Source organism: Chenopodium album, chromosome 6 (genome assembly GCF_948465745.1).
Source record: "Chenopodium album chromosome 6, dcCheAlbu1.1, whole genome shotgun sequence".
NCBI lineage: Eukaryota > Viridiplantae > Streptophyta > Magnoliopsida > Caryophyllales > Amaranthaceae > Chenopodium > Chenopodium album.
In genome coordinates, this window is record NC_137839.1 from 23,981,309 (window position 1) to 24,259,362 (window position 278,054).

At 35.5% G+C, this 278,054-nt stretch overlaps 9 protein-coding genes, 2 non-coding genes and 2 pseudogenes across 17 annotated transcripts; 5 read left to right on the forward strand and 8 right to left on the reverse strand.

Moving 5' to 3' along the window:
• Window positions 1–7,438: 7,438 nt before the first annotated feature.
• Window positions 7,439–20,346, reverse strand: LOC145635964 (uncharacterized). Of its 2 annotated transcripts, none has more exons than XM_081687382.1 (7): window positions 20,210–20,346; window positions 19,721–19,946; window positions 15,866–16,105; window positions 10,888–10,999; window positions 10,592–10,766; window positions 9,543–9,783; window positions 7,439–7,943 (listed from the first exon to the last, which is right to left on the reverse strand). In XM_081687382.1, exons 2-7 carry the CDS (start codon window positions 19,902–19,904, stop codon window positions 7,654–7,656), a joined length of 1,242 nt encoding a protein of 413 aa, XP_081543508.1. In that variant the 5' UTR covers window positions 19,905–19,946; window positions 20,210–20,346; the 3' UTR covers window positions 7,439–7,653. The 2 variants fall into 2 exon arrangements, with proteins under 2 accessions (XP_081543508.1, XP_081543509.1); XM_081687383.1 differs by lacking the exon at window positions 20,210–20,346 and adding an exon at window positions 20,053–20,199.
• A 4,654-nt stretch (window positions 20,347–25,000) lies between these two features.
• On the reverse strand, window positions 25,001–25,100 carry LOC145637499 (small nucleolar RNA R71; annotated as a pseudogene).
• A 10,181-nt stretch (window positions 25,101–35,281) lies between these two features.
• LOC145636812 (uncharacterized) lies at window positions 35,282–37,623 on the reverse strand. The gene is made up of 4 exons (XM_081688356.1): window positions 37,567–37,623; window positions 36,245–36,978; window positions 35,816–35,990; window positions 35,282–35,542 (listed from the first exon to the last, which is right to left on the reverse strand). The coding sequence occupies exons 1-4, from the start codon at window positions 37,621–37,623 to the stop codon at window positions 35,282–35,284; spliced, it is 1,227 nt and encodes a 408-aa protein (XP_081544482.1).
• A 29,969-nt stretch (window positions 37,624–67,592) lies between these two features.
• Window positions 67,593–82,932, forward strand: LOC145635965 (uncharacterized). Of its 2 annotated transcripts, none has more exons than XM_081687384.1 (5): window positions 67,593–68,051; window positions 80,243–80,297; window positions 80,381–80,451; window positions 80,563–80,612; window positions 82,384–82,932. In XM_081687384.1, exons 1-4 carry the CDS (start codon window positions 67,677–67,679, stop codon window positions 80,587–80,589), a joined length of 528 nt encoding a protein of 175 aa, XP_081543510.1. In that variant the 5' UTR covers window positions 67,593–67,676; the 3' UTR covers window positions 80,590–80,612; window positions 82,384–82,932. The 2 variants fall into 2 exon arrangements, 1 of the variants encoding a protein (XP_081543510.1); XR_014113972.1 differs by lacking the exon at window positions 67,593–68,051 and adding an exon at window positions 76,014–79,285.
• A 7,879-nt stretch (window positions 82,933–90,811) lies between these two features.
• Window positions 90,812–92,030, reverse strand: LOC145636813 (uncharacterized). The gene is made up of 2 exons (XM_081688357.1): window positions 91,397–92,030; window positions 90,812–91,167 (listed from the first exon to the last, which is right to left on the reverse strand). The coding sequence occupies exons 1-2, from the start codon at window positions 92,028–92,030 to the stop codon at window positions 90,812–90,814; spliced, it is 990 nt and encodes a 329-aa protein (XP_081544483.1).
• A 6,415-nt stretch (window positions 92,031–98,445) lies between these two features.
• LOC145636814 (uncharacterized) lies at window positions 98,446–99,795 on the forward strand. The gene is made up of 2 exons (XM_081688358.1): window positions 98,446–99,250; window positions 99,497–99,795. Exons 1-2 carry the CDS (start codon window positions 98,446–98,448, stop codon window positions 99,793–99,795), a joined length of 1,104 nt encoding a protein of 367 aa, XP_081544484.1.
• A 335-nt stretch (window positions 99,796–100,130) lies between these two features.
• On the forward strand, window positions 100,131–101,033 carry LOC145636815 (uncharacterized). The gene has a single exon (XM_081688359.1). The coding sequence runs from the start codon at window positions 100,131–100,133 to the stop codon at window positions 101,031–101,033; it is 903 nt and encodes a 300-aa protein (XP_081544485.1).
• Window positions 101,034–101,243: 210 nt separating this feature from the next.
• Window positions 101,244–101,897, forward strand: LOC145636816 (uncharacterized). The gene has a single exon (XM_081688360.1). The coding sequence runs from the start codon at window positions 101,244–101,246 to the stop codon at window positions 101,895–101,897; it is 654 nt and encodes a 217-aa protein (XP_081544486.1).
• A 12,128-nt stretch (window positions 101,898–114,025) lies between these two features.
• On the forward strand, window positions 114,026–146,256 carry LOC145635966 (myosin-6-like). 5 transcript variants are annotated; one of them, XM_081687389.1, is made up of 43 exons: window positions 114,026–114,815; window positions 114,951–115,040; window positions 115,823–115,951; window positions 119,172–119,315; window positions 119,672–119,817; window positions 119,904–120,060; window positions 120,975–121,033; window positions 121,141–121,300; window positions 122,413–122,562; window positions 122,676–122,812; window positions 122,894–123,040; window positions 123,136–123,237; window positions 123,625–123,682; window positions 123,782–123,883; window positions 124,422–124,459; window positions 124,622–124,748; window positions 124,853–125,023; window positions 125,176–125,307; window positions 125,405–125,514; window positions 125,645–125,705; window positions 126,887–127,064; window positions 128,135–128,340; window positions 130,100–130,219; window positions 131,017–131,115; window positions 131,874–132,089; window positions 132,272–132,406; window positions 132,496–132,630; window positions 132,718–132,801; window positions 132,896–133,035; window positions 134,943–135,003; window positions 135,086–135,121; window positions 135,210–135,284; window positions 135,413–135,583; window positions 136,470–136,607; window positions 136,773–136,952; window positions 139,312–139,413; window positions 139,495–139,565; window positions 139,819–139,918; window positions 140,421–140,477; window positions 144,753–144,809; window positions 145,311–145,391; window positions 145,486–145,574; window positions 145,695–146,256. In XM_081687389.1, the coding sequence occupies exons 2-43, from the start codon at window positions 115,020–115,022 to the stop codon at window positions 145,696–145,698; spliced, it is 4,686 nt and encodes a 1,561-aa protein (XP_081543515.1). In that variant the 5' UTR covers window positions 114,026–114,815; window positions 114,951–115,019; the 3' UTR covers window positions 145,699–146,256. The 5 variants fall into 5 exon arrangements, with proteins under 5 accessions (XP_081543515.1, XP_081543514.1, XP_081543513.1 ...); XM_081687387.1 differs by having other exon boundaries at window positions 114,028–114,815; window positions 114,927–115,040; window positions 145,657–146,256; XM_081687386.1 differs by having other exon boundaries at window positions 114,028–114,815; window positions 145,657–146,256.
• Window positions 146,257–147,382: 1,126 nt separating this feature from the next.
• Window positions 147,383–216,113, reverse strand: LOC145636817 (phosphoribosylglycinamide formyltransferase, chloroplastic-like; annotated as a pseudogene).
• On the reverse strand, window positions 155,086–155,192 carry LOC145637488 (small nucleolar RNA R71). Its single transcript, XR_014114267.1, has one exon. It is a non-coding gene; the product is annotated as a small nucleolar RNA R71 (small nucleolar RNA).
• A 12,017-nt stretch (window positions 216,114–228,130) lies between the features above and the next one.
• LOC145637372 (small nucleolar RNA R71) lies at window positions 228,131–228,237 on the reverse strand. Its single transcript, XR_014114165.1, has one exon. It is a non-coding gene; the product is annotated as a small nucleolar RNA R71 (small nucleolar RNA).
• A 22,966-nt stretch (window positions 228,238–251,203) lies between these two features.
• Window positions 251,204–251,968, reverse strand: LOC145636818 (DNA damage-inducible protein 1-like). The gene is made up of 2 exons (XM_081688362.1): window positions 251,882–251,968; window positions 251,204–251,767 (listed from the first exon to the last, which is right to left on the reverse strand). Exons 1-2 carry the CDS (start codon window positions 251,966–251,968, stop codon window positions 251,204–251,206), a joined length of 651 nt encoding a protein of 216 aa, XP_081544488.1.
• Between the last annotated feature and the right edge of the window lie 26,086 nt (window positions 251,969–278,054).

Sequence of the window (278,054 nt, forward strand, 5' to 3'; positions counted from 1 at the left end):
TCAGCATTTTATTTGTTCAAAAAAAAGAGAAATTAAAAAAAAAAAACAAAAAAACCTAAAACTACCCTAGCCGCCACCACAGCGCCACCCCCGCCTTCCTCCTAACTCACCACAACCCTCCCCGAAACCACCACTCGTGTCGCACCACCAGCCCCAACCCACCTGAACCCTCCCCCTCCCTTTCCCGCAACCATATCGCCCCCAAAAACCACCAAACACAAAGCCCTCGTCCCCCCTAAACAACCACGAATCCAGCCTTAAAAGACCGAAATTGGCCGGTTAAGGACATTAAGCCCCAAAACCGTGGCCAGATTCGTGGCCGTTTGTGGCCATTTGTGGCCAGATTCGTGGCCGTTTTGGGGAACAAGGGTTTTAGGTTTGGTGGTTTTTGGGGGCGATACGGTTGCGAGAAAGGGAGGGGGAGGGTTTAGGTTGGTTGGGGTTGGTGGTGCGACACGGGTGGTGGTTTCGGGGAGAACTGTGATAAGTTGGGGGGAAGGCAGGGGTGGCGCTGTGGTGGTGGCTGGGTAGTTTTAGGTTGTTCTTTTTTATTTTTTTTTCTTTTTATTATTTTTTTTCTTTTTTTGGCCAATAATAACACGACACGTAGCTTTTGGGCCCACTTATCTTATTCCTAAAAGGAATCAGTTAAGTGGTGGTAATACCAAATTTTTGAAAATTTATCTAGTGTTAATATCCATTTTTTTTATGGGGGTGCTAAAATAATTTTTTGCGTTTTTATGAGGTGTTAAAATCTAAAATTTCCTAAAAAAAAAAAAAAACCCTAAAACTAATGCAGCCACCCTACCTCCACCAAGGCCACCACCGACACCCCACCACCACCAGCACTCACTGTAACACCCTAGAAATTCCTTTATTTTAAAATACCTGTTTTGCCCTGTATAAAACTTTAAATAGGAATATCTAAGACATTACCGCCACCATGGAAACGGTTAAGGCAAACATCAAAGATACACAACGGAAGACTAACTTTTAAAACCTTTCCAAAACAAACCAACTTGAAAAGTTAACCAAACGAAAGTAAAGTTAAAACCAAAATAAACGAAGTAAAATGAAAATCAACCTACAACTTGGAACCATTAAAGACCCTTATTAAAAACCAAACCAAACCAAACCAAACCAAATCGAAAACTTGATGTTAGCTCCACATATAAATAATAGCATAAATAATTAAAGTAGAAACATATTGTAAACTAATAGAAACAGCATGATTCGCTCTTCACTCATGCCCCGTCATGAATATGCTTCAATACCTGAAAAACTTATCTCTACTTATCTCCACTACTCTCCATTAAAAATGGTTCATCATAGGGCCAAGATAAAGACATGGCCAAAACACACAAACACACACAATCAGCAAGGCTGAGTACATAAGCGTAATTAACCACACTAACATGCTTTCACCTATCATCACGCACTTACCTCAATGCACCTGTTTACAACACACACAACATCCAACAAGACTCTACAACTAGACACTAAATAATTTATTTAGCATTGATCACGCATCGAACGGGTTTCCAACTCTACCTCCCCCAAATTAATTGAGGTTACGGACACGAGAGCTAACCGTGCCAGCATCAAAACCACACATAGGTGGCGGAATTCCTGCGCATAATAATAAATAAAAGAAATGTACAGCGTCCTGTACTCCATTAGAAGTTATGGTTAAATATAAAACCTCATAACTCCCCCCATATGTTCATACTCAAGGTATATACGTTCCAAGAGTTTTGGCACGTAATCTCTTTCACTTTACGATATTTACAGATTGTTACACTTGGTGATGACTCTCAAACCACAATCATTCAATCAACAACAAATATTCAATCAACCAAACATGCCAATTTAATTCTTGAATAATTAGTGACCACATAATATTTAATGTTGAACCCTTTTTAAAAACTACCTCAGTGTCAAAGACACCTTAAACGCATAAAGCGTCACAAATCCTATCCCTCGGTGTTAAAAACACCTTAAGTGCACGAAGGCATCAACATACAATTTATTCCTCGTGTACCTAGACACTTATATAGCTCCTTTCTCATGCTTATAGCATCAAAGAAAACGATTTAGTATGTTTTAAGTATAACTATACTACTCCGTGTATTTTATTACTTATAGATTAACCATGAGTACCCCTTATAGTTGACTAACCATGTACATAGTAATTTTCCAAAAAAAAAAAAAAAAAAAAAAAAAAAAAAAAAAAAAAAAAAAAAAAAAAAAAGTACAATATTTGTTGTTCTCATAAAGTCTGTTTACCATAATAAAATTCCTTTTCCATAATCCAAACCAAATTAAACATGTAGTTTAATTAAACATGCATTCTAACATGCCATAAATAAAAGAGTAGTCCATATAATCATGCCAAAATGTAATTTTCCAATCCATAAACCATTACAAATAAATCATGCTTCACAATACAATCACCAACATCAATAATCCACGATTCCATACATAAACCTTAGCATGATACTACTTGGGATTAATTTAAATCAAGCCTAGCATGATACTACATCACCAAAATATGTTAAGTACGCGAATGTACCTTGAATACGATCTTAAAATCGCCACGACTAATAAAAATTGCTCACTTCAAAGTCTCAATGGGTTTTCTCCACTCTGGGCCAATTTGATTTGCCTCATAAGTGGGATATTTATACCCATTCTCTACTAACCCTTTCCCTAAATTTTCCTCTTTTAATTTTCCTTATCCTTTCCCTAATAAAATTTATTAAAATCATATTTTCCTGAAATAAATCCCAACTTTTATAAAATAATTAATTCAAACTTTCCCTTTTTATAAAATATTTGCAAACTTATATAGAATAAATAATTAAAATACCATAATTAAAACATTAAAATTATTTAAACACTTTCACAAAATACATATTTTAAATAAAATACGTATAAAAATACGGGGTATTACACTCACAACTAGACCTGGAAATCCTGACCCAGACCCTGTAACACCCCCGATTTACTAGCTAAAAATAAACAATAAATAAAGGAAAAATAGACAACCTTTAAATAAAAGTGCGGAAGCATACACCTAAATCGGAGGGTATTACCGCCACACTCAACAACCTGTCAAGTGTTAAGGCTTACAAAAATCCCAATAATTACAACCCAATAAACTAGGTGAGCTATTTATACAACTTTATAAACTCATGACATCACACTAATCGAAACACTTGAGCTCCTTTAGCTACGACCACTTGATCAACCTGCTTAGAAAATCTTGACTACTCACCGTTAAGGACAAATTCCAAAATAGGTCGTCGCAGGGCCACCATAAGAAAAAGACATGGCCGCAAACACAAATAGAACAACAAAATAACACACACACGTCAGCAAAAGCTGAGTAATCACCACAAATCATAATATAGAGTATAATTGAATAATAGACCATACTAGCTCAATTAAACAATGTAGTTCGAAACTACATTACACATTGTACTCTGAAAATAACCTTTAACAACTCAACCTCGAATAATAATACAAACCTTTACTCAATATATCCAATAAGTGTGCCATGCTCATTGTTCTATACCTAGCCTTGGACATGGGTAATTCGAATAAAACCATTAAGTATAAAAACTTGAATACTCCCAATAACCAGAAAACACCTTAAACCAGACCACATACGGGCCAATTCCCACTGTAGGGGACCATAGAAAAATAAATAATAAAGATTGTACCTCATTCTTAACTCGTGATTATTACCCTGTTACCAACAAGCCAAGGACTAAGTCTATAACGTCGAGCCTCAAACCAAGAACAAAATAATAATTCTCAACCTTTTGATCTCATTCATCGATCAAATAATAACTCACAATTTAATAAATTCTCAATATTGGCACATGTTCCCAAATAGTATAATAATTCGAACTCGATTCAATCGTAGTATATCTCTAACTCTTATAGGGCAATCATACTAGTAACCCAAATGTAATCAATTCTCAACCCAAAATAATACTCCGCATTAGTAACCCTAAAACTTCAATATAACAATACTCCCTAAAATAACAACATTAAAAACCCTAGAAATATCACAATCAATCAATGCGACAATTAAATCATATAATACAACAACCAAACACATATATATAAATTTTCATCATACAAATAACAAATCATAAAATTTACATATAATAATATGGAATACAAATAATACAAACAATAATATGTAATCAAACAACTCTAATAATTAAGGTTTGTGTGATTACCTTCCAAACGAAGATTAATTTAATAGTGAAGCAAGAACAAAGGGTTCCATGCAAGCAACACAATTGGATAGGGGCGACTGGTATTATATCAAAGATGATCATATTTGAGTAGATTTGATCAAATAGCTTATTTGCGTAGGTCTGCTTGAGTAATTAAGGGAATCAATATAGATAATGGAATAAAAAGCTAATAATAACGGATCTCCTTATCTAGTGATATGTCATTGAAACTGGAATTATTAGAGAAAGAAGATCATATTTGTTGCTCATGATATAAAACTCACGAAACATGTAAACGGCAGGGATGAAAAATAACGAAGCAACCAAAAATTTATAATAGTTAGGGTTTTAAAACTTTTCGAACTCCAAAATAAAATATGAGATTAGTAAAGTTATTTAATAGATAAAATAAACTATTTTATTTATAAAATACATTATATAAACTCATAAAATATTCGGGTATTACAGACCCGATGACCCGACCCGAAACCAGTGACCCGAAATTGACCCGAAACCTGAATTAACCCGACCCGACCCATACCGGACCCGAAGTGGAACTGATCCGACCTTGACCCGAAATGACCCAACCCGAAACGACCCGACCCGAGATTACCCGACCCGAAGTTGACCCGAGACCCGAAATGACCACACCCGAAGTTGACCCGAGACCCGAAGTTGACCCGACCCGAAAATGACCCGACCTTTAACTTCTTTTAGTAAATAATTATATAAGTTATAAAAAGTTTATATTAGGAAATTATACATTAAAATAGACCCAACAACATCTTCCATAACTACATTGACTTTCATATAATAGCTAAAAAAGATGGTCAAATTGAGATGTGTGAATAGTGCAAAATGTCAAATCGTTAAGAGTAAGTTGGGACGTAGGGAGTATAAGAATAATTCAAAGAAATTATTACAACCATGACAATGATAATAAGAGTATTAAAACTAAGATCAATAAGAGAGTGGAGTATAACTCAATTAGTTAGAGCATCCCTCTTAGTTTCAAGAGATCTTGAAAGTGATTCTCAGTCTAAACCAAAAAAAAAAAAAAAAAAAAAAAGGTCAATAAAAGTCAAACAATTACTATAATTCATGAAAAAATAGCCTTAATAAATATAGTGAGTTTTTCTTCAAAAAATAAATAATTAAATATATATACAGAGTTGAATTTAACCCAATGAATCACCCGAATATGACCCGACTCGAAGTTGACCCGAAAATTGGGCCCGAAAATTGACCCGGCCCGAACTGGCCCGACCCGAAAATTGATCCGACCCGAAGTGTTAGACTCGATACCTGACCCGATCCGATTATCAATCGACCCGAAATCAACCCGAAACCCGAAATGACCCGACCCTAATTTGACCCGATAACCTTATGACCCGAAATTGACCCGACCCGAAATGACCCGACCCATACCCGACCCGTATGACCCATTTTCCAGGTCTACTCACAACCACATGCACCCTCTTCCCCACATTATCTACGCAGCCCCTGCCCCCAATCTTACCTCCAGCGTACCGAAAACCACCTCCCGCAGCCAGATCGACACCCATTGTATCCCCAAAACGACCGAACTACCCTAAAACGCCTATGAAATCGGCCACTAATGGCCGAAATCGGCCAATTTTAGGGCTGGGTGGTCGGTTTCGACCCTAAACTGGCCGATTTCGGCCATTGATGGTTGATTTCGTGGCCTTTTTTAGGGACGGATCGGGGTTGCGGGTTGCGGGAACGGGTCGGGTTAGGTAATTGATAAAATTACTCAGGTTAGGGTTGCGGGAACGGGTCGGGGTAGGTTTTCGGGTGCTCGGCCTAGAGAGGGGGTTCGCCGGAGGTGGGCCAGGGGCAGGGGCCGCGCTGGTTGGGTGGGGGAAAGGCTGCCTGTGGTGGTGGTGGGGTAGTTGGGCTTTTTTTTTAGCCAACTACATTAAGACATGTGGCATTGTGGCCCCACTTAACGGATTCCATCCTAAAATTCGTTAAGTAGTGGTAAAAACAAATTTTGGAGGTTTTTGGTGGTGTTAAATAAAAAGTTTTTCTTTTTCTAGTGTTAAAAACCATTTTTGTGTTTTTTTTTTTTTTTTTTTTTTTTTTGTGGTGTTAAAAATCAAGAAAATTATATATGTGCAACCACAAGGTTCATTAAAAAAAAAACAAAAAAAACAAAAAAAAAACAAAAACAAGAAAACAAAAAAACTCTAAGAATAATTCAATTTTGGTTTAATAATGACAATTTCAATTTTGAAAAACCTTTTTAAAAAATTACCTATTGCACGTCTACAATAGTAGCAACCTAGGGCAACGCTCGGACTATTCACTAGTTCATTGTTAAATATGTTGATTGGAGACCACACACAAATACAAAGTGAGTCGAACTTTCGAAAATGGAGAGAAAATACTCCTTCTGCCCTAATTTGTTTGCCCCATACATAGGCTAAATATGTTCTTATTAAGGATTGAACCAAAGTTTGCAAGTGAGTGACTTGGCGGGGGTATCTTTGTCTTTTACATTTTTACGAGTGTGTAAGTGGAGTTGATGGTGGGGACATAATACCATTTAAGGAAATAAAGCAATCTTTTAGAGACACCCAAAAATAGAATATGGACAAAATAAATAGGGACAAAAGGAGTATATACTAACACAAGAACACAATATTCAAGCAATGCATTCTATAATTTATAAAATTTAATTCTTTTAATATGAATTTATCATGCATATACAATGAGCTTGAATGAGGAAAAAAAGGTTGATATAAATATAAAATATTAGATGAAAAGGAAAATATTAATTCACAAATATGAAAAGGTGAAATAGGTGGACTTGGTACCCAATTAACAATGGTAGCGAGTGATAATAATTTTCAATGTTTTTTTTTCCTAATTAAATTTCGAATAAAGAAAGTAGAACGGAATTTATTTGAGTTTGAACAATCGCTATGTATAATATAAAAAAATCAAAACAATTTTGTTGGGTGTTCACAACCTTCCATTCCCCAAGAATGGGTTCAACGACTGCCCTTTCCCAAAGATGATTTAAGTGATTAACCCTGAATAAGTAGGCTAGCATCATTTCATATTATGTTGGTTCCATCTTGCTTGTGTTTTTGGCTCGATTTGATTCACTCAATCCAGTTCGATTGTGTTTTTGAATCGAATTGATGGAGCTCAAGCAATGTCAACTTTAACTAGTGTCATTTCATATTCAAGCAAGAGTATCTTGTCAGCAAGTTGCAAATTTTACATTCTTATTTACAAGAGCATTCAACAATAGTGATACTCATGCATCAACCAAATTTAACATTCTTCACAAAGCTGTAACAAAGCAATAGGACTTCAGCATAACATCTATAGACATGACTCCGCGGATAACATCATACAAGTTTGCCAATTAGAACTCTCGATCAGGGAAAAGAACTGGTGCAACCAAGGACCATAGGTACAAAGCTGCAGTTGCCCATCCAGTGACTATGCGGACCCAAACAGATGACCACCCCACATCTATCAGCTTACCACTTTCCCCAACAGACGCTGACCACCCAGTCAGAAGCATGGCCGAATACATGCTAGCGAGAGAGAAGATGATATGAAAGAAAGTGTAGGAGTAAGTGACTGGCTTAGCCTTCTCTTTTTCTTCTTCGTCAGCAGCTTTGTCGAGAGGAAGTAAGGGCCTTCCAGCACCTTCACAAAAACCAAAACACCAATAAAAGAAAATAAAATTGATATACTATAATACCTAGAACAAGTCATATATTTGCATGTGAGCTTAACAAAACCATAATAAATAAAATGCTAAAGCACAAATATCCAGTAGCGAAAGATCACCAGCAAACATATCAAGAGTTTATGTAGTACTAAGCCCATTAGATTAACTAAATAAATAGTGCAATAACTTAACAAGCCAGTCTAATTTAGTCAGTTGTATGCAAAACCAAACAATTGTAAATCTCTAGCTCCATTGGAATTTGGAATTAGAACAGCAATCTTAAAGTTGAGCAAAGACTACAGCAGCAGTAGCAGCAGCAACAACAAAGCCTTACTCCCCGAATAATTTCTGGGGCTGGCCAACATAAATCCTCACATGATCTCTACTTTTTAAGTCACATGGTGAAAAGCCTTCTCTCAAACAAGTGTTCATTATACCCAACTACCCAAGTCACATCACTCGTATGCCAACAAAAAAATCCAAATAATCATCAGTTGCTAATAGTTCATTTTTCCAAACCCAAAACCAACATACAAAAAAACAGGATTCAAAATATTTCTTAGCTATTACGGAGAGAGAGAAATCACCCCACCCCCCCCCCCCCCCCCTCTCTAAAACCAGGTTTTCATGGCATATATCAGGATTGTGGGAGAATATTAGGCCAATAGTAATTTCTATCACAAATTTTAAATATATGGATCACAAGACATTAGAACTAAAAAAAAGTAGGGCCAAGCGCTGATCGGATATACAATCATTATTACATTTCAAATAAAATATATTCAAATCTGAAATTCATAATGGCCCTTTGTTGTTGTAGTGATTTTATTGTGGACTAATGAAAGAGGTCAATTACAGGAGAGGAGACCAAGAGAAGGTTAATAAATCTTGAATTCTGAGTATCAGTCTCATCAGAGGACAGAGTAGGGGGAGTAGAAGAAGAAAAGGAATAATACAAGTATAAAATAAACACGAGTTTTGAGCTGTGTGCTTGGGTAAATGCTTTCATTAGAGGGGTCTTGGTAAGTTGAAGAGCTAAGCGCTTTCATAATTGATCCAAACATTAGATAACTTCAATGATATCCACGAGGGTATCCAATATTTGAAAATTCTGATCAAGTATCCAAACCAAAATAGAATTTTTGGTCGAATATCCAAAAGAGCAGAACAAATATAGATCGAATTTTTGGATTTTCAGAAAACATTGTTTGGCAAAGTAGCATTTGGATCCAAACAAAATTATACTTCGGACTGGAACAGATTAGATTTGGTGTTCGGATCAGAATAGATTAGATTTGGTGGAAAATTCAGAACGGATTGGATACATCAAAACCGCATTGGCTTTGATTATGACTAAATCCAAAGAAAAAATCAAAAAGATAACCCTAGTTAATCGAGTAAAAGATATGTACAAGTATTCCCATGTTAACAAAATATTTTGGAAATAAGTCTCACATTTACCTTTGTCAACATAAACTCTCAAACAACCAACAATAAATGTGATATAAACTACATAACCAAGATAATATGCTATAAATCTATAAATGCCAAACCAAAACAGCACATAAGTTTACCAGCACGAGGTGAGCTAGGAGGGGAAAGAAGAGTTGTTGAAGAACCAGCACGAACGGCAGAGTAGACAACTGATAGCACAGTAGTAAGCAGCCCAATGGTAAGAGAAGTTGTTGAAACAGCTTGAGAATGCTTGTGAAGACCATTGCACTGATAATCCCGAGGCTCACTGGCAAGTCCATTATAACAGAGATACATGCAATATAGTGATATAACAGACGCTGGCAAAATGCTACCATTGACCTGCAACAAGTTTCATATTGCAAATTTGATCAAATCCATAAAGTTGACAGCATAGAAATGTAATCTTTGAAAATCTATAAAGCATTTTTATAAGCTAAAAGTTTAGTGAAAGAATTTGGTACAATTGCACATAATTATCTTTTACATATTAATCACTCCACCATCCCAAAATCCCCTTCACACCCCCCCCCCCCCCCCCAAAAAAAAAAAAAAGAAAAAAAAAAAAGACGCGTATCATGACACATATTTTTAGTGTTTATAAACCATTAATTTATAGGAAAAGTATGATTAAAGTATTAGTTTATTGAAATAGTAGATGTGAATATGTGATAGAAGATAATGAGGTACATTTCTATTGAATGTGAGTGTCCAGCTCTAATTTTTGGTTATGAGAAGAAAGATATACTTCATATTAAAATATTAATTAAGTCTCTCTGTAAAACAAAAGCTTAAAAGCTAATCTTGGACGAAGGGCATATTCAAAAACAAGTCAATGTACATAATAATTTGACAAAAGAACCCAAAACACCAAACCAAACAAAATCCACAAAAAGGAGAAGATAGAAGTAAAGACACAATAAATAATTTTCTTAAGACCTGCTAAAAAGTCTACTCTTTATACTTTAGCTTCGAAGTACAACACGAGAAAGAAATATCTAGACTGCTTTAGTCTTGATGTAGGATATCCAAGTATGATACTAAATTTACTTAAAAGTGTAACATATTATGCAACTACTGATTTAATGAATGAGAAAATGAAGGACAAAATTTATCAGTAAACAGAAAATTTGGTATAAGAGTAACTCACCGCTGGGTGTAGAGCTACTATTGCAAAAATGAAGGCAAACATAAGGGTTGTCAAGATGAAAAAGGTGTTCAGCCCACAATCTTGTCCAGATGGAGTGAACCAATGGAAAAGTACAGCCGAGAAGGAAAAGGTTGCCAAGTAACAAATAAGTGAAACAACAAACAGAGCAGTGTACCTAAGATTTCATGGAGATTCACAACATACAAGTCAGGAAAAACGTAAGATACAAAATTTATCAAGAAAAGCCACTTTTCATTAATTTAACGATGTGCAATAAAAGGGTAAAGGTTCACTACCAGAATTGCTCATTGTATCCAACCCATTTGTCATTCCACCCATGAACAAAATCTAGCAACAACACAACTTGAACAAAAAGAAATAATCCTGCCCCAAATTTCGAAGTTGCCTCTGCAATAACAGAACACATTTACATGAACATAGATTAACTACAAAAATTTTAACCATAAAAAATGAAAAGACAGACAAAGCTAGCATCAATATACACGATTGTCAACATCAATGGTTAATGCTCTTGACAAATAGATCAAAAAATGGCTGCAGCAAGTTTCAAGTTGCATTACCCTTACAAAATCCCAAAATAACCTCTCCCACCAGTTAATCAGCAACAATTTGTTACTAAGACTTTTACAAGTGCAGGAATCAAACAAAGGCATCTAACATGGATATAAAAAGCTAACCCTGTTTTCTTCTTTTTCAAAAGTCACAACAAAGGTATTGAATTCATGTCAGACTTGGGCATAGCAAGGTATTGGGAATCTGAATAATGAACAAAAACTAACAACGATAAACAACCAACTCTAAGGACATTTACCTAAAGTTTATGACAACATTGATACTTAGACAGAAAATGCTATATTCCAAGGCATCATAATTAGGACAGTAAAATAAAATCATTAATACAAGTCTAGCAATCACTTTAGGTTCGAGTACACCTCCCCTCTTGATGTCTAGCAATCACTTTAGGTTCGAGTACACCTCCCCTCTTGATGTCTATGCACATTTTTAATCTAAATCAAACTGCCTAGAGGACCTAATCACAATCGCTTAATTTTGTAAGCCTACCCTTTCCAAAATTGCAGATCACATCGCTTGCAGTAAATGCATAAGCCCAAAGTCAACAACACAACCATACCCACCACCACTTTCATTCCGCAGCCACATCTCACATGTCTGCTACCAATTGCTTTTTCACAAAAGTACCTTAATTGCAATCATCTCTCCTCTAGGTAACCACTACCACAACCTCTACACCTAGACACACCAACCACCACCATAAAAAACATTGCCACAACAAGAGAGATAGAGTCATAGAGAAGCTCGCTGGAAAAATAAAGATATTTTATGAAATTGACATCACCCAAAATACATCAGCCAAAGAATGAGCCAACTTGATATCATCAAGCCGTGGTATGAAATGGCCCATCCATAGCTGAAAATCGCATACGTAGAGGAAGAGTGCATTTGCAGAAAGAGAGTTCAACTTGGTTTAAAGAGTGGTAGTAGGGTTAAGGCGTCCAGAGAGAGAGAATGGAGGATGCAGGATGGGTAATGGAAACAGTGAAGAAGAAGTTTGGTGGAGGTTGAGAGGGGTTAATACAATGGCTACAAATCAGTGAAGGAATTCCATCACTAGTATAAATCTAGCCTGTTTCCCTTTTAATATTCCCCTAAACCAACTGGGCCTCTAATGTTGACAATATAATTTTGCTAGTCATAGCAAAAATAAGATTGTGAGCTTACATTGAATTCAACTAAAGACCTAACAAAACAAACCAATAACCTTGCATGAGCTTATATTGAATTTAGTGATTTGCTGATATAAGACTACTACAGGACCATCTACAAGGGCACAAAGTTCTATAACAAGATCACATCTCAAATGTGTAAAGTTGATTTAATCAACGAAAGGGTCACAATTAATTATAATTCCAAATTTACCATCTTGATATCAGTTAACAATAACATTGATACAAGTACATTAGATCCCATTTCATCTGGATATTTTGTTTACGTTTGTTGTGGGACATGATATATCAGGGACTATGCAGACAGTCCTAATTCATTCAACCTTTGCCTTTTCCTGGTATCACAAGTTTTACTAATGTTGTCATTTATCAACATAGAATCTTAGTGCCAAAAATCTCAAGGAGCAAAGAGTCCCTAAAGCCAAGGCGCGAGGCACAAAGGATTCCTAGAGCCAAGGTGCAAGGCAACTTTTTTTTTTTTTTTTTGAAATAACTTAATTTATAAATTTAAAATTTTATTTTATTTCCATTCAAGCATAAAATAAATAGTAAAATAAAAAGTTAAGCTAAATTAATAGTCTAACTTTGTAAATAATCAGAGGGGGGAGGGGGTATTACGTAACTAGTAAAATCAGAGTGGGCATACCTGTCAGTATGTCACCAAAAAAATTAGCAGCAGATCAGGGGACAAAGAATTCAGAGAAGAAGATACAAGATCGAAAAGCAGAGGAATGAAAATTGAAGAGAATGATGAAGACAGAATAAGAGAGGAGAATAGAAGAAAAGGGAGAGAATGAAGAAATAAGTGCAGCTCGAGAGATTCCTTGACCGAAAATGACCACTGGTAGATCTGGTGACAACAGCCACAGGAGTCTCACCGAAAATGTCTGGTACCAGCAAACAACAATAAGCCAATCGCTTCAACCGCGATTTAGGATTTCCAATAATTAGGGCTTTCAATTTGAGGATTAAAATCAAGTAAATATATGCTATTAATAAAGGGCTTTTGCTCAAATAAGTCTACAGGAGGGTAAGAGTTGATTTGGTTTTTTGGTAATTTTAAGGTTTTAACTCAAATACCCCACCGCAAGTCCTCCCCCTCGCTTTTGAACAAATGATGCACAAAGCGCAGCGCATTGGACATTGAATAGGTGTGCTCCTCTGACCCTCTTAACACTTTCTGAATGTGTTACACCTAGGTAGGGGAGAGGCGCCTTTCACCTAGCTTTATAAAAGTAAGCATAAGCTTCCATAATAGGTTGTAAAACAAGGGATGCAACAATTAACCATTAGAGGGGAGAGAATTTTTGGTCCCACAGCAAAATTACCACTCTATGTTCCACTGTTTTCATTGATCCATATTAGCAAGGTTTTATTATACAGTATTCAATTTTAACTTTTATCAAAAAAAACTTATGAAAAAAAAATTCAGGAGTTAAGGACATAAAGAAGTTGGGCTTGCAGGAGCATTAAAAATTGAAAAGAAGAAAATTAAGGGAGAGGAACAAAAGATATAATCTTGGTTCATGTAGCCAACCCCATCTTTGGGATCAAGGCTTTGTTGTAATAATATTAAAATTCAGTCATGTCATTCTATTGCCCCTCTAAAATTATACATTTAGCAGCAAGACTCACACAGTCAGCACCAGTGGTAAGCCATACCCAATACCAATTCAAATTCATATTTGACCACCAAGTAATATATATAACCCCCTTTTTTTTCAGCAACCCAATTTCACTACCACCGTTGGTAATTGATAGCAATAATAGATCTGAAATCTAGATTTTACAACTCAAACCACGCCCTTTTTTCCATCATTCATAAATATGGTCACTGTAGGGGAGAACAAGGATGCACGGGTACGCCTCCTCTATGCTGTTTCCGTACCGCGGACGCATCAAGAACAGAACCGGGGATGGGTACGCCTAGGATACGTCCCCATACTGTACCCTTGAAAGGTGGTATGGGAAGCCTTTTTGGGTACGGCTTTCAGGTGACCTGGGGACATTTCGGGGACGGCTTTGGTCCTTTTTGGACGTCCCCTAGTACAAATTTAAGCCCAACCCTAAAAAAAAAACCCTCTTAAATTACTTACCTTTGCGATTAGGATACCCTAAATCTTAAAATACACAAACAATGGAGTAGATCGGCGACCTGCTGTTGTAGGCCTATTCGTTGCCCGACACCATCTCTGACCAAGTGACCACCATCTCCGACCAGGAGACCACCAGCTGCGGAGTCCTCTCCTTCTTTCTCTCGCTCTCTGTTTCTTTATTTGAATTTTTATCCTACATTCATTTAAGGGTTTTTTTTTTACTTTTCAATCATAGGTGTGATCATATGGGTTTTTGATCGTTCAACATCTGCGGCACAAAGCAATTTTTCTTCATATTTCGATTCCTACTAACAGTAGGTTTTTACTTTTTTTCTTTTCCTCTTATGATTTTAGTCATTAATGTTGTTATGTTGTGAATTTTTTTATTATGTAAAAAAAAAAAAAAAAAAAACTTTTTATGGATTTAAATTTTGCTGATTTTTTTTGGTGTATCCATGCCGTATCCGTTTTTGGAAATTTTGATTTTGCCGTATCCGTACCCGTTTTTGTACCCGTATCCGTTTTTGTGCAACCTAGGGGTAGAAATTAGATTCTTTTAGGAAACTAGGGTAGGTTTTCAAGTGTTTCCAATTGACTGATAACCAGCACGCCAGCAATCATATAGATTTTGGTGATGCTTTTGGAGACTTCCAGTAGAGAGTAAAGCTAATGCAAATTACCAACAATGGAGGTGAGGTTGGGACGTTGGGTATGGAGCATAAATGCTCGACTTGCCAATTAGAGTAGCTATAGTTTGCTGGATTTCATGGCAGGGAAACGCAAGAAAGAAGGATGAAAATAACTTTTTTCTTGAAAAAATTATTTATTAAATTAAAACAAATGATGAGTGATTCAATGGGAGAGTGGCACAAGTTGTAGGGAAATCTTATGGGGCAGAAGATTTGGACTCCCATACTAGACACTACAAAATCAGAACATGTCACTCAATCTGAGACATCACACATTCTACACGGTGCCAAACCATCACATAGAAATCAATAAAATAATACTACATCAGTGAAACACTAAATAAATTATAACTGAATATACTATATTCATAAAAAGATGAAAAGCTTATGAAAGGACAGACAGATGCTCTATCTAAACCCAAGAAGCATTCCCCAAATTAACACTTTGTAGGTGTGGCACCAATTTTCAAATCCTATTTAGAAAATTGTAAATAACAACACTTCATCAAAACAAAGAGGCCATTTTCTTTCTTTTTTTTTTTTCGGGGGGTGGGGTGGGGGGGGGGGGGGGGGGGGGAGGAGAGGTTGGGAAGGGGAAACAAAAACAAAAACTGAAGAGCTTAAACAAGAAAGGGAGGGGGAGGGGAAAACTATGAGAAAGAAACTAAAAAAAAAAAAAAGCAGTTGATAGGGGAAATCAAAGAAAAATATATAAGCTCATACCATAGAGACTGATGATTTCATTGGGAAGAAAAAACATCAAGAGTACAAGCAGACACCAACATATTATTTTCATCATCCATCCACCATGATGCAAGCTATCACGAGGATCCTTTTGGTTCTTCACACCAATCATTAGAACAGCTAAAATGGTGAAAAATAGAAAATTTCCCAGACTGACTCGCAGCACAGCATCTGTTTGAAACCATTCCTTGTCAGGTGTTTGGTGAAAATAATTGATCCCTGCAGAAACAATGGAGACGTCACTTTCTAAGTTAATGTATAAATACATTGCCTGTAGGAACCACAAGACTGCTGCAGCTAAAATGAGAGCATGACACGGACACATTAAGATAATTAAACTCCAACTCTCCAAGTGTTCAATCACCACAGCCAAATCCTATTTAATTATATCCATGCTTTCTATAAACATTTTGAGCGCTTTCTCAAGATGTTTCAGAAATGGACACGCTCAGTCCTTGGATCCTGGGAGCATTTCAGAGCCATAGGATTCAGGCCTGAATTAACTAAAAGAGGTCAAAATCAAGAAATTCAAATTAAACCCCAATTCAATGACATTGAGAAATTGCAACAAAGATTTCCCATATTCTTTTAGCCTTAATAAAGCTTTTATCACATTTAACAACTTATAGAATATATGCAAATATATTCTTGCTTGCATGATTGGTAAATAATAGGAGTACTGTTGAAACCATTTCACCATAAAATTCAGATTTAAACATACTTACAATTTAGAAAGAAAAAAAAAATAAATCATAAAGAAGCAACTAGGGGTGAGCAAAAATTCTGGGTACCCGGAATTGGAATTGGAACCGGTTAGGAACCGGTGGGTCTGGAGCTGGACCCGGTGGTTCCAATTCCGGGTAATAAATTAAGGAACCGGTTGCAATCGGTTCCCATTCCAATTCTTGATTTTTTGGACCCGGAACCGGTTGGGTACCCAATTAACTAACATATGCTACACTAAATAAGTTTTTTTAAAATAAAATTATGTTAAATGTATCTAGTTAGTAAAATAAAAAAAATATATTTTTAATACCTAACATAAATAAAATATCTTAACGCACATATAAATACAAGTGTTAAACGCTAAAAATGAAAATAAACTTAAATAAGTATTACAATTTATATTATATTTTAATAATTATTTACATAAGTGGGTACCCGGAACCGGAACAGAAACCGGTACCCGTTGGTTCCAATTCCAAGTCCTAAATTTTAGGACCCGGTTGAACCAATTCCGGTTCGAATTTTAGGACCCGGTTCCAACCAATTCCGGGTCCGGGTCCTAAAATTTTGACCGGATACCTGGTTTGCTCACCCCTAGAAGCAACAGAAGAATAGATTTAAATTCATAAGGAATCAAGCGGACCATTTCAATAGGGTTGAGATACCACAGTGTTTATAAATGCTTATGGCACACTACATGATTACAGCAAAGAGTCCCGAAAGCTTAAGGCGATAGGGGTTCCAAGTGTCGGACATTTGAGCCAGGTTAAGGTAAATTAGTGTCTTTAAGGCACAACAAAGCAATAAGGGTCCCAAAGTCTAGGTTCTATCATTCTAACTTCTAAGGGAAAGCGTAAAGTAGGCCTTGTTGAAGTGAGACATAATTTTAAAAGATTGTGTAAAATGAAATATATCTAATGTGCCTTTTGGCATGCTTGTAGTGCGCTTGTGGCTAGGTGTGACTGAGCCTAATGTGTTGGCAACTTTACCTAAGACATGCTTAACAAACCAAAAAAGCCAAGCAATGAATTATTTAATTTGAGGGTTCACTCATGGGGTTTTTATTCAATCACAAAGATATTAAGCATAGGTGAATGACATTGAACTAATGTAGCTAATCCTATGCGACTAGGAGATAAGGTAGAGAGTGACTAGGGATAGAAAAATGAAACCTAACAGAATTTTTCTTGACAAAGGTGCCTGACATATGACTAAAGGAGAGGAGCAACAGGGATGTATAAAACAACAAATTGTGGCCTGAATACTTCAAGAAACAAGCATAAGAGAGCAATAAAGGAGTATTAAACATTTGGAGGAAGCCACTAAGTGTCAAGTATCCAATTCTAGGATTAAGATACCAGGATTCTAGTCAGAGAATACAAAAATTAGCAGGGCTAAGAGTAGAAAAATCTACCAAATCTGGTTCATAGTCTATTTGTCTGGTATCTTTTTTCTGTATTAATCTACTAAAGGTCACCTCAGAGTCTCAGACGACTCCAAACAGATAGCAACAAGATTAGTGCTTGCATTTAAAAGATGATTTATTTGTCCAGTACCACTAACTTACTTTATTTTTTTATTATTATATCTTCCTCTTCCATGCTCTCCCCCCCCCCCCCCCCAACCACCATAAAATAAAAATAATAAAAAAAAAAAAAAAAAGTAAGTCTGACACAGCTAATGTAGTGACCAAGTCTGACAACCTCAAGATGACAAAAGGCATAACAATTGGTTGATCTTACATCCCTAAAAAAACATGCCAGATGTCCTAAATTACCCTAAGACCTGAACCTTAAAGGCCTCAGTCATGCAATAGTCCAGCAATCAACGAAAAAGAGAGCACAAGAGATCAATTGGATTGACTTTACAGTAATATCAACAATCTCAAGCAACTTGAGAAAGAAACACAAGGAAGAGAAACAAAGAATTGGGGAGGAGGAAAAGGAGAGATTGGGAATATGAAAAGCGAAGACCAGTGACACACTGACATGATGACATCTACCAGCAGACTATGGGAGACAGGGATCACTAGGGAGCTCTTGCCAACAATCTCTGTCTGGATAAGAGTACTGGACTACCTCTTTTTTTTTAACAAAATATCGCTAATTAGAATCTTTGGTATGGGAAATAAGAATCCAAGAACTCTCGCCAGTCATGTCTGCCAATAATATCTGACTGGAATAAAATGAAGGGGAAAACATCAGATTTTGACTAAGACTCCATTTGTTTTGATGGAAAATTATTTTTCATGGAAAATCAATTTATAATTTTCTAAAGAAAACATTTTTCAATGCAAAACATAATTGTGGAAAGGGTTTTCCTTTGTTTGTTTGAATATAGAAGTAAAAGGGAGGGGAAGAACAGAAGAGAAAATAGGAAGTGGGGAGTAGAGATGTGATATATCGTCTTTACAAAATAATTTTATTTTCCTACTTCAAAAAACAGTTTTCCACCCTTTAACAAAAGTATTAAAAGAAAATGGAGAAATGGACATTTTCCAAGAAAATGTATTTTATCAAAAAAAAACATAGCCCTACTAATACTGCCTTAGTATAATATTTGCAAATTAGGATTCATCATTTATGCATGGTTGGGGCTTCCATCATGGGTTCAAATTAAGCCATATCATGCAATAAGGTTCAGATAGGGTTCTTTCTCAAATTTGTACCTTAAATGGAAAATTTGATCAAAAAAGAAAAGATTAGTCAGTTTACCATTTCAACTCAGTCCTTCGACTCCTTCCCAACTCTAATTCGTACAATGAGAAGAAACAAGTGGCGCATTAACTCTAACTTCATAGAGGGTTAGTATTAGAAGCACGCCTACACACACTTTTCAGAAAAATATGCATCGGGCTGCTGGAAGCTAGAAGATCATCAAATCTATACAAATGCTTCAGCAATCTACCAAACCCCAAACATATATAATATTCTATGTTTAGCTTCATCAATTTCAAACCAATAACTCTAAATTACTAAAATGATCTTCTATATCGTGAATACCCTCTACTAAACTAACAAACTACCAACACTATTCGACAAATTCGCAACAAAATCCAAAAAGCTAAATAAAGAAAGACCCGTAAAAAAGACGAAATCTATAGCTTACAAGGCATCTTCTCCATAAGAGGAGCCGCAACCTCACGAAGAATATAGGCAACAATCAAGGACAACGCAAAGACACCGCAGTAAGCAATACGAGCTGAACGGCGGCTGATACCGGAGACCACTGTACGACAAGCATCACAAGCGCAAGCTGCGCAGCATGACGCTAGACATGAAGCTGCCCACATCCTCTCAGAATTCTTCCGTCACCACACAATTACTGCAAAAACCTAGAAATTCATAGAATCATGTAATTCAGAATACAACACAACATCTATAAATTGATAAAATAGCTTGAATTGAGATAGATAAATAGGGAATTTTACAAAGCAAAACCTAGAAAATTTGATCAAGTAATAGAAATAGAACCCTAATTTTTTGGGGTATTTTTGAGGGATTGAACTAGTTTTGAATTTAATTTGGAGACTGAAAACGTGTTTTCGGAAAAGATCGAAGAATTAAAAAATGGAAATAAGAGGAGAAAGAGAGTAACCTTGGATATGAATGAGGGAACGATCAAGCTTCAACAATAAAGTTGGTTGAGGCTTCTGGCGGGGGAGAGGAATTATTACCGAATCATGATGACTTCATCAACATTATTTGAGCAACTCCAACGTAGAGTTGATTATTGGGTGGGGCGGTCAGGTTTGGGACGGGCCATGGCCTAAACTTTCTTCCCCTTTCTCGGGCTGGGTAAAATTTTGGGACAAAAAGTTCGTGTCCAAAATCACCGGGCTACACGGGCTTTTCGGGTCAGGTTGTAATACTCGAATATTTTATGATTTTATATAATATATTTTATTATAAAAATAGTTTATTTTTATTTATTAAATAACTTTCCAAATCTCATATTTTTATTTTAGAGTTTGGAAAGGTTTAAAACCCTATGTTAATTTAAGTAGGACTCTTATTTTATCTATATTAACTATTTTAAACCCTAAAAGTTTTATGAATAGTCAGTGCAGCTGTGACTCTTATTTAAATTTTATCCTTGCAAATCGCTTCCACTAACCTTGCCTCTTTGTTTCACGCTTAGCACCTCAATTCATGGGGATCAATTGATGACTTTTGACTTGATGATTTCAATATATATGCAAGTGCATTAGCAAGTTGAAAAAGCCATACTTGTTTAAAGCGAATGTCCCTCAAAGTTTGTATTATTTAGAAATAATTAACAAATTGACTTGTTTTTATCGGATCGCTCAAAGTTTGTATTATTTTTGACAATTTTTCATATAAGTTCATATAAGTTGTATTGTACTTGTACTATGAAATGACTTGCTTGCGATTTGATTATTTGAGCTTATACGAAGTATTAAATGTATTCATCAAGAGTATTGATAACCTTTCTCCCTAAATTTATTTGCATGTTTTGTAATCAACATTTGAAAATACACTAAATAAAACTAATTAACCAAACAACATTCCTTTTTAAATATATATATATATATATATATATATATATATATCAAACTTAACAAATTAAGATCAATTCAAGTTATAGCTACCAAAACATGACCAAATATGCTCCACTAAATCAGCCTTTAGCTGGTGATGCATTTGTCTATCTCAGATTGTTGAATCTCTTTCAAGATGTGACTTGAAATTCTCTTCATGTCCTTGATGCACATCATCAACAACACTTGGTAAAAATTTATCGTTAGAAAAGTTTTTGTTATAAGTGTGACGCCTGTATTCAACAATCACATGCCTCTATGTTAGTGAGATGTGAACAAATTGCGGGGGAAATTAATGAGCTGCGTAAGATGGAGGAGTCGTATTGGTATGCTAGATCCCAAGCTAATGAGATGCGAGATGGAGATAAAAATACGACTTACTATCGCCAAAAGGCGAGTCAAAGAAGCAAAAAGAATTGCATTAATGGGCTATTTAATGCAAGTGGAGATTGGGAGGTTGGTGACAATCGAATCAAGTCCATTATGGAGGAGTATTTTTCCTCCCTTTTTGCGACAAGTAACCCATCTAACATTGAGGCAGCCCCGCCCTTGATGGTGTGGAGCACCTTGTTTCGGCTGATATGAACAAGGTACTAGATGAAGAACCGAGTGTGGAGATAAAAAACGCTCTTTTCCAAATGCACCTGAATAAGGCTCCAGGGTCGGATGGTATGCATGCTCTATTTTTTCGGAAATTTTGGCATATTCTTGGTCCTGATATTGTTACTCTTGTTAAAAATTGGTGGAATGGCTTGGTTGATTTGACAGAAACAAATAGGACATGTATTGTATTAACCCCCAAATGCAATGATCCTAAGTTCATGACTGAGTTTAGACCAATAAGTTGTTGCAATGTGATTTACTAAATAATATCAAAAACCATGGCAAATAATTTGAAATTTTTTCTTGATGATATTATTTCCGTAAATCAAAGTGCTTTTGTTTCGGCTGCTTGATTACTGATAATGCCATGATTGCTTTTGAGATTTTCCATTCTATGAAAGGGAGAGGTGAGGGGAGACATGTGGTGAGTGTCATTTATGGCACTCATTTGATTCTTTTTAGGATGAATTTCATGCTATTCTATAGCTCTTTTACTTATCTTTTCCTTAGTTTTACTCTTTATTTCTCTTAGTTTGCATTTTCTTAGTTTGATTTCTTTCTTTATGCATTTCTTGGTTTATTTTGTTATTTTCTCTTTTATTTGTTTGTTTTCCTTCATTTTCAAGTTAAGGTCGTTTTCCAAGTTTCCCGAGCCTCTTCCCAAGTTTGGTATTGATTAGGATGCCTAGTGGTCTCCATTTGAAGCACAAGAATGGAGAAGTGTAAGTCCTAAAGACCTTGAGCTGTGCATTCAAGCCGTGGGGGCATGGTTCCTAATCTTGAACCCGCAATCATGGAGTTTAGAAACTGCAAGGTTTCGTGTTTATCAAGAGCATTAAATGGAGCGCACGAGGAGCATCGGAATGATAGGGAAGAGGGATCCTCTGCTCCCAGGCGCGGGCGCGCGCGACCATGGCGCGACCGCGCGGATTGGTGGCGAGGGCGCGCCACTCTTGAGCGCGAGCGCACCTGTTCAGGTCCCTGTTCCGTACTCAGTTTTGCGCGGTCGCTCTCTCTCTTGTAGTTGGCCGCGCCTGTTCGGGTTTATGTGGGGACGATCTAACTAATTTCTCTTAGTTAGTTTTACTATATATAGATTTTCTTTCTATTTTTAGGGAGAGTTTAATTTTTCAGAAATTAGAATAGAATTAGGTTAGATTTGTAGAGAGAGAAACTCTAGTTTGTAGAGAGAGAAGTTCTTGATTGATGATTGAAGATTGATGATTCTAAGTGTTTTTCTCCATTGAATTGAAGCAAGTTTGTAAGGATTTCTTTACTTTAATGCAATTTTTGTTTTGATCTCAATTTCTTTGTTGATTGTTCAAGTTGATTAATTTTTGAATTGGTATATTTTTTATTAATATGATGATGATAAATTTGTTGCTTAGTTTAGTTTTGATATTGATTACCATGATTAGTGAATAGTTTTCTTGCTAGGGAAATGGTGAATCATATATTAGTAATTGATTTATGCTAATTGGGGGAAATAGATGGAGTTGATGTTGTGATTAAATTGGTTGATTGATTATGTGCGTGTGTGTTCAATTTAGGAGTGATCAACCTAAGTTTCTCTTACTAGATTGCATTGTAGGTTCACATTGATACGGAAAATTGATTTGTGACTTACATTTGTCGATTGAGTAGGTTTGCAAGTTTCCTAGCTAGAGTCTCTCGTAGTTGGCGCTACACTACAAGAAAAATGCCTTTTCGTAGCGATTATTTTGTAGCGATTGTACATTCGCTACAATATGCAAGTATGTTTGTGAAATAATTAAAGAAGTCGTATCATTTTAAAATTTTCATGGTTTTCCCATATAAAATCGATACAGAAAAGATAATAATACATATCCACACTATTTTTACACATTTATATAATTTTGAGAAATCGTATCATTTACAATCGCCACGAAATCCTAAAAATCGATACGAAAAGCCTTTTCAACAATAGATATATAAATATTGTTTGACAAAGAATACATAAAATATGTCATAGCTTATTGGTGAAACATTTAATATAAGAGTTTGAGGTTGCATGTTCGAATCTTGTAAAGATCATACGCATGTTTTTTTTTTTTTTAAAGAAAATGAGTTAAACATTTATAGCGATTGTAATCACTACAATAATCACCACGATTGGATGTAGTTTTTCATATCGATTATTGAGGCCAACCCTAGCGATATTGAAAACCACTACTAAAGGCTAAGGCAACGGGGGATATTGTATCGAATGACCATTCGTTGGGAAAGCTTTTTGTTGCAATTACAATCGATACTAAAGGTTAAAATAATCGCTAGGAAAAGGTTATTTTCTTGTAGTGCTAGTTTGACCTCTAAGAGATTAGCCTACTATATTCTCTTTATTTCTTAATCGATTTTCCCTCGCAACGCTTGACTTAGTCATCTCCAATCCCAATTAGTTGAGTTAATTACGAGTATATGTGGATCCATACCCTAGTGCTTGTTAAGTCTGATTTTCATTTCGATTGTTTGATTGGTAGAATAGACACCCCTCATTTCATTGCTTCGAAATAGCTTATCTTTGACTTTAGCATTCATTTCCCATTCCTAATGGTTCGACCCTTGACTTACTCTATGCTTTGTGTAGGGGTGTGTTGAGAAATTATAAATTTTGTTTTGACCAAGAGTAGATTAGTTTTCAACGACCTAGTCTCGCCCTAGATAAAAAATGGCGCCGTTTCCGGGGAATGGCGTAGATGATTGCTATTGTTTAGAGTCTATTTCACAAAAATTTGAAAATACAAAAAGATTTTCTTCTTTAGGCTACACTTGTAGCCGTGCTACTAATATTTTCCTTTGAGTTTGTGTATGCAAGAGAACATGGGAGAAGCTCAAAGGGTTACATTGAAGGAGTTGGGTACTCCGGGTGCATACAAGTATGAGAGCGGGATTGCTCCATTATTAATCCCGGATAGTGACTTTGAAATCAAGCCGACAATGATAACTTGAAAGGAGACAATATAGTGGAGGAGTTAATGAGATCCCCCTAAATCATCTTAAGGAATTCGAAAAATATTGCAATACAATTAAGGTGAGCGGGATAGCTCAAGAATTCATAAGGATTAAGCTATTTCCTTTTTGTTAAATTGGAAGAGCTCAAGAGTGGCTAGATAAGGAAGTGAAGCCTAATTATTTGATAACTTGGGATGAAGTCACCAAGGATTTCCTTTCCCGTTTCTTCCCTTAAAAGAAAACGGCGGAGGCAAGAGCTTTGATTCAAGGTTTTAAGCAAAATTCTAGTGAAAGTCTTTATAAAGCATGGGAGGGATACAAAGAATATCAACGTGAGTGTCCTCACCAAGGAATCCCCACTTACCTAATCATTCAAATTTTTTTATGGCGGTTTGAGTCCTCAAGGGAGAGCAAGTCTAGATGCCAGAGCCGGAGGCCCTATCATGAATAAGATTGAGGAAGAGGTTGTAGGTATCATTGAGGATATAGTTAGAAACTACATGGAATGGCAAGATGGTGAGAAGGAGTTGATAAACAAGAATAGTGCAATAGGATGCTCAATGGAACAACTCAGTGCTATCAACAATTTGTCGACTCAAATTTTGGATTTGGGAAAGGAGGTAGTTTCTATCAAGTATAAGCTCGAGAGCGCGACCTCACAAGCACCAATTCTTCCCTCTCAAATTAAGGGGGGAGGTACTCCTTCCTCTAACTCTCTTCCTTCTTCTTGTTGCATGATTAGTGAATGTTGATTTTGTGATTTGTGTGGAATGAATAACCCTGATGCTTCTTTTTGCCCTAATGTTCCTTGTAATGAATATGTTGGGAGTGAGAATGAACATGTGAACTTAGTTGCTAATAACAATGTTGGACCTAGATTTGATGCTCAAAGGAATGTTGGAAATAGGAATTATCACAACCAAATGAACTATGACAATTATAACCAAAATGGCAGTTATAGAAACCATGGAATCTAAAGGAATTGTGGTAGCTATAACAACCATAGTTATAATGGTCAAGGTCATGGACAAGGATATGGGGACTATAACTAAGGTTATGGTAACCATAATCACGATAGTGGCCAAAATCAATGTAGAGGTAACTGGAACAATCAAAGTAGGGGAAATTTACAATCGAATGGTCAAAGATATGCCCCACTTGGATTTGTTCCAAATACCCAAGAGCATAGTGGTGATTTGTATGATCAACCATTTTCCTTTAGGAGTTTCTTGGAAGGTGTCATAGAAAAACAAGCCAAATTGTTGGACACCTACATGACCCTAAGCAATGAGAACTTCAATGACATGTTAACTTTCCATAAGGGGTTAGAGAACCAAATTTCTCAATTGGCTAATGAGTTTAAGGAATTTACAAATCTTTCTTATTTGTCTTCATAAAGCTTAAATCTTAAGAGCCCTATGAATGCTATTGTGACTAGAAGTGGTAGGGTCCTTAAGAGTGAAATCTCTAAGAAGAGTGATGTTAATGATAGTCCTAGCAATGGCCAAATTGAGAATGAGGGAGATGAGAATACTTTAGTTGAGGAAGTCAATAAGGAACAAGTTGAAAAGGTGAAAGAGAGAGAAAGAAAAGTTTACAAACCTAAGCTCCCTTACCCCCAAAAGTTTAATAGGCACAAGCTAGACGAGCAATTTGGGAAATTTATAGAGATGCTTAGACAACTTCATCTTACTCTTCCTTTTACCAATGTGATAGAACAAATACCAAATTATGCAAAGTTCCTTAAGGAAATTTTGAGTGTAAAAAGAACTTGTGATGTGGCGGAAACGGTTAACTTGACCGAGAATTATAGTGCAATCATAATGAACAAAATCCCACCCAAGTTGAAGGATCCCAGAAAATTTTCTATCCCTAGTGCTATTTACAAAATGCAAATTGATAATGCCTTGTGTGATTTAGGAGCTAGTGTTAGCATCATGCCATACTCGGTATATCAAAGACTATAGAAGGGAGAACTTTTACCTACCAACATTACCTTGCAACTAGCCTATAGATCAATTAGGATCCCAAGGGGTAAGATAGAGGATGTTCCCTTAAGGGTAGGAAAGTTCATCATTCCAGTAGATTTTGTGGTCCTTGACATAGATGAGGATTCTACAATTCCTATTTTCTTGGTAGACCATTTCTTGCTACTTCGGGTGCTTTGATTGATGTCAAAAGTGCTAAGATTTCACTTAAAATTGGAGATGAGGGAGTTGAATTTGATTTGAATGAAAGTATGAAATATCCTTCTTCATCTCTTGAGAATTGCATGAGAGTTGAAATCTTAGATAATCTTGTACATTCAATGCATGAGCACTTGCTCACAACTAATGATCCTCTCGAGTGTGTTTTATTGAACAAGGAAAAGATAGGTGCTCCTAGCAAGGACATGGCTTTGTATGAGAGCTTGTTGGATGGAAGCGTTGAGGGAAGTGATGAGAAAATTTGCATGAAAATCTCAAGCCAAGAGGCTTTGCAAGCGGCTTCAATCAAGGAAGGTAAATGTGTTCCTATGGTAGAGCTTAAACCTTTACCATCACACCTAAAGTATGAATTCTTAGGCCCAAATTCCACTTACCCCATGATTGTTAGTGCATCTTTGAGTAAAAGCCAAGCTCAAGTGTTATGCGGTGTTTTGAGAAAGCACCAAGGTGCTTTGGGTTATACCATTGATGACCTCAAAGGTATAAGCCCCGCTTTATGTACACACCACATAACCCTTGAGGAGGGTGCCCTTCCTTCTATGGAACGACAACGGAAATTACATCCCCAAATAGGGGAGGTAGTGAAGAAAGAGATCACTAAGCTTTTAGATACGGGAATCATATTCCCCATCTCAAGTTCTAGATGGGTCTCACCCGTTCATGTTGTTCCAAAGAAGGGAGGCATGACCGTTGTCAAGAATGAAAAAGGTGAGCTAATTCCAACAAGGACGGTCACCGGTTGGCGGATGTGTATAGACTATAGACGTCTAAACACATCCACTAAGAAAGATCATTTCCCCCTTCCTTTCATTGATCAAATGCTTGAAAGACTAACGAGGCACAAGTATTATTGTTTCCTTGACGGTTACTCGGGATTTTTCCAAATTCCTATTCATCCCGATGACCAAGAGAAAACTACTTTTACTTGTCCCTATGGTACCTTTGCTTATAGGAGAATGTCATTCGGCTATTGCAATGCTCCGAACCAGGCTCCCAAAATTCTGCGGCTGTATGCCATTTATTTCCTTTTCCGGCTTGCAAGCCGAGTATGTTTTAATTTTACCAACTAAGGAGTTGGGCTGACAATTTGTTTCTTTTGTTTCTGCACCAGATGTGATTCCGGCTAACAATCATTCTGGACTTTGTGCTAGTTTTAATTTTATGAGGTATTCTAACTCAATCGGTTTTTTTATACATGTTTGCGTTTGAATTTTTGAATTGAATTTTGCGTCTATACTGCAATTCTTTGATATTTTTCATAACTTATAAGAAGCATGCATCAGATTGTAATCCGGCTGTTCTTGCCCCTGGACGGCTGTGTGGTTGGTTTCATTTCAAATTGATTGATTGGCTTAAAAACATTTGATACTTGAAGTATGAGATGTTTTTATCCCAATCAATCACAATGGTGATTGCCCCAAACCAAGGGCACAGTCGGCCATTAAAACGGGTGCTCCAAACCTCTTACCCAGGCGGTAAAAATCCGTCTGGGCAGTTGCATAACCATTACACAAAAATCTTTTGCCCCAATTAGGAGAGTATGTGCAATTTTGGAATAAATAATCTAAGTAAGAACTTTGGTTGAAAACCGACTGATGCCTCATGGCATCCGAAATTTCGAAAACTTAATCGTTCTATAGACTATTCTGAGCAGACGACTATGAGTTGACCAATTTGGTCGTTCAATCGTTGCCGGCTGCATAGATGTGTAGAGCTGACAAAGAGCTTGCTCTCTGCGACGATTGCACCCGGAGGGGTGTCGCCGGACACCGTTGTCCATATTGGGACAGGCGGTTTTGTAAAATAAGCAACCATCTGGCCATTGGCCTTTGGTCTTGTTCGAGACCGGTTGTATAGCTATTAAGCGTTTTTGTGCCTAGTTTAATTATCAATCTGGCCATTGGCCGCATGTTATTTGAACGTTGAATTCATCACTAAGTTTCAAACTTAGTTGGTTTAGCAAATAATCCGTCTAAGCGTTGCCCAGACGGAACGCTTAGATGGAATAGTAATTATAAAGATAACAACATAACTGAAAACAAAGCCTGATTCTCATTAATAGACTTTTTGTTTACAAAAATTTACAATTCTCAGAAGTAGTACTTTTTTTAAGTTATCTACATTCCAAGTTCTAGGCAGGCGTATGTCGTCTGGGGTTTCCAGGCGGTAGTGCCATCCCTAACTTCTTCATAGATCCGGTAGGGGCCTTCCCAATTGGGGGTTAGCTTTCCAAGCTCATTGGCCCTACCAGTTGCCTCCATTTTTCGTAACACAAAGTCACCGGCTTTCAAAGGGCGCTTGTGTACTTTCATGTTGTAGGCTCTCATCATTCTCAGACGGTATATCTCATAACGCAGGGTAGCATTGCCTCTGCGTTCCGGGAGGGAGTCCAATGCCAGCCGCATGGCCTCCCAATTTGCCTCTTCGTCATAAAGAATGACTCTGAGAGTCGGCTCATAATGTTCAAAGAGCAAGACAGCTTCATTACCGTATACCATGAGAAATCGGGTTTCACCGGTTTCCCCTTTGGCGGTTGTCCAGATGGCCCATAGGACATGAATCAATTCTTCTGCCCATAAGCCACCGGCCCTTTCAATTTTCTTTTTTATGCCGTCTGAGATGAGTTTGTTGAAGGCTTCAACTTGGTCGTTTGCTTGGGGTCGGCCGACCGATGCAAAACAATGTGAGATCCCTTGATCTCCCAACCAAGTCTTAAGGTGAGGCGTTTCAAACTGAGGGCCATTATCAAACACCATAGACATAGGTACCCCAAATCGGGTGATGACGTTCTTCCAAATGAAAGAGATGACATCCTTTGTCTTGATGTTCTTGACCGGCTTCGCCTCCACCCACTTGGTGAAGTAATCCACAGCCACCAGAATATAACGCTTTCCTCCTGGTGCAGGCGTATAAGGACCCAAGATGTCCATGCCCCACTTAGCAAACGGGACTGGGCTGTGGATTGCCGTCAGATCAGTAGTCGGGTGATGAATAAGCTTGCCAAACCTCCGGCATTTGTCGCATTTTTTCACCAACTCTTCAGCATCTGCTTCAAGAGTAGGCCAAAAATAATGCCGCCTGGCTTTGACAGCTAGGTACCTGCCGCCTATATGGGAGGCACAGTATCTCGCATGCAATTCTTTGAGAACTTCTTTCCCCTTTTTTGGGGTAACACACTTCAATAAAGGTTTAAGAAAACCCGCCTTGAAGAGCTCTCCATTTCTCATCTCGAAGTTTGCTGCTCGTTTCTTCATGACGGCTATCTCCTGTGGTGAATCAGGAAGCGTGCCATCTGTTAAATATGCCCGGATGCCATCCATACAGGTAGAGCTTCGGTCCAGGATTCTAATGGGTTCTTGATATATACTTCTTTTTTCTAGAACTTCCTAAAAGACTGACCGAGGCGTATCACAGTAGGCAGAAGATGCCAGTTTGGACAATGCATCCGCCTGGTTGTTATCTGACCTGGGCACTTGACTCAAACGGAATAATTAGCATAAATAATAAGTTTACCCATGCCCAAATTGGTCTATAAACCAAAGATGAGTTCGGGAGCGAGAGTACTAAGATAACGTTCCTTTTAGAGGGAAATCGTCATCCTAGCCCTAGTACGGCCTCTACTAGCTCTTCCTTTTCACAATTTCATCACCAAACAATATATGCAACGTGATACCTAAAACTATGTTAGTTGATTTTATTTACAAGCATTAATTCACGTAGGAATTACATTGCAAAGTCGTTATTCTTATTTAATTAAATTCGTGGAAGAACAATAAATAAATAAGATTCGCCTTGGCTTAGGTGATCAACCAACAATTATTTAATTCAATTCTAGTCTTTATTTAACGCAAGATACTATATGGAATTGATTAATTAATTATTTTAAAAGTGATCAAATAACACTAATTAATTTATTAAAGTCCTTTTAAACAAGAAAATAAAGGTGATTTAACTAAGTGCTCGGGAATTTACCACTTCTCTTTGCTAGATCTCCGTTTAGAACACTTATGGACACCTTCTTGTTGGGGAACCTTCACCTTAGTAACAAAGTATCGAAAGGGTGGGTGTTTAGGACAAGAGGGCTAAGTTGCACAAGTTCACAAGTTATTTCGCCAGGGTTTTAGGTTAATTTCTGTCTGTTGAAGCCTCAGTTTAAGCTCGTATTTATATAGAGAATGATTAGGTTTAGGGTTTCGAGCAATCTTCCACAGCAGGTGTCGCACGCAACAAATGAAGTTGCGCGTGGCAACCCAGCGCAAGTTATAGAGTTGCGCTGCTATGTGTAGCGCAACTATTGGTCTTGCGCGCGGCTTTATGGTAAGATTCGATTTTATATTTTCCGTATAATTTCCGAATAATTACAAATCTTCCGTAGCGCAACTCTGGAAGTTGCGCAGGGTGTCGCGCGCAACTGAAATAGTTGCACGCGGCAACCCAGCGTGACTTTGTGAGTTGCGCACGGCTTTTCCTGCGGCAGCATTAAGTTTTAACCTAGGCGCTCCTAAATCCGTCATTATTAGGGTTTAAGCACGGGCTTAAGCCTTATTATGATCGGGTTTAGTTTATTGGACCTTTGTTTTGGCTTTTTTTCTTTAATTTGGGCTAGTCTTTTGTGTTTTGTGGCTTAACCAGTTATCCATAAGTATTCTTCACTTTGATACAACACAAAGATGGCTTTATTTACCGTCATTGCACTTCCTGTCGGGACAGGAGGCCAAAAGTAGATATCTACAAAGGGTATTTTAGTAATTCAACTTACTGTTTAAATCTTGGAGCCAAAATTATATTTGAATTTTGGCCCCAAAAGTATTTTAAAAACAAATTATTATTTTGGATAAAATTTATTATCCATTTATTTATTTTAAAAATCGGATTATTTATATATTTCGAATATTTTAATTAAGGCAAAAGCTATATTTTATTATTATTTTAATAAGGTCCAAAAATCCCATTTAATGATCTAATAATTTTGGATTTCCTAGTGTGCAAATTTGATTTTATTAGTTAAATTATTTGGTGAATAATTGGTATTTCATTAATTAATTATTTTATACAATAAATATTATTTACATAATTATTTTTAATTCCTTAAAACTAGCAAAATAATTTCCTAAATACTAAAGAGGAGGGCCAAAAATATGAGCTTAGGAAAGCTCAAAAATTTCGGCCACCCCAAGTGGATTTTCGGAAAATTGTTTTGGTAATTTGTATTTTTAATTATCTCCTTAAAATCTCTTATCTTCCTTAATTCTATTTTTCCACCTCTAAAATATTTGGCCACCTTATTCTCCTACCTTATATCCTCCTTGATTATTCTCCAAGAAATCCCTCTTATGATATCAATTTTCATGACATACATACCTTCCATATTCAATTAAACACAATCGCCTTAATATTAAAACTTTCCTTAATTCTTTTATTCACCTCTCCAAGTAACCCCTTAAACCCTACTTACCATAATTCTTCCTACATTTTCCTACCATAATTCATACACATGCTAGCCTAAAAATACCCCTTTATTTCATGATCAAACACTCACACAATTCTCATAATTTTCTCTCAAATTATCTAATCATTTTCTCTTCTTTTCTTTTCTCCTTTTCCTTATTTTCTTTCTCCTCCCTTGCGCCACCACCGAGCACCACCCCAGCCACCACTCCCGGCGCCACCTACCGCCGCCTCCGACCACCACTAACCGCGGTAGCCACCTGCTGCCGCCACCTCCTTGCTCTTCTCTTCTTCGGTATTTATTTTCTTTTCTCCTTTCCTCTTATTTAATTAATTATATATTATGGGGATTTTATAAAATTATAATAAATGGTTTTAATTAAATAAAAAATCAGATTTTAATTATGTTCTTGAGAAAATAATTTTAAGGTTCATGTACATATAGTTGGGAGGTTTTAATTTAATTATTTGTGATTATTTGTTAACCTTATATTGATTATTAAGGTTATATTTATTTGTAGGATGTTTTTGATCAAGCTACTTGAGAGTTCTTTTGTGATGTTTTTAGCTAAGAAAGGATCAAGGTACGTTGGGTGGCTAGATACCTTGAAAGTGATTGGTTGAATAAGCATGTTGAATGATTTTGTGATGTTTAAATTAAATTGAATTATGATTTATGAAATAAAAGTATGTTTAAATGATTGGTTTTAATAATTAAGTTGAGGCATTAATTTTATATCATGTTTTGAATGATTAAAATTATTGTTAATGTTTCAAAAAGGTTTGATATTGAAAGCATGTTGAATTTAATAAAGGAGTTTGAATTAATTGGGATTATTGGATTTAAAAGAGGATTTATTGAATCATTGAACTAAATTTATTATTTATGCTTTATAAGCATGTTAGTAATCCACTATGCGGATTTGATTTATTGATAAGGCCTTGGACTTTGTATGACCGGATCTTTTCTCAAGAATAGCCTTGTAACATAAGGAGACAAGGTTGGGGGGTGTGCACACTTTGGGAGAGGAATTGGTTCTATTGGTTTTAATTGGTTTATTATGAGGAATTGGTTTTTAATATGAGGAATTGGTTTTAAAATAACTGGTATTGGTTTTATTGATTATTGATATTGGAATATTGAGAATCGGTTTTGAATCATGAGTTTGGAATTATTGGATTAATTTATTGGAATTGATTTCAAAAGCATGTTTGCAAATAAATTGAGTTTAATTATCTTGCACTTATCTTACTTAGCATATTTTGATAATCCGTACTTCTTAATTGTTTTGGTTTGCCTTGTTTACCGTAATGGTAAGCAGTGTTATTTTTCAGGTGGAATAAATAATTGATGCATTGGAGTCCCGGGATTTGGTTTCATCTAAATTAGGAGTTTTGGTCTTGTATTTAATTCGAGTACTTATGACATTGGTTTCTATGAATAGTTATTATTAATAAAGAAGAGTTTTGAAGTTTTCGCTGCAAAGTATTGATTTAATTAGTAAGTTTGAGTAGCCTTGCGTAATCACGCGGCGGTAATACGCCTAAGTCTATCTCTACGGTATAATTATACGTATTAAACTAGTATTTCCGTAGAGGGAGATTTGGGGGTGTTACAATTATAGTCATCTGGATTATCAAACCTTGGTGGCTTCCATAACCGTATTATTCATATCTTAATTGTCATATTTTCCTTCATTGAAGTTATGTCTTCAATGAACTCATATTGTTGTGGAGACATATTAATATATCCTACATGATTAGAAAAGTTACTACCGAATAATCATAATAATTGACATCAATATGAGTAAAAGTAAATTACAAATTGAAATGTGGAAGGAAAATAATTTCATACCTTTAAATACATAAAACACACACTGAACAAGGTAATGTTGAAATAAAAATGCAACATATCAATAAATATTTAAACAAAATGTCAATCACTTTGGATAATAATTTCTTTTTGTTATTTACTCTTATCATCACAATTAAATAGAAGAGAATTTAGGATAATTAGTGCTTTTTTTTTTTATTTACACTTGTAATTTACTTTGGCATTCTGGCCAAAAGTCACTTACAACATTAATAGTTTCCATATTCATAGGTCATAACTCTTTTTTTTCGAACAATGCTTAGTTTTTGAATGGATATATAGGTTATGTTATGCAATTTGATAGTTTCCATAATTATAGGCCAACAACAATCGTAATATGCATGATTATCTAATACAATACCTGTTATTATTATACATTATACATATAAAGCGTAGTTTTTTTTAAAAAAATATATAAAAAATAAAAAATAATTGATGACATCATACAACAAAATGGTGGGAATTTTTTTAATGAGGAAGCGACACATAGGATAGGGAGGGGGTGTATTCTATCAGCAATTTTCTGTTTAAGTAATAGTTAACTAGTTTTTGCCTCGTGCCATGCACGACTACATAATAATAAGACTTGTAAATCATAAAACTAAAGTCAATTAAAATAAAGTTAGTTTAAATGGAATGACTTATATAACATTTTTTTAAAAAATTTGAATTTTTTTTAAAGAAATAATAGAGCATTATATTAATTAAGGGGAAATGTCTATTTCCGCAAGAGTTACAATACTATTAGGAAAAGAATTAAACCTTAAAAATTAGTCATTCTCTCCCGTATCCCCCCTAGCAACTAGGTGAACTACCTTATTGCAATTTCTCTTGGGATGCAAAAACAAACACACATTAAACCACGCTCTATCTTTTCTAATATCATTATAAACAACATGAATAGGGGCACGACCATTTGCTTCAGAGAGGATAGCTTGGATGACATTCACCACATCTGCTTCAACCCACAAATTTCCTTACTCGAATCTAATGGACAATTGTAAAGCTTAACGCATAGCTTGAGCTTCGACACACTCCGGATTAGAGGAGCTTACCATCTTTGTTGCTGTCAGAACTAGGCTTCCATCAGCGTCCCTGAAGACAACACCTAGTCCAGCATTACCTATAACAGGTACATGTGCATCGACATTCGCCTTTATGCATCCTTGGGGGGGGGGGGACATTTCCACACAATATTGCTGGATGTAGAAGCAGGGGCAGCAGGGAGGAACACCTTCTGTGCACATATGATATAATCCTCCACTAGTCTGCACAACCCAACCGCAAGCATAACAGCATCAGTACGCTCATCCTAAAAAATATGTAGGTTCCTACAACGCCACGCAGCCCACATCAGTGCTGCCATACACTTCAACACCCCTCCATCCACTTTGCCATACAACCAGATCCACCTCGCTCCAAAAGACTATGTAGGAGCATCAATTAAGTATTCATCCAGACCACTATGTTCCCATATTTTTTTTCACAGCAAAGCACTCAAATAAAGAATGAATGATCGTCTCCCTCGCCACCCCACATACCTGACACGATGCTTCATTTGTGATATGTCGCTGCATTAGGCGATCTTTTACAGCCAGATTACCTTTGACAGCACCCCATAGGAAATGCTTGAGCTTGGGCGGACCTTGTATTCGCCAAACCGATCTCCAACAATCCTCATTGCTGCCAACATCACCAACATCGGCAGTAACATCCCTTGCAAGCCAGTAACATGATTTTTACAGTGAACATACCATTTTAAGTGTAACCCCAATAAATATTATTCCTTATAGCATGGCTTGGCAGAGGATTTGTGAGTATCATAGCTGCAGTTTCATCATCAAACAGGTCACGAATTTTATTATTGTCCCACCTCATACACCCTTCCACCATTAACCAATTTACAGGAATATTTTCATCCATTTCGTTCGGTTGCTGCAGAAAAAAATTGCTTGCCATCCTTTACTAACCAAGCATCCTTCCAAGCTTTAATGTCACGTCCATCACCCACTCTCCACACCAAACCATCACGCAACAAGCCCTTTGCACCCCATATACTTCTCCAAGTATAACTTGGGTCATGACCACAATTAGCTTCAAGAACATTTGAATTCTTAAAGTATCGTTCTTTGAGAATTTTGGAAATCAAGGTGCTCGGATTCGATTGTATCCTCCATATTTGCTTTTCCAAGAGTGCTTGGTTAAAACACTTAAGATCACAAAACCTCATCCCACCTTTAGTTTTCAGTAAACACAATTTCTTCCAACTTTGCCAATGCAACTTCCTATGATTAACAGTTGATCCCCACCAAAACCAGCAAAGAAGACTATGAATTTCCTCTATTAGCCCTTCCGGCACCTTAAAAATGCTCATCATATAAGTTGGGATTGCTTGGGCCACTGCCTTTATAAGCACCTCCTTTCCCGGATTAGAAAGTGGTTTCTCCTTCCACCCATTCAACTTTTTCCAAATTCTCTCTTTTAAGCATACAAAAATGGCCTTCTTCGATTTACCAACGATCGTTGGTAACCCCAAATACTTCTCATGTCTATCAACCTCACGAACCCCAAGAGTATCAACAATGGCTTGTTGTCTTTCTACCGTCACACTTTTGCTAAAAGCAACCTCTGTCTTATCTAGATTGACTTTTTGACTAGATGCTTTCTCATATAAACTGACGATTTTAGCTATTTTCGAACATTCCTGCAGAGTAGCTTTTGCAAATAAAATACTATCATCACAAAAACTAAATGAGACACTCTCGGAGCCGCGCGACAAATTTTTGCACCACTTAATTTCTTTTCATGAGCAGCTTTTGATAGTAAACCTGAAAAAGCATCCGCACATAAAAAAAACAAATAAGGCACTACAACAAATCATCACTTGTGCCACAAATTATGCCACGGGAATTCAAAATTCGTGGCATAATTTCATCTAGCCACGGGAAAAATGATCTATGATATAAAACCTAAATAAAAAGAATAATTTATGCCATGGGTATTTATTCTCCCGTGGCTAATGTATCACTTGTGCCACGAATAACGGTTTTCCCATGGCAAACTTTACATTTGTGCCACGAGTATATCTTTTCCCGTGGCATACTTTAAACTTGTGCCAAGACAAGTTTATTCTCGTGGCGAACTTTACACTAGTACCACAGGTAATAATTATGACATAACAAAAATAAACTTATGCCATGAATTTTGATACAACAGAAAGATTTTGTAGTTAGATCTGATCTTCTAATGCCTTGGAAAATTCAAGTCTTTCCCTTTTTATGAGTATTCAGACTCGTTCTCCATCTCTCTCACTCCTCAATTTAGCTCCAAACATTTCTCTATCTCCCATCCTAAATACTATTAGAAAAATTAATTATTTGCTTCTATTAAAGCATCTCCTACGGTTTATTATAGGGACTTTCTTGCTTTAAAAAGTATTAAAGCAGTAGCTTGACCATTGGAACAATATTGAAAGACCTGCTTTAATGAGCAACACTGCTCACTCAAGCAACAATGCAAGATAAAGAAAGTCGAACGAGTATTTAAAAACGAAGGAAATATTCATTAGCAACGGTTTTAGGCAATAACCTCATATTTTTTAGGCATTGATTAGTGGGGGATTTTCATTTAATTGCTGCAAATCAATAAACAACCTTTTCCCTAAACTCTTCTTTTCCTATAAGGCAGGCTATAACCGCCTATTTTCATTTCGCTCTCCCTCCTTCTTCCAGCTTCAAATTCCTTCATTCGCCCTAACTCTCACCAGTCATGCATTGTAGAATTCTCTCAATCGAGCCGCTCCTCACCGGTCACTGTCACGGCACTGTCCGCGCCTTCTCGTTTGACGTCCCCGCTTCCTCAAATCTCCGGTGCTGCCTAGCTTGAATCTCCGACAACATCTTCTTAAAAGTAATGTTTAAATATATTTCTTTAATTGAGAATGAATTTTGGTTTGGGTAATGTTTTGGGTTTATAATTTATTAATAGTTTTTAACGACCTGCAAATTGGGGTTTTTTTTATCTATCAAAATTTTACCTAACAAGTATTAAATTGATTTTTGGTTGTTTCATTTTGTGGAATTTGGCAAAATCGCAGCCTAGGTGTCCGCTTCTTTCAGTTTCGAAATTGAAGGATCAAACTATCAGAAGTTACTACGGAGTAATAATCTTCCTCGGCTGCTTCCAAGAGATAATCTACACTTTATAATTATATAATTTGGTAATTTTACCTGGATTCGTTGAAATTCAAGTTCAAAGCTGATTTATTTTCTCACTTTAAATAAAATTAAATTTAGGAATTTGTATGTGTTGTTGATAAGGAATTACTCCGTATCTCCTAAGAATTGGTCAATGATTAATTGATTATTATGGTGTGACTAGCTGTCTAGTTGCTGGCAATTTCTTCTATGAACCAATTTAGTAATTGATGAGTGATGTTAATTATGATATCCTTTCTTGGTATCATTAGCATCTCTAAGTGTTTATATATGTGGAAAATTGTTGATATTGCAATTAGTAGAAGCACTAAATGTAGAATAATGTAAGTTTTCTTTAATGAGATTGAAGTAGACGTTTTTATTTGTGTGTCAAGCCTCTTTTTTCACCTCCTGGCACTCTCTCACCACCATTGCTGCTTCTACCTAAAACTCTCTTCATTTGTTTTCTTCCATAATAACATTATTTTTATGAAAAAAAGTTAGTACCTCCTGTCATCTTCTTACTTATTGGCTGCAATCAATTTTAGCGAGGATAGTGAGAAGCTTACTGCCTCTTGCTTCTAGGTTCGTGTTAATGTTACTGCTAGTATTTTTCTAAAATTGAAGGTATACATTCTTACTTAGACTTATACATATATGCATTAGTAGTTGGGGATATGCGAACAAATATATTTACCTATTTTTGTTGAATTGATCCTGGTGTCTAAAATGTGTGGTTAGATGTCTGTCCTGATTTTAATCCAACCGGAGCTCCCTTGGGACGGCAATTGATTTACAAACGCCCCTTTGTTTTGCTATAGGCTCCGACAAAGGGATATACATTTACTTAATTAGCAACTAAAATCATGTTCCTTATGTATGGCAAAATAATTTAAATAACCTTTTCTGTTATGTCTCGGGTAAGAGCCTAAAAGATTTGATTAATTTAGGAGTATATCTACTAGCTTACTAAGTTTGATTTAGTTGAAGATCATGTTAAGAACGAAGTAGGTTGTAATTAAGAGGATCTTTCTGTTTTGAGCCAAAGCTCTGGATTTTGAATCAATCAATTATATACATAACTCGATTGTAGGGTAAAATTTTAATCTCCTTAAGATTAATTAGAACTTGTTATGTTTTTTTTTATCCTAAAATAAAACTATGTAAGTTTTGTTTTTAATTTGTTTGTTTATTTATTTTTTTAATAATTCATATCGGATGTTGGAACATCACGATGGAGGCTTGGAGGGTTGAATCCTTCTAAGATATTGAAGGCAGACTCCATGTTTTGGTCAGAGGTTTCAATTCAATTGTTATAACTCACTAGCAATATTGAGAAAGCTATTCTGGTAATTAATCTAGTCTAGAATTGCTTATGTCGTTTATTTCTAAGCAATCATATTATGTGATGAGATACATGTATGAAATCCTTTTTTTCTACCGTGAATGCAAGGGAAATTTTCTAGAGGTTAGTTATTTTACCCCTTTTAATAAATATTACTTGTCAATATCCATAATTATTTCATTTGCTGCAGGTTTTTTTTGGGTGTTTGTGTTAGTGGTTTAATCTGCTGGGTTTTGGTAGCTACAAGAATCTGATTTTGTAGTTTGTTTAAATGATCAAGTTAAACATGTTTGTGCTATAATTTTGTATGGGTGTTTGTGACAGTAGTTTAGGATTGAAGTAGTCTTGAGGAAGTGTATCTAGATGGTCTATGTTAGTTGTTGCTTAGAAATTAGAATCTTGTACAGTCATCTGAGCTTATTAACTTCAGAAGTAAAGAAACCTAGATTTAAAATAAATGAGCTAAGTGATAAAAAAAGGTATGTTGTCTTCAAAGTGTCATAGCTACTTATTCCATTAGCATGGGAAAACTAAGTTCTGAAGAAAAATGGTACCATTACATCTTCCCTTACAAAATGTGGTTTGCAGAATAAAACTAGGACATGTACTTATGAAAATCAAGCTAGAGCTTTTGAATATGCGATAATAAATTTCTTGTCCTTCTGTACCTTTCAGCTTAACAATTCACAACACACTCTAATCAATAATTTCGTGTATTATATTTCTATGCTACAAGAAATATAATAAGATACGTCCAATCCAATCCACCCCATTATATTAGTTGCAAAGAGCTAAACCAAAAATAAACATTAAAAGAAAGTCATATTATTTCCTGAAAAAATTGACAGTTAAAAGCATAAGTAGTAATCCAGGTTTAAAATAAAATTAAAAAAATTGAAGGGGTATGACTGATAGTAACTCCGATCATAAAGTTCATGATTCAAATTGCTGTTAAAAGATAGATGAATCAAAGTCAGTTGAAAAGACCCTTAGTTCCCATGATTAATAAGATCTTTAAGACATTTATAAAATCGTCCCCTTAGCTTAATTCATCTTGTGTGATACACTATTCTGAATATTGATTTATGTTTACTATTTTGTTCAGGAGGTTCCAGAGAAGGTCCAATTTAATTTCATGGAAATAGCTTTTCTTTGGCATCTAATGTTGCTTGGAAGACAGTGGATGCTCCCTTCGGTTTTTAATCATAGCAAGGCCATCAACTGAAACATACTAAGGTACGACTATGTATCTTTTATGGGTGCCAACCATTCATTAAGCTGTCTAATATTGGGACTATAATGAGGATTTGTGGTCTTATAGCTCTACTTTTGGGGATTTGATCATTCTTGTTCCTCCATTTGCATAAATATTTAATAGCTTATCACTAGCATGAGCATTCTACACTTGTATACAACTTATTTAATTTTTTTTTTCTTCATTTATTGTAGGTAAAAAGGATAATGCGGAGTCGATAATGCGGAGCACAAGGCGTATTAACACATGCTTTTATTTAGGATTTAAATTTTTGTTTTAGTTTTTGGTTTTTTTTATTAACCTAGTGAGCCGGTTGTGAGACAATTGAGACATATTAACATATATAGTATACTAGTATATGTTTTTTATGTATGGATACCGACTCCTAGTTGTAGTATGTTTGTACATATGGATATCAAATGTCGATGTAAAATTTTATTATGTTACATAATTATTTCAAGAATGACAAATGTGTAATTTTTGAGAAAAAAAAAATCCTAAAAAAAATTTCAGCCAAAGTGGTATTAGTGTCATAAGATTTTGTTTGTCACATTAATTAATATTGTGGCATTGAATTTATTTAACAAAAATTATTGACCACATTAATTATTGTAGCAACATAGTTTATTTAGCTACGGTGGTATTAGTGGCAAACAAACTTATAGCCACGGTAATATTTTTGGCTATAAGGGTAATTAGCTACGGTATAGTTTGTGGCGAATAAGATGTTAGCCACGTTAATATTCGTGGCATTACAATTTGTTTGCCACGGGAATAACTGTGGCTTAAAATTCAAAATTTGCCACGATATTCGTTTTCCCGTGGCAAATTTCTAGCCACGGCCTCTTGTGCCACGAGAGTAAATTTCAAAATTCCCGTGGCAAAATTGCATAGCCACGGAAATTTTTAACTTGCGACACGATTTTACTCGTGGCACAAAGGTCAATTTGTTGTAGTGAAGGCTGAGGTGGAGGCTGCTGACCCGGCTGGTTTGACCGGTTGGGAGGGCTTCTGATTGATTATCAGCCGCTTGAGGCTGGCTGCCTTCATTTTTTTCGTCCTTCGCCGGCTCTGCTTCATTGTCTGAGACTTCATATCCCAGCTCAGCAGCCCAGTCTTTGAAGCGAGGCGGAGCTGCCTCTCCCAAAACTTGGGCATCATACACCGTAGTGGCGTAGTTATACCTAAGTTTGTATTCTTCAAAGTCTATATCCGAATAGAGGAGCCTCAGGTTATCTTCAGGCGGGCCGCATTGTCCCGCTCATTCTACTCCATCAGCTGAGTCTGCTCCTTGGCGATCTCATCAGCCTGCTTGTTCCGCAGGTTAACAATCTCCACCCCCAACCGGGCGACGCCTGCCCGGAGCTTCATTTTCTCCTTATCAGCGTCCTCTAATGCCTTGAGCTCAGCTTTAGCATCTGCTAGTTTTTGATCAAGGTCATTAGCCCGGCTGTTGGCTTCATCATTAGCAGTCGTCAGATTCCGGATCAGCTCCTCCTGTTTCAACTCTACTGATTTAATCTTTAATTCACACATATAATTAGTGTTATTTCAAAGAATACTACAAGAAGGGGGGGTTGAATTGTAGTATGAGAATTTAGCCAACTTTTTGCGAAATTAAAAACTAAGTAAGCTAAAGGAACAAAAAGATTAACTAAAGGAACTAAAGAATGCAAGAGAGATTTTTTACGTGGAAAACTCCTTGGCCCTAACAAGGAGAAAAACCATGACCACTTGGGATTTTGGGAAACGAATCTTCACTAGAATAGGGAAAATGGTCCTATTACAAACTAAAGACTCAAACTCAAGTTCCTCTACGAACTTGAAACCCTGAGAAACAAGTCACCCAACTTGTCACTCTTCTCTTCTCTTTCTCTCTTCTCACTTCTCTGTTTTCTGTTCTCTTTCTCACTTCTCTTTCTCATACACAAAAATTCACTCAAACTTCCCCATTCCCCAAATTACAACTTGAAAGAAAAACAAACTCTAGTATAAGAACATTAAGAACACTCTAATGAACTTGTGTGGAATTGACACTTGACTCAAATTAAAAGCTAGAAAACTTATGTGAGCAAGGGTGAGATTTTCTAACAGAAATCAATAGCTATTTATAGATTGCAAAACGCCTTGGAAAATCATCTTTGTGCAGCAACATCATTACACCACTACTCCAACCCACTAAGAAGATCATGTCCCTTAAATTAAGGAACCATGAACTCCTTAATGTGCATGTCCATGCCTTGAAGAAGAACATGGGGAGTACGCCGCAAGATAAGGAAAACATGGTGATTTTATTTTTCAAAAGATATTTTCGAAAATAAGAAAATAAATAAAATCCTTTTGCACAAGATATTTTCGAAAATCAGAAAATAAAATAAAATCTTTTTAGTTTAGAAAAGATAGACGTTTACTACTTTAACCATTTTCCTAATTTCTAGCATGCACAAAATTTTCTCCTAAGACCAAATCCACACAGAATTTTCGAGTGTAATTAACTTCTTATGCTTACACAAATCCTAAAATATAAAAATATATTTAGTCTTCATGCCTTCTATGAAGCTTCTACTTCGAGGCTTCCTGTTCCTTGGAACGAACTTCTCTTCTCTAATGAAGCTTCTTCTCTAAAGCTTCTGTTCTCTGAAGCTTCTGCTGAGGGGAACCTTCTCTTCTCAAGTCTTCATTTCTAAAGCACCAGTTCTTGCAAAGGATCTCTTGTTTATGGATAGCTCTGCTTCTGGCCTTCTTGTTCCTCATGGTATTCTTACAAGACAGTTAATTCTCCTGGTCTTTGCAACTAAGCACACACTTAACCAATCAAGCACTTATTAGTTTGTAAGTAAGTGAGGTTGTGTCATCATCAAAATCATTAAGTCCAACAATATTCCCCCTTTTTGATGATGACAAACAAACCAAACTTACTTACAAGGAAACAGAAATAATCCAAGTTATTCCTAAAGGAAAGAAAATGCAAAAAAAACTAAGTACAATGCAAAAAGGGAACTAATGTTAAGGAAATAAAACAATGCTTAAATAAATAACTTAAGGAAAAACTAAAAAAAATTTGAAAAAACTTGTATATACATTATACCTGCTTGTAGAGAGTAGGCAGCTTGTGAAGATTTTGAACAGAGACCATAGAGTGATTAAGTTTCCTTGATAGTTTGCATCTTTTCCCCCTTTTGGCATTATCAAAAACCAACATACAAGCATATAGTATACCATAACACAGCAACAACTAGGGGTTTAGTGTTAAGACAAGAAGCATGCATAGAGAGAAAATATTCACAAAGCATATAGGCAGAATATACATAGATATTAATCATCCAAAACCAATTTAAAACATCGGCCAAATGTACCAAATTTGCAAGGTTACCTAAAGAAATTAAAAAGTGCCCAAAATATTACATACCGAAATAAAATTGTTTCCCAAAAATAGATAAAATTTAAGTGTCATCAACATAAAGAGGCTGCAAGGAAAGATAGGTTAAGAAGCAATGCTCTGGTCATCATCAACAACAAGATCCTCCAACTTCTTGCATATTTGAGACATTATGTCCTTGAGAGTGGACTGTCTCCCTTTCTCCAAGCTTGAGACCAGTTTCTTCACATCAGCATCAAGAGAGAGCATACTCTTCTTCAATTCCGCCATATGCAGCTTTGACTCTTCTTGTTCCTTCAGCACCTTCGGGAGCATATCCTTCATCTCCTTCACATCCTCGCTGGGAACCTTTGGTGGGGAACTGAAAGCTACAAAACCTGTTCCTGCAGATGCATACTTGCCCAAAATAGGAGAACTTGTGATTTTCTGTAAATCCTCCTGCACCCCAGTGATATCAATGCAAATGGGTGCAGAGGTCTCCTTTTTCTTCATCAACCTCAATCTCTTCCTTTTCTTCCTTCCCCCTATTTCAGTGACCTCCTCAACTACCTTTTCCTCTTCCTCCTCCTGAATATCCTGCACCACTCCCTCTACTATCCCCGTAGCCCTCTCTTCCTCCCCCTCAGCTAGGGCACCTACTTCCTTAGGCCTTTTCTCCTTTTCCTCCAGCACAACTTCAAAACATCCATCCACAACCTTCATCTTATGGTTTTCAAGGAAAATAGGTTGCATGTATTTGGTGTTTTTGAGGGGCAGGGGTTCTTTATCAGCAAAGGAGATACCAAAGTTTTCGAAGACATAGGTAAGTAGGTTACCATATCCCACCTTCCATCCTTTTGGAACAAAATGGGAAAGGTGTTGGATCATGATAGAGGGAAAGTTGATTTGGATCTTTTTGGCTAGGCAGTAGATGAGAACAGAGTCAAGCTTGTTGGCACCGTCTCTCTTTTGGGAGCAAGGAATTATGTCATTAGAAACAAACTTCAGCAGAATTTTGTCAAGAGGGTTAGGTCATTGTGGTTTATGTAGGTTTCCTCAGGGTCACCACCTAAAAACTCCACTATTTCATCAATATTTGCATCAGGAAGAGGGTTCCTTATCACATTACTTTTGAAATATAGATCATATCCAGTATTAGGAACATCAAACAACTCAGCCAAGTACATCGCATCAAACTCTATTTCTTTTTCATACACACAGCAATAAAAAACACCTTTAGAGTATTTGAAACTTTTGCCAAAATCCTTCATAGCATCAACATACAAACTCCGATTAAAGCATTCACTCAACAAATTCACCCAATTTTGAGACTCAATCAAATCAAGCAGTTCATACAACTTAACAGACTTACACCAAGGAAGATTAATAGCCAAACCTATCACAAAGTGATCACCAATTTTCTCTTGCCTTTTAATGGTTGCTGGCTTGTCCCGGTAATTGACCCCTAGTTCCGGAGCACTTTCTTCTTCATCTTTCATGTCATCAGACTTCCTTTTGCGAGAAGACTGAGATTCGGTAGTCAAATCGACTTTTGGAGGCTCTTGAAAATCGATGGGAGTGATTTCCGGTGGAATTTCCATGGTGATGTTTAGGGTTGGGTTTGTGTTTGAGTCGGCTTCAATTTGGGTTTTTAGAGAGGTAGACATTGGATAGTAGTTTTGATCAGAGTGATGAGAGAGAAGGTAATTTTTGTGTGGTGTAAATTTTTGTGAGGCTGACATGTTTTATGGTGGAGGTAAATTGGTGAAGTGAGGTGTCGTTTGGGAAGTGAGGTGAATTAAGTTGATTTGACACTCATATTTATTGCTTAAAAGGGAAACGCAAACCGTGTTTTAAGAGAGTAATGTGAGTGGGATACTTTTGAACAAAAGATAAAGATGAATATTTGATGTATTCATCCGATTTTTGTGTTTAGATAAAAGGAATTTGGAATTTTGAAAAATAGATAAACACAATAATTTTATCTCTTGAATTTAATAAGTTAAAAGTCACTTGCAAATGCAAGTTGATACACAGAACAATTCAACAAGGCTCATGCAACCAATTTTGGACTTTCACATTCTATGTCTTTCAAATTTACATGCTCTTAGCAAATATTACCCCTGCTTACAACCTGTCATAACTATGTAATTAAACATACAACACTTGTGCACAATATACAATAGTTTAAGCACATCAGTTTGAGTTTCATACCTGAGGGAACTTGATGCATTTTTCTCAGTATAACTTAATCATTCCAAGTTCCATTCTCATCTTCTCATGCCTTTCTCTATTCAAGGGTTTTGTTAAAATATCTGCAATTTGATTGTCAGTTTGGAATAAATCTAATTTAATCAAACCCTTTTCAACATTATCCTTAAGGAAACGATGCCTTACATGAATATGCTTGACTCTTGAATGATGGACTGGATCTTTATATATGCAAATTGCACTAGTGTTATCACAATAGATAGTAATGCAATTAAATTTAATACCAAAGTCACGCAACAGTTGTTTGATCCAGAGGACTTGAGAGCAACTAGCAGCTGCTGCTACATACTCAGCCTCTATAGTAGACAATGCAATAGTATTTTGCTTCTTGGAATCCCAAGAGACTAGACAAGAGACAAGGAACTGAACCATACCTGAGGTGCTTTTCTTATTGACTAAGTCACCTGCATAGTCAACATTTATGAATCCTCTAAGCATAAAGTCATCACTTCTAGGATAGAACAGACAAAGGTCATCTGTTCCTTTGAGGTATCTCAAAATTCTCTTAACAGCCGTTAGATGTGATTCTTTAGGAGTAGACTGAAATCTAGCACACAATCTAACACTAAAATAAATGTTAGGCCTACTGGCTGTTAGATATAGTAATGAACCAATCATACCTCTGTAAATGGTTTGATCCACACTTGTTCCCTGTGGATCCTCATCAAGTCTTGTTCTTGTTCCCATAGGTGTATGATTTATCTTGGCATTCTCCATGTTGTACTTCTTCAGAAGTTCCTTGACATACTTATGTTGGTGAATCATTATTCCTTCAGCTGTTTACTTTATTTGAAGTCCAAGGAAGAAATTTAATTCGCCCATCATGCTCATCTCAAATTCACCACCCATTAGCTCAGCAAAGTACTTGCACAAATTATTGTTAGTAGCACCAAATATAATATCATCTACATAGATCTGTACAGCTAACAAATCAGTTCCTCGAGATTTAAGAAAAAGAGTTTTGTCTACTTTTCCTCTTTTGAAATCATTTTTCAGTAGGAACTTTGAAAGCCTTTCATACCAGGCTCTTGGAGCTTGTTTAAGCCCATAAAGAGCTTTATCAAGCTTAAAAACATGATTTGGAAATTTAGGATTTTCGAAACCTGGAGGTTGTTCAACAAACACCTCCTCATTTAAGAAACCATTAAGAAAAGCACATTTCACATCCATTTGATAGAGTTTGAAACCAATAAAAGAAGCAAAAGCTACTAGGATTCTAATAGCTTCTAACCTAGCTACAGGAGCAAAGGTTTCAACAAAATCAATACCTTCCTGTTGGTTGTAGCCCTTCACAACCAATCTAGCCTTGTTCCTTACTATAATGCCATGTTCATCAAGCTTGTTCCTGAACACCCATTTGAGCTCAATAACTTTCTTTCCCTTAGGCTTTGGCTCAAGGTGCTAGACTTTGTTCCTTTTGAAGTCATTGAGTTCCTCTTGCATGGCCACTATCCAATCAGCATCTTCCAAGGCTTCTTGATGATTTTTTGGCTCTAGGATGGACAGAAATGCATGGAACACACAGAAGTTCCTCATTTGAGATCTTGTTTGAGTTCCTTTTCTTATGTCACTGATAATGAGATCAGTTGGATGAGAACCTTGATACTTGAATGGCCTGGGTTGAAATTTCCTTGCTGGAACTCCAATTTGAGGAGCATCTGGTTCTGTTCCTCCTGCTTCTTCTGCTTGTTCCTCATTCACCTGTTCATCTAGTTGAGGAACCTCTCCATTTTCTTGATGATCCTCTTCTGGAGTAGGCTGCTTTTCTTTGGTTTGCTTCTGAGTCTCTTCTTCATCCCTGTCTCTTATCAATCCAATTTCAAAATCATTATCATTTTCTTGTTCCTGCATACTCACAAACTGGTTAACTTCATCAAAGATTATGTGAATGCTTTCCTTAACACACATTGAGCTTTTATTGTAAACTCTATAAGCTTTGCTATCAGAGGCATATCCTAGAAATATGGCCTCTTCACTTCTTTCATCAAATTTCCCTAGGTTTTTCTTACCATTATTATGTACAAAGCACTTACAACCAAAGGCTCTAATATGAGATATGTTTGGCTTCCTTCCCCTGAATAGTTCATAGGGAGTCTTGTTGATGATACTTCTAATTGTTACCCTGTTAAGGATGTAACATGCTGTATTCACGGCTTTAGCCCAGAAGTTCCTTGGTAATCCACTTGCAATCAGCATCGTTCTAGCCATTTCCTCAAGGGTTCGATTCTTCCTTTCTACAACTCCATTCTGTTGGGGAGTCCTTGGAGCTGAGAAATTATGATTCATGCCATTTTCCCTGCAAAACTCATCGAATCTTGAGTTCTCAAATTCAGTTCCGTGATCTGATCTGAGATGGACTATGGAGTGACCACTGATTTTCTGTATTTTCTTGGCAAAAGCAACAAACTCGTTAAAAGTTTCATCTTTACTAGGAAGAAAAATAACCCAAGTGAATCTAGAATAATCATCAACGATAACCAAAACATATTTCTTGCCGCTTCTACTTTGAATTCTCATGGGACCACACAAATCCATATGGATTAATTCCAAAGGATTTGTAGTGCTAGCCATTTTCTTCAATTTAAAAGATGAACGAACATGCTTGCCTTTCACACATGTATCACAAACTTTGTTCTGTAGGAACTTGATAATAGGAAGTCCTACAACCAAGTTCCTTGACCTCAGCTTGTCCAGTAATAAAAAGCTAGCATGTCCAAAACGTTTATGCCATAGCAGGGGATCATCTTCAACAACACTCAGACATGTAAGGTTGTTCCTTGGGATTAAGTTGAGGTCAACTTTATAAGTGTTCCCTTTTCTTGCTCCTTCTAGAACAACCTTTCCTGACTTGTTGTTGATGATGTTGCAAGAATCAGAAGTAAAACTTACAGAGTTTCCCTTATCACAGAATTGTGATATACTGAGCAGATTGTGCATTAAGCCCTCGACCAGGAACACATTATCAATGGAATGAGATTTATATCTTCCAATTTTGCCTTTTCCAATGATCTCGCCCTTCTTATTATCCCCAAAGGTTACTGTTCCTCCAAGGTAGTCTTCTAGTGAGAGGAATTTTGATTTATCACCTGTCATATGCTTTGAACAACCGCCGTTGAGATACCACGAGTTGTTCCCCCTCACTAGGACCTGTAAGAAAACTAAGCATTAGGCTCAGAAACCCAGGTTTCCTTGGGTTCCTTAGACGTGGATGTAATATCAGTTTTCTTTACCCACACTTGTTTTACATTTCTTTTATCTGCTTCTTCTCTTATCCTACATTGTCAATAGAGATGTCCAGTCTTACCACAAAAAGTACATACCTTCATGCTAGGAAGCTCAACATATTTCTTTTGCTTACCTTTCCTCTTGGTCATGTAACCAAGGCCTTCAGTTCTTTTTCCTTGAGCTTCAGCTATCCACTTAGGTATGACTTTTGGGTCAATACTTCTATCCTTTCTAGCATTAAGTTCCGATTCAAGTTGATACTTTTGGGTTTTTAAAGTAGAAAGCTCATCTTTCAAATTTTCAAAATCAACATTGAATTTAAGCAACTGATCGCTTGAGGAACTGCTAGAACTGATATGAGAATTCATGAGCTTATACTGAGTTAATTACACATTCAGAAGAATACTTTCATTCTTAATTCTATCAGCTATCTTAGTTATGTGTTTATATTTAAAATCAAGCTCTCTTAATTTGCTTTGACACTTGGCATAGGCTGTTTCCAACCAAGCACCATGTTCTTTGCAAACTTTAAGAGCCTTTTCACATTTATTCAACTTCACACATGTATCTCTACAGAATTCTTCTTCTTCTAGACATATATCTATTAAGACATCTTTAGAGAGAGTTTTAAGCTGTTTAGGATCAAGAAATACCTCTTTCTGGAGTTCCTCAAGGTAAGCCTGTTCATCATCTAATTTGGCCATCAGACAAAGATTTGTCGTCTCCTCTTCTGGTTGGTCATCCTCTTCTTATTCACTGTCTGAATCTCCCCAGGCTGCTATCATGGCATTCCTCATGTCTGACTTTTGATAGTTTACTTTGCTAAAATTTTCTCTTCCCTGTTCCTTAGCCTTTCCTTTTCCTTTATCATTTTCCCAAAGGGGACTGTAGGGAATAATTTCAAGCCTTTAAATCCCACTAGCTTGAACCCCACTGTGATCATACACTAAAGTACGGTGGCGTCCAAAAGGGAAGAAGATAGAGCAAAAGAGTCGCCAACAAGTTTTTAAGGAACTTGTAAACCGTTCACGAGGTGAAGGTTACACCCCTTAACGATCCAAGAGATCGTCAACTCCATAAGGTCATGAACCAAATAAGGGTTCGGGGATGAAGGTACAAACCCAACCTAAAAGAGATTGAACCTGCCCTAATAATAGGCCTCTACTTTATTCTGCTCGTATTCATGTGCGCTTTCCAATTAACATACAATCAATAGGATTAACCCTAAACCTGTTTAATCTATGTTGGTTGAACATTATTGCCCAAATAAATCTATTATTGGCGATCACTTGAATTATAATCACAGTTAACCTAAACAAGATTATTAATTATCTTATTAAGCATGATTACAAGTACCAAATTCCCATTAAACATGCATAAAAGGTGTGATCAAGCAATAAATATAAATATCAAGCAACAATAATAATAATCAATAATAATTATAATCATCATAAAATTATAATCATAATCAAAACAATAATAATCATCATCAAAATAATAATAATAATAATAATAATAATAATAATAATAATAATAATAATAATAATAATAATAATAATAATAATAATAATAATAATAATAATAATAATAATAATAATAATAATAATAATATTCATAATCATCATAAATTATAAAAATTATAATCATTATCATGTTCATGTTAATATTAAAGCATAATAGTAGCAAGATCCTAGGCATGATACTAACAAGATTAATAACAAACCCTAGCATGTCACTAAGCAATAAAAATCAAATCTTTATCCCTAACATGATACTAACAATCATAAATATTAGGGAGAATAAAAGGCATCATAGCAATCATATTTAATATTAAAAATACCCTAGACATGATACTAGGAACATCATAACAACAATATAAACATGATTTCTACATCATAATATCAATTAATCAATTAAAGCACTTAGTTTGATGCCTCGTACCTCTTTCTAATAACAAAATACACGCGTTAGTAACTTCAAGGAAAATAATAATCAAAACAATTAAATTAAATAATTGAAAGAGAGATTTGAGACCAAACCCTCAGAAATTAAACCTTTCACGTCTAGGGCGAAGGCAACTTCGAATATGGCTAAGTGTTTCTAGATCTAATGAATGCGGAATTTTGTATTTGAGAAAAGGCTAGTTTAGAAAAAGAGAGAGAGAGAATAATCAAGAAATCTTGATGAAAGTTGGTGATTGAAAAAGGGGAGATATGACCTCTATTTATAGGAAAAAAGAGGGTCGAATAATTAAGAAAAGAATCCAAATTCGAATCGAAATAAAACTCGTAGACAACAGTTTTTGCGGATTTTGTTTTTATCATATCTTTTTATCCAGGAATTGGAATAAGATGAATAAGATGTCGTTGGAAAGATCTTGAAGTCTACTTTCTAACCCAATTAGAATCAGATGAAAATATGTTGTAGAATAAAAGATATGAACGAAATAGTGAGACGGTGTCAGTTTTGGATAGAGTTTGATATCTTATTCATATATTTTCCGTTATAGCTCGGAATTATTATTATAATATATCATTGGAAAGATAATTTCAAGATCTATCCAACCATATAAAATTTGGATAAAAAATATGAGACACGAAAATAATATCTGAGTGTCTTTGAACATGTTTAAATCCGAATAGAATTAGGACTTTAAAAAAGGAAAGTTTTATAAAAAAGGAAAGTTTATATTTAAATCAAATTCCTTAATCTTATCTTTTCAAAAAAGGATAATTAAGATATTTTAGAAACTTATAGAAGATTCTAATCAATCCTAATTAGTTTAGGAATAGGATTAAACCTTTGGACCCTCCTCATGATCATTGGGTCGTAGGTAAAATCCGGTTTGGGCCCAGTTTAGTATTTTGGCCATAACTTCCTCATTATCCATCGGAATTGGGCTTATAATATATCGTTGGAAAGGTATTTTCAAGCCCCATCCAATTACACCATTATTGGACCCTTATCATGGACCAAACTAAACTGGAATGGACGTTTTCATAAAATAGAGTGGGTTTTCGAAAACAGAAAGAAAGAATTTTAACAAAAACTAACTGCAACACTAGACTTTTCACACTTTCACCTCATTAGATTATGGTGAGACGTGAAAGGTATTCATCACTGGGTTTTGGTTTTGGGGAGACACAAATGGGTGTCTACAGAAGCCCCCACTTTGACTGAGTTTGGAGAAACGCAAGTTTCGAAAACGAAAGTCAAAGTATCGATAGGGACGGAGAATGATTCAGAACGTTCTGCGATCCTAAATCACTCTTGTAACGCCGATACCTGCAAACTAGCGTTAGTTAAACAGATAAAAGAGTTAAGAAACGCGTATCTTGCACCGTCGAGCACACGTCTCTGAAAGTAACCGATTTGTTTTGATGACCTCCTGCAAGCTAGAGAATGCCATCCCGCTTGAAAACTGCTACGCCTGTAACTGCTTCCAAATTATAAGATTGCTTCTCTTGAAACTATCCTCTCCGTAATGATAATATTCCACATCCTAGGGAACATCATCGAAGATTATTTCTCTTGAAACAATCCTCATCCGCATTGATAACATTCCACGTCCAAGGGAATACTATCGAAGATTGCTTCTCTTGAAACAATCCTCAGTTGTTTGTGACAACTCTCCATAATCCAGGGAACGCCACCTTACTGTTTCGATGTTCACTCGTCTCTGAACAAAGAGCTTCTTTTTGATATGACTCTAATTTCCGCTGTGATAGTCTTCGAAAAGATCACTGCTTCTTAATGTTTGCTATGCCAGTACGTCGGTACTTTGCTGCTTGTGAACCAGTATGTCGGTGCTTTTGCTGTGATGACAATCCTCTTTTCTTTGGGAATAGTTGCCAACACAACTCTTGTATGATGTATGACAATCCGATTTAGGGAAAGTTGTCAATGCCACGTAACAATCCATCCTTGGAAATGTTGTCACGATGAAGCGACAATCCGTACCTCGGAAAATTTGCCAAAATCCAATTTTTGGAAAAGTTGCCAATGCTTCGTAACAATCTTTCATAAGAACTTTGCTACGATCGAAAATCCACATCTTGGAATATAACTCTTGAAAGCAATCCACCTTGGAAATTTGCCAACGCTATGCGACAATCCTTTTGGGAAAATATTGCCACTATTGACAATCCGCGTCTTGGAACATTTGCAAAAAAGAGTCGACCGACAATCCACTTCGGGAAAATTTGCCACTTACTGAAATGAATGACACTTTTGCCGATATTTATGATGAATAGAAACCTACAACAATCCTTTAGGAAATTTTGCTATAGGGAACTGGGTGTATGACAATCCAATTTCGGAAAACTTGCCAGCGATGACAATCCGAACTTGGAAAAAATTGCCAAAAAAAGAAGGAGCACGACAATCCACGCTTGGAAACTTTGCCAGAGATGACAATCCAATCTTGGAAAAATTGTCGTTGAAGAAGATGCACGACAATCCATTTTTGGAAATATTGTCAGTTGGGGATGACAATCCAATTTTTGGAAAACTTTGTCGTTTAATAAGAATGCGCGACAATCCATATTTGGAAATATTGTCGTTTAAGTGCTTGCTTTTGAACCTATTGTAATGAGCCAGTGTTTTAGGCGCTTAAGCTAAGTGAGACGATTTTTTGTCAGGTCAATCACTTACTACGATTGTAATCGAGCCAACTACTAATCATGTCAAATTGCTTATAGGGGCTAACTGGCGTACCAAGGAACCCGAAATTGCTGCATGAGGTCGAAATCACCTTTCTGGGAGGCTTCGAGCTCTGTCGTTGCTGAGATATTTCTGGCGCCAAGAATTGACTCTGTCGCTGAACGCTGTGATAGGGTGTTCCCTATTCTGCTGCACCTGTATTTAATTTTGACTATAGAACTTTGCCAATCTCTTTAATTATCTTAGGGTTGACCTAAGGTTTAGCATTGCTTGACTCATTGACTCGACACGACTCAAGGCATAAACTTGACTCGATATGATTGACTGACTCGAGGTTGACTCGACTCGAAGTGAAATGACATATGTATTAGACTCAAATCAAAGTGATATGACACGACATGACTTGTGTGTGCATTGTAATGTGATCGTGCGACTCGAAAATGCAGAAAAGCAAAAATTTTCCGTCATTTTTGTGGAGGGTACCGACTTTCTCCCGAAAAAGAAAGACGCGAAAAAGAATCGAAAGTTTGAAGATGCATGTTGAATGAGCTTAGTCAAATGTTGTTTGATACTATCTCTCAAGGTGCAAGGATTAATCCATCCTAGTCTATCTCAATGGTTGACTCAATGATGAAAGCATTTGGGTAACTTAGGCACGGAGGCTAAGCACTTCATACTTCGATGCAATGACAATTGTGATTGATAAGTGATTTTAATATGATAAGGCATGCTTCAATGTTAAGATTTCATGACAAAGGGTTCCTAAGGGAAGTATATTTGGTCATGTATCTGTGCAGTGTGTGAAAGTGACACTAAAGCTAGGCCGCAAGAGCTAAGTGTGTGGGAAAATATTATTGTTAGAAGAGCCAAATAATGGTGACTCTTAGGCTAGGTAAGCTAATGATGTAGGGATCAAGCCCCCAAGTCTAGCTCTAAGTAAATAGGGATGAGCATTGGAGATCCCTTGATATGATTATGGTGCAAGTGTGTGAATGTGAATATGAATGCATGTTTATTACGGCCGCACCTCGATGTGAGGTTGCCTATGTATCCGTTAGGAATCAGGCCGAACGTAGCTCTAGCCGAACCTCGCACAAGTGTGTATACCTCAAAAAGGTCTTTTTAAGGGTTGTAACGTGGTTAGGCTAAAGGTTATAGAAGAAGGGGATAAAGGTTCAAGACCCTCGATAAGCCCCCAAGGTGTGCAACCTTGCTTTTATATCTTTATATTTTTATGCTTGAGTTTCTACTCTTGTTTAGCTCTTTCTTTCTTTAGCATTTATTTTACTTTTGCAATTGTGGGCAATCCCGATCATGCGGTCTATCACTCACTTGGCATTCATGTTTCTCAGGCACGGTACCGAACACTCGATAAGAGACGCAATCTGAGACATGTTCTTATCGAAGATATTTTCATATCAAAGACATTGGAACACTTGCCCTTTTTGTACACTTGTTTTCATTTTTTTTATTTTTGCTTATTTTTTGCTATTGCTTTCTTTTGAATTTGCTCAAGCTTTCTTTAGAATTGCATAAGTTGCACACCATCCCATCCCAAGGTTAGGTAGATGTAGGTTGAAAAAAGAAGGGTCTATCGTTAGGCGAGGCTCAAAGTGGTTTATGAAGAAAGGATTGTATAATTGAAGGGCGAAAGGAGATATGATTTGGCTACAAGGGGTGCCTCAAATAATTAGTATACCTTGTGCTTAATTCGACATGGGTTTTTTTTTTTTTTTTTTTTTTTTTTTTTTTTTTTTTTTTTTAAATGCAATGTAATGAAATGATCATATGCAAGGAAATAAATGCTCATTTTATTAAAAAGGGAAAAGAAAAGAAAAATTACGAACATAATCTAAAGGAAAAGAAAAGGTGCCTATGCTAGACTTATTGGGGAAAGGAAAAAATGAAAAAGAAATAGAAAAAGAGGTCATGAAATCTTTTCGTTGAAGCTCGCCCCTTGTCTTGTGTTGTTTCATCATTACCCTCATTTTTTGTTTGTCAATCATATGACTCAAACTCGATTCAACACACATGGATGGAAGGAGTGAAGAAAGATGGAATAGAAAGTGAAAAAAGAAAAAAATGATGGAGGTGGAGGGATATGAAGAATTAGGGATAGAATGTACCCCCCAACTCAAATGACGGAAAAGACCGACTCATGCATGAACCTAAGACATGGCCATGGTGACATGTGCTCAAAGTGTGTGCTAAGACTAGTGAGTGTATATGGTACTTTAAGACTCGTGTCATGACCATGTGGCTAGACTAGACTCAAGCAAAGACTAAATTAAGACTTCACGTATATGCATTAAACTGGACAGACTGTGGTATTTTAGTCATAACTTTTGATCTGAGACTCTGATTGGGATGAAACCAACGCCGAATTAAAGATAAAACTCGGGGCTACAGATCCATCGGTTGTACGACTCGTAGTTTATGTTTATTTATTAGCTCAAATTAATTAATTAATTAATTAAACAAAGTCCTTTAGTCATTAATCAGTTTGTTTAGTCTTAACACAAGTCAAACAAATGGTTATGAAAAATCACATAGAGTATGCACAACAAATAATGCACAATTAGTCAAGTAGGCACAATATGATGCAATGAGTTCGCAACCTAACCATGGCTCTAGTTCTCTAAAGTTCGGGATATGGTTTAGTCAATAAAGGGTCCATGGTTAATTGTCCGGATGCACCGCGCGGAAGCCTAACCGTGAAGGGTTGGCGCGAGTGGATGGGACACCGCGAGTTTTAGAAAAAACTCGCTTCCATGGTTTGGTGAATTCAACATCTCGGATGTACCCTTTGTTGCCAGGAGCGTTCAATCGGGTAGATGGAGCATGAATTCCCAGAGGGTTATGTCCATATGTAGAACACATATGGGTTTCATAAAAGTGAGAAAAAATTCAATCAGGAAGTAGGATCGAGCAAACAATACGAAAAACCGGTCGAAATTAGAACGCATATTTCTGGCTCGGTATTGGGGGAAATTGGCGCCAGCAAACAGAGACTGGCGCCAACTTTTAACTGTAGCGCCTGGCGCCAATATTGGCGTCTGGCGCTACGGCTAAAAGTGTGGCGCCAAGCTCTGGCCCCTGACGCTACTTCCCACATGCCTCATCAGCTTTCTGTGCTCGATAAAATCTTCCAGTTTTGCGCGGTGTTATTTCAGTCCTAGTTGTGAAAGACATTTCTCAAATTTCCTACATGTAAAATCCTATATTTTTGACTCATTACGGATGGTCTTTCCAATGAGAACCTTTTTATGCATATGACAATAATGTTAATCAAAATTACGCACATGAAATACTTAGAACTTTTCGAGTCTCATCCACTCATTCTAAATCATTGCCGAAACAAATTCAGGAATTAAAATAGAAATCCTCCCCAGTGGAGTCGCCAAAAACTGTAGGGAATAATTTCAAGCCTTTAAATCCCACTAGCTTGAACCCCACTGTGATCATACACTAAAGTACGGTGGCGTCCAAAAGGGAAGAAGATAGAGCAAAAGAGTCGCCAACAAGTTTTTAAGGAACTTGTAAACCGTTCACGAGGTGAAGGTTACACCCCTTAACGATCCAAGAGATCGTCAACTCCATAAGGTCATGAACCAAATAAGGGTTCGGGGATGAAGGTACAAACCCAACCTAAAAGAGATTGAACCTGTCCTAATAATAGGCCTCTACTTTATTCTGCTCGTATTCATGTGCGCTTTCCAATTAACATACAATCAATAGGATTAACCCTAAACCTGTTTAATCTATGTTGGTTGAACATTAATGCACAAATAAATCTATTATTGGCGATCAATTGAATTATAATCACAGTTAACCTAAACAAGATTATTAATTATCTTATTAAGCATGATTACAAGTACCAAATTCCCATTAAACATGCATAAAAGGTGTGATCAAGCAATAAATATAAATATCAAGCAACAATAATAATAATCAATAATAATTATAATCATCATAAAATTATAATCATAATCAAAACAATAATAATCATTATCAAAATAATAATAATAATAATAATAATAATAATAATAATAATAATAATAATAATAATAATAATAATAATAATAATAATAATATTCATAATCATCATAAATTATAACAATTATAATCATTATCATGTTCATGTTAATATTAAAGCATAATAGTAGCAAGATCCTAGGCATGATACTAACAAGATTAATAACAAATCCTAGCATGTCACTAAGCAATAAAAATCAAATCTTTATCCCTAACATGATACTAACAATCATAAATATTAGGGAGAATAAAAGGTATCATAGCAATCATATTTAATATTAAAAATACCCTAGACATGATACTAGGAACATCATAACAACAATATAAACATGATTTCTACATAATAATATCAATTAATCAATTAAAGCACTTACTTTGATGCCTCGTACCTCTTTCTAATAACAAAATACACGCGTTAGTAACTTCAAGGAAAATAATAATCAAAACAATTAAATTAAATAATTGAAAGAGAGATTTGAGACCAAACCCTCAGAAATTAAACCTTTCACGTCTAGGGCGAAGGCAACTTTGAATATGGCTAAGTGTTTCTAGATCTAATGAATGCGAAATTTTGTATTTGAGAAAAGGCTAGTTTAGAAAAAGAGAGAGAGAGAATAATCAAGAAAATCTTGATGAGAGTTGGTGATTGAAAAATGGGAGATATGACCTCTATTTATAGGAAAAAAGAGGGTCGAAGAATTAAGAAAAGAATCCAAATTCGAATCGAAATAAAACTCGTAGACAGCAGTTTTTGCAGATTTTGTTTTTATCATATCTTTTGATCCAGGAATCGGAATAAGATGAATAAGATGTCGTTGGAAAGATATTGAAGTCCACTTTTTAACCCAATTGGAATAAGATTAAAATATGTTGTAGAATAAAAGATATGAACGAAATAGTGAGACGGTGTCAGTTTTGGATAGAGTTTGATATCTTATTCATATCTTTTCCGTTATAGCTCGGAATTATTATTATAATATATCATTGGAAAGATAATTTCAAGATCTATCCAACCATATAAAATTTGGATAAAAAATATGAGACACGAAAATAATATCTGAGTGTCTTTGAACATGTTTAAATCCGAATAGAATTAGGACTTTAAAAAAGGAAAGTTTATATTTAAATCAAATTCCTTAATCTTATCTTTTCAAAAAAGGATAATTAAGATATTTTAGAAACTTATAGAAGATTCTAATCAATCCTAATTAGTTTAGTAATAGGATTAAACCTTTGGACCCTCCTCATGATCATTGGGTCGTAGGTAAAATCCGGTTTGGGCCCAGTTTAGTATTTTGGCCATAACTTCCTCATTATTCATCGGAATTGGGCTTATAATATATCGTTGGAAAGATCTTTTCAACCCCCATCCAACTAAACCATTATTGGACCCTTATCATGGACCAAACTAAACTGGAATGGACGTTTTCATAAAATAGAGTGGGTTTTCGAAAACAGAAAGAAAGAATTTTAACAAAAACTAACCGCAACACTAGACTTTTCACACTTTCACCTCATTCGATTATGGTTAGACGTGAAAGGTATTCATCACTGGGTTTGGTTTTGGGGAGACACAAATGGGTGTCTACAGGGACTGTCTCTGATAAAGTTATCTGGGGATCCACACTTGTGGCAGCTGTAGTTAGGTTTTGGATTTGAGGTCTTTTTCCCGAAGTTCCTTGAGGTTCGGCCTTTCTTGAACATCTTCTTGAATCTTCGCATAATTAGGGCAGCCTCATCCACGTCAACTTCTGTGTCTTCCTCCTCATCAGCCTTAAGAGCCAGTCCCTTGTTCCTCATGGGTTCATTGTTGACTCCAAGGTGTAGCTCATGAGTCATGAGAGAACTTGCTAGTTGTTCAATATTGAACTTAGTAAAGTCCTTTGTTTCCTGATGGGTTGTCACCTTAGCTCTCCATCTCTCATCTTGTGGAAGACTTCTAAGAACCTTCCTAACCTGCTCATCTATAGAAATCTGTCTACCAAGGGAAACTAACTCATTTATGATGTTAGTAAAACGTGTTAGCATCTCTTGAATGGTTTCCTTAGGCTGCATTTCAAATCTTTCATACTTAGACATAAGTAGATTGATTTTTTAGCGTTTAACCTCATTAGTTCCTTCATGAGTAATCTGCAGCAAATCCCAGATTTCCTTAGCGTTCTTGCACCCTATAACACGATTTTGTTCATGAGGTCCAAGTCCACAGTGGAGCAATTTCACAGCCATAACATTTATTTCCATTTTATCAAAGTCCTCTTTCTCATATTCAGACATAGGCTTAGGGATTACCTCATTCTGAGCATTTGTTTTGGTGACTTCAAAATCACCAACCTCGATGACCCTTCAGACTTGGTAGTTCTCCGCCTTGATGAAGATCTCCAAGAGTTCTTCCAGTAAGTATAGAACTTGCCGTTGAACATAGGCAACCTCTGAGTTGAATATCCTTCCTCGAGCTTTTCATGAGTATTCATTTTCTCCAAGACCTTTCTTCTTCAGGGTTTCCTGATTTTCCTAAAATTTAGGCTCTGATACCAATTGTTGTTTCAAAGAATACTACAAGAAGGGGGGTTGAATTGTAGTATGAGAATTTAGCCAACTTTTTGCGGAATTAAAAACTAAGTAAGCTAAAGGAACAGAAAGATTAACTAAAGGAACTATAGAAATGCAAGAGATATTTTTACGTGGAAAACTCTTTGGCCCTAACAAGGAGAAAAACAACGACCACTTGGGATTTTGGGAAACGAATCTTCACTAGAATAGGGCAAATGGTCCTATTACAAACTAAAGACTCAAACTCAAGTTCCTCTACGAACTTGAAACCTCGAGTAACAAGTGACCCAACTTGTCACTCTTCTCTTCTCTTTCTCTCTTCTCACTTCTCTGTTCTCTCTTCTCTTTCTCTTCTCTTTCTCACTTCTCTTTCTCACTTCTCTTTCTCATACACAAAAATTCACTCAAACTTCTCCATTCCCCAAATTACAACTCGAAAGAAAAACAAACTCTAGTATAAGAACATTAAGAACACTCTAATGAACTTGTGTGGAATTGACACTTGACTCGAATTAAAAGCTAGAAAACTTATGTGAGCAAGGGTGAGATTTTCTAACAGAAATCAATAGCTATTTATAGATTGCAAAACGCCTTGGAAAATCATCTTTGTGCAGCAACATCATTATACCACTACTCCAACCCACTAAGAAGATCATGTCCCTTAAATTAAGGAACCATGAACTCCTTAATGTGCATGTCCATGCCTTGAAGAAGAACATGGGGAGTACGCCGCAAGATAAGGAAAACATGGTGATTTTATTTTTCAAAAGATATTTTCGAAAATAAGAAAATAAATAAAATCCTTTTGCACAAGATATTTTCGAAAATCAGAAAATAAAATAAAATCTTTTTAGTTTAGAAAAGATAGACGTTTACTACTTTAAGCATTTTCCTAATTTCTAGCATGCACAATATTTTCTCCTAAGACCAATTCCACACAGAATTTTCAAATGTAATTAACTTCTTATACTTACACAAATCCTAAAATATAAAAATATATTTAGTCTTCATGCCTTCTGATGAAGCTTCTACTTCGAGGCTTCGTGTTCCTTGGAAGGAACTTCTCTTCTCTGACGAAGCTTCTTCTCTGAAGCTTCTATTCTCTGAAGCTTCTGTTCTCAAGTCTTCATTTCTGAAGCACCAGTTCTTGCAAAGGAACTCTTCTTTATGGATAGCTCTTCTTCTGGCCTTCTTGTTCCTCATGGTATTCTTACAAGACACTTAATTCTCCTGGTCTTTGCAACTGAGCACACACTTAACTAATCAAGCACTTATTAGTTTGTAAGTAAGTGAGGTTGTGTCATCATCAAAATTATTAAGTCCAATAATTAGCATATTCAGCAGAGTTGAGGTTTTCAGTGGCCCTCCGTTTAGCGTCATTTACCTCTTCTTGTTTCCGCCTGAAGGGGCCCCGGAGCCCTTCCACCCTTAGCATAACCTGAGAAAGGGCAGCCGGAATATGAAACACTTGGTAAAATAAAATAAAAATATCAGAATCAAGTTGAAGAATAGTTTACCTCAGCTAGTTGACCCATTATCCGGTCAAAGTCCACTACCTACAGATCAAGTATGAAGTTCTTCTCAGATCGGGTGAGGGTTCTCACCATCTGTTTAGCAAACCTAGGAAGATCCGGCTCGTCGGATGTAAGATCTGCACCAAAGAAGTACTTGGTGAGAGGGATGCAGCGTAGTTGGCATTCATTCGTTGCCGGCTGCTGATTGGACCCCCTGAAGGGTCAACCTTAGTCTTGACTCGCATAAAGTCCAGCGGCCAAGGAAGTTCAATCTTGTTCTTACCTTGGGTTTGAGGATGGGCTTAGAGGCATCCTCCTCCCCAATCGTTGTCGCACTGGCTGCAACATTGGGTGGCTGGCCACCCTTCGATGCCGTAGAGGCATCCGGCACTTTCTTTCCTGAACGTTATGAGCTTTCACTCAGAATCTTCATGGTAGAAGGAGATTTGCCACCGGTTGTAGGACGATCCGGATTGGCAGTAGAAGTTGACTGGGAAGGGTTCTTCCTTGAGGCCTTGGCAGCCGGAGTTTTTTCCAGCTCCTCCCCTTGCCTTTTGAAAAGCTTGGAGATGGAGCGTGGAACGCGTTTAGTGGCATCCTACAAATAAAGAATCAAATGTTACCAGCCGGCAAAAAACTCTTGGAAGAAATTTAAAGGAAACTAGACAGGTTAGGCGGTCTTATCCCGCCTTTCTTGGCCTCGACGGCCGCTCTGTTGGAGAGAGCGCTTTCTTTGCGCAGTTTTGCAGCAGACTTAGCCGGGGTTTTTTCCGGATCAACCATCTTCAAGGCGTCAGCTGCAAGGAGAAAATAAAAAGTTAGTGAAAAATTATAAAAAAGTTGAAGTACAAAAACAAAAAAAAAAAACAACAGAAAAGCCGGATGCAAAGTGGATCTACCCTTGGGAAACATGGTGCTTAACCCGCAGGCGGACAGGAATCTTTCATCCTTGAAGAAATCCGGATGGGGGATCCAGTTTTTAGGCACAATAATATGAGTCCCATCCCCCAAGGGCTCAGTTGTGGTTTCAAAGAAACCCGGATCCATTATTTGCTACCGGGCCCTAGAAGAGAGTGCCGGGAGAGGACATTTCCTGCCCAGGAGAACCGGTTCCTTATTGTACCAGCACAACGTCCGGTTGTGTCTCAGAGTGGGGGAGGATACCAAATAAAACTTCTCCTTCTACCCGGACCATTTGGACACTTTGTCCAAAGTCATCAGATACTGGGGCAAAGTGGTAAGAGTATACCACACCCCATGATCGCCTGGGGCCTTGCTCAAATAGTGCATATGAGCAAAGGCGGAAAAGCTGGGGGTAATATTCTGGAGCTCGCATGCGACAATGTAGCTCAGAATATTCACTCATGAATTTGGGGTGAGTTTCCAGACACCCAGATCATACCCCTTCAGAATTTTCCTAATCCTAGTATGGAGGGGGAACTAGAGGCCGACTTATATTACCGCCTCATAGCAGACAAAATAGTTGTCTGCATTTTCTATGTTATCCTCCTAGGCCATAACCGCGTCCCCAGGAGGAACTATAATATCCCACCCTTTCCAAAGGGGTGTTTTTCTTTGAAGGCCCTGAAGCCACTCTTCAACAGTGCTATGTCACCCGGAAGCATTCTAATCTTCTTTGGGTCAGGGTTGGCTGGAGCTTTTGCCGGCTACTGATAGTCAACCGCAAAATTATCTTGATCGGAGCCAGATGCCTCGGCTCTCAATCTTTTGGCGGCCTTATTATTGTCTGTCTCTTCCTCAGATCCATTAGAGGAGGCGGCCTCTTCACCGTATACCTCTCTTACACTTTAGCTCCTGGAGGAAGAGGGAGCCTCATCGTCAGAACCACTTCTCTCCTCCGAATTCCCTTGTTCCCCATTCGGAACAATCTCGTCGACGAGCACTTCCATAACGCGCCGACTCTTAGAATTTCTAGCCGCCTGTTTTACTCTAGCCATTGTGTCATGCACAGACACAGAGAGGGAGGAATTCGGGGATGAGCACAGCAGTTCCGATAGTCTAGAAAAGGCACCCTATGTTCTAGATTTAGCCGTTCCGGGAGACCGGCTTAATGTCCTAGGCAGTGCCGAGTGTGTGGATTGAGAGCTCATTTTATTTTTTTTAAAGACTATGTACACAGACGGAAAAAAGTTAGCACACAGAAATCTTGAAAATCCGACGCAGACGCAACCAGAGATTCTCTCTCTAAAAATATCTCTTTCTCTCTCTAGAAAGTCAAATAAAATGAAATAGTGAGAGAAGGGAGGGGGGGTAAACTTCTATTTATAAAGGGGTAAAACGGGGGCACCCTCGTCACACCCTAGATTTACTTGCCGTTTTTACTGTTCACCTTTCATAGGTGGACACGTGTCACAGGCGTTACGTGGCAGCCACGTGACCCCTGTGAGGGGAAAATGTTTAAGGTAAAAATACCCTAGACACGTAGACCAATAAGAGAAGGTCACGTGTCAAGGTCAGGCTGGTCCAAGTGGCCCAATAGCCATCTGACACGTGTCCCCTTAAGATATTTTCTTATATTGCAGCCTTCAAGGGCCCAAATTCCAAGAAGCGCCGTAATACAGCGCAACCCACTAAAATCTAGGTCAAGTGATCTAGATAGGGGCACACCTTCCAATGACCCTATAAATAGGGAGATATTCCCCCATTTTGGGGACACAATCAATCATTTATTACACCTACTTTCTCTCTCATCAGAGAAACACCTGAGCTTGGAATCCAAGCAGATACTTACCTAAATTTCCGCACTCTTTATTCTCTTTCAAGTTACTAACTTGACCGTCGGAGGCGGAGCTTTAACAACCTTTGTTTTGCAGGTGCAGCTCGAGCCGGACCAATCTTTGTGACGTAACTCTCTTGAGGGACAAAAATACCCAAAACAATACCCTTATTTTTTTACTTTATTCATTGAACTTCCTAATTTAACCTTGTATGTAAGGGCTTCTTATGCCAATAGTAACTTATGTTACTTTATTGTCCTTTCGTTTGTTGTAAACTCAGTTTAAGTACTCCCTCCGTGTTTTAATAAGTGTTATTACAATTTGATTGGCACATAGTTTTAGGCAATCTAATTGACTTAAATAAAATAAGAGGTGAGTGGGGTAGTTAGAGTATTAAAAAATTGTAAAAGAAAGATAATGGGGTTAATAATTTATTGGAAAGTAATGAATGTGAGAGGAAATATATAATAAAAACGTAATAGTGGGTTTGGGTGAGGACCGTGAGAGGAGAGAGATATAATATTTAAAAGTATTTTTTAGCTGTTTTTATATATATATATATATATAAAAATAATCTAAAAAACTTACAAAGAATTGATACAAGCTTTAGGGTATGAAAATATTTTAATATTTAAAATATGTTTACTTAAAACCTTTAAAGTCCACATGTCTCATAATTAGTCGATCACTAGGTTAGATCCCGTGCTATGCACGGTAATTTCTACCATTTATCATTAGTTTAATATTGTGTCTAAGTAAAAAATTTAAATGTAATTGCAAAATAAAATGAATTTTTGTATTACAAAATAAAAAGAAAATTATATCATACTAAATAAATACACTAAAACTTAAGGAGTATCACATACACAACTAATAAAAATAATTATGAATTACATACATTAAAATGTTATATATATAAAAAATGTTATTGTATGGTATATAGTACTTGTATTAAATAAAAGAGTAATATATTTGTGGAATATGTATAATAAAATATATACTTATTGCATAAGAAGGGATTAATTACAGTATAATACTCCATATTAAATATTCTCTAGGAAAAACAAAATAACTTGTCACAAAAAAAAAAACAAAAAAAAAAAGAAAAAGTTTTGGAGGAAATTTTTTTACAAATGGATGACACGTGTTATTTCTGGTTTTTCATTTAGTATATAGCTATATATAGTGAATAATTGATTTTTTCTACGTAGATATTAATCATCAAGGTAATTTGCTTGACAAAAATAACTAATAAAAATCTTATATTGACAATCTCTATATGATATTTTCCTAAAGATGTGATTGTTTATTATTCTTTCTATAATTAAAGATTTAGACAATAATTAATTTATTACAATCAAAGTTCTTATTTATAAAAGATTTTCTAGAAGGAAAAAAAAAATTATTGTTAAAAACTTATGTTGATAATCTATATGATATTTTCCAAACTATGTGATTGTTTTTTTTATTCTTTCTATAGTTAAAGAACTAGGTTAGAACCCGTGCGATGCACAGTTTATATAAAATCTATTTCTAATTTGTACATTTTAAAAATAAATCTCTATTATACATTAATATAATTAAGAATTACGTATATTTTGTAATTTTAAAATTTTTAATTTTCATCAAAAATTATGATATAGTATCTATTCGACGTTGTCTAATTCATAGTTCGCTAGAAAGTTATTTATTAGTGTGCTATTTAAAATTGTTTTAATTTCCTAAGATAAATTGATAGGAATTAGTTGTAATGTCGACATGTCGTAGAAGCTTCCAATATTTAAATTTAAAATTTTTTAAATATAATAGCTCTAAAAAAAAAATTAAAAATGATATCATCATTGCATTTAGGCGGGAATTTTTTTATTGAAAAAGCGACATGTAGGCAACAATGATGTCAGCAACTTCTGTTTTAGTAATAGTTAATAGATTAGCCAATAATTATTTTATTAAATTCAAGTCGTTATTTATATTTAACTTTTTTATACCTCTTCAAACTTTACTTATAAAGGATATTCTAAAAGGAAATAAAAAAAATAAAAATTATTGAAGGACACACTACGGTAAAAATAAAAAAAAATAAAAAAAATATTATTGAAGGACCTACTACGGTAAAAATTATTTAAGACAACTTTTTATATTTAATGAACTTTCTCTCTCTAAGAAAAGAACTTCTCTCTCTAGCTTTCTAGAGCCACTTTATCACCATTCTCACAGCCGCCTCAAGCTTGTTTTGCCGCTTCGACTACTCTAATGGTGGCATCAAGATACCCATCTTACTTTAATCCCTCCCATAAATCCCATTATCCTTTTGGTTTCAACAATCATTTGGTGGTCGGTAAATTTGTGGATGATCGTAGTTTCTCAAAGCTCCAAATTCAAAAATGGGTTTCCGATCAATGGAAAAAATTTGGATTAATTTTAGTAGCGAAGGTGGGAGATCGCTTTCTTTTTAATTTTACTGATAAAAGGGACATGTATGCCTTAATTAACCTGGGGACAACCGCTTATCAGGCCTCTCTTCTTATCTTCAAGCCGTGGAACCCGGGTAGTTCAATTAAAGACATCGTGTTCGACCACGCAACCTTGTGGGTTCGATTGGACGATTTGCCGTTAAACTTACGTGAGGTACGTCCTATTGAGCTATTTCTTGAGAAATTGGGACGAATTGATTGCTTAGAAATTCTTTCCCCTTTTGCTAGCATTATTTGTTCAATTAGAGCAAAGTTGAGTATTTCTAATTTCAAGCCTTTACCTCCAGGATTCTTTCTAGCTCAATTGGACACTGAACCTAAGTGGATGAATTTTAAATTTGAGAATGTGTTTATATTCTGTTCTACTTGTGGGAAAATTGGCCATAAGGAAAAGAATTGTAGAGCATCTCCGAGAAAGATTGCGGCCTCGCTTAATTGTATTGGTGATTTTTGTGAAATTAGTGAAGGTCTAAGTCCCAAACTATCGAATAAGAACATTGGCCTTGCAAGGATTGAGAAATTCAAGTCTTCCAGACTAGATCTCTTCAAAGCATTTAAACCACTTCGCCAATGTAATGAACAAAGGCATTCTACCTGCTCTCTTAAGCACTTCCCCACTTTAGGGGCAAAGCATCCGTCAATAATTAGTGTGGACTCTTCAGTACTCAACCAACTTGAACCAATGCCTCACCCATGACCAAAACACTTATTTTGAATGCTATCAACCTCATATCCAACCTCAAATCTCATCATTCAAACATCATCTTACCAAGAAAACATGAACCCCCTGATCCTAACTATCCAATAAACAAAAAAAAATCACGATAAAATGATGGTGTTGTCCCGGCTTTACGAGTAGATCATTTGGGCTTTGAAGCCAATCCATCTTTTAGTTCAACAGGTGACAAAGGAATAAACGCGTCGTCAATTGTCTATCCCTAGATAAAATACAATTTATACAACCTAAACAAACCTAATACGAGTATAAGGCAAGCATAGGGGTCAAACCACAGGGAACGAATAAACACCACCAAATGTTATCGACAATTAAGCTAGTCCGGAATAGGAGATAAATAAACTAAAGTCTAAAGATGCTAAAACAAGAAATAAAAGACTAAGAGAAATGGTTTAGGTATAGCATTCACTACTTGAACATCAACAAAGGCATAGAAATTGAATTAATTATGAACTAAACATGCTCGAATATCGAAATAAAGTTTAATCTAACCACCTTCTGGGGTCAATTGGCTTCTCCTAACATAGCCTCTATGTTTCCACATTAGAACCATATACTAGGAGGTACTATTAAATAACAATCGATAATAATGAACCCTAGATAAGTCAACTTCTGTTCCTTGTTAGCAAAGATTCACCTTTAATCAACCAACAATGTGCACTTGCAAGAAGATTAAAGAATATCAAGCATATAAAGACTTTAATCACAAATAAATCAATTCTAAACCCTAGAACATACTCAAGATCCAACTACACCACTACCATCCCCTTAATGGGAGAATTACTCACTAATCATGCTAACAAAAAGATTAATTAACAAATAATTAAGAATAAACATGATTAATAAGCAATACCAACAACTAAAATAATAATCAAAAGAAAGCAATAAAAATAGAGGAGAGAGAGTTAGAGATTCTCATTGATTGAAGATGGAAGTCTATAGAAAAGATGATCAATTTCTTCTTCAAAATCCAAACTCAAACCCTTACTTTCTCTCTCTAAACTACCCTAATCCTAACCTAAACCTAGAGAGATAAGCTCTCCTAAAAACTAATTAGAGAATGAATAATTGGTAATTGAATATTATCTTAATTACCCCCAAAATTGGGTATTTATACTAAGCTAAGAATACTAAGTAAATAAAATAAAATAAAATAAAAATAAAAAGGAAAAATAATGAAAGAAACTAATTATAAAAAAATAAAATAAATAAATAACAAAAAGGGAAAAGAAAAGAAATAAATTAAAAGAAAAAGAAAAATAAACCCCCAAAAATTCCCAAAAACATCAGACATCCCTTTCCCCTTCTAATTTGATGTTGGCTGCTCTGAACTCCATTGAAGCGCCTCACCATCACCACCGTTCATCAACCATCATCATCAAATCGTCACCGCTCATCCTTCTCATTTATCATCAAGCATCAAATAAAAATCGTTCGATCTTCATTAATTATCACGCGCGAAGCTCTTGAAATGGTTCGGTCGAACCACGAGTTGGTGTGGCCGAACTACGGGGTTGGTTCGGTCAAACCATGGGTGTGTTCGACCACACCTCTTCAAATTACAAAACCTCAACAGTTCCTGACTGTTTTGGCACTTCTGGGCATTTCGACCGAACCCTCAACGGTTTGCTCGAACTTGATTAATTTGCGATTTACTCTGATTTGGGCGCATGATTGAAGGGTTGAGTAGTTGCGGAGGTCTGGGTTAAGGTTGAGGGATGTGCGGTGGTGATTGGAGGTAGCAGCGGTGGTGCGGTGCGCGGTGCTGCTGTTCGAATTGGAACAGGGGAAATGGTTGATTGTTGCGGTGGTCTGGGTTGCAGCTCGTGTTGGTGAGGGGCTGCTCTGGTTTTGGTGGCGTTGCTGCGCCGATTTAAGTGGCTTAAGGTGGTTGATTGGTGTGGGTTTTGGTGGACGGTGGTGCAGGGGTTGTTGTTGTGGGTTGCGCGGTGTTGTGAGGGTGAGTGGAATTGATGGGTGATGGTGGTTTAGGTGCGGCTGCTGTGGTTGGTAATTGGGTTGATTGGAGGTGGTGGTGGTTGCAGCTTATGGTTGTGAGGGTGAGTGAGCAGGGGAAAGGTGGCTGATGGTGTGGTGAAGGGAGTAGGGGAAGTGTTGATTGGAGGTGGTGGTGTTGGTTGATTAATGCGGTGGTGCAGTTGCTGTTGGTTGCGGTTGTAGCTGGTGGGGGTCTGGTTGTGGTCGTGAGAGGTGGTGAGAGCAGGTGCTACTGCTGCTTGGTGTATTGGAGGTGAGTGGTGTTGCGGGATGGCTGTAAATTGGGTGGCTGCGGTGGTCGTTGGTGTGGGTTTTGGTGGACGGTGGTGCAGGGGCTGCTGTTTTGGGTGGCTGAAAGTGGTGGAAGGAGGAAGCATCAATCAAAGTGATGCACACTTGAACTCGTCCCCGAGCTCCGAAATCACTTGACATGAAACCCGAACACCTACACACAAAACCGAGAATAGAATTGGGACAAAGAATAAAATAAAATAAATAAAATAGAAAATAAAAGAAATAACACTAAATAATAAAAAGGAAAAATACACTTTAATAATCCCAACTATGGGCGATTTACCTACAATAATCCCAACTATCGTTTATTCTACAATAATCCCAACTATTATGTGAGTTTTCCTCCGGCAGTCCCCAAAACCGGTTACCTGCTGAAAAGGTAAACTTTTTTTTTTTTGTTTCTTAAATGACACATGTCAGTACATGATGAGTGGCCTAATATTACAATTAAAAAAAAGGAAAAAAAAAAAACAAAACCATCCCAACCACCCCTAGCCCACCGGAAACCGCCACCAACCCTTAGCCAAACCTCCAGACCACTGGAAAATGGTCGGCGAACCCGTAGACCACCGGAAAACAGCCGACGGGCCCTCCTAATCCCTAACAGCACCAACCACGATCCACCCCAACCCCTATTGCTCCTCCCGCACGGCCAGCGATGCCAATTACTCCGATCCTCCAGCACGGCCTGTAACGCCTCTTCTCTCTCCTCCGCTGACGAACACCCACAAACACCCACACTGACGAACACTGACGAACAACCACCGAATTCTCACGAACACCCACGAATTACCCACCGGATTCTCACGAACACCCACGCTGACGATTTGGGTGCGATTTGGGGCTGCGATTTTGGTGCCTTTTGGTGCGATTTGGGGCTGCTGGTGGTTTCTCGGGCAAGGGTTAGGTGTTTTGGCCGGTTTCGGGGGTGCGGCTGGTCGTGGGAGTTGTTTCTGACTTGGGTGGCTAGTGAAGGTGGTGTTTTAGGGTTGTGGCAGGAGGTGGAGGTGGTGGTTATGGCTGGCATGGTGGTTGCCAGAATTTCTTTTTGGTTTTTTTTTTATTTTAATTTTTTATTTTGGAACCACTCACACGCTGACACGTTTCAAACAACCTACAATAACAGGTTATTGACTTTTGTTCACCGGTTTGGGACTGCTGGAGGAAAACTCACCAAATAGTTGGGATTATTATAGAATAAACGATAGTTGGGATTATTGTAGGTAAATCATCCATAGTTGGGATTATTATAGTGTATTTTTCCTAATAAAAATTAAATAAAACTATACAAGTAAATAAAGTCAAATAAATAACAAAATAAACTTAAAACTAATAAAAACTATTAAAGTAACAAAGAAAAGGAACGAAATAAATCGAAAGCAAATAAAATATGAAAATAAACTAGAAACTAATTAAATAAAGAAATTAAATTAAAACATACTAAAACTAAGAAATAAACTAGAAATTTTATTAAAAAGAAAACAAGAGAATAAAAGGAAAAATAAGGGAAAATAAACACTACAATAACTCTAAAACTACTCCCTAAGAGTGACATAAATGTCACTCATCAACAGGTATTATTAATAATGAAGGTGGTGTGGCGGATTTACCAAAGATAGTGTCTTCTGATGGTACGAGATTTGATGAGGCAATCCCTATGGGTTGTACTTCTTCCTCGTTGCCTCCTTCTCTTGATATACTAGTGCCCAGCTCCCTCTCTTCTTGGCAATGTGCTAGTGCAAGAAACTTTACTGGGAAGGCTAAAGTCAGTTCTGGTAAACTTATATATGGGTCTAAGAAAAGGGAAAGTTTGAAGTTGGTCCAAGAGTCGTTGTACAACTAAACGGGCAGGCGATTAATTGGAACCCTCTACTCTTCTAATTTCGGATTTTCTGGGGAATCAGTCAAATATGGCAGGGTCTGTGTGTCTGTGTAGGGAATATTTCAAGCATTATCCCAAACTTGAACCCCACTGTGATCATATTCTAAAGTACGGTGGCGTCCAAAGGGAAAGAAGATAGGGCAAAAGAGTCGCCAACAAGTTTTAGGAACTTGTAAACTGTTCACGAGGTGAAGTTTACACCCCTTAACGATCCAGAAGATCGTCAACTCCGATCCAATAGGTCTGGAACCATGACTGGTAGTTCGGGGATGAAGGTACAAATCCAACCTAAAAGAGATTGAACCTGCCTTAATAATAAGCCTCTACTTTATTCTGATCCTACTTATGTGCGCTTTCTGACTAACATGCAATCAATAGAATTAACCCTAAACCTGTTTATCTATGTTGGTTGAATATTAATGCACAAATAAAACTATTATTGGCGATCACTTGAGTTATAATCATATTAACCCTAAACAAGATTATTAATTATCTTATTAAGCGTGATTACAAGTACCAAATTCCCTTTAAACATGCATAAAAGGCGTGATCAAGCAATAAAAATAAATATAATCAAGTAAAATAATAATCATAACAATTATAATAATTGTCATAATAATAATAATAATCATAATCATGTTAAAGCATAATAATAGCAAGATCCTAGGCATGATACTAACAAGATTAATAACAAACCCTAGCATGTCACTAAACAATAAAAATCAAAGCTTTAACCCTAACATGATACTAACGATCATAAATATTAGGAAGAACATAAAAGGCATCATACTTTTAATCATACTTGATATTAAAGTTACCCTAGACATGATACTAGGAAGATCAAAACGCCCTAACATAACACTAGGAATCATAACAACAACCTAAGCATGATTTCTACATCATAATAACAATGTAAACAATTAAAGCACTTACTTGGATGCCTCGTACCTCTTTCTAATAACAAAATACACACGTTAGTAACTTCAAGGAAAATAATAAACAATAATTAAATTAAATAATAATTGAAAGAGAGATTTGGGACCAAACCCTCATAAATTAAAACCTTTCACGTCTAGGGCGAAGGCAACTTCGAATTTGGCTAGGTGTGTCTAGGTCTTGTGAGTGCGGAATTATGTAAAAAAGGGTAGGTTTAGAAAAGAGAGAGAGAGAGAGAAGCTTTAGCTCAGAGAGAGAAAGAATTAGAAAACTAGAGAGTTGATGATTGTAGATTGTAGATGAATGAAAACAGAGTTTTTAGGAGGTATTTATAGAGAGAATCAGCCAAAAAGATAGAAAAACGAACCAGAGTTCTGACGCAAAAAAACGAGATTAGCAGACATTAGCGTCAGACGCTGACATTAGCGCCAGGCACTAACGCTAGCGCCAAGCGCCAAGATTAGCGCTAGGCGCTAATGCTGGCGTTTGGAGCTAATTAAATTTCTAACGCGTTTTCTAAAATCAGATAGAATTTAACCGTACAGGAGGATATAAAATCGTATTTTCCTCAAAAACATTCTTTTATTCTGATTAAAACTCTAAAAAGTCAACAAAAGTCAATTTATCAATGCTAATTGAATTAGGAATGAAAAAAACCTTCTAGAAGAATATAGAAAACTAAAATCATTCCTAATTGCATTAGGAATGATAAATCCATATTAGGCCCTCCTCTAGATCATTGGGCCGCATATAAGGCTCAAACCGGCCCAGTTTAGTAATTTGGCCATAACTTCCTCATTATTCATCGGAATTGGGCTTATAATATATCGTTGGAAAGCTCTTTTCAAACCCCATCCAACTGAACTATTATTGGACCCATATCATGGATCAAAAAAACTGGATTGGCTGTTTTCTTAAAATAGGTTTTCAAAAACAGAAAGAAGAGAAAAGAAATTAAAGCTATCCGCAACACTAAACTTTCTACACTTTCACTTTATTCGATTATGATTCGACGTGAAAGGTATTCATCACCGGATTTGGTTTTGGGGAGACACAAACGGGTGTCTACAGTCTGCCGTTCTTGAAGCCTTTAAAAAAGAGGAAATGTAGCAATGACAGTTCTTCCACTTCGGGTTCTACTCCGGAGATGTCTGAGGGTAAGGTGGCTACCCAGGACGAGCCACCAGATCAGCCATGAATGTGGCGGCGTGGAACTATAGGGGTCTTGGTACTGCGGACTCCCCTAAGGTTCCGTATATCGCTTCTCTAGTCCGCTCTTTTAGTGTAGATATTATGTTTCTTATGGAAACTTTAGTGTCCGTAGATGTAGCGAAAGATAAGTTGGCTTTATTTGGTTATGATGGTTTTTGTGGGGTGGATGCTTTAGGGCTTAGTGGGGGTCTAGTAGTTTTTTGTTTGCCCCTGTAGTAGTTATGCCTATTTCGGTTTCTTCTCATGTCATCTTTTGTAAGGTTGTATCTCTTGGTCAAGCAATAAAATATTACATATTTGTGTATGGCTCGCCTCATATTTCTTATCGGGATTTGGTTTGGGATGAAATTTCTTCTATTCTAACCGAAGTCCCAAGTGCAGTGCTTTTAGGGGACTTTAACCAAGTTGAGTATTTTAGTGATAAGGTTGGGTTTCTTCTTCTATTCTTGGTCGACATGGGTTTATTAATTGGAACTGAATTCTCATTTGATGGACAGTCCTTTTTCTGGCCCGCACTTTACCTGGACTAATGGTTAGATACCCTATCATTGAAAGACTTGACAAAGGTTATGCTACATCTTCATGGTTAGATTTACACCAAGAAGCTTCGATTATGCATCAGCCAATCCTTTTTCCGGATCATGCTTTGCGGGAAGCGGGGTTTTTCAGGTACAGGAAGCGCCCTTATAAAACTGAAAACTAGTGTCTGGGTTTAAGGGACATTTCTCTATTGATTCAGTCAGACTGGCACAAGTTTCACTTGGGTTCGTTTTTGTTCTCTATTTCCCGTAAGTTGGATGATGTCAGGTACGGTCTCTTAAATTGGTGTGTTTCAAACAAAAGAAAATGGGGTATTGACTGGCAATATTTGCAAGACTCCATGGTTTAAGGTTCCTCTAACTTGCAGGATGAACAGGGGCGGAGTGATGCTCTATTACTTAGGGAGGATCAATTATCTCGTGCTCATGCAGCTTTCTTATTCTGGAAACAACGGTGTAAGGCAAGATGGGATGCTTTAGGTGAGTCTCATTCCCGACTTCTTTTTCGTTCTGTGAAAGCCCGTAAGCATCAAAATAAAATCATGAGCTTAAAGGACAAGGATGATTGTTGGGTTACAGGCCAAATTTAGATTTTTGAGCTCTTACTCAGGCATTTTTTGTTGCTTTATAATTGTAATGATACTTGTCCTACTCCTGATCCATGCCAGTGGGAGGAACTGGAAATTCCTACCATCTCCTCAGCGGATTATCAGTTTCTTATGAGACCTTTTTATCCGTTGGAAATAAGAAGGCTATGTTTCATATTGGCTCGGAGAAATCTCTGGGTCCGGATGGCTTTACTGCTGGATTTTTTAAGATGCATTGGGCGGTTGTGGGTGCTGAAATTGTTAAGGCTATTCAGTATTTCTTTGTGCATGGTTACTTATTAAAGGAGTGGAACTGTACCTTTTTGGTTTTACTGCCAAAGGTTGTACACCCCGAAGCTCCTTCCCAATTCCACCCTATCGGTCTGTGCAATGTGCTTTATAAATGTATTGTAATATGTCTCACACATCGGCTTCGACAGGTACTTCCTTCCCTGATAATTGAGAATTAAAATGCTTTTGTTTCGGGGAGGCAAATGGTAGATAATGATCTTCTAGCTCATGAGTTGCTCTCGTATATGTACGTTTCTTCTTCCAAATTATGTTCCGCGGCCTTAAAACTAGACATGAATAAAGCTTATGACAGAGTGAACTGGGAGTTTTTATGGGAAGTTCTTCGTCGTTTTGGTTTCCCTCCTTATTGGGTTCACATTTTGCAACAATGAGTTACAACTATTTCGTACCAGATCCTAGTTAATGGGTCTCCTTCTTCGGCTTTCCTTCCTAAGTGTGGTTTAAGGCAAGGGGATCCTTTATCCCCTTACTTTTTGCGCTTTGCATGGAAGTTTTCTCGTTGATGCTTCGTAGGGAAGAAAAGAAAGGTTTGTTTCAGGGTTTGCGTGTTTCTAGGAGGGCTCCGTCAGTTTATCACCTATTTTTTGCAGATGATGCTCTGTTATTCTTCAGAGTTTCTCCTTCGGCTTATGACCACATTCTATTAGTCACAAAAGAATTTTGCGCGGTTCCAGATGATCAATTTACAAAAATCTTTCGTCAGGTTTAGTTCTAACACTCCTGATTATTACCATGACTACTTATCTGCTAGCATCCGAATGAAGTCTCGCCCTTCCATTGGTGAGTATTTAGGCCATCCTGTTGATTTGGGACGGTCTAAGTGTAAAGATTTTCAGTTCATGGTTGATAAGGTGGTCCGACGTCTCACTTCTTCTCTATCTTTCGGCGACTGCGAAATTGGTAATTATCAATTCCATTCTCGTTGCATCTTTTAATCATGTTCTCTCTGTGTTCAAGGTCCCTTCTTCTATTTGTGACCGTATTGATTCACTGATTACTCAATTCTGGTGGAAGTCTAATAAAGATTCGAGAGGTTTGGCTTTAGCCTCTTCTACTGTGATTCATCTCCCTAAAGGACTAGGGGGTTTGGGTATTCGACATCTTGGGTCTTTTAATAATGCTTTGCTAGCCAAGCAAGCATGGCGCTTGAGGCGAAACCCTCAACTCTTAGCTTCTCGGGTCCTTAAGGCTAAGTATCCTTCTTTGCTCCTTTCCAAACCTTCTATTACTTGTTCTCGTCCTTCTTGAAGATGTCGTGGATTGTTGGCTGGAGCTTTAGCTTTGTCTGAGGGTTTGGCTTGGAAGGTTGGTTCAGGGAGTTCGATTAACATTTTGCAGAACTGTTGGTTGTCGAATGTGAGAGTAGTTTTTAAGGATTGTATTCATATGGAGGAACAACCTTCTCTGGTTTCTGAGTTGCTTTTACCTGATTCTGGTGCTTGGAATGCAAATCTAATTAGACATTTATTTCCTCCTGTGGTATCTTCGGCGATTCTTGCCTTGGAAAGACCTTTTTAGCAGATTGATGATTTTGTGTATTGGAAATACACTCGAGATGGTTCTTTCTCGACCAAATCTGCTTACTCTAGTTTACTTTTCCAGTCTTTTTCCTCTTCGTCAGCCGCCACGGGATCCTCTTGGTGGAATCGGTTATGGGGGTTACCTGTTCATCCGAAATGGAAAATGTTGGCTTGGAAAATGCTACATAATGCTCTTCCTACCGCATTGCTCCTGGTTTGTAAGGGTGTCCCAATTACTGCTGCTTGTGTTTTTTGTCATAATTCTTTGGAAACGGTGGAACATTTATGGCGAGATTGCTCTTTTTTTCAACTTTTGTGGGGTTATGTGGCTTGGGAGTCTTTTCAGCTGCCTCACTTTACTGATCCTTTTCTAGGCTAGGTCATGGGTATTATTTCCAATTTGGCTGAGGCCAAGAATTGGTTGGATTTGGATCGTTTATTTGGAGTTTGTTAGGCTATCTTGGTGACTCGGAACAATGTTAGGTTTCGCTCGGCTGTTTATTCGCCTAATTTTGTTCTGGTGCTTGCTTATGACTGGTGTGACAGAAGCAGGAAGGCTCGAGAGCTTGGTGACGTGTCTGACGGTATTCCCCTGGGTTCTCGGCTCATTCAACTAGTCAAGTTATTCAGGGTGATATTAGGACGACTTCTGATATAATTATTCTTTTTTACAGTGCCTGGGAGGAAGATTCTTGTAATTCAGGTGCAGGGTGGTTTTTTTAGATTCTCACTCTTCCCAGATTTTGAGGGGTAGTACTAGGGCTGGTATGGCGTCTTCGGCGCTTCATTCTGAGTTGCATGCCTGTATTTGGGATCTTAACATGCCTGTTAACGTAATTTCACGCGTACCAGTCTTTTCATCGACTGTTCAATTATTCCTTGGCTCCTTATGGGCCGGATTTCAGCAGACAATTCGGTCATATGGATTGATAAAAAAATCCAGGATATGTTAGCTTCCTTTCCTACCTATCATATTCGTAAGGTGTCAAGATCTTCAATTGCTGATGCTCATTATCTGGCTGGGGCTTCTAGGCGTAGAGACTTACTTCATTTTATGTTTTAGTTTGTTTTGTTTTTGATGTTCTCTTTGTCAAAAAAAAAAAATAATAATAAAACTTTTTATATTTACTGATTAATGATTATTGATTATTGATTGGCTTAAAAAAATGATTATTGCTGATATAAAGACTCGCCCATTTATTTATCTGACGGATCTAACCCATATTTAACTATGGCGGTTCATGGCTTTTGAAGGCCTCCGTTCCTATTTCCTACCTCTCTTAGACTCTCAGTTATTCGTTGAAGCGCACTCAACGTTCTCCATTGAAGCTTGAATCTAATTCTTGTATCCCCCATTGAAGCAGCTTCTAAGGTAAGTTGTTTGTTGTTGTCATCATCATATCAATTTCACAATCTAGGGTTTATATTCCCTTAATTTAATTATCAGTGCTTTAAGTTTAGGCTTCGTAAATTCTTAGATTATGAAACATCATATCCAAAAGATAAGAAATTTATGAGCGTAATTTGATCATAATATCCCTAAAATTATATGAAATCAAATCTCATTACCCTGGGCCTAGGTCGGCTGCCCCTCCTGCCATGCCTCAAGGACGGGCCTGTACCGCCTTAAATTATGAACTATTTAATTTTTTATTTAGTTTTAATTTTAATTATGTATAATTTCAGTCATTTGATTGATTAAATTGAACTGAATTGTTGATTTGTTGTTCATTATTGTGTTAATTACTTAATTAATTATAATTTCAATCTTTTATAATTTCATAGTCTTGTTCATTGTGGTGTTAAAATGTTGAATTGAATTGAACTTTATTTGGTAAAATTGGTACTTTGTAGTCTTGATAAGTTGGTTATTGACCTTATTGTTTCATACTTTGATGTAATGGGTAGAGCTATCAAGTTTTGTGCTTTGTCGAAATATGGTGATTTGGTTTATGCCCACCAACTGTTTGATAAAATGCCCCAACCAGATGCTTTTATATACAACACCTTAATCAGGGGTTATTTGCAATGCTATTTGGATGGGGAATGCTTGATTTTGTACTTAAGAATGTTGCAGGACTCTGTTTTTCCTAACCATTTCACGCTTCCTTCTCTTGTTAGAGCTTGTTGCATAGATAATTGGATTTTAAAAGGCAGGCAAATTCATGCCCATGTTGTCAAATTTAAGTTTTTAAATGATGGGTTTTCTCATAACAATTTTCTGTACATGTATGTGAGTTTTAGGTTATTAGATAAAGCTCGTTGGGTTTTTGATAAGATGCCACGAAGCTGGGAAATGATGGATTCGATTTTTTTGGTACTTTTACAGGTCATCAATAATTCAGGGTCACTCACAAGCTCCAATATGGGATTGAAAACATTTGGTATTTCCTACCTCAAAATATTATTGAAATTGTTAAATTTTTATGAATTTAGGGCTTAAAATTTATGCAAAATTGATGTTTAGGTCGGATGCTACGAAGAATGCTACGAAAAAAGCAGATCGCAAATTTGAGAAGAAACTTGAGTTTTATACGAGTAATAATTCCCTTTTCAATTACTGAAATATTTTTAATTTTTTTTTAGTTTCTACTTTAAATGGTTGAATTTGTTGTTTATGATTCTGGGTTTTGTTTAAAACTAATGTAGAAGTTAGAGAGACAGTTCCTTCATTAAGTGCTACGAAGGCGATTGCAAAGGTAAAATTTCTAATTCAAGCTTCATCTATTTTTGTTGTCTTTCATAATTTTGATTAATGTACAGTAAAAAAAAAAAAACAATGTAGTACCCCCCCCCCCCCCCCCCCCCCCAAAAAAAAATGTAACTTTAGGTTATGATATAACTCCTAATTTGTTTATTACCTTTGTCATGTTTAATGCTTTATGTATAGTTAAGTGTATTGTTAGAAGCACTTTGGTTGTTGGGAACAATGATCACATTCCACTGGGAGCTCTATATGATTGTGAATATTGTGCTAAGCTAATGCCATTTGGTGTTGAACAAGTATGGATCAACCATTGCCCTAAAATTGTTGTTCCTTATGTACTCTCGAACAAGTTGTCCCTTGATTAATAAATGCATTAGCTCGCTTTCCTTAAAAAAAAAAAGGACTTTGATGAGTAGTATATGTTTTATGAGAGAGATAGAAGAGTCCTCTGTGGTGTGCTTGTCACCTTTGATATTCATCAAGTGAAATTATTTGAGAGTACATACGTTGATTTTATGAAGAGATTGTATTGTGAGAGACTAAGAGTTGAATTGACATTGAGTCGGAAGCCAAGGAGATTGCGGTAATGCTATTGATTACTTTAACATTTCGTATAAAAACTGCAAGATCATGACTTTACACACTAGATTCAAGTGTAGACAACTAAAACCAAGTATATATGATTAGTTGTTGCTGTTTTCCTGTTAGGTACATGATTAGACTCAAAATATAGAGTATAGGAAAAGTAGGAGCATATACATGCTTATTCATGCCATTTTTAGGTGAAGTGATGTCAAAACTTCTGTAAAATGGTTATTTTACCTTGTTTCTGTTTATACACCCCTAAAATTAAGTATATATAGATGGTTACTTGGTTAGAGGTGTTAGTGACGTGATTTGCATAAAAATATGAATTATAGGCAAGTTAGAAGCTTAAACGTGCATTTTTAGGCCATTATTTTTGGGTGAAATGAACTCAAAATTTTTGTAAAAGGGCTTTTTAATCTTATTTCAAGTTATATACATCTAAAATTTAGTATATATATATATGGATAGTTAGAGGTGTTAGTTACATGGTTTGCATAAAAATATGAATTATAGGCAAAGTATAAGCTAAAACATGCATATTTAATATTTATCATCTAAATGATTCAAAACCATTTCTAAGTTTCGGAGGGTAGAATTCTTTATCTTGATTGGTGTTGTGACTAGTTCAAAAGTGTTAAAATAACGGAATATGATTAAGGGTATGATTTTCATTTTCACAAATGGATGTGGTATTAGATGAAATTCTTGATATTGAACTTGGGGATGAACAAACTCGAATGAATAGTTGGGGGATGTTTACGCTGCTGGTTAGTTAGTGTTTTATATTTTGGTGTTGAAGGCTCTGCCCAAACTCCCAAAGTTTCTGTTGTTTAGTTTAGGCCGAGTCTGCCTACTACAGAGTGCTGACCTTCTCAATAGCATGGTTAATTTCTCTGTTTTTATTTATTTATTTATATTACTGCTGCATTGGTCACTTGTGTTTTGTTTCTTTCTTTGCCAGAAATGAAAGAGTGCAAGAAAACGGCAAAAGAAATTAAAAGCTTATGATCTATCCCTCCTTAATGAAGTCTTGCCTGAGGTGAAAGAATCACAGCAACCTGCTCCTCCCCCTAAAAATTAAACTGCAAATCCAGACAGAAACTAGTGTGAGTGGTTATTCCTCTATTTAATTATAGTTGTTTAACTTGATTTACTGATATATCTTTTGATGGCAGATTGAAGGAGACAGAACGAATGAAGGTTGTCATAAAACATCCTGCTTTCCAATCCGATCTATTCGCTGCCATACATCGGTACCTGGTGAACACCCAACCAGCTCCTAAAGCTTGAGCCTGTAAAGAAGAAGTCTAAAGACGATGCAAAGAAGAAAAGGAAGAAGAAAACAAAATCTTCTTCAAAACCACAGCCCATGGAGATGTGAATGGCAAATTTGGGTATGTCACCAAAAGCTTTTGTATCGATCTCTCTGAAGACAGGTTCAAGAGGTCAAGCTTCGCTGATACTAGATGTCGTGGGGCTATCATCATCCGATGGAAAAAGAATTAAGTCTGCTTGTTAGGTTGATTATACGTCTTATATGGAAATTTGAGAAATATCAATAGGTCATGTAGTTTTTAAATGAAAGAATCATTGCAAACCCAACCACACCAAAAGTCTTTCATGGCTTTAGGTGAGTAGATGTAGCAATGTCTTATCAAATATGAACTACGGTTTTTGTATGATTGAAATTTTTTGTAGGTAGACATCTCAATTGATTTCGTGAATTTTCGTGTGGCTCTATTATGAATTTAATATTATACGGGATAAAAATTGTCTATAAATATGAAAACTATCCAAATTATACTCTTACATTGTCATCAATACTATATACTAAAAGACACACCAGCAATGACACGTGTCATCTCCTGGTGTGTCTTTAATTATTATTATCATTTTATATAAAAAAAATCTATTAATTAAGGAAGCAAATCAATTTCAAAAATAATATTATTTATTGTACATATTCCATATTAGTGTAGTATATTAAAAGTAAAATGATTTCACAAATAATTTTTCTAAAACAGAAAATTGGACAACTATAAAGCAAAAATTATATTCTTAAAAATATTCTGTGATCTGTTTTTTAACAAAAAAATATTGCTTGGATTTTTTGTCTACTTTTATTTTTAATTGTGTATTAGAAGATACAATTAAAATTTAACGTATCACATACTTTTATTATTCCTTGACTAATTTATAATTATAATATTTATCTATTAATAATCTATAACGATCACCAAGCATGGCACTGGATCTAACACATTTCTACGTTGTAAAAATAAATAGGGATGATTTTAGGAGTGTAAAGAAAGGCCTAATGACATTTATGGTAGACGGTGAATCAGATGGATGGCGGAAGAAGAGAAACTAAGATACAACATGCCATATATTACAAGCACATACCCTATTTGATCAAACTAGCTGGCAATAAAATGAGGTTGTAGTATAAAAAGCAAGGCAAGATGTAAGAGCGTAGATGACAACCATGGAAGTGAACAAATGCTCTCGGGTTATAAGGATAAAGCACTCCAACAAGTGCAAGAAAGAATATGAATATCGTCTTGAGAGCACAGATAATATAGGTCAGATAAGGTATTACAACATAGACTTCTCCACCCTCAAATGATGAAATAAACCAAGACAAATAAGAAAATTTAGGTACTTACAGAGTAAATAGCTAAGTACTAGGTCTAAGAGCAGCTGCCATCACTGATTTGTACTTGGGAAACCTGAACACATCCCCATGAATATATTTCCAACCAGTTTCTTCCTGGTAAAAAATAGTTGGAGTGTGTTCAGCGGGCGGCATTGAGATTTGCGACGAAATTTTACTTTTCAAAAAAAGAAAAATAAATAAATAAAAAATAACTGGAGAGTGGTAACTCCTTCAAGGCCATTATTCATAATAAGTGACAAAAGCAACAACCGTATTCACATATTGAAAGAAGTGGTAACGCTCTAGTCTTGTCGTCTTGGCAATGTTGATGTTAGATTGGACAACTCAAAATCACTGAGAAGACGCTGCTGCAGTGCTGCTGATTTTTTACTACGGGTGTTTAGATGAGAGGAGTAAGGGGCTGTGAGAAGGTCACACCCATGTAAAAGATCGATCACATTGAACTACATATATATAAAGTTCAAAACTCAAAACCCTGGTGATGTATGTTTACTTTCAAATACGTCATTGTGTTGCACATTTTGTATGTAACTCAAAGCTCTAAATTGAAATAAGTTGAAATGAACAAAATTATACACTTGTGCACTTGGAATCTGGAGACCATGTCCTTCTAGAGATAGAGAGCTTAAGAGATGAAATTTTCATACAAATAAGGAGAAAGATGATTGGAAAAAGGGATATAAACAAATTTGAAATTTCATAAGATATAATTGAAAATTAATGTCAAAAATCTCTTAACAATTGATACAACTGTAGTATTCTATTACATGACATAATTCTCCAGAACTGAAACTATTTTCTTCATCCAGCCAATTTTATAACTTTATAAGAAGAGGATTTGGAGGCAAGATCTCGTGTGTAGCTAAAACTGCAATGACAAAGATGCATATCAAGTTTAAAAGAATACTTCTCCCTGAAGAGATTAGAAGTCGGTTACAACACCAGATGGATCATTACTAGTGATGGTGTACAGAATAAAGACGACACCGGCACAAACCTAAAGTCCCATCGCTTATCTATTTACATTTGATAGACCGGTAAATATGGCGGTCGAACAGAAGTGAGGCACGGAAACCAACAGTTCCAAGCATGAGGAAGAAGTCGTAGCAAATGCAAGCCATATAGCCGAAGACATGATGCATGTTTGCATGAAACCAGTCATATCAGAGCGCGTATAGTAGTAATATAATCAATAGCCATAGATAAATATACCAGTGGAACCACCACACAGGAAGGCTCTGTCATAAAATGAACCAAAATAGGTTAGAATCACGACCACATCAGAGTAGAGGGGGATTTAGTGCGATATTTCCCCTCCCAACAGTTTACAAGGGATCCACTAAGTGGAGACATGACATCTAGAGGTGCTAATTGAGTTGAGCAGCTCGTGAGCAACTCGTACTCGACTAGGTCAAAACTCGACTCAAGTTAGCTCGACTCGAGATGTTAACGAGCACAAGTTGAGCAAGCTCTAATTCGACTCGATAAGATCGTGAGCAACTCGATAATATAATATTAATATAGAATTTGCAAACAAAGTTACTATCTTTAAACAAATTTGACACTTATTAATTCTTAATTTATATCATAAAAAACAAAGAGTAAATGTTTAATAATATCTATATATAATAAGGAAAATAATATAAATTAAACAAAAAATAAATAAAGGTATATAATTATAGAAGGATCGAAATTTTAACGAGTAGATCGTGAGCTACTCGACTCGACTCCAAACTCTAACGAGCACGAGTCGAGCAGGTTTTATTTGCTTGAAACTTTAGCGAGCACGAGTCGAGCACATGTAAAAAGTTTTTGAGTTAAGTTGAACATTCCTTAGCTCGTGATCGACTCGCTCAGTAAGCACCCCTTGACATCCAAGACATTAGACATAAATGAGTAGTACACAAGACATTTAAGTAGATGAGTATTCCACAAAGGATGTGAAAGTTCTACAAGATCCTGTTTTGGCAGGCTAATGTCATATATTGACCATTCTTTTACAGTCATGACTTTAGGGCAGAAATCACATGTACATACTGCCAGCCAAATTGGGTAATGGACTAGAACCCGTAGGGGAGTGACACGTGTCAGACAGAGATTGGTCCACTTTGGAACTCTCTTGGGTTGACACATGTCACCTTCTCATAGGGCCACTTGTAATGGGTATTTTTACCCAAAACACGGGGTATTACAACCACGACCTTCTAGGCCACCACCACACCACCATAACCACCACCCAAAAATAAGAACTTTCTTATCCTGACAACCCAGCTCTAGTCCCAAGAAAGAATCAAAATTGAATTAGGTATTAGAATTAGCCCCAAATTTGACGAGCAAAATTGGGGGAAGAGATAAGGTAGGTGGGGGTGTAGAGGAAGAAAGTATAGGGGTGAGAATCGAAAGTGTTGATGAAAGGAATGAGAAGGGGTTCGAATGATATGGAAGCATAAGAGGATCAGACAGTGGTTATGCGTTTGGAGAGTTGGGATAGGGTGTGGCAGGTGCAAGATATGGAAGTGAGTTCTTTGAGAGTTAACCATGGCTCCACCTCTAAATCGGACCTCCATCCCCACCCAAAACCCACCTAAACCCCACCCCCACCATAGAATTTACATGCCAAGTTTTAAAAAAACCTCGATGTCGGTGTCAATGGACGTAAGGGAAGGAGAATTTGAGGAAAGGGTGGGGATTGGATGTGACTATTCGGCAGGGACGGTGGTGGGGATGGCTTTGGCAAATGGGAACGAGGACAAGAATGGGCCTAGTTCGGGAAGAGGGAAGAGGAGCGGGAGGGGGCTTTTTTTTATTTAATTTTTTTTGTTTTTATTTTAATTATTAGAAAACCAATTAAAAATTGACATGTGGCATAACACCTCCTATAATCGGTTACCAACTTAAGAAATCGGTCTAAGGATTGTTTTGGAAAGATAGGGGTTAAAGGTTGAATTGTTTCTAGATTATTCAAAGGTCGGATTAGATGTTTATCAAAGGGTATAATAGTACATTCAAATCGACATTGGAGGGTATAATTGTAAAGAGCTTTATCAATTTAGCGTTAGAATGTTGTTTATCCCTTTTTTTTCTCTCTCTCCTCATGTTAGCTGAACTTCTTCCACTGTTACTCCTCCATTGATGTTCCTCCATTGTTGTTTCTTCATTGTTGACAATATTCCTTCGCACACAACAAATACCTATCCCTATAAGGTTAACCATTCCTATAATTTTACATATTTCCTTTGGTTTTTCTTTAAATTCGTTGACAAAGCTGCTGAAAGGTTTGAGAAGGTGAAGAAATAGAGGCCAAATTTACAAAGAAATTAGAGGAACATCAATGGTGAAGTTGCTAAAAGGTACGAGAAGGTGAAGAAGTTGAAGCCGAATTTTAAAATTAAATGAGGAAAAACAATTTGTTTCAGAATTGTCACAAAAAAAAAAAAAAAAAAAAAAAAAAAAAAAAAAAAAAAAAAACTTGTTTTAGAAATTTGAAGGAGTTAGTTAAGAGTAGGTGATGATGGTGGGGGAGTTGGCAACCTGGTTTTCATCTTCTCCAAAGTTTTCGGTGGTTGTGTTTGTTTTCTAAATACGGATGCAACAATGATGCTAAGCTAACTCCGTTTATTTTCATCACTCACGGAGTGATATGAGCTATTCAAGCCCCCGTAAAAAAAAAAAAAAAAAAAAAAAAAAAGCTATTTAAGCCAGTTGTCTAAATAGTGGAGAAATTTGTATTTTTTTTTTTTTTATGTAACTCAAATATCAAGTCATTAGATAAACATCCAAATTTTTTCTAGGTGATAAACCTGATTTGACTCTTATTCTTTTCAAACCTTAATATACTACCCCCAATCCAAGCATGAGCTTAACGCCTAGGGCCGTCCCTATCATTTTGGAGGCTCTGTTCTAAACTTGGAAATTGGGCTCTAAATTTTTATTATTTACAAAATTATCATATAACAACATTTTGAACGAAACTAAAAAGCGCAAACTACTTTATTTAAATTGTAAATAATATGATTATTATCAAATTACAATCACAAATTAGTAAAAATGCAAAAAGGATTGAAACAACCTGATAAATAAAAAAGGGGGTGTAATAAATGCATGACAATTTCACCTAAATGCTGAATAAGTTATTTTTTTTTAAAAAAAACATTATATTCCAATTTTGTCCTTGTTTTTTTCGTAAAAAAAAAAATAAAAAATAAAAAATAAAAATTGTCCTTGTTTTAACTTAATCCTCTACACTATTTTTTTTTAAATGATTAGAATTAATCTTGTATACTCCTAACTATATAATCATCCTTATTCCCTACTGTTTAATTTACAACCAAATTCTAACATATTCAGTCTTGTATTGTAACCCCATATTTTTAAATATATTATAAATGAAATTATATTTTATTTATAATATTTATTTGTATTTTTTCGGAATTTAATTTTAAAAGTTTTAATTTTTAATTTTGGGTCAAAAATTATTTTGGTACAAATTTTTATACATACCTTCATTCTATAATTCATGTCCAAACAAACAAAGTCAAACTCATCTTACTTACTTAATTGGCCCATTAATTTTATGAGGCCCAATCTTACTAGTTACCTTACACCACTCTCTCTCCTATAAATACCCCATAAATCCCCAAATTTTTCCCCACACAAGAGGTTAGTCTAATTTTCTTTCTCCTTTATTTTCTTTCTTTTATTTTTCTTTTCCTTATTTTCCTTTTCTTTTATTTTTTTTTCTCTTTCTTTTTCTTTCTTTTTTTTCCTCCTTCCTACGTGAGTTACTACTCACTGCTGCTGCCCCTGCCCCTGCACGCTGAAAACCGGCACTGACCACCTCTGGCCGCCGGTGAACCGCCAACCCACCACCTATGGCTTCCTCTCCTTCCTCCTCTTTGTTATCTTTTATTTTGCTTAATGTTTATTTAATTATTTTGGGTTTTGATTTTGTAGTATAAAGATTATATTTTTAGTATCAAAATCATGTTTTTGATAGTTTAAAGTTATAATTTCAGATTATAATTGTGTTATAAATTTTCAGATTTTATAGTTTTAAAACCTAGGGTTTCAATTTATTTAAATTGGAATTGTAGGGTTCTTATGATCAATTAATTTGGGGCTTTTGTTCCTAGTCAATTTCTATTGATTAATTAAGCATAAAAACATGTTTTAAAGGAAGTTTTAAGGATTTTTAATCTAAATTATATTGCTAGAAATTTGGTTAAATATTTATTTATTGTTGTTGGTTGTTTTCTAGGAAGTGATTATTCTCTAGGAGACTTTTAAGTGATTAAAAGTGGCACAAAGGTTTGTTTACACGAGGTACGTACATATCTACTTCGTTGTAAGTAGTATCATGTTTAGGTACCAAAAAAAAAAAGAACTTATATTAGTTTCATGATTAGAGAACACTTGGATGAAAATTGTTTCGTTATACATTTAATTAATTCATGTGCTTATATTTATAAGACATGTTTTGGTGAATTGATTATGTTTGTATGGAATTATGGATTCAATCATGTTGAATTATATTAGATTAATTGTTTGTGAGGAATGTTGATACAAGCATATTTTTATTGGATTGGTTTGTTAATCACATTTAGATTATTAAAGGATTGGAATTGAATGATTTAAGTGGAATGGATTTATTAATTATTCCACAAGGTTGTTATTTATTTTATTTATTACTCAATTGTGACTTGTTAGTATTTTGAGTAAAGGTGGATTAAGCCGAAATGGCTAGGTGAGTTGACTATGTTCAACAATTTTGGATAATTTGGAAGTTTAATGGAATTAAAGGTCGATTTGTGATGTGATCACCATTGTCTTAAATAAGATTAAAAGTGAATTGATTTATGATTTTTATGTATGGTCTACTTGAATGAGTCGGCTATTAATTAAAATTGTAATCACGTAAAGTGAAACATGGATGAGCAATAAAACTCTAGAAAGCGTGCACTTCTAGAGTATTGACAATTATGGGTTGGGGTACACGGTGGTAGCCCGTGGCTTTCTGAGGCTTGTTTGATCAACATGTCCTCTTCTCTTTTGGTATTTACATCTATACTTATATGTTAAAAAGCGTTCCTACAAATTTCTATGTACCACGTCATCCCCCCTATCTATATGCCACGTCATCTTTACTCACCTTATCATAGGTCCACATCACCACATAACAATGTGTCATCACCACTTCACAAATTATTCCACTTTAATTAAAAAAAGAAGAGGTAGGGTTTCGAACACTGTATCTTTAGGACAGAAGCCAAGACTACTAACCCCCTTAGAGCAAGGCCATTGGATGACCCAAAAAAATTGGTCATGAAATTGTTTATTAGTATTTTCTATTCCACTTCATCAATGACCAAATTTCATGATCATTCACAATTTTATACCCCAATGGTTGCCCAAGAAAGTTTGGTCATGAACTTTCTCTCTCCTACTTTTACCATACCCCACCATACATTCTCTCTCTTAAATCTCACCATAATGAAAATTATTATTAATATAAATAATATAAGTACCTTAATTTGTACTCTTAATTTAAAAGAATTATACTTTGTGATATAATTATTAATAAGAAATTAAGAAAAACTTAAATTAGAACCTCAATACATAATAATTATAATACGTAATAATACAAGAACACATTTTCTAAGCATGATTGAAAAAACATAAATACATATAAAAGACAACAAAATACATTATTATATTAAAAAGACGATAATACATTGTCTAACCAAAATATTATTTATAATAAAAACTAAGCATACTTAATCAAAGGAAAAAACTCATAAACTAACGATAATACATCCATTACTGCCTATAACCCCCATACTTACTCCATAAATGCTCTACTAAATCTGACTTGAGGGTCGTATGCATAAGTTCATCACGAACACGAGCTCTATTAGACATGTAAGTCCTCAAGCTTGATCATATTCATTTGGATCATAATATGTTGAATACGTATCTCGCTCATCTTCAACGATCATGTTATGCATGATAATGCAAGATATCATAATTTTTCCCAACATACTAACATCCCGAGCTAGAGCAGGATAACGAACTATTGCAAAACGAGATTGTAGTACTCCAAAAGCACGTTCCACATCCTTTCGCCTACTCTCTTGCTTTTTGGCAAAAAGACCCTCTTTTTCATTTTGGGGGAGAGATATTGTGGGAATGAATGTTGCCCATAAAGGGTAAATGCCATCAGTGAGATAATACCCCATATTGTATTGGAAGCCATTAACAACATACTGAACAGGAGGTGCTCGACCTTCAAAAACATCATTAAATAATGGAGATATGTCTAGAACATTTATATCATTACACCTTCCTGGGGTCCCGAAGAAACCATGTCAAATCCAAAGGTCTTGTGAGGCCACTGCTTCCAAAATCAAAGTGGGCTTATTAGCTCTTCCAGAAAACATGCCCTTACAATCTAAGAGGACAATTCTTCCATCGCCAGTGCATGTAATCAATGGATCCCATCATCCCTGGAAAACCTCGGCGCTCCCCATCTCGTAACAATCTGACCAAATCCTCTTCGTTGGGTCTTCTTAAGTATTCATCGCTAAAGTAAGAGACAACTCCTTCAACAAAATGTTGTAAATAGTCTCTCGCCAGAGAAGCACTAATACGTAGGTAGTCATCAACAGAATCAGCTGCACCACCGTATGCTAGCAATCTAATAGCGGCAGTACATTTCTGCAAAGCTGTTGCACCTACTCTACCAGTAGCATCTGGTCTTTGTTGAAAGAACTGATGGCGTTCTTCTAAAGTTTGCATTATACGAAGAAAGACATGCTTTATCATGCGAAATCTATGCCGGAACAAATTTGGAGGGTAGACCGGCTGGTCAGAAAAGTAGTCATTCCATAAACGGTTATGTCCATCTTCACGATCCCTTTCGACCAAGGTCCTTGGCGCCCTCGGAACTTGATGAATCATTTGGAAGAATTCAATTGGGTTGGACATTATGAATTCATCCATCATTCTATCAACCAAACGATTTGCTTGTCTACGTCTCTCATAACGATGGTCAGATTCATCACTCGAAGAATTTTGGAGGTTGTGATTGGTAGATGAATTGGAAGAATTAGAAGATGAGTTAGAAGAGTTAGTACTTTCATTGGACATGTTTACAGAGAAAATTTTTTTGTTGTAAGAGGTAAGAAATGGCTTGTAGGCTTTGGTCTAGTGAAGTTGATATGTACACCAATATATAGAATAATAATTGATCAGCAATATTAGTAATTTAACAATAATGGTTGACACTTTTTCTGAGAAATTGCATACACACTTCATCAGGGTTACATCTCATCACTCTGAAAAATTGCAATTGGTTTATGTGATCAGTGTTATATCTCATCAATGTCATTACTGTATTGCTTTTATTGAAGAGTCAATTCATTTATGACAGTGAGAAATCACATCATATGACAAAGCTTCTACATTGTCACAAGTGTATAGTGTCCATAAAATTTTGCCATCTAGTACTTTCAAATGTAGTTATTCATGAACGATACAATGTATGTCGTTATCTACCCTTCCCCCAAGTCAAACTAAATTTGTAAACACCTAACCAACCTTATATGAATATAGGGCAAGTTAAGGGTCGATCCCTAGGGAATGCAATGATGAAAACTAGAGTCTAAGTCAAGCTACCTCGAAGATGGAGTTGAGATTATGGTTGGCACTATGGTAAACTAAAACAAGTCTAATCAAGTAAAACAAAGGCCTAAACACTAGGGATATGGGTTCCACATGCAAGTTCAATGATAATGCTAGTTTAGAGCTCAATCAATTAATTCAAGTATTGCAATGGACAAACAATAGTAGCAATCAATAGAGTTCAAATGCTATCTCCTATAGGCCAATCTAGGTGTCACTATGAAAGGCAAATCAAGAAGAATCACAAGCAAACCCAATCAATTAGAGCAACTTTCAATTCAATTGTTCATGTCATTAAGAGTTGCAATGCAATCTAGATTAATCTTATAGGTTGATCACTCCTAGTATAATCAATCACATGCAAAACTATGTCAACCAATTTAATTGCAACAAATCAATCAATCAAAGAGCATCAACTAGAAATTTCATTAATCAAACATGCTTCCCCCTTTCCCTAGCAACTAATCTACTCACTAATCATGGTGAAATTCAAGATCAAATAACTAGAAATTGCATTAATCTTCATTCTATATCAAAATCTAAGAGAAATCAAAATATTCAACAATATCAAATTCAAATCCAAAGAAAAACAAGCAACAAGCAAAAATCAAATAGCAAGTAAGTAAAAATGAAAGAAGGAAGAGATTCTCACTAATATTGATGATTGAAAATGAAGAAATCCAAACTTGATTGATCAAATGTTGAGTTACAAATCCAAAACCAAGAACTTCTCTCTAACTTCTCTCTAAATTCTCTCTCTAAAACTAAGCTAATGAAATATTATCAAAAAGTTGGTTTCAAAAAGGAATTACAATTCTATTTATAGGTAAAGAAGAAACCGGCAAATCCCGCGGTCTCTCTCGATGAATCCGCGGCCGCGGAGAAATGGGTACGGAACCCTCCGCGGGCTTTCTGGGCAGCACCCGCGCCCGCGGCTAGAAAAACCCGCGCCCGCGGCCAAAGATGCCGCGCCCGCGGCTAATCCCCTGCTCCCAAAACTCAATCAGGGGGTTGCGGTCTCTCTGAGATGGAGCGCCCTCTCCAGATTTCCCGCGCCCGCGGAGAGCCCGCGGGGCAACCGCGGGAAGCTCCTGCCAAAATCTTGCAATTTGCTCTTCTTGAGCCCGCGCCCACGGCCTGCTGGAAATACCTTGGAGACCCCTCCGAGGCCTCTCTAAGCCCTCTCTAGCCAAATGCTTCTTCCTTACTTGATCATTAAGGCCCCAACCTGATTCCTTTGCAAAGGTGATTCTCCAAATACCTACATAAGCAAACAAAGAAAGGAAATAAAAGGAAAAAGAGCCAAATAAAAGGAAAACACGAGGAAAATATGAGAATCATAAAGAAAAGAGGAGAAAGAGAAACCTAGGGAAAAAGGACCAAAAATAAGAGAAGAAAGCATGAAAAAGGGAAAGAAATAACCCTAAAAGACTACCCTATGAGTGTCATAAATGACACTCATCAAAAATTCATATTATACATTCCATAATTTGGAAATTGTGGGAATAATTGAGAGCTTGGTTGTAGTTGAGCATTAAGATCAATTGGACTATTAGAAAATGAAGGTTGATTATTCGGATTATTTAGTTGCCGAGAAGGATTTTTTGATTTGGAGGGATTTTTTTTTCTATTGGATTTATCCATATCCAATATCGTATTTTTTAGTTTAGTAGATAAGAAGATGTTTCTATTTGAAAGTGTGTAATTTAGAGAGATAAATAATTGTATGAAAATACTTCAATATTAGACTCATTTTATAGGGAAAAAAAAAATATAGTCGTTGGAACAATTTTTTTTTAATTTAACTTCATATTTTAAAAATTATTACCGTTGTAAGAATTATAACGTTATTAATAACAATGGTTTTGGACCGTTAGATGTATCTACAATTGATGCATGCTAACCATTGGATTGCATGAGTAAAAAAAGATGTAGTGCCTTTTGTTCATGGAAGTTACCGTTTTTTTGTCTTTTGCAAAGTAATTTGGGACATGCAATTCCACGTGGCCTTCTCCCATGCTTTGCCCAAAAATCATGTTTTGGTCATGGTGAAGCCCGGGTCATCAGCCATATACACCATTTTTTATTTATTTCCATTACTTTAATATTATTTTAAGATTCTCTCTCTTCATGACCAAAGTTTTGGTCATCCAATGGGCACACTCTTAGCTAATACTCATTTCATGACATATATCTAGATGAATACACTTATATCTCTAAATAAAATGACAAGAAAATCAACAAATTAAAGCAATGTGGGCTATGTGATCCACCGCCACCAACCTGCCAGACCATCTCTCCGTGGCACACTCCTTTATACATTCTCTCATCTCCACCGTCTATCAACCAATACCATAAATCAACGGCTCAAACTCAACCCCACACTAACTCCTACCATACACCCTACCGCACCATATCCCTACACTTTAGAGTTTATTAAACAAATTGTGGATCATAAGAATGCATGTTCTCAGCTTCAAAGTAATGATTAAACGATCATGGTGGCGGACGAACCAACTAGCAATCAATTATCATACATTCATACAATATATGATGATGGAAATTGAAGTTACACTAAGATTCGGAAGAGGGCATGATTTATGATAGGTGGTTACAAATCACCAATTTAATTACCGCCACGGCGCCACCATGACGGAACACCGCCATAAATTTTTTGTTGAGGTAGGCGATTATAAAGACCCCTTAATTCACCCTGAATAATATTGTAATTGAGTATGCAATTATTTCCAACCAATTAATTGTTATTCTTTCATATTCCTTTTTCATTTGGTGCAATTAATTCAAAAATTAATTAAAATCCAAGTAAATAAGATGTAAAGTTTGTAATTAAAATGTAAATTATACAATGATTTTTGAATTGAAGTTCCGAATATATATATATATATATATATATATATATATATATATATATATATATATATATATATATATATATATATATATATATATATATATATATATATATATATATATATATATATATCTTGCAATTTCCACAAGGCTTGCTTGTTTCCCTCAAAAGAAAGGTTATTAGCTTATTAGTCTTCTTTTATGTTTTCCCGAATAAACTTTGATTCCTCAATTTAATCAGTTCTTTTAATCTTCAATATCTAATTGGTTTATCTATAGTTTCTGATTTATTTTGTTTTGTTTTTATTTGGGTATTGTTGCAGAACTGAGCCTCAGGGTTCTTATAGTCATTGTGGAAGTCAGGAAAGGTTATTAGTAAGTCAATTTATTTGTGAATAGCAGTTTTGGTTTTTTTTAGCAATGTATTTGTTAAGTAATTAAGTAATGGAGTACTAAGATAGAAGAATAGATTATTTCATATATGAATCATTTTTTTTTCTATTCCAAAGCTGAACTTCTTCCTGTGATGTGAATAGGCCTCCTATGATTAATCTTTGATGTAGTTGTCTTTGAGGATTGGGGTTGTATGTTAGTAGGGAGGTTGAGAAATTACTATGTTGAGTATTGATCTATGTGTCTTGAGGTTTTTATTCTTTCTGAAAATTCTGATTTTGATGTGAAATTTATTTTTCCTACTGTGGTAGTTAATAAAAATTAGCTTAATGTAGTCATCTTGACTTTTCTGAATTAATGTATAATATGCCAATTGTTCCATGAATGTCTTGGTCAATTGCAAGTTCTACTTTGATTTACTTCTGAATTATGATATGAGAGGACAAGGTTTTGTAGACATATGTTAAAACTTTATCGTGAAAGTTCGATAGTAGTGCAGTCATTAAGGTTTAAGTTCTTTAATTACATGGGCAGAAAGAATAGAATGTGTATCCTTTGACCCATTCTAATTTGGTTTAACATCATATGTTTATGTGAAATTTCATTAAATTCCAAAACAAATGAATCTGTGTAGGGATTGTTGTCTCCCTAAAATAATGAATCTGTGTAGGTACTCTGTGATCTCCCAAAAAAAATGAATTTGTTTCCCTTTCTGCATTGTAGGGGCTCTGGTCACATATTGAGCAAAAGAGGAACTTGGACTTGGTATCGCTCATCTTAAAGGTATGTAGTTGCTTATATACCCAATTCTTCTCATGTATCTTATCTATATAAATCATTATAAGAAGTATGTGTTTTCTCTGTTATCCTATTTGTGGCTACATCTATCTATCAGTCAATGTATATGTGCAATTTTTAAAAAAAGGACAATAGTTACCGCCGGACAATAGTGATTATTCATATAAAACACAAACTACATTTTTTTTAATAGAAATCTAAATTATTCATAGAAAATTACATATATCAGTTATATGTTTTATGATGTATGGTTTTTTTTTTTATGGTGTTTCACCCGGTTCACCCTTTGTGTTTTATGATGTACGTACTGAAATTGAAGTATGACATGATTGACATCAATATCTGAAAGTTTATCTTTGAGAGTACATGAATACCTTATTTTCAATCAAATGTGTTTTATGCTTAATATAGGAACCATTATAATACATGAAAGCATTATTTTTAAATATTCTAATAAAATCTAACTACTATGCAATCTGACACTACCTGCTAAATGAATAATTCTACTACATTATTCAGTATAAGTTTTAGTTCTCTGCTATCCAATATCATAAGTTGGTATGGTTTGCCACCGCCGCTATTTAAACAACACAATAAGAAACAAAGACAGAAATATGTCGTGATTTTAAAGCTAACAACAACAAGTGGTGGCACAACAACAAGAATCTGAAGCAATAGTTCAAAAGATTTGCAAACTGCAACAGAGCACGCAGCACAATCAGCCATATACAAATTAAAGGAATGTTATAACTTTGATATAGCTGATTTCAACTTAGAAGGCATTCGGAGAGAAAGGAAAAAATGACGCATAGCAGACATCAACCGAGTTAAAGAGGAAATGAATTTCGAGACTTTTAAGCACAATTATATGGAGGTGTTTAAAATATATCTTGAAATTAAAAATTTCTTGAGTAAAATGAACATGTTTTGAATTACTTCTTTCAATATGTTATAATAATTATTGTTTGATAACAATTTTAAATATACCTTGCAAAGTAATTTTTCACAGACAAATTTAACGTTTCAACAAAGTCTTTTTGCTAAAAGGAAAAACAAATGGAAAAACAAGATCAAGCAAGGTATAGAAGGCTAATGCGAAGATTCATCCTTATACAAAGGAGAAACAAGGCTGGAAACAACAACCCATCCAGTAGAAATGCTAGATTTGCCCAACCACAATGTATGCCAGTTCTTTGGCCACAATATACATTTACCTCATTGATGAATGCAGTGCAACGAGCACACCAACCACAAACAACCGGAGGTTGGTAACACCAATTTATTTAAAAAGATAAATGATTTTTTAAGGACTTATGCCTGTTGCTTACCTTATAAAAAAAACAATTAAAGGAGAAACAAGTGCACCAACCAATACATAATTATCTGGTAGTGCTTCAAGACGGCGTACAAGAATTGAAGACATACAACCCACACCCACATCTAAGCGCAGAATGAATTTAGTATCGCCAATGAGGCCTACCATTGAAAATGGAGAATCTAACTCCATACCTCCCCAACCCAACTTAACAAGAGGTAATATGATTTTATATATATCCTCTAATTTTACCAAATTAAAAACCAATAATTGTTACATATGTATATTCAACACTGTTTTCTATGACAGTGGTCAACAATAACTCAACAACCGACCAAAGGGCACCTTCAACACCACTTACACTTCATCAAAGTAAGTTTATATATAGCTCATTTATATAAAAAAAACCTACAATAAAACACTATCAACCTAACTAATTCACTCCTATATGACTTCTTAAAAGGAAAATTCACATAACCCTAGAACTTTGGTTGTCCAAAAAACATGTGTCGAGATTGCGGTGCGAAGGTTTGGATAGAGGAAAGAGTTAAAAGAGAAAAAAAAAAAGTTGACTATCCAAAATACAGCATATGCTGTCAAAAAGGAAAGGTCATACTTCCACTGCTTACAGAACCACCAGACTACTTAAAGTTGCTTCTCGATCCAAATAATGGGTCACGCTCAACAAAGTTCAAGGAATGCATTAGAACTTACAATTCTATATTTGCATTCACGTCAATGAGAGGCAAAGTGGACAACACTATTAATAGAGGAAGAGGTCCTTATGTATTTAGAATCCACAGTCAAAATTACCACAAGATTGGATCTTTGTTACCACCTAATGGGAAGCAACCTAGATTCACCCAACTCTATGTGCACGACACTGGTAATGAAGTTCATAATAGAATTAACTCACTAGCAGCAACCGACTTTGACCCTGAAATAGTTGATGGACTTTCCAAAATGTTATACGAGAACAATCAACTAGAAAAAGTGTTCAAAATGGCCAGGGAACGATTATCAAATGTTGAAATGCACCATGTTTCATTTCGCCTGATTGGAACACGTTCAAAGGATGGTAGACAATACAATCTACCGTCCAGTAATGAACTTGCAGCTTTGATTGTGGGAAATGGAGAAAGTGAAGGAGGACAACTGGATGTCATAGTTGAAGAAAAGCGTCGTGGACTTCGAAGGATATCCGAAAACCACCCCAGTTTCATGGCTTTACAATATCCACTTTTATTTCCGTATGGAGAAGATGGCTTTAGAATTGACATCTTACACCGAGATGTAAAGTCAACAACGCGTAAGAAAAAAAAAAACAGTCACAATGCGCGAATATTATGCTTTTCGCTTGATGGAAAGATTAAATGAGGCTCGTACACTCATTCTTTGTGGGCGTTTGCGCCAACAATTCATTGGGATGCATTCACATGCATGCAATAAGTGAGGTTAGATTATGTTCATCATAACCAGCAAACAATAAGAAAAGAAGTGTTATGCGGATTGATCGATGCTGTTTCGTGAGGGGACACATCTTCTGCTTCAATAGGACAACGAATTTTCCTACCGTCTTCCTTCACTGTTGGACCTAGATACATGGTGGAGAACTACCATGATGCATTGGCCATTTGCCGATGGGCTGGGCCACCGGATCTATTCATAACATTTACTTGCAATCCAAAGTGGCAAGAAATTACCGAATTCTTAGCAGACATACCAGGTCAAGGTTCAGAAGACCGACCAGATGTTGTGGTTCGCGTATTTAAACTCAATCTAGATGAACTAATACGTGATCTGACTACAAGAGAACACTTTGGACGGACAATAGCAGGTAGTACCTTAACCTAAATTCTGAGTACAAAAATAGTACACAAAAAAATAAGAAAACTAAGATTTTGTTTTACCAATGCAGTGGTATATACCATTGAATTTCTAGAAAAAGGGGACTACCACATGCACACATCCTATTATTCTTGCATCCGGATGATAAGCCACAAAGTCCAGAAGACATAGATAGGATTATTTCAGTAGAACTACCGGACAAAGATCATGACTTGATTGGTTACGAAATTGTCATCCAATCGATGATGCATGGACCCTGTGGGACAATGAATCAAAACTCTCCATGCATGCAAGATGGAAAGTGCTCAAAACACTATCCAAAGGATTTTCAAGGAGAAACAATGCTAAATGATGAGGGCTACCCTATTTACAGAAGACAAGAAAATGGAAGAACAACAACAAAAAATGGACAGATATTGGATAATAGATTTGTAATACCTTACAACATCGACATGGTGGTCAAATATCAAGCCCACATAAATGTTGAATACTGCAACAAAGATTGGTCATTGAAATACCTATTCAAGTACATGAACAAAGGACCAGACATGGCTCTTGCAAGAATTGAGCAGACTAGAGGGGAAAATGAAGGGTCTCACACTCAAACACCAGGGGAAAAAGTAGTAGGTGAGATAGAGAATTATCTAAAATGTAGATATGTATCTGCCTCTAAAGCTTGCTGGCGAATATTTGCATTCATCATCCAATACAAGGATTCCCCAGTACAAAGACTTACGTTCCACCTAGAAAATCAACAACATGTTCTTTTTCAAGACCATGAGCACCTAAATGATTTCCTGGAAAGAGTGGGGCAGAAGAAAACAACATTGACAGAGTGGATGACTGCTAATAAGTTGTACGCAGAAGCACGTGACCTGACATATGTAGACTTCCCTACAGAGTGGAGGTGGTTGAGTGATGAGAAAAAATGGCAAAAAAGGAAGATAGGGACGAGCATTGGAAGGATTTACTTTGCCCACCCAGTGTCCGGTGAGAAGTACTATTTAAGGTTGTTGCTTAATATTGTCAAAGGTGTGACATGCTTCGAAGACATTGGGACAGTTGGTGGAATTATACATCCAACATACAAGGCAGCATGCCATGCACTTGAACTTCTAACTGGAGATAATGAATGGCATGAGTGTTTACATGAAGAAATTATATGGGCTACTGGCACACAATTACGGAACCTCTTTGTTACAATACTACTGTTTTGTGAGGTTTCAGACCCAAAAGACTTGTGAGAAAAGCACTGGGAAGCCTTATCGGATGATATAACTCACAGATAACGACAAAGACTTGGTATTGCAAACCTGAGTCTTACTGAAGAGCAACTTCGAAACTACGCTCTATATGAGATCGAACAACTCTTAAATAGAGAGAATAGAAGCCTCATTGATTACCACGGAATAGCGCTACCAGATGCAACTTTACTACAAGACTCTGGAAACCGGATGGTATTAGAAGAGCAAAGCTACGACACCCAATCGTTGGCTCGCAATGCATGTGACTTAGAGAATGGATTGAATGCTGAACAGAGAAATGTTTATGATAACATCCTTGAAGCGGTGTACCATAACACAAGGAAACTCTTCTTTTTTTATGGTAGTGGAGGAACTAGAAAGACTTATTTATGGAAAGCTTTAATATCGAAGCTTCGGTCAAAAGAACACATAGTCCTCGCAGTGGCATCGTTAGGAATAGCAGCACTACTTCTACCTTCAGGGAGAACCGCACATTCTAGGTTCAAGATCCCTATGAATTTAAATGAGAATTCTTGTTGTAGCATTGAACAAGGATCTGACCTTGCTGAATTAATCCACAAAACTAAGCTCATAATATGGGATGAGGCACTAATGGTCCATAGATATGCATTTGAAGCAGTAGATTGCACCTTGAGAGATATAATGCAACTCTCTGACCAGACAACAAAGGATAAAGTTTTTGGTGGAAAAACTATTGTATTAGGAGGCGATTTTCGACAGATACTACCTGTTGTTCCAAAAGGGGGACGAGTAGACATTGTAGATGCATTTGTCAGCAAATCAAACACCATTTTTCCACAATGTATTATACACATACTGAAGGAAAATATGCGGCTACGTTAGTCAGACAACATACATGACCTGGCAGCTTTCAGCAAATGGGTATTAGACATAGGAAATGGCTAAATAACAGCAACAACAAAAGAAGGTGAGGATGAACCAATGTGGATAGATATTCCAAGTGACTTACTAATAAATGGAGGAGCTAATCCAATAGTAACATTGGTGGAGGAAGTTTACCCTGAAATCCTTGATAAGCACATGGACCCGAGACATCTCCAACAACGGGCCATACTAGCTACAAAAAATGAAACAGTCGACAAGATAAATGGACATATCTTAGAAATTATTCAAGTAGAAGAGAGGATCTACAAGAGTGTAGACAGAATATGCCCAGCTACTAGATCGAGGTCGAAGAAATGTGGAGTCATTGTACCCTACAGAATTCCTAAACACCTTGCAGTTCCCGGGCGTATCAAACCATGAAATACATCTTAAGGTAGGGTGCCCAATACTGTTATTGAGGAGCATCAGCCAAAGAGATGGCTTATGTAATGGTACACGGCTTATTGTAACCAGATTACAAAATCGAGTGATTGAAGCACGTATTGTAACTGGAACAAATGCAAGAGACCTGGTTTGCATACCACGTGTGGAGATGTCTCAATCAAATACAAAATGGCCATTCATCCTAAAGCATCAGCAGTTCCCAATCAAGGTTTGCTTCGCAATGACAATCAACAAAAGCCAAGGGCAAACTTTCGATCACGTTGGAATATACTTACCAGAACCAGTCTTCAGCCATGGGCAACTTTACGTGGCTGTCTCAAAAGTCACCGCAAGAAAGGGACTCAAAATCTGCATCCCTAACACAAAATGTGATGAGAGCTACATTTGAAAAACAAAAAATGTCGTGTACAAAGAAATTTTTAATGATCTTTAGCTTCAGGAAAAATGTATCTGTTAGACATAGGTTTAATAGTAAGCCTTGACTTATCAACCGTTAATAACATCCTATACATTCCATAAAGTTTAATCCTATTTATTATTATTCAAATTTTAATAATATAGTATATGTTTCTTTCCAAGCTAAAAGCAAGACAACTTTGATATTATTGGAAAGACGATTTATTTTGATTGAGCAAAAATAATGATGGTTTTGCATGATTGGTGTTGGGCGCACATTATTGGTACTACTCTAAGTTGTTTAAAGAAATGTTCATAATTAGTTAATTGAGTGAGGTGTTTAAACTATACCTTGAGTAATTTTATTTAGGAAAAATACACTTTATAAATCCCAACTATTGCCCATTTACCTACAACAATCCCAACTACAGTTTATGTTTTAACAATCCTAAGTATTGACCCAGTTTGCCTAGAGCAGTCCCAGCAGGTCACCAACCTACATTAGTAGGTAAAAAACACACGTGACATTTCTTTTCCTTTTTTTAAATTCAAATTTTGACTTCCTCCCTTAGCTGGAAATTGTTGCCCGTTATTTTCTCCTCTCCTCTCTTCTTCTCCCCTGTTTCTGCAATTAAAGTTTTTTATTTTTTATTTTTTTTTTGCGATTCCTTCAATTAATCAATGGCTGGTGGAAGAACTTCACTTGGTGGGTCCCCTGTTTCTTCTTCAAGATATAGAGGAGGCTTATATGCTAACAGGAAGTGCAATTGTGGCCTAGATGTTGTTGTTCGTACAGTGAAGAATGGACCAAATGTTGGTTGTAAGTTCTTTGGCTGCCCAAAATGGTCAATAAGTTAATTACTAAGTTAATTGGTTGTTAGTTTATTCTGTTGTGATTGCATTTTTGGGTAATAAAGATATGTTGATGTTGTTGTTTTTTTTTTTTATTTTGAAATTTTGAAATGATGGTGAAATTAGGGTTTTGATGCAACTGTACAGGACACTGATTGCAATTTCATGAAGTGGGTGGGCTGTAACAATGGGGATGACTTGAGGTTTCAGATCTTTGAAAGGGAAACAACAATAGCTGAGTTGGAGATGCATAAGGCTATGTTAGAGGACAAAGTCAAGAGATTGCAAGGAAAGAAGGAAAATTTCGCGGACGAGCTGCAAGAAATAAAAGCTGAAATTACCCAACTTAGGATTGAACTCATGCGTTGTTCAAGGACTGAATCCAATTTGACATTGGCTCTGTTTTCTTCATGGGTGTTCTTTGGCATTGTGGTTTGTATTTTAAAGATGGGTTCTTGATTAGTATTGAACTAAGTAGCTTAGTATTTGTTTAAACATTATGTACTCATGTCAATTGAGAGTACTTTAGTGTGTGATGTGTTGCTAGATCAGCATTGTGGTTTGGATTTCACTTTGTATTTTGTCAGTGTTTATGCAATGAAATAAAAGTTGACATTTGAACAATATATGCTTCATTTCTTATCATACACAAAGATAGATTCATGTTAGAGTAAAGTAGTAGATTCATTTAAAGTCAAACAAGTCCAAAATAACTAGCCAACATGTATGCACAGGTTATTACAAGTACAAAAGAAACATTGTTTCATACACAAAAGGACACACAAAAGGACATTGTTTCATACAGACACATCCTACATATGCTACTGAGTTTGATGATGCTTGGTTGTTTTGTGGCTTGAGCTATCTTTAGTCATGACATTATAGGCTTGCTGACTCGATGCTGCTCTGGTCTTCATGGTGATAGCTGTTCCAGATAGCTCCTTAGCAGATTTTCCTCTAACCTAGAAGACAAATATACAAGTGTGGTTAGTGAAATTTGAAAGTGAAAAATAAGAAATGACAGAGATCCAAGTCAGTCTAGGTTACTTACATTGGGTAGTACATACCCATCTGCACCAAATAGAACTCCAACCCCTATAGGAGCTCTTCGCCTTCCTCTGCCACCCCTTGTTTGGCCTCTCCTAGAACCTCTGCCACCCATTGTCTGCCCCCTCCCACCAGCTCTGCCACCCCTTCCCTCTGTAGATTGAGACAACCCAACAGACTGTGATGCAGCTGCTGCAGAAGTCTGTGATTGACCTCTCCCAGTCTAAGGTTATTGACCACCTCTTGCACCCACTCCCCCTCTTATTGCCCTTCCCCCTCTCCCAAGTTGAGTGGGTTGGGCAGATGTGTGATGATGTGGTGGGGCAACCTGTGCATCAGCAACACTAGTTTGGGATGGTTGGCAATCTTTCCTTAGGTCTTCCCCTAGGACACTTTCTTTTGTTGTGGAAGGTGGACTTACACAAAGAACAGGACATTTGTATGCCAGTTTTGGTTAAAGGGCCTGGTTTCATAGGATTCTCATAGGGGTCCTTAATCCTATTCTTCCTAACTAAGTCTCCCTGGTCCAATCTTAATTGGAGGTGGAGCTAGGGGGCAAGACACTTTGGCCAATATCTCTCACCTTCTACAGGTGGAATAGAACCTGTGACAATTCAAACCAGTATACATGTAATGTCAGTGCTCAATTCAAGATACGGCTATTTATGTGAAAAAGACAAGACATTAAATAGCCAAGTTTACCTGCATATGCTTTCAATTAGTTTTCCCTAGTGTAATAGGGATCCACATAGTGCTCTGCTTCTTTCATTAGGAAGAATATGCATGCACATGCATGACAACAGGGAATGCCAAGCATATCCCATTTCCTACAAGAACAACTCCTAATTTCCAAGTTGACAACAACCTGATCCATATTATGAGAGACATTGAACAAAGTCTCTGAAGATGGGAACACTTCACAATAGGCAGACTTGTTCTTCTACTTGTTCAACTTAAACTGAATTCTTGGGAAAAGAGCAGTTGTGCACTTCATCATTTCACTTATTTTCTTCACTATCCTTTGCATACGCATAGCTCTGATGTCTTCCAGGCAATGCAGAAGATGCTTTGTCCTATCCTGAATTATATACCCATTGAAGGTCTCAGATGTGTTGCTTGTGATAGCATCTGTTTTAATTGAATTTTTGAGATAAGCCCTGCAAAAAAAAGATGGATTGTAGCGTTTAAAAGCTTCAGCTGCATCATTGTTGATTACAGCCAGCTCCTGCAATCTTTCTTCATAATCAGCAATGCTGTAACTCTTTGCAATCCTCCAAAATTGCAACTTGAGTTCATCTCCTTTGTAAGTCTTATGCTAGTGTGCAAACACATGTCTTGCACAGTGCCTATGTTCAGCTTTGGGCAACACAGTGGAGACAACATTCAATATGGCCTTGCAAAACCAAAGATAACAAATTTTCAGGAAAGTTGACAACATGATTTAATAGCACAAGATAGAAACTGCATAAAAAAAGAAGAAAAGAACTTACTTGATGCTCATCTGAAATGATAGCAACCTCTTCACCTTCACCCAACAGGAGACAAGCTTAGATGTGTTTAAAAAACCACTCCCAGCTTAAGTTGTTCTCCCCTTCCACTATAGCCCATGCCTCTGGGTACATTTGGTCATTGGCATCCCTGCCTACTGCACACAGGAGCTGACCACCCAGGAAAGTCTTCAAGAAGCAAGCATCAACAGCTAAAACCTTCCTACAACCCTCTATCCAACCCTTTGCAAGACCTTCAAAGCACATAAACAGCCTTTGGAAGACTGGTGGAGGGATCTTTTGCATAACAGTCACTAACTCAGTGTGACTACCTGGGCTGGTTTTGTTCAGTGCAGCTAAATAGACTCCCACTTTAGTGTAGTGCTCATGCATGGATCCATGTAACAGCTTACGGGCTGCATACTTAACCTTATATGCAAACACTCTAGTCATTATTATCTTGTATGCCCTTTTAATACAATCCACTATTTCTTTTGCAGGCCAGTGGGGCCTTGTTTTGAACACTTCCAGAAACTGTTCAGCAACCCATTTTGCTTTCAACTGTCTGTTCTTCTTCATGTTTCTGTAACAAATGTGCTTGTTGCACACACTTTTGACCAAAAAGGTTGCCTTTCCAGTATGCCAAGAAGCATACAATCTAAAAGGGCATCCTTTAATGCACCTTGCCTTAATTCTTTGACCCCTATTCTTGTTGCTGTTATAGATCACTAAATTTTTGCCCTGAAAGACTGCATACTTTGCAACTGCTTCTTTGAAGACATCCCTCTTAGCAAACCTCAAACTAACTCTCCAACTAAACTGTGAGAAATCTGTGTCTGGACTCACTAGCAAGCTTGATCTTTTTCTCAGGTTCCCCTCCACTCCTTCATCATCACTAGGTGGTGGTGTATTTTCTTCCTCAGCACTCTCATCATACTCACTTTCATGCTCACTGCCTTTATCTTGCACTTCCTCAACTTCAGGTGCCTTGCTCCCCTCAACTGCTTCTTTAGCCAACTGAGCAGCAGCTTGAACTAACTGTGTGGTACAAGTCTTTACTCTCTCCCTAGCTTGGTCATACTCTTCATCACTCACATCAGAATCATACAACTCCCCATCTTCAAAAATTGCCTCATTATAGTCTTCCTCTAGTTCTGCATCTAATCCATCCAATCCACTTTTAAACAGCTCAGCTTCTAATTCAACATTATCCTTGTCACTATCTTCATCAGTATAAACTCCACCAAAAACAAAATCTACACCTCCCACAACCTTCCCTGCCTGACTAATCTCAACTAATACACCTTTCCCTTTATCTGTTAAAGGGTTATACAAAGGGTTTCCCTGATCATCCTCATCACTGTAAAAACCCTCAACCAGCTGGTCTAGCCTAAGTGGATTATCAGGCCTGTCATCAAGCCAATCATAATCATCATCAGCTAAGGGTTGTAAGGTTTTAGCAGGAGTGGTTGTATTTGTAGGTGCAGTGGTTTTTTGTGGAGTAGTTTGCTTCAAAAAACCTAGATCTAAAGTATTAATACCAGTCTGAGTAGGGAAGGGGGGTTTGGGGCATCTGTATGTTTGGGTGGGTGGGAAGATGCTTTTTTAGGCAGCTGCTGATATACACTGGGCAGATCTTTTTGCATTAATGGTGAGGCAGGTGCTTTTTTGGTCCTAGGGCTTGTCCTAACTTAAGTCAACATAGTTGGTGGGCCCCTCTTAGGTGTGTTTTTCTTTTTTTTTTTACTTGGATGGTTGTGGGGCAGATTGGGAAGCTTGTGTAAGTGGTTGGAAGTTCCTTTGAACTTCGGGTTCCTCAAAAGGGTCAAGCTCTGGTGACTCATCTCTATGCTTCACATAAAGCTCCACACACCTATACTTCACACCCAACCTTGCTACCTCCATAACATCAGCATCATCATGTACTTTCCTCAAACCATTTGTCATGCTTAACCCAGGCAGCAAATAATACAACCCAGCAACATCTTTACTCTCACCACAACACTCCTTAGCTAACTCTATTATATCAAAGAAACTTTGCAAATCTGGGTCAATTTGCTTAGATTTACCTCTGCCCCCCTCATACACCAAATCACCATTACTAAGATGCTTGAACCACCCACTATGCCAGAACTTCAAATAAATTGTATCACACATTTCAACCTAACAACTACCACAAATAATCACAATTAAGCCCAGCACATAAATCATTAACAATAAACCCTAATTCCAATTACCAAAACAATTACATGCAACACAATACAATTCAACAGTCAATTATCAATATGATTCACAAACTAGACCAAATAACCACAGTAACAGATAATTCGACCCAATATTGGTAATTAAGCGCATAATTTAGCATCATAAAGCAACAATTTTTGCGAACATTTAGAGATTTAGGGTTTACCTTGAAGATGCAACACTTGTCTCCTTCAATGGCGTCGCGCACAGTCCTCCTAACACCGTCACTCCTTTTTTTCTACAAATGGAAACTCTATTTTGGTCAAAAATTTCCAATAATGGTTACTCAATTATGGTTGAAAGTGTTAATTGAAGGGATGAAGTCTTAATGGCGGGTTTTAATTTTTGCAGAAGGTGGTTGAGGGAGATGGTGACGTGGCACTTGGTTTGGGAGGGAAATGAAATAAGGAGTTCCACTTAAGTCTTCCTCTAGGTCAACACTCCAATTTAGTTTAAAAAATAAAAGGAAAAAAATATTTGGGGGAAGGTTACCTTTTGAAGCCGGTTGCCAGTCAACCTGGACTGCTCTAGGAAAACTGGGTCAATACTTAGGATTGTTAAAAAATAAACTGCAGTTGGGATTGTTGTAGGTAAATGGGCAATAGTTGGGATTTATAAAGTGTATTTTTCCTTTTATTTAAATTAGTTTTATCTATTATTGATAAAGTTGGGGTAATTTCTAAGTTGGAGTAATTTAATTTCACTTAGTTTATTTCCTGTTTATTATTATTCAAAATTTTATAATGTAGTACATGTTTCTTACCATTGATTCAAACAAACTTATGTTCAGGTACTCTATGCGAAAATGGTGAAAGCGCAAAACATTGCTGAACTGAAGAACACATTAAAGGTTGGCCCTTTGATAGCTCGAGTGATAAGGACATAGGATGTAGTATATAAATTCAATGACCAGCCCACTTCTTTTGATATGCTTCTCTTGGACAAAGAGGTAAAAAATATTTAGTTAAAAATGTCAGCTACATTACCTATATAAAAAAAAAAACAACCTAATATCTACAAAAATGCAGGGAGGACTTATACAGGCCACTATAAGGAAGGACTTGCTGAAATCTTACAAGGAGGAAATTATAGAAAGAAAAATACACACCTTCAATAATTTCAAAGTAGCTAAGAACAACAAGCTTCATTGCCCAATTAAAAAGGACTAGCTCATAAAATTTACACCTTTCACTGTTGTGGTACAAGAAGAAGAAAGTGCAGCTGAAATTCAGATGCACAGCTTTCAAATACACCCTCTTGATCTTTTGCAAGAACGAAATAAAAAGACGGACTACGCCATAGGTAGGAAACCTTAAATTCAGTGGATTAAACTTACATTCAAAGAAATTCCATACAACATCTACAATAAATAGTTTCCTACTCTTAATCCTTGGATAATATTATCATCTAATCATTTTAATCTGTGTTTTAAAAATCAAAAACAAAATTACAGATGTTGTTGGTCTGCTAACTGGAGTTGAAGAGAAGACATGGGTCAATGTTGGCCATAAAAAAAACTCTATTAAGAAGGATACACATTGAAGACCAATGGTAAGAAAAAACAATACTTACAAAAAAAAAAAATGCCAAATGTATGTCAGTCTAATAAACTACACGCATAAAATCATGTAGCAATGTCAAGGTCGTGGTAACTTTATGGGGAGCCAAAGGTGACTTAATAAGCACTGAGATAACAGAAGATCAAGATTCCTGTAAAGTACTCCTCATCACCTCTACAGAAGTCACCATGTACCAAGGTAAGAACACAACAAAAAACAAAAACACAAGTCCAAGATCTACACTTCAAATAAAACATTCATACCGCTCTACCATAATAACATCATTTCAAACATGCACCATGCAGGTAACTACCGGTTGAGCTCAACCCATGCTATAAAGATACACATTAATTTGCCAATTCCTGAAGTGGAAAGTTTCAAGCAAGGGTAAGCAACTTTTACAGTAATATAAATTAAATATAGCAAATTCAGAAAACCAGAATCTAAACACAGAATATCAAACTACAGGGCTAACATGGTAGAGCCAAAAACACCTATAAAACAATTAGAGGCAAAACCACACGAACCAGTTGAGCAAGCCATGTTTAAAAACAGAAAAAAAAAAAGAAGAGATTCTACAGTTGGATCCACAAGCCAAGGTAAGCACCAATCACTGATTTTACCATACATCTATTCTTCATGCATCAAACAAATCCGAATAACCACTAATTTTCTTATGGCTATGTTATGAAGCATAACATAATCCAACTTTATTTCTTGCATACATGTTAAAAAAAAAGGGCACACATCACAACTCAAGGCATGATAGTTTTGTAGCATAAATTTAATGTTGACTACGCATGTATGTTTATCATCAATATTATTGCAGGAGATGTTTACTTTCAATGAAACAGTGACAAGCATTCACGCTGACAAAAAATGGCATTACAACTCCTGTGCTGCATGTAAGAAAAAGATAGATGAGACTTTATACTGCTCTAAATGCGATGATATAGTCAAATACCCAAAAACAAGGTATAACAGAATACCAACTACACACTAATTAATGAGGAAAAAAAAAGAAAAAATATTCTTGCATTTTAACCACCAATAAACTCGCAAATACCTCTTAACTATTGACATAGACAACGAAAGTGCATGTATTCCAATGGCTTTGTTCGACAAGGAGGATGAAAAAATTGTTGGAAGTCCAGTCCACAAATTAATGGAACTCGAGAAAAAGGTACGACTCTTACAGATTACTAACGACAACTACTATATAATGCCTTTAAACTAAAATGACCATATACAAAATGTAGGAAAACGACAAAGAAAAGGTGCTGCAGCGATTGGAGCATTGCATTGGCAAACAATTCGTTTTCAAGGTCAATCTAAGCACGTACAACAAGTAACAAAACTGAACTCATTTGCCAAAAGACGTACGAGATCAACTACAAATTAGAAAAGGCTTACCAAGAGCAACAACATCAAAACCAGGTCTATTGAAACATATTTACACATGACATTACCTAAATCTAATACCTACACACTAATAAAATAACTGCAATTTGCAGGAAGCCATCACACACCAAGCAGAACAAGTTGAGGATGACAACACGGGAATTATTGAAACCCAAACAACTCCAAAAAAGAGGAATCGAGATGAGATGTAAGTCAAACATCTCAACACAATGAATAACAATTATTGATAAATGACCCACAATAACAAGGAAAACGTAATCTTTGAAATATAGGGAGAACGAGAAAGAAGATGGAGCATCAACAACCCAAACAGTTGTAGAAGCTGAATAGTAAATGGAACACAAAAATGCCCAAAGAAACAACAAGCGCAGAATGGAAGAAAAATTAGAGGAGCATAATCAACAATTGCAAAGAATGGAGCATTACATATTATTTTCCAATACTCTGTGTTCAAAAGATAATCTTTATCAAATTTAAAGACCAAAAATAATAATGTTATTTCAATTTGGTAGAAAGAAGCTTTTTAAAAAAATCAAAACATTTGCTATATCAAAAAAAGTATTATTTACCAATACTTGGTGTTCGAAAGATAATCTTTAGCAACTTTGAAATACAAAAAAAAAATGACGACCAAGCCATTTGCACGAACAAAAAAAAAATTATTAAAAAAAAACAAACAAAACCAAACCAATCGCTATTGTCTTCCAACACTATCTGGCCGAACAATATCTATAACAAATTTGGAATACACAACACCATAATGGACAAACCAATTGCTCAATAAAAAAAACAAAAGCAAAGCAGTAACCCGGGGCATCGCCCGGGTGACACACTAGTTTTTATTTTATAATGAAAGTTAGATGGGATCCTAGACTAACTTTGTGAGAATGAAGTCGTGCCCATTCTTGCATCGCGCTAAAATTTTATTTTAAATGGTCATTTGGGACCAAAATGATTTGGTGAATTGGACAACCTCGTCTATTGCTTATTCCAAATTAAATTAATTAAATTAAATATAAAGAGTCAAGTGTTTGGAATTGGTTAGTATGTTTGGAATTGGTTAGTAAGTATGTTGGGTCAATTAAATTGTTTAAGTGTGGAGTCTTGATTAATGAATTCGAGTTGTATGTTTATTTACTTTAATTAGTTGAGCATGCTAGGTTTTGTGCGTTGTAGCTTGTATGTACTCAGCTTTGCTGATTGCGTGCTTTTGTGTGTTTTTTTTTTGTCATGGCCTTCGCCTTTCAATGACCCTGTGATGATCCAATTATTACACTTATACTATTGGGGAACCGTATGCACAGGTTAGCTTGATGATGTGAAGTTCGGGGATTTGACATACGCATTGTCAAGGGATTTGTGTGATTGAGAGTATTCGTTCTTTGTGTTGAAATTATTTATGTTTTACTATTTTAATTATGTTTTGGGATTTTGAATATTGGTTTGGTTTAATAAGGGCCTTTATGGTTCCAATTTGTAATCTTTGACTTATTGGTTTTCTAAATTATATTATTTTAAGTTTGAGTTGGATTTCCGCTGCAATACTTTGATAAAGCCTTAACGTTTTAACACGTGGCGGTAACATGCCAATGATTCTCCTCTATTTTTATTTAAAGTAAGTGGTTTGGAAAAGGGAGAATTATTGGGGTGTTACATGTATCCTATTTAATCTTGAATACTATACAAATTCAAAGACAATAATAAAGTGCAATATGACGATTTTTTTGAGGTGCGGAAATTATGTGCCGTAATAGATAAATAATCAAACAAAATAAAATTTCCATCTTGTACGACTAAGATTTTCGAAGGTCTCCAGCACCCCCCATATACGATTTCCGGGGGTCTCTAGTACCCCCCCCCCCCCGGCTAAGATTTCTGGGGGTCTCTAGTACCCCCCATCTATGATTTCCGGGGGTCTCCAATACCCCCCGGATAAGATTTCCGGGGGTCTTTAGTACCCACCGGATAAGATTTCCGGGGGTAAACATTACCCCCCGAGAAACATAGACGGGGTACTTATAATGAAAAATTACAACAAATCAACAAAAAAATTAAACAAAAAAAATTAGACCGGATGATTTATGAGCAGTGAACGACTTCTTCGTCGCTAAGGCTCAGACTGAAGAATTTTGAGGGACATGGTGAAATGAAATGAATTGCAAAAAAAAAAAAAAAAAAAAAAAATGACTGAAATGGTGAATGAAAAGGAAAAAATTAGCAAGTGAAATGAATTGCAAAATAAAAAATGTAAAAACTGAAAGCCTTGTGAAATGACGAATAAGTTTTTTTTATTTGGAAAAGGCTATTTTAGTCTTTTGATAATTTCCATATCATTAATTAATTTATGCATTTAGGTTATTTTGTACTGCATTTAGAACTTGCGATAAAAAATAAAAAAAAATCCGCAACTTTAATTGCCAAATTTGCCGGCTTCCCGCAACCCACTTCGCCACTCACTAAATCAGTTCAGCAACTCCATGACATGCATCTTCTTGACTTCTTGTTAACCACTTAGCTCATGCCCAATTTATTATTATTACTAATTTACTATGAATCTTAAACTTTTTTTTTTAAATCTGAAATATAATTTGTGTATGATAACAAAGTTTATTGAAGAAAATAGGAGATTGAAAAGAAATTTTTAGGGGTGTAAAATTTAACTACTTGATCAACAAAAATTAAGGGGTTTAATTGTGCAAAACATGAAATCAATTTTTCTCTGAAAGCAATTCAAGATTTGAGAAAACATACTTCATGCCCGTTGTAATTGATAGAAGGCAAAGCATTAAATATGGAAGTTGAATAATTTGGGGGTAAAATAATAAAATTAAATGAGAAAATAGGAAGAATTAAAAGGGAAGATAGAAAATTAGGAAAAAAATATTTCAGAAATTTGTAGGTCGGAGCAATTCACGAAGTATGGGAAGATGAATCTAGACAACTGATTAATTATGGGAGTAAATGGAGGAGGCTGACTTTCAGCTTTTCTTTACAAGTTTTATTTTTATTTTTTTATTTTTTATTTTTTATTTATTTTTTTCCCTTCTTATGGCTGGGTTGGGCTTTGAAAATAGGGGCCCTCAAAATTTTGGAGCCTTGAGCTGAGGGGCTGTTTGCACAGGGCCTTAACCGGGCCTGTTAACGCCCCTAACAAAAAGTTGGATAATCAAAGCCGTAAAGGTTTTTCCATGGCGATACTCTTAACTAACTCCTCCTAACTGCTACAAGATCTTAACCTTCGAAGGTGCACATAAAAATAACGGTTATGGAGCAGCACTCCAAAAAAACCAAAAAAAAAAAAAAAAAAAAAAAATAAAAATTCATAACTTAATACTGGGTCAAAAATACCAATTAATTTAGGAAATTAATCTTCTCTTTCTTCATTTGATCATCCAACAACTTTCTCTCTCCTCAACATCACCGCTAATTCACCTACATTTTTTGTGAATTTCATCGGCATTCAGGTGCGAAGTTTTGATCATTTCATTAATTTTTCAAATTTAATATTTGTAAGAATTTGAATTTTTCTGATTTTTTTTACCCTAATTTGATTTGTTTTTGTTGTTAATTAATAGTGATTGATTACGACCTTTTTCCAGGGAGAAAGATGAAATAAAATTAAGTTTAAGGTCAGATTATGTGATTTTTGTATACGAGTTTGAGGCGAAATGGGGACTTTTCCAAAACAGGTAAGAATGATTTTGATTTTATTTTAGGTAAGTTTTGATTTGTTTGATTCAGATTGTGTTATTTTCTTGAATTGTAGATTTTTGTTTAGCTCATTTTGGACTATTTGTTCAATAATTTGTTGTGAACATAGTATTTTGATCATTTAATGGTTTCCCGTTAGATATATTTGACCTCTAATTGAAAAAGAAATGAAGTTGGCTAGCTTAATTTGTGAAGTCTTAGGGTAGTATCAAAATGTGTTTGAATCCCGTCTACATCGATGCTATTTGTGGTTTTCTATACAACTAGAAAAAAAGTACTGATTAAAGAAATGTGCTTTCTATGATTGGCATGTATGATAGTAGGTAATGTGCTGAATCGGGGGTTGTTCGTATTTATACAGCACTGAGTACTTTTTATGCCAGATGAAGGGGTACATTCGATTGAATTTTTCTCACTGAATTGAGGGTACAATAGGGTTAAATTAGGTAATACAAGTATAAAGTGTTCCCTTTAACCAAACAGCAAAATATGTACATTGGCAATGGTAATTAAATGAGTGCTAGGCTGGAAGGAATTAACCCAACAGAATATGTGTGCTTTGGTGGGAAAATAATTAAATAATATTCAGTGTAAGTGGATAAAAAATAATTATGTCAGTTCAAAAGTAATTAAAGATTTCTTTCTGTAATACATAATTGGTTGCGCTATTACATTCATTTGTTACACAAGACAGATTTGATGGTAAATCGGCAAATGGTTCTATAACAATGATCTGCTCATTTTTATTTTGATTGTGCAGGCCGCAAGTATCAATTATGTGGTCGGATCGCTTGTTTGGGTAGAGGACAATGAGGAAGCATGGTTAGATGGAGAAGTTGTGGAAGTGAGTGGTGAAGAACTTACAGTTTATTGTACAACAGGGAACACTGTGAGTATTTTTTCTCTCTGAATGTATTTGAAATACATGTACCATGCTTTTTGTCATTTAGAGGACCTAATCAGAGAAATTACACCCGTGACAGGACTTAATGACATAAATCGATATTATGTGAAGATAAAAAATTACTACGTAATTGACCATGCTGGGGAATGTTAGTTAGGACAATCTTACTGTGGTTCTTAAGCTTATGAGTGGAAAATTTGATTAGAAAAATTGCAAGATTTTTTTAATATATAATGGAGTAAAGGGGTGATTATTCTTCATTAGCTTGTCGTACTCTCCTACCCATGACTATCTTAAGATTTCTACAGCCGCCCTTAGCACTGCTGTTGGCCCAGATTTGATGTAATTAGCATAAAAGGCAATGTTATCTGTCTACGAGTTGATTTATGCTACAGTATATAGTATATACTAGTCAGATAACATTCTCAGCTGCAGTACTAGAGACAGACTTCTTCCGCCGATCATGGGTTTCTCTTTCAACTTATGTAAGTTAAATGACTCACGGGAAGCAATATAATAGTCGTCTTGAGGTTTCAGTGCTGTTATAACCTTTCCAACTTTTGGTGGATGCACTTGAGTATTCATGCCTAAACAATCACCTCTTAGTCTTAAGGAGCTCTATCTAATACAAGTACTTTGGGTATCACAAAGGAAGATAATATATCTCTTTGCTATAGTGGATGATATTAAATGAAGAAATCTACAAAGGGAGGTAAAGGGAACCCTGAAAAGAATCAATTAATTTACATGAATGAGTCTTTGAAGGTTTATACTCATATTAGCTTGTAAGGCAAAACAAGTAAATGAACGAGTGGTTGCTTGTTTGACATTTTTCTTTCAAGCCAAAATTCTCCAATTTTGTGATGAAGGGATTAGAAAAAAAATTATTTATTGGATTCCAAGATGTACTGTGATGCATTTATTTAAAAGCTGGGATCTCTTTGAAACTTAATAGTTCTTCTATCTACCTTTGGTCCTTTTCAAGAATGATTTTGATAAAGTGTAGGTTTTGTTGTGATGTGTAAGAAGTTTGTGTGGAGATATACATATTTGTATATGTTGGTGTATTTCACTTTGGATATTCAAGGATCTTTCAATGAAGTCAAATACCATGGCGACACTTTTACTCCTTTGGTCCCCAAATAAATGTTTCATTTGCCTTTTGCACATGTTTATTGGAAGGTGAAAAAATAAATAAGAAAATGGATTTTGGTTGATTGAAAGTGAGTATATAAAAATAATATTTTGTGGGGTTTAATTGTGTTGATTAAAGATGAATAAAGATATACATAAGTGAAATGTTACTTTTAATTATGGATAAGGTTTTGGATGATTTGAGCCCTTTGTTTTAGGGATAGGGGGAGTAATTTTGATCTAAAAGAATGTGATGGGTGCTTAGGGGAACCTAGATCGTTGAACCAATCTAAGAAATAATTCCTTTCTACTCATTCCTCAATACATAGTACCTGGTTAAGCAAGGCGTTGGTCTACAATGATCTTGGTATAATGCCAATAAATCAAAAGTGACGTTTCTAAAATCTAGCTGAGAAAGTCAATAATCAAAGGACTAGGGGGAAGGGATTCCTCGTAATGCATTAATCATATATAGCAAGGTTGTGTATTACCATAAGTTCCCATTTGGGTTCATGATAAAGTTCATGGCTCTTGGACATAGGTTTCTACCCCAAGTCCCCAATTTAACCTCAACTCTTGTTGTTGGACTCATATTTGGCATATGGATTTCTTGAGAAAGAGAGAAATTTTTTCCTAGCTACAAAACCACCCAAGTTCCTCTCGGATCTTTCTCGAGTTTGCTAGGTAATCCCTAGGTCTAGCGATTAGCGAAATCCCCTTCTCATGAGAGTGCTTTTCTTAGGTAAGTGTCCAAGACTAACAAGATAGATTGTCCCATATTAAATGATCCTAGGATCTAGTCCGAATCCTAGGGTCTTTCCAAATCGTAGTCTTAATTCATAAACCCGGAATCGTTGAAAACACCTATGGTCCTGCCAAATCATGCAAGAATGAACTCAAAGTGCTAGAGGGGAAGAGGAATATACTTGCCATGACACTATTAGAGATCACCCGACCCCTAGTCCTGTAGGACTTTTCACAAATCATGTTGGCAACTACAAGATCTGAACTTTAAACAATGAAACACGTCATAAAAATATAAACAGTAACCAAATTTTGTAGCTGAACTAAGAGCTTAAATCTACTAACTACTAGGATTGTCAACTAGTAGATTAAACATAAGTGAATATTAATAACATGGAAATTAAAACCTACTGCGTATTATAAATTGTTTTGAAGTGATGGTGAGAAACAACTAAACCAAAGCCTTTCCAAAATTTCAATGTTGTTTTACAAAGAGTAGCGAGCTTCTTGTAGAAAGGGAAAACTTACGAAAAAAAAGAGGTATAGCTGTCACTTTGTTCTAGGGGTGGAGCAGCCATTCAGCTAGCCATTCCCCTGGCATTGCTATGAAGGTCAGATATGAGGAATGTGTCGTTCTTCAATCTTGCATGGCTGTTCTTAACCTCATTGAAAAATTGAAGTCCCTGAACAGGCTTGTGGTCTTGAGTGGGGAGGATGCATGGTCTTGTCCTTCCTTTTCTGTATTCTTGGCTGAGCTGGTCTTTTAGCTTAGGCAATTCCCTTGGACTGATTTATGGCAGAGCTAGGTATGATGAACTTTGCAACAATATAAACTTCTCAAAGGGGTTTGATGATGATGATGAGATGATGATTGGCTCAGGGGCAAGCAAACATCTTTGGTTCTTTTTTTCTTTGAATTCTTAGGGAATTCTTCCCTTTAGCTCTATTTGTAGAAAATTTGTAAAATAAGCAAAAGCAAGGCAAGAAAGAATGCAAATATGACCTAAAATGCAACTATAATGCGCATACACACACACACACACACGCGCGCGCGCGCACACGCGCACGCTCACGCACACATGCGCGCACAAACACACATCTTCTATTCTATGTTTATTTAAGTGTCATATGCTGAATACTTACATTACAACTATCGACTCTTGCTAATGCTCATAGAGTCCTCCTCATCCACATTCCCTAGCATAGCATGTTGCATTGTAAAATGCAATTGGTTCTGTTTTCTATATTCTCAACAATGGTGGACCTTTTGTTTCCCTAGTTGGTATCATTATGCCATTAATGATTCATTTTCTTTGAAAAAATACAGGTTGTTGCTAATGCATCCAGGGTTCATCCAAAGGATCCCGAAGCACCTCCTTCTGGTGTAGATGATATGACCAAACTGGCTTATCTACATGAGCCAGGGGTTCTTAATAATCTGAAATGTCGTTATGATATCAATGAAATTTATGTAAGTGATGAGCAATTTTTCCTTTTTTCTCTTTTCATATGTGCATACATTTATGATCACAATCTAAACTTTTACTCTTGTGCAGTCATACTGATGTGTTAAATACGTTTGTGTATATCTGTCATAATTGTGAAAATATTTATCAGTGCTATTTAGTCTTTACATAATCTTTTTGCACTATGTTGCTTGATATTGAGCATTAAGCCACCAGGATAGAGAATTATGTGCTTTGAATTACTGGTTGTATTATGGTCTTCTTATCTGTTTCGGGAACATATTATATCTTGTTATTCAATAGTAAAAATTTAGTATTCATCTCCTACAAATAAGTTTGATACTACTAAATTTCTTTCTAGACATACACAGGAAATATACTGATAGCTGTGAACCCTTTCCAAAGGCTACCTCACTTGTATGATAGTGATATGAAAGAGAAGTATAGAGGGGCATCTTTAGGTGAACTAAGCCCGCATCCCTTTGCAATTGCAGATTCTGCATACAGGTAATGTTGTTTTTTTGTGGTCAATTTGAAGACGCCTTCTTATTTTGCCTGTGAACCTTGGTGTTAATAACATATGTTCATGACAGAATGATGTTACAAGAAGGAATAAGTCAGTCAATATTGGTTAGCGGGGAGAGTGGAGCTGGGAAAACAGAAAGTACTAAAAGTCTTATGCAATTTCTAGCATATATGGGAGGAAGAGCTAATGCTGAGGGACGTACTGTTGAGCAGCAAGTTCTAGAGGTATAAATGATTAAATAATTGTTTTCTGTAGAATAGTATTGTTTAAAGCATATCATAACTTAGAATTGATTCTATCTATCACATAGCTTTCCAGAACTTGTATTTTTTAAGCAGAAGCTGTTTCCTGTTGTGCTTTAACATACTTTTATACTGTTATCTCGTAGTAGGAAGCAAGCAATATTTGCACCCTATGAGATTCTTGTTTCTATTTTCTGTCTCTCCGAATTCCTTAGTTTCTTAGAAGAATGTGGTGGATACTGGAAGCAAGTTAAAGGTCTTTTTCATGTCAGAAGTCGTATCATGGAGCAATGCCATTGCATGCGTAGTCAACTCATAGCATTGTCTATTTCTGCTGTAAGAAGGGACTTAGGTACCATTTAAAGTTAAGGAATTAGGGTCTCTACCATGGCTAATTGATCAAATGTATAATCAACTTTTCTTTTTGGAAAGATATTGGTCGTAGAACTTGTCATGGCTAAGTGCTTTCTTTGCAACATATGTTGCATTTCCTAAGAAAGTACCTGGTGGCCTTACTTTTGATTGTGGGGCTTTTTAAATTTGGTATATATCTAGCTATTGGGGATTGTGTTAAAGTAATTTTTACTACAGGGACAAGCAATCACTGAGATTCAAAGAACTAGGTTTTGGCTCAAGAACAGTGTAGAAATCGCTAATTTAAGTATGTAGCTAAGCATATGATACTGGGGAAGGTAGGGAAGGTAGTTCCTTTTGATTTCCTGAGTGGTAAAGGCACTAGAATTTAAATCTATTAGTTCATATGATCTTAGTGTTGACAAGTGGCATATGTCAACTTGTTTATCTGGATAGGGATATGTGGTCCTCCAACACCAATACTCTCTTTCATTTAATTTTATCACATCTAATATTGTTTTTTCACCTCCTTTGTTATGCAGTCCAACCCAGTTCTGGAAGCATTTGGTAATGCTAAGACCGTGAGAAACAACAACTCAAGGTATTTATCTTGCTTTTCCATTATAATATTCATTCCCATACTTTTGAATAAAATTGGTCTACAATCATTCTCATTAAATTGACTTTTAACAATGTATAACTTGGCAGTCGTTTTGGCAAGTTTGTGGAGATACAATTTGATCAAAGGGGGAGGATTTCAGGAGCTGCTATCAGAACTTATCTACTAGAAAGATCTCGTGTTTGTCAGGTGTCTGATCCTGAAAGAAACTATCACTGCTTCTACATGCTGTGTGCTGCCCCAAAAGAGGTAATTAGTTAGTGAGTAGATGCTTCTTTATGTGTGATGTTTGGATATGTTATTACATGTGGCTAGAATTATTGCTGGTTCAGATAAGAAAAGAAATGGTGATGCTGATGTGTTGTACTTACAAGAGAGAAGGAATTTGCTAAATGGCTTGTTGACTTTGCAGAAGAAAGATTGAGAACTGAACTATAATCTTGTGAATTTCTTCAGAAGATATGCATTAATTTATGTCTTAGCAAGTCTCAAAATTCAAACAAAAGCATGGTTTTTAATTTCACAGAACTGCCTTCAAACATTTTTAAGTCTCAAAGTAAAAACTTTAGTAAGGATTTTATCCATATGCTTAAGGGCCTGTTCATATTTACTTATTTTCAGTTCAGTTCAGTACAGTTCAGTTCAGTTCAGCTCCAATCAGTTCAGTTCAGCTCAGCTCCAATCAGTTCAGTTCAGCTCTTAATTTCCCTCTCTCATAAAATATTCATTTCAGCTTAGTTTAGTTCAGTTCAGTTTAGTTCCAATAAGTTCAGTTCAGCTCAGCTCCAATCAGTTCAGTTTAGTTCAGCTCAGCTCAGTTCAGTAAATATGAACAGACCCTAAGCAAACAAAATATTTTACAGTTAGATCTTTCGTCCTTTACCATCTCATTTCTCATAGATTCAGGGAATTTTTCAATAATCTTATACATGATTATTTGCTATAATGTAGGAAGAATATTTGAGATCGAGACCTTTGAGCCTTGATATCTGTCTATGCCCATCCTCAAACTCCCGTACTGATCAGACTTTTTCTATGTCACTAGTTTGTGTAGTTTCCTTTGTTGCCTTGATGGATATTTTTGTAATTTCAAGGTAGTACTGGGTATCGTGTCAAAATTTCTGTAGATAACTCATAATTACTTTGCTCATTGGCTGTATATAATTGAACTTTGTTTTATTGTCGGCAACAAGCTCAAAAAAGTTTACATTACCCTCTAGCTTTTTGTTTATATTATGTTTCTTAATGTCTTTCTAATGCATGCTATATACTTGCAGCAAGCTTTCTGTTTACTTTGTTTCAAGTTCTATGAATCCATGTCTAATAATATAAATATATTTTTTTCATTTATGCTCACTTAGGATGTCGAGAGGTTTAAGTTGGACAGTCCAAGAACTTTTCATTATCTCAATCAATCAAATTGCTACGAGGTTGATGTCATAGATGATGCACAAGAGTACTTAACAACTAGAAGAGCCATGGATGTTGTTGGAATTAGTTCTCATGAGCAGGTAGCATGGACATAAAGAAATGTCCGATATTCTTTTTATCTTATCATGCTGGATAGATTTTAGATTTGTTTTCTTACCTAAATAGGATTTGTTATAATCCATTTCCTTCATAGGATGCGATATTCAAAGTTGTGGCTGCAATTCTCCATCTAGGTAATATTGAATTTGCAAAAGGGAGTGATTCAGATTCCTCTAAACCCAAAGATGAAAAATCTAGGTTTCATCTGAGAACAGCCGCTGAGCTTTTCATGTAAGCAGCTTCTTGCACTTGTGACATTTATTTTATATGTACCTTATTGAGGTAGCTCATGCACATGTAATTTGTGTTTAGGTGTGACAAGAAGGCACTTGAGGATTCTCTTTGCAAACGTGTGATTTTTACTCGTGGTGAATCGATTACTAAGAATTTGGATCCAGATGCTGCTACTGTCAGTAGAGATGCCTTGGCCAAAATTGTTTACTCCAGGTTGTTTGACTGGTACGTTCCTAGACATTCTAAGTTAAGGTAAAATATTTTACCTTTAAGCTGGTTAAGATGAACCAGTCTTATAAGGTTTCATTGTATTTCTTCAGGCTTGTCAACAAGATAAATAGTTCAATTGGTCAGGATCCTGATTCAAAATTTCTGATTGGGGTTTTGGACATTTACGGTTTCGAGACATTCAAGACCAACAGGTGCTTAACCGGTACGCACTTTTGTTGTTAATTGAACGATTTTACCAAATAGAACTGAGAAAAAGTGATTTTTTGCATGAGAAACTATATGATTGACAAAAGGATGTACGTCACCACATAGGTGCTAGCAGGCACAATCAATTGTTCAGTTATTAAATGATTGACCAATGGATTCCCTTTGTTTACCTTTAGCAGACTGTTGAAGCTGTTTGTTGGTCTGGTTATGCCAGCCGTGTCATAAAATTACTTTAAGCTAAGACAATCACTTGATTTGAAATCATTTGTTTTATTATATTGTTGTGTTTTTAAAATAAAAGAAAATTTTCTTGCTCTCCTTTTTCAATTTTGTACAGTACTGATTCGTGAGGTTCATTTTACTCTTTGCAGCTTTGAGCAGTTCTGTATTAATTTAACAAATGAGAAGCTACAGCAACATTTTAATCAGGTTTTGTTTTATGCAATTAAAAATCTTAAACGATAGCTCTACTTGATGATGAACAATTATTATTTATAGTATTTGTTTATCTATTTTCCTTTCTGGCAGCATGTTTTTAAGATGGAGCAAGAAGAATACACTAGAGAAGAAATTGATTGGAGCTATATTGAGTTTGTTGACAACCAGGATGTTCTTGATCTTATTGAGAAGGTTGGTATTCGCTGCTGTTGTCCTGTTTTGATTAGTACACAGAGCTGGTTTGTTACTGTTACACAATGAAAACTTGGAAGCTTAAGGTCTAAGTTTAACTACCGAAGATTCTAAAATAAATCAGTGTCCCAGACCTTCATGTTCAGGTCACTCAATACTTATGCCATGTATTTATAGTAATGTTAGTGTTCCATGAACATTCTTTATGAATTGATGTTTCAAATCTTGAGACAAAAACTTTTCTACTTAATACCATTTTCTAAGAAACAAATCAGATGTATCCCAATCTTCAAGATTTTTATGAGAGAAAGCAAATGAGGGGACAACTGATTATTTTGGTGTAATAAGTCCTTTCTATATATGTTATTTCATGTCCTCATTATGTTTTTCCCATTATGAAGATTGGGTACATTCCCTGAAATTGTCATCCCGAATAGTTTAACTTTTTGTTGGTGAGCCTCCAGCCCCTGCTACCCAAGATAAAGGAGAATTCTGTGCATGCAACCTTCCTGACTTTTAACCTGTGTATTGATTGCAGAAACCTGGTGGGATTATTGCTCTTCTGGACGAAGCCTGGTAAGTACTGGAGTTATTAAGTTTTTAAATGATAATGTTTGTCTTCATACTTATGTATATTCAACCTCCTTCCTCTCCTTAAATAGCAAAATGAGAAAAACAGCAAAATAGACACATGTAGGTCATCGTTTTCAATGTTGATGAAATTTGTTTTTCTCATAGTATGTTTCCTAGATCAACACATGAGACATTTGCTGAAAAGCTGTACCAGACATTCAGCTATCATAAACGCTTCAGCAAACCAAAGCTATCCCGCACAGATTTCGTTATTTCTCATTATGCTGGTGAGGTAGGTCACTTTTGATGAGGAATATTATAAAAGGATGGTAGGGTCTCTTGTTTTATAGAAAAAATTATTATCTTGATATTAATCTATCAATAATTATGCTGCAGGTGACCTACCAAACCGAGTTTTTCTTGGATAAGAACAAAGATTATGTTGTTCCAGAGCATCAAGAACTTCTAAGTGCTTCCGAATGTGCCTTTGTAGCAAGCTTGTTTCCACGTTTTCCTGAGGAGTCAGCTAAATCTTCTAAGTTTTCCTCTATAGGTACCAGCTTTAAGGTCGGTCTACTAATTCTTTATCTCTCTCTCTCTTCTTATTCCATTCTCCTCCCCTGGAGAGTGTTGAGGGTGAGATTCACCTTTTCTTATCTGTGCTTCCCACGTGTCTGAAGCTTCCATATTGAATTATTTTTCTCGTCTTGTTTACCCAGCACCAATTGCAGTTACTGTTGGAGACACTTAGCGCAACAGAGCCACATTATATCCGCTGTGTAAAGCCTAACAATCTTCTTAAGCCGGCAATATTTGAGAACAATAATGTTCTGCATCAACTTCGTTGTGGGGTATATTTTTCTGCTTATTGTATTGCTTGGTGTTACACTGTATGAACTTTAGTATGTTGCTTAGTTAGGACTCTTAAAATCTGCTTATCTCCTTTAGGGGGTCATGGAGGCTATAAGAATTAGCTGTGCTGGATTCCCCACAAGAAAGCCATTTCATGAATTTATAAATCGTTGTCGTATTCTTGCTCCAGAAATTATGAATGGCAGGTAAAATAACCTAAGTTTAATACTATGGTTCGTTCGTCTTAAATTTTGATTCTTGTTTGCGTTGTTTTCTTTTCCTTCACAATCATTTTACATGTTATGACCTTTTATCTCTATGACTTGCTTTCTACAGCTACGATGAAGTCACTGCATGTAGAAAGATTTTAAAGAAAGTGCAGCTTGACGGATATCAGGTGTGACGGATCTATTATGATGCACTGTATTTTGTATTAAGTTTGTTAGTTAATTTTTACCAAGTCCATGTTGTAGCTCTTATGGTCTTCTATGAGATAATATCAGTTCATAGCAAGGTCATAAAGCCATAGTTGTTCCATTCATCATCATGGTTCTTTCAAGCCCAATAGAAATTAGTAAATGTAGCTTATTACTTTGAATTGCCTGATGATTTACAAACAAAAGTATTGACTATTTCAGCCAGTGTTGTCTTAGAAGCCTAATTTGGCCTCTTATGTATCATATTGTATACTGTGAACTTTTTTTTGAAATACTCAAAAACCATAACAAAAACAATGTCACAGCCATAATCCTGGATGGGTCAGCTACACAAACCAAGATGTCATCTTTATGAGTAATTAATGTGAATCATTTTCCACCACTATCTCGTCTGTCCAATATGAGATGGTCCTGGCCTCCTGGGCATCGAATGTTTTTTCATATCCTTTTTCACCCTTACAATCCATGTCATCCTTGGTTGATCTTGACTTGTAATTACTCCATTATCACAATATTCTATTCTTGGGAAAACTGTCTTTTGATGTTGGATGTGTCCAAACTACAAGAGTCGGTTATTCATAAAATTACTGTGGATGTCTAATTGCAAATTTCCACGTCTTACCTCCCATCCACCTTTAACATATCTGCCACATTTTTCTTTCAAACGTGATCTATCGTGAATTTCTTGTATTCCTATCCTTATAGTAAAGCTTATCAAACAGTTATGTTATAAAACTTTTACTTCACCTTTAGGCGCTGTAGTGATGCAGAGTCAATAATTTTCCCTTTTTGAGCCAAGTTTGATCTTGTGCGAAATATCTTTGGTCAAAATCTCCATATTTTTGTTTCGATGATATACTCTAAACACTCAACAGTCAACACTCGGTAAAAGACAATTCTACTTGCTATCCCAAAAAGTTCAACAGTATTTTCATCCAAATTCTCCTCTACCTAATTTTACTCGACACATTCTGTTTTACATCACTTTGCCTTAAGCCTCGAGTTTCCAGTTCCTGTCTCCATAGATTTAAGTTAATATTTTCATAAATTACATTTTCTTATGTCAATGGTATACATGTATATTCTGTAGTTTTTAAATACATGAGCTTGCATGATCATTCTAAGTATGATTTAATGGCAGATCGGTATAAGTAAAGTGTTTCTCAGAGCAGGCCAGATGGCTGAACTAGATGCACTCAGGAATGAGGTTTTAGGGCAATCTGCTACCAAAATTCAGAAGCAAATCCGGACTTTTTTCTTCCACAGATGGTTCAAACAAACGCGGTTGTCTGCTATACGTATTCAAACCTTCTGCAGAGGTACTTCTATATCTGTTTAGGACCTCTACCCAAGAAATATTCTTTAATTCCATCTTAATAAATATACAAATAAAGTACATAGGCCTCTATACTGCAAAAGAGCAATGACTACTTAGCTAGCCTGCTGGATGAGCGTAACAGATGTATTCTTGGTAGATAAGAACATAAAATTGAATTTGTGATCTTTGTGAAGTACTACTTCCTAAGTAATAGATAATAGAATGTAGTTGTAATGTAATCTATAAGAACAATGGGTAATTCTCAATAGTAACCCTAAGTTCTGGACAATTATCCTTGGATGTCAACCTAAATTTATTTCTCCATGGTAATTTTTTGCTTTTAATTATACTTGAAAATATGGCATTAACAACCATTTTTCAATATATACAATTGTGAAAGAGTTGTTTTTAAGTTAATTACAATTCTCAATGTTTGAATGACGTAAGTTCCCTTCAACAAACTGCTTTTTCTTCATCTCTCTTTATAAACCAAAATGAACTAGTATTTCGATAAGAGACGAAGGAACAACCTACAATCATAGTTTACAAAAGTCTCCAAAGTTCAAAACTCCAAATATGTATTGGCGTATTGCCCCAACATTCCCAAATAACTTAGTGGCCAATGTTGGATTAATACCCTACTAATCTTTAAGGCAAATATAATTCTTGTTAGATTATATGGAGGTTGATCTTTTATTCGGAAACCACTGTTGACGCATGCAATACCATGAAGACCTTGTAAAGAAGATTATTAGGATCAAAGCATGATAAGTGAGCTGGAGTTGCTTCAGGAAAACTTTATTAGTTATGTGTAAAAAAGAAATGTTCTTAATAATCTAAAGGCTATAGAGCTCTGAGGAGATTAAATTTTGTTTGAATTTGAGATAGCCCATTCCTTAATGTTATAATTTTTGAAAATGAATTGTAAATCATCCTCATTGTAAGAAAATCACTCTATTGTGGAAATATGACTATTTATAGATGGTAGTTGCCAATAGATCAGACTTGCACTTGTTAAGGACATGCACACACATTTGTATGCTTTATAATAACTCAAACTTATCATTGCAGGACAAGTTGCTCGGTCTGTGTTTGAACACAAGAAGAAAGAAGCAGCATGTCTGAGAATCCAAAAGGAGTTGCGCAGGCATCTTGCCAGGAAATCTTACTTAGAGTTATACTCTTCTGCTATGACAATTGAGAGAGGTATGCGGAGCATGGCTGCTCGTAGTGAGCTTCGTTTTCGAAGACAGACAAGGGCTGCAATTAAAATTCAGGTAAAATCTCATACTCCCTCTTTCCTTTATGCTTGCCTCATTTGGAATTTTTCATTTGAAGAGAGAAATTTTTTTCCATGAATTTTATCTATATAGACATCCTCAATCCTCAAATAATTGCTCAATTTCTCATTTACACTTTATACAAACTCTCCTTTAACTTTCTTTTTCTAATTTACACATAAGGAAAAACTAGATGGAGAGTTGTATAGAAAAGAAATACTCATGTGAGATCTTGTTAGATTCGTCTCAATGTGTAGTTTTAAATTATTAACTTCTCATAATTCATAAATTAATCATATTTAAAAATGTGCATTGCAATTTGTTGAAATGTCATATGGAACATACATTAAGGAATGCAGGAAGTAGTTTATATTTAAAAGAACTAAATTTTTAGCCGTATGGTGGAGTCTATATTGGGCAAGATGTCACATTTTTTTTAGTGAACACAATTGGAAGGGTAAGAACCTTTCATTTTTGGTGAAAATTTCTGTATTGTAGATAGAAGAAGAATGTACGAGGGAGGAGGAGAGGTCCTTTGGAAAATATAAATGCAAAAATTGTCCTCGTATCACATGATAATCTTTAAATGAAAGTACCATCAGCATGTGTTGTATAGAAGCTGAGTACACAGATATGTAGAGAAGTTAATGCAATCCAAGTTATTGATGTTTTTATAATCCTATTATTTCTATCTAATCGAATCACCCACACGACCACAAAAAAAGTTGATTCACTTTTTAACACTTCCCATTTTCCTACTGAAGGTCATACAAAAAATATGATAATTCTCCTAAATGATTTGTTACATGAGAAAGACACCTGCTTGTAGTGTAAAAAATAAGGAAGCTCTTCCCTTACTTGTTACTTGAAAAACACAAAACATACTCAGTTGCTTAGCAAGCTTTGTGAGTCTCTTCATCAGAAGTTTATCGTATTGTGCCTCTCTAAGAGAGATATCCCAATAAAAGTTTGTAAAGTTTGATTTTGAACCCCCCCCCCCCCCCCCCCCCCTCCCATTCCATAAAAAGGAGAAAGGATTATGCAGAAGTAGCATTATAAGATACCTAAAAGGCAAACTTATGTGTATTTATACATTCCGAATCAAGTACCTTACGTATATTATTGTTTGTGAGTACTAGTTTAGATCTTATTTCTGATAATGAGTCAATAGCTGTTTTATTAAGTCTTGAAAATGGCTTGTCTTCTTTTCTTGTATAACGTGTAAGATAAAACTCCCTCTGTAGTCTGTCAATTTTATTTTTTATTTTTTTGTTCATATTAAGAAATTCAGTAGGGCGGGTGAGAGTATGAGAGAAAGTGATGCAGTAGAGGGGTCTACTTCACATGAGTTTAGTAAGAAAACTTTTTATTTAAAGTAACAAGAAGATTTTTGTGGACATCTTAAGGAATACAAGAAGATTATTTGTGGACGGAGGGAGTATAATGCTAATTAGGACCATTAATCTTACCATAATGGAGTGCTGGATAGTAATTATACATGGAGAAATCTGCTGAAAAGGATGTTCAATTTTCTTAAAACGAAATCATATGAAAAGATGTGTATGAAGACTTTATGTTCTCCATGGAAAACATACAATTCCCCATAGAAGATAAGAAGTTTTCGAGAATGAATAAGTAGGTGTTTAATTTGGCTTTAAAATGGCTCGCCCTTCTTTATTGTTTCATCCATTAATTTTCCAATATTTTAGCATGCACTAATATTTTCCTTTTTGTGATATGTTCATGTGTACTACAGAGTCATTGTAGAAGGTACAAAGCCCAATACCATTATCGAAAGATGAGGAAAGCAGCTATTATAACACAATGTGCATGGCGAGCTAAAATGGCAAGAAGAGAATTACGGAAACTTAAAATGGTGACAAACTGAACATTTTTAAGCAGATTTTTTCTTGACCTTTGTGAAATAGTTTGATATGAAATGCGTCTGCTTTGGTTTTCCTTGGTTCTAGTTCAATGGAGAATCAACATATAATTGACTTCAGCATGTTCCTTAGCCACCTCATATGTTGAAATCTTGCTTTTGCATGATGTGAGATTACTGGAGTAGGCTACTTATAGTTAAAGACCCATGTAAACAATTAAATGCCTCAAATCATCCCATACAAATAACTGGCGTTCATTTTCATCCACAGAAATCAGAATAGTTTCACTGTACAACTGTCTTTTATAGTTAACCTATTTGAAGGACAATGTGTGTTGGTCAACAAAATAACATCGTCATTGGTTTTTTTTTTTTTTTTTTCATCTTTGTTTAAACTTGATTTCATGAATTAAAGTAATGAGCCTAATATTAGTAGATAAACTTTGATTTAAAGACAAATTTTGGAAGGGAGAAGGCAAAGGTTGATGTTATTTTGTCCTGAATATAGTTGACTCTATGAACTGAGGGTTATCTGTCCCATGGCCTCAATATTTATTATGGTCTCGTAGTTTAGAGGGAAAAGCTGTGAAATGCAAGCTGGTTAGTGGAAAAGTACATTTTCTTTGTCTTTTGTGCTACATTTTACCAAAAATTGTTGATTTTTGATTGTATATTAATCTATAAAATTACTCTGTTTTATTATATTCTATGCTATTTATTCTATTGAACTGCAAGCTACTTCAACTTTAATTTTCTCAATTATAAATTCATTTTATGATCATTTGTGCTAGGCTGCAAAGGAGGCGGGTGCTTTGAAGGAAGCTAAGAATAGATTAGAAAAGGAAGTTGAAGAACTAACTTCCCGACTGCAGTTAGAGAAACGCATGAGGGTTAGTATGATGGTGAATAATTAGCTCAGCCATTAACTATTGTATATCATGAATTCTCCGGTGTTTCCAACCATGACTTCAGATTACTCTTACATGAATAGTAATTTTGTAGTATTATGGTGAAAAATTATGAATTTCTCTTGATAAGTTTCTGTACATTTTTTGTGTATTGCCTGCTGTATGTCATCCTTGACACACTTGATTGATATTTACTAGGAAAACTCCTGAGTTTTTATTTATTTTATTACCAAAATTATCAAAAGTGTCTTTGCATGAGAATGAGGTATTTCATCCTTGACACGATTGATATTTTCTATAAAGTGGCAGAATCATTAACACTCTTAGTATGTTGTCCCCTAGAATGTCAAAGTTTCATTTTGGTACACAAAGTACAAATCCTGTTAAGGTTATGTTGATTTACCTGGTTTCATCTTTACTGCTTGCTGTAAGGACTTCAATGAGGTTGTCCCACTCTGCATACATCTAGACAAAATTCGCAGATCTTTTTATTGTTTGATTTTATAGAAAATATGTTGTTCTCGGCATCTACCTCCTCCTTCAAGCATTTCAACAAAACATTTCTTTTACCTGCAAATATATTCTGAACAAAGAACAGCAACAGATGTTTGAAGCTAAATTCAATAAAACTCATATCATATATAAAATTGATATTTTGTGAGTCTTCAATTTGGCTCTATCTCTCATACACTTATCACTTATTAGATATTTCTCTTCATTTGTTTGTTATTTTTCTTAAGGATGATCTTGAACAATTGAAGAATCAAGAAAATGAAAAGCTACAACAGGCTTTGGAAATTATGGAGAAGCAATTTCAAGAAACTAAGACATTGCTTATGAAGGAATGTGAGGAAGCTGTGAAAAAAGCAGCTGAGCAAGTCCCTATTATACAAGAAGTACCTGTTTATGATGATGAACTGATGAGTAAGCTTACTGTTGAAAATGAACAACTCAAGGTAACGTATCTTTTGTATACTTCCTCCGTTAATGGTTAATTGCAACAAAGGGGTATTATTTGTGAGATATAAAATATTCCTTTGTTGCAATTAAACATTAACAGAGGAAGTATCTTGCTTGGTCTTCTATGTATGGAACTATTCCTGTTTGTTCTCTTTTCAATTTCGACGTGTCTTCCTAGGAATGTGTAAGTTCACTAGAAAAGAAAATTGACGAGACTGAGAAGAAATATGAGGAAATAAGCAAGCTTAATCAAGAATCTGTTTCTAATAATGAATTGATAGATAAACTTTCAGCAGAAAATGAACACCTCCAGGTAATATTTCATGATGGCCTTGCATGACCTACAGTTATTTCGTAACACTACATTTGTTTTGCTCTCATTTAAAATTTTTTGCTTCCTAGAGACTGGTGATTTCATTGGAAACAAAAATCAATGAAACTGAGAGGAAATATGCAGAAACGAGCAAGCAGAGTGAAGATCCTGTTTTTGACAACGAGTCGATTAATAGACTTGCTGTGGAAAATAAACAGCTAGAGGTAAGATATCTTTATGTAAGTTTTCTTGATCTGTCATTCATGTGGAGCAATTGTATTTGGGCACTTAGTTCAATGTAAATTTCCCAGGAAATGGTTAGGTCATTGGAACATAAAATTGATGAAACTCAGAAGAAATATGAGGAAACAAGCAAGCTAACTGAAGAGCTCGAGGTGAGATTTCGTTGTGTAGGCCTGCTTGACGTGAAATTCATGCAGAACTTCCATTTTTTTTTATACTTGTTGCAATACTTTCGTTTCTTCTCAGGGAGTGGTAAGCTCATTGGAACAGAAAATTGACGAAACTCAGAAAAAATATGAGGAAACAAGCAAGCTAAGTGAAGAGCGGTTAAAGCAGTCACAAGAAGCTGAGTCGAAGATGATTGGACTCAAAATTGCAGTACACAGGTGCTTGACAGCTCTTTACATTTGTGCTTTTTAATAAGGATTGTATGTCAGTTTATATAAATGTATGTAAAGGAACTACTGATATAATAGGCTATGATAGTAATGTATCTTTAGTGGTCATGTGGACTCAAACAATTCATATATGAATCTTAAGACACTTTAGTGGAGCCATCATTGACTCGTTGCTACCAACTTTAATACAAATTGCAGTACCATATCATACACTCCCTTCATCATCAAATAAAGTCCACCAATATTTAATACAAATTGCAGTACCATATCATATACTCCCTTCATCCTCAAATAAAGTCCCATTTCCCTTTTGCACACGTTTTTAGGAAGGTGAGTAAAAAAATAAGAATGTGGGGTTTAAGTGATTTAAAAGTGAATATAAAAAGAAGAAAGTGGGGTTTTGTTGATTATCAACTGATAGCGAAGTTCAATTCTCTTGCAAAGGCCTTCATTGCCTACTAGATCTATGAATGGCCTTTGTAGTTTCAACTTCTTGTACCAGCTCATTAACATCTAGTGCAAGTTTCTCAAGAGGACAAGTAAGGATTAAGATGGTGACAGATGGAGTTCAGACTCACATTCGCATTTTGCTGATTTAAAATACTTTTCCTAACTTGCAATTTTTCCAAAAAATATTTTTATTGTAGGGATTAGAATCATCCTAAGTACTTTGTCACATTGGTCAATTTGGGTTAGGACTTGCTTGCTTCCCATGCTGGCTATGTTACCCAAAATATCCATTTATCTCTGGTTTCCTTTCCATAAGAATCTTGTTCTGGGATCTAAGCCCTCCTTTTCTTTTTATGTAAGTGTGTTACCTGAATTTCAAACACATAATCCTAAGGAAATGGGATTAATTATAAGGAACAAAATGTCATCCCCATGAATCACTCACATGGATCTGTTTCTACACTATTACCTTGGTATAGTTTGATCTGGGAGACTCAATTTCTTAATATCCTTGATATATATGGTTTATCACGGCCATCACTTGTCTCCCTTGATCTCTTTTAATGTCTCCATTTTTCCGATCCTCCATTGTGGTGATCCTTGATCACGACGTTGGACTAGTCCAAACCACTGTAGATGGTTTCTTGCATCATATCCTTGATAAATGCCTCTCTGACCTTATGTAGAATCTCTACATTTCAAAATATTTCTTATCTAATGTTACTTCTCATTCACCTTATCACACTCATTTCTACCACATTCATGTATTGATGATGATACTAGAGTTGTGGTTAATGCTAAGTTAGAGTGATGGAGACAAAAGTAAGAATTTTGTGGGTTTAAGTTGAAATATTGACCAGAACGTGACTCACAAGGGTAGTGGAGGCACCTTAGGAGATAAATTAAGTATGAAAATAATCGAAGGCAGGTTGGAATGATGGATATTGATAGAGACAGCAGAGAGGTTACGATGCTTTGGACATGTGTGACATCGACCAAAAATGTATCGATGAGAAGAGTAGAGAGTTAGAAATATGGGTATTTTGAAGTAGTTGTAAGAAGCCAAAGATGTCAGGAATGCTAGGGGTCAAAACGATGCGTAGAAATTTGGTTTACAAGAGCATATAGCATCAAATAGAAATATAGAATTGAATGAAGAGGATGTATTAGTGGAAGACACTGGTAATAATTCTTGGTCCATGCTTTTGGGGTCAAGGCTTCAGCATTGTTGTTTCTTATTTTTATTATCTTGCTCATGTGGCTGGAAAATGTGAAGGATACAAATTTAACTCTTTGTAAATTGTTCCTTTTGTTTTCTTCACATTTTCAGTTTTGTGTACTTCGTTGAAATGTAGCTAGGAGCTCACAGTCGCATTTCTCATCTGTGTTGATTGGTAGGCTTAACTGCATAGACAAGCATTTTTATTATGGTTTGGTTTTTTCAGGCTGGAAGAGAAGATAGCTTACATGGAGACTGAGCGCAAGAGCAAATTTTCAGATTATCCGGTATGGAGGTTTTATCAAACTTCAGAACAGTTCTGTCTTTACATTCATTTTCCATGCACTTATGCTCTCATGATCTTTTCAGTCATTCAGTAATGGTCATGTGAATGAACCCAACAAGGCAAGCCATTAAATATGAATCATTTCATATATCTTTCTATGATTGTATCTAAGTATGATAACAAAGTGAAGATATCCTTGTTTTACAGGACTTGCCAAGTGGAACACCAAAGAAAGTTTTTGGCACCGAATCTATGAGGAAATCACATATGGAGAGACAGCGTGTATGTAACAATTTATATTGACTGAGCAACAAGCCTTGCTCTTTCTCATATCAGCACAAGCTATCTGTATTATCTTGATTTGGGCTAGAGCTTGTACTTCTACCAATATGTTTATTGTTTGTTTGCAGGAGCTTGCAGATTCTCTTATCAAATGCGTAGCTGGAGATGCTGGATTTAGTCAGGGAAAACCAGTTGCTGCAGTTACAATGTACAAGTGTCTGCTTCACTGGAAAACGTTTGAAGCTGAAAGGACAAATGTTTTTGATCGGCTTACCGAGTTGATTAGTTCTGCATTCCAGGTATATAAACAAGTATAAATAATTTCTCTGGACAGTACTCCTGGAATTTTTTTGGTTCTCTTTTTCGATATTTTGTTCATATTTCAGCACTGTTTTAGACTAATGAAATTTTTTGTTAGTATTCCCTAACATTTAAAAAGTTTGAGATAACTTTTATGAATAGTGTTTGGACAGTCATATCCTCTAAAAATGTTTATTTTCTTATTTGCCATCATTAATGTTAATTACCTTTTTTTAATTCTTAAGTATAGTGTGTGGACATTTATACTCCTAAAAAAATGTTTGTCTATATATTTTTCAAGAATGCTATCAACAACTAAAGTAGTGACATAAAGTCAAACCGGAAGAGCTCCCCGGACAGGCGGACATGGCTAGCGATGCGCGGCGTTAGCCACCCTAGTAACTGTGAAAAGAATGATGGTACAAAAGTTGGACAAGGAGATTTGTAAAAAAAAAAAAAAAAAAGGAATAAAGTAGAATTGAGTAGAGCAAAAAACTTAACCTAGATGGAAAGTTGAAAAAATACAATCGGAGCTCTCGCATCTAACTACAGAAATATAAGCTTATTTGTAACGTATCCTGGCCTCACGAAGACCTTGGATCCCTGAATCTTTCAAACTCTGTGAAATATTGCCATTGAAGTAGGGACATTTTGTTAAGAAAAGGGCTGGTGAAGAGATATAATTTTGTTGATTTCCTGGATCTGAAATATTCAAACTCTGTGTGAAACATAGCCATTAAAGTAGGGACATTTTGTTAAGAAAAGTGCTGGAGAATAGATATAATTTTATTGATTTGACACATCATGTTTATATTGTATATTCAGTACTATGCATTCTTCTTTTCTCCCTGAAACATGACAACCACTTCATGGTAATTGGTGCAGAATTCAGATAATAATAGTCATCTGGCTTATTGGCTGTCTAACACAACTACACTGTTGTTCTTGCTGCAAAGAAGTTTCAAGGCAAATAAAGATTGGAAACCTCCTCAGCCGCCAACATTTTTCGGGAGGATGGCCCAAGTAACTTCACTTCATATATCTAGAGTTGTTTTGATTTTTATGGCTTACACTTGTTTAACAGATTATTTCTTGTGTCTTTATATTACTTGGTCTCTGTTACTTAAATATTTTAAAACAATCCCTGAACATTACTTGACCTTCTCTGTGATTTATTTAACTTTCTAGGGATTTCGCGCCTCTCCTTCGTCTGCAAATCTACAAATTGATATAGTTCGCCCTGTCGAGGCCAAGCAACCAGCTTTGCTTTTCAAGCAACAGCTTACAGCTTATGTCGAAATGTTTTTTGCGATCATTCGAGATAATTTCAAGGCAGAGTTGTCACCTCTACTTTCTGGTTCTAGACAGGTTCATTGTGCTTGACTTTATTTCATAAGCTTATCAAATTTTTTTGTGGAGGTCTCTAAGTAACTACTTCCTTTGTTTCGTTTAAGATGCATCATTTTTAAAAACACGAACTTCTAGGTAGTTTGTGGAGATGAGAAGGATAGAGAGAAAGGAAAAAGAGGAGTCATGTGATATGAGAGAGATAGAGAGAATTTATTAACTAAAAAGGAACGTGATGCATCTAATTTTAAACTTCCTTATTTAGAAAGTGATGCATCCAAAACAATATGGAGGAAGTACAATAATGTTCATATCTTTTGCATCAACTCACCCACCCCTCTCGGGATTCTTTTTTTTTTTTTTTTTTTTTTGAAACAACTCTGGTTTGCTGTTTTACTACCTTAATATTTGTGGAACTCCATCACACTGACATTTAATAGTTTTGCAATTGCTTGAAAACTTGAATTTTGCTGTAACATGTTCATTCTCTGTCTTTAAAGACAAGGAAGCAACTATAGTATAGACCCTATCCCATCCAGGTTTTAATGTCGTAACTAAAGAATGAAGGAGCTCAGCAGAGCCAAGAACTGCCCAGTTTATGTCTGTGTTAATTTGAGTTGTTCAACTCACTCAGATTGCCTATATATGCTCATATTGTGTAAATTATGAATATTTCATATTTAAATACCATACATTGAACAAAGCTAACAAGATCTCACATGATATGTTTTTTTGTTTTGTATATAATAACAAAAGGCTGTTTTCTTAGCTTGACTCCATTAATATTGAGTAGAACAAAAATTAGTGGTAGTTTTTATTACCTGCCACAGGTATATTCTGTTAACAACTCAAATAGAACAATCAAGGGACATACCAAAATCAAACACGGGATAGTTATAGTGGGACAAGGGATTGGGGGGATTTTTATTTTATTTAATTTTTTTTTTTTTTGGGGGGGGGGGGGGGTTCAATTTTTCTTTGATTTACATTTGTATAAGTTGTCCTAAGATACAAGAATTATCAGCTTGGGCGTGTGGTTCATAGTGCTATGGATATGGAACCATGAATGTTACCAAGGTAGTATGGGGTTGGTACTTGATACCTAATGCCATGTGTTTGGTTTCCTTAAGGAATGTATATGACCCCCTTATTGATACCTAGAGATATGGTATGAGCTAAACCCACCTACCTAAACCCTGTACCTTATTGGTTTGTGGTACAGGTTTTTAGATAATTTTGTTAACAAAACACGCGGTATGGATTTTACCAATTGCAAATCGAAGTGTGAATTATGAAAAATTGTTAAGAAGTCAAAATGAGAGACAAATACATCATGGTTATTGTTATGGAAAAAAATTAATGTTCTTGAAAGATTGACGAGGAGTCGAGGCTAGTCACCTTGATCTTATTAACCATTAGTACAATCATATCTTTACTTGTTCTTCCCTAATAATTCTTTTTCCTTAATCTCTTCAAATTCTCTTCCTCCCAAAAAAAATAAAAAAATAAAAAAATAAATAAAATAAAATAAAATCTTCATATTCTCTCTGTTTTGGTCCTTAATCTCTTAAAAAATTAGAATTGAGACATATATAAACCAAGTTGTTCATATTCAAATAAAAAAAAATGAATAACCTTATGTTAATAGTTATATTATTAGTTAATAAGTGTAATGAATCAGGCCAACACACCACCTGTTACTCACACTTGGAGAAGGAAGCAGAAAAAAGGGGTAGGCTAACACACCACCATAAGGGGAAGCACTACTTTAATGCTGCAGTAGACAGTAGTTTTTATGTTGGCTTATTAGCTGCCATGTTGACTTTTAGGGATGAACACAAGAATTAGCAAATGCAGCAATTAAAGTTGTACTTTCTTAGCTAAGTAAGTAAGTAGTATAAATTGTTAGCAAGTAGTGGAAGGAAGATAGGCAGAAATTTGTATTGGGGAAACCTTAGAGAGTTGTGGCCTAAAGCCATTGTTAGAAAGCTATAGTCTCACGCTATTTTGAAAGTAGTAGCCTCACACTAATTTGAAGTAATAACCTAAAGCTATAAAACCTATGATTTGTGACCCCCTTTGCGCCATTGTCAATCAAGATTCAAGCTTCCATCTTTATTATTTCTTCTTATTCAATCAATTTACAAAAAGTCTGATTATCTAGTTATTACAACAAAACAATAAATATGTCCAAAGTTAGTTATTCTATGACAAAAGAGAGAACAAAAAGGCATCAATGACTTTGAATTGGTGGTGTTGAATAAAGCTTGCTGATTTACCTACATTACAACTCCCACAAGTTGCTCCATTTCCTGTTATATGTCTGGTGTACAACTGTTGGATTTTTTCTCATTTAATTATTTTCAATTATGACACATAGGTTCCAAAGACATCAGAGATAGCAGAAGATCCATTGGTTCACCATTGGCAGGACGTTATTGACTGCCTTGATTCATTTCTTAATACACTGAAGGAAAATCATGTATGTGCTTTCATTGAGTCCTTGGAATTGTGGAAAAATTTTCTGCCTTGTCGCTCACGAGTAGTGTTGTATTTGTGTCAGGTTCCTAAAGTATATGTACAAAAGATCTTTATACAGATTTTTTCATACATCAATGTGCAACTTTTTAACAGGTAAGATTCTGCTTTCCTAATAACTGGTCTAGATCACATCTCATGGTGATCTTGATCCATAATTTTAGTCACTAAGAGAATCTGTTGCCAAATCTTTTAGGGCAGGAAGCCTGCTTAGAGGTGGGTCTGTGAGTCTTAAGAGATTTAAGTCACAACTTGAACTTAGTGGAAAACTAGTGAAAATATTGATTTCCTACATAAGGAATTTGGAGCATGTAGCTAAAAACTAAATTTCTTCTCTCTAAATCAACAGTGTACTCCTGAATCGTGAGTGTTGCACATTCAGCAATGGGGAGTATGTCAAGGATGGGTTGGACAAATTGGAAGCATGGTGTGGGGAAGCTACAGATGAGGTATCTGTATGACAATCTTCAGCGTTAGATAAAATTCATTCTATGTTTTACCATGTTTTATCTGGCTGCTTTTTTTATAAATTTTTTGGGATGACTGTATCTTTGCTACTTGTCCTCTCATGATTTTTGGTTAATGAAACTTAAACTTTATTTCCAACAAAAAAATTTATAATTAAAAAAGGGCTTTACATTAACTTTCATCAATGCTGTTTGAAAATTCATTTTATGCATCAGATATTGCCAAAGATATGATTTTGCAAGCAGTAAATTATGAATTTTTTTAGTATTCTATACAAAATATTTACTTTCAAATATTCAGTGTTAGATCTTCTGGATATAATCATATAGACTGTCCCATGATAGAAATCTTTGGAATGTTATGTCCCCATGCTTTACTCATTTTCAAAGATAACCCTATAATTTAAGTTGCCAGGAATCATCTACTGCTGCCAATATCAATTTATTGAAACTGTAAAAATATATTAATCTTTGTCAATTGCAGTTTACAGGATCATCATGGGATGAACTTAAGCACATAAGGCAAGCTGTTGGATTTCTGGTAAGTCTATCCAATGCTATTTCCCCCCTCTCCCCCCCCCCCCCCCCCCACAGTTTTACCTTTCTTTTGACTCATTGTCATGTGAAGGTGTGAACTTGTGAATATACAATGGTTCTATTGACTATCTATTGTGAGTGATTTTCCTCGGAAAAAAAATAAAATATAAAATAAAATAAAAAAATCTATTGTGAGTGATCTAAACAAATGATAAGCTTATATTTGCACAAGGGCTTAAATCAATTCAACTAGCATTTCTCATACTTTACCCTTTGATCCTGTTAAGTGTTATGTACAACTTTTCCCAAAAATGAATGATCAAGGTTATGTACAACTTTCCATTTTCTTTCCTATTTTAGTAAAACAAAGACTTATATACCCTTACTAAAAAAATCAAATTTGAATAATTAAGTGGAGTGATCCTATTTATTCTCTCCCTTTTTTGAGTGGGATGGTCCCATTTTCTCTCTCCCTCCTAATAAAATCATATTTCCCCACCTTTTTTAAGTATAGTGCGTTTCTGGTGCGGCTGGCCGCACCATGCGGTAGGATGCCAAATCAGCAAATGATAAAGTAACCCCCAGACAAAGTACCTGACTGACTTAGTAACCCCGACCTAGTAACCCCTGACCTAGTAACCCTTAGTAACCCCAAGTAACCCCCAACCGACCTAGTAACCCCAAGTAACCCCTAACCCACCTAGTAACCCCCAACCTAGTAACCCCAAGTAACCCCCGACCGACCTAGTAACCCCCAACCGACTTTGTAACCCCTAGTAACCCCTACACCACTTGTTGCACATTCACTCCCGTACTCACAGCCCCACGCCGCCAACAACCACGCCACCACCTCACCACCAACTGCAATTAGTGTGACAAAGAAGCAAAAAAACGATGTAAATTAAAAAGGTGAAATTCCTCAAAAAAAAAAAAAAAAAAAAAAAAATTAAATAAATAAAAAAAAAAATGAAAAGGTGAAAGGAGAGGAGTACCAGAAAAGATGGAGATTGAAGAATGTTAAGCGTTGGGTTTGGAAAAGATGGGTTGTTGAAGACCCCTTAAAAGCATGATTTCCTCTTCGATTAATTTCACAAATCCACCATAACACCCTAATTTTACTTTAACATCCTCCTAATCTCACCTTCAAATCTGCAATTCACCACAAAGATGAAGACGACGACGAAGGTGAATGTCCGATTTGGCTGATTTCATTGGCAAAGATGAAGACTAAGACGACGGCGACGAAGGTCTGGTTCGTTTGGAGCTTTCGCCAATAAAGATGAAGACGAAGACGACGACGGAGGTCTGGTTGGTTTGGAGCTTCGACAACAGCGAAGACGGCGATGGCAATTTAGGTTGGAGCATGGAGGAGAGGAGAGGAGAGAGAAAATTAAAAAAAAATTATGGTTGGCCGCACGGTACGGTCAGCCGTATACGAAACTTTGTGTTTTAAGTAGGGTGGTCCCATCTTCTCTCCCCCTTATCTTTAATTACTTCCCATTACACTAGTAATCTTTGCCCCTCAAATTTTGCCTGGGTTACCGCAAGTCTGCAACCCCCTCCAAAGTTGCACATAACATTTAACTGAGGTAGTATTATACTTGACAAGATTGAGTAGGATGAGTTGAATTGGGATATACATTGCAACAATAAGTTGACATGACAATCATACTCTTGTGAGTAAGGATTTGAGCTTGTACTAAAGGGATTTGGTCGGACCATATACTTTATTTATAATCTCATATACTTCCTCCGTTTTTTAATAAGTGCGACGTTTCCCTTTTTAGGAAGTTGCATAATAAGTATAACATCACTACTTATGGAAATGATCTCTCTCTCTCCCCCTCTCTCTCTCTCTCTCTCTATATATATATATATATATATATATATATATATATATAGATATATATATCTTTCTCTCCTCATCACATGGGACTACTTCTCTATCTCTCTCCTCTCCAACAAGATTGTACTTCCCTTTCATGTTACACTTATAAAAAAAATGAAGGAAGTATGAAGTTTATTTAAATAGCGTCTCTTTTATTTTAACATTGTTACTAATTCAATCTTATTTCTAATTTAATGATAGTGTTATGGCCTATAATTGTAAATACGGTTGGAGAGAGAGAGGGTGTATGACACAACTGTTGCATAATTCACATTGAACACTATTAGCAAACGAAAAATATTCGGTGAGTCGGATTCACGGTGAGTTCAATATATATGATATTAATAATCAAATATCTCACAATAATAATCTAATATTTGACAATAATAATCTAATATTTGACATTAGATTATTAGGTTGTTAATGTCAGGTATTAGAATTCTCATGTTAGATATTAGATTATTAATGTCAGATATATTGGACTCACGGTGAGTCCGGTCTTACGCAAAACGTTCTCATTAACAAATTATTTAGAATTACATGAAGAATGTAAAAAATTTATATTCAAATTAAACACTACAACTCAATTGTTTAAAAAAAAAAAAAGGAAAAAATAAAACCCCTGCTACTCAAACCATAGTCACAAATTCATAACCACGTCCATTGCATAATAAACATGTGAAGAACTTGATGATAACAAATTACAATAACTCAGTACAATTACATAAAAATAAAAAAAAAAAATAAAGAAAAAATCACAATCAAATTTACAATGATGTAAAATATAAAACATAACATTTGCAACTAAAATAATACCACTATTAACTATAAGGTAAAAGACCTATAATACACCCGTGCATCCTAGTCATATGAAGTTTCTTATATAATTGTTGTAGAGTGAGGGCATGTAAAATAAAGTGCGGTTAGAGTGATAGTTGCTTGTAATAAGTATTGTTTCTAGCACTGAATGTCACAACACAAATGACTGTGTTTGATGGTTCATTTTTTCCTTTTGTTTTTGTGTTTGATACTTATTATTTTGCTCTACATATAAAGTTCTTATGATTGAACTTAAGTGTTTGATTCTTGATTATATATAAATTTAATCTCATTGTTTTTAATGTCTGTCTTTTTATAAGTGAATTTTTAATATTTCATGTAGATGTTTCTTATTTTATCTCATGGTTTTAATAATTTAGCTTTTACTGTGATTTTCAAATATTTATATGCTTTTCATTCTACTCACTTGCGCATTGTGTGCTATATCCAATGTGTATGTTTACTCGATTATATCATTAAATACACATTAGTGTAAATTATGATTTTTTTTTTATTTGAATACCCTCATTGAAACGATTCTAAAAAAGGTTCTTTTTTTATAATTTTTAGCCTTCACTCCTCCCTCCCGGTATCCCCATCAGTTAATATACTAAATTGGAAAATAATTCCGGGTCATTCAGATTTCAGGTTCGGGATGGGGATATAGATGTGGTTCGAATCCTGTCACCTTGATGTGATGGGCTGATGTGCACAAACCCGTAGGCTATAAGGCCGACGAAAAAAGCACATTTTTCATTAATGCACAAGAGAAATGAAGTAAATATATAGTACCGAAGGAAGTAATACTAAAATTTCCTAATAGTAAGAATTAGAAAGAGATAATTAATTTGCATGTTATATGTTTTGTCCGAAATTGTTTTGAAAAGCTTATTTATTTGAACTACTTTATTCTAAAATAATTCAAACAGAACAAGTTATTAGATTGCTGCTTCCTAAGAGAATAGTGGAAGTATAGGTCTTTTTATTTATATTTAAATCAATTTAGGTCCTTTCAAAAAAAAAAAAAAAAAAAAAAAAAAAAAATCAATTTAGGTCCTTCATTTTTATCTGTTCTTCAATATCTTAGTTGAAAGGGCTTGGCGATTGGCTACCTCACCAACTCTTTCCATCAAGTTGTTTCTTAAGAGAAGGTTTGAGGGCTATAAATTCTGATAAACCCTCATGCTGCTGTCAATAATAACAAGAACAATCGTTACAAAGTGCAATAACTAAAAACTGGGCATTAAGCAACTGGCCATCTTGTTTTAATGAACTTGGCAAACATTCTGTCTATGCATTTATGATACTCTTCATGACAGTGAACAAACTGTGATATTGTATGTTTTTTGCTTTTTTGGTCCATCACGATTTTATGTTACAACATATATTCATTTACAAGCTTCTACAAGGCCTAGCAAACTCTTATTGTTACATAAATTTTGTCAACATCTGTTCCTCATTATGTGGCTTGTAAAAAATTCCGCATTGCTGGCCTTCTTGTTTCATTGGTATGCGGCCTTGTAATTATATAAAATGGAAATAATGACCTAATTTTTATATTTTCAACAATAGGTTATAAACCACAAGGGGAGGATCTCCTTTGAAGATCTTACAAGCGATCTGTGCCCTGTAAGTTTCTTTCTTCTCCACTGTAGGTGTAGGTTGCAAACTTGCAAATGGAAACAGAAACCCGATGCTCTAAAACTGGAATCATATTTTTTTAACTAATGCAAAATCCCGTTATCAATTTAGCATTTTGCCTAGGTGAGGAAATTAGCTTTAATGGGTGCAAATTATTGCACGAGTCAGGGATTGGTGATGAAATTGGATCAAAGTACTCAGCTCCCCATAATAGATCAATTCTTTGTTTAGAGCTACATAAATTCCAAGTTAAAAGAATAATCACCTCACTCAACTTCATCCATCTAGGGTGCACAGAGTAAATGTAAAACTTTATTTTCTTTCTTTGTTATGCTATGGATGTCTGTAGAGGGCAATCTTCATCAATATAATTTGCCTTTTCTGAACATTTGAGATATCACATAAAGAATCAAGATATGATTGAAAACTTAATTGTAGTTTCTACCTGTATTCAAATTTTACTAACTTTGATATTGTATTTATTTTCAGCTATTGAGTGTTAAGCAGCTATATAAAATATGTACAACATACTGGGATGATGATTATAACACCACTAGTGTTTCTCCAGATGTAAGCCCATAAGCTTTTATAGTGATGATACTCTACCGTTGCTTGTCCTTTAGTGTAACTGTGTATGGCACGATTCTGCTTTGGATTTTTACAGGTCATTTTAAGCATGAAGACATCAATGCCTGGAGAAAATGAGGGTGAAATGGACAGTGATAAAGGCTGTTCATTGCATGATAATTCCAGGTGAAAAGAGAGAACACACAGAAATCACTTTTCTTCCTTCAGTAGCCAATTCTAAACTTTTGATAATATGTTTTTACTGCAGCATACCCCTTCCTGTTGATGACCTATCTCCTTCTCCAGATGAGAGAGATTTTGCTGGTGTGAAGCCACCACCTCTGTTACTTGAGAATCCAGATTTCCAGTTTCTACAGGAGTGAGGCTGAGATGATAAGTATCTACAGCGATTGTCTGCTTCACCTAATGAGCTCAAACTAACCCAAGTGTAAATTCATCATTCACACATAAAGGTTATCCCTTGTCCCATTTTTCTTCTAAAGTAGTGCAACATTCATTTCCCTAGTTGTAAATTTACTATCACTATGTGATATACATAGATTTAGGCTTCTCCTCATCATCAATGATTGTATGGACCCGTGATGTTTTGATTTCTTCGACTCTGCCCCAATAGTCGTCCAAATTTTTTATTTTTTGATAGAAGTAGGATACTTATGTTCGATGTAGCATGGTGAGAGAAGTTGTGATGATCTTCCTCCCATTCTTTGGTGTGGTAATACAGAGAGGAAATCTTTTCAGATTTGTATGTACAGTTTTATTGCAAGGTGTACCTCTAATGATTTGTATGTACAGTTGTATTCAAAGGTGCACATCAAAATCAATGGAAAAAATATTCATTAATGCCAAATCTTCTTGCATTTCTGCATTTCACTAATAATAGTTTTTGTAAATTGGCTGAACTCTGAATTTCTTACCTCCTTTTTGGAAGCATTGTTTCATCTATGGATTTTTATTTTTACGTTCTGTTTGGATAAAAGTGTAAGTGGATACAAGTATAATAAAAAAAAATTTAAAAAAATAAAATATCAGCCCAGCCCAGCTACCCTCCCATGCGGTGGCGTCTCATGTCGCCCCTCCCCCTACAAAAAACTTCATCTGCAAAAATCACATAAGAAATTGTCATCGGGTAGTGCAGACAGTGCTATACTGCTATGACAATGGAAATACAGAAAGCAATAAGAGCACTCAAGAAGTCAAGATTAGTCGAGGAGGTAGTGTTAGTCCAACTCAAAGAGAATCACCCTCGATGTTGGAATAGTAGATTTGATGTTTTGTTGTAGTCTTACTAACAACCATTGTAACATCTGCTTTCAATAATCCAGCAGTTGGGGTAACATACAATATACATGGAGATGAATAAACACAATATATATGGTTTTGAGTTATGGCAGGGTAACCCAGGCTTCACATACAGTGTGTATTGGAAGTAAGTATTAGTACTTTTGTTGTGGATCTCTGTGGTGAAAGAAATGTTATCTACAGTATATACAAATAATACAAAGTACAAGTAGTTGTGGAGCTGCTTCATATTTGCCACAATTGGTAAGTAGCATATGTTTGACGAGTCAACATTTATCATAATATAGCAAGTAAAACCAAAACTCAGCTGCTAACTTATCATTATCGGAATTTTACAGTGTGCAATGGTTATCCCCAACATGGTCACTTGGTCAGTGTATCGTCATTCCTCGTTTCAATCAGTCCCAAAATAGATTGGAATTACAACTTCTACGTTAATTGTAGGTGATACAAGAAGTATATATAACCTTATTGGTACAATTCTCAAATGGTCAGTAATAGAAATTTCTTGATCGAGTCCTAGAAGCTCTATCCTGATACAGAAGAGCATTAATACCGTAGTCTAGTGCCAAAATTTTGTCAGACTCTAATAGTGTCCGAAATAATTAAGGCTCATTTTTATAGAGCAATACATGATTTGCCCTGAGGTTGATCTCCTATAGGCCAAAGCTAACCTAACTGTATTGCTGCGGATCTTATTTACATTGGATAAGCGGAACACCATCATTTCTCCAAATTATTGGGTCTTCACATAATGCTGCAACTACATCCACATATTATTGATGCTCCTGTAAAAAATTAAGGATTTTGCATAACATATAAAACAGATTTATCTGAGCAATACATATGTGTAGACACCTAAAAATGTCTCCCCAAAATCAAAACCCGATGATGAACAACCTTTCACCGCCATTATTGGTCGGGTTGAGTATTTAATCTTGGAGTGCTTAAATCCATATTTCCATTTCATAAAATAACCCAACTTCTAGCCCATTTTCCCAAACCATAACTTATTTTCCACTTTTTGTGCCTTTAAACCCAAAATAATTCATTTCGTGTCCTTTAAAATCATTCATTTCGTGTCCTTTTTATAAAAACGTTTAATCCAGTTTATTTTGGTCCATAATCTGGGTCCAATGATTTAATATTTGTATGGGGCTTGAAAAGGGCTTTCCAACGATATATTATAAGCCCAAATCCGAGTTATAACGAATAAGTTATGGCCAAAATATTAAACTGAGCCCAAACCAAACCTATGCCCACCTTACCTACGACCCAATGATCATGTGGAGGGTCCAAATTATTTAATCCCATTCGTAAACCAATTAGGATTAATTAGAATCTTCTATAAGTTTCTAAAAGATCCTAATCATCCTTTTTGAAAAGATAAGATTACAGAATTTGAAATTGAATAAAACCTTTCTTTTTGAAAATCCTATTTTATCCGAATTTAAAGACATTCAAAGATAGACAGATATTTTTTTTCGTGCCTCATAGTTTTTATCCAAATTTTATATGGTTGGATAGCCCTTGAAATTATCTTTCCAATGATATATTATAATATCAATTCCGAGCTATAACGGAAAAGATATGAATAAAATGTCAAACTCTATCCAAAACTGACACCGTCTCACTATTTCGTCCATATATTTTATTCTACAAAATATTTTTAATCTGATTCTAATTGGGTTAGAAAGTAGACTTCAAGAGCTTTCCAACGATATCTTATTCATCTTATTCCGATTTCTGGATCAAAAGATATGATAAAAACAAAAACCGCAAAAACTGTTGTCTATCGAGTTTTATTCCGATTTAATTCGGATCTTATCTTAATTTTTCGACCCTTCTTTTTTTCCCTATAAATAGAGGTCATATCACCCCTTTTCCAAAAAAAAAACAAGCTTGATCATAAAATAATTCTCTTCTCCCTTTTTAGCCTAAATACTAGCCACCCTATTCTCTCAATATACTTCCCCTAATTAAGCACTCCAAGGAGTTCATACAATACCCAAAGTTCTATACTTAAACCAAGGCGTGAAAGGTATAATTAACTGAGGGTTTGGACCAAATCAAATCTAATCTTTATTTAATTTAATTTTTATTTGATTTATATTTTTATTGAAGTTACTAACAGTTTATTCATGATGTAGCAATTCAAGGAAGCGCGGAAAGTGAGTAATTAATCACTTAATTACTCTTATTTTTATTCTTGTTGCTAGAATCATGATTAGGTTTATTATTTGATTTGACTAACGATATTATTGTTGAATTGCTTCCAATATTAATGTTTATTCTATTGTTATTATGATCACCATATTGCATGTTTAAAGGGAATATGTAATTGAAAACCACGCCTAATAAGATAATTTGGACAACCGGTTTATGATCCTTTTTAATCTTGTTGTTTAATCAAGTGATCACAATATTTTAGAATTATATGTTGCATTAATATTCAACCAATTTAGCTTAATAATAGTTTGGAGCAAATTGAAAATTTTGTTTGTATGCGTTTGAGATCGGAATCACTTTTCACTATAAGAATCGAGTAGAGGCCAATACGGGCGAATGTGACTTTATGACTCACTTCGTACCATCATCCCCGATCCTCCTTTTGTGGTTCCGAACCATATGGAGTTAGTAATCTCATGGATTATGAATGGGGTGTAACCTTCACGGGTCAATCGTTGTTGCCTATCGCTGTCCCTTTATCGTGGTTGCCTTTTATGATCCGTGAACGGTTTACAAGTTCCTTAAAAAACTTGTTGGTGGCTCCCTACTTTCCTTGTCCCTAATCGTAATATGTCAATTCCCACTTCCTATGAGTGCCAAGAATATTCACCAAATGCTTTTTACGTAGGCGCACTTCGAACGACGCCTACAATATGAAATCAAGAGACTCTTGAAAATCGACCATGCAGGTTCATAGCTGTAGACGTAAACTTTGGTTATTTGGATATAATCACACTTGCAATTACGAATCATTACCCTTCTTGCAGACTAACTTTGTAACAAAGGCCCTCGAGTTAACATTACCTCATGCAGAACCCGAGCTGACAACTCCTCTGGAGTGTCAGAAGCACACACAGGAACGATTTGCTGGGCAAGGATCCGACCAGTGTCATATTTCTGGTCAACAAAATGGATAGTAGGACCAGAGTATCTGGACAAGAAAAGAGTATTTAAGAAGACTATTGTAAGCTTAAAGTCAAATTCCTAAGATAAACAAAACACTTGCACTTCCCTTTAGAGTTATACTAAAAACAACTGGCTAAAATCAAGGCACGATGATTTACTATTGCCACATATCTGGGTTATGTATTGACATATTGTGAACCAACATAATCCAGGGCAAATTTAAAGTGGAAATCAAGGGACAAAAGGTAATTTTTTTGACACAACCATCTCACATCAAATATCTTAATTTTAGTAAATGGACCATTCTCATCAGCTTTTGATAGCACCCACTTAAAACAGCATTGGCTTCGATATTTAAAGTGTACAGCAGTACAGGCAGCTGTCTTGAAAACGCTTATCAGATTCCTCTTTCTTTCACGATGATCTAATGTGTAATTTAAATGTGCCAAAAACTAACAAATGCAATCTAAATTCAACAGCTTTTGCATAAGTACTAAAAATCACGAGGAAACTACAATATAATTCCTGATGGGCAATATTACCTTGCTCCAGAAGCAATAACTGCTTTATGAACCTTGAGCCCATAATAGCCTTTGCCTCCAAAAGCTGGTAGGAGTGAAGGATGTATATTTAGTATACGCTTAGGAAAATGTCGAACCAATTCAACTGGTATAAGAAGGCCCGATTAAGGCCCTGTTCAAACATCCCTTCAGCACAGGGCCTCAAAATTTTGAGGGCCCCTATTTTCAAAGCCCAACCCAGCCATAAGAAGGAAAAAAAAAAAAAAAAAAAAAAAAAGAAACTGATTTAGGCAAAGAAAAGCTGAAAGTCAGCCTCCTCCATTTACTCCCATAAATAATCAGTAATCTAGATTCATCTTCCCATACTTCGTGAATTGTTCCAACCTACAAATTTCTGAAATATTTTTTTCCTAATTTTCTATCTTCCCTTTTAATTCTTCCTATTTTCTCATTTAATTTTATTATTTTACCCCCAAATTATTCAATTTCCATATTTAACGCTTTGCCTTCTATCAATTACAACGGGTCAAATCTTGAATTGCTTTCAAGGAAAAATTGATTTCATGTTTTGTACAATTAAACCCCTTAATTTTTGTTTATCAAGTAGTTAAATTTTTTACCCCTAAAAATTTCTTTTCAATCTCCTATTTTCTTCAATAACCTTTGTTATCATATAGAAATTATATTTCAGAATTAAAAAAAAAATTAAATTAAGATTCATAGTAAATTAGTAATAATAATAATAAATTGGGCATGAGCTAAGTGGTTAACAAGAAGTCAAGAAGATGCATGCCATTGAGTTGCTGAACTGATTTAGTGAGTGGCGAAGTGGGTTGCGGGAAGACGACAAATTTGGCAATAAAAGTTGCGGATTTTTATTTTTATTTTTTATCGCAAGTTCTAAATGCAGTACAAAATAACCTAAATGCAGAAAATTAATTAATGATATGGAAATTATCAAAAGACAAAAATAGCCTTTTCCAAATAAAAAAACTTATTTTCCATTTCACTAGGCTTTTATTTTTTACATTTTTTATTTTGCAATTCATTTCACTTGCCAATTTTTTCCATTTCATTCACCATTACAGTCAATTTTTTTTTTTACAATTCATTTCATTTCACTATTTCCCTCAAAATTCTTCAATCTGAGCCTTAGCGACGAAGAAGTCGTTCACTGCTCATAAACAATCCGGTCTAATTTTTTTTGTTTAATTTTTTTGTTGATTTATTGTAATTTTTCATCACGGAAATTTCATGAAATGCCCCTGAGTAATTTTTTTATTCACCAAATACCCATCAAAATTTTCAAATTCACCAAATACACTTGAGTTTAAGAAACATGTCACGAAATGCCCTTAATGACTAACGGCGGTTAATTCCGTTAGTCATTAAGGTTAATTATTCCACGTGGTATGCTGCAATTGGTTCTCTTTTAAATAATTAATCAATTAATTTAATTAATTATTTAATTTTTATAAAAAAATAATAATAAACCCACCCCCTCGCCTACCAAGCCAACCCCTGCCAACGGCCGTCGGCGCCGATGGTCCCCCTCCCCCTAGCCGGAAATCGGCGTCGGTCGCCGGTGAGGCTAGCCCCCCCACCTTGGACACCCCCTCCCCTACCCCCAGCCCCCTCTCCCTTTGTTTCCCCTCCCCTTAAACCCCTCCCCATCCCTCGAAAAACCCCGCTCCTTCGCGGCCGACGCCAAACCCCCTCCTCGGCGCCGGCGAACCTTTTTTGCCCCATCCCCTCCATCCCCACCCTAAACCACCACCCAAAAAAATCGAAAAACCCCTTAATCGAAAAAACCCCAAATCGAAATCTAGGGATTCGATTTGGGGGTTTTTCGGTTTTTTTGGGTGGTGTTTAGGGTGGAAATGGGGTGGGGATGGCGGGGGGTGGGGCGAAAAAGGTTCGCCGGCGCCTGGGAGGGGGTTTGGACGTCGGTGGCGAAGGAGGGGGGGTTTTTCGAGGGATGGAGAGGGGTTTAAGGGGAGAGGAAACAGATGGAGAGGGGGCTGGGGGTAGGGGAGGGGGTGTCGAGGGTGGGGGGGGGGGGGGGGGGGCTGGCCTCGCCGGCGATCGGCGGAGGTTCCAGATGGGAGCTGGCGGTCGCCGCCGTCGCCGTCTGGCAGGGGCTGGTGGTGGGGCGGGGTGGGTCTTGGAGGAGGTGGGGGTATTTTTTATAAGATTTTTTTTTTATCTTTTAAAGTTTTTTTATAATTAATTTATTTATATTACAACAACCAATTAGAGGCTGCCACGTGGCATATTAGTCTTCATGACTAACGGTGTTAACCGCCGTTAATCATTTAGGGCATTTGGTGAAATTTTTTTAAACTCAGGAGTATTTGGTAAATTTAAAAGTTTTGATGGGTATTTGGTGAATAAAAAAATTACTCAGCGGCATTTCATGAAATTTCCGTTTTCATTATAAGTACCCCGTCTATGTTTTTTGGGGGGGAATGTTTACCCCGGAAATCTTATCCGGTGGGTACTAAAGACCCCCGGAAATTTATCCGGGGCGTATTGGAGACCCCTGGAAATCATAGACGGGGGGTACTAGAGAGACCCCCAGAAATCATTGCCGGGGGGGGGGGGGGTACTAGAGACCCCCGGAAATCGTATATGGGGGTGATGTGTCCAATTTATATAGTGTTTTACCCCCGTCCCTTGGTCATAATTAGTAGTGTTTTTGGCTCTTTAGAGCCACTTTTATTAATAATTGGTGTTTTCTAGTGTTTTTGTAGTTTTGCTTGAGTTTTGTAGGGAATTTCACATTCATAGCGTTTTCCGAGTTTTTCATGGAGCAACTACGAACATTAAGAGGACACGACCATCTTTGAAGCCCATGACCAGTTAGAGCCAGTGATTAAGGGTTCGGTGTGTGATACCGGGGCATTTGGACCGAGTATTCAAGACCCAAGAAGAAATTCGGATTAGGCCGGAGAATCTAGCCCAATCGAAGTCCAAGCCTCGAGGAAGAGACCGGGCCCGATCGGGCGGGCGCGCAGAAGAGGGCACCAGCAAAAAGGTGCGCCCGATCAGGTGAGCATTAGCTCGATCGGGCGCGGCTGCCCAGGAGGACCCTGAAGAAAAAGGCAGGCCCGATCGGGCGATTGTTTTTGGAGCCGAGATTTTTGTTTTCAATTAGGATTTGTTTTATGGATGTTTAAGTACGATTTTTGTACGTAATTTTGATTACCTTCTCTTTTAGACTTTCTCTCTCTACTTAGAATATTTTCTCTCTCTTAAATTCTCTTAACTTTGTTCTTAATTCCATTCCTTTATCCAGATTAGTTTTGGTAACAATTTCTTCTCTTTTAATTTCAGTTATTTTCTTTAATTCTTTCATCATGTCTTATTTTATTGTTTTGATTAGTTTAGATATAATTATGCGTGAGTAGTTTTATTTCTAGGGTTTATGGGGATCTAATAAATAATATGAAGGGGTAATTTGTGATTGTTGATTATCAATGCTTGATTATTTTCCTATTGATTGATTTAATGCTATGCAATTAGGTTTGGTCAAATTTAATTGTATGAGTTTAGAAATATTGATTTGAGATTCGAGATATGAGAATTGATGCTTAGGCTTAGTTTTAATAGGTAGACTAATTTATAAATGGTTAAGTCGAGATTCGAGAGATGAGGTTTAATACCGGTAAATTAACTCTGTGATTGTAATACGTAGCGAAAGCCCTTTATAGTCTGATTAATTGATGCATTGATGGTTGCTTATTATGATTTACCCTGGAATGTTGTTTATTAGTGAACCTATGCCCTAGGTTTTTCCTTCATTAATTTATCTCTTATTTTATTCCCTTCTTACTCTTACCTTTTAGTAGTTTAATTACCTTTTTACAATAATTTGGTTACTTGATAATTTAGATTGCTCTTAATTAATTAGGAATAAATTGACTTGTTTCCCTGTGGTTCGACCCTTCTTCCCTATCTACATAGTTAGTGGATTTAGGTTTTATTTTTGATTAGGTGAATACGACTTGAGCCTGTCAAATTTTGGCGTCGTTGCCGGGGAAACAATTTTATTTTTATTTTTATTTTCTGATTATTTTTTGTAGTCTAGATTATCCCCTTTTGTCTCAGAGAACGTTAGTTCTTTGAGGAAATTCTCATATTTGTCTTTTAGTTCCTTATTTATGCCCACATGTTCCAGATCAGGTTACATCCCATTCGATCCTGAGATTGAGCGCTCGTTTCATAGGCAAAGGAATCCCTATAGACAAATCCTGGCGGGTACTGAGGAAAATAATAATCGAAGAGACCCTCCAACTGATTCTAGTGACTCGGAAGTTCCTTCAGATTCAGAATCAGAGATGACGGCCCAATAGAAGCTCAGTGACTACTCGCAGCCAAAGCTCACAGATTTTCCGTACCTTACTCCAACTCCGGCCCTAGATGGAGTTCAATTTGAAATCAAGCCCCAATTTATCACTATGATAGAGAGGAAGCAATTTAGTGGAGCTAAGGGTGAAGATCCTAATCTTCACATTGCAGATTTTCGCCAATATTGCAACACCATTAGACAAGCCGGGGTCACGCAGGTTCAAATCAGGGAGATTCTTTTTCCCTTTTCATTATGTGGCAAAGCTAAATTATGGTTTAATGGTTTAAATAGAAATGCACTTGGTATTACTGACTGGGAAACTCTTGGCTTGAATTTCTATAATAAATATTACCCTGCAGAGAGAACAGTTGTACTAAGGAGTGTTATTCAGAACTTCGCCCAAGAAGCTGATGAAACTTTATATGAGGCTTGGGAAAGGTTCAAGGATCTACAGAGAGAATGCCCCCACCACAATCTGGCACAATGGCAATTGATCCAAGCTTCTACAATGGACTTGGAAATTCATCTAGATCAATTCTAGATTCTGCAGCTAGTGGGAGATTCATGAATTTAAATGTGGATTATGCCGGATAGGTTATCGAAGATATGGCAATACACAATTCTCAATACGGGAATCCGAGAGGGTTTGCGAATAAAGGAAAACATAATAATCTTACTGCTATTCTTAACTCTATAGCTAATGTTTCTGCTGTTGCTAACAATGAAGCTTTTTGTGAAAATTGTGGAATTGTAGGGCATTAGGAGCAAGATTGTAGGAGTTCCATGGAACAAGTTAATGCCTTCCAAACCTATAGGAAAAATAACCCATATTCCAACTCTTATAATCCTGGTTACCGGAATCATCCATATCTTTCGTACCGGAGTACCAATGTACAAAACCCTCCACCTCCACAACAACCACAACAGCAACCTCCACCACAACAGAAATATTACCATACTAATTCTGGCCAGAAAAACCAAGCACAACCCTCATCATCTTCTGACCCTGCTATGACAGAAATTAGAGCAATGCTTACTAACATGCAAAAGCATATGGAGAGTAGGGATGCGCAAATTGATTCAATTTTAGCCCATAATAAAATCATGAATAATCAAATTGCACAATTTTCATCTACCCTACAGACCCGTCAACAGGGAGCTCTACCATCACAACCAATCCATCCCACAGATCATGCCAATGCAATCACTCTAAGGAGTGGTTCACATTATGATGGACCTCTTATGCCAAAGGAAGATGGACCAGTTCCTGATCCAGATTCCTCTATACCAAACGCTAATCCTGCTAACCCTGCAGGGCTACAAATAGATACTAACCCTTCTAATGTTTCTTTGCAGGGTAAATTCCAAGATAAGGGAGGAGATGTGCAGAGCCCATTTATCAAACTACCGTTCCCTAATAGACAATTGAAGAGTAAGTTTGATAAACAATTCGATAAGTTCTTGGAGGTTGTGAAAAACTTGCAGGTAACAATTCCTTTCATTGATTTAATCACTCAGGTTCCTGCATATGCTAAATTTATGAAAGACATTCTGACTAGGAAAAGGGCCTTTAATGAGGTAGAAACTGTAGCTTTTACAAAGGAATGTAGTGCCTTATTGCAAATAAATCCCCTCCTAAATTAAAGGGATCCTGGTATTTTTTCTATCCCTTGTCATATAGGGAATGTTTTTATTGATAAAGCTTTGTGTGATTTGGGTGCCAGTGTTAGTATTATGCCATCGTCTGTCTGTGCTAAACTTAATATGGGTGATTTAAAAGTTACTAATATAACTTTTCAAATGGAAGATCATTTTGTAAAATACCCTCTAGGTATTTTAGAGGATGTCCCTGTCAGAGTTGGTAAATTTTTTATCCCTGTTGATTTTGTAGTTTTAGACATGGTTGAGGATACACAAATACCCATTATATTATGTAGGCCTTTCCTCCATACTGCAGGAGCCATTATTGATGTAAAAAATGGTAAACTAACCCTTTCTGTCGGTGATGATAATGTTACTTTTAATTTAGGGAAAGTTTTGAAAGGGCCTATGCTAGAGGAAAATTGTTGTTTTATTGATGTAATTGATATAATGGACGATATTTATGATGATAGCTTGCCACAGGTTCTTGCAAGGGATCCCTTGTAGGAAATTCTTTGTGGGAATTTATCAGCAAATAATGCAAGCGTCAGGGGTAATGAAGTACATGATATTGAAAGAGCTCTTTCCCTAAAAGAGTTAGACCCCAAATAGACAATGAAGGTAGTAAATTTAGTTAAGGAATCGAAACCTGCAGAGGTCAAGAAACCTGAACTAAAACCTCTCCCTTCTCATTTAAAATATATTTTTCTATATGAGCAGGAACTATACCCCGTGATCATCAGTACTGCACTTGATGACCTACAAAGTTCCCAACTTCTAGGGGTTATTCAAACCCATAAGAAAGCAATTGGGTATAGTATTGATGATCTCAAGGGTATTACCCCTGATTTTTGTATGCACAGGATACATTTAGAGGATAACTATAAGCCTTGCATTCAACCCCAGAGAAGATTGAATCCTAACATAAAGGAAGTAGTCAAGAAAGAGGTTATGAAATTACTCGATGCAGGTATTATCTATCCTATTTCTGACTCCAAGTGGGTAAGTCTTGTGCAGGTAGTGCCTAAAAAAGGTGGGATGACTGTGATTACTAATGCGAAAAATGAATTAATCCCCACTAGAACTGTAACAGGGTGGCGTATGTGCATTGATTATCGTAGATTAAATACCTCCACTAAAAAGGACCACTTCCCCCTCCCCTTTATAGATAAAAAGCTTGAGAGGTTAGCTAACCGTGAGTTCTTTTGCTATTTGGATGGGTATTCGGGATTTTTCCAAATTCCAATTCACCCTGAAGATCAGGAAAAGACTACCTTTACATGCCCTTATGACACTTTTGCATATCGTAGGATGCCCTTTGGTTTATGTAATGCCCCCGCTACCTCTCAACATTGCATGATGAGCATTTTTTCTGATTTCATAGAGTCTATTATGGAAGTCTTTGTGGATGATTTTAGCGTGTACGGTTCTTCATTTGATTCATGTCTAATAAATCTCGCTAAAATTTTGAAACGATGCGAAGAATGCAATTTGGTACTAAAGTAGGAGAAATGTCACTTTATGGTGATAGAGGGAGTAGTTCTAGGTCACATTGTATCTGACAAGGGCATACAAGTAGATAAAGATAAGATTTCAGTGATTGTATATGACAAGGGAATAAAAGAAGAGTGATTGTTCTTTTGATGTTATGATTGGAAAAATATTGATGTTTTGTGTTTCAAAGTTGAAAATTTCCAATGTGAGACAAAAAGAAAAAGAGCAAAGAAAAAAATTGTTTCAAATGTTCAAATGTTCTATGTGAAGGTTGCTCAAGAAAAAAAGAAAAAATTCAAGTTTGAAAAACATAAAAAAAGAAAGAAAAGAAAAAAAAAAATAAGTAGATCAAAGTTTGTTTTAATTCACTCTAATTCTTATTATCATACTTTGTGAGTGAATATGTAAGTGTTGGGATTGTTGTTATGTATGGGATTGCTTGGTGATATTTTGTGGAGTTAAGTTGTGATTGGAGATGTTATGGTCATTACTTGTTTTTGACCTTGGGTTTTATCAGGATAGGGCTCCCTTAAGCATGGCTTTGCTCTCACATTTTCCTAAATTTATCCTACCCTTTACCCTAGCCTTACATTACAAGCTTTAAAGACCTTCCGACCTTTGCGCATAAGAGTTGTATTAATGTGAAAGTGTTGTTTATCAATGCAAGTTATGATTTGGCATATTTCGAGTCAACTAGTAGGTTGAGCGTACATCTTTTTAAACACACAATATTGTTCACATATAAAGGGTGTAATCCCCCATATTTTTAACTTAATTATAATTTATTTATATATTATTCTTACAAATATTTTTATGTCAGTTTCATTAAATAAGTTAATTTTTATGAAAAGATTTAAGTAAACTAATATGTTTTTAACTAATTTACAACAATTTTAACATTATAGCCCAAAACCCAAATATTACTTCTAGTCTAATTAGGAAACCCAAAGCCCAAATAAAACCCTCAAAACCCTTACCCTTCTCCCCCTTCTCACGTGAAAAAAAAAAAGAGCAGCTTCACTTCTTCCTCCTTCTCCTTCATTCGAGCAGCTAACAAGAAAAAAAAAAAAAAAAAAAAAAATCCCGAAGTTTCTGCCTCTGCCGCCGCGCCGCCCAGCCCAGCCGACTTTTGCAGTTCGCCTCTCCTCTCTTCTCCTTCCTCTTATTTCTGTTTTCTTCATTTCTTGTTATTTTGATTAAAGATTCAATTTTTATTTGATTTCAATTATAAAATTATTGTTATTAGGCTTTAATAGTATGTATAAATTACAAAAGATTATAAATTTATGGGTTTTGTATGTCTAAATTATTAAATAAAATTTCAGATTATGTATTTTGCATATTTTAGGGTTTAAAGCATTGATTTTTCATGTTTTAGGGCTTGATAACGTGTTAATCAAACTATCTAATCATACTATGTTTAAATTACGTTAAAATATAATTATCTTAATCATAAATAAATTTTCAGATTTATTAAAGTTTCAATTTTTATGAACAAGTAGTGTTAATTTCATGTTTTTATGCTTCTAAACCTACAAAATAATTATTGTGAGTATTTTGTGATTGAAAAAGCTTTGAACTTTATATTCTAACTTTAAAAATAACTTTCAGATTTCATACCTTTTATTTTGAAGCCTCTAATTGCATTGAATTGATATATTCTTGGGTTTTTAACACACTAACTTGCTATATAATGACTAATTCAAGTAATTATGCTTGGGGGTTATTTTAGATATTTAAAACAAATTTCCAGATTTATTTACCCACGTTAAAGTTACTGTAATTTGATATAAAACACTATATTTTCATAATTCTAACATATAAACTTAAAGTTGGGATGTTATATTACTAACTTTGATTTTTGGGGACAATTTAAAGGCTTTATTTTGGTGATTTAAGAGGTTTTAAAGTAGTTTAGTATTGCTGTAATTTTAATTGCTTTGGTATTGATTATTACTAATTGTTTGGTTTAGGAGAGGACTTTGTAGAAGGCGACTTCTAGTTTTAAAGTGGCCAACCGGATTGTTTACACAAGGTACGTACAAGGTACGAAACCTTGCTTGTAGGTGCATGTTTAAGGACAGATCGAGAACTTAGTATCATGTATAGGATTGACTGGGTTAAATTGTCTGGTTATACATTGTGAATTTCAAATAATGTGCACTAGTTTATAATGCAAGTATTATTTGTGCTTTAATTATGCAAGGTGCGCTTAAAGGAAAAGGTATGTGATTGGTGTAAAGATCAAATTATTACTCATTCATGATTATGTAAACAGGATGAGTAAAGGAGAAATTCAAGTCTTGTAAGACGAGGTTAAGGTTTTAGGGTGCCTTATGCACTCAAGGTGTTTATACACCGAGGTAGTAATGAATAATTAATAAATGTTGTTTGTCACTAATAAATCAAGAATCTAAATTGAGAATTTGCCATGTTTGATTGAATTGCTTTTGGGATGTTTGTATTGATATGTATATGAGTCATCACCAAGTCTAAACCTGTAAATCACGTAAAGTGCAAGATGGATGAGCAATAAAACTCTGGAATGGTGCACATCTAGAGTAATGACAATCAGGGGTTGGGGTACATGGGGGTATTAGCCATGTACTTTTATCAAGGCCGTCTGATCTACGAGTCTCTTATTTCAAATATTATTTTTCTAAAACTAGGAGTTAGGTGAGATCTCATACTAACTACGGTCACGGAGTCGCGCCCGTGGTCGTTGGATGTTTATTGATGTTTCCGAAAGGAGGCATGGGGTTTTTCTTTATTGATGTTCCAAATGGGACATGGGTTGGACAACCTTGTCTATTGTTAAATCCAATGAAATAAATAAATGAGTCAGTTAATATTAATTAGTAAGGTCTTAACAAATTTAATAATTGAGTCATGAATTGAGTCTATATTTAATGGTGCTTGTGTTTGAATATTAGTAGCATGTTAGGTATTTTCTTAATTTGTTTTCGCAGCTTGTATGTACTCAGCTTTGCTGACTGCGTGCTTTTGTGTGTGTCTTTCTTTGGTCATGGCCTTCGCCTTTCAATGACCCTGTGACGATCCAAATTTTACACTTGTAATATTGGGGAGCAGAATAACCACAGGTTCTTACACATGCAGCATTCATCAGGGTTGTGGGATCTCGAGTAGAGAGTTGGTTGTTTGCATATTATTTCTTTTGCAAGTTTGAATTTATTTTAATTCGATTTTAGTTGACACTAATTCTTTTGGGTTTGAATTTATTTGAACACTGAATTTAAGCACTTACTACTTTTATTGGGTTTTGAATAAGGGTCTTAATGGTTCCAACTTGTATCACTTATTTTGATTCAATTCCTTTGTTTTGAGATTTATTTAAAACTGTTTTGGTTTTCCGCTGCAAATTTCTGAGATAGCCTTAACGTTTGAACACGTGGCGATAGCACACCAGTAATTCTCTTGAAATTGTTCAGGTTATATACAGGTTTCTCACAGGTTTTTAAGAGAGAATTATTGGGGTGTTACAAAGGGGTTGGTTGGAGAGCGATCGAGTACATCTTTTACTCGCCACATAATTGAGAGTTGAGTGTGTAAGCACTAGTCTTGAATTATATATGCTCATGTGGTTTGCTCTACTTGACAATTGTTGGGGAGGAAGAATGATTAGATGAATCAGATTGATTGACATTGAAGCATGTTCATTAGATTTATCTTAAATCGTTTGTGCTTGATTTTGTTTACTTAGGATGAAGCATGTTTTATATGTTCATTGATGAGCTCTATGCTTAGGGACAAGCAAAGGTTTTGGGGGAGTTTGATGTGTCCAATCATTTAGTGTTTTACCCCCGTCCCTTGGTCATAATTAGTAGTGTTTTTGGCTCTTTAGAGCCACTTTTAGTACTAATTAGTGTTTTCTAGTGTTTTTGTAGTTTTTCTTGAGTTTTGTAGGGAATCGCACATTTGGAGCGTTTTCCGGGTTTTTCATGGAGCAACTACGAACATTAAGAGGACACGACCATCTTTGAAGCCCAAGACCAGTTAGAGCTGGTGATTAAGGGCTCGGTGTGTGATACCGGGGCATTTGGACCGAGTATTCAAGACCCGAAGAGGAAATTCGGATTGGGCCGGAGAATCTAGCCCAATCGAAGTCCAAGCCACGAGGAAGAGACCGGGCCCGATCAGGCAAGCTTGCGCCCGATCGGCCAGGCGCGCAGAAGAGGGCACCAGCAAAAAGGCGCGCCCGATTGGGTGAGCATCAGCTCGATCGGGCGCGGCTTCCCAGGAGGACCCTGAAGAAAAAGGCGGGCCCGATCGGGCGGTCCTTCGCCCGATCGGGCGCGTGCTTTTGGAGCTGAGATTTTAGTTTTCAATTAGGATTTGTTTTAGGGATGTTTAAGTACGATTTTTGTACGTAATTTTGATTACCTTCTATTTTATACTTTCTCTCTCTACTTAGAATATTTTCTCTCTCTTAAAGTCTCTCAACTTTGTTCTTAATTCCATTCCTTTATCTAGATTAGTTTTGGTAACAATTTCTTCTCTTTTAATTTCAGTTATTTTCTTTAATTCTTTCATCATGTCTTATTTTATTGTTTTGATTAGTTTAGATTTAATTATGCGTGAGTAGTTTTGTTTCTAGGGTTTATGGGGATCTAATAAATAATATGAAGGGGTAATTTGTGATTGTTGATTATCAACTCTTGATTATTTTCCTATTGATTGATTTAATGCTATGCAATTAGGTTTGGCCAGATTTAATTGTATGAGTTTAGCAATATTGATTCGAGATTCGAGAGATGAAAATTTATGTTTAGGCTTAGTTTCAATAGGAAGACTAATTTATAAATGGTTAAGTCGAGATTCGAGAGATGAGATTTAATACCGGTAAATTAACTCTATGATTGTAATACGTAGCGAAATCCCTTTATAATCTGATTAATTGATGCATTGATGATTGCTTATTATGATTTACCCTGGAATATTGTTTATTAGTGAACCTATGCCCTAGGTTTTTCCTTCATTAATTTATCTCTTATTTTACTCCCTTCTTACTCTTACCTTTTTAGTAGTTTAATTACCTTTTTACAACAATTTGGTTACTTGATATTTAAATTGCTCTTAATTAATTAGGAATAAATTGAGTTGTTTCCCCGTAGTTCGACCCTTCTTCCCTATCTACATAGTTAGTGGATTTAGGTTTTATTTTTTATTAGGTGAATACGACTTGAGCCTCTCAGGGGGGTGCTGGAGACCTTCGAAAATCTTAGCCGTACAAGATGGAAATTTTATTTTGTTTGATTATTTATCTATTACAACACATAATTTTTGCACCTCAAAAAAATCGTCATTTTGCACTTTAATTTATTATTGTCTTTGAATTTGTATAGTATTCAAGATTAAATAGGATACAAGACAGAATATGTTAGAATTTGGTTGTAAATTAAACAGTAGGGAATAGGGATGATTATATAGTTAGGAGTATACAAGATTAATTTTAATCATTTAAAAAAAAAGTGTAGAGGATTAAGTTAAAACAAGGACAAATATTTTTTTTATTTTTTTTATTTTTTATTTTTTTTTACGAAAAAACAAGAAAAAAATTGGAATATAATGTTTTTTTAAAAAATAACTTATTCTGCATTTAGGTGAAATTGTCCTGCATTTAGTACCCCCTTTTTTATTTATCAGGTTGTTTCAATCCTTTTTGCATTTTTACTAATTTGAGATTGTAATTTGATAATAATCATATTATTTACAATTTAAATAAAGTAATTTGCGTTTTTGAGTTTCGTTCAAAATGTTATTATATGATAATTTCGTAAATAATAAAAATTTAGAGCACAACTTCCAAGTTTATAACAGAGCTTCCAAAATGATTAGGACGACCCTGGGTATAAGCTTTAAATATCCAGCAAGAAGTATGAAGTCCACTTCAAATTTCCTACATAAAATTCAAAAGTGATTGACTAAGTATATTCACAGAGAAACAATATCTTCAAAAAAAATTCTATTGTAGAAATAGCCTCGGAAACGTAGATGGGGCATATCAAGTATCTTACATTCAGAATCAGAATTAATATGGCATGACCCATTTGAAAAAAGTAACATCAAAAGTTGTATATGGACTTAGGGCCTATTTTGTTCAGCTGAATTTCAATTCAGTTGAGTTCAACTCCAATCAGTTCTGCTGATTTCAGTTAAGTTCCTAATTTCCTTTACACATAAACAATTCATTTCAACTTTAGTTTGTTCATTTTAGTTCAGCCTCAGTCAGTTTAGTTCAATTGTTTTCAGTAAATCGGAACAGACCCTTGTTGTGACTAGATTTATTAAATTTTAAAAACAAATTGTTTATCTTTTCTTTACTTGTTTACCGGTTTACTATAGCAAACAACCCATTATATTTTTCCCCCCAAAAGACATATTTTAGTACTAGTGCCAAACTTAGGCCCCGTTCTTTAGAACTGCCCTGCTCTGCTTTACTCTGCTCTGTTCAAAAGAAATCTACTCTGCTTTATTTTCAAATAATAATTAATATTGTATTGATTATAATAATTTATTATTTTGAATAATTAAAATAATTATTAATATTAAAAATAATTTTAATAATTATAAATATTAATAATAATTATCAATAATAATATTAAATAATTCAAACTATTAAAAATGAATATTTAATAATATTATCAATTAATAATTTCTAATAATTATAAAAATTCTTTCAAATAAATAAATAATAATAATAATGTAGGGAATATTTCAAGCGCTAATCCCCTAGCTTGAACCCCACTGTGATCATACATTAAAGTACGGTGGCGTCCAAAAGGGAAGAAGATAGAGCAAAAGAGTCGCCAACAAGTTTTTTTTTAGGAACTTGTAAACTGTTCACGAGGTGAAGGTTACACCCCTTAACGATCAAAGAGATCGTCAACTCCATCAGGTCTTGAACCAAATAGGGTTCGGGGATAAAGGTACAAATCCAACCTAAAAGAGATTGAACCTGCCCTAATAATAGGCCTCTACTTTATTGAGATCGTATTCATGAGCGCTTTCTGACTAACATGCAATCAATAGGATTAATCCTAAACATGTTTATCTATATTAGTTAAATTTAATACGCAAATAAATTTATTATTGGCGATCACTTGAATTATAATCAAATTAACCCTGAACAAGATTATTAATTATCTTATTAAGCGTGATTACAAGTACAAATTCCCTTTAAACATGCATAAAAGGCGTGATCAAGCAATAACAATAAATATCAAGCAACATAATAATAATAATAATAATAATAATAATAATAATAATAATAATAATAATAATAATAATAATAATAAAAATAATATTAATAATAATAATAATAATAATAATAATAATAATAATAATAATAATAATAATAATAATAATAATACTAATAATAATAATAATAATAATAATAATAATAATAATAATAATCATCATCATCATCATAAAATTATAATCATAATTAAAATAATCATGTTAAAGCATAAGAATAGCAAGAACCTAGGTATGATACTAGCAAGATTAATAACAAGCCCTAGCATGTCACTAAACATAAAAAATCAAAGCTTTAACCCTAACATGATACTAACAATCACAAATATTAGGAAGAACATAAAAGACATCATACTTTTAATCATACTTAATATTAAAGTTACCCTAGACATGATACTAGGAATTTATTGTTGTCACCCTAAACATCAAATTAAAGAAAACATCATAACATGATACTAGAAATCAAAATAACAATCTAAGCATGATTTCTATATCATAATATCAATTAAACCATTAAAGTACTTACTTGGATGCCTCGTACCTCTTTCTAATAACAAAATACACACATTAGTAACTTCAAGGAAAATAATAAACAAAACAATTAAATTAAATAATTGAAAGATAGATTTGGGACCAAACCCTCAGAAATTAAACCTTTCACGTCTAGGGCGAAGGCAACTTCGAATATGGCTAGGTGTATCGAAGTCTAATGTATGCGGAATTTTGTATTTGAGAGAAAGTTAGTTTAGAAAAGAGAGAGAGAGAGAGAGAGTAATCAAGAGAATCTTGATGAGAGTTGGTGAGAGAGAGAATTAGAGAATTGATGAGAATTGGTGATCGAAAACGGAGAATTTAGCACGTTATTTATAAAGAAAATCAGCCAAAAAGATAAGATATCTAAACAGAGTCTGGCGCACATAAAATTGAATTAGCGCCAACGCTAGCTATTGGCGCCAGACGCCAACATTAGCGCCAGGCGCTACAGCTGGCGTTTGGCGCTGATCTGGAAATTCACGCGTTTTCTTAAAATCAGATAAAATTGCCGTACAGGAGGATAAAATCGTATCTTTCCTCAAAAAATGTTCTTTGATTTTAATTAAAACTCTGAAAAGTCAACAAAAGTCAATTTATCAATGCTAATTGAATTAGGAATGAAAAGAACCTTCTAGAAGAATCTAGAAGACTAAAATCATTCCTAATTTCATTAGGAATGAAAAATCTATATTAGGCCCTCCCCTAGATCATTGGGCCGCACATAAGGCTCAAACCGGGCCCAGTTCAGTAATTTGGCCATAACTTCCTCAATATTCATCGGAATTGGGCTTATAATATATAGTTGAAAAGCTCTTGTCAAGCCCCATCCAACTACACTACTATTGGACCCATATCATGGACCAACCAAACTGGATTGGCTATTTTCTTAAAATAAGTTTTCAAAAACAAAGAGAAGAGAAAAGAAATTAAAAGTATCCGCAACACTAGACTTTCCACACTTTCACTTCATTCGATTATGATTTGACGCGAAAGGTACTCATCACTGGGTTTGGTTTTGGGGAGACACAAATGGGTGTCTACAGAAGCCCCCACTTTGACTGAGTTTGGAGAAACGCGATTTTCGAAAACAAAAGTCAAAGTATCGATAGGGACGGAGAATGATTCAGAACGTTCTGCGATCCTAAATCACTCTTGTAACGCCGATACCTGCAAACTAGCGTTAGTTAAACAGATAAAATAGTTAAGAAACGCGTATCTTTCACCGTCGAGCACACGTCTCTGAAAGTAACCGATTTGCTGTCGCTTTCCTATTGTTTTGATGACCTCCTGCCAAGAGAATGCCATCCCGCTTGAAAACCGCTACGCTTGTAACTACTTCCAATATAGAAGATTGCTTCGCTTGAAACGATCCTCTTCCGCTTTGATAATATTACACGTCCAAGGGAATACCATCGAAGATTGCTTCGCTTGGAACAATCCTCTTCTGCTTTATGACCATCTTCCACGTCTAAGGGAACATGATCAAAGATTGCTTTACTTGAAACAATCCTCAGTTATTTTTGACAACTCTCCACAATCTAGGGAACGCCATCTTGCTGTTTCGATGTTCACTCGTCTCTGAACAAAGAGCTTCTTTTTTTTAATATGTCCACGCGTCTCTAAACAATAGAGCTTGAAAGAAATGTCCACGCGTCTCTGAATAAAAGAGCTTCGAATGATAATATTCCGAAGAAAAATTTTCGAAGACCAACGCTTGCTGATCTCTAAAGCTTGCTTGAACTTAGCTTTCATTATGCCAGTACGTCGACGGTTTGCTACTTGTGAACCATTATGTCTGTGCTTTTGCTGTGATGACAATCCTCTTTTCTTTAGGAATAGTTGCCAACACAACTCTTGTATGATGCATGACAATCCGATTTAGGGAAAGTTGCCAATGCTTCGTAACAATCTTTCATAAGGATGTTGCTACGATCGACAATCCACATCTTAGAATATAACTCTTGAAAGCAATCCACCTTGGAAATTTGCCAACGCTATGCGACAATCCTTTTAGGAAAATATTGCCACAATTGACAATTCGTGTCTTGGAACATTTGCAAAAAAAAAAAAGTCGACCGACAATCCACTTCGGGAAAATTTGCCACTTACTGAAATGAATGACAATCCACGTCAAGGAACCTTGGCCGATATTTATGATGAATAGAGTCTTACAAAAATCCTTTGGGAAATTTTGCCATAGGGAACTGGGTGTATGACAATCCAATCTCGGAAAACTTGCCAATGAGTCGATGAATGTATGACAATCCGAACTTGGAAAAACTTGCCAAACAAAAATGGAGCACGAAAATCCACGCTTGGAAACTTTGCCAGAGATGACAATCCAATCTTGGAAAAATTGTCGTTGAAGAAGATGCACGACAATCCATTTTTGGAAATATTGTCACTTGGGGATGACAATCCAATTTTTGGAAAAATTGTCGATTAAGAAGAATGCGCGACAATCCATATTTGGAAATATTGTCGTTTAAGTGCTTGTTTTTAAACTGATACGTTGGTTCTTGTAATGAGCCAGTGTTTTAGGCGCTTAAGCTAAGTGAGACGATTTTTTGTCAGGTCAATTACTTACTATGATTGTAATCGAGCCGACTACTAATCATGTCAATTTGCTTATAGGGGCTAACTGGCGTACCAAGGAACCCAAAATTGCTTCATGAAGTCAAAATAACCATTCTGAGAGGCTTCGAGCTCTGTCTCTGCTGAAATATCTCTGGCGCCAAGAATTCACTCTGCCGCCAGAAGCTGAGATCTAGCGCCAAGCGCTGAAATCTGTTTCCATGCGCTAGATGTTGTCGTCTGGCGCTAGAGTAGGGTCTTCCCTATTCTGCTGCACCTGTATTTATTTTTGACTATAGAACTTTGCTAATCTCTTTAATTATCCTAGGGTCGACCTAAGGTTTAGCGTCGCTTGACTCATTGACTTGACACGACTCAAGGCATAAACTTGACTCTCTGTGATTGACTCGAGGTTGACTCGACTCGAAGTGAAATGACACATGTGACTCATGACCCGTGTGTGATATTGTTGATTGTGCGACTCAAAAATGCAAAAAAGAAAAAAAATTCCGTCATTTTTGTGGAGGGTACCGACTTTCTCCCGAAAAAGAAAGATGTGAAAAAGGATCGAAGTATTTGAAGGTGCATGTTGAATGAGCTTAGTCAAATGTTGTTCGATACTATCTCTCAAGGTGCAAGGATTAATTCATCCTAGGCTATCTCAATGGTTGACTCAATGATGAAAGCATTTGGGTAACTTAGACACGGAGGCTAAGCACTTCATACTTTGTGATGCAATGACAATTATGATTGATGAGTGATGTTGATATGACAAGGCATGCTTCAGCGTTGTGTTAAGATTCCATGACAGAGGGTTCCTAAGGGAAATTATATTTGGTCATGTATCTGTGCGGTGTATGATAGTGATACTAAAGCTAGGCCGCAAAGGCTAAGTGCGTGGAAAGATATTATTTTTAGAAGAATTAAATAATGGTGACTCTTAGACTAGGTAGGCTAATGATGTAAGGATCAAGCCCCCAAGTCTAGCTCTACATGAAAAGGGATGAGGATTGGAGATCTCTTGATATGATCACGGTGTGTGAATGTGAATATGAATGCATGTTTATTACGGCCGCACCTCGATGTGAGGTTGCCTACGTATCCGTTAGGAATCAGGCCGAACGTAGCTCTAGCCGAACCTCGCACAAGTATGTATACCTCAAAAAGGTCTTTTTAAGGGTTGTAACGTGGTTAGGCTAAAGGTTTGAAGAAGAAGGGGATAAAGGCTCAAGACCTTAGATAAGCCCCCAAGGTGTGCAACTTTGCTTTTGTATTTTTTTTTTACTTGAGTTTCTACTCTTTTTTTAGCTCTTTTTTTTTGCTTTAGCGTTTATTTCATTTTTATAAGTGTGGGCAATCCCGATCATGCGGTCTATCACTCACTTGGCATTCATGTTTCTCAGGCACGGTACCGAGCACTCGATAAGAGACGCAATCTGAGAGGTGTTCTTATCAAAGATATTTTCATATCAAAGACATTGGAACACTTGGCTTTTTGTACACTTTTATTTATTTATTTGCTTTTGCTTATTTTTGCTATTATTTTTTATTTTGATCTTTTGAAATCACTCAAGCTTTCGAGATTGCATAAGTTACGCACCATCCCATCCCAAGGTTAGGTAGATGTGGGTTGAAAAATGAAAGGTCTATCGTTAGACAAGGCTCAAAGTGGTTTATGAAGAAAGGATTGTAAATTAGAAGGGTGAAAGGCAATATGATGTGGCTACAAGGGGTGCCTCAAATCATTGGTACACCTTGTGCTTAATTCGACAATGTGTTTATTTTTTTTTTTATTTTTTTTTTTATAATGCAATATAATGAAATGATCATATGCAAGAGAATAAATGCTCCTTTTATTAAAAAGGGGAAAAGGAAAAAGACTACAAAATTAATCTAAGAGAAAAGAAAGGTGTCTATGCTAGACTTATTGGGGAAAGGATAAATAAAGAAAAAAGAAAAAAGATTTCATGAAATCTCGTCGTTGAAGCTCGGCTTTTGTCATGTATTGTTTGCTCCGACATCATCCAATATTCTCGCTAGCTAGAGGCAATGGAATCTTATTTGCCTCTATGAGATCTTGAATGAGGTTTTGAAACCTGTAGCATTCATCAGTGGTATGACCGTTTCCTCGATGGTACTTGCAATAGGCGTTTGGATTCCATCTCGAAGATCGATTTTCTAGTGTTGGATCCTCGGTAGGGCCAATAGGTTTGATTAATCTTCGATCGTAGAGACGGTCGAACGCAACAACGTAGGTCATTCCAATGGGTGTGAGTTCTCTCCCTGGTTTCCTTTTAGATCCTTGATTTTCCATGGCTAAGACATTATTATGGTCAAAGGTACTAACATTATTACTAGAGTGGGCGTTTTCGGAAGAAGAAGGATTGTCCTTCTTCTTTCCTTTCCAGCCACTGTGATTACTATTGTTAGTAGCTTTTTGTTTTGCGAGGTCATCTTCGATTTCAATTCCGATGTCATAAACGGCCTTGAAGGTATTCAGATTGTGTTGATATTTTAAATGCTTCGAATACTTCTCTTGGAGATTCTTGATAAACATCCTCACAGATTCTTTTTCAGTGGGCACCTCAATCATCTTAGCGGAAGTTTCCCTCCATTTATTAAAGAAAGAAGTAAAGCCTTCATTCTCTTTTTGTCTTAGGATCTCAAGTTGTCTATAGTCGGTTTCAACTTAAATATTGCACTTGTACCTATCAATGAAAGCGTTTACTATTGATTCCTAGGTAGAGGTTTTCTCTTTGTCAAGGGAGAAGTACCATTGCTGGCAAACAGTCTCAAGAGATAGTGAGAACAGAGAGGGGAAAACCTTCTTATCGATACCCTTAATGTTCATTATAGTTTCGAAAGCTCTTAGATGGAAGTAAGGGTTATCCGTTGCCTTGAATTTAGGGATGTCAATGGCGTTGAACTTATGCGGAAGAAGTTCCTTGTCCAGCGAGACCCCTTGTGAACTCATGCCCTGAAGTTTATAGTCACTAGATAACTTCCTCAAACTTTCTTGCATGAGGTTCATTTGTTGTTACTTCACAGGGTCATCAATTTTGGGAGTTAAAGCCTTTAACACCTCAGTCACATCATTTAATTGATTCCTAAGTTCATTGACCTCTTCTTGACTTGCCATTATCTTTTTAGCCTTCCTCTTTTGACGAATTGGTTTATCAAAAAGTGAAACTTGAATAAAGAGGTTGTCCTTGATTAATTGCCCTTCTCTCCTCGACCAAGTACTGTGGAAAAGGAATTTGGGGATATCTATTGTTAATTATTTGACTCAAACTCTATTCAACATGCAATGGATGGAGGAAGTGAAGAAAGATTAAAATAGAATGTGAAGAAAAATGATGTAGATGGAGGGATATGAAGAATTAGGAATAGGATGTACCCCCAACTTAAATGACGGAAAAAACCGACTCATGCATGAACCTAAGACATGGTCATGGTGATGTGTACTCGAAGTGTGTGGTAAGACTAGTGAGTGTAGGTGATATGTTAAGACTCGTGTCATGACCATGGGACTTAGTGCCTAGACTCAATTAATGACTCGACAAGGTGTTATTGACAGCGAAATTTAACCGAATTAAGTAGTAAACTGGTTAATTAGACACTAGGTGATGACTCGATCAATAATCTGAACTGTCGGCATGCAAAACGACAGGACTGACGTCGCACTGTGTAGTGTAGCGCCAGACGACAGAGCTGTTGCCAGGCGCCACACTCCATAGAGTGGCGCTATAGTCCAGACTTTGGCGCCAATGTTGGAGCTTCAATCCGAGACTGTTTTCGGTGTTATTAATCGACAGGGGTATGCCTAAAGTCGTACTAGGTCAATTCTGATTAAAATATTAGACTTTATTGACTCAAATAAATAAATAAATTAATTAATTAATTAGGCAAAGTTCTTTAAGTCATTAATTTATTAAATCTCAACACAAGTCAAACAAACAGTTAAAAAAACATATATATGCACAACAAATAATGCACAATTAGTCAAGTAGGCACAATATGATGCAATGAGTTTGCAACCTAACCATGGCTCTAGTTCTCTAAAGTTCAGGATATGGTTTAGTCAATAGAGGGTCCATGGTTAATTGTCTGGATGCACCGCGCGGAAGCCTAACCGTGAAGGGTTGGCGCGAGTGGATGGGACACCGCGAGTTTTAGAAAAAACTCGCTTCCATGGTTTGGTGAATTCTACATTCTCAGATGTACCCTTTGTTGCTTAGAGCGTTCAATCAGGTAGATGGAGCATGAATTCCTAGAGGGTTATGTCCATATTTAGAACACATATGGGTTTCAGCAAAGTGAGAAAAACTCAGTCAGGAAGTAGGATCGAGCAAACAATACGAAAAACTGGTCGAAATTAGAACGTATATTTCTGGCTCGGTATTGGAAGAATTTAGCGCCAACGAACAGAGACTGGCGCCATCTTTTGGCTTTAGCGCCTGGCGACAGAGCTGTCGTCTGGCGCTAAAGCCAAAATATTGGCGCTAACTTCTGTTCGCTGACGCTGACGAGGGGAAAACTAGGTCGTTATCTAATCTTCCCTCGGTCAAACTAAATTTATAAACACTTAACAAACCTAAATACGAGTATAGAGGCAAGTCAAGGGTCGAACCCAAAGGAACGGTAATGTTCAAGCACTTTCAATTATGCGCCTAAGCTAGGTCGAAGACGAAGGTAAGAGAGAATACTAACAACTAACAAAACAAGTAACCAAAGAAATAAAACACTAGGAATGGGGATCAACAAGTAATCATGTCAATTGCAACAACTTGAAAGAGTATGCCAATCAAAGGTTGTGAGGACTAATGAAAAGAGCAATCAATTGGAATCAAAGAGCTATCTCCTAATTGTTAAGCAAGGGTTCACTATGAATAACAAATCAAGAGAATCACAATCAAAACCAATAGACAATTGCAATCCCTAAATCAATTGTTCGTGTCATTAGCAATTACAATGCAATCTAGCATAATTCTCAAGGCCTAATTGAATTACACACATGCAAACCTTCATTAATCACTTTAATCTCAACAATTAATCAACACAATTCCAAAATTAATCACAATTAATCAATCATACAAGTTTCACCCAATTCCTAGCCAACAACTACTCAAACAACATCATCAAATCAACTTTCAACTATAGAGAACAAGAATCAACAAAATATCAAGAACAATTACTCTAATCAAACATCAAATATCAAAATCAAACCAAACAAACATCAAATTAAACAAAGCAATTGAATGAGATAGAGTTTAGAAATTCTCATTGATAATTAGGAAGATCTCCAACACAATTGTCACACTTGCATCTTCAATCTCTTAATCACCATTGAAATTCCTCACTTTCTCTCTCTAAAACTACTCCTAATCTAGCCTAAGAGAGAGAAACTCTCAACCTAAGAGAGAGAAAACTAAGCTCTAAACTAATTCAGAAAATAGAATAAAAGTTGGTTCCTAATTATCCCCAAAAATTGGGTATTTAAACTAAGCTAATAAAAATAATAAAAGAAGGGAAATAAAATAAATACACTAAGAAAAAGAAAGTAAAAATAAGAAAGGAAAATAAACTAAGAAAAGAGAAATAAGAAAAGAGAAATAAAAATAAAAGGAAAAGGAAAAGTAAAAATAAAAGATAAAAGAAAAAGAAAACAAAAATAAATCAAAAGAAGTCAGCTTTGATTTTTTTTGCTGCTTGATCTCCATTGAAGCACAACACCACCATCACCGTCCATCAATCTTCATCAACTCCAATCATCACCGCTCATCCTCATCATTTATCATCGGGCATCGATCAGGGCCGTTAGTCTTCATTAAAACCACGTGAGGAGCTTGTGATACGGGTTCAAATTGAACCCAGAAAGCCGCGCCCGCGGTGGTCTAAGCCGCGCCCTCTCCATAGCCACCGCGTCCGCGGGAAGACCTCGGGACAACCGCGGCTACTTACTGCCTGATTTGTGACATTGAGCCCGCGTCCGCTCCTCTCACACCCGCGTCCTCGAGGAATTCCAATTGAATTGGGGGAAATGAAGGAGGTTGCGAGAGTGGTGGCTGTTGGTGGTTTGCGTGGTGGTGGAGGCAGCAGCGTGAGGCTTTGGTGACGGAAACGGAGTGCGAAGGTGGCTGATTTGGTGGTGTGTTTGGAGGTGTGTGAGGAGGTAAAAGGAGGTAGCAGGTGGCTGCGTTGGCTGCTGATTTAGTGTTAATTGCAGTTGGGTGTTGCTGCTTGTGTTGCGTGGATGTTGTGTGGCTGCAGTTGGTATTGTTGCGTGAGGTGATGGCTGGCGGTTGCGTGAGGTGGTGGTGTGCGTGTTGTTGCGGGATTTGTGGCAGCAGGGGCTGCTTTGTGTGGAGTTGTTGTTGTTGCGTGGAGGTTGAGTGTGTGATGGTGGCTGGTTTGTTGTTGCTGCAATTGTTTGTTGCTGCGTGAGTTGTGCGTGGCTGGGAGCAGGGGAGCTCGGTGTGGTGAAGGATAAGAAATGGTGGGGTGAAGGGTATAATGGCAGCAAAAGGGGGAGATTTGGAGGCAGCAACGCTTTATGAAAGTTAGCACTTGACTCTAACCCGAAAGTCGGACTTGCTTGACTTGAAACCGAAGGTCGAACTCACACCTACACACAATACGAGGAAAGGATCGGGACATAATAAAATAAAAATAAATAAAATAAAAATAAATAAAGTAAAATAGAATATAAAGGAAATAAAACTAAAACTACGAATTAAGGACTAAAATAATGAAAAACACATAAAAACTAAACAAAACTCAAAATGAGTTATTAAAATGGAAAACCAAATAAAACTAAGAAAAATATAGGAAAATAATGAAAGAAAATAGAGAAAAAGAACCTAAATCTTATTCTTTTGAGCGCCATAAATGATGCTCATCAAATTCCCCCAAGCTAAACTTTTGCTCGTCCTCGAGCAAAATAAAATCCAGCCCAAGGGAAAATGATGAATTTATTCAAGCAAGGAAAGAAACAAGAAAAACTAGAGAAGATGGGAATATACACTAACTCACTTTCGTAGGAATCCCGACCAATTTTAGCAACTAAAGACAAGCCATTTAAACCCCTAGATCGCCCTAGAGGATGAGCGATGCTCTCGTAAGGGTATCCTAAGAGTTTACCCATAACTCTCATAATAATACAAACAAGGCAAAGCATGAAAAAGAAAACAAAATACAAGAAAAGCAAACAAATGTTCATGAAAGGAATTTTGCAAATGTACAAGCACAAGTGAATGCAAATCTTTCTAAACAAGTAAGGGAGTGCACGCTATAAGATACCTAAGGTTGATTGAAACATAAATATGCTAAGCATAGGAACTAGTTATCACACTCCACTTTCATCCCAAACGGTCTTACCGCGTTCCCCCTACTAATCTCATATCTCCCCTTAGTGAGCATCTCATAGATTCCGCGAAGGAACCGGAAAAAGATCAAAATTTTAGGCTACTCGACATCTTGACTTAGCATCCCCTTTCCTTAGGCAATGACCCATGATTCCCTCCCCCGAATAGTGACTCAACTTTCTAGGTCGAAAGGTCTTTCCCCAAGGTTGTAACGTAAGGCGTAAAGGGTGAAGGTAGGCTAAAATTTAAAATTTGGAGGTTTTCCTAAAAAGTGAAGCAAAAGGGTGATCAATCCTTAACAACACGATCAAGAAATCACCAAGAAAAAGCAACACCCCCAAGCTTATTTGAAGCTATATTCACAAGAAATATATACAAAAAGCGTAAACGCTTCTCCCCCAAGCATAAATGAAGCATTGTCCTCAATGCTTAGAAGGAGAAAAGAATACATCAAAATATTTTTGAATTTTCCCTTTTTTCAATTTTTTTTTTTACTTAAACTTGCAATGTCCTCGCCTTTTGCTAAATTCGGACGGCTTTTTCTATAATGCAATTTATTAGTCCATGCCTTTTATGATTAAGGACGGCTTTTACTCAAACACTTGCCATTATTCACAAAGAAGACTTAGTCACAAACTAGCACTCATAAAAACCAAATTTCCAACTTATCCACCACAAACTCCATCATACGTGATCAATTTGCTTCACAAAAAACCAAGAATATAAAGGAAATGAAACAAAAGGCCAAAGAACTAAAGATGTGGCTTGAAAAGAAGGTATAAGGCTCAAATGGTTGCAAGAAGGCAAATGGAAACCCAAAAACAAATATGAATCAAACTAACCTAAACATGAAAAATACCACCCCGAAAAAGGTGCCTTTGTCCTCCCTAGATAGCTCGGTCTTGGGTTTAAGAATCATACATCAAGCTTTATAGATTAGGCTTGCAAAGTCAAGGACCCTATGCCGCTCATGCAAGAATATTATGAAAGCTTGAACAAATATAAATCTCACATGGTTGTAGAAAAAACTCACTAAGGTTGTCAAATCGAAGATAGGGAGCAACTACCAAACATGCCACAAACAAGTAGAATCCGGCTTCATGATCCCCCTAGTTCTAGACAACTACCTTAGCATGCTTTATCCTAGAATCAACCAAACGTAAACTCAAACCGTGCACACCACTACCATTTAGGAAGAAAAACATTCAATTATACAAGTCGAAATGTTATTATGTCCAAAGCAAGAACAAAACAAAACACATTGCAAATTTGCCTTGATAGAAACAAAAATCTGTTTAGAGTTTTTCAAAATATAAGAACATGGAAAAGCATATACAAAGGTACATAGCATACATGAATCAACATCCCACCAAACATGATAGAATACCCTCCCCCAAGATTGAATGAGACATTACACTCAAACATAAATCATATAATCCATGGGAGGGGAAAACGAGGAGATCAATCCAACAAACCAACATATGTCCAACAAGTCATCATCCACTAGAGAAAGAGCAAGGAAGGATATTACCGGATATTAGGTGGGTGTAAATACCCGCAAATGACCCAATTTAACCTTTCAAAGCTAATTTCTCAAGAATTAAACCTTGTTTCCATATGCTAGAAAAAATAGGAGTCGAACTTCCTCGATTCTTGATCCAAATCGAAGCACCGAAGTATATCAACTCATGTACCTAGAAAAAGGCACACAAAAATTTCCATGAGAGAAAATCCATTCTAAAAACAAAAGAAAATCTATTCTAAAACACGGGTTACTTCCCGAGAAAGGCTTGCTTAAGGTCCAAGCTTGACCGCTCTAGTAAAATAATATTGCAACGATCACAAGAGCTTGTCAAATGCACTACTACACATTTCATATGATATAAGGTAGGCAAATGACGGAAGAAAAACGTGCAACAAGATCATTGCACGCAAGTGAGAAGGGAGGTGCCAAAAGAAAGAAGAAGAAGGATCAAAAGGAAAAACAAGAAAATTAGAATGAAGAAGAAGAAAAGGAAGGGGGAATAAAAGAATGGAAAGAAAAAGAAAAAGGAAAATCCTCCTCACTAAAATATTTTTGGGTGGCAACATCACCCTTTTCCTCAATAATAGACGAATGAGGGAAATTAAGATCATCATAGACAAGGGAGTTCCCAATAGGCTTATCAACAAAGGAAGGGAGAAAAATAGGGCAATAGGGGATGTGGTCAAACCTTTGAGAAAAAGGGGTATGAGAAATAGGCAAAGGGTTCGCGACTCCCTCAACACAAGGTCTCACATCGCCAATGAGGGCATGAAAATCAATCATAGAGTCCTCAAATGAAGTTCTCTCACAATCGACATCTCCCTCAAGCTCAAAAACTCCAAAGGAATCAACCTCATCCTTCTTTGCACCACAATAAACAACCTTTCCTTCCAAAAACTCAAAACCTAAGTCCTCAAAACCGTGCATGAATGGATGCAAATATAACTCAAAATCATCTCTCTCCCATGAAGCATCATCAATGAACTCACTTAGAAGGCTATGGGTTTTCATTTGACTCTCAATAAACACATTGGACATAACCTCAAACAAGTCCAAACACTCATGGATAGAAGAGTCACATTCATACACTTGAGACTCATCATAATCAACCAAGGAAGAGGAGTTTAGATTCACAAAATCATCATAATCATCATCACTCTCAACTCCCTTTCCTTCACTCCTATGCTCAACAATAGGATCCTCACACACTCTTGGTTGTTCAAAATGATCATCATCATCATCCTCAACACACACATCAAATTGAGATTTTTCACAAACAAGCATCAAGGATAACAATTGGCTTTCTAACTCATATTTTCTTCTCTTTCCCTCCTCAAGACGCTCCTTATTCTTTTTCATTATCTCTAATTGACCTCTCATAGATTGAAGAATCATCTCCTTACTAGTCCCAAGATCATCATCAAGCTCAATGTGCCTAATTTGAGACTCAAATATATCAACAAGAGATTCAAAAGATGTAGAAGGTTGAGGCTCAACAAGGGAAGAAGAAGTACAACCAAGATTGGAAGAATCAACATTAAGATCATGAGCATATATATCACATTGGGGAGCGGGGGCACAATCAAGGACATGAGATTCATCATCAAGGGAATGAAGCACATCACAAGAAGGCATGGTAAATAATGAAGAATATTGAAACACACCATTAGCATCAACTTGAGCATGTACTTCATCATCATGAACAAAAGGGGAAATAGAGTTGAAATCATGTATTCTAGGTTCACCAATAGGATCATGTGACAAATCATGGGAATTCATGCTAATATTAGAAGAATCAACGCATTGCATATCAATATTAGGATCATGATTATCTCTATTATAAACATCCCTAGCAAACCAAACATAGAAATCCCAAGCATCATCAATTGACAATGCTCTAAATTCACCATTATGCATGCATTCAACTTCATCCCTAGTTTGCTCATTCAAACCAAAATAACAAATCTCACAAGCCTCCCAAAGGCTACAACAATTACAATCAAGAAACCCCTCTAGTCTGTTAAAATATTCACAAAAAGGCTCATTGTCAAATTGAGGAAATGAGAGACATGCCATTTTTTTTACAAAGAAAACAAAAATCAAATAAAAGAAAAGTAAAAACAAAGACCTAGACTCAAGCAATCAAAATCACTAAAACATAGATACCGTTCCCCGGCAACGGCGCCATTTTGACGAGAGGAAAATGTATGTCGTTATCTACCCATCCCCCAAGCCAAACAAAATTTGTAAACACCTAACCAACCTTATATAAATATAGGGCAAGTTAAGGGTCGATCCCTAGGGAATGCAATGATGAAAACTAGAGTCTAAGTCAAGCTACCTCGAAGATGGAGTTGAGATTATGGTTGGCGCTTAGGTAAACTAAAACAAGTCTAATCAAGTAAAACAAAGGTCTAGACACTAGGGATATGGGTTCCACATGCAAGTTCAATGATAATGCTAGTTTAGAGCTCAATCAATTAATTCAAGTATTGCAATGGACAAACAATAGTAGCAATCAAGAGAGTTCAAATGCTATCTCCTATAGGCCAATCTAGGTGTCACTATGAAAGGCAAATCAACAAGGATCACAAGCAAACCCAATCAATTAGAGCAACTTTCAATTGAATTGTTCATGTCATTAAGAGTTGCAATGCAATCTAGATTAATCTTATAGGTTGATCACTCCTAGTCTAATAAATCACATGCAAAACTATGTCAACCAATTTAATTGCAACAAATCAATCAATCAAAGAGCATCAACTAGCAATTTCATTAATCAAACATGCTTCCCCCTTTCCCTAGCAACTAATCTACTCACTAATCATGGTTAAATTCAAGAACAAATAACTAGAAATTGCTTTAATCTTCATTTCTATATCAAAATCTAAGAGAAATCAAAATAATAAACAATATCAAATTCAAATCCAAAGAAGAACAAGCAACAAGCAAAAATCAAATAGCAAGTAAGTAAAAGATGAAAGAAGGAAAAGATTCTCACTAATATTGATGATTGAAAATGAAGAAATCCAAACTTGATTGATCAAATGTTGAGTTACAAATCCAAACCAAGAACTTCTCTCTAACTTCTCTCTAGATTCTCTCTCTAAAACTAAGCTAATGAAAAATTATCAAAAAGTTCCCTTTGAAAAGGAATTACAATTCTATTTATAGGTAAAGAAGAAACCGGCAAATCCCGCGGTCTCTCTCGATGAATCCGCGGCCGCGGAGAAATGGGGACGGAACCCTCCGCGGGCTTTCTAGGCAGCACCCGCGCCCGCGACAAGATGGACCCGCGCCCGCGGCCAAAGATGCCGCGCCCGCGGCCAATCCCCTGCTCCCAAAACTCAATCAGGGGGCCGCGGTCTCTCTGAGAAGGAGCGCCCTCTCCAGATCTCCCGCGGAAAGAAGAAAGCATGAAAAAGGGAAAGAAATAATCCTAAAAGACTACCCTATGAGTGCCATAAATGACACTCATCAGACGCTAATTCCTACATGCCTCAGCATCTTTCCGTGCTCGATAAAATTTTCCGATTTCGCGCAGTGTTATTTCGGTCCTAGTTGTGAAAGATATTTCTCAAATTTCCTACGTGTAAAAATCCTATGTGTTAACTCATTACGGATGGTCTTTCCAATGAGATCTTTTTTATGCATATGAAAATAATGTTAATCAAAATTACGCACATGAAATACTTAGAACGTTTTGAGTCTCATCCACTCATTCTAAATCATTGCCGAAACAAATTCAGGAATTAAAATAGAAATCCTCCCCAGTGGAGTCGCCAAAAACTATAGGGAATATTTCAAGTGTTAATCCCCTAGCTTGAACCCCACTGTGATCATACACTAAAGTACGGTGGCGTCCAAAAGGGAAGAAGATAGAGCAAAAGAGTCGCCAACAAGTTTTTTTTAGGAACTTGTAAACCGTTCACGAGGTGAAGGTTACACCCCTTAACGATCCAAGAGATCGTCAACTCCATCAGGTCTTGAACCAAATAGGGTTCGGGGATGAAGGTACAAATCCAACCTAAAAGAGATTGAACCTGCCCTAATAATAGGCCTCTACTTTATTCAGATCGTATTCATGTGCGCTTTCTGACTAACATGCAATCAATAGGATTAACCCTAAACGTGTTTATCTATGTTGGTTGAATTTAATGCGCAAATAAATCTATTATTGGCGATCACTTGAATTATAATCAAATTAACCCTAAACAAGATTATTAATTATCTTATTAAGCGTGATTACAAGTACAAATTCCCTTTAAACATGCATAAAAGGCGTGATCAAGCAATAACAATAAATATCAAGCAACAGAATAAAAATAATAAAAATAATAATAATAATAATCATCATAAAATTATAATCATAATTAAAATAATCATGTTAAAGCATAAGAATAGCAAGATCCTAGGTATGATACTAACAAGATTAATAACAAGCCCTAGCATGTCACGTAATAAACATAAAAAATCAAAGCTTTAACCCTAACATGATACTAACAATCATAAATATTAGGAAGAACATAAAAGGCATCATACTTTTAATCATACTTAATATTAAATTTACCCTAGACATGATACTAGGAATTTATTGTTGTCACCCTAAACATCAAATTAAAGAAAATATCATAACATGATACTAGGAATCAAAATAACAATCTAAGCATGATTTCTATATCATAATATCAATTAAACCATTAAAGTACTTACTTGGATGCCTCGTACCTCTTTCTAATAACAAAATACACACATTAGTAACTTCAAGGAAAATAATAAACAAAACAATTAAATTAAATAATTGAAAGAGAGATTTGGGACCAAACCCTCAGAAATTAAACCTTTCACGTCTAGGGCGAAGGTAACTTCGAATATGGCTAGGTGTATCGAAGTCTAATGTATGCGGAATTTTGTATTTGAGAGAAATTTAGTTTAGAAAAGAGAGAGAGAGAGTAATCAAGAGAATCTTGATGAGAGTTGGTGAGAGAGAGAATTAGAGAATTGATGAGAATTGGTGATCGAAAACGGAGTTTTTAGCATGTTATTTATAAAGAAAATCAGCCAAAAAGATAACATATTTAAACAGAGTCTGGCGCACATAAAATTGAATTAGCACCAATGCTAGCGCAAGGCGCCAGGCGCTATAGCTGGCGTTTGGCGCTGATCTGGAAATTCACTCGTTTTCTTAAAATCAGATAAAATTGCCGTACAGGAGGATAAAATCGTATCTTTCCTCAAAAAATATTCTTTGATTTTAATTAAAACTCTGAAAAGTCAACAAAAGTCAATTTATCAATGCTAATTGAATTAGGAATGAAAAGAACCTTCTAGACGATTCTAGAAGATTAAAACCATTCCTAATTGCATTAGGAATGATAAATCTATATTAGGCCCTCCCCTAGATCATTGGGCCGCACATAAGGCTCAAACCGGGCCCAGTTCAGGAAATTAGCCATAACTTCCTCAATATTCATCGGAATTGGGCTTATAATATATCGTTGGAAAGCTCTTGTCAAGACCCATACAACTACACTACTATTGGACCCATATCATGGACCAACCAAACTGGATTTTCTGTTTTCTTAAAATTAGTTTTCAAAAGCAAAAAGAAGAGAAAAGAAATTAAAAGTATCCGCAACACTTAACTTTCCACACTTTCACTTCATTCGATTATGATTTGACGCGAAAGGTACTCATCATTGGGTTTGGTTTTGGGGAGACACAAATGGGTGTCTACAAATAACAATTTCTTTTTATAAACATTTGATATTAGAATCACAGTAGGTAGAAACATTTTATGTGGGTATTGATTTTTAGTTCATTGAGTTATATTATTTTTCAAATCTTTCTATACAATTTAAGAATAAAAAAAAAAAAAAGGTTGTTTTCAAGTAGTACTTTGTATATCATTATTATTTTGAGGGTTAAAAATATATGATTAAGACATATTTATAAGTAAAATTATTATTACTCATTAAATTATTTTATTTTAAATTTTTGTGAAAAAAATATAAGTAAACTTTTTATTTTTCTACTGTTAACATATGTTAAATATGGTACACTTTTATTTATGTTTTCACTCACCTAAATCAATAATATATGCACTTAATAATAATAATAATAATAATAATAATAATAATAATAATAATAATAATAATAATAATAATAATAATAACAATAACAATAATAATAATAGTAATAATAATAATAATAATAACATTTATAATAGTATTAATAATAATGTTGAAATCTGCTCTGCTCGGCTCGGCTTGGCTCTACTCTACTATCCTGAAATCTGCTCTGTGCTCTGCTCTGCCCTGAAGCTCAAAAGAACGAGGTGGCCCAGGTTACTCATTGTGATTAACTTTAAATGCAACTCAAATGGCATTAAGCGTAAATAAGTGCATTGCTTTGCAATTAAATATGCTTTTTTAATTAGCCCTTGTGAGTTCGCAAGTGGGAATGTACAGTAATTTTTTAAACATCGTTATTTTGAAGGTTTGAAGGGTAAGAAATCAGAGTAGATCCTGAAGTGACGAAGAGAGCGAAAACAAAGAGAGGGATAAGAGTCATAACATAGTAAGTCGACGACGGCGGTAGTTCTGGTGTTTCAATTAGCTTAGCTTAATGATCGGCGAATGTCCTCTGGTCGTCGGCTATTAACGACTTAGTTTAAGGTGCGTAATTGCTGAATGTTCTCTGGTAGCCGCAAAATTTTAACTTTTTTTATTTTTAATTTTTTCGAACATATTTGGTTGTAATTTTTGGATTAAAATTTAAAATTGCAGATTTTGGGGTTCTTTGGTGAATTAATTGCTGAATTGATGGTGATTTCGGTTGGAGTTTGGTTTGGTTTGCATTTGGTTGGAGTTTGCTTTAGTTTGCTTTGAATTATGGTCTAAATTGGTTTCGTTTGTATTGGTTTTGTTTTGTTCTGGTGTTTTAATTAGCTTAGCTTGCATTGAATTTTGTTTGATCATGCACTCCATTGCTATTGCATAATGATTTGGTGTTTCAATTAGTTAAGTTTGCATTGTATTTTTGTTTGATTTTGCACTCCATTTTAGTGTGCTTGAGTTTAATTTTGTTTGGAAGCACTTGCAGAATGTTTGATTGTGCACTTATTTTGCTTGACCTCAATTTTGTTTGGAAGCAATTGCTGAATTTTCTGGTGTTTTATTTTTCCTAGACGTTGGTTTAGCCTGCAATTGCTGCAATGTGGATTTGATTTTGTTTCTGGGTTAGTTATGGTTTTTAATTTGTGAATGTAGGATAAAATGGATGCAATTGATGGTGAATTGAGTGATTCTATAGCCTTTATGTAAAATGACTTTTGTAGCAGTCCTAGTACATCCCTATTGGTTCCAATTCTTGAAAATAAATGCATTACTTCCAGAGTGGAACTTCACTGGTTCCAGATTCTATAGAAATTTGCACTGCTTCCATGTCACCACCCATTGGTACTGTTCAAACAGTTGACACTATACATTCAAGTAATAGGGGTGTCCTTGTGTTAGAGCCTCCGAAGGTAGGTATGATTTTCAAAAACTGGGAAGATGTTGAAAGGTATTATAAAGAGTATGCTGAACAAGTAGGTTTTAGGGTGACTAGGTGTAAGTGGTCTTCGTCTAAGAAAGACAAGAATGTAAAGCTTTGTTGTACTTGGAGGTGTGAGTGTTGGGGTCCACCTAACCTCAGGGCCATAAGAGAAGCAAACAAACGGGCGAAGGCCATGGGTGAGGGTGGTACTGGAGGTGTTGTGAATGTTGTAATTGGTGAGGATGAGCTTACTCGTGGGAAAAGGAAGTCCAAGAAATGCTTTTTCCTTGCAATGTTATATGCTGGTGTTACTACAGAAGGTTCTTGGGAGGTCAGAAAAGTTGAGTTGAATCATGTGCATGAGGTGAACCCTGATTTGTCTAAATTAGTCAAAGAATACCGTATGAAGAAGTACACCGCTACAGTGAAGAGGAGGTTAGTAAATTATTATGAAGAAGGGGTTCCTGTTAAAAAGATCCATGGTTTCTTAGCTGTGGATAAAGGCGGTGTTGAAAACATGCCAAATGTTAAGGACCTCCAACATGAGGTGTACAAGGAGAGGAGGCTTAAAATGCAAGGTGGAGATGCTGCCGCCATGATGAGGTATTTTGAATACATGAAACGGGACAACCAAAATTTTTATCACGCTATTCGGTTAGATGAAGAGGGTTGACGTTATGTGGGTTGATGCTCGTAGCCGTGTTGCTTATGAGGAATTTGGTGATGCGGTGCGTTTTGATGCAACGTATTTGACGAACGAGTACGAGTTGCCATTTGCTAATTTTGTGGGGGTCAACCATCACTGCTTGGATGTGCTCTTGTCTCTCATGAAACCACAGAGACTTATATATGGGTGATTGAGCAGTGGTTGTTGGCCATGAACAAAAAACCTCCTCGGGCAATACTCACTGATCAAGCACCTACAATGCGTAGAGCATTGTCTGAAGCTATGCCCGGTTCTAGGCACAGATGGTGCATTTGGCATATTTTGAAGAAACTGCCAGAGAAACTTGGGAAGCTTTAGTTGTAATTTGTTCACTTATCCTTGTTTGTGTATGTTTTAATGTTTATTAATTTAGTTTAAAATTGCTTATCCCTATATGGTTGCTGGTAACTTTATTGTTTGCAATGTCTCTTGTGAGAGCTCTTAGGTTCATTTTTTGCTATAGTTGTGACTTAGAGTTTAATGTTTTTAAGGTCTTTGCTATAGTTTTATGCTCATTATTAAACTTGAAAGAATTTAACTTGTCATAATACATAAATAAGAACATGCATCTGACAATTGTCTTTTTTAAGTACACATAAATGAACTAGAAAGAAACAGATTTTTTGTTGAGGCTAATCTAGAACTTGATCTAACATGTATCAAATATCAATTAGGAAATAGATAAATTCATTAGGCTAACTTGAAATCTAAAAATCAAAAGGGATAAACGTAGAGCATAGATATAGATCTATTCCAATGATGTCATGGTTTTACATAAAATTTGTAATGCTTGAGCAAATACAACGATACCAAAAATCCCTTGAAGGCCGCCATATACGAGAGCTTTACGACGGAAGAGTTTGAAAGTAGTTGGTTTTCTTTAATGAAAGAGTATGACCTTGAGGGAAATGATTGGTTGGAGGGATTGTATGATGAAAGACACATGTGGGTGCCAGCCTTCATGAAAGAGTATTTTTGGGCAGGTATGAAGACTGCCCAACGGGTGGAAAGCATTAACAATTTTTTTGATGGATTTGTTACAAGGAAAACCAAATTATTTGAATTTCCACAACAGTATTGCAAAGCTTTGGATAAGCGTGTTGAAGATGAAACAACTGCAGATGACAAGGGGATGAAGTATGTGAGGAGGTTAGTAAGTGGTTTCAGGGTTGAAAAGTTATTCCAAAAACTTTATACCGATGCAAAATTTCAACAAGTGCAACAGGAGTGCGCACGCATGTTGTACGTTGTTCATCACTTTCATCGAAAATTAGATGAAAGTAATTGGGAGTATGTGATGAAGGATAGGATCTGGATTGTTCTCGAAGGTTGTAGCGAGGAAAAACTGACGGAGATGAGAAGGATGTACTCTGTGACATTTAATTCTATCACAAAAGAAGTAAAATGTGACTATTGCAAGTTTGAAACATTTGACATCCTTTGCAAACACTGCATTCGTGTACTTGATCAAAATTATGTCAATGATTTGCCTAAGAAGTACATCCTTGATCGGTGGAGGAAAGACTTGCCAAGGAAGCATGTCCGGGTCGTAGTGCCATATCATGTCCCCACCAAAAGTATGAAGTGAAGAGGTTCAACTTGATGTTGTCTGAGTATAAGGCCGTCTTTGACGATGTAGCTACGGTTGATGATGCAACAGTTGACATTGTGATGAACAATTTAGCTAAGTTAAAAATTGATGTCAAGGAAAACGGGGAGAAGTTTAGGAATAGACAATTAATTGACTGTTCGAAATTACCTCCACCTTCTGAAATTGGATCTAACAGTCAATAGAAACAACATGGTAGTACTCCTACATCAACTTTCGTGATAGGGCATGAGGCTACGGGATCAGATTTCCCTTCGGTGATGGAGGTAGGTTTCCAGTCCAACACTAATATTGTGAAGGATCCAAAGACTTTGAAGAGGCCACGAGGTCGGCCTAAGGGAAGTAGGAACAAGTCTTTCGCAGAGATAGGTTTCAAGTTAACTAAATGTAAACCGGGTGCTACCAACAAAAATGTTTCGCGTGGACATGAATTTCCAAATGTGCTTCCCAAGAATCAAGTCAGTTGTTTCGTTAATTTTTTGTTTATTATGTTTATGTTTGTGTGTGTTTTGTGTCTGTATTGGGGTTATGATTTTGTTGCCTAATATTTTGGGGTTATGAATTCAAGGCAAAAAAATTGCGGTAAGAGGTGTAAAGGAGGCAAGGCTGCTACAACCAATAATGGAAACAGGAAGCGCGCAGCAAAAGACGGAGATACTATCGTGAAAAGGAAACGATATAAACGTGTGATTGATGTATCATCTCCAACCCATTCATTTGAGTTCTGATGTGGTGGCCATATGGGGTGTTTAATTGTAATGGGCTATTGTGTAATTGTAATGGGCTTATATATCCATTGTGATGGGAAAAATGATTTCCCAACATTTTCGACTACTATGGACTGTTCATCATTTTATACCTATTTGTTTAAATATGTTTAAAAATGGTTGTATTTAAATATGGACTGTATTTAAATTGATATGTTTAAATACGGACTATATTTAAATATAGGCCAAATAGCTTTTACACCCATTTCACCAGATTAGCCAAATGCCAAAATCATAATGGGCCAAATAGCTTTTAAAACCCGTTTCACCAGATTAGCCAAATGCCAAAAGGCCCAACTTTTATCCCAAAGTATTGTAAATGATTATTTAAATTCCTTACGAGATAATTTATTATTTAAATTCTTTACGAGATCATTTAAATAATGAATATGCTACCAAAATTAGTTTGAGATCAATTAAATAACGAATATGCTACAAAAATATGATGTACTCAATCAATCGATATTAACCAGAACTCAAAATAATCATATTAACGAATATGCTACAAAAATATGATGTGTACTCAAACTAACCATATTAACCGGAACTCAATTATTACCCCAAAGTATTGTAAATGATTATTCAAATTCTAACGAGATGAATTTCATAATGAAATAAATTACCACAAAAATATGATGTGTACTTATTTCAAATTCTAGGGGTTTAATTTAGATCAATTGTGTTACTCCACAATTGAGTTATTTCAATTAAAATTTTAATGTTACAATTATAAATAATGTAAATGAAAATATTAACAATAAGATTCAAAATATTTAAAACAAAATCATAATAATGACAATCACAAAAGGCAAATTTATCAAAATATAGAGTAACATCCCATCTACATCATAATATATTGCAAAAGTCAAGACCCATATTCTAATTAACCAAAAGTTGACTACTAACACATATGGGTGTACTAACATCATACTACAAATCATCTAATCAACTTCACACCTACAAGGATACTACCCACCATTTAATACAGCAAAAGAAGGTGGATGTCAATGGAGTCCATAATACTCGAGGTTCATTTGCCTTAACACTTCCAAAAGGGTGGACCTAGTCCCCATCCAACTTAGTAAGCATTGTTGAAAGCCACCACCTTATCATTATTGTTACGAATCCCAGCATCGCTCACGGTCTAGCTTGGCTTTAAGTACTTCCTCTCATGCATAAGTGTGATGTTTGGTGGGTCAGCTCCAATCCTGTTTGCCCACACAAAGAACAACCTATTCATGGAAGTGTGGATACGACCTTTCACCCTATGTTCAATAGGATCCCTCGATATATCAACAATCCAAAACTTTTTGATTCTTGTATCAAGGTTGACTACGCCCACCTCCTCATATAAAATGTGTAAATATGCGTGGCTTACTTCAATTTTGCCATGTTTGTAAATTTTATAATTAGTTTATTTTAGTGAAAGGTCTAGACAACTAAGAAGAAGAAGACAGGTGGTTTATATATAGCAAAACAAATGAACAACAACATACCTTGGCTTAGTGCAATTTTGACTTAATTGATTAAAACAAAATATAATAAAAATGTAGCTAAGTGCAATTTTGGGATAATTAATTTAAACAAAACATAATTAAATAAAAACAAAATAATTAGAAATACCAGTCCATGGACCAACAACACATCCCCAGTTTGAACACCAGCAGTTGCTGGTGTAGCATGGCGCGCAATAAGGTTACCCAACTTGAACAAGTTAATTTGATGAGGCATAACGTCTATCTTTGATGACTAATCTCTATAGATTCCAATGAAGGTTTCATTATCAGCAATCTCATACATAACTCCAAAATCACCTGGTTCTTCGCTCTTCACCAATATTGAATGTCGTGGAACTTCCTCTTCAATATTTGAATGCTTAAGAAGGTCCATATCAATATCAGGCGTGGGTTCCCTGATATTAGGTTCATCATCAGAGTCAGTAGTATCGACATCCCCATTGTAGACCCGCATATCAGGTTCAACAGGGATACCCATGGTATCAACATTCATTTGACGAGATATTGATCGTGAAAAGCTAGGAATCAATAAGGCTCGTGGGAGCCGCAAATATTCCTGCCTGCTGATGAAGCGAATTCTCGGTAGTAAAGCAGGTAAGCCAGCAGCAATCGGTATCCGATGAGGTCGTCTTCTTCTGGACCTCCTTCTATTCGGAGGTTCTCGGAGTGGGAGAGCAGGTTGCTGCTGCCCTTGGGAGGTAAGTGTAGGCAGCGTAAGAGGGAGGGCTTGCGGCTGACTACCTGAAGACTCACCTTCGCAAGTTATCGAAGGCAAAGTGAGGGGGGAACGTTTCTTGGATGGTGCCATGTTTGTAAATTTTATAATTAGTTTATTTTAGTGAATGGTCTAGGCAACGAAGAAGAACAAGAAGACAGGTGGTTTATATATAGCAAAACAAATGAACAACAACATACCTTGGCTTCTTACCAAATTACCACTTGACACTTGTCTTGTTTTGGCCATATGAACCAATTTCCCATTTATTAATTTGTGAACAAAAGATCAACCATAAAATGTAGAATATAATACAAACATATGATTAATCATAAAGTTTTTAGATTAATTGGAGTAAAACAAAGGATTAATCATATACTTTAAATTAATTTAATTTTAAATAACTTTAATAATCAAAAGTAAGCAAAAGTGAACTTATTTAATTTGCGATATTACATCAAACCGTATAAATATTGTCGCTTTTCGTAACAAGTCAATTTCAATAAGGATCTATCGATGATAACTATATGTATTATGAATATTTACAATCATGTGATATCTACGGGTCATGTGAAATTTTAATAATGATCTATCGATGATAAGTACTGGTCACATAAATTTTATTATGACGATAATTATCTTTGCTATGGTGCCATTTTAATAATGACCTATCAACGAGTTATCATTGCAACCGAATTGAATTTGAAGTACGGGACCAACGCATTACCGATGACCTAGGCCAAATGGGATTAAAACTGAAAAATTAAACACTCCACTTTCGCACTCAATTTAAGTTTAGCCCTAGATCTTAAGATTTTTGATGACATCATCATCTCAACTTCACACTCAATTTAACACTCAATTTATTGGTTTTTAATTTTTAAAAACCTTTAATAATTTCATTTGTACGAAGTGGCGATACACTTTTTCGAGTCCTAAGGAGTCTTAACATAGTTTTTTATTAGAAAAAAATTAAATTCATTTTAATCTCAAAAGGTCATCTTGCTTTCTAATAACCTAGAAATTAAAGTATTAATCGTCGTGACATTAATGCTTAAACATAAACCCAAAAAAACATCGTAAAATTACTAATATAACATTAACTTTTAAAGTATGTAATTTTTCATGCAAATTTTATAAATGCCCTTTCCCGGGAGGCTGCGGTTTTAACACCCATTTAAAAATGTAAACAGTTATAACATTACTAATCAATATAATAATCTCTTTTACAATATTTATAACATTACCTATAAATATAATAATCAGTTATTACACATAATAAACCTAAAAATGTCGTAAATTTACTAACGTAACGTTATCTCAAAAAGTTTGTAATATGTTCCAATTTTTATTTCTAATTTTTCGCTCAATACCGTAGCTAAATAAAATAGTAATAACATTACTTGTAAATAATATTGTCAATTTATTTCAATATTAATATCATTACTTGTAAATAATATTGTCAATTTATTTCAATATTAATATCAATACTTAAAAATACAACATTATCTGTAAACGTTTGTAATTTGTGAAATTTGATTCAATATTTATTTTGATTGCATTTGATTCAATATTTATAATCAAATTCCTTTTGCAAATATTTGTTTCTATGACAATTGCTAAATTAAAATAGCATTTGAATCGAAAATAATATATTAACCACTTCTAGATCTGCGTGCACAACACTTCATTACCCCAAGGGGTACTTTGTTATAGTCACATCAACTAAAAAAAGTACAATTCTTAACAACTAATAAGATTTACTCTTATTTTAAAACAACAAATATATAGGATTATTATCATCTGCTTCACATCACCCTTGTATCACCCTAGTACACAGGGTTCAACCTTTAATAAGTAACAATAGAGCTAGTAAGATTATAAGAGCCGCCCACTTGATACAGCCTACTCGGACGTTGTGTTGTAGTTGCGGGTAAGTCAGGTCAGGTTGTTCGCCACTTATGAGGTTCACATCACCTTTATAAATGACATCAGTAGGACTGATCCACCTGAAATACCCACAAGCAGAACATCAAAAATATGCCCTTCTCAGATTTGTAATTGTTGTTGAAACCCGGTCATCAGTGAATCTGGGTGGGTGACAACCACACAAAGGTGTGTTCAACACCACTGGGGAAGCAAGATCATTAATTACTTGCGTGCGCCGCCCAGGTTGGTAAAAATTTCAATTTATATAAAGATCTAGGTTGATAATATTGGGACACTTGTAAAGGTACTCTACTAGATTGTTGACACTTGTAAAGGCAAATTTTTTATTTTTTTTTTGGAAGGGAAATGTCATACTTTAACTTTTGGATGTGAAAACTGAAAAGTAGTAGATTAGGACTGACTCTCTATTAGACTAAAAGACAAGAATTTAGTCTAGAACTCCACCTAACCAACCTTCAACTAGCACTTCTTGTATTTTACCTTCTACATTTAATCATCCATTAAAAAAGTTTCAAACTATAAATTTTACAAAAATTACTTCCTGTATTTTGTTATTATTTGTAATTATTAACTCGGGTTTTATATTACGAGTACATAATAACGTGAATGGCCTAATTCTTTTGTTAAATGTTACATTTTTTTTATTACATAATTAGAGGTCAATTATATTAGCTTATTTTTTATTACAAATTTCATACTTATAAGTACTAGCCTAAGACTGCCTATCAATTAGACTATATGAAAAGACTTTAGACTAGATATTGCACTTCTCAATAAAAAAAAAAAAAAAAAAAAAAGGCGTGATTTAAACTAGAATTCCAATTTTTAATAACTTAATGTGTTGATTTGACAACACACAATGCAAACAATATTTTTTAACATAATAACACAACACATGCATAGGGATTATGTACTAGTATTAAAAAGTGTGTTGATTTGACAACACAATGCACTTGTCTTTGTACCTTTTCAATCAAATTTTACATCAAGTGCTATAGCACAAGATTATTCAAGCTCATTGAAGTACCGGTTTCAACCAATTCAATTAACAAAGTTGTCTTTATTATTCAAGATCAATTGTCTTAATTATTTGATTTTTTTATCAACTAATAAATTAAAATTAATAAACATACACCCTGTTAATTAATTTATTGATTTGTTTTTGAGAACCTTTTATACGCCCTATATTAGACTGTATGTAAATATTTACGGGTTTTTTCACCATATGTCACTGAGTTTTTTGTTTATTCACCATATACCCTTAAACTTTTAAAAATTTATCATATACCCTTGAGTTTTCACAAAAATACACCATATACCCTTGATGACTAATGATTGTTAATTTTGTCAATTATTAAAGTTAATTATGAATCAAAATCACCCTAAATACATTCATTAACCCCTGAAACCACAACATTGCTTTTCCCACCCCCAAAACCACCCTAAATTTGCTTATTTCGTCCTCAAAATTAATTGTACGGATATGGTTATGGAGATTTGTAGTGGTTTCAGGGACTTGGAAAAAAGGAGAAGAGTTATTTTGGGATGAGGGGAGGAGATCTAAGGTGGATTCGATATATAATTAACCAAATTCCACTCATCTTATTTTTATGAAGGGTATATAATGAATTTCTGTATCAACTTAGGGGTATAAGGTGAATTTAAAAATTTTCATGGGTATATGGTGAATAAACAAAAAACTCAGGGGTATGTGGTGAAAAAACCGAATTAAAATATTTAACTTCTCATTTATACGCATTTTATATCCATTGGACTTAGTTCATTCTTGGAGTATGAATGATGTTTAATTTTGCAATCAAAGTGCCTCAATTTTACAAAAGATACGAGAGCATATTCTTACAATCGATCATATTCTTACATTTGCCCACGTAAATAATTTTGTTCATGATTAGCATTATTATATATGAGGTATGTACTTGTTAATTCTTAAAAAGTTGAGGCATATATATACTTAGCTTTGTGTATATACATTATGTCAAATACATTTGCAATTCATTTGTGAATATACATTATGTCAAATACATTTGCAATTCATTTGTGAATATACATTATGTCAAATACATTTGCAATTCACCTTATACTAAGGAGTATCATTTAATTTGCATGCATTATATATTTATAATACAATCCAAATAGAGCATGTGAACTTTGAATAAATTAAATATGGGGTATCTACTTGTTAATTGTTAAAATTGAATAACTATCTATAATATGGACATCCTTATATAAATTTAGCATAAAGGTAAGTTATAGGAACAGTCAATTTTCTTATTTGATTTTTAAAAAAAAAATATTTCATACATATAAGTATTATTAATTACACTTCATAAAAAGACTTTAGACTATAAATTGCACTTCACAATAAAAAAAAAAAGTTGTGATTTAAACTGGAATTCCAATTTTCAATTACTTAAAGTGTTGATTCAAATAATATTTTAACATAATAGTACAACATACATATAGGGATTAAGTACTACTATTAAAAAAATTTTGATTTGACAACACAATGCACTTGACTTTGCACCTTTCCAATCAACTTTTGTTGTTTAATTTTTTTTTGTTTAAAAAATTTCATACTTAAAAGTAGTACACTTAAAAGTAGTATACTAGGAGTCTAGGACTGCAACAACAAAGACTTTAGACTACAAACTTCTAAAAATAAAAAAGGTCTTTACACTACAAATTGTACTTCTCAATTTAAAAAATTGTGATGTACACTACAATTCCAATTCTCAACAAAAAAAAAAAAGGACTTTAGACTAGAAATTGTTCATCTCAATTTAAAAAGTTGTGATTAGAATTACAAATCTCAATAAATTAATGTGTTGATTTGACAACACAATGCAAACAATATTTTGATTAAATATGAGCTCGAATAAATAAAATAAAGTGAATGACACTTGTCTTGGTAACTTGCAATCAACCTTTTAGGTTAATTTTTTTAAAAAAAATTTAATAGTTTTTTTAAAATTGAAGTATTAAAAAAAAATTAATACTTAAACGTAGTAGACTAGGACTGATTATCTATTAGACTACAAGGAAAGGCTTTAGACTAGATATTGTACTTCTGTGTAATAAAAGCTGTGACTTAAAAATAAGAAAAGTGTCGATTTGACAACACAATACAACCTTTTGCTAAAACCAACACAACTGAAACACTTCTCAAGTGTTTGGCAGACAATAAAGCATTGATTTAAAATAAATAAATACAATAAAAATACTGCATCAACTTCAAATCGTAATTGTCACACCCAATTGGCACATAAATTACTTTATCAGACATCATCTATTTCGCAATTGTTTTTAAAACAAAAAAATTTGTTTTAAAAACAAAAAAGATAAAAAAAAATGAACTTTCTATTTCATGTAACAAACTTTATGAAAAAAAATTGTATGTAGAATATACAATTATATTGTTACAAATATAATAAAAATATTTAAAATGTGATTTTTTTTTTTTTATAAAAAAAAAAAAGGTTTTGCCTTCGTGTTGTTAAAAATGTGTAATACTTTATTTGTAATTAACTAGTTGTGATATATTGTCACATTTTACCCTTAACATTAAAATTAAACTAATAAATAATACGAAGTACCTAAGGAGTATTATAGACACTATGCCTTTTCAATTCTTTCACTATTTAGTAATATGCCTAAATGATACGCCTAAATACGGATTAGTTTGTTATTTTTTATTTTAATTATATTATTTTAAGTTGGAAAAAGTTGAATGTTGTTAGGAGTTGATGACCAAGTTGTAGACTACAATACCTAGGTGTAGACTAGAATTGGCAAGGGTTGTAAAGGAAAGTACTGATAGGACAACTCACACTCTTACAAGGTGTACACTTGAGTTGTAAAGATGGTAGCTATGATTGGACAACTCAGAACTCTTACATTGATTGGACAATGCAATTCTTACAAATTTATAATGCATAAAGAGCAATATATGACAATAATTAATATTGAATTTATTAACAAAACATTAAGAAGTTCAAGTACAATGGCTTTTAACAATGTCCAACAACAAATAGTTGAATTGAAGTAGCATGACTTTTACAATTTTTAACAAAAGACACGGATAAGACTAGTTTCTGAACTTAATCCTAATGGTAATACATGTGAAATATGGGAGGGATGTAGTCGTAAAATTCTACAACAAATTCTTGCTTAGCCCGGATATTTTTTTGTTGAATCGGATCCGTAATCCCCTTGTTAATGAAACAAATAATAATTTTATTCCAACCATCACGTTCTATTTGCAAATTCGCATCCCACTCGTTATCTCCAAATCGGAGTAAAGCATAATTACGGTCCCTCAATTATTCTTTAAGCGTAAGTTTTAGTCCCTCTCAACTGTTTTGGAGAGTTTTAGTCCCTCCCCCACCTTGAAAGGTGTTTTCCAGTCAAAAGTTTAGGGACTAAAGCTGACTAGGCATTAGTTTAGGGACTATGAGTCATCAAATAAGTTTAGGGATGTTGAGTCATCAATAGTTTAGGGATGTTTAGTCAGATTTTTATTTTAAAATAATTTTTCAACCAAACTTCTTCTGCAAGCTTCATTATTTAACTGAGCTTGATTATGATTTTTATTTTTAAATAATTTTTCAACCAAACTTCTGATTTCTGGGCTTTCTACATCGACTCCTCATTCTCTCACTACAAATTCCTTATTTATTTTATTTGTTTGATTTCATGTTTAAACATAAAGCTACTTATTTTAAAGTCTGGATTTTAGCCGAGTAATTAATTTTCTAGGTATTTTCAGTTTTTCAATCGTCTGCTAAATGCCAATGTTTCTTTTGAGTGATTTTTTTTATTCTTCATTTTTTTCAATTGATTGTAAATTACTTCAAACTTTGGATTTTTGCCAACTAATTAGATTTACTTGGGTCTGACATTGGCATTTTGAGGGGAAAAATTGCAGCAATTGTGGTGGTGATTTTGCATGACTACTACTGTTCAAATTGGACGAATGATGGTGATTGCATCTATGCCGCGATTAAGTGGCGCAGCGAAGCGATTTGCGGTGATGGTGGTTGTCGCTGCAATTGAGCGTGAATCAATTTCAAGCATCATATTTTTTAAGTCGGCAATCAAAATCAATTGTTTATAGCCCACTGTCAATCAATTAATTTAACGCTTTTTAATTGATGTAAAATTAACTCTAATCTGTATAATGTATTCATGTTACCAACTATCATTCGATTAACATACTGAAAAAACAAATTAATAGATTCAATAGGTTACCCAAAAAAAACGGAACTATAAAACAAAAATTGCTTTGTACTGGTTGAAAACATTAATCAATGAAGTCCCTAAACTATTTGCTTTGTCAACGTCCCTAAACAATTTTTTGAATTGATGACTCAACATCCCTAAACTAATTTGCTGAGTCAAAATCCCTAAACTAATGCTTAGTCCCTAAACTTTTGTCTAGAAAACACCTTTCAAGGTGGGGGAGGGACTAAAACTCTCCAAAAAAGTTGAGAGGGACTAAAACTTACCCTTACATAATAGTTCAGGGACTGTATTTATGCTTTACTCCTCCAAATCGTAATAAAGCTACGATGTCCTCAGGAAAATCGATGAAGTGCTCCCGAGCGAATTCAATTGGAACACTCTACACAATAATGTAAAAACCAAAAAGAAGTTAGACACATTTATAGTTATATGAGTTGCTTTAAGAAAAATACATTAAAATTAGAATTAGCCTTTTACCATTACGCCAGGATGCATGTAAGACCTCGTAAAAGTTGACAAAAACCACGGTCTTTCTTCTCCTACAACGTTTGGGATATCATTTGGGGCTATGTCAATAGGATCCACAACCTCTAGACCGGCTCTAAACACCCTAACATGAACACATGTGTTATGACATAAATAAATTTCTAAGACATCACCAACTCTTAAGTCATTTTCGGTCACAAAATTTTCCCAACCGTCTTCCAAAGAATACTTCCACTTGGATCCCAAATCCACGATCCGGAGGATTACGTTTCACGATGCGTTACCATATCCCCTAAATAGTTCAAGATTTCCATTCTTAGCTTGAACTTCTTCAATTAAAGTACCCGGAATACACTACAATTTGGTGTCCAAAAAACCATGATTAAAAAAAAAAAAATTAACGAATGCTAGATATTAAAAAAACTTACCACGCTAATAAGCCTTCTTTCGTTCACCTCCACTTCAAAATTCGGGTAATTCCATATCGCCTACAAAATTTTTTAATGAACTGTTTAAATTTTAAAGATTTAAAACCTAACAAATCATACAGACGAAATTGACACGAGATTACTCATTGAAAACAATACCATATAAAAATTATTGCTAACACTGTTATAAAATTTTATAGATTTTTAGCCTTTGGTAATTTGTTGCTAATACCCTAATGCTTGAGTTATGAGATTTGTCCATCTTCCTTTTATAGGATAGAAAAGTAAGTCACGGCGAGACCCGTCAATAAAAGAATCTTGCGTACACTTATTGTGTTTTGTTGATTGAACTTAAAATTATGAAAATAAAATTTGTAGCTTTAGAAATAATTACGTAAACACATGGAATGAGAGTACAATAAAACCTTATTTTGTAAAATTTCCGATAAAACTATGACAATTTTCATTGTTATTTTTAATAATTTCTGAGTTTAACCTTAATTAATCGCACTAATTGAGAAAAACCATATTAACAAAACTTACTATTTCAAAAATAATATTTTATAAATACTTAGGCATTTCCAAATTAACATCTAATAGACTTGATTTGATGTACTTGTGCACCACTCAATTGTGGTGTTGATTTTTGTTGAAAAAAGCACTATTTCCATCAATGACTAATCACATCCAAATAGACATCCAATTAATAGGCATCTAATAAAATAATTCTAGTCCAAACTAAGTTACAATGTAAGTCTAATGCTCAACCTTTGTAAATTGTAATTGTATCTCAACTACATAGTTAGATTTTGGTAAAATTGTTTTATACAAAAAGTGGACATATTTTATTTTCCTTGTTTGGTCAATTTAGTCTTACTAATTTAACTAACTAAATATTTAATTAAACTTGGAATTTTAAAATCATACAGATTATAGTTAGTTAAACTAATATTTAGCTAATTATTTTAATCACCTACTATATTTGCTAATTATTTTAATCACTTAACTACTACAACTATTAATTTATGTATGTCTAATTTCGACCTTTACGAATAATAATTAATAATTACCTACTATAATTAGAATTAACCACAAGTACAGTTAATTACTAACTAATAATTAATGTTAAACATACAAACTTCCACAAAAGCATTGTTAATTAATAAATGGGGCAAAATAGTATGATAGCAATACAAAATAGGCCCCTAAATTACAAAATAGGACTAGGAGTTCTTGATACCAACTTCTAATTAATTAATTAAAACAACACCTAAACAAAGTTCTTAAAACAGGATAACATGGATCCGAGCTTAGCTTAATATAACCCCCAATGACTTCCTCAAAATACAACCAAAAACAACAAAATCAACCAAAATTACTCTAGCTCATTCCACGCCATTGACAACCATTCTTGCTCATTAACCTCGCTGCAGGGGGATAGCCCTGTGACAAAACAAAGGTTATTTAATAATTAACTAAATTAACAAAAATTTACGATATTTAATTCACATAACTAGACCCAACACCTGAACAAAGGCTTCTAAAATGCAAAGCGACCCCGAACCGTGGTAGTGGGTCTGAGTCTGAAGGACTTCAGACTGCCATAGCAGTGCTGTCCCTCCTTCAAAGGAGTTAAGAACAGTGTGCGTAGCTAAAATTACCACCAACCCTTGCAATCGTTTCAACAACATTACCAACGCTTCAAAGGAGCATGTGCGCATTGTTTCGAGTGCACTGTATTGGTTGAATTACTGCACAAGTATAACTTGACACTTCAAGAGGGAGAGACTCAATGACATATAGATGTAGAAAGTGTGGTGCAGAGGGGAGATAGACCACCTGGAAAGCATCACAGAAGGAAGCCATCCGGAGGCGCAAACCATCATCGTGCATAATAAATGGAGGGGCCGCAAAATTAATTACAGGCTCAGGGTCTATTAAATGCATCAAGAACGACGACAATAGGGTTTGTGTATCCTTCTCTAGTGCGGTGATGAAGTACCAGTCGAGCAAGATCTTAAATTGCTCGTCCATTTCCAGCCAGTCGCTGATGGATGGGAGGTGGGCTGGTCGTAGTGGACCACCAGCTTAAGGAGCCATTATAAAGTTTGAAGGTTCATTGTCGAAACGGATTGAAGGGTCACTGCCTTCTACAGGTAGAAAATTTCAGTTGGGCTAGTTGTGAGGTTGGTTTGGGTGAAGTAAACCATCTCATTCATGTCAAACTCGGCATTCAAACCACCTTGCGGGGCGGTGTAGTACAGTAGAACAGGGATGCCTAATGGGGTGAAGCTGAATACAGGAGGCATAATTAGTGAGTGGCTTTCAAATGTGAAAAAAATTTATGAAGGGGAAGAGCAACTTTTATAGTTCCTAGTTATAAATCCCAATGGAAATGTGACATGTGGCCACTTTTGGGGGGAAAATGAAATTTTAATTTTAGAACCCAATCCATATTCATTCAATGACACAATACATATTCAATTCAATAATGTTAAAATAATTTTGGGAAAAAAATATAAATTAATTCAAATGACCACATCCAATTGCAAATTCGTATAAGTTATTTGAATGAAGTAGTTGTCGTAAAAACGTATAGAGACTCTAAAATATGAATCATAATTATGATTTAAAAATTATAATAATAACTATTCGATAAATCATCACAATCATTTTCTTAATAATTAATGAATTAAAAAATCAACGCATTGATTTTTTTTACAATGGCTATTGAAAGAATTGATTCGGTCTAATTGATTCCCGTCAAAGGTGATTCAGTCAAAGGTTTATTGGTAGTTCGGTTAGTAGCACTACATTCATTTAGAGTACTAATTTTATAATAAGTTTATTTTGTTCGATAACTATTGAATTGAAAAATGAAAAAAATGCTTGAATTTCATAATTTTGTTCGATAACTATTGAAACAATGATTAAATTTCCTTATTATGTTCGATCAATCAAAGAAGTCAATTTTGTAAGAATGGTTGGATTTCAATAGTTTGTTCAATTAATCAAAGTAGTCGATTTTGTAAGACTGGTTAAATCTCCTTCGTTTGTTCGATCAATCAAAGTAGTCAATTTTGTAATAATGAATGAATTTCCTTATTTTGTTCGATCAATGTAGTCGATTTTGCAAGAATGAATTATTTTTCTTATTTTGATCGATCAATCAAAGTAGTCGATTTTGTAAGACTGGTTAAATTTTCTTCGTTTGTTCGATCAATCAAAGTAATCGATTTTGTAACAATAAATGAATTTCCTTATTTTGTTCGATCAACCAAAGTAGTCAGTTTTGCAAGAATGAATGAATTTCCTTATTTTGATCGATCAATCAAAGTAGCGTTTTTGTAAGAATGACTCAATGTCCTTAGTTTGCTTGATAAATCAACGTATTGATTTAGTTCGATAGCTACTGAAAGAATGATTTCGATCTAAATGATGTATGTCTAAATGATTTTGGTCAAAGGTCCTTTGGTCAACTGGTTTCGGTCAAAGGTTAATTGGTAGTTTGGTTTAATCACCCTTGAAGTGAATTGAACTTATTAGAGTTGCACTGAACTTAATTGAACTGAATTGAAAATAAACGTATGCGAACAGACCCTTAATTTAATCACTTAATATAAAGACATGAGAATTTTAAATTGAATATACAGTAATAAGGTTTTACCTTTAATTATCAATTTATGAATGAGTTTGACTAAAATATCTTTATTTGTAAATTCATGAAGAAACTTTAACGTCACCATTATGAGAAGAGTTACAACTTATCATCTCTTCTATTTTCTATACAACTTATACATTGCAAATTTAGAATTGTAACAATATAGTGATATCAAAATTCACCTTTATAAGGGAGTTACAAAGGGGGTTACAAAAATAAGTAAAACTAATAATGCTAAAAGAGTACAAAAGTGTAATGGAGGTACCTTAGATTAGAATTAAACTATCAAACTCGGAATTCAATATGACTTAAGTCAAAATACCTTAGATTAGAATTAACTGTGATAGAGTTTAATGAAACTTAGATTACGAGTTACAAAGGGGGTTACAAAACAAGTAATAATGCTAAAAGAGTACAAAAGTGTAATGGAGGTACATTAATATATACTTTCTTAGTCGAATTTTTTTTAAGGGAACATTAATATACATTTAGGACAATGGTTTTTGGTAGTATCATTTTTTCTAAAAAAATTAAAAAAAAAATTAAAAAAACATATCAAACTACAGAGCGGTTTTCTTATTACATAAAACTTAAGGACCCTTAGATGCCTTCAAAAAAAAAAAAAAGGACCCTTAAATTTACTTATTACAGTACATGCTAAATCTTAAGGGCCCACATGTTAACACATACCCTACTATTTGACCCCCTTTATAAATATCAACTTTGCCTTTTCTCACTCCAAACTCAATTGATTCTCCAACTTCTAGTTCTAACCAAGCTCTGTCAAGGTTAGTTTCCGCCATTGTTGCTTCATTTTATTAAATTAGTTTAGTATTTTGATCTTTACTGTTGGTTGTAGTACATAGTTCATGTATAATTTCTACTTTTTTAACTTATTTTCGGATTTTTTTAAACACTTTTTTGCGGAAAATTATTCTATAAATTTAAGCTTAGACCGATAGAAGTAATATATGATAAATTTAAGGTTCTCTTGACATAGATGATGTAGATTATACTCGTTATGGTATAATTAGCATTTCTAGTGTGGTAATCTCTGTTGTATATATTAAGGGTTTAATTCTCCAAGTAGGGTATGTTTTATGTTCAATTGATGTGGATGGATTTAAGAAACTCGTTAGTGGTTTTGTATTTTCATGGTAATTGTTTGAAATGGTTTTATTTTGTGAAAAATGTAGATGTTTTAGGTTAATTTGGGATGGTTTAGTGGTTTTGAGATGCATGCACAGAGGCTATGTACAGAGTGTGTAAGCCTTTATGATGATTGTACTATTGTGTTGCTTCTTGATTGTGAAATATGCTTGTTGGGGGAGCTTTGGTGGGAGATTTTGTTCATAATTGGGTATTTATTGTGGTTTTATAGGCTTCTATAATAAATGGGTTGTTGCTGTCTCTGTTTATTACTTCTTTTAGTGTAATGAAATCCTTATGTAGTTATGGTTTTATCAACTAAAATGGCTTATTTTGTTACAAGCTTTAACTAAGCAATAAATAAATTGGATTATTTATATTTATAATTCTTACATTGAGTTTGGCAGTAATTGCTTGATAAATAAATTGGATTATTTATATTTATAATTCTTACATTGAGTTTGGCACTAATTGCTTGATAATTGTTCACATTATTGGTTGCGAAGTGAAGGAGGTGAAGCATGTCAGCCTGACGCTATGAATTCATAATCGACAGTGATCGTCTAACAAGAATTCTTGTAAGTTGTTGTTGCTATGGTTGCTCTGTTTTGATAATTTTTAAAAAAACACAATAATTCCTTCTAATTGCTCTGTTTTGGTTGGCTGCCGCTTCCTAAGCGTATGGCCAAGGAGGTGAAGGAAGTATGGACTAAGGAGAATGGTGAAGGGGGTGTTTTACGCATTCACCGGGATACAGAGAATAGAAATACTCTGTTAGGATGAGGAAACAGATGAAGAGCAGTGGTGAAGTTTAAATAATTCTGTCTGAAGGGTGGAGCAAGTTTGTTAGCTCAAACAACTTGCAGATTGGAGACCGAGTACAATTTGTTCTAGAGGAGATAGATGAAATGTTGTATCGGGTTCGGATTTGGCGTGGTGATGAAGAAATAACAGTTGTTGACCCACACAATGTGATAGAGCACGACGGGTCTATTAGTGACGCCGAGTCCTTCGATTATGTTCCCATCGACCTTCTTTATGAAGATCTGTCCTTCCATTTCACGTTCACCAAAGGCTATATTGACAAACCAAAATTGTATGTTTTCACTTCTAATCTATCTTTTTTTTCATTCTAATCTATCTTATTTTTCAATCTCAATTATATCATGAATTGTTTTCTAATGTGTTGACTTGATATTCCATTATTCTAACGGTTATTATTAGCACTTGTTTGATAATCTTATTTTATCTGTTATTATTAGCATGTGTTTTATTCCATTATTCTAATTGTTAATATTAACATGTAATTTATTCCCAAGTAGATGTTAAATACTTAAAACAATTTTAATTACAATTAGAATAATGGAATATGAATTGTAGCCTCAAAGTAACAATTGTAGCACAAACTTTGCTTGATCTACTGGTTTTCCTCTACCGAGATTGGGGGCAGGTGTGGGTTGAATAAACTATGTTTTTATATATGTTTATTTACTGGAGTTATGAATTGGGATATGTGTGCTATATATGTGGGCTATGTGTGCTATATATGTTTACATTCTTAAACAAGAAGAATTTTGTGTGATTTTTGAAGCCTAAGTTGATAATTGAGTCAGCGGGGTACAGAAAATGGAAAATACTCTGTTAGGATGAGGGAACGGATGAGGAGCAGTGGTGAAGTTCAAACAGTTCTGTCTGAAAGGTGGAGCGAGTTTGTTAGCTCAAAAAACTTGCAGATTTGAGACCGAGTACAATTTGTTCTAGAGGAGATAGATGAAATGTTGTATCGGGTTCGGATTTGGCGTGGTGATGAAGAAATAATAGTTGTTGACCCACATAATGTGATAGAGCACGACGGGTCTATTAGTGACGTCGAGTCCTTATATTAAGTGCCCATAAACCTTCTTCATAAAGATCCGTCCTTCCATTTCACGTTCACCAAAGGCTACATTGACAAACCCACAATTGTATGTTTTCACTTCTAATATATCTTTTTTTTATTCTACTGTATTTTTTTTCAATCTCAATTATATCATGAATTGTTTTCTAATGTGTTGACTTTATATTCCATTATTATAATTGTTATTATTAGCACTTGTTTGATAATCTTATTCTAATTGTTATTATTAGCGTGTGTTTTATCCCATTATTCTATTGTTAATATTAACATGTATTATATTCCCAAGTAGATGTTAAATAATTAAACAATTTTAATTGCAATTAGAATAATGGAATATAAATTGTAGCCTCAAAATATCAATTGTAGCACAAATTTTGCTTGAACTACTTCTTTTGCTCTGCCGAGATTGGGACAGGTGTGGGTTTAATAAACTATGTTTTTATATATATGTTTTTTTACTGGAGTTATGAATTCGGCTATGTGTGCTATATATGTGGTCTATGTGTGCTATATATGTGTGCTATATATGTGTACATTCTTAAACAAGAAGAATTTTGTTTGATTTTTGAAGCATAAGTTGATAATTGAGTCACCGGGGTACAGAAAACAGAAAATACTCTATTAGGATGAGGGAACGGATGAGGAGCAGTGGTGAAGTTCAAACAGTTCTGTCTGAAGGGTGGAGCGAGCTTGTTAGCTCAAACAACTTGCAGATTTGAGACCGAGTACAATTTGTTCTAGAGGAGATAGATGAAATGTTGTATCGGGTTCGGATTTGGCGTGGTGATGAAGAAATAACAGTTGTTGACCCACACACTGTGATAGAGCACGGCAGGTCTATTAGTGACGCCGAGTCCTTCCATTATATGCTCATCGAACTTCTTTATAAATATCCGTCCTTCCATTTCACGTTCACCAAAGGCTACATTGACAAACCCACAATTGTATGTTTTCACTTCTAATCTAACTTTTTTTCATTCTACTCTATCTTTTTTTCAATCTCAATTATATCATGAATTGTTTTCTAATGTGTGGACTTGATATTCCATTATCCTAATGGTTATTATTAGCACTTGTTGAATAATCTTATTCTAATTGTTATTATTAGCGTGTGTTTTATTCCATTATTCTAATTGTTAATATTAACATGTATTTTTTTTCCCAAGTAGATGTTAAATACTTAATCAATTTTAATTACAATTAGAATAATGGAATATGAATTGTAGCCTCGAAATATCAATTGTAGCACATATTTTGCTTGAGCTACTGCTTTTCCTCTGCCGAGATTGGGGGCAGGTGTGGGTTTAATAAACTATGTTTATATATATGTCTATTTACTGGAGTTATGAATTGGGCTATGTGTGCTATATATGTGTACATTCTTAAACCAGAAGAATTTTGTGTTATTTTAGAAGCCTAAATTAATAATTAAGTCACCGGGGTATAGAGAATAGAAATACTCTATTAGGATGAGGGAACAGATGAGGAGCAGTGGCGAAGTTCAAACAGTTTGTCTGAAGGGTTGAGCGAGTTAGTTAGCTCAAACAACTTGCAGATTGGAGACCGAGTACAATTTGTTCTAGAGGAGATAGATGAAATGTTGTATCAGGTTCGGATTTGGCGTGGTGATGAAGAAATAACATTTGTTGACCCACACACTGTGATAGAGCACGACAAGTCTATAAGTGACGCCGAGTCCTTATATTATGTTCCCATCGACCTTCTTTATAAAGATCCGTCCTTCCATTTCACGTTCACCAAAGGCTACATTAACAAACCCACAATTGTATTTTTTCACTTCAAATCTATGTTTTTTTAATTCTACTCTATCGTTTTTTTCAATCTTAATTATATCATGAATTGTTTTCTAATGTGTTGACTTGATATTCCATTATTATAATTGTTATTATTAGCACTTGTTTGATAATCTTATTCTAATTGTTATTATTAGCGTGTGTTTTATTCCATATTCTAATTGTTAATATTAACATGTGTTTTATTCCCAAGTAGATGTTAAATAATTAAACAATTTTAATTGCAATTAGAATAATGGAATATGAATTGTAGCCTCAAAATATCAATTGTAGCACAAATTTTGCTTGATCTACTGGTTTTCCTCTACCGAGATTGGGGGCAGGTGTGGGTTGAATAAACTATGTTTTTATATATGTTTATTTACTGGAGTTATGAATTGGGATATGTGTGCTATATATGTGGGCTATGTGTGCTATATATGTGTACATTCTTAAACCAGAAGAATTTTTTGTGATTTTTAAAGCCTAAATTGATAATTGAATTACCGGGGTACAAAGAATAGAAAATACTCTGTTAGGATGAGGGAACGGATGAGGAGCAGTGGTGAAGTTCAAACAGTTCTGTCTGAAGGGTGGAGCGAGTTTGTTAGCTCAAACAATATTGTAGATTGGAGACCGAGTACAATTTGTTCTAGAGGAGATAGATGAAATGTTGTATCTGGTTCAGATTTGGCGTGGTGATGAGGAAATAACAGTTGTTGGCCCACACACTGTGGTAGAGCACGACGAGTCTATTAGTGACGCCGAATCCTTTGATTATTTGACCATCGACTTTCTTTAAAAAGATTTGTCCTTCCATTTTGCGTTCACCAAAGGCTACATTGACAAATCCCCAATTGTATGTTTTCACTTCTAATCTATGTTTTTTTCATTCTACTCTATCTTTTTTTTCAATCTCAATTATATCATGAATTGTTTTCTATTGTGTTGCCTTGCACACCCCGACCCCAAACAAATTAGGGAGGGGCCTATTGTCACGAAATGCGCATCGAGGGCGTTGCCATTCTCAAGTGGAGGTGTATGTTATATCCCTCATGATTGCTTTAATAGGATTTGATATACTACTCATACCAACAAGGTGCATCTTCCTTTTAGGGAGCTCATTTGCTAAGATACTCCATAGTTAAGCGTGCTTGGCTGGGAATAGTCTTGGGATGGGTGACCTCATGGGAAGTTTTCTCAGGGTGCGCATGAGTGAGGACAAAATGCGTCGGAAGGACTTGTGTTGGTCTGTGGGGACAGTTGTTGGCCCTTGATGCGCATTTCGTGACAATAGGCCCCTCCCTAATTTGTTTGGGGTCGGGGTGTTACAATTATAATTGTTATTGTTCGCACTTGTTTGATAATCTTATTCTAATTGTTATTATTAGCGTGTCTTTTATTCCAATATTCTAATTGTTAATATTAACATGTGTTTTATTCCCATGTAGATTTTAAATACTATTTTTTTTTTAATTAGAATTAGAATAACGGAATATGAATTGTAGCCTCAAAATATCAATTGTAGCAAAAATTTTGCTTGAGCTACTGCTTTTGCTCTGCCGAGATTGGGAGCAGGTGTGGGTAAAATAAACTATGTTTTTATATATGTTTATTTACTATAGTTATGAATTGGGCTATGTGTGCTATATATGTGTACATTCTTAAACCAGAAAAATTTTGTATGATTTTTGAAGCCTAAAATGATAATTGAGTCACCGGGGTACAGAGAATAGAAAATACTCTGTTAGGATGAGGGAACGGATGAGGAGAAATGGTGAAGTTCAAACAGTTCTGTCTGAAGGGTGGAGCGAGTTTGTTAACTCAAACAACTTGCAGATTGGAGACCAAGTACAATTTGTTCTAGAGGAGATATATGAAATGTTGTATCGGGTTCAGATTTGGCGTGGTGATGAAGAAATAACAGTTGTTGACCCACACAATGGGATAGAGCACGACGGGTCTATTAGTGACGTCGAGTCCTTCGATTATGTGCTCATCGACTTTCTTTATAAAGATTCATCCTTCCATTTCACGTTCACCAAAGGCTACATTGACAAGCCCACAATTGTATGTTTTCACTTCTAATCTATCTTTTTTTCATTCTAATCTATCTTATTTTTCAATCTCAATTATATCATGAATTGTTTTCTAATGTAATGACTGTATATTCCATTATTCTAATTGTTATTATTAGCGTGTGTTTTATTCCATTATTCTTTTTTTTTTTTACACCATTTTATTCCATTATTCTAATTGTTAATATTAACATGTTTTTATTTCCAAGTAGATGTCAAATACTTAAACAATTTTAATTACACTTATAATAATGGAATATGACTTGTAGCACAAATTTTGCTTGATCTACTGCTTTTGCTCTGCCGAGATTGGGGGCAGGTTTGGGTTTAATAAACTATGTTTTTATATATGTTTATTTACCGGAGTTATGCATTGGGCTATGTGTGCTATATATGCGGGTTATGTGTACACAACAACAACAGCAACAACAACAACAAAATTATCAAATGCGAGATCCAAAAAGGGATTCGAAAATTGATTGACGGTGAGAAGATTGAAGAAGGTGAAAAATCAGTGATTGAGTTGGCAATTATGGATCCCCCGAACCTGATCATTATCTTCAGTTGATCTTTGATCTTTCATGAATACGGGTAGAATTCGGAGTATTTTGCGTTTTTTAACCTTTGATTAATCATGTATATTCGTAGATTATCGTTTTTGGACTTTTGTTTTATTTTTATCTTATTTTCAATCAAGTTTGATTGCGAAACTATGTTAAGCCTGACTAGACTTTTGGGTAGCACAACTTTGTTCTCCTTAATCTAATTTTCATGTATATTTACTATTGATGTAAGGAGAATTGATCAGATATTTTGTGGTCCTTCATCTTGTTTACTTATTTATGTAAGGGTAAATTATGAACTACTTGCTTTAATTAACATACCTTTTACCTTACAATAAGATAATCGCTTTAGTTAACCTTACAATAATTTTTCAACTTTTAAAAATTTTATCGTCGAAACAAATCTTTAATTATCAACTCTTAAAAATGTTAAAAGGAAACTTTTCTTCAAAAAAAAAAAAAAAACAATTGTTAAAGAAAAGGTCAATATAATGCATTTGTCTTTAATTATTAACTTGGATTATGTACTAGTATTAAAAAAATGTATAGGGAAACTAAACTGGGCCACACATGCCAATTACTAAAAAAATGTATAGGGAAACTAAACTGGGCCACACATGCCAGTTACTAAGGAACAAAGTTTATCAAACAAGGCACGTAGCCACGTATGCTTAACTGGGCCCTTATGCTAAATTAGGCCCGTTTGCTTAACTGGGCCCTTATGCTAAATTGGGCCAGAGGATTTGTGACATGTGTGTTCATGCAAAACCCACCCAACCAAAAACACACAAGGTTTGAAAACAAACAAGGCCCTAAAGGTAACCCATAAAATTAATAGAACACAAATTGGTTGGGTCCTAAATTTTGGACCTAATCTGTATAATACAACAACGTAACATTCACAATTTATAAAACTCGTCACATAATGTTACATGATTTCGTTGAAATCATTAACGTCCATATGGATTCACCTATAAGTTGTTGTTACATAGAAGAATGAGGTTTCTCGTCAATTGGCAAAAAGTTAAGCCTTGCATACATTTTTTGTGGATTTCATCCTCCATTTGTCTCGGGAGATAAATCTGCAAGAACAACAACATTTCAATACTCACAATTGACAAAATCAGAAGACTGCTACTACAATTTATACCTTACCGTCTTTGATTCCTGGTAGGAGCTTGCTGACACAGAATCTAACACTGTGAACAAGTACTCAGAAGACGGGAGTGCTTTATAAACAACACAAATCCGGAACAGTATGGGTTGAGAAAGATTTTCACCCAATGCATCAGCACCAACAACTAGTTCGCGATGCAGCTGAGAATAGAACCAAAATAAAATTAACTCCACACTGAAAACAATAAAAGTCCTCCATAACTTTGAAACAAAATTGAACTAAACAATACATAATTATACCTCGGATACAACCACAAGGACAAGGGACCCTTTGTCCTCCATAAAACGCATTATGGATGATTGCGTCGCTGAAACTGATTCACTCCCTCCGATGAAACATACGACTTCTTACTTAAAAAGGTCAACGAAAAATAAACAATGACATATGTGGAGCTTCAAAGTAAAAGGGGAAATACGATACCTAACTGCTTTACCTGTACAATTCCTAGAAGGAACTCTCGTTGGTGCCAATTACATGAACCAATTGTCCATTTAGAAAGCTTACATATACAGAGTCAAAGTGATCATTAAAGGATGAAAAAAAAATACAATTAGTACATACACATGATAAACATTATTACATATAGACATACCAAGGATGTTAGCAGGGACAGAGCATCTGTTGAGATCCACCTGAGAAGAACAAGGGTAAAACATGGGGTCAGAAAGAAAGAAGTACAAGAATTTCACCGTTTGCGTACAATATTGATAGAGAAGAAACATGAAAGATGAGATTTTATAGAGATGACAGAAGTAAGATCAAACCTAACAAACACATCCATTAGGGGACTAGGTTGTGTTCCACCGTTTTCATGAAATTTCCCATAATTCTCAGATGTATAAGCCTCTGTTGGTGTTGCTGAAATCTTGTACGTCAGAGTTATTATCATTGTTTATTCTAGTGATGCAGCATTTCTTCACTACCCTGGTGTCCACCAACCCAGGTTCATCTCCATCCATGTTGCAAAAATGAGGTGTATATTCCTTTTCAATTTTCTTCTTTGTGTATCGACGTCGTGCTCTAGGTTTCGGAACATACGATACATACAGAGAAGAAGCATCTTGGATTCCTGGTCCACTGTTATCTCTGGCATCTTTTGGATGAGTCTCACCATATACAACATCCAACACCTATGCGACATGAACAGATGACATTCTCAAGAGTACAAACATTTTAAATATTAAGCACCTCCCAAATTCGATGTCACCTACCCCTATATGCTTCTCAAGATTACAAACATTTTAAATATTAAGCACCACCCAAATTCAATGTCATCTACCCCTATATGTCCAAAGTCTTCCACCGTATTTGGCCGATCTAGCTTGCTAGCAGCCCATATCTGTTTCATGTTCAACACCTTCAATCTAGGGAACACACCCCACCTAACCGGCTCCCTACGCAGCATGTCAAGGTAGAAAACCTAATCAAGATGCAATTTCACTATCATTAGTATCAAGCAATACTGTTTTTATCAACTAAATAATAAACTTAAAAGCTAAATAACGGGAGTTACCACAATAAATATTACACATCTGCCACATCCACCAGCATAGCCTTCACAGTAAAACTGACGTGCAAATGACATGACACTAGCCATCAGCTTTTCTAGCACTAATTCACACCAATCATACTCAACAGCTTGTACAGCACAACAAAGCGCAGGAACCAGATCAGAAGCCAACCGAGGAGACTGCGTTGGAGTTAATATCATCTCCAAAACAACTAACAGAAACAACATCTTGAACTCTTCCTCCTCATGTACCTCCCACCGCCCTTCTAACCGATCCAATACTTTTGAAGTCATTGGAATACCATTTAATGTGTACATCCTACCACCATGGTTTGATTTAGTCACCCATGTCTTCCCATACTGTTTCTGAATTTGCGTCACCTTGTCCTTCATTTCTCTATTTAATGTTTTCCGAGTTGGTATTTCCTTCCCACCGTTGGGAATCCCCAAAACCCAATGAAATTGATTAGGAGACAACTTCATGTGCATCCCATCAGGAGCAATTAGTACCTTACCAAACGGATCAATTTGAGTCATTAACTAGTATGCCAACTGCCTAGGCAGATACATCTCAACAAAATTTAATAGGCTCCCGAACCCCATTTCCCTAACCCACCGCTGTCGTTGCTCATCAAATGTTTGACATATCCGTCCAAAACTCTCAACCCGATAATTGATATTGGGTGCCTGTTAATAAAACATCAACCTTAGGTTGCATCACCATACTCATTAAAACATAAAAAAGGATCAAACAACTTTCTCACCCTCCTCCCAGGCTTAGTCAATTCCTTAAGAACTTTGCCTCTGCCTTTTACAACTCCACCAATTGTCAAATTATCATCCTATTAATAATAATGCATGCTTATATGAGAAACGATTCCTAATGTATCAGAAATAATTACCAAGTTTTCACACAATATTTAAGATACTTGAAACATTTTAGGGACCAATGGGTGTCGATCCTTCATCACCACAGTATTCAATAACCTACCAAAGGGTATTCAACAACCTATCAAAGGGTATTCAACAACCTATCACAAGGAATCAATGAACACAACACTATCACCACATAGATTCATATTCCATCTTCAATGGCAAACAATCAAATGGAATCAATGAGAACACAGCCCTATAACAGAGATGCATATTCCATTAGCAATGAGTTTTTTAGATAACAAAACACTTTAGGTCTTCAATAGCCAACAATTTACAAATTCAGGTAATGAATGAACTTACTAAATTTATTTATTTACCTTACACATTACGATTTTCACTACAGTATACAAATATACAAAATAACAATAACACATTTATAACATTGATAAATCGCAGAAAATGAACACTTTACCAAAATTAACTAAACACTTTATCATAACATATAATTATCAAATCAATTAACACCAACATAGGTACATGAACAACTTACCTTCGAAAACCACGATTTGGAGCTTGCAAAGCTGGAAACTGGCCAACACCGACGATTTAGACCTCGCAAACCTTACACCAACCTCCCACTCAAATTCACAATCTCTTTCCTGGCGACACCACTGTTACACTGCACAACCCCACCCGAATTCACCCGAATTCAAACTCAATCTCCCACTCTATAAAATTTAACACTTAAATTGGACCATATACTGACATTACTAAATATTAGGGGTGTCAATCGGGTTTTGGGTTCAGTTTTGGGTTCGATTTATCGGTTTTTGGTTTGTAACGGGTTGGTTTTTAACAGGTTGGAATTATTATCGGGTTAGTTTTTAATAATTTCAAATCGTATCGGTTTGGTTTATTTTTATCACGTTTTCTTTTTGGGTCAGATTCTAATCGGGTCGGGTTATAATTTGTCCGGGTCATAATCGATTCGGGTTAAATTTGGTCGGTTTAAAAACAGGGTTTATCAGTTTAAATCGGGTTTTGGGTCAAAACATATCGAGTCCTAATCGAGTTGTGTTGTAATCGATTCAAGTCATAATCGGTTCGAGTTGAACTCAGTAGGTTTGACAACTTATTTTTTAACATTCTTTAATTAGTTATTCCATTAGATCATACGGAGGATTAATTAGTTGTTTAGCTTTATGTCCTTTTGTTGTATAATGATTTTTAGGATCAAATGATTATAACAAATCTAGATTTACCTTTTGATTTAGATTTTTTTTAATAAAATTTAGTGCTCCATAAGTCATTACTCCTAAAAGGACGATAATATTTTAGCATAAGAGTTTCATTGACATTAAAATTCCAAACCTATCAATAACTATATACTAAAAGACATACCAACAATGACACGTGTCATCTTCTGGTGTGTGTTTAGTATAAACTTTTTACTTTTAAAAAATTGATAGAAAATATGTACAAAATATTTACTTCCAAAATTTAGGTAAAAAAATCGTAGAATAATATATTTATAAACTTAAATATCTAACCATACCTTTGTATAAATAAATTTCTATATTAGTAATTACTTTTTAATATATAATGACTATTTATAGTAAAAAAAACATAAATATATATTTTTCAACTTAACATAGTTGGTGAATGAAAAATTATCATATTTGAAAAAAAACATGCCATCAAAGTTCAAAATAGAAGAAATCTATATAATATGTATTTAAAAAAGATAAAAAAAAAAATATCTTTTAAGTAGCTTGTTTGAGATTAGAAATTATATATATATATATATATATATATATATATATATATATATATATATATATATATATATATATATATATATATATATATATATATATATATATATATATATATATATATATATATATATATATATATATATATATATATTAAAGATTGATACTCCGTGGCAAAGATTGAAAAACCGTGTATGGCACGGGATCTAACCCAGTTTAATATAAATAGTTCGTATTTCAAATTAAACCCTTTTTTTTCTTACTATCGATAAAATATTAAAAAAAAAAACCTCGTTACGGGTTGTAAATTGTTCGGTCATAATTTAGTATGGGTTATAAACGGTTCGGTCCTAACTAGTTACAGGTTCTAAGCAATTTGGGTTTATTGGGTTTTTGTCGGGTTTAAACGGTTTCAGTTTACAGTGGGTCGGGTTTCTACCGGGTTCGAAAGTACTCGGTTCGGGTTGTTCTCGATTTTGGGTTGTATCAGTTTGGCTTGATAAAGCGTACAGTTCATTATCCGTTCTCAAACATTCGGATCGGTTAAGTTGCAAGTATTGAAAAATCGGGTCGGGTCGGTTTACGGTTTTAAAATAACAGGTTCTTATCGATTTGGTTCCTTTTCGAAACGGTTCGAATTCACCAATTTGAGTTAGTTTTTGACAGCTCTACTAAGCATTGATGCCCAAGTTGCTAATAATCAAAGCTTCAACAATCAGTTAGACTTCCCTCTTTTTTAGTTCCTCTACTTTGATTTTGCAATTTTTACATACCCTATCTTGAGTCCTTGACCATACTTTTCACTACTATATAAAATACAAATGTAAAAATGTATGTGACTCAATATATATTTTTAAAAAATATAAAATTTTTACATGTTTTACTCCGTACTAAAATATAGTTATAAAGTCAAAGCTGCACATTGTCACATTTAAAAGTCAAAGTGGAAGAACTAAAAATATGGAGGAGGTATAGATAATTGTTTATTAAGCAAAGTGAAAAAAAAATTAATAATAATAAATAAAAACAAGTTTTATGCAACAAGAGATTAACACGACTCTTGGTTAAGGAAAAACTGAAGTCTGCTATTTGGAATTAGGAAGAGAATAGTGATCTTGGGTGGTAAAACAGATAAAGTATTATCAAGAAACTAACCTAAGAGTAGATACAAGGTCACTGGGTAAAAATTGTTGTGATTCTTCTTTTGTTCTTGGAAGAAAATCAACTGATAATATTTTCAAATCTTCTAAATGAGTAAGCCAGCAACTTAGCAAGTAAGTTAGTGACAAATAGCTACATCAAGATAATATGAAACACTACATTAAATGGAAGCATGAAAACTAAATAATGTTAAACAGAATTCTACACTTGTTAAGAGGCAGATAGTATCTAAATGAAACACATACATACAAAAAACATAGACTAGAAATGGGTGAGACACCATGAGGGTAAACTCTGGGGAAAAATGATCTTCTACAGGAGTTCATATTCTTGTCAATGCAAAAGTAACTACGACTCCAAGTACTGATCCATTTTCATGAATTGGCATGAAATTAGAACCTCCACCGGACACAAAAACGGCCAACCTTTTAATTTCCTGCTAGGCTTTTAATTGCGTTGTACTAAATCGTCAGAAATATCTTCTACTTTACAAGAGCTGACTGAACATAAGAATTGTCTTCCACTACTCCTAATGCTACAAGTTGATAACCTATATGTTTTATCAACTGTCACAGAACTTCATAACCAAAGAGACAACGAAGTTTCAATTCTTTGGCCACTTAAAGTGATCATTCTAAATTGTCTAATATTGTATTCAATATGAATTAATTTAGTTCAAATCAGTCCCATCCAAATGGGGAGTTATAGGTTCAATTTCGATTCTTCGATTACCGATCTGCTTATCAGTTCATAACAACCAATACTTTTTAGCTTGGGTTGGGCAATTCAATTCAACCTAACATTGTTATATTTTACTTCAATATCATACTAGCACAACAAATGCAATTTTAACTCCTATATCATTAAATTGCAATATTTCACTCCAAATGCAATTTTCACTCCAATATCATAATATTGCAATGTTTTACTCCAATATCATACCAGCGCAACAAATGCAATTTTAACCTTCAGTACCCAAAATAAAATCGAATGGAATTACAAAGGTATAAATATGGACCAAATTAGAAAATTTTAGGAACAAATAACACAAAACAAAACTCTCTAACAATGCTCATGAATCTCTGAAAAAAAAAACATTTGATAATGTTTCCCAGTCGATTGAAGTAGGAAAGCAAGCTTCTGAACAGCCAACAAACTCACATGACAACAATGAACACATTACTTTACTATGCAATAGCAGTTAAATTAAATTCAAAATCTATAAAAATTGTTTAAATGGCTATTATAAAATCACATAATGACCCAATAGTTGAGATTTTTGAACCCTACACTTAATTGATATGATGATTACTACAAGAAGCAACAACTTAATTTCAGTTTAGCAAAAATAAGTTCAGTTCATTAAAAATAATTTTACTGCAGTAAATTAAAAATAGGTTCAGTTCAGTAAAATTCAGTTTTCTCAAAAAAGAATTATAATAGAAAATCAGTAAAAGTAATTTCATTTTAATAAAAATAACTTAAGTTCAGTAAAATTAATTTAAGTTCAGTAAAAATAATTTAAGTTCAATAAATATAATTTTGTTTCAATAAAAATAATTTCAGTTTAGCAAAAATAAGGTGAAGTGAACGGGGCCTTACTACCCATTATCCCACTAAACTTAGGAAACCACTCATAACCAACTCACGTAAAATAGGAGTTTTTTATGGCAAACTTCCTATATATATATATAAAGGTCACTACATCAAACTTTTAAAACACATTAACACCATCAAAAGTGACAGTGAGGGTCCAGCATCAAAGTTGAAAGAGGGTCCAGCACCACAGTTGAAAGAGTTTATTCACGGTTTTTGGCGTCACGACGAGGTTGTTCAGGTCTTTGTCTTCCTCGTAGTTAACTTGCAATGGCTGGAAGTATACTCTTAAATTAACGCTTCCGCAATCATGCTTGTCTGTTTATAATTCAAGCTATGAATATGTTGTTTGTTATTTATTATTTAACATTTGGTATTAGAGTCAGGTTCATCCTCTACCTTGCTTAATCAAGCATATTTTTTGCCTCTTCCGTGTAATTAGATAATGGTGCTGCAATTTAAATTTTTGCCTCCGATGTGTATTATAGATGATGATGATGCAATTTATATATTTACATATCTATATAATTCATGCATAAATGAGTATGTATAAAGTATGCATATACTTTGCAATTCTGGATGCGTCGTTTCAATGTTTTTATAATATGCAGTCCTTACATTTATCTTGCTACATATTAAAGTATGTGATTAAAAAAAAAAAAAAAGGAATGTGTAGACACCTAAAAATGTCTACCCAAAACCAAACCTGATGATGAACAACCTTTCACCGCCATTATTAGCCGGGTTGAGATTTTAATCTTTGAGGTACTTTAATCTATATTTCCATCCAATACATTTCATAAACCAACGCAATTCTTAGCCTAGTTTCCCAAGCCATTATTTATTTTCTTCTTTTCGTGTCCATATTACAAAACCGAGAAAAAGTGATTTAGTAGCCCTATAATTTTGAGCCAATTATTATTGGTTGGATAGGCCTTTCAATAATTTTTCCAACGGTATATCATAAGCCCAATTCCGTTCTAAAATGAAGAAGATATAGGCAAAACACTAAACGCAGCCCAAAACCGACACTCTTTCACTAAAACGGTCACATCGTAAAAATACAAATGATATTAACCTTATTCTGATTAGGTTGGAAAGTAGACTTGATAAGCTTTTCAACAATATATTATATGCCTTATTCCGAGTTATGGATCAAAAGTTATCATTGTTTTTAAAATGCATGAAAAAATTGAATTACCTAGCAACACCTTAAACACTACGTCACGGTACAAGATGAAGTGTCAGGTGCCATGCACTAGTACCGTGTCACGGTGCTTTCTCGTGTCTATTTCGCATTTTTTCTCATGCGCTAAAATGAATCTGGACACATTTTTTGGCATAATTGTACACTGCGACACGATGTGTTGTACCGTGCCACGGTGGACAACACAGTGTCACGGTTCCTAATTAGTGTTTTTCCGCGGCTTTTATCTCTTCTAGGGTTTCATGGAATCCCCTATTCATTTCCTCTATAAATACCCCCCTCAAATCTGCAGTTTGAGGCACAAAATCATTCTCTCTTTCTTTCTTATACATAAAATAATTCTCTATTCTCTCTTCAATGCTCTAGCCTAAATACTAGCCTATCTTATTCTCTCACAATACTTCCTCTAAGCACTCCAAGGAGTATGTACTTTACCCGAGGTTCTGTCCTTAAACCAAGGCGTGAAAGGTAGAACTGTTTGAGGGTTTGGCCCTAAATAAACCTTAATTTAATCTAATTTTGATTATTCTTTATTAATTTCCTTGAAGTTACTAACGCGTTTATTATTTTTTAGTTGCAAGCAAACAAAATCAAAGTAAGGAATCATGTTCCTTTTATTTCTATTATTTTTCTAACGATTTTTATTACGTTTGTCATATACTAATTGTTAGATTTATCATTGAATTGCTTCCAATATTAATGTTTATTCTATTGTTATTATGATCACCATATTGCACGTTATAGGGAATATGTAATCGAATACAATGCCTAATAAAATAATTTGGATGACCAGTTTAGGTTACTTTTTAATCTTGTTGTTTAATAGTGATCACGAATATTTTAGAATTATGTGTGCATCAATGTTCAACCAATTTAGCATAATATAGTTTGGAGCAAGTTGAATTTTTGTTGGGAAGTTCTCAATGGTAACACTAAACTTTCTAATTTTCTCAATGGTGAACACTGAAATTTTTAATTTCCTTGGTAAACCTCAATTTGTTATATTAAGCTAATGGTAACATAAATGATGTTATTAGGTTAAAGCCTAACCATGGTTAGCTAATAATTAAATAGTTTTCAAAATACTTTTAAAAAAACCAATACCATAGCCAAGCAGCCACCATTTGACCCTCCCTGGCCTACGGCGCCTAGATCATACCAGCGAATCCCACCCCCTTTCTCCCTTGCCGGCGACCCACCCAATTCTCTTATTTTCTCGTTCCTCTTTCCGCCATTAAAACACTTTAAATTCACCTCAAAACCTCACATTCTCTCTCCTCAACTCCTCTCTCTCCTCCATTGACATTCCTATCCTCCCTTTATCTTACCCAATCTACACTTTGGGTTGCAACACTAACCTCGACAAACCTTACTTTCTGCAGGTTTCATTTCTTTTGTCCTTGAATCCCAAAACCCATCTCAATTTCACTACATTATACGAAGAATTAAGCTTGTTCAAACAAATTTGCAAGAAAAAGAGGCTAATTTGTAGGACTGTATGTGCGTAGAATGATACGAATTCGTCGTGTTTTCGGGAAAGTGGAGGCCGGAGGAGTAAAATTTTGGTGGAGGAGTGAGGAGGAGGGATGTGAATCAGGGTGGGGGAGTGGGAGAGGGGAAATATGGGAAATGGGAATCGAGGGTGAGGGAGGGTTGGGGATCGCCGTGGAAGAGGTGAGATTGGCGCCGCCGGTCGGGGAAGGGGTCAGGAGGTGACTAGGTGAGTGGGGGAGGGGATTTTTTTAATATAATTTTATCATTAAAAAAGGAATAATTAACCATGATTAGGCTTTTAATTAGTATAAAAATCATTAATGTTGCCACTTGACTATTATAACTAATTAGAGTTTACCAAGGATAATTAAAAAATTTTGTATTCACCATTAAGAAAATTAGAAAGTTTAGAGTTACCATTGAGAATTTCCCCAATTTTGTTTATATGCCTTTGAGATCGCAGGAATTACTTTTCACTATCAGAATTGAGTAGAGGTCAATACTGGCAAATGTGACTCCATGACTCACTTCGTACCATCATCCCTTATCCTCCTTTCGTGGTTCCGAGCCATATGGAGTTAGTAATCTCATGTGTTATGAATGGAGTGTAACCTTCACGGGTCAATCGTTATTTCCTTTCGTTGTCACTTTATCGTGTTTGCCTTTTATAATTCGTGAACAGTTTACAAGTTCCTTAAAAACTTGATGGCGGCTCCCTACTTTATTTGTCCCTAATCGTTGTTTCTAATCGCATATGTCAATTCTCACTTCCTATGAATGCCAAGCATATTCACACATGCTAATATAGGCGTACTTCGAATGACACCTACAGACTGTATTAGTGTTATTGCCGTATGAATGCTTTTTATGTGCAATGAATTAATAGTCAAATTGAAACTCTGAATTGTTATTAGGCTCATTAACTATAATTTATTTTTGTTTTTATCTCGCACAGTAATATTATGTGATGTTACAATTACCTAAACATTAAGTTGGTTTTCTTTGTGCGAGATCTTATGAAAGTGATACTGATGCTCAATTATTTGCATACTTTATTAATTTTTTGTGATACATCATTGTTTTAAGCAGTTTACTTTAGTAGTTTGTTATTCATTTTGGACCAATTGAATAATGAGTTAAATTATGTAAATGTAAGTGTTTTAAAATTTTATTTAGGGAGTAGCCACATCACCTCTATTTATTAAAAATTCTATTTAAAAATCACATGTGGAAACTAGACATTTATTTGTAATTATGAATCCTCTATGATATGATAAGACTTACCCACAATTAAGAATCTTATTATATTAGAATGATTAATTAGAGTGAGTATTAAACTTTGTTGCTTAAATGTCCCACATGAAATTAAGAAATTGATACAATTTAATAGCTTCACCGTATGATTATTAAATTATTATTTATCTAATTGAGTTTTATGTCACTAGATTTATTTAATTTCTGCATGATTTACATTGGTAAAGCATGATTTTATAGTCTTTATTGATATTAAGCATTTTTACTTTTATTTAATTTTGCAGTACGTAGTTTTACCTGGAAATATTTCTGATGTCAAATGCGACATTCTTGAACTAAGGGGTGGTAATTATAAGATGTGGAAAGAAAGAGTGCTACTGAATTTAGGATGGATAGATATTGGCTATGCTATTAGGAAAGACGAACCACCTGCCATAACAGAGGATAGCACTCAAGATGCAATTAGTCTTTATGAAAAATGGGAGAGGTCTAACCGTCTCCCCGTTATGTTCATAAAGACTGAAATATGTGCTAGTATTTGTGATTCTGTTGATAAGCATACTAATCTTAAAGAACTCATTAAGGCCATTGATGAGTAGTTTGCAACTTCTGACAAAGCTCTTGCTAGATCCTTAATCATGTAAATTTCATCCATAAAGCTCGATCACTGAGACCAAGGGAGTGCGTGATTATATCATGTGCATGAGGGATATAGCAGCTCAACTTAAGGATTTGAAAGTTACCATGTTTGACTCTCTGGTAGTGCATTTTATTTAGTGTACCCTTCTTGATCAATCACCCTTTTAAAGTCTCTTACAATACACATAAAGATAAATGGTCAATTAATGAACTTATGACCATGTGTGTTCAAGAGGATGGAAGATTGGCTATAGAAGAGGGTGAAAAGGTGAGTCTCATAGCTTTTGAAACGAAGAAAAAGGATCACACTAAGGAAAAGGGAAAGATTCAAGAAAATTCATCCATTAAGAAGGAGTCCATGAAGAAAGACTGCACCAAGTTTAAGAAATGGCTTAAAAATAAAGGTGATGTTCTATCATTTTTTTTGTTATGAATCTAATATGGTTGATGTTAATTCTAATACATGGTGAACTAACTCTGGTACTACAATCCATGTTTCGAAAACCTTGCAGGGTATGAAAAACCTAAGGAAACTAATGGGCAGTGAGCATAACATCTATTCTGGCAACAAGATGAGTTCACATGTGGAATGTAATACCCCGTATTTTTATACATATTTTATTTTAAATAAGTATTTTGTGAGGTATTTAAATAATTTGAAATGAATTATTTATGGCATTTTAATTATTTATTTTTAATAAGTTTGGAAAAATTTTATAAAAGGAAAGTTTTATTTAATAAATTATTTTATTAAGTTGCGATTTAATTTAGGAATGTTTTATTTTAGTAAAGTTTATTAGGAAAGGGATTAGGAAAGATTAAAATAAGGAAAGTCTAGGTAAGAAGGGTTTTTAGAGAAAGGGGCATAAATATTCAACACTTGGTCAAATTAAACTTTGCCCATACCTAAGGTAAACTTTCTCTCTCTTCTCCTCATTTCTTTTTCTTTTCTTTATTTTCCCATTCCCCTTTGTTTTGGCACGGCCGGCCACCACTACACACCATCGGCCGCCACCACTTCCACCAGCGCAACAACCAGCAGTCGCGGCGGCATAGGCAGGGCGCGACATCAGCCCAGCCGTGCCATGGTGGCTGCTGCTGTTCGGCCTCCCTTTCGAAAAAAAAAACATATTCTTATTATTTTTCTTTTGTTATTCCTAGATCTAAAATAAATTATGAGTTTTATAATGATTGATTTTAAGTATGATATGAATTAATTTTTAAATTTGAAATTTAATTTAAAAGCCCCAATTTTTTGAAAACCCTAAATTTATAAATAATTGATTGTTGAAGGAATATGGTTTAGGGTGGTTTAAACCTTTAATTTTAGGGTTTTAAAGTATAATTACAGCAAGTTTTCATAAATTAATATTGCTGGAATTTTTGTTAGTGCTAAAAATTAAGTTTCTTGAAGAAATTTTGACTACCCATTGATTGGGATTAAAGTATGAGGTTTTAAATTAATTTTCAGCTTGTTTTAATTAAATTATGAGTGGTTTAATAAGAGTATATATTGCTAGAAATTTGTGTGGAGTAGATTTTAATGTCATATTATGATTTTGGATTGTAAGAGACTTTGAAGTGAGTGATTTCTATTAGTTGTGGCGATTTTAAGATCGTATTCAAGGTACGTTCGCGTACTTAGCATATTTTTTATGATGAAGTGACATGGTAGGCTTGATTATTTAATTCCAAGTAGTATCACGCTAGTTTATGACTGGAAATTGTTATTTGGTTGATATTGGTGATTGAATTATGAAGCATGATTTATTTGTGATGGATTAGTGATTGAAAAATAATCATTTGGCATGTTGAATATGAACAACACTTTTATTTATGACAAGATAGAAAACATGTTTAATTAAACTACATGTTTAATTGGGTTTGGAATATTAATTAAAAAGGAATTTTATTATGGTTTATATAGTTTTCATTGATGCTATAAGCATAAAAGGAGCTATTTAAGTGTTTATATTCATGAGGATTAAATTATATGTTGGCGCCTTAGTGCACTTAAGGTGTTTCTAACACTGAGGGATAGAAATTGTGGCGCATTATGTGTTTAAGTTGTCTTTGACACTGAGGTAGATTTAAAAGGGGTTCAACACTAAATATTATGTGGTCATTAATTATTCAAAAATTAAATTGGAATGTTTAATTGCTTGGATAATTATAATGTTTGATTTTGTTATGGTTTGAGAGTCATCACCAAGTTTAATAATATGTAAATAACGTAAAGTGAAAGAGATAACGCACCAAAACTCTTGGAAAGTATATACCTTGAGTATGAACATATGGGGGGAGTTAGGAGGTTTTATATCTAACCATAACATCTACTGGGAGTATAGGATGCTGTATTTTCCTGTTATTATTAGTGGTTATTTTATACTGGCACGGTTAGCTCCCGTGTTAGTACCCCTTTATTTGGACAGGTTAGTAGGGAGACTCGTTTGATGCGTAATCAATACCAAATAAATTATTTAGTTATTTTAATTGAGAGTCATGTTGTATGTTGTATGCTTGTAAACGGGTGCAACGAGGTAAGTTGGGTGTTGATAGGTGAAAACATGTTAGTGTGTTTAATTACACTTATGTACTCAGCTTTGCTTATTGTGTGTTTGTTTGTTTGTTGGCCTTGTCTTTATCTTGGCCCTTTGATGACCCATTTTTAATGGAGAGTAGTGGAAACAAGTAGAGATAAGCTAGTTTTTCAGGTGATGAAGCATATTTATGATGGTCATGAGTGAAAAGCCAATCATGCTAGTTTCCATAAGTTTATGATGTGTTTATTGCTTTCATTATTTTATTATATTATGGTTGTGAGACTAACATAAAGTTTTAAAGTAGGTTGGTTTGAAAAGGGCCTATAATGGTTCCAAGTTGTAGGTTGACTTGTTTTACTTTGGCTTGACTTTATTTTCGTTGGTTGACTTTTAAGTTGAGTCATTTGAATGATTTTAAAGATAGTCTTCCGCTGTGTGTCTTTGATAGTTTTCTTAGCTCTTTTCATGGTGACAATAATGTCTTAGATTTTCCTATTTTGAGTATTAAACTAAGCAAAACAGGTATTTTAAAAGAAAGGAATTTCTAGGGTGTTACATGGAAGCAGTTGGGACATGCAACTTAACTCTAAGTAGTGGTTTTATTTTGCATTTAGAAAGGACATTCTATGTTCCAAATTTCTATAGAAATTTGATTTCAGTTTCAAGACTTGTACCAATGGGATTTTCCTTTAAATTTTCAGATTCTGGTTTCAGTTTATCAAGAAATTCTGAAGTTATTTGTTATGGTATTTTGTCTAATGGTTTATATTGTCTTAATTGCAAAATGATATCACTCATAATTCTTTGCATGTTAATATTGGTTTAGAAAGATGTATTATGAATGAAAAATCCTCTTTGCTATGGCACCGAAGACTAGGACATATCTCCATTAAGAGAGTTAAAAGGTTAGTAAAGGATGGAGTACAAAGTACTTGATACTCTAGACTTTGCTGATTTTGAGATATGTGTTAGTTGCAATAAAGGAAAGCAAACTAACATATCTAAAAAGGGTGCTAAGAGGAGTTCTGACCTATTAGAAATCATACATACGGATATTTATTGTCCGGACATGAACACTAAAGATTCGAAATAATTTACTACCTTTATTGATGATTATTAGCGATACATGTATCTTTACTTAATTCATTCCAAGGATGAAGCTTTGAATGCCTTTAAATTATTGAAGGCCGAAGTCGAGACACAATGTGGTAAGCACATTAAGATCGTGAGATTAGATAGAGGTGGGGAGTACTATGGTAGATACACCGAGAATGGACAAGCATGTGGTCCGTTTGCAAAATTTCTTTAAGAGCATAGGATTATTTCCCAATACACCATGCATGATTCTCCAGATCAAAATGGTGTAGCAGAAAAAAGAAATAAGACCTTAATAGAGATGGTGAGAAGTATACAAAGCAATGCTACACTTCCACCATCTTTGTGGACTGAAGCTCTTAAGACGGCAGCATAAATATTAAACCGGGTTCCTTCGAAGGCTGTCTCTAAGACGCCTTTTGAGTTGTTCAAAGGATGGAAACCGAGTTTGCTTCATGATGTGTCTATTTTATATAGTATTTTACCCCCGTCCCTTGGTCGTAATTAGTAGTGTTTTTGGCTCTTTAGAGCCACTTTTATTACTAATTGATGTTTTCTAGTGTTTTCGTAGATTTGGTTGACTTTTGAAGGAATTTGCACTTTTGGAGCATTTTCTCGGGATATTATAGAGCAAATACGATCACTGGAGAAGCACAACCAGTTTTTATAGCCCAGGGCCGGTTAGAGCCATCGAACCGGTGATTAAGGGCTCGGTATGTGTGATACCGGGGCATTTGGACCGAGTATTCAAGACCTGAAGAGGAAACCCAAATTGGCCCGAAGAATTGGAGCCCAATCATAGTCCAGATAGTGGCCCAAGAGAGCCGCCCGGCCAAAAAGGCTGGCGCCCAGAGGCGCGCCCGGCCGGGCGCGATATTCGAACCTGATAAGAAAAAAGGCGCGCCCGATCGGGCGGTGCCTTGCCCGATCGGGCGCGTGTTATTGTTAGGAGACGTTTAGCGTCGTTTAAGTTTGTTTTAGTTTAGGATTCGTACGGAGTATAAATACTTATCTGGAAAACGATTTTAGCAACTACTTACTCTCTTCTTTACTCTCTTAATTTTTTCTTAGATTTTCTCTCTCTACTTAGCTTTTAGATTAATTCTTTCTCTTATACTTTTGTTCTTAACTTGATTCTTAATTCTAGATCTATTTTGGTAACGATTTCTCTTCTCTTAATCTTAGTTGTTTATTTTATTCCTTTGATCATGTCTTGTTTTATTGCTTTGATTAGTTTAGTTCCTATTATGTGTGAGTAGTTTTATTTCTAGGGTTTGTGGGGATCCATAAATAATATGAAGGGATAATTTATTGTTGATTGATTGTCAATGCTAGGTTAATTTCCTATTGATTGATTTAATGCTCTGTGACTAGATTAGGCCTGATCTTTTATGCATAAGTTTTACAATATTGATTCGAGATTCGACAGATGAGAATTAATGTTTAGGTCTAGTTTCAATAGGAAGGTGAATTTATAAATGGTTAAGTTGAGATTCGAAAGATGAGATTTAATACCGGTAAATTAATTATGTGATTGTAAATACGTAGCGAAACCCCTTTACGATCTGATTAATGTATGCATTGATGAATGATTATTATATTCTACCCTGGAATATTATTTGTTGGTGAACCTGTGCCCTAGATCCTTTTATATATTATTTTCTCCTTATTCTTAATCTTCGTAATTTAGTTTTATATTCAATTTCACATATTGGTTACTTTATAATTTACATTACTTTAGTTAATTAGGAATAGAAAGACTCGTTTCTCTGTGGATTCGACCCTACTTCCCTATCTACATTTGTTAGAGGATTTAGGAATTACTTTTGATTAGGGGATACGACTTTACCCTATCAAAATTTGGCGTCGTTGCCGGGGAAACGGTTTTATTTTTTTTTTTTCAGATTATTTTTGTAGTCTAGGTTATTTCTTTTTGTCTCAGAGAACGTTAGTTCTTTAAGGCAAATCTCATATTTGCTTTTAGTTTTTTTTTTTTTTTTTTTTTGCCCAGGTGTTCCAAATCAGGGTACATCCCATTCGATCCTGAGATCGAACGATCCTTCCATAGACAGAAAAATCTTTACAAGCAAATCTTGGCGGATTCTGGTGATAATAATAATCACCGCGATCCTCCAACTGGTTCTAGCGATTCAGCGGTATCATCATATCCAGAATCAGAAATGACAGCTCCAAAGAAGCTTAGTGATTACTCAAAACCAAAGCTTACAGATTTTCCACATCTCACTCCCACTCCGACTCTTGATGGGGTACAATTTGAGATTAAACCCCAATTTATAATGATGATAGAGAGGAAGCAATTCAGTGGAGCTAAGGGTGAAGACCCAAATCTTAACATTGCCGACTATTGTCAATATTGCAATACCATCAGGCAAGCCGGGGTCACACAAGACCAAATCAGGGAGATTTTCTTTCCTTTCTCTTTAACTGGAAAAGCTAAATTGTGGTTTAATGGACTAAATAGAACTGCACTTGGTATAACTGACTGGGAAATTCTTGTTTTGAATTTTTATAACAAGTATTATCCTGCAGAGAGAACAGTTGTACTACGGAATGCAATTCAGAACTTTGCCCAAGAAGCCGATGAAACTTTATATGAGGCTTGGGAGAGATTCAAGGACTTACAAAGAGAATGCCCCCATCATAATTTAGCACAATGGCAGTTAATCCAAGCCTTTTACAATGGCATTGGAAATTCATCTAGAATAATTTTAGATTCTACAACTAGTGGGAGATTTATGAATCTTAATGTTGATGATGCAGGTTAGGTTATTGAAGGGCGATACATAATTCCCAATATGGGAATCCTAGAGGCTTTGCTAACAAGGGGAAGCATAGTGTTGACTATTTATCCTTTTTGCAAGCTCAATTGACCTCTATCTGCCAAAAATTAGATAATCTTAGCACTGCCAATATAGCTAATGTTTATGCAATTAATAATAATGCTAATGAGGCTTTCTGTGAAAATTGTGGAATTATAGGTCATTGGGAACAAGATTGCAGGAGTTCCGTGGAGCAAGTTAATGCCTTTCAATCTTATAGGCAGAATAACCCATACTCCAACACCTACAATCCTGAGTATCGGAATCATCCGTACCTTTCCTACCGGAGTACTAACGTTCAAAATCCACCACCACAAGAACCATAGGCGCCACAGCAACAACAACAGAAATATTACCATCCCAATACTGGCTAGAAGAACCAACCACAACAACCCTCCTCATCTTCCGACCCCTCTTTGGTAGAAATTAGAGCGATGCTAGTTAATATGCAGAAGCATATGGAGAGTAGAGATGCGCAAATTGATTCAATTCTAGCACATAATAAAATTGTTGATAATCAAATTGCGCAACTTTCCGCTACTCTACAAGCTCGCCATCTGGGAGCTCTGCCAGCACAGCTGACCAGGCCTATGGATCAAGCCTATGCAATTACTCTAAGGAGTGGTTCAAACTATGAAGGGCCCCCTATGCCCAGAGTTGATGAACCTGTTTTATTAAATAATGCTAATCTTGATTCCGTTAAACCAGACAATGTAGCTAATAACACTGCAGGGCTAAAGCATAGTACTAATATATCTAATTCTACATTGTAGGGCATGACTCTAGAGAAGGTGGCCACTCCAGATAAGAGCAATAATGCTCCAAAGCCAGTTATCAAACTTCCATTCCCCAATCGTCACTTGAAGACAAACTTGGATAAGCAGTTTGGTAAGTTCCTGGAGATGGTAAAAGATTTGAAGGTAATAGTTCCCTTCACTGAATTAATCACACAAATTCCTTCATATGAAAAATTTATGAAAGAAATATTGACAAGAAAGAGGTCTATTAGTGAGGTAGAGACAGTAGCTTTCACTGCAGAGTGTAGTGCCGTACTTCAAAATAAATCTCCACCTAAATTAAAAGATCCGGGTAGCTTTTCTATCCCTTGTCATATTGTCAATCTAATGATTGATAATGCATTGTGTGATTTGGGTGCTAGCGTTAGTGTTATGCCATTATCTGTGTGTTCCAAATTGAATAGGGGTAAATTAAAAGCTACTAATATTACTCTACAAATGGCCGACCGTTCTTTCAAATACCCCTTAGGTATCTTAGAGGATGTCCCTGTTAGAGTAGGCAAATTTTATATACCTGTTGATTTTGTTGTTCTTGATATGGTTGAGGATATGCAAACCCCGATCATTTTGGGTAGACCATCCTTAACACTGCAGGAGAAATTATAGATGTGAGAAGTGGTAAATTAACACTATCAGTAGGGGACGATAAAATTATTTGTAATCTTAATAATATCCCTAAAAGCCCCATGACAAAGGAGAAATGCTTTAGTGTTAATGTGGTTGAGAATTATTCTAAAAAGCCCCAAGCTCTTGAATAAGATCCCTTGGAGGCGGTATCTTGTGTTACATCCCTTTCAGATGAGATAGACAAATGGCAGAAGGAAGTTGATGCAATAGAAAGAGCCCTCTACACTGTCGGTCTTGGTTTTGAGGATGAAAAGGTGGAATCAATCAAGCAAGTTGTGCAAATTGAGCCTACGGTAAGTGTTCCGCCAGATCGAGTTGCAAGTAATGAATGCAATGACAATTTGAAGCAACCCTCGATCAAAGAAGGATCTTTGGTGCGTAGCATTGAAGAACCCCCAACCCAAGTCAAGGAGGATCCACCAAATAAGGTGAATTGGCATCCCACAGGGCATATCAGGAAGCCGCGTCGTAGCCAAAATACCGCTTGACCAGGTGAGAAACCGCCCGATCAAGCGTTAGGCCACGGGTCCTAGTTCTTGTACTTGGTAAGAAGGTCGTGCAAGACCTAGATAAACCAGCGCTTTGCGGGAGGCAACCCGTATTTTTAATGCTTTTTTAACAAGTTTTTCTTTCTTTTTCTTACGAGAGGAGATATGAGGGAATTTAATGAGTTTTATGAGTTTTTGTACAGTTTTGAAGGAAAAAAGTTAGCCAAAAATTGAAGAAAAGAAGAAAGCAACAAATTCGACAATTGGCCTCGGGCCCGACCGGGCGAAGCTCGCCAGACTGAGCGTGACAGATAGGATTAAAAATCGAGTTTTTTCGCTTGACCAGGCGATGGGCGCCCGACCGGGCGCGAAAATCATCGTATACAGACATATTTGTCCGCCCGATCGGGCGAATCTCGCCCGACCGGGCGTGAGAAGAGAAGAAAATTATTTCATCAGATCGCCCGACCGAACGAAGGGCGCCCGACCGGGCGCTAGAGTTGAGGAAAATCGGGCTATTAGATCGCCCGATCGGGCGAATGGCGCCCGACCGGGCGCGAGAACTATTCAAATAAAAACAATTGATCGCCCGACCGAGCGACAGACCACCCGACCGGGCGCGAGGTGCCTGTCCGCGTATTTCTTCTTCTTTCTTTATCTTTCTTCCTTCATTTCTCTTTTCCTCCATAACTTTCTCTCTCTAAAACTCAAATTCTCTTTACCTTCTCTCTAAGATTCTCTCTTCATTTCTCACCCAAATCCAAAACTTTTTACATATTATTAATCCCCTCTTCATCCTCTACATTTCTATATCAAAATTTTCAAATTCCATTCAAATAAATTTACATACCCATTTTTACCATGGCTTCAAAGAGGTCTCGGTCTATTTTCAGTAGGAGTTCTAGCTCGAGGGAGGAGTATGACCCGAATTTGCAACTCCCGTACTGGCCGACGATCCGTATTGCTAGGCAAGAGCAAAAGGAGCGGCTAGAACACCTAGTCAGGCGCGAGGTAATTCCTTCACAGTGGTTACACTGCCCTACTTTAGAATCATATGGTTTGTATGATTTTGTGAAACAATTTTTGAATGACATAGTCATGAGAAAATTCGTTAATATGCACTATCCTACATACCGTGAATTAACTTGTGAATTCTTGTCTTCTTTAAAATTTGTAAATAGTAGAAATGGACCGAATTTAATTTTTAGGATGAACAATAGGAATATTAGTTTAACTTATGTGGAATTTTGTAAATTGTTTGAATTAAATTCTGAGTTACCTCACCAATGGCATGCTGACTATAAAATGGGTGACATTTGTTATGCTCTGACTGGTTTGCCTACTCCCCACCCCCAACATGCTAGTACCAAACCTATTCATCACCCTATCCCAAATATCTGGCAAAGATTAGTGGGTTTGTGTTTTTTAGGTAGGAACGAGCCCCATAACGCCTAAACTAACGAGCTAGCTGTTATAGGTCACTATGTGTCTGGGTTTGGGAAATTGAACATAGGTACGTACATTATTCATCATCTTAGCAGACATGCCACGGCCAGTACCCAATCTCACACCCGCATTCGTATAGGAGGCCTTATCACTAGAATAGCAGTGAAAAAGGCCGGTTTTGTTGAGGGTGGACCCTACCAATTGACCAACAGTGGACTAGATACCTATATGAATGCTAGGTATTTTGAGGAGTTGGGTGGGTACGACCGGATAATGAGAAGACACCCCACTGGTGTATTAGGACTGGGACCGAGCAGCCTTTGCCCATCTTTCCCCTACCTAGTCCTGACTTGACCGCCTTTCCCCTAGGGCAACCATCCTACACGTATGACCTTTTAGTTGCCAACGCTAGGGGGAAAGCACCACCAGTACCACCACCAGTTCCACACCCCAGCCTCAGCCTCAGCCCGAGGTGGCGTTTTCTCCACCTCGCATGTCTCACTCCATCCCTCATGTTGACTCTTACCCTGTTTAGGACCTTCAGAGTATAGGTCAGGCTTTGGGCCGTATCCAGCTTTCTCACACTAACCTTAGGAGGATGGTAGGCTATATAGACCAGAAGTTAGGGTATCTGGAGAGGAACCAAGGTAGAGCTCTTTACCCTATGTACGATGATTATGCTCGTCGGGGCAACATTCCCGATGATGCTATTTACCCTGATTGGTTTCAGCCTCCACCCCAGGGATACGATAGGGATCCCACTGCCCATGGCATTTATACTGACTATTCTGCCTTCCATGGGTACGGCCAGGACATTCCTTTCGGGGGACCGGCGGGGGGGGGGGGGGGAAGTTTTCATGCTGATTATTTTGGTGTTAGCTCTTCTGGTGCAGGTGGCAGTGGAGGTGCAGGGTTCGGCTCCATGGATGAGGATGATCAGGACTAGCTATGCTGGGCTAGTTCCCGAGCTAATGAGGACATTGTCTGATTCTGGCTTGGGGGAGATTTTGGATTTGGTATCTTTCTTTTTCTATTTTCTTTTATTTTTGGTGTGTTTTCTTAGTTTAGATTTATTGCTTTCTAGGTTAGTTTTATTGCTTTCTTATATAGAAAAAAAATACAAAAAAATTGAAAAATAAAAAAATCCAAAAATACGTTCCAATGAATTGTAAATCATGCTTCCCTGTGCCCCATACTTGAGAAAAATGTTTGATTCTTGGTATATGATGATAAGTATTGTGGATTAGTTGATCATGATTTGATGTTTGATTGCCTTGAGACCTTAACATGCATCAATTTTGCCCAACTACTTGTGAATATAGTGCTTGACTAGTTGATTTGATTAGGAATATGAGTTAGTTCCTGGTATGTCAATGAATTTGAGTATTGATTTGCAACTATGAGTAATGTTTATATGATTCATTACTACGCACATTGAGGAGGACGAAGGCATTTGTTCTTTTAGGTAGCCTCCAGATCATTGTAGATACATTTGTTCCCTTCTTGCTACCCATGTTGTTGCCTTGACTTTTTGTTGTTTATTAGCCACATTACAAGCCTATTTTGCCCCATTGGTTACTAGTCCTACGTTTGGCTTGGGGGAGCTATTAGTGAGTGAGGTGAGGGAGTTTGTAGTGTGCTTATTATTTGCACAATATGGGTGGGTTTTTGAGAAGTTGTTTTGTTTTTTATCATGTTTATTTTGATGAGTTTGAAAGTTATATTTTCTTGAAAAAATAAATCATGATGTCATGAAAAAAAAGAGAAGTTCAAAAAAAAAAAAAAATAAGTGAACTTCAACAGAAAAAAAAAGCAAAAAAGAAAAAAGTGTTCAATGTTAAAATGTTCTAGTTGGAGGTTGATCAAAAATAAAAAATGGAGCTTCTATGAAAAATTCAAGTTTGGAAATAAAGTTTGTTTATTCACTCCACTTCTTCATTATTATATTTTTATGAGTGAAATTGTAAGAGTTGGGATTGTTTATTATGATTGGAGTATATTTGGTGGATTGATGTTAGAGTTGATTATGTAGGAGATGATGTTGATAATTATTTATTTTGATCATGGGCTTTATTAGGATTCGCTCCCTTAAGCATAGCTTTTCTCTCATTTGTTCCCAAATTATTCCTACCCTTTACCTTAGCCTTACATTACAAGCTTTAAAGACCTTCCGACCTTTGTGCATAGAGTTGTATGAATGTGAAAGTGTTATTTATCAATGCAAGTTATGATTTGGCATATTTTGAGTCGACTAGTAGGTTGAGCGTTCATTGTTTTATACTCACGAGAGTGTGAGTTGGGAGGGCATTGTTCACATAAAGGGGTTGGTTGGAGAGCGATCGAGTACATCTTTTACTCGCCACATAAATGAGAGTTGAGTGTGTGAGCACTAGTCTTGAATTCTATACGCTCTTGTGGTTTGCTCTATTTGACAATTGTTAGGGAGGAAAGGTAATTAGATGGATTTGATTGGTTGATTTTGAAGCATGTTTATTTGATTTACCCTGAATTGTTTGTGCTTGATTTTTACTTTTTGGGGTGAAGCATATTTATTGATTCATTTATGAGATCTTTGCTTAGGGACAAGCAAAGGTTTGGCTTGGGGGAGTTTGATGTGTCTATTTTATATAGTACTTTACCCCCGTCCCTTGGTCGTAATTAGTAGTGTTTTTGGCTCTTTAGAGCAACTTTTATTACTAATTTGTGTTTTCGTAGATTTGGTTGCCTTTTGCAGGGATTTGCACTTTTAGAGCATTTTCCTGAGATATTATAGAGCAAACACGATCACTGGAGAAGCACGACCATTTTTTATAGCCCAAGGCCGGTTAGATCCATCGAACCGGTGATTAAGGGCTCGTTATGTGTGATACCGGGGCATTTGGACCGAGTATTCAAGACCCGAAGAGGAAATCCAGATTGGCCCGAAGAATTGGAGCCCAATCGTAGTCCAGATAGTGGCCCAAGAGAGCCGCCCGACCAAACCTGGCGCCCGGAGGCGCGCCCATCCGGGCGAGAGAAGCAAAGGTCGGTGCCCGGTGATGCGGCCGGCCGGGCGCGAGATTTGTACCTGATAAGCAAAAAGGCGCACCCGATCGGGCGCTGCCTCGCCCGATCGGGCGCGTGTTATTGTTAGGAGACGTTTAGCGTCGTTTAAGTTTTTTTTAGTTTAGGATTCGTACGGAGTATAAATATTTCTCCGGAAAATGATTTTAGCAACTACTTACTCTCTTCTTTACTCTCTTAATTTTTTCTTAGATTTTCTCTCTCTACTTAGCTTTTAGATTAATTCTTTCTCTTATACTTTTGTTCTTAACTTGATTCTTAATTCCAGATCTATTTTGGTAACGATTTCTCTTCTCTTAATCTTAGTTGTTTATTTTATTCCTTTTATCATGCCTTGTTTTATTGCTTTGATTAGTTCATTTCCTATTATGTGTGAGTAGTTTTATTTCTAGGGTTTGTGGGGATCCATAAATAATATGAAGGGGTAATTTATTGTTGATTGATTGTCAATGCTAGGTTAATTTCCTATTGATCGATTTAATGTTCTATGACTAGATTAGGCCTGATGTTTTATGCATGAGTTTGACAATATTGATTCGAGATTTGACAGATGATAATTAATGTTTAGGTCTAGTTTCAATAGGCAGGTTAATTTATAAATGGTTAAGTCGAGATTCGAAAGATGAGATTTAATACCGGTAAATTAATTATGTGATTGTAATACGTAGCGAAAGCCCTTTACGATCTGATTAATGTATGCATTTATGAATGATTATTATATTCTACCCTGGAATATTATTTATTGGTGAACCTATGCTCTAGATCCTTTTATATATTATTTTCTCCCTATTCTTAATCTTCGTAGTTTAGTTTCATATTCAATTTCACATATTGGTTACTTTATAATTTAGATTACTTTAGTTAATTAGGAATAGAAAGACTCGTTTCTCTGTGGATTCGACCCTACTTCCCTATCTACATTAGTTAGAGGATTTAGGAATTACTTTTTATTAGGGGATATAACTTTACCCTGTCACTCCATATGCCAATTTGAATATGCCCATCTAAAGTAAGAATTTACAACCCACAAGAAAAGAAGCTTGACCCAAGGACTATTAGTGGGTATTTCATTGGATATGCCGAGAAGTCCAAGGGGTATAGATCCTATTTTCCATCTCACAACACCAGAACTGTGGAATTGAGAAATGCAAAATTTCTTGAGAATGACTTAGTTGCAGTGATCAATTTCGGGGCAATGGTCCTGAAAACGGTCACATTGAAGTTCCACCTTCTAATTCAAGTGATAAGATGGTTATTGTTCATGTCCCTTGAGTTCAAACCGACGTAAGACAACCAATAGCCAAATGAAGTTCCACAAAATGCTGATAATGATTTAATGGATAATAATACAAATAAGGAATATTTGGATGATCAACACATTGATCAAGTTCCTTTAAGGAGATCCGTTAGATTGAGAAAATCAACTATTTCTAATGATTTTGAGGATTATTTACAAGAATCGGATTATAATGTTGAAGCTAACAATGATCCAATTACGTTTTCACAAGACACAAGTTCAAAGGATTTAGACTTGTGGATAAGTTTCATGAAAAATGAGATGAATAATATGATGTCTAATAAAGTTTGGGGCCTCGTTGAATTGCCCGATGGTGTGAAAGACATTGGATGTAAATGGGTCTTCAAGACAGAGAAAGACTCATCAAGTAACATCGAGAGACGTAAGGCTAAACTTGTTGCTCAAGTGTGCACTCAAAAAGAAGGAATCGACTACTCGGAGATCTTTTCTCCTGTATCAAAAAAGGATTCTCTTCGAGTGATTATGACATTAGTAGCTCATTTCGACTATGAGTTACATCAAATGGATGTGAAAACAAATTTTCTAAATGGTGACTTAGAGGAAGAGATTTACATGAGACTACATAAAGGATTCCTCTCTGAAAAGGGTGAACATTTGGTTTGTAAGCTTAATAAATCCGTATATGGACTGAAATAGGTTTCTCGACATGCAATGGTATATGAAGTTCCATAAAGTGATAACTTCATTTGGTTTTGAAGCAAATATCATGTATCAGTGTATATACCACAAGGTTAGTGGGAGTAAGATCTGTTTCCTTGTGTTATATGTGGATGATATTTTGCTAGCAACCAATGATTAGGGGTTGCTGCATGAGGTAAAACAATTTCTTTCAAGTAGTTTTTATATGAAAGATATGGGTGAGGCATTTTATGTCATTGGCTTTAAGATACATAGAGATAGATCTCGATGCATTTTGGCTCTGTCTTAAGAGGCCTACATCAACAAAATACTTGAAAGATTTAATATGAAAAAAATTTCACTAAGTGTAGCACCTATTGTAAAGGGTGATCGGTTCAATTTGGATCAATGTCCTAGGAATAACTTTGAGAAGGAAAAAATGAGAAACATTCCTTATGCTTTAGTTGTTGGAAGCATTATGATATGTATGCTCGGGTTTGCACTAGACCTGACATAATATTGCATGTGCTGTTGGAGTATTGGGAAGATATAAGAGTAGTCCAGGTCTTGATCACTAGAAGGCTGGAATAAAGAATGTGTTAGGATACCTTCAGGGTACCAAGGATTACATGCTTATGTATAGACGAATAGAAGATCTTGAAGTTGTAGGCTATTTTGACTCCGATTACGGTGGCTGCATTGACTCACGAAAATCCACCTCAGGATATGTGTTCATGTTAGCTGATGGTGCTGTCTCTTGGAGGAGTGTGAACCAGACCTTAACTTCTTCTTCTACTATGGAGGCTGAGTTCATATCTTGTTTCGCAGCTACGTCACACGGTGTTTGGATAAAAGGTTTCATATCTGGGTTAAGAGTTGTTGACTCTATCATTTGCCCAATAAGGTTGTATTGTGACAATTCATCTGCAGTTTTTATGGCTAAGAATAATAAGAGTGGAAGTAAAAGTAAACACATTGACATAAAGTATCAAGCCATAAAGGAACGTGTTCAACAAAAGAAAGTGATCATTGAACACATTAGTACTAGATTGATGATTTTTGATCCCTTGACCAAAGGCAAGCCAATTAATGGTTTCAAGGGCCATGTAGAAAAGATGGGACTTGGTTCCTTCATGTGAAACATTTACTTGTTGTATTGAAACCTTTTTCATTAAGTTTTTGATATTTCTTTCATTATTTGAATTTATGTACGAACTTTTGGAAATTTAGTTATTTCAATAAGAAATGTCATTTTGTTCAGGGGCAGATCTATTCATGTGCATGGTCAGTCACGTGACTCGCCAGCAAAAAAAAAAATTGTTTTTTTTTAAAAAAAAATATATCAAAGAGACCTCCTATCATAGATAGGCGGTCTCTTTGCTGCCGCCTACCTAAGTTGGCACTTTGTCAGAGTTTTTTATTTAAATATTAAAGAGACCTGTTATTTAGATAACCGGTCTCTTTTCTGCTGACATTGAAATTGCTTTTTTTTTATTCCATTAAGAGACCTGTTATATTAAATAATTTAACAGGTCTCTTAAGTTATTCACTATTTATTTTTGTACTCCGTATAATTTTTTAATAATTCTTGTTTCAATTTATACTATATTTATGCAACCAATTTTTTATATTTCCCACAACGCTTATCAATTAAGTAAAAAATTCATAAAGTTAATTTAATGTAATAATTTTATAGCACCATTGTTTGTAACATGTTATTTATTTGGGGTACGTACTTTCGACTTGTAAGATTGAATTTTTAAGTAATATTATAGTATGGATATTTATGTCCTATTTTTGGATTGAAATCATTTTGGTGAAATATATTTTTTTTACATATATATAATTTTTTGGATTGAAACAAGTAATCAATTATAGATGGTGACTCAGCAGTTCGAAATCCCAGATCCGCCACTAATTTTGTTTGACCTAGAGTGAACATGAGGTTTACTCATTAAGTTATATAAGTGGTGGAAAACTAAATATTATTGTGTTAAATGTAAGATTAGTTCTTGTTATTAGGGAATTTGTCGCTATGATTCATATATTGAGGTTTCTGTTTAAATGGACCAATTAGTAGGAGAATGTTGGATAAATTTTGAATTATTTTAAAAATAGATAATTATTAATTAACTGAAGTGGTCCATTTATCTTGGAAATTAGTTTCCCATGATCAAGAAACTTACTACCCATTATCGCACTAACTTATGAAACCACTCATAACTAACTCACGTAAAATAAGAGTTTTTTATGGCAAAACTTCCTATATATATGTAATTCAACATGAGTCTTACCATAGCAACAAGGTCACTGCATCCAACTTTCAAAACACATAAACACCATCAAAAGTGAGAGTGAGGGTCTAGCACCAAATTCGAAAGATTTTATTCACAGTTTTTAACGTCACGACGAGGTTGTTCAGGTTTTTGTCCTCCTCGTAGTTATTTTCCAATGGCTGGAGGTATACTCTTAAATTAACGGTTCTGCAATCATGTTTGTATGTTTATAATTCAAACTATGAACATGTTGTTTGTTATTTTTGATTTAACAATTATCTCAATGTGTTTCCATGGAGAAGCAGAGAGAAACAGAGCAATTTAATGGGTTGGATATACAAATTTTTTGCTCAGGTCGCAGCAAATGAACATCCACTTGAAAAAAAAAAACAATTACTAGAAAAAATGAACATTTATTTTTGAACATTGCATTATACTTCCTCTGTTTTTGTATTTAACACCTTTCTATTGTCACGCTTGCTAACGCATGGTTTTAATGATTAATATCTCTAATTATCAACATTGTAAAATTATAAAAAAAGTGGATATTGATAAAAAAATACATTGAACATATTCAAATAAGATCCCATATGAATATGTTTTATCGTATCTATAAACCACAAAAAAATGAGTCAAAGCGTGTGTTATGAATAGTGTAAAAGTCAAGTGTCAACTAAAAAACGAAGGAAGTATACAAATGAACATTTATAATATAAGAGTAAAATAAAGACACTATAAAATTGGAAAAATAAATTGTACATTTAATATTATATAATTTAACATTTCAGTTGTAAATAAAAATGAACCAATGCTGTTACTGTTAATTCATTAAAAAAATTTAAACTTTAAGTAAATACCTTGATTTGTTCAATTCTTTTGAATGGATATCATGCAATTGAGCTATATGATTTAATACCAATTAAATAAATCAACAATAGGTTTTTTTTAAAAATGAACAAAATGCTTATGTTTTAACATTATTATTGCTTATGTTCATTGAACGTACTTTATTATAAAAACGAACATTTTATACAATTGAACAAAAACAAAAATTTGTATTAATTAAAAAATAAAATGAGCATTTTTTTTATAATAATGAAAATCATGCCGTATGATGTTTATATCAATCATTTCATGTCGTATGATGTTCATTCTTATAAAAATAAATGCTCACTTTATTTTTAAATTAATACAAATTTTTCAAGAGTTTGACAATAATTGCAATATCCCTATTATTATCAAACATTGAATTTTCAAGAGTTTGATAATAATTGCAATATTCAAGATATAACTTTGTAGGGCTAGAAATACGTCATATATAAGTTCTTCAAGAACTCTTTTTACATGATTCATAACATGCTATTAAATCGACTTCATCAATAATTTCATCACAACTCTAAACCCATTAGAATATAAATATTTCTTTGTAAGTTCCTATAATTTTTGTTAATACGCTTTACTATATTTTGGACGAACATTCACATACACCACAATTATTGTATAGAAACTAATGCATGCATGCGATATGAGATATAGAAAACATGATAACATATTAAACAAAATATACAATGAGTAATGCATCTAACAACTTCTGACATATACAATGAATAATTCATTAACCTATAACTCTCACATGCATATGAACATACATAGGACTCAAAATAATGGAAGACATTATAAAGTATGGATTTTAAAATCCATATTTCATTGGACTTTTGGTCCATAATAAAATTTTAATTATTATCATTATGTCGACATTAAAATGGACACATATATTTCAGATCCCTTATTCACTAGTTCATTCTATCATGTATATGCATATTCTTTATCAGTTTCATTGTACACCGTATTATAAAATTCAGTATGATAAAATTTCTTATGCTAATTAACTATGATATCTGAATATGTCTCCAAATGGTACCATTATAACCTTTTTCATATCATAGGCCATCTATTATAATTCACAAATATCTATATAAACCAATTTTATTTGGGGTATCTCATACATTATGGTATTAATATCATCTACACTATATATCTTGCCATATATCATATGTATTGGAACTGATCTTACAATCTACACTTCATGTGTAGTGATTCAAAGAAAATAGGCTAAGATCCATCTCAATGTATGCACATTCTCATTATGACCAAAATATATCTCTCTATGCCTTTGAATGGGTCATAACGATATACAAATCAAATAATAGACGTACAACCTATCTTGATACAAAAGTTGGCATGTAACTTTACAAAGTATCATTATCAGGATCAACTAATTACAATTTTACAATTTTGCAAACTTACTCCAATTATTCTCCCTATAAGTTGGTAAAATATCTTAATTATTGTGCAACCTATCTTGATACGAAATTTGGCATGTAACTTTACAAAGTATCATTATAAGGATCAACTAATTACAATTTTACAATTTTGCAAACTTACTCCAATTATTCTCCCTATAAGTTGGTAAAATATCTTAATTATTGGTGCAATTCTTCACCAACTTAGAATATAATGTAAAGTTCAACAAATTTCATCTCACGGGATAATCATATTCAACAAATTTTCACCTCTTCTGGAAGATAATGTAATTCGTATCTCTTTTGGAGATCAATCTTAATAGGGAGTCATAATTTGTGCAGTTGTCTATTTTCTTATTCTTATTGGTATGTGCTAACATAAAATATCCTCAATGAAGAGATGAATTTACTATTAAATCATTTGTATGGAAAACCACTATATGGTGATCTTCTTATTCTCAACATAGATAATTTAATAAAATGAATTTCTAGTTACTCAAATCTTTACACATACAAGTTGTTTTACTGAGCTTCGGATCACCTAATACTTTTTCACGTGCAAAATTGTTCAAAACTAGTATACAATATCTTGAAATATATATTTTCAAAAAAAACTATTAAAATCACAATCTAAATATAGCTTAATCTCAACATTATGCCTTGTCATTCAATTCATTTCATAATATCTTATATAAGAGAGTGCCAACACATTATTTCTTTCATAGCAAGTGAAAGTTCAAGTTTCCATGACGGGTAATAACTAAACCTGGATGGCCTAATTTGATTATCACATCCAATCACTTCTCTAAATTTGAACTCTGGCCAATTTTTCAATAATAGTGATCACTTTATTAAACTTACTTTATGCAAGGCCATGAATTTGCTGTGATATTAGCAAACCCACAGGTGTGTTTTTATACAATTAACAAGACACTCAACTAATAACTTATCTTGTAATTACTCATACTCTGTTGAAGTTTTGACTATAATCTTGATATATGTTAATCTTGTTGGATTTTTCATACTCTTCTTGAGTCTTTTATGTAATATTGATACATATAAATTTTACTAAAAGTGATTTTGATAGGCGTGTCTTGTACCTAACAAAAATAACCTAAAAAGATCACTACTATGTAGACGGGCAAGTAAGTGTCGGATCCCAAGAGACTATGATTCAACTAATTAAATAGACTGAAGTAAATACTAAGCAAGTAACCAATCAATATCGAGGAATCTATACTAGAACAATATTAACTAATAAGCAATAAATAATAATAATAATAATACGAAATTAACCAAGAACTAAAAACATCTAAGATTAAGTATCCCCACTAATATGAATCAATGCAATAGAACAATCCCTTTTCCTCAATTAAATCAATAAACATTCCACAGGACGGATGCTCCCTAAAACAATACTAAGAGTTTCTTTCGATCAACTAATTAGCTTCCCTAACATACAATCATACCTATTTTCATAGAATCATACATATTAAAGACATTGAGAACGACATCCTATAAGTCCTAGCAAGAACAATTAGCTATTTTCATGCATAAAAGCTCTTACTTTTAATTAGGATTCTAAAATCAATTAAGAATTAACTTTCGTTGTAAACGTAATAAAATTCAATAATACTATTTCTAGTTAATCATTGATAATAAAACCAACACTAACAAAGAAGAATTATAAATTAATTCAATCGGGAATTGGGAATCAAATAACACATCAATCCATATTAGGATTCAACTTAACCCTAGATTATGAAACTACTCACACATAATAATAGAAATAACAAGACAAATAATTAAAGTAAACATAATAAAAATAGAAATTAAAGAGAATAAAGATTAAAGAGAAATACTTGAAATTGAATTAAGATGAATGCTTCAATGGAGTTCTATGTGTTCTCTCAGAAAACAACATAGAATAGAAAAAGCTATAATATAAATCAGCCGTTTTAAAATAGGGTTAAAACCCCTATTTATAATTTCCTAAAAATATGAACATAAAATAATAAACATAAAAATATCTCCTACGCATACGTACACGGTCGTGTGCTGATGGGTACATGACCGTGTAGCAGGCCTATACTTCATCTTCAGATTTTATCATACACGTGCACGGTCGTGTAGCTAAGGGGTACATGACCGTGTAGGAAGACTTCATACGGAGATGACTTCACACGACCATGTAGCTCATGGTACACGGCCATGTAGCAAACAGTCGTACTTGGAAACTATCGCATGACCGTGTAGCTCATGGGTACACGACCATGTAGCAGGAAAGCGCGGATGGAAGAATCTCACGACCATGTAGTCTATGGTACACGACCATGTAGCATCATCATCATCTATCACTCTAATACACAACTTCTCATGACTTGCAAATCTCTTTATGAAGCTCACCGATCTATCTCAAAATGTCGTAGCATGCTCATCATCACTCCAAATGCTCTATTTTATCCTGAAATCACAATATAACAACCAAACAACCAGAATAGAAGAAATCGATTCCAACTTGGATAAAACATACAGAAACACGAACTATATGTTGAATATCTAGACTAAAAATGTCCCAAATAACCCAAGAATAGAGATATAATATCCACTTATCAAATTCCCCCAAGCTAGAATATTGCTTGTCCTCAAGCAATCAATACAATATCAAATACAAGGGAAGAATAAGATAAGACCCCTCAGGAAATACACATGCCAGATTTTAGAGAATACATTTGTAAAAGTTGATCAAACATAGTATTCAAACTCTAATAAGTCAATGAAAAACCACCATAGACCTCAAACACTCGAAATTGACAAACATCTTACCACACATCTCCCCTAACCAACTCAGTCATATACGAATAGCATCTCACTTTAGTTGTGCAAAATAAAAAAATACAAGTCACTCATGTGTTTACAAGGGTTAGAATAATAAATCACTTATCCTAATTATGATGATGCACATCAACTTCATGCAATTTTCCTCTTTAGATTAACTGATAGATTTTCTTTACTTTTAAAGCGATGATGCAAGTACGAAAGTCATGAGATCCTAAATAAGGGTAGGCTTGGTTATATGGGGTTAGATGATGTCATTTGGGAATGTGGTGCTCAAAAATAACAAAAATCCTAATCCCACAACATAGCCAAATGTCGGGCTCAAACCAACCTTATATTCTCTGCACAACACACAAGCATGCCCTTATTCTCACTTTTCTTCACAAGACAACATAGATTTCCATGACAAATATTTTCTTTCTTTCTTCTTCATAGATTTCGAGCTCGAATTCTCATGAAACTTTCACATTTTTCTCAGTTTTTTTTCTTTGAAACTTAAAGCATACAAAAACTTTTTTTTTTTTTACTTTTTCATTTTTGCTCTTTATATTTAATTTTATTTTGCTCTTCTTTTTTTTTAGTTTTTTTTTCCAAACACAACTCAATAGGTCATAAATAATACATTGATTCTCCATCAAATAAACCTATATAAAGGCTCTAAGGCATGAAATATAAGGCGTCAAAGAAGGGGAATCATGGCTCAAATTGTTTCATCCTAAGAGCTAATGTAAAATTAAAAAAAAAAAAAAAAAAAAAAAAAAAAAAAAAAAAAAGAAGAATAAGCATGGAGCACCTAAGAAGTTTTGGCTCTAATTATCTAAAAGGAACTTCAATCACTCTTCCACATCGCATCATAAGTCTCAAATAATCGCAAAGCAAATCCAAGAATTAAATTACAGGAAGGAAAATCTAACACTCATGAAAAGAATGACTGAAATAAGATGTACCAGTCAACAATGGCTCAAAAGTCTCACATAGGTACTCAAACTATCCATATTGGTCGAGCGGAGAGACCATTCTAACCACAAACAAATTCAATTCCACACCAATCAGTGCTATGGGTTTTAAAACCTTTTTTTTTTCAAAGTTCTATTTCAAAAACACATGCATATTTAGTTATTGTCATCAGGTGTCTAGTATTATACCATAAGAGATGTTTATATCCCCCCCCCCCCAAGCTAAAATAAACATTGTCCTCAAGGTGTGCAATAATGCATAAAACAACAAAGGGGAAAAATACAACTCACTGAGGTGGAAGAATGTCGGGAGCAATTTTAGGATATTCACCAGTGGCAACTCCTCGATGGTACATGGCATGAATCATATGTCTCATCTCCACTTGAGCACGATGAAAAGCATTAAGACACTCTGCAACATGCATCTGGAATGTAGCAAAAGAGGTTTCTATAGTGCATAGTCTGCTTGATAAGTCAGCGCCATTATGCTCATTTGAATTAACTCTAGGGCCCATAGCATTCTCAATTGCATCGTCAGGAGGAGGCATATTCTCATTGAGTTGATGTGGGGAGATATTGGAACAAAAAATTTGAGGGAAACATCCAGCAATCTTCATCTTTTATAGAGGTGAGAGCAGCATTAGGGAGGGTGGCATAGTCTTTCTCACGCACCCGCCAAATGTATTTGCCTTTCGCTTCTTGAATATGGTCCATGTTTTTAAGGGATTGGAGATGAATATAAACATTAGGAGAAACAACCATGAGATTAGTACAATCATGCTCTAAGTGCTCAACTAAGAGAGTGACAATCCCGCCAATACAAATATTTCCAATAATCCCATCCCCATCACAAATTTGAACCAATCTTTTCAATAACCATTCACCACAATTGAGCATCCAAACCTCATCTGCATCTTGAGTCAGCATCCACAACATTCTTAGCTCGGTACTATTAACTATTTATGCATCCTTTCTTGAGAAAAAGATATACGATAACATTCGGTGTGCATATTGTAAAACAGGGCTAATAATGGAGGTGGCTCGTGCGCAACTTGACACATATTTATTTTCACCAGTTATATCCTCCCATAATTTCTTTTTATCATAGTTAGCAAAATTGAAGTTGTCAGGGGTGATTGTGCCATAGGGGTCCCAATTAAAGGTTTTATTAAGCTCTTCCAATATCAGAGTATGGGAAGTATTAAAAATTTGGAAAGAAAGCTTAATATTCTCTTCTCCATCATCATCAGTGGTGACATGATCTCAAGAGAGGATAAAAATTCCAAGGTAAGACTCTCATATGTCAAGGGGTGCTTGTCAAGAAACTCAATCCAACTTATGGTCTCAAATAAGGTTTTCACATCCTCAGTAATTCCAAGGGCATCAATAGCTTCTTTTCAGAAAAATTTTGTAGGTTGAACACGCCTAATACATATTTTCTCCTAGCGATCCATGTGAGATGGTTCAGAAAATTCAATGCCCATGGTTAGAATGGTCGGTGGTTTCACTTGGACACGAGTGCGAGAAGCGGGGGGTGCATCTCGTCTCTTGCGTTTCTTAGTGGCCATGGCAATAGAGTAGTAAAGAGAAGCAGAACAAATTCACGAATTGCAATTGTACTAGGAACTAGCAATTAAAAAGAAATCACCAACAAGTTACCAATTTCCATTATTATTATCGCAATCCAGACCACAAGATAAGAAATTGCATATAAATATTAAGGGGGGTTCATGAAATATCGTGAAATCTGCCAAAACCAATCAACCAAAATTGACAATATCGAATCTAAATGCAATTGAGAGTTGGAAAGACAGAGTATACCCAGATTATCGGACTTGAAATCCCGCGTTTAAAATTATCGTGGCCCTTAAAATTGGCGAAACTTGCTTTGATTTGCCACCGAAATTGCTTCAAATCAGTCCAACAACAAAAATCAAATAATATGAATTAGGATAATTGTTGAAAAAAGGTAGAATTATGGTGGGTGATGATAATGGAATTAGCACGAGGAAAAAGGGGGAAGAAACGAATAAGAAGTGAATTTTATTAATTAAGGGTTCCAACCCTTTTTTTTAATAATTAAAGAAAATAAATAAAAAAAAGGCAATAGGAAAAATAAGGAAATAAGTAAAACAAAGAAGAGCACCAGTATATATTAATATACTATATAGCAGTTAGAGAAAAATAGCACACACTACACATGGTCGTGTATCAAAATACACATGGTCATGTATCAAAATAACACGACCGTGTATATTGCAGAGTAGTATTATGGCATATGGTCATGTAGTATCAAGTACACGGTCGTGTATGCTGTCAGTGTATTACAATACACGAACGTGTAGCCCTGATTCGTGGTCGTGTGCGATAGCTATGCATTACATGCTAAGTAATTTATTCCACCTGCACTAACACACAAATTTTTTTTCATCTTTAAAAAAAAAGCGAAAAATAATAAAAAAAAATAAAAGAAAAGAAAAGTAGGGAATTTGGCTTGCCTCCCAAAAAACGCTAGTTTAAGGTCACCTAGCTTGACCTTCTTTTTGTACAATTTAAATGAGGATCGGAAAGGGTAAAGATCGTCTTCCCTTCAATGGGTTCGCCTTCTCGATAGTGCTTAAGACGTTGCCCATTCACCTTAAAAGAACCAGTAGCCTCACTCCAAATTTCGACTGATCCATAAGGGGAAACCTTTCGTACTTGAAATGGACCGGACCACCTTGATCGTAGTTTCCCAAGGAACAATTTCAAACGAGAATTATACAACAAGACTAACTCTCCTTTGTGAAACTCTCGCCTTAAAATATGCTTATCATGCCATTTCTTTGTTATCTCCTTGTACAACTTTGAGTTTCCAACTCGTTAAGTTGTATCAATCTCTTCTCGCATGCTGATTTAGCATCAAAATTTAGGCTCTTTATATCCCAATATGCTCGGTGCTCTAGCTCAACGGGAAGATGGCAAGCCTTACCATACACCAATCGATATGGGGTTGTACCAATTGGTGTTTTGAATGCCATTTAGGTACGCACATAATGCATCATCAATTTTCATCGACCAATCTTTTCTTGTCCTTGCAACAGTTTTTTCTAAGATAGATTTAATTTCTCGATTTGACACCCTGACTTGACCACTAGTCTATGGGTGATAACCAATACCAATTCTATGTCGCACTCCATACTTCTTCAACATTGCTTCAAATCAATGCTCCAAGAAATGGGTCCCCCTGTCACTAATCAACACACGTGGTAAACTGAAATGAGGGAAGATAACTTTCTTGAAAAACTTACTTACCACACGAGCATCATTGGTTGGAGTAGCAATTGCTTCTAACAACTTTGAGACATAGTCAACAACCACTAAAATGTATCAATTTCCATTAGAAGAAGGGAGTGGTCCCATGAAATCTATCCCCCACACGTCAAACAACTCGACCTCGAGTATGTTGTTGAGTGGCATCTCGTTTTTCCTTGAAATGTTTCCGATATGTTGAAACGTTGACATGTGAGTACACGTCTTTGAACAAAGTTGGCCAATAGAAGCCAAATTGTAAAATCTTTGTGGCCATTTTTGTAGGACCTGCATGTCCACCACAAGGTAAGTCATGGCAATGTGAAATAATGATTCTTACCTCAACTTCTAGGACGCATCATCTAATCATACCATATGCACATAGCCTATAAAGGAATGGATCATCCCAAAAATGTCGCTTGGCCTCGTAAAATAATTTCTTCTTTTGTTGAGACGAGTAGCCGTGAGGCAATACCCCGTGGACAAGAAATTAGATACATCAACATACCAAGGTGATTCAATTTGATAAAGATCTAATAAATGTTCACCGGGGAAAGAATCATCAAAGGGGAGATCATCCCCATCCCACTTATCGAGTAGGATGCGAGAAAGATGGTCTGCGACGACATTCTTAGTCCCCTTTGTGTCCCTTATTTTGATGTCATAATCTTTAAATTGAAGGACCTATCGAATCAAACGCGGCTTGGCGTGAATTTAAATCATTAAATATTTCAATGCAGTGTGATATGTGTGAATTATCACCTTCGAACCAACAAGGTAGAAGTGAAACTTGTCTATTGCATAAATTACTACTAGCATCTCTTTTTTAGTTGTGGCATAATTCATTTGAGCAGAATCAAGAGTTTTACTAGAGTAATAAATAGCGTGAAGTTTTCTATCCTTTTGTTTCCCCAAGACGGCCCCTACCGCATAGTCACTGGCATCACACATAATCTCAAATGGTAGGGTCTTGTCCGGGGGTTTCATAACAGGAGCGGAGATCAAAGCTTCCTTCAACCTATTAAAAGCCTTAAGACAAGCATCAGTAAATACAAATTGGGCATCCTTAGCCAAAATTTCAGTTAGAGGTCGAGCGATTTTCGAAAAAATCATTAATAAATCGTCTATAAAATCCTGTATGACCAAGAAAGCTCCGAACTCCTGTATGACCAACAAGGTAGAAGTGAAACTTGTCTATTGCATAAATTACTACTAGCATCTCTTTTTTAGTTGTGGCATAATTCATTTGAGCATAATCAAGAGTTTTACTAGAGTAATAAATAGCGTGAAGTTTTCTATCCTTTCGTTTCCCCAAGACGACCCCTACCGCATAGTCACTGGCATCACACATAATCTCAAATGGTAGGGTCTTGTCCGGGGGTTGCATAACAGGAGCGGAGATCAAAGCTTCCTTCAACCTATTAAAAGCCTCAAGACAAGCATCAGTAAATACAAATGGGGCATCCTTAGCCAAAATTTCAGTTAGAGGTCGAGCGATTTTCAAAAAAATCATTAATAAATCGTCTATAAAATCCTGTATGACCAAGAAAGCTCCGAACTCCTTTTACAGAATTAGGAGGGGGTAGGCGCTCAATGACCTCTATATTTGCTTTATCAACCTCAATACCCTTATGTGATACCACATGGCCTAGAACAACTCCTTGTTGTACCATAAAATGGCATTTTTCCCAGTTCAAAATTAAATTGACTTCCTTACATCTATGGAGCACCTTTTCCAAATTTTCAAGACATAAATCAAAAGATGTTCCATAGACAGAAAAGTCATCCATGAAAACTTCCGTTGAATTTTCAATAAGACCTGAAAAAATTGCTATCATATAAAGTTGGAACGTGGCTGGAGCATTACATAAACCAAATGGCATTCTTCAATAGGCGAAGGTGTCATAAGGATATGTGAAAGTAGTCTTTTCCTTATCACATGGACGAATGGGAATTTGAAAGAAACCAGAATATCCGTCCAAGTAGCAGAAAAAGGAATGCTTAGCCAAACGTTCAAGAATCTGATCAATAAAGGGAAGGAGAAAAGGGTCCTTTCAGGTGGCCTTATTCAACCTCCTATAATCAATACACATTCGCCAACCTGTAGCAATTCTATTAGCGATTGGCTCACCCTTGTCATTCTTGACAACGGTCATACCCCCTTTACGTAGAACTACTTGTACAGGGCTAACCCACTTACTATCTGAGATAGGGTAGATTATTTCTATAGCAAGCAATTTAAGAACCTATTTTTAACTACCTCCATTATATTTGGATTACGTCGTCGTAGAGATTCTATGGAGGAGGTATGATCGTCCTCAAGAATTATCTTATGCATACAAAATGAAGGATTAGTACCTTTAATATCATTAATGGTGTACCCAATACTACTTTTATATTTTCTCAAAACAGTGAGTGGTTACTCAAATTTCGTGTCATTAAGCTCAGCATTAACAATAACAAGATATGTATTATTAGGACCAAGATATGCATATTTAAGAGTAGAGGGAAGGGGTTTTAACTCTACCTCGGGAGGCGTAATACTATCCCCAACACTCGATGCACTAAGGACTTCCTTCACTAGAGCGGTGGTTGGATTGACTTTTCCTTCCTCAAGTAGCCGTGTGCACTCCCTTGTTTCCCAATCTTCCTCATTGGTACTTTCCACCAACACCGTTTCAAGTGCATCATCCGTTTTAATCAAGGGAAGTTGCTCACGTTCCAAATCATCAAGGACATCCACTTGACAAATAGTCTCTCCCATTGAAGGATTTCACATAGCATTCAATAGTGAATACTCCATTTTCTCATCGCCAACCTCAAAAGTGATTTTACCATTCTTCATATTAATAATTGCACCTCCAGTGGCTAAGAATGGTCTACCAAGAATGATGGGGACATGTGCATCCTCTTTTATCTCCATCACAACGAAGTCGCACGGGATAAAGAATTTTCCCACATGAAGAGGAACATCTTCAAGTTTACCCAAAGGAAATTTAATCGACCTATCCGCAAGGTGTAGAAATATGCGCATAGGCTTTAGTTCACCAATTTGAAGTTTCTTGCAAATAGAGAGCGGCATGAGACTCACACTTGCACCAAGATCACATAGTGCCTTGTTAATCTCTATATCCCCAAGCTTCATTGGAATTGAGTAGCTAATCGGATCGCCTACTTTCTTAGGAAGTGTATTTTGTAAAATAGCACTACACACTGCATTCAACGCAACCGTAGCATTCTCCTCTATCTTCTTATTGTCAGAGAGCATATCCTTTAAAATTTTTACATAAGATGACATCTCGGATATTGTATCTAAGAATGGAATGTTGATGTGAAGCTTTTTCAAAATGTCAAGACATTTTCCATACTTTTTCTCCAACTTAGCTTGAGCCAACCTTTGCGGGAAAGGAACTTATGGCACATATGGAGCAAGCGGTGGTGGAGTTGATACCTTTGGCTCTTCCTCAATCACACTACCATCAACCAACTTCTCTTTTATGACTACCTTTTCAACAAACTTCTTTGATGGCTCCCTCATGGGAGGATCTTCCAACTACTTTCCACTACTCAAAGTTACAACATTCATATGCCCCTTTGGTGGTTGCTCTGTTTGACCCAAAAAGGCGCCCGGAGTCTTCAAATATTGGCCAATTTGATGAGCAAGTTGAATTATTTTATTTTCCATGAGCTTGTAGTTGTTGGATGTTGTTATTTGTTGTGGTAACAAAGTTCTCCATCATTAACTCAGGTTATATTTTTGTGGAGGTGGTTGCATAGGTTGTTGCACAAGTTGTTGGACTAGAGGTGGTCTTTCTTGGAAACCAGGTGGTGTATTATAATTGTTGTTTTGAGGTGGTGGTGGAGGTGGATTTGGTTGAGTTTTGGTATTCTTGTAAGAGAAATTTGGATGATGTTTCCAATATTCATTATATGTGTTTGAATGAGGGTCATATGGCCTTTTGGGATTTGTAGTGTATAATGCATTGGCTTCCTCGATCGACATCTCATTTGAATTTTGTGGACAATCAGGTGCAATGTGATCTTGTACATTACACATACATTTGACAAGTTTCGGGTGAGCCATAAGAAGATCTTGCTTGAAGCTTGTCTACCTTACTTGTCAATGCCTGCACAAAACTAGTTAAAAGGGTTAGAGAAACAACATCATGCATACCTCCCTTTTTAGCATTTCGTCGTCCTCCTGGATGGTAGTTATTATTTGCCGGCATCTTTTCAATCAAATCCTTTGCCTAAGTAGGATTCTTTGTCATGATAGAACCTCCAGACGCATCATCAATATATATGCGAAATTCATGGGTCAAACCATTGTAGAATGTATGGATTAGCATCCACTTAGGTTTACCATTGTAAGGAAATTGTCTCTGTATTCGCCAAAACCTTCTCCAAGCTTCATGCAGAGACTCATCATCAGATAAATGAAAAGTAGTGATTTCGTTCCTCAGTCTTGCAGTCTTCTCTTGCCCCATGAATTTAACAAGAAAGGCCTTGTCCCACGTAACAAAGGAACAAGTACCTTCATCTCGTAACCATTCCTTTTCCCTATGCCGTAGTGAGAAAGAAAAAAGGCAAAGTTGAATAGCATCATCAGTGACACTGTTGAGCTTCATATAATCACACTTAGGATTTTGCAAGATTCTTGGAGGACTTGGTCCAATAACAACTCTTTTGATGGGGAGTTTTCCAATGGCCAAAAATTTGATTCTTTGGAGCAGTTGAAAGATGAACTGAAAACTTATTCCATTGCTATGAATCATTCATTTAAAGTATTGGAGAGTGAGCCCACCAAATATGTAGTTGTGTGTAAAAGAAAGATTCAGTGTAAATTTGCTTGGAGGATGCGTGCAATCAAGGATCCTTGTCTGTCTACTTTCAAAATTGTTATATATAATGGCCCCCATGCAAGCAACTGTGTTGGTGACATCAATTCGATAGATCATCGTCTCATCACCTCTGATTAATTGTGCAATATCATAAGAGATCTTATTCGTGTCGATCCTTCTTTAAAAATTCGATTGATAATGCAAGTTGTGAAGGATAGGTTTCATTATACCATCACCTACAAGAGAGCATGTTAGCAAAACAAAAGGCAATTGCAAGCATTTTTTGTGACTGGGAGAAATCCTATGAAGATTTACCCAAGTTCATGCAAGCATTGAAAGAGTCTAATCCAGCAACTGTGGTGGAATGGTGTACAATACCTTACAACGAAGATCCTATGGTTCATATCTTTTTTTCGAGTGTTTTGGGCATTTAAGCCTTCAATCGATGTTTTAAACATTGTCGCCCCCTTATCACTATATATGGTTCTTATTTATATGGGAAGTATAAGGGTATATTACTCATAGCCATGGGTACAGATGCCAATTTCCAGTTGTTCCCACTAGCATTTGCTATTGTTGAAGAAGAAAACAATGATAGTTGGGGGTGGTTTTTGAAGTACATTTGACATGTAGTCACTTAGAGGGAAGGGTTATGTCTTATCTGATAGACATAAGGGTATATTGGCTACAATGAATGAAGTTGGTGGGGGTTGGGAGGAGCCACTATCCCACAATAGATATTGTATTCGCTACCTTGTATCTAATGTCAACACTAAGTTCAAGAATGCTTATGTGAAGAACCTTTTTTGAAAAGCTACAGATGCTCGACAAAAAAAAAAAAGTTTGACTATTACTTGAACAAAATTGGTGAATTGAACGTTGAAGCTCGTCGATACTTGATGGATATATCAATTACACCGATGATGCTACTATCCGCAGATATAGTAGATCCTACATTTTAGCACTGATGGAATCTATTATTTTTGCCGAAAAGAGTGGCGATGCAGTACAAATTATTTATATTACCTACCATTACTACGTGACTTGGATCATGTTGATAGGTACATTTGGGATAGTGCGAAACTTGCTTCTTTGTATCGACAACTGTGTCAAGAAGCTCATAAAGGGGTCCGTGAGGTAGGAGGTGCACTAATACTTTTGCAATTATGGTCGTGAGAGCACATTCACATAGGTTGCCCACAAATTTCTAGGGTCCGAGATCCTCCTCAAGAGGACCCGGAGCATCCTCTTTAGGATGATTCATGTATTATTGGCTCTCAACATCAGCATGGAGTTGATCCTTTAGCATGCAGGTAGCCACAATTTCTGCATTTTAATACTTCCTAAAAATATTTAATTTTAATACTTTGGACTTTTAGTAGCAATTTTATCAATTAATCAATGTTAGTTGGCTTCGTGTTTACCTTTCCTATGGGCATAAAACTATTGGACTCTCTTACTACTGGGACGCACTTGACCATAAAAAAGATACTCAGGTATTAATATTTTTTTTAAGTTTAATGATTTTAATACATATTGTTTGTTGGTTAGTTGGTTGTGTGTTGTTCTTAGTGAATTCCCCTATATTATTAGTGATCATGTTAGTGATGTATATTAGGGTAAGCTAACTCTACAAGATACTGATTTTACTTCTTTTATTAAAGTTGATTAACTAATCATTCTGGTCTGATGTTTCCAATTGATATTCATTTAGTGGTACATTGCAAAATCTCTGATGTATGTTGTGACTACGAGTCTGTGACAGAAAATTCTTGGTGTTTTAGATTAAGTCCCGTCTTCTTGTTTTTGTCCATCTGAAACCAACTTTATGTCGTTTTCTGTCTTTCAGGCAGTGATCTGATGTTTCCAATTGATATTCATTTAGTGGTACATTATTATTTGTGGTTAGCTAGGTATATATATTTATGGTGGCAGTCTAATTGATCATTATAGTTTGTGGTTGTTTTGTTTTCTTTTAATGTAGATGACTTGGCAGCCATATACCGAGACGGTACTTGAGTTATTACCCGACATATGTCGATTTGACAGACATGTATGGCACTCAGTTACTTCATTGATTTGCTTTGACATTGTCGAGTACCACCACCTAGATCGATTTCTGCGCCAATTTTGAATGGAACAGACAATTCCTAGTACTTGTGACACGAGAGTTGCTCTTCATCGTGTGGATCGTCGGGGCAAAAACAAGAACTATGAGGCCTTGCATCATACATATGTGAAGGAGTGGGGTCGTCGTGAGAGCACGATTGTCATGGGCACCCCCTTCACAGGTCGTGAGATCATGGAGTATTATATGGCGTGGTATTATTGCATCACGAGACTCCTCATTACTACGCCCCTCCACCCATTACCAACCATCGTACTCTGACATTTTTTTGGTAATAATATAGCCTCCTTTCACCGCTTTTTCTTTTACATATAATAAATTTTATTAATGAATAGTTGATTTTAATATTATTATGCCTAATTTTAAATTATTATTTTTTTGGTCTTTTTTAGTCACATGTATTAGCTGATGTTGTAAGAAGATGCACTCAAATTATGGAGTCTGCTCGTGAGTTGTCGCCAGAGTTGGCCCTTTTCTTTACTATGGATATGTTACGTAATTTGAGTTCATCTTGCATTGAAACCTTATCCAAGTTGGCCAAGCACACATCCTGCAACAATATGATTTATTTACGTCTCAATCTACACTCAACACGTCCACATCACATATAAGCATATCCCCTCGACCAATGAGACCACCCACTCACCATACCCCCACAAACTAGTGCTTTTCAACCACCACATACATTGTTCACCTAAGCTTCCTCCTTCTACCACTACTATTCCATCTTCTAGCATTCCTCGTCCTACTATTACTTATTGTAGGGAATATTTCAAGCATCCCACACTTGAGTCCCACTGTGATCATATACTTAAGCATGGTGGCATCCAATAAGGGAAGAAAGCTAGAGTAAAAGAGTCGCCAACAAGTTTTAGGAACTTGTAAACCGTTCACAGGGTGAAGGTTACACCCCTTTACACCTTTATGATCCATAAGATCGCTAAATCCATAGTGGTCTGGAACTGTAGACACCCATTTGTGTCTCCCCAAAACCAAACCCAGTGATGAGTACCTTTCGCGTCGAATCATAATCGAATGAAGTGAAAGTGTGGAAAGTCTAGTGTTGCGAAAAGTTTTAATTTCTTTTCTCTTCTCTCTGTTTTTGAAAACTTATTTTAAGAAAACAGCCAATCCAGTTTGGTTGGTCCATGATATAGGTCCAATAGTAGTGTAGTTGGATGGGGCTTGACAAGAGATTTCCAACGATATATTATAAGCCCAATTCCGATGAATATTGAGGAAGTTATGGCAAATTAAAACTGGGCCCGTTTTGAGCCTTATATGCACCCCAACAATCTAGGGGAGAGACTAATATAGATTTATCATTCCTAATTCAATTAGGAATGGTTTTAGTCTTCTAGATTCTTCTAGAAGGTTCTTTTCATTCCTAATTCAATTAGCATTGATAAATTGACTTTTGTTGACTTTTTAGAGTTTTAATTAAAATCAAAGAGTATTTTTGAGGGAAATATGATTTTATCCTCCTGTATGGCAATTTTTATCTGATTTTAAGAAAACGCGTGAATTTCCAAATCAGCGCCAAACGCCAGCTATAGCGCTTGGCGCCTGGCGCCAATAGCCAGCGTTGGCGCTAATTCAGTTTTACGTGCGCCAAAACTCTGTTTTGATATTTTATCTTTTTGGCTGATTTTCTTTATAAATAACGTCCTAAAAGCTCCGTTTTAGATAACCAATTTTTTTCTATGATTCACCAACTCTCATCAAGATTCTCTTGATTGCTCTCTCTCTCTCTCTCTTTTTCTAAACTAGCTTCTCTCAAATATAAAAATTCCGCATTCATTAGACTTAGATACACCTAGCCATATTCGAAGTTGCCTTCGCCCTAGACGTGAAAGGTTTAATTTCTGAGGTTTTGGTCCCAAATCTCTCTTTCAATTATTTAATTGTTTTGATTATTATTTTCCTTGAAGTTACTAACGTGTGTATTTTGTTATCAGAACGAGATACGAGGCATCAAAGTAAGTACTTTGATGGTTTTTATTGATGTTATGATATAGAGCTCAAGCTTAGGTTGTTATTATGATTCCTAGTATCATGTCTAGGGTAACTTTAATGTTAAGTATGATTAAAAGTATGATGCCTTTTATGTTCTTCTTAATATTCATAATAGTATCATATTAGGGTTAAAGATTTGATTTTTATTGTTTAGTGACATGCTAGGGTTTGTTATTAATCTTGTTAGTATCATGCCTAGGATCTTGCTATTATTATGCTTTAACATGAATATTATGATTATGATTATTCTAATTATTATTATGATGATTATTGTTATAATTATTATTATGTTTTTGATTATTTTGATTATGATTATTATGTTGCTTGATATTTATTGTTATTGATTTATCACACCTTTTATGCGTGTTTAAAGGGAATTTATACTTGTAATCACGCTTAATAAGATACTTAATAATATTGTTTAGGGTTAATATGATTATAATTCAAGTGATCGCCAATAATAGGTTTGTTTGTGCATTAATATTCAACCAACATAGATAAACAGGTTTGGGTTAAACCTATTGCTTGTATGTTAGTCAAAAAGCGCACATGAATACGATCAGAATAAAGTAGAGGCATATTATTAGGGCAGGTTCAATCTCTTTTAGGTTGGATTTGTACCTTCATCCCCAAACCCTATTTGGTTCAAGACCTTATAGAGTTGACGATCTCTTGGATCGTTAAGGGGTGTAACCTTCACCCTGTGAACGGTTTACAAGTTCCTTAAAAAAACTTATTGGCGACTCTTTTGCTCTATCTTCTTCCCTTTTGGACGCCTGTAGACACCTAAAAATGTCTCCCCAAAACTAAATCCGATGATGAACAACCTTTCACCGCCATTATTGGTTGGGTTGAGTATTTAATCTTGGAGTGCTTAAATCCATATTTCCATTTCATAAAACAACCCAAATTCTAGCCCATTTTCCCAAACCATAACTTATTTTCCTCTTTTCGTGTCTTTAAACCCAAAATAATTCATTTCGTGTCCTTTAAAATCAATCATTACGTGTCCTTTTTATAAAAACGTTTAATCCAGTTTATTTTTGTCCATAATATGGGTCCAATTATTAAATATTTGTATGGGGATTTAAAAAAGCTTTCCAACGATATATTATAAGCCCAAATCCGAGTTATAACGAATAAGTTATGGCCAAAATATTAAACTAGCCCAAACCAAACCTAAGCCCACCTTGCCTACGACCCAATGATCATGTGGAGGGTCCAAATTATTTAATCTCATTCCTAAACCAATTAGGATTAATTAGAAGCTTCTATAAGTTTCTAAAAGATCTTAATTATCCTTTTTGAAAGATAAGATTAAAGAGTTCGAAATTGAATAAAACTTTTCTTTTTGAAAATCCTATTCTATTATTCGAATTGAAAGACATTCAAAGATAGACAGATATTATTTTTGTGACTCATATTTTTAATCCAAATTTATATGGTTGGATAGCCCTTGAAATTATCTTTCCAATGATATATTATAATATCAATTCCGAGCTATAACGGAAAAGATATGAATAAAATGCCAAACTCTATCCAAAACTGACACTGTCTCACTATTTTAGCCATATCTTTTATTCTACAAAATATTTTAATCTGATTCTAATTGGGTTAGAAATTAGACTTCAAGAGCTTTCCAACGATATCTTATTCATCTTATTCAAATTTCTGAATCAAAAGATATGATAAAAACAAAAACCGCAAAAACTGTTGTCTATCGAGTTTTATTCCGATTTAATTCGGATCTTATCTTTTCTTGATTCTTCGACCTTCTTTTTTTCTCTATAAATAGAGGTCATATATCCCTTTTTCCAATCATCAATAATTTGTATCATCAAATCATTCTCTTCTCCCTCTTTATCCTAAACACTAGCCACCCTATTCTCTCATAATACTTCCCCTAAGCGCTCCAAGGAGTCCATACAATACCTGAAGTTCTATACTTAAACCAAGGCGTGAAAGTTTTAATTAACTGAGGGTTTGGACCAAATCAACTCTACTTTTATTTAATTTAATTTAATTTTCATTTGCTTTATATTTTTATTGAAGTAACTAACAGTTTATTCATGATGTAGCAATTTAAAGGAACGCGCGGAATGTGAGTAATTAATTAATTTAATTACTCTTATTTTATTTTAATATTGCTAGCATCATGATTAGGTTATTTTATATTTGATTTGACTAATGCTATTATTGTTAAATTGCTTCCAATATTAATGTTTGTTCTATTATTTATTATTATGATCACTATATTGCATGTTTAAAGGGAATATGTAATTGAAAACCACGCCTAATAAGATAATTTGGACAACCGGTTTAATCTTGTTATTAAATCAAGTGATCACAAATATTTTATAATTATATGTTGCATTAATGTTCAACCAATTTAGCATAATTATAGTTTGGAGCAAATTGAATATTTTGTTTGTATGCCTTTGAGATCGCAGGAATCACTTTTCACTATAAGAATCGAGTAGAGGCCAATACGGGCGAATGTGACTCCATGACTCACTTCGTACCATCATCCCATATCCTCCTTTCGTGGTTCCGAACCATATGGAGTTAGTAATCTCATGGATTATGAATGGGGTGTAACCTTCACGGGTCAATCGTTGTTGCCTATCGTTGTCCCTTATCGTGGTTGCCTTTTTATGATCCGTGAACGGTTACAAGTTCCTTAAAAACTTGTTGGCGGCTCCCTACTTTCCTTGTCCCTAATCGTATATGTCAATTCCCACTTCCTATGAGTGCCAAGCATATTCACCACATGCTTTTAACGTAGGCGCACTTCAAACGACGCCTACAACGCCACCGTACTTTAGTGTATGATCACAGTGGGGTTTAAGCTAGGGGATTAACGCTTGAAATATTCCCTACAGGAACCATGACTGGATATTCGGGGATGAAGGTACAAATCCAACCTAAAAGAGATTGAAATTCCCCTAATAATAATAGGCCTGTACTTTATTCTTCTCATATTAATGTATGCTTTTTGACTAACATACAATCAATAGGTTAACCCTAAACCTGTTTAATCTGTGTTGGTTGAATATTAATGCACAAACAAAATCTATTATTGGCGATTACTTGAATTATAATCAAATTAGCCTAAACAAGATTATTAATTATCTTATTAATCGTGATTACAATTACAAATTCCCTTTAAACATGCATAAAAGGCGTGATCAAGCAATAACAATAATACGAGTAATAAATATCAAGCAACACAATTATAATCATCATCATCGTAATAATATTTTCAATAAAGCATAATAAAAATAAGATCCTAGGCATGATACTAACAAGATTAATCACAAATCCTAGCATGTCACTAAGCATTAAAGATCAAAGCTTTATCCCTAACATGATACTAACATGATAGAAGGAAAGAATAAGAATCATCCCATAGAAACATACATGATAGTAACTTCAAGGAAAATATAAAATCAAGCTTGTTTAGCATTGTTTTTTGTTTTTCAGTTTTTGGTTTTTATAAAACTAATAACCAAAAACAGAAAACAAGAAAAAGGTGTTTCTACTTTTCTGTTGTCAGTTTTCTATATTATCATGATTTCAATGGGTTTGTCTAATTTTTGTTTTATTATTACATATATCATATGAGTTTGAAAACCAAAAAACCAAAAAACAGAAAACCACAACGATGCCAAACGAACCCTGAAATAAAGATTTGGGACCAAACCCTCATAAATTATCAACCTTTCATGTCTAGGACGAAGGCAACTTCGAACTTGGATAGGTGTGTCTAGAACTAATGTATGCGGAATTTTGTATAAGGGAAGGTTTAGAAAAATAATAGAGAGCGAGAATAAGCTTCTAGCCTTAGAGAAAGAATAGAGATTGATGGTTGTGAATGAAAAAAAAGGGGAGATACAACCCCTATTTATAGAAAAATGGTTCAGAAACCGATCGAAAAGAAATCAAGTCCCATTCGGAATAAAATATCTCTTGTCGCGAACAACAGGAGTTAGCGCTAGATGACAGGCACCAGCACGAGGCGACAGCTATTAGCGCCAAGCGATAGCTATTAGTACCAGGCGACAGGCTTGTCGTCTTGTGCTAAGTCAGAAATAAAACGCTCTTTACACGCGGAATCCTCCTCTTAATATGATTAAGCAGAAAATTCCGCGTTCATCAAATTAAAATCAGGTTTATCATAAAACACTTATTTTATTCCAAATAAAACTATTTAAAATATAATTATCAATCCTAATTTCACTAGAATTTAAAAGAACCTTCTAGATTTTCTAGAAGATTAAAATCAATCCTAATAAATTTAGGAATAATAATTAATAGGCCCTCCTCTAGGTCATTGGGCCACAAAGAAAATTCATTTCGAGCCCAATTTAGTTCTTAGACCATAACTACCTCATTATTCATTGGAATTGGGCTTATAAATATCGTAAAAAAGCTCTTTTTGATCCCGATCCAACTACACTATTATTATACCCTTATCATGGACCAAACTAAATTGGACTGGCTATTTCCATAAATAGAGCATAAAAAGGAACATTTAAAAAAAAGATATATTTTAATAAAAACAACCACATCACTAGACTTTTCACACTTTCACTTCGTTCGATAGTCAAATAACGTCAAAGCTATTCATCACTGGGTTTGGTTTTAAGGACACGTTTGGGTGTCTACAGTATTCCATCTACTTCTAGTTGATGAGTGACATTTATGTCACTCTTAGGGAGTAGTTTTAGAGTCTTTTTCGTGTTTATTTTATCTTATTTTCTCTTTCTTTCTCTTGTTTTCTCTTTAATAAAGTTTCTTGTTTATTTGGTAGTTTTGGAGCTTTTTAGTTTATTTTCTTTATTTTATTAGCTTTAGTTTATTTTCGTATTTTATTTTACTTTAATTGCTTGTTTAGTTTTTTTTTGTCTTTATTAGTTTTAGCTTTATTTCTCTTATTTCTATTTTACTTTTATTTATTTTAATTAGTTTGGAGTGTTCTTCACATTTTATTTGTTTGTGCTTTATTTAATTTTGTTAGATTTAGTTTTAATTCTCTCATTTCCTATTTTAGTTTATTTAGTTTTATTTTATTTATTTCATTCCTTTTTGTCTTGATTTCCCCTCGTGTTTTTGGTTGTAGGTGTCCCGGGTTTCAAGGCCATGTCCGTGTTCGGAGGTCCAAGGTTCGAGGCGCAAAACTTGAGCCAACCCAAGCTGCTGCCTCCTATCCTTCACCCCATCTCTCTTAACCTCCACCACACCAGCACCACAGCCAATCCACTCCCCTGCTTCATCCCTGCTCCACCAACACCAACAGCAACACAACCAACCACCTGACCACATCACAGTAGCTCCCTCGACCAGCCACACCCCTCACAGCTGCAGCAACCAATACACCACCTGACCACCTTCACGTGCAGCCCTAACCCCAAAACCAGAGCAGCCCGCAACACCACCAACAGCCACAACAACCATACCTCCAGCAATCACCCCACAACGCCACCAGTCCAACCTTCAACCACCAATTACCACCAGCCGCACCTGACCACCGCAATCACCCCGCATCACAACCAGCACCCACAAACCGCACCCTGCTGCCACCAATCAACCACCAAACAAGCCAGCCACCGCAATCAACTTCCCTCAACCAATTACAGCAGCCCGCAATTCACCTCACAACAGCCTGCAATCACCCCGCAACACCACCTACACCACCATCACAAAACAACCACCAATTAAGCAACCAATCGACCCAAAATCAGAGCAAATAGCAAATTCTCAAGGTTCGAGCAAACCCATTGAGAAGTTCGGTCGAATTTCGAGTCAGAGACTTTGGGGGTTTTGTTATTCGAAGAGGAGTGATCGAACATACCCATGGTTCGACCGAACCAACCCCGTAGTTCGGTCGAACCAACCATCGGTTCGATCGAACCATTTCACGAGACGCGCACCTGATGTTTAATAAGATCGAACGGTTGATATTGAAGGTCGAAGCGAGGATAGCCATTGATGGTTGATGAACGGTGGTGATGGTGATGCGTTTCAATGGAGTATAGAGCAGCCATTAATTTGGAAGAAAAGGGGAATTGGGGTAGCTGATGTTTTGGGGGATTTTGGTTTTATTTTTCTTTTTCTTTTATTTTTATTTCTTTTCCTTTTCCTTTTCTTATTTTTTTTCTCTTTTGTTTTCTTTTCTCTTTTATTTTCTTTTTATTTCCTTTTCTATTTTTATTTTATTTCCTTCTTTTCTTTTTCTATTTTTCCTAGTTTTATTAGCTTAGTATAAATACCCAATTTTGGGGTAATTAGGAGAACATTCAATAACTATCTATTCTACTCTCTAATTAGTTTTAGGAGAGCTTCTTTATCTAGGTTTAGCTTAGGATTAGGGTAGTTTAGAGAGAGAAAGTGAGGGTTTCACCATTGTTGAACTTGGATTTTGAAGAAGAAATTGATCATCTTTTCTATAGATTTACATCTTCAATCAATGAGAATCTCTAACTCTCTCTCCTCTATTTTTATTGTTTTATTTTGATTATTATTTTTGTTGTTGGTATTGCTTGTTGATCATGTTGATTCTTGATTATTTGTTGATTAATCTTGTTATTATCATGATTAGTGAGTAATTTCTCCATTAAGGGGATGGTTGTGGTGTAGTTGGACCTTGAGCATGTTCTAGGGTTTAGAATTGATTTATTTGTGATTAAAGTCTTTATATGCTTGATATTCTTTAATCTTCTTGCAAGTGCACATTGTTGGTTGATTAAAGGTGAATCTTTGCTAACAAGAAACGGAAGTTGACTTAGTTAAGGTTCATTACTATCGATTGTTATTTAATAGTACCTCCTAGTATATGGTTCTAATGTGGAAACATAGAGGCTATGTTAGGAGAAGCCAATTGACCCCGGAAGGCGGCTAGATTGGATTCTTTATTTCGATATTCGAGCATGTTTAGTTCATAATTAATTCAATTTCTATGCCTTTGTTTATGTTCAAGTGAATGCTATACCTAAACCATTTCCCTTAATGTTTTATTCCTTGTTTTAGCATTTTTAGACTTTAGTTTATTTATCTCCTATTCCGGACTAGCTTAATTGTCGATAACATTTGGTGGTGTTTAATTGTTCTCTGTGATTCGACCCCTATGCTTTCCTTATACTCGTATTAGGTTTGTTTAGGTTGTATAAATTGTATTTGATCTAGGGATAGACAATTGACGACGCGTTTATTCCCTTGTCACTAGTATTACTGGCACTGCTACCATTTTTATCTCCTTGTCCTCACTCTACTATGTCTTCATTCACTACTCCAACAACTGCAACAGTTGCATCTCCGATCCTCCCTTGATTTAATTCAAATGAATATTGAACAATTTCTGAAGAGGATGAATTTTTAGGTTTTGGGAATGTATATTTTTTTGGTTTTTTGTAAAACAATTGCATAACATGGACGAGTAATGTACATATGAATTAAATTATGTTTTTGGATTGTGTTTATGAAATGCATGGAATTGTTTTGTTATTGCTTTTACAAGTATAACAGGTATAATGCAGGTTGGAAAAATTGCGTATATAAAGTTTGATTTAAACAAAATAGCGGTTTCTTTAAATATAAAACCGCTAATTCAATTAGCGATTTCTTATAGTAATATAAAACCGCTAATTAAGGACTTGTTTGGCATCATTTTTTGTTTTCAGTTTTCTGTTTTTTTGAAAACCAAAAACCAAAAACAGAAAACAAGAAAAAGGTGTTTCCACTTTTCTGTTGTCAGTTTTCAAAATTATCATGATTTTAATAAGTCTATATATTTTTTGATTCATTATGTGACATATATAATACACTTTTAAAAAACAAAAAACTAAAAAACAGAAAACCACAGCGATGCCAAACGAACCCTAAATTATAGGTTTCCTTTTAAACAGGCAAAAAAAAACATATATTTCAAGTTGATGACGTGGACGGTACGTCCGGAATTTTAATAAATTGTAGCGTATTTAGGGAATTTTGTTATCTTTAAATATTATTAACGGAATTCGCTCAAAACTATGTGACATTAATCAAAGTTAGGGAAAACTCAAATATAAATTTGACATAATATAACACATACAATAAATCACCATGTATCTATTTATTAAGAGTTTAATATTCATTTGAAACTTATAGCTCATAGTGTGATTGTAAAATCATATCATACAATATCAAAATAATGTAAGATATTACCAATACACATATACTTGTAATATAGGATTTGTCATATACAAAGACGCAATAATTTATCACAAAATATTGCTCAAATAATTCAACTTTAGATTAATTTTAAATATAATCCCAACTTTGAGGGGCATTCGCTCAAAATGATCCCAACCGGTCAATTAACCTGTAATAACAGGTTAGTATGACACGTGTCACCATTTAATTGGCTGAAAATAAAGTAAAAAAAAAAATCTTAAAACAAAAAGAAAATTAAAAAAAAAAAAAAGAAAACAAAAGTAAATAGCCCCCAACCCAGGCCACGGCCACCATTCCCACCACCCAGCCACAACCCTAACCAAAACCCCCACGACCCACGCACACATTGCCGACGCCTTGACATCCTCTTCCAGCGCCGGCGACTGCAACCTCGTCCCCTACCCATTGAACCCACCAATCGAAATCCACATATTCCCAACCCGAAACCCCTAACAACCCCTCCCCCACCACTTTAAACCCTAAATCTGTTTGTCTCCTACCCTCGAAACCCTGTCGTCCAGGGTTTCGAGGTTTTTAGAGGGCCAGATTTGGGGTTTAAAGTGGTGGGGGAGGGTTTTTGAGGTTTCGGGTTGTCATATGGTCGTTTTGGGTGGTGGTTCATCAAGTTAGGGTGAGGAGTGCGTCGATGCCAACATGAGGTGGAGTGTCTGGGCGCGGGGGGGGGGGGGGGGGGGGGGTTGGTGGCTGCCGGCATTAGGGGTGAAAGTTCGGTATTCGGTTTGGATTTTATACCAAACCGAATCCAAACCGAATTAATTCGGTTTCAGATTTATGAAACCGAATCCAAACCGAATTTGGATTCAATCCAATCCAATCCAAATCGAAATAATTCGGTTTTGGAAATTGAATCCAAACCGAACCGAATTTTTTTTGGGCTTGTTATTTTTGGCTTAAATATAGCCCAGTCCATAATAAGTTTCTTTTTAAAAAATTCAGTCCATAATAATATAATATGTCTTGAGGCTTGATATTGGCCAAATTTAGGAAATAAACATAATTAAAAAAAAAAAATTTGTTCAGCCATTAAAATTAAGTTACAAACATAAGAAAGGACTTAAAATTAAATAACAGTAAACATGGAAACTTCAAGCCTTCAATTAACTTGGCAGCTCCAAGCTCCTCAACTTCCTATACAACAACAAAAAAACCAAGAAAAATAACAAATTCAATCAAAAAACATATTACTATTACATGCAGGTTCCAAATGAACAAATCCATATATATATATAAAAAAAAAAGAAATTATAAAAATAAAATCAACTACAACATGCAAATCTAGGGGCTAAAAAATCCATAGAAAATCAATCATAATTTCCAATCAACTAGACCCAAATTAATCAACAACACTTCATGATTAATTAGGCCAAATTCGATCTCTTACCTTTGAGTGTTGTAGTGAGAGTAGAACGGCGGACGAGCGGTGGTAAGGGGCCCTGACTGACTGTTGCGGTTGTGAGGGAGGTGGTGGTGAGTGATGAAATTGACAAGGTGGTGGCGCGACGCGGATTTGAGGGAGTATGAAGTCTACAAACACCAGATCTGAAGAAAGGAACTAAGATTCGAACAAGGAGACACCGAAACTGAAGGAAAGAACTGAGATACGGTGGCCGGAGTGAGATACTGTGGTGAGATACGGTGGCCGGAGTGAGGTGATGAGGGAGGAAGTGAGGAAATGAAGGGTTTTGGTGAGGAAGTAGAGGAACTGAGGAATGAAGGTGGGCAAAAATCAGAAAAAATGAAGGAGGATATTAGGGTTTGCTATATATATGTAGGGGAATTGGGCTGGGAATCTATATGGGCTTAAACATTTCGGTTTGGATTTCGGTTTTCGGCTTTTTAGGATCCAAAACCAAATCCAAACCGAAATAATTTGGTTTCAGGTTTTTGGAACCGAATCCAAACCAAAAACCAAAAAAACCGATCCGAATTTCTAGTTCGGTTCGGTTTGGATCGGTTTTTGGTTTTTATCCAAACTACTTTCACCCCTAGCCAGCATGTGGTGGCAGGCTGGTAAGGTTGAGAGTGTATTGGTTGTGGGATTATTTTTTTTGTTTTTTTAAACATTTTTTTCCACCTATAATGTGCTGACATATGCCACTCAAAACTAAAAAAAACCTTTATAACAGGTTACCGATCACTTAGGTTCATTTTAATTTGAGTAAATGACTCCCAAAGTTGAGATTATTTAAAAATAATTCAAAGTTGGGATTATTTTAAGCAAACAGACGTAAGTTGAAATTATTTTTGTCAATTTTTCCAATATAAAAGTTGTGATTTTTTTTTAAAAAAAAATATAAATTTTTTAAAAAAATATAGTTGAACCGCACCGCACAAAGTTAGAAGTGTGGTTTAAAAAAAAGTATAAATTTTGCGAATTGGTGCAATTTGGGATCTAATCTGCACTATGAACACCCCTAAGCTTCTCTTATAAAATTATCCTTTTGGTCTCTATCCTATGATTTTACTCAATTAAAGAGATAAATCAACTAATTGGTTATTTGGATGTTGGTGTAGTGGTGATTGGGAATATACTTGGTAAGGAAAAATTATGTTCGATCCCCCACAACAATAATTGAGAGGGGATTGAAACCTAACCACCCAGAACTGATCCTCGAATCTGATTTAGGTATTTTATACCCGGCCAAGTGGCCCAATCGGAGTCTGACACGTGTCACTAGAAGGGGCGCCACCTTGGACCTTCCCGATGGTGACACGTGTCAGGCAGATACCACCCTTGATTTGGGTATTTGATGGTCTAAAGTAGACCAAGAAGAGAGTGACACGTGTCGCCCTATGAGATGCCCAAATGGCCTTTTAGGATGAGCGACACGTGTCACTCAGATATTGCTTCTGAAATGGCGGCCTTCAAAGGCCAAAACTTTGAGGCGTCGTTTAGCAGCGTGCCCTAATCCCTAGTTCATCAAACCCTAGGGAGGGCACACTTCCCCAAAAGACCCTATAAATAGGGACAACTCCCTCATTTACGGGGAGGATCAAACAATTTTTGCATTAATTACCGTAATTAATACCGAGCTGTCGTTCCCAAGGATCAGACAGCACCTGATCTTGGAATTCGAGCAGATACCTTAATTTCCGCACGTTTTACTCCGAACCCTATACTAAGTTAATCTTCGGAGGCGAACCACCGACCATCCGGCGGTCCGTTTGTTTTGTAGGTACAGGCGACCTTGTCAATCCAGTCTTGAGTTGTAACTCTCCCAAGGGACACAAAAGACCCCGAAACATTTGGCGCCGTCAGTGGGGAGATTACTTCTAAGATGGCTTCTTAAGAAAATCATGTGCCGCCTCCAGAGCCCACTCGACCACTAGAAGAAGTACATGTCCAGACGGACCATGATTCAGGTGACGACGCTGATGTCGAAACTCATGTGGCCTTAATGGGTCACTCATCTCTAAGCGCCTCCGCCAGAAAGACAAGCGTGAGCGCAATGGTAACCAGGCGGGTGCTAATAGGTCCCCTGGATCCAGTAAGCCAACATGGCGTGCGACTGATGTCTCCCATGCGGCAGGATCAGCCCCAGTCACCCGTGATGAGCTCATGAAATTCATGAGTAGCCTCAGGGGTGAAATCAAAGGACTAATTAACAAGCGAACGGCAGCCCCTGGAAAGGAGCAGGCGGCCACAAAGCCTGCCAAGTCTGGCAGTAGAAGTCGGTCCGAGATCGACAGCCGACTCCTCATCCGGAGAAGACTCGGCCTCCATTCGACCTATCAAGACTCCATTTCCCCGAGACAGGGAAAAGGAAAGCCCTCCGGCATATTCATCCGGATGGTAGCAAAAAAACATTTACTGATGCTTGTCAGTACATTGACCAGCTAAGGAATTAGCAGCTGTCAGAGTCAGCTTCAACGTCGACTTACCATGACAGCTTCTAGAACACCTCGGTGAGGAATTCTCCTTCCACGCCGAGGACTCCTTCAAGCAGCCCCTTCGCACAATCGGGGCCTCACATAATTAATTTGGCGCAGTATGTGGCACAACAACCATACAAACTGCCTGCTTTACCTTACATCCAGCCTGCCTTCTTTGAAGGACAGGCGACATATAATTACCAGCCCTTAGACTGGAAGCTTCGGCTACAAAACCTTGGGGAGCAGCCCTCTGCGTTCTCTGAGGAAATAGCTGAGGCCGAGCAGCCGACCAAGGTTAAAATGTCATGGTTGGAACCTATGATGGTACTTCCAACCCTAAAGATCACCTCCTGGCATACACCCACCTCATGTACTTACAAGGGTTGGATGATGTCGCCTGGTGTCAATGCTTCCTAGATACCCTGAAGGACATAGCCCAACAGTGGTTTGACAACCTGCCGGCTAGTTGCATAAACAGATTCAAGACGCTTGCGTTCTTGTTTTCTTCTAACTTCTCTATGAACATCCCTGCAAAGAAAACGAGCCTTGACTCAGGCCATGTGCAACAGGGAGATAGAGAAGGGTTGCGTTCATACGTCAGGCGGTTCAATCTGGTGAGAATCTAGATACAAGGACTGTCTAACGAAGTGGCTTTCACAGAATTTTTCAAAGGTCTGAAGGACGGGTCGACTTTCAAGTTCGAACTCGTCCGAAAGAAAATCTTCACCCTCTAAGGAACCCTGATGGAGGCGGACGCTTATATACAGGCGACCAAGCTCTGCTCCTCTAATAAGCAGTCAGACTCTAAGAAGTCTGACCGACAGAAAGAGAGTCGACTTGCTCGTCCATCTCTAAAACCAGAAGAAAGAAAAAAGAAAAAACAAATCTGGGCGGTTGATAACTCCGATCAACCGGCCCAGAAGAAAAAGAAAGAGTGGAAACCGTACGTTCCAAGGTACGAGTTCCACAAGGACAGCTAATCCATCCTCATGGAGATTAAGGATCGGCTGACTCTTGAGAAACCGACTCGTATGAAAGGTTCCGCTGAAAATCGGAACAAAAACAAACGCTGTCACTACCATGAGGATGTCGGCCATGACACTAACGACTGCTTCAGCCTCAAGCGGGAGATTAATCGTCTGGCCGAAAAAGGAGCGCTGAAATCCTATGTGAAGTCCAAAATGGCTTCCAAACCAAATCCTGGGAAGTCAAGCAAAAAGACTCCCCAACCTGCTATCAGCTTTGAAACGGATGAAGAACCAGTCTATACGATAGCAGGCGGTTTCGCCGGTGGTAGTCCTACCATCCGGGGAAATAAGGACCATCTGAGAAATATGGTCCACTCTGTTGATGAAAGACAGGAGGCCAGCACATCCGCCTTCCCCGAGGTCATCATCACCGAAAAGGACAAAGGCAAATTCCGTCGGCCGCATGATGACCCTATGGTCATAGAATACAAAGTGGCCAACCAATTGGTTGGTCGCATCTTGATTGACACAGGAAGATCCTCAAACATCATTAGCTACAAATGTCTATCCAACCCGAAATACAGGTCAGATAGTATGACGGATATCTCCTATCCCCTAGTGGGCTTTGGGGGAGGAGTTGTGCATCCAGTCGGGCGCATTGATTTGCCCATACGACTGGGAGAAAAAGGTAGCGGTCGGCACATGACCATTCGGTTCTTTGTGGTCGAGGAGCTGGCCGCCTACAACCTCATCCTTGGCCGACCCACTCTAAACGAGTGCAAGGCCGTCATTATTCCAGCTCTTATGCTTGTCAAGTATGAGTGGGATGATGGGACTGTTGGCTCCCTGAACAGGGACCAGAAGACGGCCCAAGAATGCTATCTCTCGGACGTCAAGCCTGCGGCAGCTGCAGCCGTACAGGGCTAAGAGCCAATTTACCTTGATGAGGTCAAGGATGACAATCCGACCCCACCAACCATTAAAAAGCGAAAGCCTAATCCGCCGGTGGTGGTCAAAAATAGAAAAGCAATAGCAATCACTCACCGGGGAGCGGTCAGATGACCTCCGTCCCCAGCCGGCTGGTGAGCATACTGATACAGTGTCTCAGTTACAGTAGCCAGTTGGTTCTTGAGATCGTTGACTTCTTCTTGAGTTGCCATTATAACTCTTGCTTTCCTCTTGCGGGCTATAGGTTTGTCGAAAAGTTGGACTTGTACAAAGAGGTTATCTTTGATTAATCGTCCTTCCTTTCTTGACCACGCGCTGTAAATTAAGCCAATTTGCGTTTTAATTACTTGACTCGAATCAACTTGACTTTATGGTTTTTTTTTTTTTTAAAAAAAAAAAAAAGGTATGCATATTTTTGGCAACAATAATGTACATATTTTTAGGGAACTAAGTATTATTATTTATTGGAGGATTAATATCCGACTTACCCCCCTTAAAAAAATGACGAAAAAAGCGCGCACACAAGACTCTCTTAATCATGGTCAAAACATGTGTATTGGTGTGTGCATTGAGTGTAAGTGACATGCTTGGACTCTTGTGTAAGACCATGGGGCTTAGTGCCTAAACTCGAACATTGATTCAATTAAGAATTATTGTCAGCAAAATTAACCGAATTAAACAGAAAACTGATTAATTAGACATTAGGTGATGACTCGACAAATAATCCGAACTGTCGGCCAAGCGACAGGACTGGCGTCGCACTATGGTGGTTGGCGCCAGACAATTTAGTTAATGTCTGGCGCTACACACTGTAATGTGGCGCTACAGCTCAGACTTTGGCGCCAATATTGGAGCTTCGGTCTGGGACTGTTTTCGGTATTATTAGTCAACTGGGGTATGCCTAAAGTCGTACTAGGTCAATTCCGATTAATTAATTAATTAATTAATTTTAGTCTCAACACAAGTCAACAAACGGTAGAACACATATGGGTTTCAGAAAAGTGAGAAAAAATTCAATCAGGAAGTAGGATCGAGCAAACTGTACGAAAAACTGGTCGAAATTAGAACGCATATTTCTGGCTCGGTATTGGGGGAAATTGGCGCCAGCAAACAGAGACTGGCGCCAACTTTTAACTGTAGCGCCTGGCGCCAATACTGGCGTCTGGCGCTACGGCTAAAAGTGTGGCGCCAAGCTCTGGCCCCGGACGCTACTTCCCACATGCCTCAGCAGCTTTCTGTGCTCGATAAAATCTTCCAGTTTCGCGTGGTGTTATTTCAGTCCTAGTTGTGAAAGACATTCCTCAAATTTTCTACGTGTAAAATCCTATGTTCTTGACTCATTACGGATGGTCTTTCCAATGAGAACCTTTTTATGCATATGACAATAATGTTAATCAAAATTACGCACATGAAATACTTAGAACTTTTCGAGTCTCATCCACTCATTTTAAATCATTGCCGAAACAAATTCAGGAATTAAAATAGAAATCCTCCCCAGTGGAGTCGCCAAAAAATTGTAGGGAATAATTTCAAGCCTTTAAAATCCCACTAGCTTGAACCCCACTGTGATCATACACTAAAGTACGGTGGCGTCCAAAAGGGAAGAAGATAGAGCAAAAGAGTCGCCAACAAGTTTTTAAGGAACTTGTAAACCGTTCATAGGATGAAGGTTACACCCCTTAACGATCCAAGAGATCGTCAACTCCATAAGGTCATGAACCAAATAAGGGTTCGGGGATGAAGGTACAAATCCAACCTAAAAGAGATTGAACCTGCCCTAATAATAAGCCTCTACTTTATTCTGCTCGTATTCATGTGCGCTTTCTGATTAACATGCAATCAATAGGTTTAACCCTAAACCTGTTTAATCTATGTTGGTTGAATATTAATGCACAACTAAATCTATTATTGGCGATCACTTGAATTATAATCAAAGTTAACCTAACAAGATTATTAATTATCTTATTAAGCGTGATTGCAAATACAAATTCCCTTTAACATGCATAAAAAGGTGTGACCAAGCAATAAAGAATAAATAACACATCAAGCAACAATAATAATCATAATAATAATAAAATAATCATCATCAAAATAATAATCATAAATAATAACAATTATAATAATAACAACATTCATGTTAAAGCATAATAAAGGTAAGATCCTAGGCATGATACTAACGAAATTAATAACAAACCCTAGCATGTCACTAAGCAATAAAAATCAAATCTTTAGCCCTAACATGATACTAACAGTCATAAATATTAGGAAGAGAATAAAAGGCATCATACTTTTAATCATACTTAATATTAAAGTTACCCTAGACATGATACTAGGAATTTATTGTTGTCACCCTAAACATCAAATTAAGGAAAACATCCTAACATGATACTAGGAATCAAAATAACAATCTAAGCATGATTTCTATATCATAATATCAATTAAACCATTAAAGTACTTACTTGGATGCCTCGTACCTCTTTCTAATAACAAAATACACACATTAGTAACTTCAAGGAAAATAATAATCAAAGCAATTAAATTAAATAATTGAAATAGAGATTTGGGACCAAACCCTCAGAAATTAAAACCTTTCACGTCTAGGGCGAAGGCAACTTCGAATATGGCTAGGTGTTTCTAGATCTCGTGAATGCGGAATTTTGTATGAAAAAGCAAGAAAGAATTGAAGAAAGAAAAGAATGCTAAAGAATTAATGTTTGTTGAGAATTGATGAATGAGAGATGTAGATGATGAATGATTGTAGATGAATGAATTGCGAATGAAAGCTTGCGAATGAAGAGAATTGGTTAATTGATGAATGGTGAATGAAAACAGAGTTTTCGACACGATATTTATAGAGAAAATCAGCCAAAAAAGATAATTTAACAAAACAGAGTCTGACGAACGCAAAACAGGATTGGCGCCAACCCTGGCTAGCTGGCGCCAGACACCGGTGGCTAGCGCCAAGCGTCAATGGCTAGCGCCTGGCGCCAAGCCTGGTTCCAGGCGCCAAGGCCTGGGGTTGGACGCCAAACTGGATTTCAACGCGTTTTCGAAAATCTGATAAATTTCCCGTACTGGAAGATAAAATAATATAATTTCTTCGAAAATGCTATTTGATCTTGATTAAAACTCTGAAAAGTCAACAAAGTCAACTTATCAATGCTAATTGAATTAGGAATGAAAAGAACCTTCTAGAAGATTCTAGAAGACTAAAACCATTCCTAATTGCATTAGGAATGATAAATCATATTAGGCCCTCCCCCAGATCATTGGGCCGTACATAAAGCTCAAACCGGACCCAATTTAGTAAATTGGCCATAACTTCCTCAATATTCATCGGAATTGGGCTTATAATATATCGTTGGAAAGGTCTTTGCAAGCCCCATCCAACTACACCACTATTGGACCCATATCATGGACCAACCAAACTGGATTGGCTGTTTTCTTAAAATAAAGTTTTCAAAAACAGGGAGAAGAGAAAAGAAATAAAACTTTCCGCTACACTAGACCTTTCCACACTTCGTTTCATTCGATTATGATTCGACGTGAAAGGTACTCATCACTGGGTTTGGTTGGGGAGACACAAATGGGTGTCTACAGTTACGAATAAGTAGTTATTCGTAACGGACATTTTTAGTGCCCGTTACGAATAATGGGTTATTCGTAACGGACATTTCAAGCGCCCGTTACGAATAACTACTTATTTGTAACGGGCTCCTGAAACACCCGTTACGAATAACTACTTATTCGTAACGAACATTGTAAGTGCCCGTTACGAATAAGTAGTTATTCGTAACGGGCACCTGATATGTCCGTTACGAATAATCTCTTAATAAGACAAAAAATTAGGGGCAATATTATACTAATCCATTCAACCAAAATTAAGACTGATACAACGAGCAATTCCAATAATATTGCAGCATCAATTACTCAATTCGGTAAAGCCTCAATCAAAAAGCCGAAAAGATTAAAAATCTGAATTCAGATCTCTAACAATAAATGAACTCATACTACCACATTCACATCAAACAATAATCTAAGTGCACATCAATTTGAATTTCATTATACATCAATTTTACTAACAATTAAGTGGCTAAAACTTACTAATTAAAGAAAAAATCAGAAGCTTGCGTTTTGAAGCTATATATTCAAGAAGCAAGGGCATGTTTTCATTTTAACAAGACATTTAAAAGCTACCTTCGGAAGAGTTCCCTGATCCGTCCCTCACATAAACCTTCATAATGCTGAAATGAAGGGAAGACAACAAGGATTCGACCTGCAATCACAATTAATTACTCATTAATAGTGTTGCACACACTTCCCAGTCATGCAAGTGCAGAAATGAATTCATCAAAATAAACAGTGAACCTCCTTATAGCATCTGAAAGCAAGGCCAGACACATCTTGCCAACCCCATGAAGCACTTGTTCAAGATTCTTTAAGAAGCGAACCATATTTGATTTCTCGAGCCTCTACTGGGCTGCAACAAACTGAAATTACTCTCAAAGCTAAGAATTGAGGAAAAAAAAGTGCATTCACACAACGAAAAAAAAGAAACAGAAAAGTTGAAGAAAGAGTAATGGACATACTAGCAATGATATTATCTTCATCAAGGGAGAGAGGATTCCATGAAGATGTAGAATCATGATGGGGTGTTAAGCGCAATACATTACCACTGTAAAATGAAAATTATATATTAGGAAATCAATCAGTAGAAAAGAATTAGCAGTGAGACTTGACACATGAAACCTTTTCCTTCAGTAATTATCATCCTAATCATTTTTATTAGCGAGGTCTTTGTCTACTAAAAATGTGTAATAGATTAGTTCCTTTTTATTTAAGAAAAATAGGAGTTAAAAGAATGGAGTAACTCATATAAATAATAACTATAAATAATATATAATTTGCAATTAATTAGAAGAAAAAGATTAGAGAATAATTAACTTGTGAACAGCTTAAAGGAACTGGGAAGACCCCTTTGTTTAACAGCCCACCAAATCTGTGATTTATTTAGACTGTATAAAGCCGGATCAATTATCACTGACTTTCCCCTTTTATTCCTAAAATAAATATTTTACCATTCAATATTGTTATAATTATAGTATTATTTATAACACTCTTTTATAATTACAATATCGTGTTACCAGCTTTAACCATGATTTCGTTTATGAAAAATCAAATGGACTTTTCAGCAAGAAATAAATTATAATCTTAATTCGAATCCATCTAAAACATTATGACTTTATATTTTATTTCCACCCAATGGAAAAAATTAAATTAAACATGTAAAATCAATCAATTAATTTGGAAAAAAAATGAAAAAAATGAAAAAAAAAAAAAAAAAAAAAAAACTGCACCTTCAATTTGATTAATAAAAATACAAACTAGAGATTCCAAATTCCTAGTGCACTGTATCCCAATTCCCTCCTTTAAACTCGAAATTTCATGTATGTTCTAAATTCTTCAAAACTAACAATTCACACACATATAATCATCGCAATGTAAATCAATAATTTTATGGAATGAATAAAATCAAATCAGTAAACCTAAAAGTAAGAATGTAGATCAACAGATTACTCAACCAGGTAATATGAACATCCAACAAAAAAATTCATATGTACTACTATAACAGATCTGTAATTAGATTGATACAAATTAAGGAAAATTTCTCTATTCTAAGATCTCAATTATAAATCAAACAAAAAAAAACATAAAAGATAACATTGATCTGATCTGAAATTCCCAAAGACAATCAAGAAATTACCCAAATTCAATCCGATTAGAACCCATATCAAACACGTGTAGCGGCAACAGCAAGAGCAGCGGAAAACGCAACATTAGTCGCACCAAGGAAAGACAAAAACCCTGCAGTTTCAGCACCAGAATTTTGATATTCAAGCCATCAAGGAACAAATCTTCCGGCGCCCTAAAAGCACCACCGCCGTACACTTACCATCACCACCGTCGTACACTCCCAACCGCCATTCGACCACCACGAACCCGGATTTACACCCACAAAGCCAGAAAAGTATTCGAAAACTGTTCTTCAAAAACAAACCCGCAAAACCCAGATTCACACCCACAAAAACAAACCCGCAAAACCCATGAAATCACCCCGACGCTCTTCACAAACTGTTCAGGCGCCGGTTTATTACCGCCGAGATGAGAGAAGTATGTGGAAGGAGAAGTAATTGTCATGGCCCCGGTTTATTACCGTCGAAATGAGAGAAGTGGAGCGATTGAGTACGTGAGAAAGAGAAAGAGAGAGGGGAGAGAGAGAGAGAGAGTGGAAATGATAGAGGAGAGAGGATAAAGAGGGGTGACGACTGGAGAGTGAAAACCCTAATGGCAATAACTTATGGGCTCCTTTCCCAACAGTTGGACTAAAGTATTTGTAACGGGCACAATATGTCTGTTACGAATAATATAGTACTCGTAACGGGCACAATATGCCTGTTACGAATAATATAGTATTCGTAACGGGAAATTTTTTGCCCATTACGAATGTTATATATTTGTAACAGGCAAGATACTGCCCGTTACGAATATTATATATTTGTAACGAACTTCTATTTTGCCTGTTACGGATGTATTTTATGTAACGGGCATACCTTTGCC

Coding starts and splice junctions, on each gene's coding strand:
- LOC145635964 (XM_081687382.1), bottom strand. CDS start 19,904: ATGTGGGCAGCTTCATGTCTAGCGTCATGCTGCGCAGCTTGCGCTTGT. Junction 11,000..15,865: donor TGAAATCATCAGTCTCTATG/GTATGAGCTTAT, acceptor CTGTTATTGCAG/AGGCAACTTCGAAATTTGGG. Junction 7,944..9,542: donor TCCTAGCTCACCTCGTGCTG/GTAAACTTATGT, acceptor GTTTTTGTGAAG/GTGCTGGAAGGCCCTTACTT.
- LOC145636812 (XM_081688356.1), bottom strand. CDS start 37,623: ATGGGAGATAGAGAAATGTTTGGAGCTAAATTGAGGAGTGAGAGAGAT. Junction 36,979..37,566: donor GTGAGAGAGATGGAGAACGA/GTCTGAATACTC, acceptor GCTACTCTGCAG/GAATGTTCGAAAATAGCTAA. Junction 35,543..35,815: donor CAAATGAAGCATCGTGTCAG/GTATGTGGGGTG, acceptor TGGGTTGTGCAG/ACTAGTGGAGGATTATATCA.
- LOC145635965 (XM_081687384.1), top strand. CDS start 67,677: ATGGTGGCATCAAGATACCCATCTTACTTTAATCCCTCCCATAAATCC. Junction 68,052..80,242: donor TGCCGTTAAACTTACGTGAG/GTACGTCCTATT, acceptor GTACTTTTACAG/GTCATCAATAATTCAGGGTC. Junction 80,298..80,380: donor TATGGGATTGAAAACATTTG/GTATTTCCTACC, acceptor ATTGATGTTTAG/GTCGGATGCTACGAAGAATG.
- LOC145636813 (XM_081688357.1), bottom strand. CDS start 92,030: ATGTCCAATGAAAGTACTAACTCTTCTAACTCATCTTCTAATTCTTCC. Junction 91,168..91,396: donor ACGAGATGGGGAGCGCCGAG/GTTTTCCAGGGA, acceptor ATGTTTTTGAAG/GTCGAGCACCTCCTGTTCAG.
- LOC145636814 (XM_081688358.1), top strand. CDS start 98,446: ATGTGTCGAGATTGCGGTGCGAAGGTTTGGATAGAGGAAAGAGTTAAA. Junction 99,251..99,496: donor AGATGTAAAGTCAACAACGC/GTAAGAAAAAAA, acceptor CTGCTTCAATAG/GACAACGAATTTTCCTACCG.
- LOC145636815 (XM_081688359.1), top strand. CDS start 100,131: ATGCTAAATGATGAGGGCTACCCTATTTACAGAAGACAAGAAAATGGA.
- LOC145636816 (XM_081688360.1), top strand. CDS start 101,244: ATGGTATTAGAAGAGCAAAGCTACGACACCCAATCGTTGGCTCGCAAT.
- LOC145635966 (XM_081687387.1), top strand. CDS start 115,020: ATGGGGACTTTTCCAAAACAG. Junction 133,036..134,942: donor CTCAAAATTGCAGTACACAG/GTGCTTGACAGC, acceptor TGGTTTTTTCAG/GCTGGAAGAGAAGATAGCTT. Junction 135,004..135,085: donor GCAAATTTTCAGATTATCCG/GTATGGAGGTTT, acceptor TGATCTTTTCAG/TCATTCAGTAATGGTCATGT.
- LOC145636818 (XM_081688362.1), bottom strand. CDS start 251,968: ATGAGGGAGCCATCAAAGAAGTTTGTTGAAAAGGTAGTCATAAAAGAG. Junction 251,768..251,881: donor TGATTGAGGAAGAGCCAAAG/GTATCAACTCCA, acceptor ATTTTGAAAAAG/CTTCACATCAACATTCCATT.